The sequence below is a fragment of the Notamacropus eugenii genome, chromosome 3 (assembly GCF_028372415.1).
Source record: "Notamacropus eugenii isolate mMacEug1 chromosome 3, mMacEug1.pri_v2, whole genome shotgun sequence".
Classification (NCBI taxonomy): Eukaryota; Metazoa; Chordata; class Mammalia; order Diprotodontia; family Macropodidae; genus Notamacropus; species Notamacropus eugenii.
Genome location: NC_092874.1, coordinates 321,921,190 through 322,209,547, shown reverse-complemented (window position 1 = coordinate 322,209,547; position 288,358 = coordinate 321,921,190).

Sequence of the window (288,358 nt, the reverse complement as noted above, 5' to 3'; positions counted from 1 at the left end):
CTTTTCTAGGCATTTTCCCAGCCAGTGACTTGACTTCTGAGTGTCCTCTCCACCCCCACCTCACCTCCAGATCCTCCCAGGCAGCACTTGGGGTCTGAGATTCAAATGCTGCTTCCCAGCTTCAGGGCTTTGGGAGAGGGCAGGGCTGCTATTCAGTATGAGATTAAGTTCAGGTGCTCAGGTGGGGGCAGGGCTGCCTCACGAGCTCAGTTCCCTCAGGGGGTTTATGCAGAGACCTTCAATAATGGATCTGGGCTCCTGCCTGCTTCGGGAGCCTTGTTCTGCTCCTGCCTCCACTGCTGCCTCCCGAGGGGGCCTGAGTTATGGGGGCACCCCACACCCCTCTCTACCCGCTAAAAAGACCCTCTCACCAACCCTTGTCACCTGTGGGTGGGGGACCCACGTGGCCATTGGAGATTCTGTCCCTGAAGCCTGCTCGGATCCGCTCCTTTCTGCGCTGTGCCACTGAGGCAGGGTTGAGCTCTGCTCCCAGTCCAGGGCGCTAGGGACCTTTTGCGAGATGTTTTCAGGCTCTCTGGAGCAGAAATCTCCTCCGCTCCATTGTTCTGTAGCTTCTGCTTCTCCAGAATTCGCCGGTGGTTCTTTTTTTACAGATATTTTATGGGCAGTGGGTTCCCAGGTAGCATATGTGCGTCTTTCTACTCCGCCATCTTGGCTCTGCCCCCTCTGTATATCCCTTTTATATAACATAATAAATATACGATTCTCAAGACTACCAAGTATCATCTTTCCTTATAGAGATGTAAACAATTTGCCTATATTGAATAACAAGCATTTTTTCCTCAGTTTAGCTTTTTATTCCTCTCTTGGGAGTTGTTTCTGAAGATGGAATTTTCTGTTGATCCTTGTCATTTTCCTCAGGAAGGTCTGGAAATCCCTTATTTCTTTGATGTCCATCACCTTGTTTGAAATATTATGTTCAAATTAGCTGGGTAATTGATACTTGGATGTAGTCCCAGCTCCTTTACTTTATGTAATATCATATTGCAGTCCCCCTGGTCTTTTAATGTAGAAGCTGCAAGGTCTTAGTTGATCCTGACTGTGGCACCTCGATATTGGAATTATTTCTTTCTATCTTCCTGCACCATTTTCTCCTTCAAATGATCATTCTGGAATTTGGGAAAGATATTCCTTGGTGTTTTTAGTTTGGGATGCCTTTCAGGAGATGAACAGTGTGTTCTTTAGATGACTATTTTGCCTTATGGATCTAGGATTTTGGCCAGTTTTCCTTTCTGATTTCTTGGAAGACATTGTCCAGGCTCTTTATTTCATCATGGCTTTCTTGTAGACCAATAATTCTTAGATTTTTCTCTCATGGATCTATTTTCCAGGTCATTTGTTCTTCCAATAAGATATTTTACATTTCCTTATACCTTTTTCATTCTTTGGATACCGTTTCAATGATTTTTGATGTCTGATATTGTCATTAACTTGTACTTTCCCAATTCTAATTTTTATCAACTTGTTTTCTTCGGTTAATTTTTGTATCTCTTTTTCCATATGTTCAATTTTTCCTTTTAAGGAGTTATTTTTTCCTGTTAGTTTTTGTACTTCCTCTTCCATTTGTCCAGTTTCCCCAGGTAGGTTTTGTACTTCCTTTTCCATTAGTTCAATTTTCTTTTTAAATTTTCCTTGATTTCTTTTTTCATATTTTTAAAATCATTGGTCAGTTTTTCTTTAACTTCCCTAATTTGGCTTTCGAAATCCTTCTTGTACTCTTCCAAGAATGCTCTTTGGACTTGAGACCAGTTCATATTCCCTTTTGACGTTTCATATGGGAATACATTCTCAATGCTAACCTCTTTGGTATTCGTGTTTTGGTACTTGTCCCCACTGAAAGATTCTATGGTCTTATCAGGTTTGTTTCCTTCTTGGGATGATAACCCTTTTCCTGGCTTTTAAAGTGGATATCTGCTTCTGGGTCACAGGGGGCTCTGTCCCACCATTCTTGTGTTTAGAACTTGAGACTTTGTTTATTGTGGACCCTGGTTCTTTCAGCTAGAGGCTAGAATTCTGTAGCTTACCTAGTACAGAGCTGGTTGATGTGCCAAAGCAGAGGCCAGTTGAAATCTTTTTGAGTTTCCCAGGAGTTACCTTGGAGGTAGCTGCATTAAATGTTGGGGAGGGGTGGTCTGACCACAAGAGGTCTCCTCCTCTTATCAAAGGCAGGCTCAGTGATTGGTGAACTAGTGTTTGCACTACTGTTTTCCATATTTCCCTGGCTGTTCTAAGTCATGCCTGTGGTCTTGGTTTTGACGATTGTTGGAATCTAACCCCTTGGGTCTCAAGATCTTCTCCTGCTGAGAGAAGTCCTTCACTCGTCCCTTTCAGCCATGACAAGAGGGACCCCCCTTTGATTTTCTGAGTCTCATGAGCTAAGAGACTGTTTGCCTTTTCAACTGATCCCACTGTTCCAGGATGTTTCCTGGGGAAATTCTATGGGTTTTTCATGGTCATCAAGGGGAGAGGTAGAGAATTTACCAATCACTCTGCCACCTTGGCTCGCAGAAGTTCAAGTAAGTGATTTACAGACATTTAATCTGTGAGCTGATAGATAGTCTCAAGAGCGGCTGCTATGGTTACTTGGGGTTTTGTGGTTCTCTGTCCCTCAGTTTGAAATTGTGCAGTGAGATTGCTCCTTCAAATCACCGGGGGCTTACTGCTTGTCCTTGCTATTGAGCGGTCTAGACTGGATCAGTCTGTGTGCTGTGCACTCCTCCAGCCCTGTACAACAGTTCTTTCCTGTCAACCTTCCAGGCTGTACAGGGTTGAAAATCTGCCACAGTCTGTCTCCTATTGGATTCTGCCACTCTAAAATTTGTTCAGATTCTCTTTTTAGAGGTATCTGAAGGAGTTTGTCTTACAGCTTAGGTGAGTATTTGCACTCAGTCCCCCATCTTGGCTCCATTTAGGCTCAAGTCTTGCCTTTCTCCAGTGATTTTAAAGACACAATTGACAAAAGGTAAAAAGAATTAGCTGAAAAGATCCTTAAAAAGGAAAATTGGCCAAAGGGATAAAGAGGTAGAAAACTTAACTGGAAAAATTGGACAAATGAAAACAAAGTACAAAAACTAACTGAACAAAACAATTTGTTAAAAAAAATAGAATTGGGGAAGTAGAAACTAATGACTTTATGCAGCATCAAGAATCAAATAAAATCTAAAGAATGAAAAAAAAGAAGAAAACGTAAAATATCTCATTGGGAAAACAACTTGCCTGGAAAATAGATTGAGGAAAGAAAATCTAAGAACTATTGGTATACAAGAAAGTCATGATGAAATAAAGAATCTGGATAATATCATTTAAGAAGTCATCAAGGAAAATAGCTATGAGATTCCATATCAGAGCACAAAATGGTCATTGAAATGATCCACTGATCACCTCCTCAAAGGGATCCCAAATTGAAAATGGCAAGGAATATTGTTGTCAAATTCTAGAACTATCAGGTCAAGGAGAAAATATTCCAAGCAAACAGAAAAAAATAATTCATATATCGAGGAACTATATTCAGGATCACACAGGATCTTGCAGTTTCCACATTAAAAGAACAGAGGTTTTGGAATGTGACATTATGTATGACAAAGTAACTTGGTCTACAACCAAGGATAAATCACCTAGCAATACTGAGCATAAACATTGAGGCTAGGAGGTGGACATTCAATGTCGTAAGAGATTTCCAGATCTTCCTCATGAAAAGGCCAGACCTCAATAGTAAATTTAATCTTCCAATGAAAAGCTCAAGACAGGCATAAGAGGGTTAACTCGGGAAATATGGTTATTTAATATGGGAAAACTGTTTACACCACTACATGGGAGTATTCTACTCGTAAATCTTGAGAACTGTATATTTCCTATTTCATTTAAATGGAATATGTGCAGATAGAGGGAGTGGGTATATATTAACTAATGTGAAGATTAAAAAAAACACTATTAAGATGTGTGAAGGGATTGTAATGTGAGAAGAGGATAGTAGGAGGTAAAAAAAGGTGAATTGCATCACATGAAGGGGAAAAAAAAGCCATATTATAGGGAAGAGAAAGAAGAGAGGGAGATGAGCATTGTCTGAATTTTACTCTCATCTTATTTGCTTCAAGGAATTAACAACACATTCAGTTAAGTATAGAAATATAGACTGCCCTGTAAGCAAAAAGAGGGGAAAGGGGAAAGAAAAGCAAGGGGGTGATTAGAATGGAGGGAAGAAGTAGTAATGGAAAAAGGAAGGGGGCTGATAGAAGAAAGGTAAGACTGAGGGCAGTGGTGGTCAAGAGTAAAACTCTTAAGGAGGGGTAAGGAGAAGGAAGAAATAAAAGCATAAACAGGGCTATTAATAGAATGGAGAGAAAGATACAGATAGTAGTCACAACTTTGAATGTGAATGAGATGAACTGTCTCATAAAAAAGATGTAGACAGCAGAATGGATTAGAAACCACAATTGTACAGTATGTTGTGTACAAGAAACACATTTGGAACAGGAGTATACACACAGGGTAAAGGTAAAAGGCTGGAGTAGAATATATTATACTTCAGCTGAAGTACAAAGAAAAAAATAACAGATGTAGCAATCCTAATCTCAGACAAAGCAAAAGCAAAAATAGATATAGTCAACAGAGATAAGGAAGGAAACTACACCCTGCTAAAAGGCACTGTCAAAAATGAGATAATATCATTACTTAACACATATGTCGAAATGGTACAGCATCTACATTCTTAGAGGAGAAGTTAAGGGAGTTACAGGAAGAAACAGATTGGAAAACTATACTAGTAGGAGACCTCAACTTCCCCCTCTCTGTACTTGATAAATCTAACCTCAAAATAAACAAGAAGGAAGTTAAACAGGTGAATAGAACTCTGGATAAGGTAGATATGATAGACTTCCAGAGAAAACTGAATGGGGACAGAAAGGAATATACCTTTTCCTCAGCGGTACATAGCACATACACAAAAACTGAATATGTCCTAGGGCATAAAAACCTCACAATCCAGTGCAGAAAGGCAAAGATAGTCCGTGTATCATTTTCATATCATGATGCAATAAAAATTTTATGTAATAAAAGGCTATGGAAATATAGACCAAAAATTAGTTGGAAACTAAATAATCTAATGCTAAAGAATCAGTGGGTCAAACAACAAATCATAGAAATAATCAATAACTTCATTTAGGAGAATGGCAATAACGAGACAACCTACAAAAACTTATGGGATGCAGTGAAAATAGTTTTAAGGTTTTTTTATCATTGAATGCTTACATGAATAAAATAGAGAAAGAGATCTATAAATTGGGCAAGCTACTGAAAAAGCTAAGAAAGGAACAAATTGAAAATTCCTAGTTAAATACCAGATTAGAAATACTGAAATCCAAAGGAGATTAACAAAACTGAAAGTAAGAAAACTATTGAAAAATAAATAAAACTTAGAACTGGTTTTCTGAAAAAGAAATACTAAATTTGGTAAACCTTTGGTCAAATTGATTTAAAAAAGAAAGAAGAAAATCAAATTATCAGCATCAAAAAACTGAAAAGGGTCAACTCACACCAAATGAAGAAGAAATGAAAACAATAATTCGAAATTAATTTGCTCAAATGTATGCCCATAAATTTGATATTCTTACTGAAATGATGAATATTTACCAAAATATAAACTGCCCAGATTCACAGAAGAGGAAGTAAAATATTTAAACAACTCCTCCTCAGGAGAAAAAAAAAAGACATTTAACAAGCTATCAATGAACTCTCTAAGAAAAAATCTTCAGGTCCAGATGGATTTACAAGTGAATTCTATCAAACATTTAAAGAATAATCAATTTCAATACTAAATAATTTGAGAAAATTGACAAAGAAAGAGTCCTATAATATTCTTTTTATGATATCAACAAATATGGTGTTGATACCTAAACTGGGAAAAGCCAAAAGAGAGAATGAAAAATACAAACAAATTTCCCTAATGAATATAAATGCAAAAATTTTAAACAAGGTATTAGCAAGTAGGTTACAGCAACTTATCAAGGGAATAATACACTTTGACCTGGTAAGATTTATATTAGGAATGCCGGGCTAGTTCAATATCAGGAAAACTGTCAGCATTATTGACCATATCAACAACAAAACTAAAAGAACCGTATGATTATCTGAATAGATGAAGAAAAAGCTGCAAAATACAACGCCCATTTCTATTGAAAAAGTTGGAGAGCATAGGAAAAAAATGTAGTCTTCTTCAAAATAATAAGTAATATGTACTTAAAACCATCAGGAAGCATTATATGTGTTAGGGATAAGCTAATTCATTTCCAAGAAGATCAGGGGTGAAACAAGAATGTTCATTATCACCACTGTTATTCACCATGGTACTAGAAGTATTAGCTTTAGCAATAAAAGAAGAAAACGAATTTGAAGGAAGTAGAATAGGCAAAGAAGAAATGGTGTTATCACTCTTTGCAGATGATATGACGTATATACTTAGCGAATCTTAGAGAATCAATTAAAAAATTACTTGAAATAATCTACAATCTTGCCAAATTTGCAGGATGCAAAATAAACCCAAATAACTCATAAGCATTTGTACATATGACTAACAAAGTCCAATGGCAAGACAGAAAAAGGAAAATTCCGTTTCAAATAATGGTAGACACTATAAAATATTTGGGAGTTTACCCGCAGAAACAAACCAAGGGACTATATGAACAGAACTAAAAAACATATTTTGCACCAAGTTAGATCTAAACGAAAAACATCAGTTGCTTATGGATTGACAGCGCTAATATAATAAAAAACAATTCTTCCTGAATTAATTTATTTATTTGGTGCCATTACAATCAAACTACCCAAAATTATTTTCCGGAACTAAAAAAAAATAATTTCAAAATATGTCTGGAAGAACAAAAGGTCGAGAATATCAAGGGAATTAATGAAAAGAAATGTTAGGGAAGGTGGTCTAGGGATACCAGATCTCAGATTTTATTATAAAGCAGCAATCATCAAAATCACTTGGAAATGGCTAAAAAGTAGATGAGTAGATCAGTGAAATAGGTTAAGTTCACATGACACAATAGTCGATAATTGTAGCATCCTACTGTTTGATAAAACTAAGGATGCCAGTTTCTGGGATAATAATTCACTCTTTGACAAAACTGCTTGGAAAACTGGACAATAATGTGGCATAAATTGGGCATAGACGAATGTCTGATACCATGTACCAGAATAAAGGCCACAAGGGTACACAATCTAGGTATCAAAGATGATATTTTAAACAAATTAGGGAGACAAGGATGAATTTGTCAGATTTATGGAGAATGGAGAAATTTATGACCAAACAAGAGATAGAGAACATTATGAAATTCAAAATAGTTAATTTTTATTATATTACATTGAAAAGATTTCTGTAAAAACAAAGCCAGTGCAACCAAGATTTAGGGGGAAGCAGAAAAAGGGGAAAACATTTTTAAAACTAGTGTATGTGATGAAGGTCTCATTTCTAAAATATATAGAGAACTGAGTCAAATTAAATACAAATCATTCCTCAATTGGTAAAGGACCAAATGATATGAACAAGCAGTTTTCAGAGCAAGAAATTAAAGCTCTCTATAAACATATGAAAAAATACTCTAAATCACTATTGATTGGACAGATGAAAATTAAAACAACTCTGAGGTACCACATCTCACCTATCAGATTGACTAACATGACAAAAAGGAAGATTTTAAATGTTGGAGAAGATATGGGAGAGTTGGAATACTAATTCATTGTTGATGAAGTTGTGAGTTGATCCACCCATTCTGGAGAGCAATTTGGAGCTATGGTGAAATGGCTATAAAATATGCACACCTTTTGACTCAGTGATATTTCTTCTAGGACTGTATCCCAAAGAGATAACAAAAATGAGAAAGGTACCCACATATGCAAAGATATTTAACACAGCTCTTTTTGTGGTCTCCAAAAACTAGTAATCAAGGTGATGTCCATCAATTGATGAATGGCTGAATAAATTGTGGTGTATGAATATAGCAGAATACTATCTTGCTACAAGCAAAGATGAACAGGTATACTTCAGAAAGAGTGAACATTATGCACAATACCAGCCACAGTGTGCAAAGACAATAATAAATATAGCCCTTCACAGCAAGCCTAAAACATTTCGGGAGGACTCTTGATGCAAAATGCCATTCACATCCAGAGAAAGAACTTAAAGAACTGGAATTCAGAATGAAGCATACTATTTTCTATGTTGTTATGTTTTGTTATTTTGGTTCTTCTCATGGTGTCTTCCATTCATTTTAACTATTTTATGAAATATATGTAATGTGAAAATATGTTCAATAAGAATTTATTTGTAGAACTCATTTAAGATAAAGTGCTATCTCAAGGGGGAAAGGTAAAGGGAGGGGGAGAAAATTTTAAAACTTATGAAAGCTGTTGTTGAAAACTGAAAACAAATAAATTAATTATTAACAATCTATCTATCTATCTCATTTTAAGAGTTTTGTTTTGTAGGCAAATGAGTAAAAGGACTATAACTTTTCTTTATTTTCTTTCATTTGTTGTGAATTCCCCTTTTCATTGATTTTGGTATCACCTGAACTGTAATGAAAATTCTCAATACAATAAAAAATGGAGATCTTTAACCAGGACAGATGAGTAATAGCTTGTGGTGTTGGAGTACCCAAGAAAGATGTTGGGAACAGAGTTTATATACTGCACTAAGGCAGAAAAAATGGCTAGGCTGTTGGTGAGAGGGGTTAGCATCACATAGTTTCACCAGGTAAGTTGTTTTACATAACAAGCAAAAGTCTATAAAGAAAGCTTGGTACTTCCTGGAGGGAAAAGTTTGGAAATTCTCCAAAATAATTAGAACCTGGAATTGACAAAATCTGGTCAATCCCAGGCAATTCAGTCTCCTGGGAAAAAAGATCAGGAGAGTTCAGTCACTTCATAGTCATCTGAGTTTGTCATTTCCTTTTCTAGGTCAAAATGAATTCTGGAATTTCATAGATGACCAAAATAAACAAGCACTAAATGTTTTGCTGGAGCAATCTGCATTAGGCACTTTAGCTCAGAAGACAGAGGATAACTAAGATACTCAGCTCATGGACACTCTCTTGGGAAACTGGTATACCCCTGCCGTGATCTGTTACTTTTGCCCAGTTACTAGATGGTCCATTAAAGTTGGAACCCTCTTCAGGTGAGAGATGTATCGATGGTTGTTAACTCTTTTCAACTTTGCAGCACAGGGATTGGCCAGAAGAATTCGGTGGGGTCTTTTCCACATGAACTGCAGGGAAAACTTGTGCAACTGATCCAATCTCTTGGTTCCAGCTGCAAGGTAGAGTTATTCAATACTGACATCATAAAAATGACTGAGAAATAAGATAGTCAAAATATTTTGAAGGAGTCCAAACAGTGGGACAGAAACCTTGGTCGTGAGGAAGTTGCTCAAATATATTAAAAGAAGGCTACTGTTTTAAATTTGAATCTCCACAGTCTAGCACAGCATCTTACATGTGCTTTATTTTCAATTATTGCAAGGCATTCAGTGAAGAATTTACTGAACTATGCTATCAGCTACAACAGGCAGACATTGTCATTGGCATGAACAAACATGTTTTCATAATATTTGATTTTATTTTAAACTTAAATATATGCATATATGTAGGTATCCATAAACATACACATATACACTGAATTGCATACACACCCACCCACAGACATATGCCATGTTATGTTTATTTCCACTTGTCATCTGTTTCTCTGTAGATGGATAGCATCTTCCTTTATCTTTCCAAATCTTTCCATATTTTTCAAAATCCACCACTTCATCATTTCCTATACCAAAAAGGTATTCCAACTTAATCACATTCTGTCTCGGAGATTCAGTTCTCATGCTACTGAATCCTGTTTCTTTACTTGTCACCCTATTTTCCTTGAATTTCCTAAGATTTTTTTGCACCCTTAGACATATAGTTTGCATTGCATTTCTAAAAGATAAACAGTCTGCCCTTACCGAGTCCCTTGGAATTAGTCTTTGGTATGTATCTTATATTTCTCTGGGGCCTTGTATGTACAGTGTTCTGTTGAGCTCTAGCCATTTTGGAATAAAATGCTGAAAATCTGTCAATTCATTGAATGTCCATTTTTTTTTTCATTCAGGTGAGCTGAACACAGGTTTTCCCAATTTTGAGATTGCTTCTCTATGATGCCTGTTGAGATTCTAAACCTGGGAGACTTCGAATATGCCTTATAACCTTGGCAAAATCGCTTCTGATTCCCAGGATTTGATCCCACCTAGAGGCTATTCTGCTTAGTCTTTCTTTCAATATAAAGTCTTTCAGCAGTAAAGCAGTACTTCAGGGAATAGTTGTAAGGCAAAAAGCTTAGGGCCACCCATCCTTTCAGCTTTTAAAATGAGAAATGTACTAAAGTCAGTATGGTCTAGGATTGTTACTGGAGAACATTTTAAGTTCTTGTGGTGGCCACACTCCAGACACTTCTTAGAGCATTTAGGCTCTTTAGGCTTAGAGGCTTTGCTACTAAGTTTAAGGACTGATTTCAATGCAGCAAGACAAATGTAGATGAAACTTACTTTCTTAAATGTAAGCTGATTTGTAAATTTCATCATAGATTTATATTACCAAATCTATAATTCACAGTTTATCTAAGTCCCTTCAAGTATTAGTATTTCAAAAAGTGCCCATTTTTATCAATAATTTTTAAAGAGATATGGTGATAATTCCCAGCTTAAAAATCTGATGACTGAGAAACCAAACATTTCCACAGACTAAAATTGAATATGATCTAAAAACCTTAATTTTGTGGTTAAATTAAGCCTGGATTTAAAATTTCTAATATTGGAGATAAATTTTCAATTAAAATTTTAACAAATTTCTTAAAAGCAGACAAAAATATTCAAGTTGTAGCAGCGCTTTATTGCCTCCCTGTCTAAATTACCTTTCTGAATGTTGGCTTAGAGTGGCAGAGAGAACTGCATAGCTCATTGCAAGATAAGGGACTTGTCAAATTCATGGGTGGGGAAGGGAAAGGGAACAATTGGTTACATGCCTCCACAACCTCCCTCTTGCCCCTGGTGGTGGGAGTAAGGTGGGAAGGGGGTAGCAGTTGACCATAATACTCAGGGAAACACACACATATACATAACATTTTTTTTTTTTTTGCCATTTTCTTTCTTTACTTATTTTTAGTTTTCAATATTCATTTCCACAGGATTTTGAGTTCCAAATTTGCTCCCCACCTCTCCCTACCCCCAGCCCCTTTCTTCTATCACACCTCTCCCTTCCCTCATCCCCATCTTCTTTCTTTTCTTGTAGGGCAAGATAGATAATCTATATCCCATTACCTATATTTCTTATTCCTCAGTTGCAGGTAAAAACAATTCTCAATGTTTGTTCTTAAATTTGGAGTTCCAATCTCTCTCCCTTCCTCTCTCCCTACCCATGAGGACTGAGAAGGCAAGCAATTCAATATAAGCTACATATGTGTAGCTTTTCAAAAGACTTGCATAATAGTCATGTTGTGAAAGACTAACTATATTTCCCTCCATCCTATCCTGCCCCCCATTTCTTCTATTTCTCCCTTTTGACCTTGTGCCTCGCCAAGAGTGTTTACTTCTAATTGCTCCCTCCTCCCATTTATCCTCCCTTCCATCATTCCCCCCTACTCTGTTTATCCCCTTCCTTACTTTCCTGTAATGTAAGATAGATTTTCATACCAAATTGATTGTGCTTGTTATTCCTTCCTTGAGCCAAATGTGATGATAGTAAGCTTCACTTTTTCCCTCTCAACTCCCACCTTTTCCCTTCTATTGAAAAAGCTTTTTCTTGCCTCTTCTAAGAGAGATAATTTGCCCCATTTCATTTCTCCCTTTCTCCTCCCAATATATTCCTCCATCACCCCTAATTTTTATTTTTTTAGATGTAATCCCTTCCTATTCAATGCACTCTCTGCCCTCTGTCATATATATGTATACACACACACACACACACACACACACACACGTGCACAATTCCCCCAGGGTCTTTAGCCCAAAGTCTCAAAAAATGGATGCTGCTGTCGCCTGGGCCTGGGAGCAGACTGGGTTCTCTTCTCACTCGGCTGAAAGAACTTTCTCACTGACTTTTGAAGCTGTCTTTGGCATTTGTGGGTTGAGGAATATGGTAACTACAGTTACCTTAAGGGGTTCTGCCCCCCGAGGCTTGCTCCAGTCCTGTCTCTGCGGTGCTCCTGCCTAGGCTGGACTGTGCTCTGAAGGCTGTGCTCCATTCTTTGGCCAACGTGACCAACCTTTCCTGTCATCCTTCCAGGCTGTGTTGGGCTGGAAATCTCATTCACTGTTGTTTTCTGGTTTTTGCTGCTTTAGAATTTGTTTAGAGTCATTCTTTACAGGTATTTTATGGGCTGTGGGGGGAGAGTTTCAGCTAGTCCATCCCCCTACTCTGCCATCTTGGTTCTGCCACAACATACATAACCTTTTAATACGTAGTACACCACAAGAAAATACATAAAGTCACTGAACAACAGTGATAAAGATTCTTAAAATACTTTAGTGTGCACAAATTAAGTTCCCTTCTATAATCTCAAAGCCACAACAATCTGAAACAAATTAATTGATCTTTTTTTAGAGGAGGCACCACTTTTCAGAGGAGGGAGAAACTATTGTTCAATGGTATCCCAGTCAGGATCCTCAATCTTTGAGCCAAAGGAATCAAGAGGAAACTGAAAAGGAGAATCTACTATGATCACATTTGGTTAAATTCTCCCAGTTTTTTAAAGTATTTGCAAGCATATAGTCCATAATTTGAAAACAGAGCCTGGCAGTTATATTTTAGGACCTGTTGAAGAGGCCACATGTGTTCCATAATTTTAAACTGCAGCTATCCTTTTTTTAGGGGGACCTGTCAGAGTGGACCCAAGTTACCAAGTCACTCATTGGATTCAAATAATTGAACCTCTCATCATAAAACTGTAGGAACTCAAGTGAAAAGAGACATGAATTCCGGCTTTGGGAAATTCACTTTCCCAGGCCAAGCCACCAAGTTGAATCCAGTCTGGAATAAAAAGGATTCTTACTGGCACCAAATATCTGGGGTTAAAATTGAGACAGGCTGGGCAGAGGTCTTCTTCAAATCTTAGTGGAGCCTCCACCATGTCAAACTGAGTTTTAGTGAAAAAATCAATACAACAAAAATGAGGTTCTTTGATGGGTATAAGTGAGTTGCAACTTTGGGTACCCCAGCACTTGCTGTGTGGCAATGTGAGCTGCAATTCATTTGTGCCAATTAAAAACTTCCATTCTTGTTGTATCAACTGCTTTCATTAAAATTCAGGTTCACATTGCTAATTTGGTTTGCCTCTCTTTTTGAAGTATATATAGATGTATGAGTGCATAAGATATATGCATATGTATTCATACATCACACACACATCTATACATATGCATATTTTCTGATATATTTATTACCATATGTAGAAAATACACCATTCCCCAAAATTCTATGTGATGTAGATGCTTTTCAAATAAAGAATGGTAATGAGCTAGATATGTAAGTGGATGGAGCAGAGTCAAGAAGACTTGAGTTCAAATCTGACCTCATACACTTACTAGCTATGTGACCCTGTGCAAGTTGCTTATTTGTTTGCCTCAGTTATCTCATCTATAAAATGAGTTGGAGAAGGAAATGGCAAACTAATCTAGTATCTCTGCCAAGAAGTTTCCAAGATCCCAAAGAATGGAAAATGACTGAAAAATTAAAAAAAATAAATATTTTAGGTGAATTAGTAACAGAAACAAATAGTCAGAGAACAAAGTATACATTGTTATATTGTGAACAAAGTACATTAAAATATAATGTCTAGCTCACATCATATACCTGAAGCTTCACAGACCTACCTTCTTTTAAAAATTATATTTGATATCTTTTCTTTTTCTTCCTCTGTATGTTCTTATTAACTACCATCTTTGGACCCAGAGTTTTGTATGGCCCTGTCTATTCAATTCAAGCTTTGCTTTGTCCTTTTTGGATAAAATGTCACCAGTTGCCCTTTGACACACTAGTTTTCCTTGATAAAATGCACTGCCATCTTTTGCTGACTTGTTCTCACATTGTCTCCCTTTAATTTATAGAACCCTACTTTTTTCACATTTAGAATTGCTATTTCATAAGCCATCCATCCTCTTTATGGCAAAGATTGCCTGTGCAGTTTAAAAGGTCTCAGTTCTAGGGAAAAATGACTGCCCCAAAAGACCCTCTAAGCCCACCCAATGCAGTCAATAAAGGTATTTTGCAGTAGGAAAACTCAGTACAGTTTAGTATCAGTAAATTAAAATGTTGCTCGTGTTTCAGCAAATTCCTGAAAAGGAAATTTACAAATATTCGACCTTATAATTGAATTTTATGTTTAAATAACCATTAGGTAAATTTACTTTCCTTAAAGATCTGACAGTATTTATGTAAAATATACAAAGTGATTCTCAGTTTTACTTGATTGGGTTTCTCTTAACTTTCTCATGAAAGTTTTACCGGACTTGCCAAAAGAAAGAAGTGAAACTTGAATTTCAACTTGTTTATCTTTCATCCTGTTCTCCCATTATGAAATCAGTAAATTATTGGAATTAGGGGCTCAGGGTTAGGACAAAAACATATTGTGGCTTATTTTCTACTTGTGTACATTGACCAAGTGTATTCTGAAACTGACTGTAGAGGAGATAATACAGTAAACTCTCATTTCCATGACAGTTGCTATATACACCAAAAACTGAGTTTCTCTTTTTATGTGATTGTAATTAAAATGAAACATGATACATGCTGCTCATAAAGCTTTGACTATCATGACAACTGTTGCCTAATCTTCCTGCTAAGATTTCGAAGATAAAGGAAAACACCGCAAGAATTGAGTGGACTGGACAATAAGAAAGTTGGGAAACAGAGGTTAGGCAACATTTCCCCTTGAGTTTCTTCGCCTTTACACCCTTCCTCTCACCCAGTGTCTTGTCTGGGGGAAAGAAAGAAAAGAGACAGGGAGAGTGGGAGAAAGAGAAAGAGAAACAGAGACATAGGGGGAGGGGGAGAAGAAGAAGAAGAAATAGAAGATGAAGAAGAAGAAAAAGAAGAAGGAAGAGGGGGAGAAGGAGGAGAAGTAGTAGTGGTAGTAGTTTTTAGTCATCCTGTCAGTCTATGAACTTCTTGAGATTAAGCATTATATATTTCCCCCTTTATTGTACACTTAGAACTTAGCAGAATGTTTGGTACACAACGGGAATTTCTTAAATCCTTGTAGATTGGCTGACTGATAGACATATTTGACAGTTCTCTAACTTTCATTGGCTCTCCTAAACAATAAATATTGTGTTCATTACCTCTAATACATAATTTTTTGTATTGATACAGTTCTCTCTTTCATGAAACTATAACCTTGTCTCCGTAACTAAATGATAAACTAGAGACAGGTAACATGTATTTTCCGTTTTTTTTTTTGGTATGTGACAATACTGATGGAATAAGGTTTAGAATTTGGTAGATATTTATACATATTTGATTTATTAAATTATTGAAAATACCAACACCTGCTTTCCACATCCAATCAGAATTTGAGGGGGAAAAAGCACAGATGAAGTATTTTTATAGGAATGTATACAAATATATAGTTTAAGCATATGCTGAATATATTAATTCTCAACTTAAACTGTCCCATATCTTGATTATGTCAAATTAGAAATATAGGATTCCAAGATTCATTTTGATTAAAATTTGTATTGGTTTGTAAACAATTCAAACAGTGAAATTTATTTATAGTAAGGTTAAAATTTGAATTCCCTTCCTCAAAATTTCAATTTTTTAATCTTTAATATGAATAATTATTCCTATACAAATTAGTGCATCCATCTGGTTCCCTTGACTGGTCAAGCACTTTGTAAAATATATTTTGATTGGTACTTTTGCTTTCAATATTACAATTTCATTGGGAATAAACTTGGTTATTAAATTATCACAATATTCAGTTTCAATTACTTTATTTTGGTTGTTTCCATGTACATTGTGCATTTACCATATGCATTGACTTCCTGGTTCTGCATACGTACATTGAATGAGTTCATATAGTTCTTTCTCTTTGTATTCATCATATTTATAATTTTACAGCAGATTAATTTATCATTATATGTATGAGGGACAATATATTTAGATAATCTCCACATAATGAACATTTACTTGTTTAGGATACTTTGCTTCAACTAAAATGGTGCTGTAAATATTTCAGTCTATATGACATATTTCTTCTTTTGAAATTTCACCTTGTTATGTTGAATTCTCAACATTAAAAATTCTAGGTCATATTATATGAACAATGGCATGATCCTCTTGGCATAGTTCCTTCTTGCTTTGCAGAATAATTGAATTAATTCCCAGTAATACAAATAATGGACTGGTGTGAGCACACTTTAATTCCTTCATCACTGAATATTCTGATAGTATGCCATTTGCTAATTATTTGTGTCAGTAAACCACACCTTTATTTTGATTTACTTTTTTCCTTATTATTGGTTACTTAAAGAATTATTTCACATATTTTCATAACATTTTCAATTTTTATTTGATAGCAATCGATATCTTTTGAAAACATATTTGAGGAATGAATTTGTATAAGTTTTGTTTATTTCTTTTAATATTTCGTGGATATGATGACTATGAGAATTATTTGAAATAAAGCTTTATTTCTTTTTAGTAGTCATTTGCCTCTGTAATTTTTTTACTTTGATTAATTTTGTTCCTACAATTTTTCAAGTATACAAAATTATCTTGTAATCTTCTTTATCCTCTCATTTCATTAAAATAACTTTTCTTGACCACAAATAAGAGTTATATAATTTGCTTTTCTGAGTGTGATTCTGATCTTTATTAGCCAGTTGTATGTCCATTTTTTATTACTTGTTGATATGTCGTTTAAAGTACTAGTCTGTGACTAATTTCTGACATTCTGCTCTCTAATATTCCAAGTAGTATATTCTAATTAAGGAGATTTTTTCCCCCTATAAACATTGGGTTATCAAGTTCGGTTATTTCTGATTGTTCTTTGTCTAGTCTATCCCACAACTAGACTTCTCTTTTTTTACATTTATTTTTCATTTTATTTTCTCAATTACATGGAAATTAATAACTAGTACATATATTCTTTACTTTAAGAGTTTTATATTGTCTTTGTTTACCCCATCCTCACCACTCCTTGAGAGAGCAAGAAATTAGATACAGATTATAAATATGCGGTCATGCAAGACATTCCCATAATAGTTATATTGCCAAACAAAACACAAACCAAAGATAAAGGAAGTTAAAAATCATTCAGTCTGTATTTTGACTCCATCAATTCAATCTGTATTCAGATTCCATCAATAACTCCATCAACCCACCAATTCTGGAAATGGACAGCATTTTTTTTACCCTAAATCATTCAGAATTTCCTTTGATAATTTTATTGCTAAGATTACCTAAGTCCTTCACAGTTAATTACTTTGTAAATTTGTTGTTATTGTGTGCGATATTCTCCTGGTTTTCCTCATTTCTTTTTGTAACAATTCATGTAAGTCTTCTCAGGTTTTTCTGAAAGCAAACAACTTTTTATTTCTACAATAGCACAATAGCATGATGTCACATATATCACAACTTGTTTAGCCATTCCCTAGTGTATGGACATCTCAATTTCCAATTCTTTGCCACAACAGAAAAAGAGCTTCTATAAATATTTTTGTACATATAACTCCTTTTGCTTTTCTTAGATCTATTTAGGATAGAGACTTAGTAGTGCTATTATTAGTTCAAAGGGTTTTATATCCCTCCAGAATGCTTGGATCTGTTCACAATTTCACCAAGCAATTAGTGTCCTGACCTTTTCATCCCTTCCCATATTTATGATTTTCCTTTTCTATAATATTAGCTAATCTTGATGGGTATGAAGTGGTATTTTAGAGTATTTTTAATTTGCATTTCCCTAAATGATAGCGATTTAAGCAAGTTTTTTTTTTTAATTTGTCTATAGATAGCTTTGATTTCTTTGTCTGAAAACTGCCTTTTCAAATCCTTTGGTGCTTTGTCAATAGGGGATTGACTCAGTTCTTTATGTCTCAAAAATGAGTCCAATGAGAAAGAAATTTTCTGTAAAATTTTCTCTGCAGTCTTGGTTGCATTGGTTTTGTCTGCAAAAGCCTTTTTTTATTTGATGTAATACTTAGAAATCCCTTAATTTTCTCTGTCTTGTTTTTTACTTTTTAAAATTAAATTACTTTATTTTTTCAGTGTTCTACAATCACTTCTATATATGTCTTAGTTTTTTTCTTCCCATTCCTTTCCCTCATTCCCTGCTCCTTCCCTACTTCATTCTTGAGACAGCATACAATCTTATACAGGTTCTACATGTACATTCCTATTAAGCACATGTTGCATAGAAGAATTAAAATAAATGGGAAAAAAACATAAAACAAAACATTATACGAAAGAAAATGGTCTATTTCTATCTGTGATCCACTACATAGTTCTTTCTATGTATGTGGAAGGCGTTTTGCTTCGAGTGTCTACTGGAAATATTTTAAGTCCATTCATTTCAATGAAGTACTAAGTTTACCAGAAAAATTACTTGCACACTGTGGTTGTTGCTGTGTATAAAGTTCTCCTGGTACTGCTCCTTTCACTCAGCATCAGTTCACATAAGTCTTTCCAGGCTTCACTGTGGTCTTTTTGTTCATCAGTTCTCATAACACAATAGTGTTCTGTTGCATTCATATACCACAACTTGTTTAGCCATTCCCCGGTTGATGGGCATCCTCTTGATTTCCAGTTTGGGGTCACCAAGAAGAAAGCTGTTATAAATATTTTTGTACATGAGGGACCCTTTCCCATTTCTATGATTTCTTTGGGATAGAGTCCCGGAAGCAATATTGCTGGGTCAAAGGGTATGCACATTTTTGTAGCCCTTTGGGCATAGTTCGAAATTGCTCTCCAGAATGATTGAATCAGCTCACAGCCTCATCAACAATGAATCAGTGCCCCAACTCTCCCACATCTTTTCCAACATTTTTAATCTTCCTATTTTGACATGTTAGCCAATCCTGATAGCCATGATGTGATATCTCAGAGCTGTCATGATTGCATCTCTCTATTGAATAGTGACTTAGAGCATTTTTTTCATGTCTATAGAGAGCTTTCATTTCTTACTTTTAAAACTGCTTATTCATATACTTTGACCATTTATCAATTGAGGAATAACTTGTATTCTTGCACGTTTGTCTCAGTTCTCTATATATTTTAGAAATGAAGTATTTATCAAGGAAACTAGTTGTAAAAATTATTTCCCAGTTTTCTGCTTCCTTCCTAATCTTTGTTGCATTGGATTTGTTTGTTTAAAATTTTTAAATTTAATGTAATCAAAATTATTCATTTTGCACTTCATAATGTTCTTAATCTCTTGTTTGGTTAAAAATTTCTTCCTTCCCCATATATCTGACATATGCACTATTCTGTGTTCCCTTAATTTGTTTACGATATCAATCATTATATCTAAATCATGTATCCATTTGGAATTCATTCTTGTTTATGGTGTCAAACATTGGCCTATGCCCACTTTCTGCCACACTGTTATCCAGTTTTCCAAGCAATTTTTTGTCAGTGAGTTCTTCTCCCAGAAGCTGGGGTTCTTGGGTTTATCAAACAGTAGATTGCTATATTCATTGACTACTGTGTCTTGACTACTTATGCCACTGATCTACTCCTCTGTTTCTTAGCCATTACCAAGTCGTTTTGATGATTGCAGCTTTATGATACAGTTTGAGATCTTGTAGGGCTAGGACACTTTCCCTAGCATTTCTTTTTATTAGTCTCCTTGATATTCTGGACCTTTTGGTCATTCAGATGAACTTTGGTATTATTTTTCTAATCTTAGAAAATAATTATCTGGTTGTTTGATTGGTGTGGCACTGAATAAGTAAATTAATTTGGGTAGAATTGCCATTTTTATTATATTAGCTCAGCCTGCCCACGAGCAACTGATATTTTTCCACTTAACTTATATCGGACTTTATTTGTGCGAAAACTGTTTTATAATTGTGTTTATATAGTCTCTGGCATTTTTTTTTTTTTGTCATTTAGACTTCCAAATATCTCTAATGTCTACCATATTTTAAAATGGGATTTCTCTTTCTATCTCTTCCTGATTGGCTTGGTTAGAAATATGTAGATATGCAGATGATTCATCTGGGTTTATTTTGTAAACTGCAACTTTGTCAAAGTGGTTAATTATTTCAGCTATTTCTTTTATGTGATTCTCTGGGATTCTCTATGTGTATCATCACATTGTCTGCAAAGAGTGATAACTTAGTTTCTTCTTTTCCTATTCTAATTCCTTCAATTTATTTTTCTTCGCTTATTGCTACAGCTAGCATTTCCAATTCCATCTTGATTAACAGTGGTGATAATGGACATCCTTGTTTCACCCCTGATCTTATTGGAACAGTATCTAGCTTGTCCCTTGCACATATGGCTTGCTTATGGTTTTAGGAAGTTACTGCTTATTATTTTATGGAAAGTTCCAGCTATTCTTATCCTTTCCAGTGCTTTCAATAGGAATGGGTGTTGTATTTTGTCAAAAGCTTTTACTGCATCTCTTGAGATAATCATGTTTTTGTTGTTGTTGTTGTTGTTGTTAGTTTGTTGTTGATATGATCAATAATACTAATAGTTTTTCTAATATGGAACCAGCTCTGCATTCCTGGTTTAAATCCCACCTTATCATAGCATATTACTCTTGGGAAAAATTGGTGTATTCTTGTTTGCTAATATCTCATTTAAATTTTTGGCATGTACGTTCATTAAAGAAATTGGTCTATAACACTCTTTCTCCGTTATGGCTCTTCCTGGTTTAGATATCAGAACCAAATTTGTATCATAAAAAGAATTTTGTGGGACTCTGTCTTTGGCAATTTTCCCCAATAGTGTATATAGTATTGTTATTAACTGTTCTTTAAAGGTTTGATATAATTCACTTGGAAATCCACTCTGACCCTGGAGATTTGTTCCTAGGGAATTCATTGATGGCTTGATCAATTTATTTTTCTGGGATAGGGTTATTTAAGTACTCAACTTTCTCTTCAGCTAATCTGGGAGATTTTTTTTAAAATAATCATCTATTTCATTTAGATTGTCCAATTTGTGGGCATACAGTTGGACAAAGCAATTTCTAAGTATTGTTTTAATTTTGTCTTCATTGGAGGTTAGTTCACCCTTTTCATTTTTGATATTGGTAATTTGGTATTCATCTTTTTTTAAATCAAATTGACTAAAGATTAATCAATTTTATTGGTTTCTTCCTAAAACCAACTCTTAGTTTTATTTACTATTTCATTAGTTTTTTTTTAATTTCAATTTTATTAATCTCTCCATTGGTTTTCAGTATTTCTAATATGGTATTTACTTGGGAATTTTCAATTTGTTATTTTTCTAGCCTTTTCAGCTGCATTCTCAATTCATTTATCCCCTGTTTCTCCATTTTATTCATGTACACATTCAAAGATAAAAAAAATTCCCTCAGAACTGCCTTTGTAGTATCCCAAAAGATTTGTTTGGTAGGTTGTCTCATTAGTGTCATTCTCTTGTATGAAATTGTTGATTGTTTTTATAATTTGTGGTTTAACCCACTCATTCTTTAGGTTTAGATTGTTTAGCTTATAATTAAATTTTGGTTTATATTTCCATGGCCTTTAATTACTTATAACTTTTATTGAATTATAATCTGAGAAGGATGCATTGACTATCTCTGCCTTTATGCACTGGATTGTGAGGGTTTTATCATCTAGCACATGGCCAATTTTTGTACCATGCACTCCGAGAAAAATGTGTATTCCTTTCTATACCCATTCAATTTTCTCCAGAGAACTATCATACCTACCTTATCAAGAATTTCCTCCAACTCCTTAACTTCTTTCTTGTCTGCTTTGTGGTAAGATTTATCAAGGTCAGAGAGGGGGAGGTTCACGTCCCCCACTAGTATAGTTTTGCTGTCTATTTCTTCCTGTAACTCCCTTAACTTCTCCTCTAAGTATTTGGATGCTATACCACTTGGAGCATATATGTCTAGTAATGAAATTGCTTTGTTTTCTATGGTATCTTGTAGCAGGATATAGTTTCCTTTCTTATCTCTTTTGATTAGATCTATGTGTGCTTTTGCTTTGTCTGAGATTAGGATTGCTATCCCTACCTTTTTTACATCAGCTGAAGCACAGTACATTCTGCTTCAACGTTTTACACTTACTCTGTGTGTATGCCCCCATTTCAAATGTGTTTCTTGCAAACAACAAATGGCTGGATTATGGTTTTTAATTCATTGTACTATCTGTCTCCATTTTATGGGAGAGTTCATCCCATTCACATTCACACTTATGATTACTATCTGTGTCTTTCCCTCCATCCCCTTTCTCCTTGTTTATGATTTTAGTTCTCCCTTTTTCCTTCCCCTGTACAATAGAGTTTTAATTTTTGACCACTGCCTCCCTCAGTCTTCCTTCCCTTCATTATGCCCCCCTCTCTTTTAATCCCCCTTTCCCTTGCTTCCCCTCCGTTTTCTTTCCTGCTTCTCCTTCTACTTCCTAAAGACCTAGTTGTGTTTCTGTACTTAACTGAGTTTGTCGTTCCTTTCTTGAACCCCATCAAATGAGAGTAACTCTCAAACAATGTTCATCTTCCTCCTCTCTTTCTATATACTGTAATATATTTTTACACTTCTTCTTGTGGTGATGTAATTTACCTTTTTCTGACTCCTTTTCACATCTCCCACTACAAACCCTTTGCATTCTTAAATCACATTTTTATCATGAAATTGTTTACTTTGAACCTCTCTCTCTATTTATGTATATCCCTTTTATATATCATAATAAATATACACATCTCAAGATTAAGAAATATCATCGTCCCTTATAGGAATGTAAGCATTTTGCCCATATTGAGTAACAAGTTCCCCCCCCCCCCCGTTTACCTTTATGTGCCTCTCTTAAAGCTGGCATTTGAAAGTTGAATTTTCTATTCAGTTCTGCCCTTTCCATCAGGAAGTTCTGGAAATCCCCTATTTCAATGAATGTTCATCTCCTTATCTGAAATATTATGTCCAATTTTGCCGAGTAATTGATCCTTGGTTGTAGTCCCAGCTCCTTTGCCTTATGGAACATCATATTCCAATGCCTTATATCTTTCAATGTTGAAACTGCAAGGTCCTGCGTGATCCTGACTGTAGCTCCACAATATTTGAATTGTTTCCTCCTGACTGCCTGTAGTATTTTCTCCTACACTTGATAGTTCTGAAAATTGGTAATGATATTCCTTGGTGTTTTAGTTTGGGATCCCTTTTGGGAGGTGAACGGTGAATTCTTTCCATGACTACTTTGCCAAGCTCTTTCTTTCATCATGGCTTTCTGGTAGACCAATAATCCTTAGATTTTTTTTTCTCCTGGATCTATTTTCCAGATCAGTTGTTTATCAGTTATATATTTCACAATTTCATCTGTCTTTTGATTCTTTAGATTCTGTTTAACTGATTCTCCATGTCTCCTAGAGTCATTAGCTTCCACTTTCCCAATTCTAATTTTTATCAAACTGTTTTCTTTAGTTAACTCTTGCATCTCCTTTTCCATATATCCAGTTGTGCCTTTTAGAGAGTTATTTTCTCTAGGTAGGTTTTGTAATTCCTTTCCATTTTGTCCAATTGTCTTTTTAATTTCTCCTGTGATTTCTATTTTCATATTTTTAAAATCATTTGTCAGTTTTCCTTCTATTTATCTAATTTGACATTTAAAATCCTTCTTGAGATCTTCCAAAAATTCTCTTTGTTCTTCAAATCAATTCATATTCCCCTATGAAGTTTCAGATGGGAGTGCAATCTCAATGCTGACCTCTTTAACATTTGTGTTTTGATACCTTTCGCCATAGAAAGATTCTAAGGTGTTTTCTTTTCCGTTTTGCTTCTTATTCATGATAATCATCCTTTTCCTGTCTGTTAAAGCAGATCTCTGGATTTTGGGCACAGGGTGCTCTGTCCCACAGTTCTTGTGCCTAAAACTTGAGGCTTTATGTGTTGTGGCTTCTGGTTCTTTCAGGTAGAAGCTAAAATACTGCAGCTTATCTGATGCTGAACTAGCTAGTGTTGGAAAGCAGAGGTCAGGTGAGTTCTTTTGGGGTTATCCTGCACTTACCCTGCAGCTAGCTAGCCAACTGTGGGAGAGGGGTGGTCTGGTCACAAGACATCTCTTCTGCTAAGCTAGAGCATAGGTAAGCTCAGCAGTTGGTCAACTCATCTGCCCTGGTGTCTTCCCGATTCCACTGGGGTTCTGAGGCACGCCTGGGGTCCTGTTGGTGGTGATTGCTGGCTTCACTCCCCGGGGATCAAAATCTTCTCCCCGTTTGCTGAGGAGGTCTTTCTGCAACAACTCTAGTCCTGCAATGGTCGCCTTCAGCCACACCTAGAGGGACCCTTCTTTGAGATTTTCCTAGCTACATAGGCTAAGAGACTGTTGACCCCTTCTGCTGCTCCCACTGTTCCAGGGTTTTCTCATGGAGATATTCTCTGGACTCTTCAAGGTCAACAGGGAGAGAGAGATAGCAATTACTTATCACTCCGCCATCTTGTCTCCCAGAAACGAAAATCTGTCTTTTGTCTGGCAATCAATTCTTCCTTTATCCACAAATCTGAGAGGTAACATACTTGATATTCCCCCTAATTTGCCTACAATATCATTTTTATTTTGCAATCATGTGCCTGTATTCTCCTTATCTTGGTATACAATGTGAAATATTATTCTATAACCAGTTTACTCTCAAGTTGCTTTCCAGTTTTCCTAGAAAATTTTTGCCAGGTAACAAGTTCATGTCCTTAAATCTTAGATTGCTGAATTTGTCAGACTATATGACTATGATCATTTGCTACTGTATATTGTGTACCTATTCAGTTCCAGTGATGCACTATTCTCTTTCTATACCAGTTCCAGAGGGTTTTAATGATTTCCAGAGTACGGTTTGAGATCTGGTACTGCCTAACTACCCCCTTTCACATATTTTTGGTTGATTACTATACTTGATCTTTTTTTTTTTAAAGAATTTTGTTATTGTTTTTCTAATTCCATGAACTAAGTTTTGACATTTTCATTTTTTTTACTTTATTATTTTATTTGTTTTCAGTGTTCTACAATCACTTCCATATAACTTAGGGTTTTTCCCCCATCCTCCTCCTCCTTTTCCCCTCCCTCCCTGAAATATCATAAAATTTTATATAGATTCTACAGATATATTCCTATTAAAAAAAACATTTTCACCTTAATCATGCTGCATAGAAGAATTAAAATGAATGGGAGAAATCATTAAATAAACCAAAATGGTGTACAAAAGAAAATGATCTGTTACATTGTGCGATCAAATTCCATAGTTCTTTCTCTGGACTTGGATGGCATTTTGCCTTAAGAGACTATCGGGTATTTTAGCTTCTTCATTGCAATGAAGTTCCAAGTCTACCAGAAAAAAACCCTTGTACACTGTGATTGTTGCGGTGTATAAAGTTCTCCTGGTTCTGCTCCTTTCACTCAGCATAAGTTCATAGAAGTCTTTACAAGCCTTTCTGAAGTCTTCCTGTTCATCATTTCTCATGGCACAACAGTATTCCATTACATTCATATACCTTAATTTATTCAGTCATTATCCTATTGATGGGCATCCCCTTGATTTCCAGTTTTTGGTCATCACAAAGAGTGCTGTCATAAATATTTTTGTACATGTGGGACCCTTTCCCATTTTTATTATCTCTTGGGGATACAGTCCCAGAAGCAGTATTGCCAGGTCAAAGAGTAGGCACATTTTTGTAGCCCTTTGGGTATAGTTCCAAATTGCTTTCCAGAATGGTTGGATCAGCTCACAGCTCCATCAACAATGAGTTAGTGTTCCAACTCTTCCACTTCTTCTCCAACATAAGTCATCATCCTGTTTTATCGTGTTAGCTAATCTGATAGGTGTGATGTGGTGTCTCATAGATGTTTTGATTTGCACCTCTCTAATGAATAGTGACTTAGAGCATTTTTTCATATGATTGTAGAGATGTTTGATTTCTTCTTCTGAAAACTGACTTTTCATATCCTTTGAACATTTGTCAATTGGGGAATGACTTGTGTTCTTGTACATTTGACTCAGTTCCCTAATTATTTTCGAAATGAGGCCTTTATCATAGACGCTAGCTGCAAAAATTCTTTCCCAGTTTTCTGCTTCCCTCCTCATCTTGGTTGCATTGGGTTTGTTTCTGAAAAACATTTCAATTTAATGTAATCAAAAATATTCATTTTGTATTTCATAATGTTTTCTATTTCTTGTTTAGTGAAAAATTATTCCCTTCTCCATATATCTGATAAATACACTATTACTTGCTGCACTAATTTGTTTAGAGTATCAATCGTTATACCTATATCATGTACGCATTTGGAATTTATTCTTGTGTATGGTGCCAAGCATTGGTCTATGCCTAGTTTCCATTACACTGTTATCCAGTTTTCCCAGCAACTTTTGTCAAATAGTGAGTTCTTCTCCCAGAAGCTGGAGTCCTTGGGTTTGTCAAACAGTAGATTACTATATTCACTGACAACTGTGTCTTAGGTACCTAACGTATTGTAGCCAGTACCAAGTGGTTTTGGTAACTTGCTTTAAACGACAATTTGATATCTGGTAGACCAACTTTCCTAGCATTTCTTTTCAACAGTTCCCTTGATATTCTGGAACTTTTGTTCCTCCAGATGAATTATGATACTATTTTTTTAGCTCTACAAAATAATTATCTGATAAATTGATTGGTATGGCACTGAATAAGCATATTAATTTAGATAAAATTGTTGTTTTTATAATATTGGCTCAGCTTATCCAAGAGCAACTGTTTGTTTTTTTTTCAGTTGCTGAGATCTGACTTTATTTATGTGAAAACTGTTTTGTAATTGTGTTCATATAGTCCATGGCCTTTTTTTTGTCAGTTAGACTTTCAGATATTCTGTAATGTCTACCGTAGTTTTAAATGGGATTTCTCTTTCTATCTCTTTTTCTTTTAAGTTAGTACTTTGTACCTATATTTAATTTTGCTAAAACTACCTTACCCATTCCTCCAAATTTCCTCTCATTTCTTATACCGTACTCTTATTTGTCAATGTTTTGACTAATTTTTTTGGTTTTGATTTAATTATTGATTTTTTCTTAGAATTTTCTTAATGATGATTATTAATTCCTTTCTTCTGGTCTATTTTCAAATGTTCTTGTATATTTCAGAGTCTATATGCTTGTTTATTCCTTTCATTAACTCTTTTTGTACTTCAAGGAGGTTAAGATTCTTAAATATTAGACTTGCTTTCCTTTTTATAACCAATTTTGTTATTACTGTTTTTGTCCCTTCATGTTCTCAATATGGTTCATTCTTAAAAGTATTAATATGTATTGGAAATAATTTCGATAAAAATAGTGTTTCTTAGTATAAGTTAAGTTGGATTCTTCATCATGTCATTAAATTATACTCCTGCTCCCTTCCTAATATTTTTGTCTTCTCATTGGTCATGCCATCTCATCTCGAGGCTCACGTACCCCTTACACTTGTGGATGCAACCTGCTCCAATTGCTCTTTTAAGACAGTTCTTTCAATGAAAGGAAGTATTCCAGCGCAATAAATTGTCTTAGTTTAAACCCCTCATGAAGTCTCCATCTGCCATAGGAAACATAAGCTCCATGGGAGTATTCTTCCATAAGATCTTCAAATTGGGCTGAATTTCTTTCTCTCATTTTTAATCTCTCCCTTCTTAAGTCTCCACTATAATCCTGATATACCTATTTTTGCTGTCATCATATATTTCACTCATGACTTATATTAATGTCAATCATGAATGCCTTTTGTATATCATCTTTTCTCTCTCCTTCATTACATTCTTCAGTTAAATGTGTTTTCCCTCAAAATATCTTCATTCACTTGTAGAGTGTTGTGTAGTTTAGTTAATGGTGCTTTAGTATTGATTCTTCACATTTGCTTCTGCTATTTTCTTATGTTCTTATGAATTATTTTCCCCTTGTGTGTGTTTAAAGAACCTCTTGTTGATCATTTTTTTTTATTCTTTTGTTAAATCAAATTGGTCTGGCTTTCAATGTCTTTTTTTATTTTGGAAAAAAATCAGTAAATTCTAAACAATAGGTAATTCATATAATTACATATTCTTTCGTTGGTAATTATTCTTATATACCTTTCTTGTATTTCTGTTGTTTCTAACGTTTCAAAGTTAAACATTCAGATCAAATTTATACTAATCCTGTACAAGTAGGAATAACTTTCTTCCCTTGAATGTCCATATTTTGTCATTAAAGTTAGCATGAATCTATTAATGTCTCCTTCCCTTCATTGGTTAATATCCTAGTCACTGACTGCTTTTCATATATTTGATATGTGATTTCTGTTCTATTTCATTCTTAAGAACGCAAATTTATGATAGATATTCATTCTTTATTTCTTCTCCTAGACTCTATTTCTCTTTCGAACCATTCTGGAATTACTCTTTTCATGTTCAATTTTTTTTCTCTTGGAAAAGTAATAAATTGATTGATTTTCATTTTTCTTCCAGTATTTTTAAAAATTATTATAAGGACTTTGAGGACTTAGTACATCTGGGTGAGGGATAAGAACCACAACCATCTGATGAATTTAAAGTAAAAAGTTCCCAACATTTATTGAAGGAAATATAAAATATAAAAACTGTGCAAGAAGGAAAGTAGCAAATTTAATTTATTCTTATACAAAAGTAGTTCTTGTCTTTGGATAAGAAAGCCTACATTTTTCCCCAAAATGATTTTATTTCACAATTATAAAAACACTTCGTCATTTCATCTAGTCTCCTGCACTTTAACAGCAATTGTTTTCTTGTAATTACTCATTTCATTTGTATTTCAAGCAATCCCCTTTTCTCCCTTGGCTGATCCTTTTCTTTCTCTATGTCTACCTCTTCTTTGAAATATATTACCTATGTATGATGCATTGTTGCAGAATGCTGCTGTTTGTCTACAAGAAAGGGTGAAATGTATTTAATAATTAAATCTATATCCTAGGAAGATGAAGCTATTATTCTTCAAATGCAGTCATTCTTAACATGTAAAATTTTTTTCTTTCCTTTTGGTTTGGCCTATTTTTGTCCCATAGTCATTAGACTTCCACTGAAGGGTATGTTTCTCTCAAGAGGTCCCAATCCTCTCTCAAAAGAATTTCCCAACATATTCATTCTTTAATTTAATATCATCTCTTCTGATTTATTTGTGTACTGGGGTTTTTAATGAGATTTTTTTTCTCCTGAACTCTTCGCAGTTTCAGCATTTTTTCTTTTACCCGTACAACAACCACTTTCTGGCTTTTTGCCATCTGCTGGGATGTTCACCACCTACTGGATCAAAGCTACTGCATGGTCTTAGCATCCTGCCACCCAGGGGAATTATATTTTAACAGCCTATTTTCTTTCCTAAGCAACTTATGGGTAAATAGATCAGCTGCCATCATATTTACCTTTCCTTCATTCCCCATCAGCCACTCACGTTTGTCTCCTGCTCTCGTACTTTCCTTAGTTCTCTTCCTTTCTTGATCTATCTGGGGTAAATCACTTTCTGTTCTGTTTTGAAGTATTGGAGATGTGATTGAAAGTCTCTGAATCCTTGGGAGATTTTTAATGTACAGTCTCTCCTCAGCTAAAGGCAGCATGCTTAGATACATCTTCTTCACTGGATGAACAAAATCAATGCCTGCTCCTTTCTGTGGTCTGAAGGGTAAAGTTCAGAAGTGCAATATGCCTTGTCAAGCATTACAGGAACCCAAAATTTGGAGAAATGTGTAGGGGAAAAATCAACTTTGATGAAATTGAAGAAGAAAGAAAAGTATTGCTGATGAAAAGACAAGACCTAAAGAGAAATTTTGACTTTCAAATGCAAGACCCCAGAAAAGCAAAAATGGTAAACAGAAAAGAGAAATCAAAGTATTCAATAAGAAACTGTTTATATTCCTTCATGGAAATACGATATTTGCAGTTCTTCAGAACTTTATCATTATTAGTTATTGGGGTAGTTGCAAGGAGTATACACAGAAGGCATAAATGTGAATTAAGAGGGCATGGCTGGGTGTTGAATATGATGTGATAACATCTGAAATTACAATTAAAGTTGAGAAAAATGCACTGAGATAATGGTAAATGTGGAGCTAGAATAGGTCAAAATTATCTGACATTAAAGAGTCACAAAGCAGCATTTAGAGTGGAGGGAACGATGGGGATATAGTGTTTGAAACTTACTCTTTTTGGAATTGCCTCAAAGAAGGAATAATCTACAAAATCGATTGGCATAGAAATCTATCTTACCTACAAACAAGAAGGGGGGGGGGGTGTTCAGGATAAGAGAAGGTGGGGGAGGAATGATAAAGAGAGGGCTGATTCAGGAAGTTGGTAGTCAGAAGTAAGACACTTTCAAGGATAAACAGAGTAAAGGAAGAGGGGAGGGAGAATGATAAACAAGAAGAAAGAGGATGGAATGACATACACCGCAATCTTAATTGTGAAAGAAACATTGCAACATGTTATGACTTATATGAACTGATGCAGTTTGAAATGAGTAAAACCAGGAGAACATTGTATGTAACAATATTTTGATCAACTGGGAATGGCTTAGCTCTTGTCAGCAATGAAATTATCCAACACAATTTCAATGGACTAATAATGAAAATGCTATTAATTTATAGAGAAAGAACTTATGGGGTATGAATATTGATAAAAGTATACTTCTAAAAGCAGTATATTTTTCTTGTTTATTTTGCTATATCCCTCCCACAACATGTCTAATATGGAAATATGATTTTCGTGACTGCACATGTATAACCTATATCAAATTACTTGCTTTCTCTTGAGGGGCTGGGCAGAGGGTTATGCCCTCTGGCTCTGAAAGGTGTATAAATCCTCTGAGGATGAGGTTTTACTTTGGGGCTTACTGAAAGTGTTTGTTAGGCCAGACAAGGACTCTGGGAAACTGTTAAGGAAACCCCTGGCTTGGAAAACCTAAATGTTGGTGCTTCCCTCTATGGTAACTACCATCAGACAGTTGGACCTGTCTGTTGACAGTCAGGCAGAGGAAGCCATATCTGTTGATCTTTGATTTCTCTATATTTTCTTTGAAGGTCAAAATGCTGACTCCCCTATGCTAGGTGAATGGTGAATGGTATATGTGCTTGGTTAAAGAAAAGATACATGTGATTGATTAAGTGATTGTTAACCCCTCAAAAGTTGCCTTTCCTTTTATGAAAGCATATCAAAGAACCTGTGTTAACAAGTCCCCACCCCCCACCCCATGTATGTCGGTGCTTATTGTTACATAGGGCTCATGTTTATGGTGAGCAACTATTACCCTCTTTTATTATGGGGGTGTCTTTTTATAGCTAGGAAGGCTGCAGAATAGACATGCCTACTCTCTTCTCTCCCTATTCTTCTCCAAAAGAGAGTTCAGTCACCACCATAATGAGGAATATGAAGTGGAGGACAAAGAATTACGTCACTCTACTCCTCTAAACGTTATTAGTCTAAATGATTTGTTCTGTGAAGTTTGCATACAGTCAAAGGGCTATAGGTTCCTCATCCCTAGGCTCTAAAAGATATGATTATGTTTAATCTAAACTCTGAATGTAGTGTCATTTGTGGGGGGAGGGGGAAGGAAGACTTTAAGAATTATATCTTAGCTTGACTCTCTTCCTACACAATATCCATTCCACAATAAACACACCTAGCAATTATCACAGAAATTAATTTCATCCCTTTCTCTCTCTCTCTCTCTCTCTCTCTCTCTCTCTCTCTCTCTCTCTCTGTCTCTCTCTCACACACACACACGCACACTCACACACATGCACACGCACACACACGCACACACTCGCACAGACACAGAAGAGATGCTATACATAGGATAACCAGAAAATACAGAGTGAAGGAACTCTCCCATTGACAATAAGAGAACTCAGTTCAACTTGGAGAATTCCGGATATAACCCCAGGGAAACTCCCCCAAATCCTAATGAAACATGCTGGCTATAGAGATATGATAACATGATGGAGACTGACAGCTCCTCTCATGTTTTTCAAAGGTCTTTTCTTTCAGTAAACTGAAGTGAAGTTAGACTTGTCCATCTTTCCTCTGGAATCTAGAAGTCAGAAGTGCCCAAAGTTATTCAAAGATCAAAAACTCCTGAAAAATATTGATGAATATACACTCTTCCACTCTTGCCAACCTTGCCCCACCTCTCACCATAGCAAAGTATTTATTTCCACTAATAAAAGACAATCCTATATACATTAACTTTTGGGAGGGGTTATATTTGTATATTTTAAATTAGCTCACATTTCATAGTCTAAAAATAGCTTCAAGGTCACATTTAATTTTACCAAAGTATTTTTTTAAGTCAACAAACCACAATTAATGTGGGAGTATGTATTTCCTATATCATTTAATGTGTTGTGTGGCTAAAAAGATACGATTTGATAACTCCATCAATGAGGTTTTTGATGTGTTTGTATGTGAAACTCATAATTTGTTATCGTTAAGATAATAGGCATGAGTTAAAAATGATATTCTCTTAATCATCTTTTTTTTAAAAGTCTGTGCTTCTTTCCAAGTGTTTTAACACCCTCCCCTTGTAAGATGTTGTAGACTCACTTTTCCTATCTGTGAAATTTTCGCTGAACTTCTACCCGCCCTCCACCCCCCCCCCCAAGATCCTACTGTGTTGCTTATTTTTGTGGTGTTATCTATTTAAAAAAAATATTTACTTATGGAATTTTAAGCGTTCTTTTAAAATTTTGAGTTCCAAATTTTCCTACCATACCCAGCTCCACCCAAGTAATATTACATCAGTTAGACATGTGAAATCATGCAAAACATATTTCCATACCATACATATTTTTATAAAAGCAATAAAAATGAAAAAAGTAAGAAAATTATGTTTCAACTTTCACTCAGATTTCATCACTTCCCCTTTAATAATGGATGGTGTTTCCCCTCTTATGACTTATTTGGAATCATCTCAAATCATTGTATTGATCAGAGCAGCTAAGTATTTTGTAGTTGATCATAATAACAGCATTGCTTTTACTGTGTGCAATGATTTTCCAGTTCTCACTTCACTTTGCATCAGTTCATACAGGTCTTGCCATATTTTTTTTTCTTTTCTGAAACCATCCCTTTTTTATTTTTTTATGGCACAATAGTACTCCATCATACTTATAACCTCCAACTTGTTTGACCATTCCCTAGTGGATGGGCATCCCCTCAATTTCCAATTCCTCAGCACTACAAAAATTCCTGATTTTATTTCTCCCTTCCTCCTTCCATTACAACGCTTTTTTCACTCCTGCAGTTTTTAAAAGATCATTCCAACAAAATTCATTCATAATCTTGCCTTATGTCTATATAGACTCACTTTAATTGCCCTAATGATGAAAAAAAAAAACATTTTAGAAGTTAAATGTATTACCTTCCCATATGGGAATATGAACATTTTTTAACTTTGTTGAGTTATTTTCTTTCCCCTTTCTATGCTTATCTTGAGTCTTGTGTTTGAATGTCAAAATTTCTCTTCAGCTCTGGTACTTCCATGAGGTATACATGAATATCTTCCATTCAATTAAATATCCATTTTTTTCTTTTGAAGGATTATACTCAATTTTACTGGGTAGATTATTCTTGCTTCTAATCACACTTCCTTAGTCTCCTGTCATATCATATTTTTGACCCTCTAATCCTTTAATAAAGGCTGCTGGCTCCATGACACCTTACTATTTTTTGGCTACTTCTTTTCCCTTTGACCTAGAAGCTCTGGAATTGCAGAAAAATATTGCATTTTGGAATTTCTACTAGTAGATATTTGGTAGATTCTTTCATTTTCTATTTTAACCTCTGCACCTAAGTTATGAGGACGTTGTTCTTTTGTGATTTCATGAAAAATGATATCTAAGCTCTGTTTTAAACTATGGCCTTCATGTAGTCTCATAATTCTTAAATTATCTTTCCTGAATCTTTTTTCCAGGTAAGTTTATTTTTTTTTGTAAATGAAAATTTTCACATTTCTTTTATTATTTCATTCTTTTCATTTTGTTTAACATTTCTTGATGTCTCGTGGAGTCATTTGCTTCCACATAACCAATTCTAATTTTTAAAAACTTCTTTTCTTCAGTATGTTTTTCCAAGATGTTAATTCTCTTTTTTATAATTTGCTTTTGTCCTTCTCATTACCCCCTCCATTTTTTTCCTGTACCATTCATTTCTTTCTTTAACTGCTCCAGCAATTTTTGTTGGTCTTGGGTGCAATTAGAATTTTTCTTTGATTTTTTTTTTTGTTAGCGGCTTTCACATCATTGTGTTTTTCTGAGTTTATGTATTAGTTTGCCCTGCCATGGTGGTAGATTTTTAAAGTCAAGTTCTTTTTGCTGTTGCTTATTAATATTTTTCAGACCATTTCTTGACTTTGAGCTTTATGTTAAGGTTGGGCTCTGCTTACCTGGGGATGGGGAGACACTGTCCCATGCTTCAGACATTTCATGTTGCAATTTCCAGAGCTACGTTTGGTGTATTCCAAGGAGGTGTGAATTTGGGAGAGGTATGGTGCTTCCAAGGAGGTGTGACCTTGGTAGAGATATGGTAATACTTCTCCTGGTTCGTGATCTGGTCTTTACCCAAGACAGCTAAACAAGTTGTGGTATATGAATGTAACGGAAAAATGCTATTGTTCCATAAGAAATGGTGAGCAGGATGATTTCAGAAAAACCTAGAAAGACTTGCATGAATTGATGCTCAGTGAAGTGAGCAGAACCAGAATATTGTACCCAATGAAAGGAACATTGTGCAATGACGAACTTTATTAGGCTTAGTTCTTCTCAGCAATCGAGGGATCTAAGACAATTCCAAAAGACTCATGACAGAAAATGCTATATAAATTCAGCGAAAGAACCATATAATCTGAATGCAGATTGAAGCATAATATTTTCTCTCTCTTTTTGATGTTTTTTTCTTTTTTTCTTTAGCTCTGATTCTTCTTTCAAAACATGACTAATGTGGAAATGTTTCATGTGATTGTGCATGTATAGCTTATATAATATTGCTTACCATTGGAGGTTCAAGAGGGAAATTTAGAACTCAAAATATTATAAAAACTAAAAATTAATTAATAAAAAGGACTTTTGTGTGGTTGAAGAAAGCAAATAAATATCTCAAAAGCAAAAGAAGTTACTTTGGATATCTTGTTAAGAGAAATACAATAATGTATGGGTTTTGAGTATTTTGCAAAAAGGTAGTATAAAGAAAGGAAACCCACTTCTCCTTCCCTCATTTGCATAAGTGGAGGATTACAGGTATGAAACAGATACATCAGAGAATTTTTAAGATAACGGTTAGTTTTGCTGAACTTTTGTCAATCATCTTATTCATTGTTATAAAAGATAGCTATCTGGTGTGGGGGGTGCAAAGGGACTCAATGAGAAATATAGGTGATATGCAGCCCAAGTTATCTCTGAAGATTCTTTAACCAGTTCACACTCATAAATGAATCAGCTTTCTTGAGCTAAACTGATGTTATTTCCCCCTCAAATCATTAGGATTATACTAAATGTTAAAGAGTAAGTTTATAATTGAGCCCCCAATAGTGGACTTATCTCCCTTCCCTTAACCAGATCCCCAAGTTTGCCATGAGAATCAATTTAGTCAAATAATCTAAAGTAGTTTAAAGTCTGTCACACACAAAAATGACAAAATTCAGATATGTGTATGTGTCTATATGAATAAGTGTATATTACCCACCATATAATCATTTTATTGTATGCAGGTATATTTTCATCTCACATGGATGATGTTTTTATGTATGTATGCACACATGTGCATACTTTCGTATATATATACACACACCCACATATAAAGCACATCAACAACATGAGATGAAGAAATACTCAGCATAAATGATTTATGTAGATCCAACACTCAAAAACAATAGTAATGCCCAGAAGTAGTGTGATGATATCATTAGTGGGCATACCATTTGCTATGTTCTGGCCCCAGTCCAGCAGAGCAGTTAATATTTCTCATTTTATCTAGCCATACCCCGTACTCATGTTGCTTCTGCCCTGCTGCTATGCCCCATACATATTTTCTTTTCTACACAGCCCACTTGCACCACTTCTTCTGGATTCAGTAACCAAGTAAAGAGTATCATATTACCAGCTTTTCCTGGAAGAATGTGTCAATTGTTAAACACTGCTTTGACCATAGATGGGTTCCATTGTTCAGTCAGTCAAATACTATAAGAAGCTATTGACCTCCTTATGCTGTCTTTTGGGACCCCCTTCCCCAGGACAGGAGAGATTTGGCACGTTGGCTTCCAGTGTCCAAAGAAGGAGCTCTATTCCTCCATCCCCAACATGGGTAGTGAGACTACAGAGGTCAGAAGTAGACAAGGTAGGGCAGTTGTAAGCTTTTAAGTGGTTACATTATAAGCCTGAGCAAGGAGGACAATAAGGTGGCCAGGTCCAGGCCCAGGATGAGGAAGAATATCATGATTTTACCTGAAGCCTCAGTCTCTCAAGATTTCACTTTCTTTGGGGCAAAGAACATTCAGAGGCTGGTGAGGTAGCAATTGGAGAAGATAAAGAGCATAAGAAAGCTGATGAATAGGGCATTATGGTGGAAAATCACAGGTTGGCTCTTCCTAGAACATTGCACATCATCAGCAATGACACTAACAAAATCCTTCCCACCGCCAGGACAGGAAGTTGCCATCAACTGTTCTTTGTCAGCTACATGTAGAGGGTAGTGAGATTCTAACCAGTCCAGTAAAAGACATTGAAAATGAAGAAGCAGGAGATAAGAATGGAATGCTTCTTTCCAGCCTCTGGTCTTTGGAATGGTGAACTGGACCTCAGCTGCCACAGAAGGGGACATGCAAATGGTAATGATGAAGATAAAGTAGACAGACAATGCCAGAAGCCAGGTCTGTTTAAGGAGAGCTGTGATGGAAGGCCTCTCACATGGGGGGATCTGTGTGCTCGACTTTGACATCCCTCCTTCTCCACTCTTGGCAGAATTTTCTCTGCCAACTGAAGTCACTTCTACTTTTTTGGGGAGGAACAAGCTCAAAAGAGAGAATAGAATAAATAGGGGACAGGATAGGATAGAGGGAAATATAGTTAGTCTGTCACAACATGACTTTTATGGAAGTCCTTTGTATAACTGTACATATGTAACCTATATTGAATTGCTTGCCTTCTCAGTGGGAATGCGTGGGGAGGGAGGAAGGGAGAGAAATTGGAACTCACAGTTTTAAAAACTAATGTTAAAAAATGTTTTTACGTTCACCTGGGAAATAAAAAGTACAGGTAATGGGGTATAGAAATCTACCTAGCCCTACAAGAAAATAGAAGAGATGAGGATAAGAGACTGGAGGGGTGTGATAGAAGGGAGGACAGACTGAGAGAAAGGGTAATCAGAATGCACGGCGTTTTGGGGTGAGAGGAGGGGAGAGATAGGGAGAAAATTTGAAACTCAAAATCTTGTGGAAATGAATGTTGGAAACTAAAAAAAAAAAAAAAAAAAGAATTGTGATACTATACCACTTGGTGCATATATGCTTAGTAAAGATAGTATTACACTGTCCAGGTACCTTTTAGTAGAATTATAGTTTCCTTATTTATCTCTTTTGATTAAATTTATTTTTGCTTTTGTTTTACCTGAGATTGGGATTGGTACCCTTGTTTGGTTATTTTTTTTGGTTTTTTTTTTTTGTTTTTTTTTTACTTCATCTGAAGCAAAATATATTCTACTACAGCCTTTTACCTTTACCCTCTGTGAATGCTCCTGTTTCAAAGGTGTTTCCTGTAAACAACATATTGCAGAAATATAATGTTTAATCAATCTGCCTTCAATTTATTGGAGACTTCATCCCATTCTCTTTCACAGTTATGATTATTATCTGTGTCTTTCTCTCCATCCCAGTCCCTGACCATTCTGCTTTTATTGCTCCTTTTTTCCTTTCCCTCCTCAAAAAAATTTTGCTTTTGACTACTGCCTCGTTCAATGTTCCCTCTCTTCTATCAGATCCTTTCTTTTACTTTCCCTTTTCCTTTAATACTTCTTCCATCCTTTCTAAACATCCCCTCCCTTTTCTTTCCATTTCCCCTCCTACTGCCTTTAGGGCAAATTAGATTTCTATGCCTGAATATGTTATTCACTCTTTGAACCAAATGAGATTAAAGTCCATACAATGTTCATATCCTTCCGTTCTTTCCCTCTCCTACAATATTTTTGTGACTCGTGGTTTTATTTACCCTTTTCTGCCTTTGCCTTTCCTCATATTAAAATCACTTCACACCCTTTAATTATATTTTGTGTCTTCACATCAGTTCATTTATGCCCACTGCATTTATCTACGTACATTCCTTTTAAATGTAATAATATGCAACTCTCAGTATTAACAAATATCATCTCATATAAGAATCTATACAGTTTGCCCATATTGGATAACATTATTTCCCTGTTTACCTTTTTATTTCTCTCTTGAGTCTTGTATTTGAAGATCATATTTTCTATTGAGCTCTCGCCTTGTCATCAGGAAGGTCTGGAAATCCCTAATTTCACTTAATGTTCATCTCCCTGCCTGAATGATTATACTCAATTTTGCTAGTTAATTGATCCTTAGTTGTAGTCCTAGCTGCTTTGACATAAATAATATCATATCCCAATCTTTCCAGTCTTTAACATAGAACCTGCAAGGCACTGTGATTCTCATTGTAGTTTCTCGATATTTGAATTATTTCTTTCTGGCTGCTTGCAGTATTTTTTCCTTTACATGAAAGTTCTGGAATTTGGCAGCAATATTCCTTGGCATTTTTAATGTAGCATTGCTTTCAAGAGGTGATCAATGGATTCTTTGGATGACTATTTGGCCTCTGGATCTAGGACTTCATTGTAGTTTTCCTTTACGATTTCTTGAAAGATAGTGCCTAGGCTCTTTTTTACATATTGAATTGGTGGTTGACGAATAAGTTTTAAATTATCTCTCCTGAATGGATTTTCCAGGTCAGTTCTTTTCCCATAAGAAATTTTGCATTTTCTTCTATTTTTTCATTCTTTAGATTTTCTTTGACTAATTTTTGATGCCTCTTGAAGCTGAGTCATTAGCTTGTGATTGCCCAGTTGTAATTTTTAATGAATCATTTCTTCAGTTAGTTTCTGTACCTCCTTTTCCATTTGGCCAATTTTACTTTTAAAGGAGTTTTTTTCTTTAGTTAATATATATATGTATATATATACATATATACATATATATACATACATATATATATATATTTACATTTTGTCAATGTTATTTTAAATGGATTTATTAATTTTTCTTCTATTTCTCTAATTGGGTGTTTAAAATCTTTCTTGAACTCTTTCCAGAACGCATTTTGAACTTGAGACTATTTTATCTTCTGTTTTGTGGTTTCAGGTGTGGATATAGTGTCAATACTGTCCTCTTCTGGATTTATATTTTGAGCATCCCTCTCCCCATAGTAAGAATGTATGGCTTTTGCTTTTCTAACTTGTGTTTTGCTCACTATGATTGGCTTTGCCCTGGCTTTTAAAGTCAATATCTGATTCTGGGGCAGATGGGTCTCTGTTCCATCCTTCTTGTGCTGGAGGTTAAGAGTCTCATTACTGGCTTTGTGTGCTGAGGCCTCTGGTTCTGGCAGCTAGAATCTATATAATTCTGTTGCTAAACAGGTTCTAAGCTGGAGCTGGCTGATATGTGTAGAGGCTAAGTGATTTCTTTCTGCTTTTCCCTGTGGTTTAACTGAAGATTGTTGTGTAAGGTGTGTTGGAGAGATGGACTGGCCACTGGAGGTCTCTTCCTTCCCAGTGCCATGCTAGAGCACAGGAACAATCAGTCGCTTGTTGATGCCTGTTCATTCTGTTATCTGCCTGTTCCCTTGACTCGCAGTCGTGGTGTTGGCACTTTCTGGATTCATCACCCTGCTTCTCAGGATCTCTCACTGGTCCACTGAGGTATGACTTACAGGGAGACTTTGCATCCTATATTGGTCCCACTCAACCACAGGAAGAAGGACCTTTTCCTTTAATTTTTCTAGCTTCCTGAGTTAAAAGACTGCTGCAGCCTGTCCTTCTGCTGGCTCCAGTGTTCTAGGATTTCTCCTAGGGCAATATTCTCTGGGATTTTATTTTTTTATTAATTTATTTGTGTTCACTTTTCTTCAATCACTTGCATAAGTCTTAAATTTTCCCTCCCTTGCTTCCACCTTCCTCCCTGAGATGGAATGCAATCTTATATGGCTTCTACATATACATTTCTATTAAATACGTTTTCACATTTTTCATATTGCTTGGAAAAATTAAAATGAATAGGAGAGAGCATGAGAAAAACTCAAACAAAACAAAATATAATGTAAGAGAAAATATTTGCATTCTAATTCGATAGTACTTTCTCTAGATGTTGATGGCATTTTGCCTCAAGAATCCTTTGGGAATGTTTTAGGTCCTTGCATTGCTATGAAGGGCTAAGTCTATCAGAAAAATGCCTCACACACTGTTGTTGCTTCTGTGTACAAGTTTCTTCTCAATCTGCTCCTTTCACTCAGTATCACTTCATACAATTCCTTCCAGGCCTCTCTGAAGTCTTACTGTTCATTATTTTTTAGCACAAGAGTATTCCATTACACTTATATGCCACAACTTGTTTAGCCATTCTCCAATTGATGGACTTTTTCAAGATCAACAAGGGACTTGCTGTTTACTCTCCCATCTTGCCCCAGAAGTTTAAATAGATGACTTTCAAATATTCAGTCTGTGGGGTCATAGTCCCAGGAGTAGCTGTTGCTGCTGCTCCTGGCCCTGCACAGTATTGTGCTTCTCTCTAACCCAGTTCTGACAGAAACCCAGCTCCTGCACTGAGACATCTTGAAATCACCACTGTTGCCTGTGATTCAATCAGTTGGGGGTCTTCTCTAGCTTTGCTATCTTTAAAATATATTCATAACTGAATTCATTTGGTTATCAGTGTTGAACTATTTCTTTCTATTCCTGGATCTTAGTTGTTTCATAGTCTCCATTCAATGAAAATCACTTAGAATAACCTAGAAAACTTAGTACCATAGACACCATGCCAGGCTTTACTATTATTTTTTAATTGAAGTCCAACACAAAAGTACTTCTATTAATTCAGAACCTGTTTATCATATCTTGTGAGGACATCTATTATCTAGCAGAAGATCAGTCAAGGAATGTTCCAGGAGCCAAGATGGTGGAGTAAGCAAGAAATCACCTGAATTGTCCCATATTTACCTCAAAACAATTATAAAACAGCATCCCAAATTGAATTCTCCAATAATATAATTATCAGAAAAACAATGAAACAATCTTTTAGCCCCAGGAAGTTGCAAGATTGGCAGAAAAGCATGTCTTGCTTGGGGAAAAGTTTATTATAATCCAGGACAGAAAGTGTTGTGGGAAACAGTAAGTTAATAGGATATCCTTAATTCGAGTGAAGTTCCAGCTAAGCTTTCAAATGCCAACACTAGGATCTCCCACTCTTCTCAGTGTAGGGTTAGGTGAACAGCTGACATGAGCATTGTGTCAATTCAGTCCTGGATGAACAGGGAGATGCCCGTGCTGAGACTGCCAACATGCATCAGTGCAGTGCCAGATGAGCTGCCAGACCTTTGAGGCCTTCAGCAGTGCCAACTCCCCCAAAAATATACCCTCAATATACCATCAGGGTTGAGGTCAACAGAGTCAGCTGTTTTAGGGAAGAAATAAGAATACTCCTTAAAAGGTAGAAGAGGCCAAATGGAAAAGGAGGTATAAAAGTTAACTGAAGAAAATAATTCATTAAAAATTAAAATTGGGCTAGTGGGAGCTGATGGTTTTAAGAAAATGCAAGAATCAATCCAACAAAATCAAAACAATAAGAAAGAATAAAATGTAAAATAACTCATTGGAAAAACAAATGACCTGAATACCTATTCAAGAGAGACAACCTAAGAATCATTGAACCACCTGAAACCAAACATCTAAAGGAGTACCTGGACATCATACTTCAAGAAACTGTCAAAGAAAATTGGCCTGATATGCTAGAATCGATGGACAAAATAGTAATTTCAAGAATCCACTAATGATTTCATGAAAGAGATCTCAAAATGCAAACTCTTATAAATATTATAATCAAATTGCAGAACTCATCAGTTAAGGAAAAACGCTGCAAGTGACAAGGAAGAAAGCAGGTATCAGAGAGATACAGACAGCATCACACAGAATTTATCACTTACAATATTAAAAGATCATAGGTCATGGAGTGTGATATTCTGGAAGGCAAAAGATCTAAGATTATAATAAGGAATCATCTACCAGGCAAAACTTAACCTAAGCTTTCAAGGGAAAAAATGGCCATTCAATGAAATAGAAGATTTGCTGAGGAAAAACAGAGCTGAACAAAAAAAAAATCTGATTTTGAATATTTTGAATATCAAAACTCAAGAGAAAAATAAAAAGGACAAAAGGAAAAATAAAAGGGATTCAAGCAGGCTTAAATGTGTATATCCCTATATGGAAAGGTGAAGCTTGTGATTCTTTAAACATATATATATATACCCACATTATTGATAACGTAAAAAAAAAAATAGAACCTAAGGGGAAAATCATGAAAAAGAAGAAACAACAAAAAAGAGAGAAAATACTGTACTTCAATTCGCATTCAGACTACATAGTTCTTTCTATGGATGGGGATAGCATTTTCCATGAAGAGTCTTCTTGCATTGTTTTAGATCCTATCATTGTTGAGAAGAGTTAAATCTATCAAAGTTAGTCACAATGTTGCTGTTGCTATATACAATATTCTCGTGGTTTGGCTCATGTCACTTAGCATCAACTCATACAAGCCCTTCCAGGTTTTTCTGAACTCCATTTGTTCATCATTTCTTTTTGATAATATATTTTATTTGTTAATAAATATTTTATTTGTTTTCAACGTTCTATAATCATCTCCATATAACTAAAACCTTTTCCCTCCAACCCCCTCTTTCCCCATTCCCTCTTCATTCCCTTCCATAAATATGCATGCCTATTAAACAAAATTTCATCATAGTCATGTTGAATAGAATAATTAAAATTAATGGGAGAAGCCATAAAACTAAACAAAACATAACACGCAAAAAAATGGTCTGCTCCATTCTGTGACCCAGTCCCATAGTTCTTTCTCTGGGTATGGAAAGCATTTTGGCTCAAAAGTAATTTTGGAATTTTTTAGGTCCTTGCGTGGCTATGAAGGATTAAGTCTACCCGAAAAATTCCTCGGGTGTTGTGGTTCTTGCTGTATGCAAAATTCTCCTGGTTCTACTTCTTTCACTCAGCTTCAGTTCATATAACTCCAGGTCACTCTGAAGTCTCCCTGTTCATCATTTCTCAAACCACAAAAGTATCCCATTACATTCATATACCAAAACTTGTTCAGCCATTCCCCAATTGATGGACAACCCTTTGATTTCCAGTTTTTGAGCAACACAAAGAAATCTGCTACAAATATTTTTGCACATGTGGGAATCTTTCCCATTTTTATTTTCTCTTTGGGACACAGACCTAGAAGGGATATTGCAGGGTCATTTTTGTAGCCCTCTGGGCATAGTTCTAAATTGCTCTCCAGAATGGTTCGATCAGCTCACAGCTCCACCAACAATGAATTAGTGTTCCAACCCTTCCACATCTTCTTCAACATTGGTCATCTTCCTGTTTTGTCACTTAGCCTATCTGACAGGTGTGATGTTGTTCCTCAGAGTTGTTTTGATTGGTATCTCTCTAGTCAATAGTGATTTAGAAGATCTTTTCATATCACTGTAGATAGTTTTAATTTTTTCCTCTGAAAACTGCCTGTTCATATTCTTTGACCATTTATCAATTGGAGAATGCCTTGTGTTCTTGTCCATTTGATTCAATTCTCTATGTATTTTAGAAACGAGACCTTTATCACAGATAATACTTTCAAAAATTCTTTCCCATTTTTCTTCTTCACCTGTAATCTTGGTTGCATTAGATTTCTTTTTGCAAAACTTTTCAATTTAATGTAATTAAATTATTCATTTTGCACTCCATAATGTTTTCTCTCTCTTGTACGGTCAAAAATTTTTTCCAATCACCATAAATATGACAAATACACTATTCTGTGCTCCACTAATTTATTAACAGTATCAACCTTTACACCCAGATCATGTACCCATTTGGAATCTATTCTTGTGTATAGTGTCAGACATTGGTCTATGTCCGGTTTACACCACACTGTTATCCAGTTTCCCCAGCAATTTTTTTCAAACAGTGAGTTCTTTTCCCAGAAACTGGGGTCCTTGGGTTTATCAAATGGCAGATTGCTAAATGCATTGACGACTGTGTCCTGAGTACCTAATGAATTCCACAGGTTTACTACTCTGTTTCTTAACCAGTACCAAGTGGTTTTGATAGTTGCTGCTTTATAATACAATTTGAGATCTAGTAGGACTAAGCCACTTTCCATAGCATTTCTTTTCCTTAATTCCCTTCATATTCTGGACCTTTTCTTCTTCCAGATGAATTCTGATATGATTTTTTCTAGCTCTAGAAAATAATTATCTGATTGTTTGATTGGTATGGCACTGAAGAAGTAAATTAATTTAGGTACAATTGTCATTTTTATTTTATTGGCTCAGCTTACCCACAAGCAACTTATGCTTTTTTTCCCCATATGATTAGATCTAATTTTATTTGTATGAAAAGTGTCTTGTAATTGTGCTGATATAGTCCCTGGGTTTGTTTTGGCAGGTAGACTCCCAGATATTTTATTGTGTCTACCTTAGCTTTTAATGGGATATCTTTTTCTATCTCTTGCTGTTGGGCTTTGTTAGTAATATGCAGAAATGCAGATGCTTTATGTCGGTTTATTTTGTAACCTGCAACTTTGCCAAAGCTGTTTATTATTTCAAGTAATTTTCTTTTTCACTTAATTCTCTGGGGTTCTCTAAGTTTATCATCATATCATCTGCAAAGAGTGATAACTTAGTTTCACCTTTGCCCATTCTAATTCCTTCAACTTCTTTTTCTTGTTCATCATTTCTTATGGAACAATAGTATTCTATTACATTCATATCCCATAACTTGTCCAGGCGTTCCCCTATTTATGTTCATTTTCTCACTTTTCAATTCTTGGTCACCTCAAAAAGAGTTGCTATAAATGTTTTTCACATATGGCTACTTTTCTTAATTTCATAACATGTTTGGAATAAAAACACAGAAGTGTTATTGCAGGGTCAAATGATATGGTCAATTTTAGCCCTTTGTGCATATTCCAAGATGCTCTTCAGGATGGCTGGATCAGTCCACAACTCCACAAACAGTGATACTTTTATTTCTTAAGAACTGTATCACTAACAGTATAGTTAGAAGGCATATACTTAGAAAAAAAGTAAAGGTGTCATGGGATATAAAGGGGGAATTTGAGGGGATGCCATAAAAATTAAGTAAGAAGGGATAAAGAAGATTATGATAGAATCAGAAGTGAGGGAAAGGTCAATCAGAATGATTAGTCTCACTTGAAAAGCCATGAAAACCTGGAGGAATAAATAGGAGAGTGAATAGTGGGTATCTTTTGGAACAGTTCTCTCATCAGAACTGGCTAAAAGAAGGAATAGCACACACAATCAGTTTGGTATAAAAATTTTTCTTGCCCTATAGGGAAGATCTTCAATAAGGTGGAGTGGGACTCACAGAAGGGAGGACAGATAGGGGAAGTGGTGTTCAGAAGGAAATGCTGGGAAGGAGGAAAGGGACGAAAGAAGAAATAAGGCAAAGAAGAGAAAAAAGAGAATCGAGGGAAATACATAGCTTGTAATTATAATCTGGAATGTGAATGGGATGAACTCTCACTACAAATGGGAATGGATAGCAGAATGGATCAAAATCCAGAATCTTACATTATATTGTTTATAGCACAAATACCTTGAAGCACAGAGACACACAGACTAAAAGTAAAAGGCTGGAAAAGAATCTACTATGTTTCAACTGCATTTAAAAAAAAATCAGGGTAACAATCCTGATCTCAGAAAAAGCAAAAGCAAAAATAGATCTAATTAACAGGGGCAAAAAAGCAAGCTATATCTTTCTAAAAGGTACCAGAAACAATGAAGTAACATCAATATTAAACATATATGCACCAACTGATATAGCATCCAAATTCTTAGAGAAGTTAAGTGAGTTACAGGAGGAAATAGATACCAACTTTTACTACTGGAGAACCTCAACTATGCTCTCTCAGAAATAGAAAAGTCCAAGCAAAAATGAAGAGGAAAGAAAGTAACAAGGCGAATAACATTTTATTTTTTTAAGGGAATTATTTGTTTGTTTGTTTGTTTGTTTTAACACAGTTTATAATAGATGAAGCAATTCAAATTTTTACTCAGGTGAAACTTTTTTTTAAAGCATTCACAATATGGACCACAAAAGAAATTTTTTTTTAGACATTAACCAACTGAGACACTAATAATATTTATGTTGCTAACTTCACAAGCTCTTGACCTAATTGTCTCCACACTATTACTAAGAATTAAAGGACCCTAACTTATTGTTGTTGGTCTAAAGTCCTATGCCGATTAGCTTAATTTTAGACAACCACGGATGTTACCCTACCCATAATCTATAATTGAATAGATCTGGTATTAAGCTTGCAAACCTTTTGACTACAGGAAATTGCCACCAATAGTAAGGGTATTGCAGGTATACAATATCTCCCTAACTTCATGTCAATTCCAGGCAGGATTAGATTGCCCACTGGCATTAAGTCAGGCTTAAAGTCTACTTGATGTCAGTGGGGAAATTGAGTCAGGAGAATCCCACCTCAGTCCATGCTCAACAGCTGCTCTCCCACCCCTTCCTTGAAATCACGTATGCAGTTCATACCAGCATCTCATCAGCTTACTGGCATCATGGATTGGAAGCTCAGATTATCTTTCTTCCTACCCATACCTGGAGTTAAACTCAGAAGAACAATCACTTAATAGTCCCATAGCATCTAAAAATGGCAAATTCCAATAACCACGTTTCAAATATGATTACAATTTCACTTTGGCCAAGGAACATCTTTTGAGGCAAGTCTTAAGTGGCTTACATGTCTTACTATACATGTTCTAGTTCCTGATTAAATAGCAATCATAAAACCAAATTTGCCATTAAAACCTTGACTTTTCCATCAATGCCAAATTTTACCCAAGGTTACCTTCCTCTAAGAAATTTAGACTGAAATTCTTTTCTCCAAACTAAAGATGTCATTGATTTATTCTCAGTAACTATTTCAGTCTGTTGTTATAATGCTAATTGCTTTTACCTCACTTTGTAAAATGTCCAGTTTTCCTCCCCATAACTCCCCTTCCCCTGCTTCCTAATACCTTGCAGTCTGATTGCTCCTTCCCTGAATGTACCCTCCCCTCCATCACACCCCAACCCTCTCCTATCTCCATCTTCTCTCTTTTCTTGCAGGTCAAGGTAAATTTCCATACCCCTATCCCTGCAGCTGTTATTTCCCGATTATATGCAATAAAATTTCTCAACATTCTTTTCTAATACTTTGAATTCCGACTTCTTTCCCTGCCCCCTACTTCCCCAGACCCACTGAGAAGGCAAGCAATTCAATACAGACTAAATATGTGTTGTTTTGCAAAACACTTCCATAGTAATCATGTTGTGTAATACTAATTATATTGCCCTCTGACCTACTCTATCCCCCCTTGTTTTCCCCCTACAATGGCCTTTGTCCCTTCTTGATAATGTTTATTTCTAGTGACTCCCTTCTCACATTTGTCCTCCCTTCTATCATTCCCCTTGCTCCACTTGTCACCTCCTCTCCTACTTTCCTGTGGTGTATATAAATTTTCATATCAAATTTAGTGAGCATGTTATTCCCTCCTTCAGCCACACGTGGGGACAGTAGCTTTATTTTCCCCCCTCTCCCCTTCTCCCTTATCTCCTCCATTGAATAAGATTTTTCTTATCTCTTTTATGAGTTATAGCCTGCCCCATTCCATTACTACCTTTCTCTTCCCAAAAGTTTCCTTCTTCACTTCTTAATTATTTTATTTTATTTTATTTGTGTTTGTCTGCGTATATATCATCTCTTCTGATACAACACACCCTGTACTCTCTATCTATCTATGTGTATGTGTGTCTGTATGTACAATCTCTCCAACTACCCAAATACTGAGAAAAGATTCAAGAGTTAAAAATATTTTCTCTCCATGTAGTAATGTAAACAGTTCAGCTTTTGAGAGTCTTTTATGATTTTTCTTTTCTGTTTACCTTTTCTTGTTCTCTTGAGTCTTGTCTTGAGAGGTCAAATTTTTAAATACAGATCTGGTCTTTTCCTCAACATGAATTCTTGAAAGCCCTCTATATCACTGAATGACCATCTTTTCCCTTAAAGTATTATATTCAGATTTTCTGGGTAAGTGATTTTTGGTTTCAATTCCAGTTCCTTTGATTCTGAAATATTCCATTCCAATCCCTTCAATCCCTCAATGATGAAGCTGCCAGATCCTGTATTATACTGATTGTATTTTCACAGTACTCAAATTCTTTCTTTCTAGCTGCTTGCAATATTTTCTCCTTGATCTGGGAACTCTGAAATTTGGTCATAATATTCCTAGGAGTTTCTCTGTTCAGGTTTCTTTCAGGAGGTGATTGGTGAATTCTTTCAATATCCATTTTGCCCTCTGATTCTATAACATCAGGGCAATTTTCCTTGATAATTTTATGGAAGATAATGTCTAGGCTCTTTTTTGATCATGGCTTTCAGGTGGTTTAATAATTTTTAAATTATTTCTCCTGGATCTATTTTCCAGGTCAGTTGTTTTTCCAATAAGTTGTTTCACATTATCTTCTACTTATTTCACATTTTTGGTTTTGTTTATTAACTTCTTAATTTAACTCATAGTCATTCGTTTCCCTGAACTCAATTCTCTCTTTCAACGAATCATTTTGTTCAGTGATCTTTAGAACCTTCTCTTCCATTTGGGTAATTCTGCTTTTTAAAACCTCCTTCTCCTTATCTTTTTGAACCTCTTCTTCCAATTGAGTTAGGCTCTTTTTGGGTTTCCTTTAGCAGGGTGTTGACCCGCTTTTCATGCTTTTCTTGCATCTCTCTCATTTCTCTTCCCAGTTTTTCTTCCACCTCTCTTACTTGATTTTCAAAATCCTTTTTGAGCTCTTCCATGGCCTGAGATCATTGAATATTTATTTTGGATATTTGGGATACAAAAGCCTTGACTTTTTTGTCTTTCCAAGATGGTAAGCATTGTTCTTTCTCATCTGAAAGGATGGGATAAGATACCTGTTCGTCAAGAAAGTAACCTTCTATAGTCTTATTTTTTTTCCCTTTTTTGGACATTTTTCTCAACCAGTTACTTGACTTTTAGGTCCTTTGTCAAGAGTAGGGTATACTCTGAGAATCTGTCAGATCTCAGTTCCTCAAATGTAGCATGATCAAGCATGTACTAGTCTGGATGCAGAGAGGGATTTTTTGTGCTCAGAATCTTAGCAGTTACCTCTCCACAACCACCTGGCCTCCAGTTCCCAAGTCAGCACTGGGGGCTGATTTTCAGATAAGCTGCATGGGCAGGGCCATCATTCAGTGTGAGAAAAAGACAAGCTTGCCCAGGGCCTCCATACAGAGCAGAGGCAAGAATCAGTTCTTCATTGACCCCAGGGTTTTTATACACCAAAAATGTATGCTACTGCAGTGCCTGCCATGTAGCCTCTGAGGTGGCTGCCTGCTGCTGGAGCTATGGGAAGGCCCTTCTCCCTTCCTGGCCAGCTGGAAAAATCCTGTCACTGTCATTTGGCGCCTATGGGTTGAGGGATCTTCCAACCCACTGCTGCTGGGACTGGGGATTCTGAGACTAGAGATTCCACCCCCAGTTACTGTTCACCAGTCGTGCGCCATGCAGCCAAGGCTGGACTGGGCTCCATGCTCTGCTCCACGTCCTGTGCAACCCACATTTCCCATGGGCCTTTCAGTTCACCTTGGGCTGGAAATCTCCTCCACTCTGTTGTTCTCCACTTCTGCTGCTCCAAAATTTGTTGAGAGTCCCTCTCTACAGGTATTTTATGGGCTGTGGGAGGAGACCCTGCATATGTGTGTCTTTCTACTCAGCCATCTTGGCTCTGCCCAGAGTTAGGCTCTTTGTAAAGTTGTTATTTTCCTCAGCATTTTTTTGATTCTCCTTTAGTAAGCTGCTATCTTGTTTTTTAAGGTCTTCTATTGTCTTAGCCCAATTTAAGTTCCCTTTGGAGACCCTAGAGGCAAAGGTCTTGACTTTCTCTGACAGTGTGCCTTGTTCTTCCTCATCTGAAAAGACAGGGCGAGACACCTGTTCCCCAAGAAAGTAACCTTCTATGGTCTTATTTTTTCCCCTTTTTTGGGCATTTTCCCAGCCAGTTACTTCACTTCTGAGTTTCCTCTCCACAATCACCTTGCCTCCAGTTCTGCCCAGCCATCACTTGGGGACTGAGATTCAAATGAGCTGCTCCCAAACCTTAGGGGTTTTTGGCAGGGATGGGGCTTGTAATCAGTGTGAGATTAAGTTCAGCTGCTCAGGTTGGGGCAAGGCAGCCACACAAAGCTCAGTTCCCTCATGGGGTTTGTGAGGAGACCTTCAACAATGGATGCCAGCTACTGCTTGCTTTGGGAGCCCCTGCCTTCTGCTGCCTCTACTGCTGCTTCCTGAGGAGACTTGAGTTATGGGGACACCCCGCTCCCCTTTCATCCAGCCCAAAAGACCCTCTCACTGACCTTTGGTGCCTGTGGTTTGAGGGATCTGCGTTGCTGCTAGAGATTCCATTCCTGAAGCCTGCTTGAATCTGCTCCCTTCAGTGCCACATGGCCAAGGCAGGGCTGCGCTCTACTCCGCATCCAGTGCCCAACAGACCTTTCCTGTCTGTCTTTCAAGTCTCTCTGGGACAGAAATCTCCTCCACTCCGTTGTTCTATGTCTTCTGCTGCTCTAGAATTTGTTGAGAATTCTTCTTTACAGTTATTTTATGGGCTGTGAGGTGAGAGCTTGTATGTGTATCTTTCTACTCTGCCATCTTCTGACAGTCTTAATGTGAATAACATTTGAGAAAGGTTAGATGTGGTAGGCCTCTGTAGAAAACTCAATGGAGATAGGAAAGAATATACATATTTTTTCTCAGTAGTATATGATACCTACAGAAAAATAATTGCATTCTAATAGGGCATAATATCTTAAAATCAAATAGAAGAAGTCAGAAATATCAAATACACACCTTTCAGATTACAGTAAAATAAAAACTACATTCAACAAATGGCAGTGGAAAGACAGAATAAAAATTAATTGGAAATTAAATAATCTAATCCTAAATAAACTCGTCAAAGAACAAATCATAGAAATAATAAACAATTTCACTAAAGAGAAAGACATAACAAGATGATAAAATTTATGGGATGTAGCTACTTAGGACATGGCGGAAAAGATGTTTCCCCAAATTCTTGCATCAATAAAATGAAGAGACCAGGTCAATGAATTGAGCATGAAAAACCTAGAAAAAAGATAATTAATTAACAACACTCAGTTGAGCACCAAATTTCAAATCTTAAAATGCAAACATCAGATTAACAAAATTTAAAGTAAGAGAACTATTGAACTAATAAATTAAACTTTGAGCTGTTTTATGGGGAAAAACATTTGAATGCATAAATAATTTGTTAATTTGACTTACAAAGGAAAAAAAACAAAATTACCAGTATCAAAAGTGAAAAATAAAACAATATCCCAATGAAGAAGAAATTAAAGCAGTTATTAGAAGATATTTTGCTCAAATATAAGCCAATAAATCTGGCAAAGTAAAATCAATGAATATTTACAAAATATAATTTTACCAGATTAACAGAAAAGGAAATAGAACACGTAAATAAGCTTATCTTGGATAAAGATGTTGAACCAGCCATCATTTATTTCCCTAAGAAAAATATCCAGGACCAGATGGGTTCACAAGTGAATTCAACCAACCATTGAAAGGACAATTGATTGTAATACGGTATAAACTCTTTGGAAAAAATAGGCAAAACAAGTCTTAGCAATTACTTTTATGAACTAAATATAATGGTGATAGCAATTTTTCATTTCTTTAAATGAATTAATTGTTTTCAATTTTCAGAAATCACTTCCATAAGTCTTAAACATCCCCCCTTCCCTCACACCTCCCTTCCTGAGACTTCATGAAATCTTATATGAGTTCTACACATACATTCTTATTAAACACATTTTCACATTAGTCACGTTTCATAGAAGAATTAAAACAAAAGGGGGAAACTACGAGAAAAACCAAATCAATACAAAACATAACAAAAGAAAAAATAGTGTGCTTTATTCTGTGTCCCAATTCCTTAGTAGCAAGGAGATTACAGCAATATATCACAAGGATCATATGTTATGAGTGGATGAGATTTATAAAGGAATGTAGGATTGTTTCAGTTTTAGGAAAGCTATCAGCATAATTGACCATACTGAGAACAAAATTCACAGAAATCATATTATTTCAATAGATGTTGAAAAAACTTTTGACAAAATACAAAACCCATTCCTATTAAAAACACTGGAGATCATAGGAATAAAGTGAGCTTTCCTTAAAATAAGTAACATCTTCCAATATCTATATATCTATCTTCCATTTAAAATAATTGTAGACAGTATAAAATACTTGGGACTCCACATACCAACACACATCCAGAAAATATATGAAAACAACTACAAAACACTTTTCACACAAATAGAACAGATCTAAGCAATTTGGCAAATGTCAATTGCTCATGGGTGGGCTGAGACAATATATATAAAGTGGCAATTTTGCCTAAACTAATTTACTTATACAATACAATTCCAAATAAACTAACAAAATCATGTTGTAGAGATTGAAAAAATGCTATTTTGTTATTTTTCTGAAGGAACAAAAGATCAAGAGTTTCAGATGAATCAATTTCAAAAATTGGAAATTATGGTGGCATAGCAGTACCAGATCTCAAACTATATTATAAAGAAATAATCATCAAAACTATCTGGTACTGACTAAGTAACACAGTGGTAATTTGATAGAATAAATTATGTAAGCAAGACACAATAATAAATGATCATAGTAACCTTGTGTTTCATAAACTTGAAGATCCCAGACTCTGGGAGAGGAATGCACCATTTGAAAACAAGAAACAAAACAAAACAAAAGAAAAATCACTGCAATGTCATTTGTGTACATCTTACACTGTATACCAAGATAAAGTCAAAATGGGTACATTATTGAAATATAAAGGGTGATACAATGACCAAATTAGGGAGAGCAAGAAATAGTTTACAGACCATATCTATAGAGATGAGAGAAACTTATTAATAAGCAAGAGATAGAGAGCATTAAGAAATATAAAGAAAAGGGATGGGGGGGCAGAGCCTAAATGGTTGAGTGAAAACATGGACTCACCTAAGCTCTACCACAAATTTTTTCAGATACCTCTAAAAGGAGTATCTGAACAAATTTTAGAGTGGCAAAATCCAGTAGGAAATAGACTGTGGCAGATTCTCCAACCCAGGACTGCCTGAAAGTTTGAGAGGAAGGATCTATTACATGGGATGGAGGAGCACAGATCACACAAGATGTACCAGCTCTGACCTCACCATAGGAAGACCAAGCAGGAAGCACCAGGCAGACTGAATCAGAAGCAGCAGTGTGAATTCTCAAACATGTCAATCCAAGATGGGAGTCCAGCATAACAGTGAGAGAAGCACAGAACACCAGGTAACAGCAGAGGTCCTTAGACTATCACCCTGCAGATTAAATGTTTGTAATTCACCTACAAGTACTTCTGGGAGCCAAGATGGTAGAGTAGTATGTAACTGCTTATACCTCTCCCCTTCTTGACCTTGTAAAACATAGAGAATATTTCCCCATGAAAAATCCTGGAATAGTGGGATAAGGCAAAGGGGTTTGAGAGGCTAGGAAAATCGTCAAGGAAAGACCTTCTTGTTTTGGTGAAGGGGATCAGTGCAGGACCACAGCTTTTCCAGTCAACCCCACCTCAGCAAACCCGAAGGAGATCCTGAGCCTGTGGGAAACAGAGGCTGTAAGATCAAACACCAGGACCCCAGGCATGCTTTAGCACATTCAGGAGAATAGGGAAGACACCAGTGAAGATAAGGGTTCAACAACCACCAACCCTGCTTGTGTTGTAGCTTAGAAGAGGAGATCTCCTGTGGCCAGACTACCCTTCCCCCATAGCTCACCCAGCAAACTGCAGGGTAACTCAGGGTAAAATGAGAAAGATTCACCTGGCCTTGGCCTTGGAACAGTAGTCAGCTTAGCAACAGGTAAGCTGCAGCAATTCTGCTTCTAGTTGAAAAAACCAAAGGCCGAAAAAAAAAAGCTCAAGGTCTCAACACAAGAAATGTGGAACGCAGACCTCTGTGCCTCAGAAGCAAAGATCTACTTTAAAAGTCAGGTAAAAGACAATTAACATGAGCAAGAAGCAAACCAGAAAAAACATAGAATCTTACTGTGGGGATAAGGACAAAACATAATATCGAGGAGGTGAGCATTGAGACTATACTCCCACCCAAAACCTCAGAAGGGAATATGAACTGCCCCTAAGCCCATAGAGCTTGGAAGAGCTCAAGAAAGATTTTAATAGTAAAATTAGAAAGGCAGAAGAAAAATTGTCCAATGATTTTGAAAATATGAAAAAAAAACAGTTCATAGAAAAACTTTAAAAGGAAAATTGGGCAAATGGATAAGGAGATACAAAATCTAAATGGAACAATTGGATAAACGGAAAAGGAGATACAAAAGCTAAATGAAGAAAACAATCAATTAAAAATTCGAATTGAGGAAGTAGAAACTAATGACTCTATAAGACATCAAGAATCATTCAAACAGAATCCAAAAAAAATGAAAAATAGAAGAAAATATAAACTATCTTATTGAAAACACAACTGACCTGAAAAATAGATCCGGGGGGAAGATCTAAGAATTATTGGTCTACCGGAAAGCAATGATGAAAACAAGATACTGGACAATATCTTCCAAAAATCATCAAGGAAAACTGCCCCGAGGTTCTAGATCAGCAGAGCAAAATATTCATCAAAAGAATCCACTGATCACCGCTTAAAAGAGATCTCAAACTGATAATGCCAAAGAATATTGTTGCCAAATTCCACAACTATTAAGTTAAGGAGTAAATACTGCAAGAGGCCAAAAAGAAACATTTCAAATATCAAGGAAGTAGAGACAGGATCACATAAGACCTAGCAACTTTTACATTAAAAGATTGGAAGGACTGGACTATGATATTCTGTAAGGCAAAGGAGCTGGAACTACAACCAAAGATCAATTCCTCAGCAAAATTGAGCATAATCTTTCAGGCAAGGAGATGGACATTCAATAAAATAAGGGATTGCCAGACCTTCCTGATGAAAAGACCAGAACTCAAAAGAAAAATTGAACTTCAAAAACAAGTATCAAGAGAGGCACAAAAAGGTAAATGGAAAAAAAATAAACCATAAAACAAAAAAATACCTTGTTATTCCATAAAGGCAAACTGTTTGCATCTCTATAAGTGAGGATGATATTTGTGAATCTTGAGAATTGTGTATTTATTATGCTATATAAAAGCAATATACATAAATGTAGTGGGTATAAATTAACTCATGCGATGAAAAAATGTGATTAAAGGGTATGAAGAGATTGTATCAGGAGAAGTGAAAGGTAAGATGTAGAAAAAGGTAAATTACAGGCACAAAATTATACTGTAGTAGAGGGAAAGAGGTGAGGGAGATGAGCACTGTTTCAGATTTACTCTCATCTGATTTGGTTCAAGGAGGGAACAGAAAACTCAGTTACATATAGCAATCTAATTTCCCTATAGGCAGTAGGAGGGGAAAGGGGAAAGAAAGGTGAGAGGAGGGTAAAGGGAGGGAAGAGGCAATAAGAAAAAAGGCGAAAAAAAGGGAGGGGATTGATAGAAAGGAAGGAAGACTGAACCAGGTAGTGTTAAAAATTAAAGCTGTATTGTGGAGGGGAAGGGAGAAATAAAAGCACAAACACTGAAATTGGATAGAGGGAAAGACACAGAGAGTAATCATAACTTTGAATGGGAATGGAATGAATTCTCCCATTAAATAGTGGCAGACAGCAGAATGAATTAAAAACCATAATACAACAGTATGTTGTTTACAAGAAGCACATTTGAAACAAGAGGATACACACAGGGTAAAGGTAAAAGGTTGGAGCAAAATATATTATGCTTCAGATAATGTTAAAAAAAAAAAAAAAGCATGAGTAGCAATCTTAATCTCAGACCAAGCAAAAGCAGAAATAGATTTAATCAAAAGAAATAAGGAACGAAGCTATGTCCTGCTAAAAAGCGCCATAGACAATGAAGCAATGTCATTATTAAATATATACGCTCCAAGTGGTATAGTATTCAGACTCTTAGAGGAGAATTGAGGAAGTTACAGGAAGAAATAGAAAACAAAATTATCCTAGTGGAGGTTCTCAATCTCACTTTCTACGAACTTGATAAATCTAACCTCAAAATAAACAAGATAGAAGTTAATTAGGTGAATATAACTCTGCATAAGGTAGATGTGATAACTCTCTGGAGAAAGTTCAGTGAGGATAGAAAGGAATATATCTTTTTCTCAGCAATGCATGGCATATATACAAAAACTGACCATGTATTAGAGCATAAAAACTTCACAAACCAATGCAGAAAGGCAGAGATAGTTACTACATCTTTCTCAGATCATAATTCAATAAAAATTATATGTAACAAAAGGCCATGGAAAGAGAAGAAAAATTAATCGGAAAGTAAATAATCTAATCTGAAATACTGAGTCGGTTAAACAACAAAGCATACAAAAAATTAATGTCATTCAAGAGAATGACAATAATGAGACAACCTACCAGAACTTAGGGTATGGTGCAAAAACATTTCCTAAGGGAAGTTTTATATTGCTGAAGGCCTACATAAATAAAATAGAGAAAGAGGAAATCAATGAATTGGGCATGCAGCTGAAAAAGATAGAAAAATAATAAATTGAAAGTCCCCAAGTAAATACCATATTAGTAAAATTGAAAGTCAATGGAAAGATTAATGAAACTGAAAATAAGAAATTTATTGAGCTAATAAATAAAAGTAAAAATTTATTTCATGAGAACATCTGTAAAATTGAAATTGAACAAGCCCAGGAAAAAATCTCCAGGTTCAGATGGATTCACAAATAAATTCTATTAAACATTTAAGGAACAGTTAGTTCCAGTGCTGTAGAGGGTTAGTGGAAAAATTGACAAAGAAGGAGTTCAACAAATTTCTTTTTATGATACAAATATGGTTCCCATACCTAAACCAGGAAGAGACAAAACAGAGAAAGAAAATTATATACTAACTTTTTTAATGAATTTAGGTACAAAAATTTTAAATACGATATTAGCAAAAAGAATACAGCAAGTTAGCAAGAGAATAATACATTACGATCATGTGGAATTTGTACCATTAAGGGAAGGCTGGTTCTATATTAGGAAAATTGTAAACATTATATAGATTATATCAACACCAAAAGTAACAGAAACCATATGATTATCTCAACAGATGCAGAAAAAGCTTTTGACAAAATATAACACCCATTTCCATTGAAATCACTGGAAAACAGGGGAATAAATGGAACCTACCTTAAAATAAGTGACCATTTTGCACTTCATAAGTGCATTATCTACCTAAAACCATCAGCAAACATTGTATGCAATGGGAATGTTAGATGCATTTCCAGTAAAATCAGGGATGAAACAATGATGTCCATTATCACCACTATTATTCAATATGGTCCTAGAAATGTTAGCTTTAGCAATAAGAGAAGAAAAGAAATTGAAGAAATTAGAATAGGCAAAGAAGAAACTAAGTTATCACTCTTTGTAGATGATATGATTATATACTTAGAGAATCCAAAAAAAAATTACTCGAAATAATAAACAACTTTGGCAAAGATTTAGGTTACAAAATAAACCCACATAAATCATATTCACGTCTACATGCTACTAAACAAAGCTCTATAGCCAGAGACAAAAAGAGAAATCCCACAGCAGCCTACCGTTTCATAAACTTCAGGAACACAGCTTCTGCGATAAGACCTCACTAGTAGGGAAAAACTGCTGGAAAAACTGGATAACAGTGTGGTGGAAACTAGGTATAGATCAATGCTTGACACAATCCACAGGAATAAAGTGCAAATGGATACATGATCTAGGTATAAAGATTGATATTATAAACAAATTAGGGGAGCAAGGGAGTGTTTATTTGTCAGATTTATGAACAATGGAGAAATTTATGACCAAACAAGAGATATGGAACATTATGAAGTGCAAAATGGATAATTTTGATGGCAAGAAATTGAAAAAGTTTTGCACAAACAAACCCAATGTCTCCAAGATTAGGAGAGAAGCTGAAAACTAGGAAAAATTTATTGTGACTAGTGTCTGTGATAAAGGCCTCATTTCTAAAATATATAGAGAACTGAGTCAATTTTACAAGAATATAAGTCATTTCTAAATTGATAAATCTTCAAAGGATATGCACAGGCAATTTTCAGAAGAATAAATTATAACCATCTGTAGTCATATATAAAATGATCTAAATAACTATTGATTAGAGAAAAAAATCAAAGCATCTTTCAGGTACCATATCACATCTGTCAGATTGGCTAACAACAAAACAGCAAAATGATAAATGTTGGAGAAGATACTGTAGAATTTCTAACACCAATTCATTGTTCGTGGAGCTGTGAGCTGATCCAACCATTTTGGTGAGTAATTTGAAACTATGCTGGAAGGGTTAAAAATGTGCATACCCTTTGACCCAGCAATATTGCTTTTAGGATTGTATCAAAAAGAGATCATAAAAATGGAAAAAAGATCCCACATGTACAAAAATATTTATAGCAGCTTTCAATGTGGTGTCCAAGAACTCAAAATTGAGGAGATGTTCATCAATTGGGGAATGGTTGAACAAGTTGTGTTATGTGAATATAATGGAATAGTATTGTTGTATACAAAATGAATCCAATCTGATATCTTTCTTTCTCTTTCCCTCATTAAACTGGCCATCTCCTGGCTACTTCTTAAACAGGTCTATTCAATGAATAGGCATTCCCTCACCCTAAGTGAGTACCTGCAAAGACCTTGGCCTAAAGGGCCAAAGGTCTCCCAGTGTAACCTGGGTCATCTCCAGTCGTATTGAGGAATGTCAGGTCACTGAATTCAGATGGTTCTGGAGGAGAAGTGAGGCTGGTGACCTGCACAGCCCTCCCTCACTCAAAATAAAGTCAAGTGCAAGTATGTCATCATTTTTCTGATGGCATGGTCTTCTTCAGCAATGAAGGCCAAACACGGTTTATGCAACATGACCAACGTGTAAATGTGGTTAATTAGAATGTATGTGTACAACTTATATGAGATTGCATGCTGTCTTGGGGAGAGAGGGAGAAGTGAGGAGGAGAAAATTTAAGACTTATGGAAGTAATTGTAGAAAACTGTAAACAAATAAATTAATTAAACACACTAATATAAAATAGATAATTTTGATTATAATAAATTAAAAAATATTTCCTCAAACAAAGCCAATGCAACCAAGATTAGAAGGAAAGGGAAAAACTGAGAAATAATTTTACAACAAGTATGTCTGATAAAGGATTCATTTCTCTGAATCAAATTTATAATACATGACATGCACCAATTGATACGTTTTCAAAGGATATGAGCAGGAACATTTAAGATGAAGAAATCACATTCATACTTACAAACACACACACATACATATATATTTATACAAACATACACAAAAATCTTTCTATCTACCTACCTATCTACATGTCTGTCTGTCGCTATGTCTCTCTATATATACAGATATAAGTGTATGTATGCATATATATAGGTGTGTGTATGTATGTTCGTATATATGTTCATATGTATACTTAGAATCCTTACCTCTTAATTATGGAGGGTAGGGTTGGGGGCCGGAATGAAAAATTTAGTCATGAAAATTAAAAAAAATACAAAATTGGACTACAGAAATTATATTTGCTAAGAATGGAATGAACTTTTGTAGTAATTCCTGTCAATGTGTTCATTAAGTTTTGACTCCAGGATTCCAGTCAGTCTCCTAACATACATACACTGTTTATTATTATTTTTTTCCTAGTAGACATATACTCTATTTGTCTCATTTGGAGAGCAAAAAGACATTTTTTAAAAAAAATTTTGCATATATCCAATGGCTAAATTAGATGTATGAATTGAAACTAAAAGTTTCTACACAGTACATTTGAAGATTTTTATGCTTATCATATTCAAAAGACATTTTGATACAATTGAAAAAATTTCACAAAATGATATAACTGTTTAATGTACTTACAGAGTAACCATATGACTCAGTGTTATCTAGGTGCAATAAATGATTATAACGTTGATGATCTGTGACTGTATTATTGACTGAAGAGTCATATTCATTTCTTATGTGTATATTTAATCCTTAGTATGTTATTATATTCTATCCCTAGCTAAGATTGAAAAGAAGCAGAACAACGATCAATCTTTTCCTTTATTCACCAGGCTTATAATAAGATTTATTCTCTTATGCCTCAGCAAGTTATTGACCAGGTTTATTTTGGTCTTTAGACAATTCATTATTTTGGCTACTGTTAAATTCTATAGTGCAGCCACATTGTTGTGACAAAATAAAGCGTGAGATTAAGATAATCTGACTATTTCTGACTATACGTGTATATGTGATATACACATGAATGCATTATAAGAGTAGACATACATAATTATATATATATATGAGTGTGTGTATATATCTTCATATATAATTGCATATGCAAGTATGTGTATCATTATATAAAGGAAAATTACGTATATAGTAAGTATGAATACAAAATAATTTGTGTGTATATATGTGTATGTGCAGTTATTTTCCTGTTCATTAGCAATCTCAAATGAAGCATGAAGTAACATTATACTTATATTTAGTATGTTACATAAGTAAATGTTCTCTAAATATTTAATATTGAATATTATCTTTGGAGGCATAACAATATTTATTTTATCATTCATCTCTCCTTCAATCCTCTGAATTGATGGACCATAGAATTTAGAGCAATAGCAGACTTCAGAAATCATTTAATTCATTTTATTTTTTATTCAAAGAAGCAAACAAATTATGTCGGAATGTCTTTTCCTGGACAGACATGGGGAGCAGTTGGCTCAAGAGCAGACTTTTTTTTTTTTAGCTTCCATGGTATCTTTTTTTCTTTGTTTTGTTTTTTTAATACAATTATTTCATTTGTTTTCAGTGTTTTACTATCACTTCCATATATCTTCCATATATTTCCCCTCCCTCCGCCTCAATCACCCCTCCCTCTCCACTCCCTTCATGAGATGGCGTATATAATCTTATACAAGTTCTACATGGACATTCCTATTAAATACATGTTGCACAGAAGAATTAAAATGAATTAGAGAAACCACAAAGCAAAACAAAACAGAACATAATACAAAAGAAAATGGGCTGCTTCTATCTGTAATCCAATTCTATTGTTCTTTCTCTGGATGGGGAGGGGATTTTGCCTCAAGTCCACTGGAAATTTTTGAAGTTCATGCATTGCTACGAAGTACTAAGTCTACCAGAAAAGTTCTTCGCACACTGTGGCTGTTGCTGTGTACAAAGTTCTCCTGGTTCTACTCCTTTCACTCAGCATCAGTTCATATAAGTTTTTCCATACTTCTCTGAAGTCTTCCTATTCATCATTTTTCATAGTACAATAGTATTCCATTGCATTCATATACCATAACTTGTTAAACCATTCCCCAATTGATGGGCATTCCCTTGATTTCCAGTTTTGGACAACCAAAAAGAGAGCTGTTATAAATATTTTTGTACATATAGTACCCTTTCTCCTTTCTATGATCTCTTTGGCATAGAGTCTCAGAAGGAATATTTCTGGGTCAAAGGGTATGCACATTTTTGTAGCCCATTGGGCATAGTTCCAAATTGCTTTCCAGAATGTTGGATCAGCTCACAGCTCCACCAACAACGAATTAGTGTTCCAACTTTCCTACATTTTCTCCATTTATCTTCCTCTTGTTTTGTCATGTTAGCCAATCTGATAGGTGTGATGTGGTACACTCAGTTGTTTTGATTTGCATCTCACTAATCAATAGTGATTTAGAGCATTTTTTCATATGATTATAGACAGCTGCCTGTGCACATCCTTTGAACATTTATCAACTTTTCAATTTAATGCAACAAATTTATCTATATTGCACTTCACAATGTCCTCTATCTCTTGTATGGTCATAAATTTTTCCAGTCTCTTTAAATCTGACAAGTAAACTATTCCTTGCTCCCATAATTTGCTTATAGTATCAAATTTTATACCTAGATCATATATCTATTTGGACTTTATTCTTGAGTATGGTGTCAGGCATTGGTCTATGCCAAGTTTCTACCACATTGTTATCCAGTTTTCCCAGCAACTTTTGTCAAAGAATGAGTTTTTATTCAAGAAGCTGGGGTCATTGAGTTTATCAAACAGTGGATTTCTGGATTCATTGACTAACATGTCTCCAGCTCCTAATCTATTCCACTGGTCTACATCTACGTTTCTTAGCTAGTACCAAGTGGTTTTGGTGATTGCTGCTTTACAATACAATTTGAGATCTGGTAGGGCTAGGCCACCTTCCCTAGCATTTCTTTTCATTAGTTCCTTTGATATTCTGAATCTTTTGTTCTTCCAGATGAATTTTGATATTATTTTTTCTAGTTCTACAAAATAAGTATCTGATAGTTTGATTGGTATGGCACTGAATAAGTAAATCAATTTAGGTAAAATTGTCATTTCTATTATTAGCTCGGCCTACGCATGAGCAACTGATGTTTTTCCACTTACTTAGATCTCACTTTATTTGTGTAAAAAGAGTTTTGTAATTGTTTTCATATGGTTCCTGGATTTGTTTTGGCAGTTAGATTCCCATTTACTGTATAGTGTCTATGATAGGTTAAATGGGATTTCTCTTTCTATCTCTTTCTGTTGGTCTTTGTAAGTAATAAATAGAAATGCAGATGATTTATCTGGGTTTACTTTGCAACCTGCAACTTAGCCCAAGTTGTTTATTATTTTAAGTAGTTTTTTTTTTTTACTTGATTCTCTGGGATTCTCTAAGTGTATCATCATATCATCTGCAAAGAGTGATAACCTAGTTTCTTCTTTGCCTATTCTAAGTCCTTCAGTATATTTTTTTCTTCCCTTATTGCTACAGTTAGCATTTCTAAAACCATATTGAATAACAGCAGTGAAAATATATACTCTTGTTTCTCCCCTGATCTTATTGGAAATGCATCTAGCTTGTCCCCATTTCATAAAATGCTTTCTAATGGTTTACGTATATTCTACTTATTTTATGGCAAGGTTCATTTATTCCTATGCTTTCTAGTGCTTTCAGTAAGAATGGGTGTTGTACTTTGTCAAAAACTTTTCTGCATCTATTGAGATAATCATGTGGTTTCTGTTAGTTTTTTTGATATTATCAATAATATTAATAGTTTTTTTTAATATTGAACTAGCCCAGCACTCCTAGTATGAATCCTACCTGATCATACTATATTATTCTCGTGATAACTTGCTATATTCCTTTTACTAACATTTTATTTTAAACTTTTGCATCTATTTTCATTGGAGAAATTGGTCTATAATTATAGTTCTCAATTTTGGCTTTTCCTAGTTTAGGTATTAAAACCGTATTTGTATCATAGAAAGACTTTTAGTACGACTCCTTCTTCACCAATATTCCTAAGTAGTCTGTATTGAATTGGAATTTACTGTTCTTTAAATGTTTGATAATACTCACTTGTAAATCTACATGGTTTTGTAGATTTTTTCTAGGGATTTCATTGATGGCTTTTTCAGTTCGTTTTATTTTTCTGAGATAGGTTTATCTAGTTATTCAAATTCCACTTCTGCTAACCTGGGCAATTTACATATATATATTTTTTAAATAACCAACCATCTCATTTAGATTGTCAAATTTATGGGCATACAGTTGGGCAAGGTAATTTCTAATTACTGCTTTAATTTCTTCCTTATTGGGGGTTAGTTCACCCTCCTCATTTTTGGTATTGGTAATTTGGTTTTCTTCTTCTTTTTTTTAATCAAATTGACCAAAAGATTACCAATTTAACTGATTTTTTTTCATAAAACCCACTCTTAGTTTTGTTTATTAGTCCAATAGTTTTCTTACTATCAATTTCATCAAGCTCTCCATTGGTTTTCAGCATTTCTAATTTGCAAATTTATTTGGGTATTTTTAGTTCATTCTATTTCAAGCTTTTTCAGCTGCATGTCCAATTTATTGATCTCCTCTTTCTCTATTTTATTCAAGTAAGATTCAAAGATATAAACCTTCCCCTAATAACTGCTTTTGCAGTATCCCTTAAAATATTGTAGATTGTCTCACTTTTGTCATTCTCTTGAATGAAACTGTTGACTAGTTCTATAATTTGTTGTTTAACCCACTCATTCTTTAGGATTAGATTGTTTAGTTTCGAAATAATTTTTGGTTTATATTTCCATGGTCTGTGGTTATATATGATTTTTATTGCACTGTGATCTGAAAAGGATGTATTGGCCGTCTCTGCCTTTTTACACTGGACTGTGAGGTTTTTATTCCCTAATACATGGTGAATATGTGTCATGTATCCCTGAGAGAAAAGCATATTCCTTTCTTTCCCCATTCTTTTTTCTCCAGACGTCTATCCTATCTCCCTTTTTCCAGAACTGTATTCACCTCCTTAGCTTCTTTCTTGTTTATTTAGAGGTTAAATTTATTAAGTTCAGAGGTGGGGAGTTTGAGGGCCCCCCAGTTTAGTTTTGCTGTCTATTTCTTCCTGTAACTCTCTTAACTTCTCCTCTAAGAATCTGAGTACTATACCTCTTGGAGCCTATATATTTAGCAATGACAATGCTTCATTGTCTATGGTGCCTTTTACAGCATATAGTTCCCTTCCTTATCTCTTTTGATTAGATCTATGTCTGCTTTTACTTTGTCTGAGATTAGGATTGCAACCCCTGGGTTTTTTTTTTGTTTTGTTTTGTTTTTTGCATCAGTTGAAGCACAATTTTTCTGCTCCAACGTTTTACCTTTACCCTGTGTGTATGATCCTGTTTTAGATGTGTTTCTTGTAAACAACATATTGTTGGATTTCGGTTTTTAATCCATTCCACTATCTGTCTCCCTTTTATTGGAGAGTTCATCCCATTCCCATTCACAGTTATGATTACTCTCTCTGTCTTTCCTTTCATCCTCTTGTCTCTCACTTATGGTTTTAGTTCTCCCTTCTCCCTTCTCTTACACAATAGAGTTTTAATTTTTGATCATTGCCTCCCTCAGTTTTCCCTCCCTTCTTTCAGGCCACCTCCTTTTTAATCCCTTTCCCCCTTATTACTTTTTCCTTTCTTTCAGCCTCCCCTCCTTTTTGTTACCCCCTTCCCCTCTTACTGTCTGTAGAGCTAGTTTCATTTCTGTACTTGACTTAGTTTGTTGTTCCTCTTTGAAGTCAATCAATCAGATGAGAGTAACTCTCAAACAATGCTCATATCTATCCCTTCTTTCCCTCTACTGTAACATATTCTTGAAGCTCTTCTTGTGATGTAATTTACCTTTTTCTGGCTCCTCCTTTCGTATCTCCCATTACCATACCTTCAAACTCTTAAATCACATTTTTATCCTGACATCATCTACTTTATACTTCTCCCTTTATCTATGTATATCCCTTTTATATATCATAATAAATACACAGTTTTCAAGATCAACAAGTATCATCTTCCCTTATAGGGATGTAAACAGTTTGCCCATATTGAATAACAAGGTTATTTCCTTCTTGTTTGCCTTTTCATAACTCTCTTGAAATCAGCGTTTGAAGATCAGTTTTGTATTGAACTCTGGCCTTTTCATCAGGAAGATCTGGAAATCTTCTTGCCTGAAATATTATGCTCAACTTTGCTGTGTAATTCATCCTTGGTTGTAGTCCCAGCTCCTTTGCCTTATGGAGTATCACATTCCAATTGTTTAGGTCTTTTAATGTAGAAGCCGGGAGGTCCTGTGTGATCCTGACTGTAGATCCTCGATATTTGAATTGTTTCTTTTTGGCTTCTTGCAGTATTTTCTCCTTCAGTTGATAGTTCTGGAAATTGCCAACGATTTCGTTGGTGTTTTTAGTTTGGGATCCCTTTCAGAAGGTGAATGGTGGATTCTTTCTATGACTATTTTCCCCTCTCAATCTAAGATTTCTGAGCAATTTTCCACGGTGATTTTTTTGGAAAATATTGTACAGGCTCTTTTTTCATTATGATTTTCTGCTAGACCAATAATCTTTAGATTTTTCTCCTGAATCTATTGTCCAGGTCACTTGTTTTTCAAATTAAATATGATACATTTTCTTCTGTTTTCATCCTTTAGATTCTGTTCGACTGATTCTTGATGTCTCATATAGTTACTATCTTCTAGTGACTGGATTCTAAATTTTATGAAATTGTTTTATTCAATTAACTTTTGCTTCTCCTTTTCCATCTGTGCAATTGTTCCTTTTAAGGAGTTATTTTCTCCAATTTGGTTTTCTCCTTCCTTTTCCATTTGTCTGATTTTCCTTTTAAATTCTTCTATGATATCTTTTTTCATATTTTTGAAATCATTGGTCAGTTTTTCTTCTATTATTCATTTGACCAGATGGCCCTTGGCCTTTTCCTACATCCTTTGCTCCATTTAAACTGGCCTATGAAGTCCATCCAGTTTAAAGTAAAGTCCAAAAACACCCATTATCTCCTGTCTACATGTCCTAACTTCATCTATTCCCAGTGCCTAAAATAATTTCCCTTGCCACAATGTTTGTAAGAATTTCAGGCTTTCTTTAAGGCTGAACTACTTCCTACAAGATATTTTTGCTGCACCTCTAGCCTAATTACTAGTCCTTTCATCCTCTTGGAATTTCTGTTTATCATATATAGGCATGTTGTAGTCCATTACCACCAAATCCCAAATCTCTTGCTCCCAAGATTAAAGGGAAAAAACCTAGGGAAATAAAATATATATGGATCTGCACACTGATTCTTTGTGCATTTTGTAATTTTTTTCTTTTCTTTCCTTATTTTTTTCTTTTGATATTTAAAAAAGTACTCCTTTGAGCAAAAAAAGATGTTTACTTACCAGAGTAATTTACTCCAGACAATGTAATTCTGCAATCTTTGTGAATCTTTTACTATTTGAAATTCCTGACTACAACTTAAAATATTGTGGCAGTAATAACCAATAAACAGTTGTAATATAATAATAATATGAATAAAACAATAATTAAATGGATAGTGTAAAAAAGAAAGAAATAATTAAACTCAGTAGGCTCTTCAAAGTGCTAAAACATGAAATATATGTTTCCTTTCCTCCTACAGCATATAATTGTTGAAGCCAAAGGGAGAAAAAAAATAAATCATTTTCTCTTCCTCCACTACCAGATGGGTCTATAGTAAAAGATTCTTTCTATATCTCTGCTATATTTTCTTGACACAGAGGAGTAAAGCCAATATGGCAGAGTCAAAGCAAGGAAATGTTTGAGCTCTCCCCAAAACCTCTCCAAAAATATGTCAGAATTATTCTAAACAAATTCTGGAGCTGCAGAAGCCACAGAATGATGAAGCGAAGCAAATCTACAGCCCATGACAGCCTGGAAAGCGTCAATTATGCACTGGGCTGGGAGCAGAGACTAGCACATGTGGTGACTGAGAATGCCTCAGGGGCCTGAATCATTGGCATGTGTTCGTTTCCAGATTTCTTTATCCCAAAACACTGAGGAAAACTTGGAAGGTCAATGGAAAAATCCCAGTAGACCTATGTGAAATAACAGTCCAATATGGACACAGCCCCAGGGCAGTGGAGGGGGCAGCAGAGCCCATGGCACTTACAGTAGCAGCAGCAGTAGCAGCAGCAGCAGCAGCAGTGACAGCTGTTTCAGGAACTCTAGCCCCATAAATTGTGGGAGGATCAAGCAAATGATCACAGGGGAATTGCAGGGGTCTCTTTGCTGCTGAGATATGTTTCTCTTGCTTTGCCTTGCTTACATCTGGGTCACAATTCTGGGTGGCAGAAAAGTTCTGACATGGTGGAGCTTGTAGTAGCATTGAAGAGCAAACCATCCTCACAATTTTAAGGCACAAAAAAGAGTGCTTGAGATCGCTCACAGACCAGAGCACAGACGAGGAGAGGAGTAAGTACCTGTCCATTGATCATACAGCCTTGGAAGAACTGAAAATTTTCAGGTCACTAGAATTATTTCTGAAAATAGCTGCTCAAAAGCCTTTGAAGCTTGAGACAGTACACCGTTCCTCTCCCCACCCACCCATTGGAAGCAGATAACTACCTTAACAAAAAGCTCAAAAATCAAGTAATTGACAGGAGAAATGAGCCAACACGAGAAAAAAAGTCCAAATTGTAGAATCCTGTATATTTTCTTCTTCCAGATACTTTCACAATTGATTGTTTCCCTATTGCCACAGACTTCTTTGTTTATTTCGTCTAGTTCAGCTTCTTTTCCTTTCCTTGCTCTTTGATGTCATTTTTCCTTTTATTTTTTTGTAGAACATCCAAGACTTTGATGTTAGGGTCTCCATGCTGTACTTGCACTGTCTTGTTGGTGAAAAAAAAATGATTATTTTTACTTTTAGTATAAATATATATCCATATATCATAGGTATATTTGTGTGTATATATTTACGTGTATGTTTGCTTTGTATGAGTGCAGTTCTTGAAACACCAAAGTCTTCAAAGAATTGAAATTGAAAATTACTATGGCAATGGAGAGATAAATAGTAAAAGGAAATAAGCTGTAAAATATTGCAAAATAGAATTTGCAAGGAAAAAAAGGAGTAAAGGATGCCATTGCAACTATCCAGAGAACAACTTCTTGCTTGTGGAGATTGGAGTGCTTGTCTCCTTCCTAGGTAAACATCTGTCCTAAAATGAGGCAGGAGTAGAAAGGTTGAGTCCTGGAAACATAATCTCTACAGAGAGGTTTCAGGGTATTTTTACATAATTTCTGACTGCTTACACCTACTAAACTAGTAATCCAAGGAAAATCATTTAATGTTTAGCTTTTGGTCACATTTAAAGTCTTTTCCCTGACACTGTGTGGAACAACAATTAATGAATAATATAAATTGTATATATTATATGTTATATATATTGCATATATATTATGTATATATATATAATATACATATATGTGTGTATAAAATCTCACACCTATTTCTTTCTTCCATAGAAAATTATTTCACAAAACAGATAAAAATAATTAGAAAGGTTTAAATATGCAAAAATAAAAATATAATTAGCTCTACTCTCAGAAGAGATTTAGTATATTAAAAGAGAATAATTTGCAGGACAGTTAAATTATCATTTTGTTTCTATTATGTTTTAGACAGTATCCCTCAGTATCTGTATTACATGACAAGTCAAGACAGTAGACTGGGCTAATCTTCCTGCTAATGGTCTTTTCATTTCTTCTTTTTAAATTCTAATTTATTTAGTTTTAGTTTTCAACATTCATTTCCACAAGATTTTGAGTTCCAAATTTTCTCCCCATCTCTTCCCTCCACCTGCCCCAAGACAGCACACATTCTGATTACTCCTTCCTCCAAACTGCCCTCCCTTCTATCACACCCCTCCCTTCTTTTATCCCCATTCCTCCTATTTTCTTGGAGGACAAGATCGATTTCTATACCCCATTTCCTTTTTATCTTATTTCCCACTTACATGTAGAAGCAATATTTAACAATCGTTTTTAAAACTTTGAGTTCCAGCTTCTCTCCCTCCCTCCTTCCCTCTTTACCCACCCCACTGCGAAGTCAAGCAATTCGATATATGTTACCTACACTATGAGTGTAGTTATGCAAGAGACTTCCAAAATAGTCATGTGGTGGAAGACTATCCTTCACTCTTTTTATTCTATTCTCTAATTTGACCCTATACCTCCTAAAAAGTATTTACTTCTAATTGTGCCCTTCCCCCATCTGCCCTCCCTTCTAACATCTCCCACCCTCACTTATCCTTCATCCCACACTTTCCTGCAGTGTAAGATAAAGTTTCACAGCAGATTAAGTAAGCATGTTATTCCCTCCATAAGCCAAATGTGATGAGAATAAGGTTCACTTTTTCCCTCTTACCTCTCCTTTCTTCCCTTCCATTGAAAAAGCTTTTTCTTGCCTCTTGTATGGGAGAGATAATTTGCCCCATTCCATTTTTCACTTTCTCCTCCCAATATATTCCTCTACCACCCCTTAATTTTATTTTTTAGATATCATCCCTTCCTATTCAGCTCACCGTGTGCTCTCTGTCTTTATGTATATAATCCCTTCAGCTACCCTAGTACTGAGAAAAGTCTCAAGAGTTATAAATACTATCTTTCCATGGAGGAATGCAAACAGTTAAAATTTAGTGAGTCTCTTATGATTTCTCTTGTTTACCTCTTCATGCCTCTCTTGATTCTTGTGTTTGAAAATCAAATTTTATGTTCAATTCTGGTCTTTTCATCAAGAATGCTTGAAAGTTCTCTATTTCACTGAATGACCATTTTTCCCCTGAAGTATTATCTTCAGTTTTGCTGGGAAGGTGACTTTTGGTTTTAGGCCTAGTTCTTTTGACTTCTGGAATATCATATTCCTAGTCCTTTGATCTCTTAATGTAAAAGCTGCTGGCTCTTCTGTTATCCTGATTGTATTTCCACAATATTTGAATTGTTTCTTTCTGGCTACTTGCAGTATTTTCTCTTTAACCTGGGAAGTCTACAATTTGGCTACAGTATTCCTGGAGTTGTCCTTTTGGTATTTTTTCAGGAGGTGATTGGTGGAGTCTTTCAATATTTATTTTGCCCTCTGGTTCTAGAATATCAGCTCAGTTTCCCTTGATATTTCTGGAAAGATAATACCTAGGCTCTTTTTTTTTTTTTTTATCATGGCTTTCAGGTAGTCCCGTCATTTTTTAATTTTCTTTCCTGGATCTATTTTCCATGTCAGTTGTTTTTCCAAAGAGGTATTTCACAATCTGCTATTATATTCTCTCTCTCCTTTTATCCTGCCCCTCTTTATAAGTGCTTTTCATTTTCATTTTTTCATGTTTTTTCATTTCTTTGGTTTTGTTTGATGATTTCTTGATTTTTCATAAAGCCATTTAACTTCCATATGCTCCATTCTAATCTTTAAGGAATTATTTTCTTCAGTGAGCTTTTGGACTTCCTTTTCTATCTGGCCAATTTTGCTTTTTAGGGCATTCTTCTCTTCATTGGCTTTTTGGATCTCCTTTGTCATTTGGGTTAGTCTGTTTTGACAGTGTTATTTTCTTCAGCATTTTTTGGGTCTCCTTTAACAAACAGTTGATTTTTTTTCATAATTTTGTTGCATCACTCTCCTTTCTCTTCCCAATTTTTGTTCTACTTCTCTTACTTGATTTTCAAAGTCCTTTTTGAGCTCTTCCATGGCTTGAAACCAACGCATATTTTTCTTGGTGGCTTTGGCTGTAGGAACTTTTACTTGTCTTCTGTTTGCATGTTTTGTTCTTCCTTGCCACCAAAATAAGATTCTATAGTCTGACTCTTTTATCAGTTGTTTTTTTAAATTACTCCAGTCATTTACCTGACTTTTGAGCTCTTTGTCAAGGTAGATCGCTGCTTCCAGTGGGCGGGTGGAGTGTACTGTCTGCTGCTTGATCCCCCCCAAAATCTGTGGGACTAGAGCTCTAGAAACACCCCCTGTCTCTGCCCCTGTTGATGTTCTGGTTGCTGCACATTTCTCAGCCCCCTTCTCCCTCTGCTGCTCTGGGGCTGGGGCTGAACCACTCCATTTTTCCACACTTGTCCCACAGGCTTTTTCCACTGACCTTCTAATTTTTCCTCAGTGTTTTCAGATCCTCAAGTCTGGAAACTACCACAGGTGCAAGAGATTCTGTCTCCCCAAGGTCTGCTCAGGCCCTGTCTGTGCCAGTGGGGCCCATACTGGACTGTGTCCTGCCCCCTCCTTGGAAAGATAGACACTTTCCAGCGACCTTCCAGTCTGCCTTGGGCTGGAGCTTTGTGTCACTCCGTCATCCTGTGGGTTCTGCAGGTGCGGAATTTTATTGGAGCCATTTTTATAGGTATTTGGCTGGGCTTGGGAGCAGCAATCTAGAAAGTGTGTGCTGTTTCTCTGCTATCTTGACTCTGCCTCATTTTCCTTTCTTCTAAGCCAAGTTATCTCCAATTGAGACACACACGTCTTCCTGACATCTTCACTTATTCTAATTATCTCTAAGGTTGTTCAATCAATGGAAGACAATGTGAAATATCTTGTTGGAAAAACAACTGCCCTGGAAAATAAATCAGGAAGACATTTGAAATATTTTTGGACAACCTGAAAGGCCTCATCTTTCAAGAAGTTATCAAGAAAAACTATCCCGTGAGTCTGGAACCAGAGGGTAAAATAGAAATTAGAAAAATCACTAATGACCTCCTGAAAGAAATCATCAGATTTCCAACAGGAAAGTGGGAGGGGAAGGGAATAAGAAAAGATGAAGGAAGAAAGAGAGATTGAAGGAGGATGTAGTCAAGAGCACTTTTAAGGAGGGGCAGGATAAAAGGAGAGAGAGAATATAATAAATGGGACAGGGAATAGTATGGAAGGAAGTAGAGTTACTCATACTAACTGACATATTTTGAAGCTAATTTCTCTTATAAATGCTTCCTTCCTTCAACATATAGAGAACTGAGTCAAATTTATAAAAACAAAATTCATTCCCCAGTTTAAAAAAATTTTTGAAAGCTAGAGTGAGTTTTCTGATGAAGTAATCAAAGCTAGCTATAGTCACTAAAAATTTCTAACTCACTATTGACAGCAGTAATGCAAATTAAAACAATTCTGAGACACTACCTCACACCTATTAGATTGGCTAATAGGACAGAAAATGTAAATAACAAATGGAAAAAAAAGAGACATCAATATATTGTTGGCAGAATTGTGAACTGATTCAACCATTATGTAGAGCAATTTGGAACTACTCTCAAAGGGTTACAGAAATAGGCATACCCTTTGACCTAGCAATACCACTTCTAGGTCTGTATCTCAACAGAGAAAAAAAAACTAAAAGAAAAAAGAGTTATATCTACCAAAATATTTAAGTCTGCTCTTTACTAGGTGTAAAGAATTAGAAATTGAAGGGATGCCTATCAATTTCAAATGGCAGAACAAGCTGTGGTATGTGATTATGATGCAATACTCTTGTGTTATAAAAAATGATGAGTAGGATGCTCTCACAACAACCAGGAAGACTTGTATGGGCTGATGCAAAGTGAAATGCACGTTGTACAAAATAACAGTGATATTTAAGTGGATCAGTTACGAATGATGTAGTTATTCTCAGTTATACAATGATCCAAGACAAATGCTGAATGACTTCTGATGAAAAATGCTATCTATCCCCAAATAAAGTACTGATAGTGTCTCAGTGCAGATTGAGGCACACTTTTTTTATTTTACTTTATTTTTCTTGAGGTGCTTTTTTTTGTCCTTGTTTTCTTTAATAACATGACTGTCATGGATATGTTTTGCACAACAATGCTTGTGTAACCTATATCAAATTGCTTGCCTTTTCAATGGGGGTAGAGGTGGTGAAAAAGGGAGATAATTTAAAACTCAAAGTTTTAAAAATAAATGTTAAAAATGCTTTACATGAAACTGTGGAAAATAAAATACTAAACAGAAATAAATAAAGGAAAAAAGAAAACAATAAAGAAATCAAAAGAAAAAAGGAAAATAGCTGGAAAAACAGGAAGACAGAAAGGCAAAAACTATTCATAGACCAAAATCTCATACCCTGTACAAAGATAAGGTAAGTTTGGGTATGTAATTTAGACATAAAGAGTGATGTGCTAAGGAAATTAAGAAAGTAGGAGATAGTTTACCTGTCAAATGTAAGGAGAATGGAATAATTTACGACCAAACAACAGATAGAGGACATTATAAAATGCAAAATAGATGACTTTGTTTACATTAAATTGGAAAAAAATTGCATAAACAAAGCCAAAATCACCAAGATGAAGGAAAGTAGAAAGATGAGGGAAAATTTACAGTATTTCTGATAAAGGATTCATTTTTCAAATACATAGAAAACTGAGCCAAATTGAACGAATACAAGTCATTTCTCAATTGATAAGTGTTCAAAAGATATCCACAGGCAGTTTTCAGATGAAGAAGTCAAAGCTATTGTATAGGCATATGAAGAAGTGTTCTAAATCACTCCTGAATAGAGAAACTCAAATTAAAACAACTCTGATGTAGTACTTCACACCTATCAGACTATAGAAGATGTAGGAAAATTGGGACACTAGTGAATGCAATGTTGTAAACTGACCCAACAGTTCTGAAGAGTTTTTTTGTAACTATGGCCAAAGGGCAACCCAGCTGTGCAAACCTTTGGATTCAGTAATAACACTAGTCTGTCTGTAACTAAAGAAATCATTGAGAGGTCAAAAGGGGCTACATTTATGAAGTGTTTGTAGAAACTCTTTTTGTTGTGGCAAAGAACTTGAAATTGAGGGGATGCCCATGAATTGGGGAATGGCTGGACATGTCCTCATATATGTATGTAATGGATTACTATTGTGCTATAAGAAATCATGAGCAGGTAGATTTCAGAAAAACTTGGAAGGACTTACATGAACTGCTGTTGAGTGAAAGGACCAGAAAGAGAACATTGTGCACAGTAATAGCAACACTGTGAGATGATCAACTACTATTGACTTTTGACTTAGCTCTTCTCAGCAGTGCAATGTTCCAAGACAATTTCAAAAGACTTATGAGGGACAATGCTGTTCACATCAAGGGAAATAACTGGAGTTGGAATGCTAATTTAAGTGTATTTTCACTTTCTTTGTTGTTTTGGTTTTCTTTTCTTCTTCCAAAGAAAGACTAATGTGGGTTTGCTTCATTACACATGTATATCCTACATTAGATTGTTTGTTGTCTTGGTGCACATGAAAGGAAGAGAGGGAGAAAAAAATTGAAACTCAAAACTTTCTAAAAATGAATTTTGAAAACTATTTTTATAAGTAATTGGACAAAAATTAAAATAGAGTTGCTTGTCTGAGTGGCTTTATTTATTTCTGTTTTGAGAAGTCCTCTATACCAATGAAATAATAGGTCTGAGTCAATAACCAAAATCTCTATCATCTAATACATTACCTTACGCATCAGAGATTTTTATTTTATGTTTTGCTTGTTTGAGTATGAGTCACACATAAAAGAAATGGTAAAATTTAAGAAATGACAAGGTGTTACATCTTAAACAGGATTCAGTAACTTGACTTAATAGCTACTGGTACAATTTTCTAAGAAGGCAATTATACTTCATGAGAACTTACACAGTTTGTAGGATTATGTTAGGCATTTTACATTTTATTTTGGCTCTTACCTATCCATGCTCATTATGTGCTGGTAAAACAGTAATGCTTAAGAAAATTCTATTGCTTTTTTTATTTTAATCTGAACTTAAAAAATGGAACTACTATTTCCATAAAATAGTAAATTAAAAAAAAGATTATTTTACATGATACTGCAGATGTATTGTGTAAAACATGCTGTTCCTTCTAAATGTATAATAGAGTTATTATGTAACTTAAAAATTACCAATGACTCTATATCAGTTCCAACATAAAATATAAATTCCTCCATTTGGCAATGAATGGCAATCTAACGTAGCTTCTTTCTATTTCCATTTTTTTCTTACACCTCACTCCCTGTCACACATTAAACAATCCAATGACAATGGCCTCTTGAATATTACACAAAGAAGACACTCTTTAAGATTCAGGCATTTTCTGTACGTATCATTCATATGTTGAATAGTATTGTTCGTTATCTCTGTCTATTGACTGCTTTGATTTCATTTAAGTCACAAACACAATTGCATCTTTTGCAGGCAGCCTTTCCTAAGCCATATGAGTTCTATTGACCTCTCCGTTAATCAATTCATGTTTGTTCTGTATATAGCTTATTTTATACATTTGCTTGCTTTATCATTTGATCTTTGTCATTACATTGTGAGGTACTTGGTAACACAGATTATCTTTTTATTTTCTTTGCACCCTTAGAACTTAGCATAATGCCTGTCACAAAGGGCTTAACAAATTTTTATTGATTGATTGATTTCCTTCCCATGGGCAGATCTTGACCAGCAACAATTCTGTTTCCTTCATGACTAGGGTCACACGATTCCTACTCTCAGAATAGGGGAGAAAAACATGTCTAGTTATTGTTGACCCATTAAATCATGTCTGACTCTACATGACTGCCTGAACTTTATCCCTGAGTTTTTTCTTGGCAAAGATACTTCAAGTGGTTTACGATTTCTTTCTCCAGCGTGTTGCCTTGTTACAGACAAGGAACTCAGGCAAATATGAGTTAAATGACCTGCTCAGGGTCACATAAGTAGCAAGTATAGGTATGTATGTATGCATACATGTGTATATACATGTTTACTATACATATGCATACACACACGCATATTTATAAAGAATTCAATGTGATCCTTCAAATGAAATCAACAACCACATTGAGATTTTCTGATTTCAACAAAATTGATCAGAGTAAGCAAAAAGATAGCCAAAGAATAAAATTATATGTACATGCATATTGTTCATTTGAAGGATCACAGTGAATTCTTTATAAATTTCTCTCCATCATCCTTTGCATTGAACATTTACTTAAGAACTGTTATTGCCTTCTTGATGGCATTCTTAAGATGTCTAATAATGAGTGTTGCAGCATGAGATAATGGATACAAGTGTATGAGACATCTGTTGTTTTGGAGGAAAAAATAATGTTTTCTGATAAATAGGAACATAGACCAACCAACAAGTCTTTCAACAGTAATCATAATCCACCACAGTCTCTCAACCTGCAAGCAAGTGACACAACGTGATCCACTCTCCCTTGCACCCCAGATTATTGATGACTGACTTGGTAATGTGTAGTATCAACAGTGAGGTAGAGTATCCTAAGTGCTGAATCAAAAGGAGATTTTTTTTGAAGGCCCCTTCAGAAATTAAGTGGAAGATATTAAAATCTATTTTTTTACTTGTTTGTTTTTTTGTTTATTTTTGGTTTTTTTCCCCCACCATGTCAAGAAACACAGTCAAATCTGTTACCTAGGAACTGGGATTTTATCTTTGTTTTAAAATAATCTCCTTTCTTACTTTGTAAAAGGTGTCCAAAAAAAAAAAAAGACAGGAGATAGAAAGCTTTATCTCTCCTCTATCTCTGATAGAAAACCATAGGGTAAGAATATAATATTTAGACAAGAGAAAAGATGGAAAAGCAAAAAAAAAAAAAAACCATCAAGAACTATGCAGTCTTCATATAGGTAGCCAATGGCAGTGGAATAAGATTTGGTGTTTTTAAGCTGATTCACAAACCAATAATAAGATTACTATTACTATTTGTAGCAATAATAAGATTACTGTCCACTGCACATAGCCTCTGAGAATCTGGAATACTTTCATGAAGTATTAGAGTTTTACTTTATGGAAGATCATTATTAGTGATATAAAATGAATTAAATTCAGGTATATTAAACAATTAAGACATCTGAATGGTATCTTAAGACTGACTGAAGGGCAGCAGCTGGTGAGATGCCACAGCTCTGTGACGTTGTCTTTGTCTCCTGCACACAGAATGGCATGGATCAGCGCCTTCACTGGTCTGTGTCACAAGCGTCTTTTACTTACTGTTGTTGTAGGTCAGGTTGGAAAGTGTGCCTGTGACACAGGTCAGTACATTCACATCATCCACACTCAGTTGGTTGACCAGAACTTTCAACACACTGTCCAGACCCCCCTTCTTGGTGGCTACATCTGAGAGGTTGTGAAGAGTCCACAGACAGTTTTGCATAAGCTGAGAGCTGTGGCTTCTCAAGTGTTTGCCCAGGGCCTTCACATTACCAGCCTTCAAGATTGTAGTCTTGTTACTGGGACACAGATAGCACCTTGAGCATTCCACTTGTGGTACACAGCAGCTTCTCATAACTATAGTTACGCATGATCTGTACCAGGGCCTGTAGGCCCCCATTAATCAGGATGATGAGCTTGCTCTCCTGATTACCTTAGGAAAGGAGCTGCAGGCAGTCAGTGGTAATGACCTGGAATTTGGGGTTACTCTTGTGGAGGAGAGGCACCATTTTTTGTAACCTGTCAGCCAGGCAGACAGGCATCTTGGCACCCTCTTGATACAGCGTCAGGTTATTCAATGTTGTGATGCTATAGGACAAGATTGATTCCACTGGAGAACTTAATATGTGGACCAGAGCAGGCATGTCCCCTGACTTGAAAATGGCAAGCATTCCCTCACAGTGGTGAGAGAGATTGTACAGGATACTGGTTTGTGCTAATTTCTGAATTGCTTTTTCCAGTTTCCTGCTGATCCCCAGAATAGAGTGTAGAAGTCAAATTTCAGAAACTCAGTTTCTCTATTCCAAAGGGCTCTGAAAAATAGACAGACCACATGAAATGAGCCCAGAGAGAGTCATCTCCATCTATGAGATTTTCTGCTTCTCTCTCCAAGATGCTGAATTCACTTTTTACTTGATAAAGAGTTTTCAGGGCACAATCCCTTCTCCTCCCACCTCCCCATGTAACCACTTTGACCATAGGGAAACAACTCATACTCTTGACTGACTCTCTGATTTATGCTGTGGGTTTCTTCCCTCTTCCTGTTTCATTCTCCCCACTGCCCTGCTTGAGAGTGGTAGGAGAAGCTGAGGGGAGCAAGAACTGAGAGTTTGATTATAATCCCTGAAAGTTTTTGGTTATTGTTTTGTTTTTTGTATAGACCAAAGCAAAGAATAAAAATTAAAAACAAAACATTAGAAAAGACTGACTGAAGAGATTACAGAACAGGGAATTCAGAGAAAAAGGTATTTGATCTCAAGCAGGCTATTATCTTGTTTAGGAAAAAAAGAGCCACATATCAAAGAGAATAAAATGTAGTCACAATAGTATGCAGACTTCATATGTTATGATAACATATGAGATCTTTTTCTTTAATGTAAAAACAGTAAAACAATTGACTAAATTAACCACAATAAAGTGAGGAAATACTTCAATGTGTAGCAGAAAATTTCAAATAACCTTCCTATTTTGAAAAATTGGCTTCTTTGCTTGATTTCCCATTTTTTTTTTTTACTTAGGGGTCCAATTAAGTAGCATGTGTCCAAAGTTCTCTGTAGTGCTAACAACAAACAAATCAGACAACAAATGAATTCACCTTGTTCCTGTTTCTGGAAATTGCCTCAAGTGAGAGGCTGGAAAGTTGAGAATTAAGTAAACCAATCCAATGACCATGATATTCATATGAAACTTCTACTTTGCCAAGAAAGACCAGTTCAGGCTCTCAGCATAGTGGTTTTGGATACTTTTAACTTCTATTTAGAATTTATTTTTCAGATATATTTTGATTTTAATTAAGGAGGCAGTGATTATCTCAAGGTAATCATCACATCACTAGATCACTTACTTGTTAGAAAAAAATATGTGTATACACACATATACATATATATATGTCTCTCTGTGTGAGCATGTACACACACATATTATTAATGATTTTTCAGGTCCTGTGTTTATTCTAGACAGCAAAGTATTTGAAGAAGTGTAGCAAATTTGCCTTCACAGTATCATTAGTGAATGTTTTTATATAAATTTTATATCTCAACCTGAATCATCATTTTTTTAAAACTGTCATTGAATAAATTTAATTAGCTTCATAAAGAGGTCATTTGTCATCTACATATGCTCTGATTTGTCCTATATTCTTTGTCCCCCAAGCTTGACATTTTACCTCTCACCACTATACTATTGTTAAGGTTCTCTGTCCTCCCATTTCTCTGTCTCTTATCTTCGAGGAGATTGTCTTCTTATCTTTCAAGACTTAACTTAGGTTCCACCTCCTGTAAAAAGTTGATTAGTGTTCTTTACTTCTTCCAATTAAGACTATGCATAATACATAATAGGTGCTTAGTAAATATTTATTGTTATTGTTAATTGATTATCTTATGTTTACCTGCTGTATATCCAACAAAAGTGTATATGTCTTGAGCTCAGAGACTGTTTTTCATTTTTGTCTTTATGTCTTTTGCATATAGCTGAGTATCTTACATTTAAATGTTTAACAAGTGTTCATACAATCTTCATGTATGCTATTGAATTTTAAAGGAATAAAAAAAGATAATGTCCTGTACTTACTCTAAAAATAAACCAACAACAAAACAAACAACCAAACAAAAAAACTTTGCCCCACATTACCCTCAGGATTAGATTGGTATACACAATTATGTTTGCCAGCATAACGAATTATGATAAGAGAAAGAATCATTCATTTCTCATGGAGTATGGAACTGCCACAGGCATTTGTCTCCTGAGAGGAAAAATATTTCAGCTTTCTATTATATGTGCACACTAAAATATAGGAGAGAAGTCCTGATATTTCTTCAGCAAATGGAGGCAAAGAACAGTTTCTAGTACGGTATTAATAGTCCCAGTTTCCAATTAAAATAACAACTAACAAGTAAGAGAAATCTTGGTTGTCAGTGAGTGTGTGTTAGAATCGTACTGAAGTGCATTTGCCTAGTGACACTTAAAAGAGTCACTTGAGTCAACACCTCAACAAGTTATATATTTGCTCACTAATAAAATGCCAGGCTATAAAGTGCCTGAAGGACAGAAGTGACCCAGGCTATTATGGGAACTTGAGAGAGAAAGATAAATACCACTTTACACAAATGTGGAACGAGTTCCACAAAAGTGGAACAGATCAATTATGTGAGTATAATTTCCCACTTGCCCTGAATTAGATTTTCCACACTCACTCAATCAGTATATGGTCCAATACCTTTGCAGTTTACACAGCCAGGCTGTGTCTGAATTGCAGTTTTTTTCTTTTTCTTTTTTTTTTTTTTGAGGGGGGTGTAAATCATTATACATCAACTACCACCTCAGCATCACTAAACATATGCTTCCTGAAAAGCTATTCCCTCATGCCTCCTCTCATGCATCTGCCACATACTTCCATTTTCAAAACCAGTAGCTTTTGTCAATTGTGGAAGCATGACTTATGCAAATTAAGATAAATGACTGAGCATTATATGGTGTTTAATGCATTTATTTATTCCGAATATTCCTTCAAACAAGACTGTAAAGCATAAATCTTCAGGATCTTCAGTTACTCTTTAAAATGGTTGCAAACTTTTGGGAAGTTGGAAATGGGGAATCAGAGAAGATATTGGAGGTGGGATGTGAGAAAATTGTTAACCATCTGCCAAAAGAACAGTTAAGGGAGGTGGGATTCTCTTCTGTGTGTGTGTGTGTGTGTGTATCTTCATAATTCTTCAAGTACATAGTGCTATAATCTCAGAGGTATGTTACTGCACACTTTGCAATGGTGAGGTTAAAAAATGAATCTCCTATAAGGATCTAGTATCTCAGACATTGTACTTAATAGTTATTGATTGCTATAGACCAAATACTGGTTCTTTGAGTTAAAGGCTCTATAAAATATTTTAAGGATGAAAGATATTTAGTTAGAAAATATTAATTCAGACATCTTAAAGAGTAAAGCTACATGAGTTTAATATATCCATGAACCTTGATTATCTAAGGTACATGTAAAGATAGGTTTATCCAAGAATCATGTAATTCTAAAACTAAAAACAGAGGACCTATTTCATACGAATGTGAAGTGTTATTTCTAATCTGAAAAACAGATATCAAAATAATATAACTCCCCAACCAGCAAACATAATTATTTAACTAAGTTTATTTTTGAAAATAAAAATATTATAGCAAAACTTCTTCTATATTCCCACTGTCATAAACTCTCAATTTTCTTTTTTTGGTGATGGGAAATTGACTTAGAGATTATTTTAAACATCTTTAGTTAGTTTCACATTAAAAAAATAAAGTTCAACACCTTGATAGATTGAGGATTTAATTCTTATGTTTTACTCCATAAATGGTGTTCAATATTCAAAATCTACTCATTACTTCATTTCTGTTGTATTCTTGTTCATGACACCTCATAAAACCTCATTGGAGGAATCAATTATGTGAAAACTTTGGTTTTCTTAAAATCTCACATTATGGCTTTCAAACAATTTATAATCATCTTCTGTACATGATTTACCTACCACCTTTTGTAACCAAACAACCTTAGTATTGTATTTTCTTGTAACTTCATAGATCTATATTACATACACGCACACACACACACACACACACACACACATATATATAAAACTTCATACATATATATATAGCTACATGTGTTTACAAACTTCATATTTTATATGTATATGTAAACTTTATATTTATGTATATATACTTTATACTTTAACTTGTGTATATACATATATATCTATATATCTACATCTAGATAGATAGATAGATAGATAGATAGATTTATAGTGACACTACTGTGTGTGTGTTCATCCTTCGTTGCCAAAGAAGATCATGCCATCATGCCATCATGCCATCAGAGAAATAATGACATGATTTGCACTTGACTTTGTTTTGAGTGAGAGAGGGCTGTGCAGGTGACTAGCCTCACTTCTCCTCCAGAGCCTTCTGAATCCAGTGACCAGATATTCGTCAGGATGACTGGATATGACCCATGATGAAGTACTTGGGGTTAAGTGACTTGCCCAAGGTCACACAATTAGTATCTGAGGTGAGATTTGAACTCAGGTCCTTCTGACTCCTGCATTGGTGCTCTACCTCCTGCACCATCTACCTTCTCCCCAATGTGACACTACTACATGTTAATAAAAGAATTATGTTCTGTGTAATAATAATAACCTATATATAAGCAGTCATATCATAAAACAAATTATAACATCGAAGTTGGCTCCGTACAAAACATAAAAGAGGAGGAAAATTCTTGACAAAATAACTCTGAAAGAACATCTCAGGAGATAAAATGGATAACTGAGATAATCTAAGCTTGAAATGGTTTACCTAAAACAAAATCAGTTAAACCAAGATTAGAAAGAAAACAGGTACCAAGGGGAAACCTCATTTTATCAAGTTATTCTGATATCTGGGTTTTGTAGGAAACTGTTTTAAATGTATAAGAATCAATTAATAAATTGTCAAATAATATGAATATACAGTTCTCCAAAGAAGAAAAACAGGCTGTCAACAACCATTTGTAAAAGTTCCAAATTTTTAGATTAAAATTAAAACTATCATGAGATTTTACCTCATAGTTGTAACAACTCTTTTAGTGTTGGAAAAGACTTTGAAATCAAGTGAATGCTCATCCTTTGGGGAATGGCTGAACAAGTTGTGTGTGATTGTGATGGAATGTACTATAAGAAATCACGACCAGGATAATCTTAGAAAAAAAACCTCAATTTATATGAACGGATGCAAAATGAAATGTATACAATGAATACAGTAACAACAATAATGTGTGATGATCAGCTCTGAAAGATTTCACTGTTTTCAGCAATACAATTGTATAAGACAACTGTGACGGACTTAGGATGACAAATGCTGTCCAGCTCCAGAGAAAGAACTAATGGATTTTAAATGTGGGTTGAAGTAAACTTTAAAGAAAAAGCAACAACAAAAAACAAACTCTTTTATTTCTTTTTTGTCATCTTTTTATAAAAATATGACTAATATGAAAACGTGTTTTGTATGACGATCCATGTAAAATTGCTTACCTTCTCCATGGGTAGGGGGAGAAAGGAGAAATTTTGCAACTCAAAAATTTCAAAAGCAAATGTTAACAGTTGTATTTTTTAATAGACTTGGGAAAAATCAAATATTAAGTTAAAAATCTGTAAAAGTAGAAGAAAAGAATATATGGCCTTAGAATTAAAAAAAATGTTGCTAAAAATTCTCATAAAAAAGAAAAATTCAAAATAAATTTAGTTACTAAGGATAAAGCAAGGACCTAAAATACCTAGAACATTTTCAGCACATTTAATTTGTTATAATAAAACCTTTGATTTGGTTCTACACTCGTAGATGGTTTTTATACTACAATGGATGAAATACATTCAAGTGTAACAAAAATGTAAGCATACACATGAACATATAGAAAAGTATTCTTTACTTAAAACACACCACGTTGTTACAATGTTAAACAATTGTTATTTTGTTCTTGTTCTCATTATACCTCTTAAGGTGGCAGTTTACTCCAGTATTAAATACATTAGTATTGCTCTCAATTATTGTTGAATATTGCTTCTCAGTCAAAGAAAGTAACATATAAAACATCTTTTTAATAATTTCATGCATGTGTATGATGTCAAGTTATTTGGCTTCAGGAAAAAGCACATTAAAATGTCTTCAGTCTCACAGACTAGAATTAATATATGCTTCATGTCTGCTATCTCCATGAACTCAGCCAACAATGTATTAACAAGAGTTTCTAATTAATAGCTGTGGTATAAGTTTTCATACAGAAAGTGAGGTATTTATCACATTTAAAATGATTAAAGGTCTTGTTCTTGACACCAAAAATCAGAGAATTTATCCTGAAAAGGCTTGGATTTAACAATCACGGTAGCTTATCTGAGAAAATGGTAGACATTACTGCAAAATACAAAATAACACAAAAAAATGTAGATGAACAATTACTAACAAAACACATCATGAATTCTAGAATTATAAGAAGAAGACTATTTTTTTCATAAACTTATAAAACAAATCACTAATAAAAACTCAGACATTAAAATATGCCTGGAAAGTTAGTATATAAGGTTCTAGAACCACAAACTTGTCACATTACAAACACCAATATAACTGTTCTGTCACTGCCAAAGTATTACATTTTCACATAATAATCTAAGAACAATAATGTCAATAGATGTTACTTTGGAAATTCTCACAATCCCTATGTAACATTGGATAAAATGATTTCAAAGAACAAATAAATAACTAAGCTGAAGAAATCAAAACCATTTTAAAATGGGATGAGATACAGAACATCCTATGTGCTACTCTTCTCTTCTAAAGATGCTTTCAGAAGATAAGCTTGTATCCAAATACTTTTTTTCAGATAAAAAAAGGATTTACTATTTCAATGTTTGCAATAACATTTGAAATGTGAGAGAATAGTATCTTATACTGGGAATATTTATATTTTAATTCCATCAAAATTAAGAGAATTTGAAGGACCATGATCATCGCAACATGCTTTAAAATTTTCAAACTGATTTAATTTGCACTTCTTAATAAGTCTGTGAGGTAGATGTTGTTTTCATACTTATTTTACTGAAAACAATATTGAGGCTCAAAACTTTAAATGTCTTGTCTTAAGTAACAAAGCGATTAATTATTCAAAGTGGGATTTGAACACAAGTCTTTCTGACTCATAGTCCAACATGTTACCTAATTGTAAGGCAAATGGGATATTAGAGCTTCCCTCACCATTAATACCCTCACTGGAGGCCAGGCCCAGAACCAGTTAGGCTCTGGGCCACAGGGATTCCCACACCTTTCTGATTAATTACTGAATTTCAAGTTTCTCAGCACTAAGCCAATCATATGCCTAGTCTTTGACTAGTAACAATACATATTGTGTTGCTTGGAGGGAAAGGTGTGGTTGGAGAGAGAAGCAGACAGAGAGAGAATCTGACTGAAGCCAGAACTTGCCAAGGGTAACTTGCTTGAAGTGTCTGTGCTCCTTGGATTGGCGATGAGCATATTACTAGATCTTGCCTTCTAATAGCAATGTTTAAAATAAATATTTTGGATTTGTCTTAGAGGAGGACACTTTGTTATATTTGGGAACCAACCATGGAGATATGCAAGTATATTTACAGCAGCTGCTATGGGTATGAACTGGCAGTACACAAATATACATCATTTTAAATTGTACAGTAATCTGTGGTAGGTACAGGAATGGAGTGTAGGGGAATGGTCAGGGCAGTACATACATATTTGAGAGTCATCCATAGAAAGGTGATGCTTTGAACTATGAGGCAAAATGATTTCATCAAAAGAAGAGCATATAAAGAGACAAGCCAAAGACTTAAAGGCAGGCTAATAAGTAATATTCAAAATTGGCTACTGGGGGGAAGAGGGAGAGAGAGAGAGAGAGGGAGAGAGAGAGAGAGAGAGAGAGAGAGAGAGAGAGAGAGAGAGAGACAGACAGACAGACAGACAGACAGACAGAGACAGAGAGAAAGAGACAGAGAGAGAGAGAATAAAATAATTATCACATACACCAGTAAAGTAGATTATTTCAAGGATTAAAAAGTCAACAGAGCCAAATAACAACAAAAATTGCATTTCTTGGCTAAGAGGTGTCACAGCATTAGGAAATCATTAGTGGTCTTTATGAGTTTAGCTTCATTCAAAAGAGGAAAAGGTGATTTCAGGGAGTGAATAATAGTAGAATTTTGTCCTAATTTAAATCTGATTTGGAGTAAGATAGATATTACTTCTGAAATATGCAGGTACTCTTGAAAGTATTTGTATCATTTCTGTCTTTGGCATGTGGATTTTAAAATGACAAGGAGACAATATTCTTTCCAAGATTACTTGCATTGTAGTTATAAGCAAATTTTGCATGAGATCATATCTTTTAATTTCTAAAATTATTGAGAAAATTCAAGAAATATGAGAAAAATGCAAAAATGTTTGTCTTCATTATTCTGAGGTTGAAATACAACAGAGACTCTTGGCAGCATTTAAAAGGTAAGTGCAGAAAGGTTTAGCACTACTTTTATTTTTTTGTTGTTTTTTTTTCTTTCATTCTTTTTCTTTTTTTAAAATTAAATTTATTTGTTTAACTTTTAACATTCATTTTCACAAAATTTTGGGTTACAAATTTTCTCCCCTTTTATCCCCTCCCCCCCCCCAAACACCAAGCATTCTAATTGCCCCTATGACCAATCTGCTCTCTCTTCTATCATCCCTCTCTGCCCTTGTCTCCGTCTTCTCTTTTGTCCTGTAGGGCCAGATAGCTTTCTATACCCCTTTACCTGTATTTCTTATTTCCTAGTGGCAAGAACATTACTCGACAGTTGATCCTAACACTTTGAGTTCCAACTTCTTTACCTCCCTCCCTCTCCACCCCTTCCCTTTGGAAGGCAAGCAATTCAATATAGGCCAAATCTGTGTAGTTTTGCAAATGCCTTCCATAATAGTTGGGTTGTATAGGACTAACTATATTTCCCTCCAACCTATCCTGTCCCTCATTACTTCTATTCTCTTTTGATCCTATCCCTCCCCATGAGTGTCGACCTCGAATTGCATTCTCCTCCCCATGCCCTCCCTTCTGTCATCACCCCCAACTTGCTTGTCCCCTTATCCCCCACTTTCCTGTATTGTGAGATAGGTTTTCCTACCAAAATGAGTGTGCATTTTATTCTTTCCTTTAGTGGAATGTGATGAGAGTAGACTTCATGTTTTTCTCTCACCTTCCCTCTTTATTCCTCCACTAATGAGTCTTTTGCTTGCCTCTTTTACGAGAGGTAATTTGCCCCATTCAATTTCTCCCTTTCTCCTCCCAATATATTTCTCTCTCACTGCTTGATTTCATTTTTTTTTAAGATACGATCCCATTCTCTTCAATTCACTCTGTGCACTCTGTTTCTATGTATGTGTGCGTGTGTGCATGTGTGTGTGTGTAATCCCACCCAGTACCTAGATACTGAAATGTTTCAAGAGTTACAAATACTGTCTTTCCATGTAGGAATGTAAACAGTTCAGCTTTAGTAAGTCCCTTATGACTTCTCTTTGCTGTTCACCTTTTCATGGTTCTCTTCATTCTTGTGTTTGAAAGTCAAATTTTCTTTTCAGCTCTGGTTTTTTCATCAAGAATACTTGAAAATCCTCTATTTCATTGAAAGACCAATTTTTCCCCTGAAGTATTATACTCAGTTTTGCTGGGTAGGTGATTCTTGGTTTTAGTCCTAGTTCCTTTGACTTCTGGAATATCCTATTCCATGCCCTTTGATCCCTTAATGTAGAGGCTGCTAGATCTTGTGTTATCCTGATTGTATTTCCACAATACTTGAATTGTTTCTTTCTAGCTGCTTGCAATATTTTCTCCTTGACCTGGGAACTCTGGAATTTGGCCACAATGTTCCTAGGAGTTTCTCTTTTTGGATCTCTTTCAGGTGGTGTTCTGTGAATTCCTTGAATACTTAATTTTGCCCTCTGGTTCTAGAATCTCAGGGCAGTTTTCCTTGATAATTTCATGAAAGATGATGTCCAGGCTCTTGTTTTGATCATGGTTTTCAGGTAGTCCCATAATTTTTAAATTGTCTCTCCTGGATATATTTTCCAGGTCAGTTGTTTTTCCAATGAGATATTTCACATTATCTTACATTTTTCCATTCTTCTCTCTTTGTTCTGTGATTTCTTGGTTTCTCATAAAGTCATTAGCCTCCATCTGTTCCATTCTAATTTTGAAAGAACTATTTTCTTCAGTGAGCTTTTGAATCTCCTTTTCCATTTGGCTAATTCTGCTTTTGAAAGCATTCTTCTCCTCATTGGCTTTTTGAACCTCTTTTGCCAATTGTGTTAGGCTAGTTTTCAAGGTGTTAATTTCTTCAACATTTTTGTGGGTCTCCTTTAGCAGGGAGCTGATCTGCTGTTCATGCTTTGACTTCATGTCTCTCATTTCTCTTCCCAGCTTTTCCTCTACCTCTCTAACTTGATTTTCCAAATTCTTTTTGAGCTCTTCCATGGCCTGAGCCCATTGTGTGGGCTAGGACACAGAAGCCTTGATTTCTGTGTCTTTGCCTGATGGTAAGCATTGTTCTTCCTCCTCAGAAAGGAAGGGAGGAAATGCCTGTTCACCAAGAAAGTAACCTTCTATAGTCTTATTTCTTTTCCCTTTTCTGGGCATTTTCCCAGCCAGTGACTTGACCTCTTAATATTCTCCTCACACCCACCTCGCCTCCTGATCCTCCCAACCAGCGTTTGGGGTCTGAGATTCAAATGCTGCTTCCAGCCTTAGGGCTTTTGGCGGGGGCAGGGCTGCTATTCAGTGTGAGATTAAGTTCAGGTGCTGAGGTTGGGGCAGGGCCGCCTCTCAGGCTCAGTTCCCTCAGGGGGTTTATGCACAGACGTTCCACAATGGATCCAGGCTCCTGACCCCTTGGAGAGCCCTCGGTCTGTAGCCGCCTCTCAGCTTCTACCTCCCGGGGGGGGGAGCCTGAGTTATGGGGGCACCCCACTCCTCTCTCAACCCGCCAAAGAGACTCTCTCACTGACCCCCGTCACCTGTGGGTGGAGGGACTTGTGCGGCCTCTGGAGATCCCGTCCCTGAAGCCCGCTCGGATCTTTTCCTCTCGGTGCCCCAGCCGCGGCAGGGCTGCACTCAGCTCCCAGTCCCGGCGCCCAATCCGCAGGGCGAAGGACCCCCTGCGAGAGGTTTGCAGGTCTCTCCAGAACAGAAATCTCCCTCACTCCAATATTCCGTGGCCTCTGGGTGCAGAATTCACCGTGAGTTACTTCCCTGTAGCCGTTCTATGGGTTGTGGGTTCGGAGCTATGTGTATGCGCTTCTTTCTACTGTGCCATCTTAGCTCCGCCCCCTTAGCACTACTTTTAACAGATTTATTTCCCCTAAAGCTCAGTGTTTTCATCAAAAATATACTTTTTTTATGGGGTGATAAGGATGAAATACCTTTATTGTCTGTAACCTTGAAATTGGACCTCCTTCTTATGGTAGTGCTACCTGTTAATTAACTCAGAAAAGCTGGCTTAGATGATAGCTATTCAAATATCTTATTAACAGATTTGAAAAAAAAATGATATTGAAGAATTTTCTCATACTGTATAGTGTTTAGGTGAATTTCATTCAGCCACAGTGAATTACCTTGTATATGGCTTGGAACTCAATAAATTCTGATATGAAAAAAATTGTTAACAATACCATCAATAAGAACAGTGATGGGCAATATGAGGTCATAGTTTAGATTCTTGGATTAGTAAGTTTTAATTTCAATTCTATCACTCATATGCCATGTGTCTTTTAAGTAAGTTTTTGAAATGAGTCCAAGTATTTAAATTAGACTTCAGTAGTCCAAGACATTAAGTTCGATTCTAATATTGTTATTGTTAATAATTCTTGCTCTCTCGTGTCAATGTTTCTTAAGTTCCAAGCCATACACAATGGAATATATGGGGAAAAAAACTACTGCAATATAGAAAGGAAGAATCTCTGATTTTATAAAGAACTCAGATTATTGAATAATTGTCTCTCAGTCAAGAAGGCCTCAATTTGAATCTTGCTTGATGGGTGACCTTGGCACAATAACTTAACCTCTCTATCTCATTTTTTCCATCTGTAAAAAGAGATCAAAACTGTATCTACCAAATTCCAGGTAATGTGAGCACAAAAAAGAAGACAGGACCATTTTCCCAGTCTCCATAACCTCACAAACTTCTCAAAAAAATTATCCATCAAAGACAAAGAAACTTTAGCTGTTTTCTTGGCCTAAGACTTGCAAAGTCCGAAAGGAAGTATTAAAGAAATGAACTGATGCTCAATGACCATGAGATTATTGTATCCCTCCCTGAACATTCCACACTATCAACCGTGATGCTGTAATATTAGATTCATGGATATGACAGAAGCTTAAAACAAAACTACTTCCAGACCTGTTTCCTCTCCCCCTCTCCAGTACTGTGGAGACTGTGGCTCTAGGCTGCAGAAATTTATCCTGGATATGACACCCACCACCGTCACAATACTTCAGAAATAAAAGTCTAGTGGGGGCTACATCCACAGAGCACCAATATGGCAAAGCTCTGTACTACCAATGCTGAGGTGGATGACCCCCATAACACCAGAAGAAGCTGTGCTGGGGAAATACCCCCATAGCATCAGTATTACAAAGCAGCAAAGTATCAATGTTGGAGAAAAGAACTAAAGAATACAGTGCACAGGATAGGAAAACAGGACAAAATACCATGTATATGGGGCTGTGTGTCACTCCACTAAGTTGGAAGGAAAGAACATAACTTCCAGCTGGAGTCAGTTCTTACCATAAGGGGTAGAAACCTACGCTGGTGAACCACAAATTGTCCAGGAGAGGAGAGTGAGACACGTTGAGATCTAGCACCCAAGGCAACCATCATAAAGTGAGTATTAGCGGACAATAAACCCAAAAAATAATGAAATTGCTAAAGATTTCAGGATGAAGAAAAATAAGACACCTAGAATATAAACAGATAAAGCCACAGGGAAAACATTAACAGTAGATGGAGCTGTGTCCTCCAGATCTGGTAAATTTGTTCAGGATCCATGAATAAATATTGCCAAACCAAGAGAAATGATACAACCCTTGATGAGACAGAGGACCACGTGGAATCTGAAGATAACATGGAACTACAGCAAGCTGTACCTGAGTGTTGTCAAAGAAGAAATAAAAATTATGAAAATGGAATTTATGTCCAGTACAGCAAGATTAATGGAAAGACTAAAAAACTGGAATCTGAAATAGCAAGGCTCTCTAAAGAAACAACAAAAAAGAGACAAATAGACTTGGAATGTAAAAAAATATAAATGAAGAAAAATCTAGAAAATAAGTAAAAGCAATATCAAATAATGAAAATATGTTCACGATGTAAGTAACACTTATTGATCTCAAATAGAAGAGTCTAAAGACAACATATTTATCATATGTATCACAGACCAAATCAGGACCAAAAAATTTAACACCTTAATGCAGAAAATAATACAAGAGTACTCAAAACTTCTGAAAATAAAAAAAAAATGAGATACAAATTTAAGAAATTAAGGGACTGACTCCATAAAAACAAACAAATAAGACTACAAACTCCAAGAAACATTTTGGTTGAATAACAATTCAATTCAGATACAACAAACTCTGAAATAATCAGAAGTTACCTGATCTTACCCTTTTAACTGTGGAGTAATATAAAAATTACCAATGATATATAAAAACCTTACTTTTTGGTGATTTTAAGGCTAGGATTACAAATGCAATCCTTTCAGTTAATGTATTTTGTATATTGGGTTGTATTTTGCGACCTCCTGGCTTGGCATGAATCCCAATGGTACTTGTTTCTCTTTACAACAGCAACCCTGACGTTCTTCCTCTCCCAGCTTGACTTTTTTTCCTTTATTTTTCTAATTAACAGGGCCATCTCCTGACTTACTTCTTAAAGAGGTCTATTCACCGAATGGGCATTACCTCGCTCTAAATGAGTACCTATAAAGGCCTTAGCCTAAAAGGACCAAGGTCTCCCATTGCATCCTAGGTTATCTCCAGTCATCATGATGAACATCTAGTCACTGGATCCAGAAGGTTCTGGAGGAGAAGGTGAGACTGGTGACCTTGCACAGCACTCCCTCACTCAAAACAAAGTCAAGAGCAAGTCATGTCATCATTTTCCTGATGTCATAATCCTCTTCAAAAACCAAGGAGAAACACAAAATAAGTATGGCACCTGATGATGATTATGTTGAATTTTTGAAAGAAATATATCAATATTATAAATATTATAATAACTGACCTTCCAATATTTTTTAAATTTATTAACTTTCAAAATGCTACATCTTTTACACCTCCAAAATTATTAAAGTTTAAACACAAACTGAGATTTTTGGAGATTATGTATGCATATATACATGTTTGTATACCAAACAATTGAAGTACATAATTCCTTATAGAATCATCTTGTTCTCCTTTGTTTATAAAACTGTGTTCATTGATTTCAAAATAAGGAAAGAAAATTTTATTAAAAATAAAAGAATTGTAAGCTCTCCTCTCCATTAAGGATACATTCTTCTCACTCCAAAAAGATTATTCAGTGCAATTTTATTTTTACTATAAATTATTATTTGGTGTAAGCCTATATCGTGCCTTCCTAATACTGTATCTCATTATCCACAGTTTAATACCTAGAGGCTGATAAATTCTATGTGAGGCTGACTGTCTTTCCTCAATACTCGAATTCTTTCCTTTTAGATACTTGTAGCGTTTTTATTTCTTTTAACAGAAACTCTGGATACTGGCTATAATGTTTCTGTAAGTCCTTATTTTTTTTCAGTAATTGATTGGTAAATTCTTTCCAAGTTTAACCTGGACATTTTTTCAAAGATGTTTGGACAATTTTCTTTTGAATTTTTGAAATATGATGTCTAGACCCTTTTGAAGTCATAGTTTTCAACTAATTATAATCACAACAAACACCAATATCATCATCACTTATATAGCACTTATGTGTTTGGCACTGTGGTAAGCACATTATAAAGATTACCTAATTTTATCCTCACAACAAACCTAGGAGGTGGATGCTATTAATACTCCCATTTCATAGATAAGAAAACTGAGACAAAGCATAATTGACTTATCTAAAATCATACAGCTAATACATTTCTGAGGCCACGTTTGAACTAAGGTCTTCCTCACCCCAGGCCCAACACTCCATCTACTGCACTGGTAGATCAGTTATTCTTACATTATCTCTTTTTTTTTTGTATGTTTTCCAGTTCAGTTGTTTTGATATACATACTGAATTTCCTCTACCAAGACCTATTTCTTCATCCTGAAGAATTATTCCAGCCTTGAAATTCCCATTTCAAAAGTTCCCTCCCCTCATGTGTATTCTCTCTTTATTTGGTTGCCTCATCCCAGATCATCCACTTAAGGAAGTGCCCAAACAATGTATATTTCTTTTTTCTCTAGGCTGCACTCTGGATTTCCTCCATCATGCCCCCTTTCCAGTAAGACTTCTTTCCTCCTACATTTTTTCAGCTGCCTTTTATGTTTATCTTTCTCCTGCAAAGTGTAAGCTCCTTGTGCGCATGGACCATTTCTCTCTTTAAAAAAAAAAGAATTATTTGATATTTTCTTTTCCCCAAGTTGCATGTGAAAACAATTTTTGACATTCATTTTTTTCAAATTTTGATTTCCAAATTCTCTCCCTTTCTCCTTCCTCACAGCCTCTTATAAAGAAGGAAAACAATTTGATATACTTTATACATGTGTAGTCATGCAAAATATATCGAAAATAACCATGTTGTTAAAGAAAACATAGAGAAATGAAAAACCTCAAGAAAAATAAAATTAAAAAAAGCTATGCTTCAATTTGCACTCAGACATTATCAGTTCTTTTTCTGGGAATAGGTAGCATTTTTATTATAATTCCTTCAAAATTGTCTTGGATCGTTGTATCCCTGAGAATAGCTAAGTAATTCCCAGCTTATCCTCTCAAAATGTTGCCATTATTTTGTACACAGTACATTTCACTTTGTATCGGTCCATTCAAGTCTTTCCAGGTTTTTCTTTAAGCATCGTGATCAACATTTCTTATAGTACAACAGTATTCCATCATAGTCACATACCTCAACTTTTCAGCCAGTCCTCAGTCTTTGGGCATCCTTTCAATTTCCAATTCTTTGCTCCAAGGAAACAGCTGCTATAAATATTTTTGTACATACATCTCCTTTTCCTTTCTTGTTGTTGTAGTGCCAGTGCAATATTGGCATCACCTACAGATGCCATGAATATACCAGCACAATTCTGAATTGTGAAATATGAAAGATTCTCCCATGGAGGACAGAATGGAAACATTTATTCAGACACCAGAAAATCAGATTCCAACACCAGAAAGCTAAATACAACACAGTAATAAAAATCTATACACAATAACAATGCAGAGAACAACACCATCCCCAAGCTTTCACCTTGCTAGGCTTCCCACAAACTAGATCCATTAAACAAATCACAAGCAGATCCTCTTGAACAAAATCACAAACAAGCTCTTTCACCCACACTAGCCAGCAGCTTGCATCCTTCCTAGCTCATCTCTGTCTCTTCCTGTTATCCCCATAGAGCAAATGTCTCCCACCACAGGCTACTCAGGCTTCCATGTGACTCAGGCAGGCCACATGGGTCTATTAATGAATATGAAAGTTCTCTCCTGGAGCAGGAATTGTGAAGCAGGGAGAGAGTGAGGTGGAGAGAGAGCAGGCAGAACAGCACAGAGCAGCTAGCATGACTGAGAGAGGGAGTGATTTTGTCCAAGCAAAGGCTTGGGGATGACCATGTTCCCTGCATTGATAATATGCATAGATTTAACTGTTTTTATGATGGATTTGACTTCTGGTGGTTTGAATAATTGTCTTGGTTTTGTCTTTGAGGAAGAGAGTCTATATTTTGTGAATTTATCTTGGAAATATGCACACATTCATAGTTGCTGCTATGGGCATCTCATTGGTCCTGCACATTTTGGGCATAGTTTCAAATTCCTCTACATAATGATTAAAACATTTCACAACTCTACCAAAAATGCGTTAATATCAGTTTTCCCCCACATCCTCTGCAACATTTCTCATTTATCTTTTCTGTCCTATTAGCCAATTTGATAGATATGAAGTAGTATCTCAGAATTTTTTTTTTAATTTGCACTTCTCCACTCAATAGTGATTGAGAGAATATTTTTTATGGCTAGCTTTGATTTTGATTATTTTATTTGAAAACATATTGTTTGTTGATTTATCAGTTGGGAAATGATTTTATCTCTTATTTTTAAAATACACTTGGCTCAGTTCTGTATATATTTGAGTAAAGAGGCGTTAATTAGAGAAACTTTCTTCAAAAATTTTTTCACAGTTTCTAGAGCTAACTGTATTTCCCTCCATGCCATTCCTGCCTCCCCCATTTATTCTACTCTCCGTCTTCTTTCACTCTGTCCCTTCCCACTCTGTTCCTTTTCACTCTGTCTCTTTTGCCTCTGACTATCCCATCTTACAGTCTGCACTCCCTTTCATCACTCCCAAATTCTCTTATCACCCTCCTCCTACTCTCCTGTAGAAGAAGATAGATAACTATACCCAATTGCACATGTGCGTTATTTCCTCTTTGAGCCAATTCTGATGAGAGTAAGGTTCACTAACTCTCTCTCACCTACCCCTTCCTTTTCTCCACTGCAAAAGCTTCTTGGCTTTCTTATGTGAAGTAATTTAACCTTTTCTACCTCTCCCAGTACATTCTTCTCTCACCCCTTAATTTTATTTTTAGTTATTATCCCTACATATTCAACTCACCCCTGAGCCCTATGTAAATATATTCCTTCTACCTACCCAAAAAATGAGTTGGAAATATCATCCTCACATATAAGAATTTAAGCAGCTTAAATTTAATAAGTTCCTTCTGATTTCCCTTTCCTGTTATCCTTTTAGTGTTCCTCTTGAGTCTTGTATTTGAAAGTCAAAATTTCTATGCAGTTTTGGTCTTTTCATCAACAATACCTGAAAGTCCTGTTAACTCATTGAATGTCTACTTTCCCCTGGAAGATTTATATTCCGTTTTGCTAAGTAGGTGGTAGCTCTTTGTTCTTCAAAGTATTGTATTCCAAGTCCTCTTCTCTTTTAATGTAGAAGCTGTTAAATTCTAAGTTATCTTGACTGGCTCCACAATACTTGAATTTTTCTTTCTGGCTACTTGCAATATTTTTTCCTTGACTAGGCAACTTGGGAATTTGGGTACAATATTACTAGAAGTTTCCATTTTGTAATCTTTCTCAGGAGATGAATGTTTCATTCTATCAATTTCAATTTTACTCACTAGTTCTAGAATACCAGGGCAGTTTTTTGTTTGTTTGTTTGTTTGTTTGTTTTTTTGATAATTCCTTGAAAGATGATGTCTAGGCTCTCATTTTAAAGATGCTTTTCAGGTATACCATTTTTTCCTTCTTTCTTCCTTCCTTTCTCTCTTTCATTTATTTAAGTTTTCAACATTCATTTCCACAAAAATCTGAGCTACAAATTTTCTCCCCATCACTTCCCTGCACACACCCCAAATGCCTTCTATTACGATTGCCCCTTACATCAATGTGCTTTCCCTACTACCACCCCTCCCGTCCCTTATCCCCATCTTCTCTCTTATACTATGGGGCAAGATACATTTCTATACCCCATTACCCATATTTCTTATTTCCCAGTTGTACACAAAAACAATTCTCAACATTGGCTGCTAAAACTTTGAGTTTCAACTTCTCTTCCTTCCTCCCTCCCCACCTATCCCCACTGAGAAGACAAGCAATTCAATATAGGCTATATATGTGTAGTTTTGCAAATGACTTTCATAATTGTCATGTTGTGTAAGACTAAGTACATTTCCCTCCATCTTATCCTGCCCCCCTATTTCTTCTATTCTCTCTTTTGACCTTGTCCTTCTCCAAGAGTGTTTCCTTCTAATAGCTCCAGCCTTTCATTTGTCCTCTCTTCCACCATCCCTCCCACCCTTCTTATCCCCTTCTCCCCTACTTTCCTGTAGTGTAAGATAGATTTTGACAGAAAATTGAGTGTGGATGTTATTCCTTCCTTGAGGCACATGTGATGAGAGTAAGCTTCGTTTTTTCCTTCTCACCTCCCCACTTTTCCCCTCTATTGGAAAAAGCATTTTCTTGCCTCTTATGAGAGATGATTTGCTCCATTCCATTTCTCCTCCCAATATATTCCTCTTTCAGCTCTTAATCTTACTTTTTTAATTAGGATTCCTTTCTATGTAACTCACTCTGTGCTCGCTCTCTCCCTCTCCCTCTCTCCCTCTCTCTCTCTCTCTCTCTCTCTCTCTCTCTCTCTCTCTCTCAGTCTGTCTCTCTCTCTAGATATACATACATAAGTGTATATATATACATAAATATATGTGTGTGTGTATATATATATATATGTATATATGTAGGTGTGTGTGTATATGTGTGTCTCTGTATGTATAATCAATTCAAGTACCCAGATATTGAAAAAAATTTCAAAAGTTACAAACATTATCTTTCCATGTAGGAATGAAAACAGTTCAGCTTTAGTAAGTGCTTTGTAATTTCTCTTTCCTATATACCTTTTCATGTTTTTATTGATTCTTGTGTTTGAAAGTCAAATTTTCTTTTCAGCTCTGGTCTTTTCATCAAGAATGCTTGAAAGTCCTCTGTAAAGGGCCGAGCTCTGGACCATGGCCCCCTGGTGAGCCCGGAGACGCCCGGGGGTGAGAACCTGCCTTCCGGTGCTGGGAACGCCCCTTCGGGAGCTGAGCTCTGCCTCCAGGGCGGAACATGGGAGGAGCTACGGCAGAGTATATAAAGGGGAACACGGAAAGGTCGGGAGGATTTGGGGTAAGCAATAAAGTGCAGTAAGCAGCTCCTCGAGTGCATTGTTTGGTCATTCCCCTCCCCCACAGGAGGGGGTCGGAACCGTTGGAAGACCGGTAAAGCAGTTGGAGCAGTTGGAGAGGTAAGCTCCAGGCGACAGCTCAGGGCAGGCCCTGAGAAGTCCTCTATTTCATTGAAATACCATTTTTCCCCCAAAGTATCATACTCAGTTTTTTTGGGTAGATGATTCTTAATCCTAGTTCCTTTGGCTTCGGGAATATCATATTCTAAGCCTTCAATCCCTTAATGTAGAAGCTGCTAGAATTTGTATCTTGATTGTCTTTCCACAATACTAGAGTTGTTTCTTTTTAGCTGAAACGGACCAACTGAGAAAAAGCACAGGCAAAAGTCAATTGAGAATTTTGAGGGCGTCTTTATTAGCTGGTCCAGTAGCTGTCTCACGGAAAAACCTGGAGGAGGCAGCCCCAAAATAAGGTGTGTGTGTGTGTGCATTTTAAGCATCTTGGCACTTACCGGTACAGCCTTGAGGTTTTAACAGCAAACATATCTCACAGAACAGTTTTCACAGGGGCCCAAGTTGCTAGGCAAGGGGGCACAACAGAAAGTGGCTACTAGGCAAGGGGGCACAGCAGGGAGTGGCTACAAGGCAAGGGGGGCCCAATCCTGACTAGAAACTCAACAGACATTTCTCAACCCAGTGGCTCCGGGGTGGGGGGGGAGGGGGGAATAACATCCACTTTATTAGCTACTTACAATATTTTCTTCTCGACTCCTTTCTTCTCTTTTCCTTTCTCCTTGGTAATGCTAGTATTTGGCTACTATATTCCTAGCAGTGATTGGTAGATTACTGCAATATTTATGTTGCCCTCTGGTTCTAGAATATCAGAGAAGTTTTCCTTCATAATTTCATAAAAGATAATGTCTAAGCTCTTTCTTTGTTCCAGGTTTTCAGGTAGTCCCATAGTTTTAAAATTGTGTCTCCTGGATCTGTTCTCCAGGTGGGTTGTTTTTTCCAATGAGATGTTTCACATTATTTTCTATTTTTTTCATCCTTTTGCTTTTGTTTTGTAATTTCTTGGTTTCTCATAAAGTCATTAGCTTCCAACTGTTTCATTCTAATTTTGAAAGAACTATTTTCTTCAGTGAGCTTTGAAACCTTTTTTACCACTTGTCTCATTCTACTTTTTAAAGCATTCTTCTCCTCATTGGCTTATTGAACCTCCTTTGCAAATTGAGTAAGCCTATTTTTAAAAATATTATTTTCTTCAGAATTTTTTGGGTCTCCTTTAGCAAATTGTTAACTTGTTTTTCATGATTTCCTTGCATTGCTCTCATTTCTCTTCCCAATTTCCCCCCCACCTCTCTTACTTGATTTTCAAAGTCCTTTTTGAGCTCTTCCATGGCCTGGGACCATTGCATATTTATTTTGGAGGTTTGGGATGCAGAAGCCTGGACTTTTATGTCTTCCTTTGATGCTAAACATGGTTCTTCCTTATCTGAAAGGACAGGAGAGAATACCTGTTCACCAAGAAAGTAACCTTCTATAGTATTATTTTTTTCCCCTTTTTTGGGCATTTTATCAACCAGTTACTTGCTTTTGGACCCTTTGTTAAATGTAGGGTATACTCTGGGGAACTGTAAGTTCTCAGTTCCTCCAAGATGGCATAATCAAGGGAGAGGAGTTTACTCTCTGTCCTGGCTCTCTGCTGAGATTAAGATCAGCTCCTCAATTGCCCCAGGGGATTTAGGTGGGGGAGGGACCACCACTCAGGGTTGAGGTTCAGATCAGCTGCTCAATTCCCACAGGGGCTTTACCCTGAGTGCTCCAACAATGGAACAATTGATGCCAACTCCAGCCTGCTATGGCTACCACAGCAGTCTGAGGTTGGGGTTAGGGGAGTACCCTGCTCTCTTGTCACAGAGGTGAAAAAGCCCTCTCACTACCTTTTGAAGTTGCCCTTGGTGCCTGTGGGCTGAGGGATCTTCAAACCTCTGATGCTGGGAATTCCACCCCTGAGGCCTGCTCCTCCAGCTGCTGTGCATTCCAGGCTGGGCTGTGCTCTCTTCTGCCACGGGAGTGACAGACTCCTCCAACTGGTCCTCCAGGTCACCCTGGGCTGAAAATCTCCTCCACTCCATCACTCCGCATTCTCTGCTGCTCCAGAATCCATTGAGAGTCTTTCTTCATAGGTATTTTATGGACTGTAAGGTATATGCATTTTTCAACTATGCCATCTTGGCTTTGCACCCCACCCCCCAGCCTTACCAGGTAGTCCATTTTTTTCAAAATTGGCTCTCCTGGATAACTTTTCTAGTTCAGTTGTTTCTCCAATGATATATTTTATATTTTTTTCCATTTTTTTCATTTTTTGGTTTTTATTTGATTTTTTCTTGATTTTTCATAAAGTCATTAGTTTCTTGGGGTGGAACCAAGATGGTGGAGTTACTCAGTCCGAACGGCCCTGGGGTGAAAAAGAGTTCTGGTGTGGTGGATCTGGTGAAGGATTTGGAGAGGAAATTCTATGCACAGATTCTGACCAGAAAAGCTTGGGGTTGCTTCCAGAACAGAGTGCAGGCCAGGAGAGGAGTAAACTCCTCTACCTTAATTGTACCACCTTGGAGGAACTGAGAACTTACAGATCCTTAAAGTATACCTCCACTTGACAAAGGACTCAAAAATCAAGTAACAGGCTGGGAAAATGCCCTCAAAACAGGAAAAATTAAGACTATAGAAGGCTATTTTTTTGGGTAATAGGTGTTTTCTTCCATCCTTTCAGATGAGGAAGACCATCAAAGTCAAGGCATCTGCATCCAAAACCTCTAAAAAATATGCAATGATATCAGGCCATGGAAGAAGTCAAAAAGAATTTCGAGGACGAGGAGCCAAGAAGGTGGAGTAGAAAAACACACATATGCTAGCTCCTAACCCCCAGTCCATAAAATATCTGTAAAGAAGAACTCCCAACAAATTCTGGAGCAGCAGAAGCCACAGAACAATGGAACGGACAAGATTTCTGTTCCAGAGAGACTTGAAAACCTGATGCGAAAGGTCCATCGAGTCACAGACCCAGAGCAGAGCGCAGCCCTGCCTTGGCCACGTGGCACTGAGAGGAGGAGATCCGAGCAGGCTTCAGGGACAGAATCTCCAGCGGCCGCGCAGGTCCCTCCACCCACAGATGACAAGGGTTGGTGAGAGGGTCTCTTTGGCTAGTCGAGAGGGGAGTGGGGTGTCCCCATAACTGAGGCCCCCTCGGGAGGCAGCAGTGGAGGCAGCAGTGGAGGTAGCAGCACACACGGGCTCCCAAAGCAGGCAGGAGCTCGGATCCATTGTTGAAGGTCTCCACATAAACCCACCTGAGGGAATTAAACCCCAAGTGGCGGCCCTGCCCCCACCTGAGCACCTGAACTTAATCTCACAATGAAAAGCAGCCCTGCCCCCGCCCAAAGCCCTGAGGCTAGGAAGCTGCATTTGAATCTCAGACCCCAAGCACTGGCTGGGCAGATCTGGAGGCGTGGTCGGTGTGGAAAGAAAACTCAGAAGTCAAGTCACTGGCTGGGAATATGCCCAGAAAAGGGAAAAAAGAAATAAGACTATAGAAGGTTACTTTCTTGGTAAACAGATAATTCCTCCTTTCCTTTCAGATGAGGAAAAATAATGCTTACCATCAGGGAAAGACATAAAAGTCAAGGCTTCTGTATCCCACACATCCAAAATAAATATACCATGGGCTCAGGACATGGAAGAGCTCAAAAAAGATTTTGAAAATCAAGTAAGAGAGGTGGAGGAAAAACTTGGAAGAGAAATGAGAGAGATGAAAGAAAACCATGAAAAGCAGGTCAACACCTTGCTAAAGGAGACCTAAAAAAATGCTGAAGAAAATAACACCTTGAAAAATAGGCTAAATCAATTGGCAAAAGAGGTTCAAAAAGCCAATGAGGAAAAGAATGTTTTAAAAAGCAGAATTAATCAAATGGAAAAGGAGATTCAAAAGCTCACTGAAGAAAATAGTTCTTTCAAAATTAGAATGGAACAGATGGAAGCTAATGACTTTATGAGAAACCAAGAAATCACAAAACAAAGCCAAAAGAATGAAAAAATGAAAGATAATGTGAAATATCTCCTTGGAAAAACAACTGACCTGGAAAATAGATCCAGGAGAGACAATTTAAAAATTATGGGCCTACCTGAAAGCCATGATCCAAAAAAGAGCCTAGACATCATCTTTCATGAAATTATCAAGGAAAATTGCCCTGAGATTCTAGAACAAGAGGACAAAATAAGTATTCAAGGAATCAATCCATCACTACCTGAAAGAGATCCAAAAAGAGAAATTCCTAGGAACATTGTGGCCAAATTCCAGAGTTCCCTGATCAAGGAGAAAATATTGCAAGCAGCTAGAAAGAAACAATTCAAATATTGTGGAAGTACAATCAGGATAACACAAGATCTAGCAGCCTCTACATTAAGGAATCGAAGACATGGAATAGGATATTCCAGAAGTCAAAGGAACTAGGACTAAAACCAAGAATCACCTACCCAGCCAAACTGAGTATAATACTTGAGGGGAAAAATTGGTCTTTCAATGAAATAGAGGATTTTCAAGTATTCTTGATGAAAAGACCAGAGCTGAAAAGAAAATTTGACTTTCAAACACAAGAATGAAGAGAACCATGAAAAGGTGAACAGCAAAGAGAAGTCATAAGTGACTTACTAAAGCTGAACTGTTTACATTCCTACATGGAAAGACAATATTTGTAACTCTTGAAACTTTTCAGTATCTGGGTAGTGGGTGGGATTACACACACACACACACACACACACACACACACACTCAGAGAGAGAGAGCACAGAGTGAATTGAATAGGATGGGATCATATCTTAAAAAAAATGAAATTAAGCAGTGAGAGAGAAATATATCGGAGGAGAAAGGGAGAAATGGAATCGGGCAAATTATCTCTCATAAAAGAGGCAAGCAAATCCAACCTCCCCTGAGTTCAAATCCAACCTCAGACACTAGCTGTGTCACCCTGGGCAAGTCACTTAACCTTATTTTTCTCAGTTTCCTCATCTGCAAAATGACCTGGAGAAGAAGTTTCTTATAAACTAGTAAAGCTGAGAGGGGGTTAGACTAGACCAATAGCTCTTAAAGTGTAGTGCAGGAACCCTTGAAGTCAAAACTATTTTCACAACAATACTAAGATGTTTTACTTTCTAAACATGGTAAATATCAACAGATATCATCCAAATAAACAAAAGTTCTTTGGGGAGTCCTCAACAATTTTTTAAAACTATTCAAGGATTGTGAGGGTCCTGAGAACTGCTGGACTTGATGATCCCTAAGGTTCTTTCCACGTAGCACAGTCAAATGAAAAGAGTATTGATTTGGAGTCAGAATCACATTGAAATATTCACTGAATTACTATCTTTTTTTTCCCTTTTTTTTAGGGGGGGGAAGGCAAGGCTAGTAAGTGTCAACTGTCTGAGGTCGGATTTGAAGGCAGGTCCTCCTGATTCCAGAGCCAGTGCTCTATTCACCACATCACCTAGCTGTTCCTGAATTAGTTTCTTGTGGGGCTGTGAGGGCAAGTGAGTTGGGCAAGTCCCTCAACCACTCCAGGTCTCAGTTTCCACATCTGTAAAAATGGGAAGGTTGTTCAAGATGGCCTTTAAGATCCCTTCCAGATCTAAATCTATGACCCTATGAATGTGAGAGGAGCACAAACCTCCTTCCTCAAGTCAATGGAAAGGATTCCTGAGGGACTGAGCAAACCTTCTTACTGTAGAATCAGGGAACTTAGTCTCATGCAGTAGATAGCCTATCAAAAAATTTTGAGCATGTACCACCAAGAGAGCTACAATTACTTATTTATAAGTTTTATATATATAGGTATACATGTATATATTACAGCACCAATACTTAAATATTATAAAATTTATACAAAAAAAGACATTGAAAAAAAAAGAAAGATGAGGCAAAAGTGAAATAATGTTTGATCCTAAAGTCAATTGGAATTTACTAAGGAACTGACATGATCAGATATACAACCCTTCTTCCCATGCTCCAAGAGCTTGGACCCCTTAGGGTCCTACCATGGACCCCTAGGGGTACAAGGCCCTAACTATGGGACCTTTGCTCTACAAGACTCAGATTGGCCACTCACAATGGAGATGGAATAGGTTCTAGGAAGGGGTGATGAAAGGGTGTTATTGGACCAAAAGATACAATTCTCATAAGAGGCCAGGTTGGGAGTAACTCTAGTAATTATCTCCAGGCCTAGGGAATCACAAAGCCCAGGAAGGCCCTGGGGAATTTTCCCTAGATTTGATATCCCGCAGTCTGTACTAGGCTGCTTTATTTTTTATCTGTCCTTTCAATTGCCTTCACCCTCCTCTTTTATTTAATAAATATTTAATAGAAGCTCAAAAAAAAAAAGAATTTCGAAAATCAAGTAAGAGCGGGAAAGAAAAATTAGGAAGATAAATGAATGTGGTGCAAGAAAATCACGAAGAACGAATCAAGAGCTTGCTAAAGGAGACTGCAAAAACCCTTAAGTAAATAAGACCTTTAAAAATAGACTAAATGAAATGGTAAAAGAGATCCAACAAGCCAACAAGGAGAAGAATGTTTTATAAAGCAGAATCAGCCCAATGGAAAAGGAGGTTCAAAAGCTCACTGAAGAAAATAGTTGTTTTTTTTTTTTAAATTAGAATGGAGCAGTTAGAAGCTAATGACTATATGAGAAACTAAGAAATTTCAAAACAAAACCAAAAAAATGAAAACATAGAAAACAACGAGAAATATATAATTGGAAAAGCAACTCAGCTGGAAAATAGATCCAGGAGAGACAATTCAAAAATTATGGGACTACCAGAAAGCTGTGTTCCAAAAAGAACCTAGACATCATCTTTCATGAAATTATCAAGGAAGACTGCCTGAATATTCTAAACCCAGGGGGTAAAATAAATATTGAAAGAATCCTCTGATTACCTCCTGAAAGAGATACGAAAAGAAAATCTCCTAGCAATATTGTAGCCAAATTGCAGAGTTGTCAGATCAAGGAGAAAATATTGCAAGCAGCCAGAATGAAACAATTCAAGTATTGTGGAAATACACTCAGGATAACACAAGATCTAGCAGCTTCTATATTAAGAGATCGAAGGGCTTGGAATTTGATATTCCAGAAGTCAAAGGAAGTAAGATTAAAACAATGAATCATCTACCCGGCAAAACTGAGTATAATGCTTCATGGGAAAACATGGTAATTCAATGAAATAGAGGACTTTTGAGAATTCTTCATGAAAAGACCAAAGTTATATAAAAAATTTAACTTTCAAACACAAGAATCAAAAGAAGCAGGAAAAGGTAAACAAGGAAGAGAAATCATAAGGGACTTACTAAAGTTGAACTGCTAATGTTACCACGTGGAAATTTAATATTTGTAACTCTTAAACTTTTCCCAGTATTTGGGTAGTTAGAGGGCTTTTATACATATGTACATGTATCTATATCTATCTATATGTCTTCTATCTATCTATCTATCTATCTATCTATCTATCTATCTATCTATCCAAATAGACAGATATATAAACAGAGGACACAGGGTGAGTAGAATAAAAAGGCATACAATCTAAAAAATTAAATTAAGCCATGAGAGAGGAATATATTGGGAGCAGAAAGGGAGAAATGGAATGGGGCAAATTATCTCTCATAAAAGAGGGAAGAAAAAGCTTTTTCCAAGGAGTGGAAAAGGGGGGATATGAGTGGGAAAAAGTAAAGCTTACTCTCATCCCATTTAGCTTAAGAAAGTAATAACATGCATACTCAATTTGGCATGAAAATCTATCTTACACTACAGGAAAGTATGGGATAAGGGGTTAAATGGGTTGTGGGGGTGATGATCGAAGTGAAGGCAAATGGGATGAGGGAGTAATTAGAAGTAAACATTTATCTGGAGGGTTAAGTGCAAAACAAGAGAATAGAATAAATGGGCACAGGATAGGATGGAGGGAAAAGTTAATTTTTCACAACATGAGTATTATGGAAATTTTTTGCATAACTACACATGTATAGCCTATATTGAATTGCTTGCCTTTTCAGTGGGGGTGGACTGGGAGCATGGAAGGGAGAAAGTTTAAGGAACGAATGTTGAGAATTGCTTTTGCATGAAATTGGGAAATAAGAAATACAGGTAATGGGATATAGAAATCTATCTTGCCCTACAAGAAAAGAGAGAAGATGAGTGTAAGGGAAGGGAGGGATGTGATAGAAGGGATGAAGTCATTGGGGGAAGGGGTAGTCAGAATGCATGCTGTCTTGGGTGGAGATGAAAAGAAAATTTGGAACTCAAAATCTTGTGGAAATGAATGCTGAGAGGTAAAAATATTATTAAAAAAATCATTAGCTTCTATTTGCTCAATTCAAATTTTTATGGAATAGTTTTCTTCAGTGAACTTTTGGACCTCCTTTTTCCTTTTGACCAATTCTGCTTTGTAAAGCATTCTTCTTAATGACTTTGGAACTTCTTTTGTCATTTTGCCTAGGCTGTTTTTAAGGGGTTATTTTCTTCAATGTTTTTATGTATCTCCTTTACTAAGTTATTTACCTGTTTTTCATGATTTTCTTGCATCACCCTCATTTCTTCTCCCATTTTTTCCTATCTCTCCTACTTGATATTCAAAATTCTTTTTGAGCTCTTCCATGGCCTAAGATCTCTTCATACTTTTTTGCAGGTAGGAATTTTGATTTTGTTGTCTTATTCTTGATCTTCCTTGTCACAATAGCACCTGTATATGTTCAGAGTTTTTTGCTTTCATTGCTTGCTCATTTCCCCAGGTTATTACTTTTTTTTTACTCTTTGTTATACTATGATTCTGTTTCCAGATTGGAGGACTCACTATCTCAAACTTCAGGAATTTTTCTCCAGCTGTTTTTCAATGTACTTCTAGGGACTCTTAAGTTTTAAGTTCTTCCAGTATTGTTTACAACTGTCCTGGCCTATATGCTGGTTTGTGAGCCACAACATGAACTATTTTTCCCTGTAACTGTGAGGAGAGTGTCCCCTCTATTGTTGTCACAGGCTCTGCTATAGTAATTCTAGTTTAATGCTAAACCGTTCACCCAGGGACTGTTACACAGGACTGAAACCTAGAACCTAGTATGGGCAAAGCAGTAGAGTTCTGCCTCAGTGCTAGCAAAAAGACCCCTTTAATCTCCTTCTGATCATTTCTTTAACCCCCTTACTCTTTGTAGATGAGAATTCCAGAAGCAGTTGCTGCTGCTGCTGCTGTTAGTGATTCAATATCTCCCAAGGCATATTCCTGGTTTCCTGGGCCTGGGGCTGTCCTGATGTAGATTGAACTGGAATGTGCGCCTCTTTCACTCCCTTGCAACAGACCGGAAATACTCTTCATATTTTTGTGGGTGTTACTCTAGAATTTGTTTAGATATTTTTGAAAGGATTTGGAAGGATTAGGGGAGAGCTTAGGCAAGTGTCTCCTTTTACTCTGCCATCTTGCTTCTCCACTGACATTTTCTCTTTCTACTTGTATTTGTAATACCAGCAGTTAACACAGTGTCTGGTACATACTGTATCTCACTGCATAACTGTCACAGATTTTATGATTATTTTGTTTTGGAAAAAAGTGGCATGTGACAATTATATGAAGCATTTAAAAATTGTGCTAATATAACTTCAAAATAATTTATTGCTAAACTATTTTGGTGCAATATTAGGATGCATGTAATACTTCCAAAAATACATTAAAATTGAATATTGATAATGTAAGTGCACTGAGAACTCTGGACTCAGAGCTCACAATGTGTCAAAGAGAAATAGGTATCCATACGCTGCTGATGAATACATAGCTGCTCCATTTATCTTTTAAGTGGTGTGATCAACTGAATTATACCATGTGACAATTATGCAGTTAAAGGTTATAAAACAATATTGACTGGAAAAAAAACAGATGCAACAATCAGGTGGTGGTAATGATTATGTAATGAAATATCTTAATAAAACCTTAACAAATGATTATTGTGTTGACAGAATCTGTGTCTAAGACAAAATCTAAAATAAAGAATGAGGCTTGAAGGATCAATAAACGATATTTTAAAAAAATCACCACAGGGAGCTTTTAAGTGTACCAAGATGCTCAGGACACAGCACCAGTAGAAGAGAATGACTCCTTAATATTTATAAGAAAATGAATATCTAAAACTGTTTGGATACACATTTTAATATCATTCATCTGAAAAGAAAAAGACTTCACATAAACACAAAACTCATTGAGAACTAGAATGTATCAAGTAGAAGTTAATAATTAGGTGAGACTGTGACCACTATTAAAATACACGCTGAAAAATGGAGGAAAATATTAAGTATTCTTTCTCAAAAACAACTGAATAATGATGGGTTAAGATGACAGAAAATGAAAATGACAAATTTTTGAGGGAATATAGAAAATAAATACAATAATTCCCTGTTGGTTGAGCTGTGAACTAGTTTAATCATTCTAGAAAATATTTTGGAACTATGCTTATTGGATTACAAATCTTTACATACCCCTTGACTGAGAAAAAACAAACAAGGCTTCTAGTTCTGTAATGCAGAGATCAAAGAAAAGCACACCTACGTATAAAAATATTGCTCTTTTAATGTTGACAAACAATTGGAAATCAAGGGCATACTTATCAATAGGGGATGGTTGAACAAGTTAGGGCCTGTGATTGTGATGGAATACTGTTGTGATGTAAGAAATCAGAAAAGCACTAGTTTCAAAAAAAACCTAAGAAGAATTAAATTAACTCGTGTAAAATGAAGTGAAAAGAACCAGTACACAATGTATTCAGTTACAGAAATATTATAATAATAATCAACTATGAAATAATCAGCGACTCTGTTTAATGCTACAATCCATAACAGTTCTAAAGGACTCGTGATGGAGACTGCTATTTCCAGAGAGGGAGAACTGATGAACTCAATGCAGATTGCAACATATTTCCTTTACTTCATTTTTTCACAATAATACTGTTGTGGAAATGTGATTTGCATATCTTCATTTGTATAATACAGTACTGAATTTCTTTCTTTCTTCAGGAGTGAGGGGTAGAGGAAAAGAATTTTAAACTGAAAATTAAAAAAAATTAAGAAGCAAATGGCAGGGTCCATTTTTCTGCCACAGCCAAATCCAATATATGTTGCCTCCTGATTTATGGTATGAGTTTCCCAATAACAGAGATTGTATTGCTTTTCTAATAATATCCTCACTGCTTATTGCAGTATTTGGCATGAATTAAGTGGTTACTATTGTTTTTATTCATTCGTTTATCCATCCATCCAACCATTCATTCATTTATTCATTCATTCAAATAGACAAAAGTCAGCCAGCAGTTCTTTCTTCTTTTCTCTGCTTCTAACTTGTTTTCCATTTCATTTCACAGTTTCTCCATGCAAAACAAGATCGTGGGGACAATATCATGTTAGAAGTTCTGATATATGCTGTAATACAGTTAGCTTTTGGTCTTGAATAAATTGGTTAGCCTGATTGTACTCATCTAGAAAAGTGGAAGAAATATACTCAGTCCTGTCTAAGCTTCCTCTTTGAGGGTAAATGGAAAGATGAAGTGTTGTTAAGGCACTTCAATGGGACCGATGAAAATGATTAAGAATCTATCAGGTCCAATGGCAGGGCATAAGATTTGATGGTATTCCAGTTTACCTGCAGAATAATAATCAATAAGTCCCTACTTGTTCCAGAGGTATAGGCTTCCAAATCTGATCAACAAGGTCACTGGGAGGCAGAGGAAAATATCAAGAAAGGAGACAATGAATTATGAAAATCTCAGTGGAGTCAAGACTCTTGGTTTCATCCTAAATGTAAGGACAGATAAATTTTATGCCCAAGCAGGATGGGAGAATGGCCCCAGTAGGGAATGTGGGGAAGTAAATGAACTTTTGGTTATTTCCTCCTTTAGGTCTTATATATAGAAGACATGTACTCAACTGAAACAGAGTTAACCGAAATTGGAAGAAAAAACAGCTTTGTTCAGTTTCATCTGAACAAGGTTAGACATTCTGGGTCAGTCTATTTTTAGTACAAATGCATACTCGTGCTGTCACAAAATCAAATTATATTAAAATTATTGCTTATCCCAAGTAATTTGCACACTACTATTGATCGTCTCTTATTTTTCTTATTGCATTTTTAGAGTTATTTTACATCATTTAAATTTAGTTCTAAGACTTAATATATTATGCTAATTACGCTATTGTCTTGTTTGCCTTACTGATTAATATACTGTACTATAAATGGCACATTATAATTGTATGCTTTTAATTGGCTTCTAAAGAAAAAATGATTTCAGGTGAACATTGGTACTTCACATATTTTACATTTTAAAAATCTACAGTTTAAGAAAATGAGGGAAACAAAGATTATTGCTGAAAGCCAATATAAATGGAACAAAACAGAACCATAGATTTGTGGCTAGAATATTAACCGTGGAAGTTATGTTGTCCAACGCTTCAATTTTATAGAAGAAGAAGCTGAGACCCAAAGAGGACAAGGGAGCCATTAGATGGTGCAGTGAGTACAGAACAAGGTATGGAGCTAAGAATTCCTGAGTTTAAATCTCACTTTCAACATCACCTAATCACTTTCAAAATCACTTAAGCCTGTTTGCCTCAGTTTTCTCATCTATAAAATTAGCTGGAGAAGGAAATGACAAACCACTCCAGTATCTTTGTCAAAAAAACAAAAAAAGTGTTATAAAGAGTTGTACATAACAAAATAAAACGACTGAACAATTGAACATCCATAGTAAATTTTGACTGTGGTCAAAATTCATTCTCAGGTCTGCTGACTCCAAAATAAGCATTTTCCCCCATACCTGCATTGTTAAAATAGAAGCACAAATATAGTTTGGAAATAATTTCATTTTCAGAGATGTTTTAATGATAACTTTTATTCTTTTTTGTTAAATCTCTTTAAAAATTGCATTTACCTTGTTTTATTAAACAGAGATTTAATACCGTTTAGTCTTGATGATTCAGCGTTCTCATGCAATACCAATTAATCACTCAGTAAGCAAGTATTTATTAAGTACTTACTATGTTCCCAGAACTGTTGCTAAGTGCTGTGGGTAAAAAAGGGCACAATTCATATGGTTTCTGACTTCTTGATTCTGAAGGTCTGTGATCTCTTTGAAGTTGCATATTACAAACCCTCTTTGACTCATTAGATGGGCTTCATGACTTTCCATGGCCTCAAAAGCCCCTCAGTAACCAAACTGGCAATGTGCTTGTCCAAACTTAGTTAGGTCTGTCCATGAACAAAAAATGTAATTTATAAGCAGGCTCATACTTTGTGCAGCATCTATTATAATTATTCTAAGATATATGTTGCCTCTTTCTTCTCATATATGTTGTGAATGGTTACAGCTCTAGGGACATTGTAATGTAATGAAAGGAGAAGAATTTGTATCTTGTCTTCATCACTTACTCTTTAGGTCACCTGTATAAACTCTCTGGACCTCAGTTTCCTTGCCTGAAAGATGAAGATCTTAAGTTGGATACAAAGGATTCATAGCTAGAGAGGGAATTTCAATGTATGCTCCCTTTTAAGTTTAAGGTTAGATGTTCAGAGGCTCTCCTTTGTCTTTCTATCATAGTGTATTTATATTAATAGTACTGTCAGTCATGTAGGGTATCATTTTTATTCTTTGCAAAGGAATGGAAATTTTGATCTCTTAAACCTCACAAGATATATTGGGGTTTATGAATTAGATATCTTTCTTAAGGACCATGCCTTAAACCCAAGGCACTCTGCTTTTCATTGATTGGCCAGCAATAGGTCCCAGTCTAAGCCCAGGGGTCAATGTTTGAGTTCTAATGGCTCAGAATGAATTTAACTAGAAATTGTTTCTGTTTTGACCAGGAACCCCACGGGTTTTCCACTTCTAGATTATTTTTTTTGTCTAGGTAAAAGAGAATATCCTTTTGCCTCATTTCTTCCCTAGCCTTAATCAATGAATGGGTGTTGCTTCAGTCAAACTGAGACCTGGGAAAGACTTTAGCTAAAAAACGCCATTGTGTCCCATGGCACCCAGGGCCACTTCCAGTTATCCTGATCTACGTATTGCCACTTGACCCAGATGGTTCAAGAGGAGAGAGTGAAGCTGGTGTCTTTTCACAACCCTCCCTCACCTAAATCCAAATGACTTGCAAGCCATGTCATCACCTCCCTGATGTCATGGTCCTTTTTGAAAAGAAGGCAACAACTACAACTCCAATATTTATAGCGAACATTATATCAAAATATAATGAAAACCAGCATATTTTAGGTAGAGAAAGACTACAGTGATACAAGGAGCAAATAAACAAAATTTAAAAGCAAATTATGTCACTTCCCTAGGAAGCTATGAACCAAAGGAGATGAAGGAGGAGTAGAGGAGAAATTTACTTTTTCCAAGTTAAGAAGCAAATTCTCCCCAGACAAGCTATTCCTTAAATGGTTCAGTGACCTAGATAGGTCTCTAGTTGCCTATGATTGCATTTTCTTTGGAATTGTAGACCGCTTTATTTGCAGTACAACATGTGACAACCTCTCAGGCTATAAAGTTCCTGGGTTACCTACCTTACTAGGCTTCTCCTTCCCATGATTCTTCAGTTCCTCCTACAACTGAGGGTGGGGGTGGGGTGATGTTGGGAAGCAAAAAAAGAAAAGCAAAACCAAAACCAGTGAACCCTATATTTTTCCATCATCAATCTTATCAATGAGGTGCTATACTATTATGGAAGGACCACAGATTCCTGCTGCATCTCCCTTTACCCTGATACAGCTTTCTTCTTCCACATAATCTGACTGTCTCCAGGTCCCCTGATACAGCTTTCTGAAGGGGATGGTGGTGGTAGCCTAAACAGTTCTAGCCAATGTAGTCATTACTAAGACTATATGAGTGGTTGACTGAGTAATAGTGTTTCTAGGAAATTGCTGTATTAAGGCAAAGTAAACCTCTTGTTCTATTAAATGTCCAGTATCTTATGAATGCATCATCTCAACATCAAAGTGACCTTAGGGGACACTGGTTTTACAGGTGGTACTACAACAGCTCTGGAAAGAAAATATGAATCTGAATTACTCATTTTATAACCTTATAATGTTGTAATTATTTTTTCTTCGCTTTAATACAAAACTATTTTCAAATAAAGTATATATTAACCTCATTTTTTGTCCAGGTCAACATTTTGAAAGCATGTACTTAATAGTTTTCTATTTGAATATTTACTTTCTTCTTATTGTCAACACTGAGACCTCATAAAACACTAATCCCTATGGTACATAGATATACTTAACTCGGGACATAATTCTTAAAAACCAAAACAAAGAAAGGATGTTCCATGCTAGTTTCACAATTAAGTACCATTCTCAGTTAAAATTTGGGTCTGAATTACAGTAAAAGCATAAGGGTGGCTCTTGTGAGCAAGGTAATCTGAGTTATCAAGTATGTGGCCCAAAACTGAAGTGCTTCACTATGAGCTTCCTCTTCTCTGCTCTTACTCATTTCACTCAGATGCCTTCTCCTGCTAGTTCTTCCTTCATCACATAAAGAGGCGTCTCTACTACTTAATAAAATTAACCTCTCTACTTGCACAAGCATTCCTATCCCATCCCATCTCTGTCTTTTCCACTTTCTCACATATTTTCTATCTCTCCTTTTCCAGGGGCTTCTTCATTTGTGCTTGCAAACATGTCAATATCTGCTTCCGTCCCTGCTATCATTTTGTATCCCTCCTTTCCTACGTGGTTAAATTTCTTGAAAACGTAGTCTATAATAGGTGTCTCCACTTTTCTTTCATTCTCTTCTTAACCCGTGACAAAAAGGCTTATAACCTCATTATTCCACAAAAGCTGTACTCTCCAAAGTTACCAATGATCTCTTAATGAAAAGGCCAATGACCTTTTCTTTATCTTCACTCTCCTCACTTTCTCTGAAATCTTTAGTACTGCTGATCAATCTCTCTTCTCTTTATATTCATTTCTCTCTAGGTTTTTGAGACACCACTCTCTCCTGGTTATGCTTCTACCTACCAAACTGCTCCTTCTCAGTCTCTTTTTGATTCTTTATTTCTACAACGATTAGCACAATTCTTGGCACACAGTAGGCACTAAATAAATGTTTACTGACTAACTAACTGGTCCAAAACCCCCGCTTCCTCCTTTATTCATGGAACCATGGCTTCTGTTCAGCTCATTCCTCTCCCAGGCATGCGCATTTCTATTTTTCAGCAACTTACTCATCACTCCCTAGACAAGTCAGATAATTAATTTAAAATCTATAAGTCTCAAAATGGTGGTAATTCATAATTTAATAATGAAAGCAGAATGGCCTACTTTTTGTCCCCGCTAGTATGGGGTTTATTATCAAATAACACTTAGAAAGAATTTGGCCTGGAATGCTTTTGATTTTTCTTTTAATTCACTGCAACTTTAGTTAAATATATGCCTTAGGTCAACACAAAATTTGCACTGGCAAATCCAAATTAGGTTATGAAACTTCTGTTTTCTTTCCAGGTTTGTTTTCATATATTCCCAGTTCTACTGCTATCATTCAAGTAAGCAAAATTGGCACAAGTATGAATAGCAATTTGGAATTTAATACACTGTCAAATGCATATTGAGAAGACATTTAGAATAAGATAATATAAAGGAATGGCATTTTTAAATAGAGTCTTCAGCTGCAAAGAGCGGGACCCTGTCCTGGGAAAGAAGAAACAGCATCGCTGACCTCCCTTCCATCTCACTTTCTTTTGTGTGATAGGTAATATGAGGGAGTAAATGGAATGGATATGAAGAAAATGGATCTAAGTCCCCCAGAAAGTACAGGGAGAAATCTCAAAACTGATTTTGCTTACAAATGCCATTTCTGTATCTCAAATAGTCATTGGTAGACTCTGAAAAATTTGTACCTGGCTCTCAGAGAACCACTGTCAATGGGCTGCGGTGATTCGGTGAACCTGCAGCTCAGTTCACACTGGAAAAAGTCACCATAAATACTTCAACTGGGATATTATCTTTTTTTCAGTCTCTGCCATTCTCCACCTATCTATAAAGTCAAAATCTTTTTTCTTCCTATTAGACATGCGAGACTTGAACTTGTCACTCTCCTAAGACTAGAGAGAGTGAAAAAAATCACAAGATAAAACATTCGTAACATTTTCTGTCTTCAAAAGGCTCATTTTCTTGCTTGTTTCTTAGAAAAGTTCTATAAAAATACATAATCAGCACATTTCCAAAGGCATTGGTATGCTGTGTGTGTGTGTGTGTGTGTGTTCGTCCTTTGTTGCCAAAGAAGATCATGTCATCAGAGAAATGATGACATGACTTGCACTTGCCTTTGTTTTTTGAGTGAGGGAGGGCTGTGCAGGACATCAGCTTCACTTCTCCTTCAGAGCCATCTGAATCCAGTGACCAGATATTCATTAGGATGACTGAAGATGACCTAAAATGAGGCAATTGGGGTTAAGTGACTTGCCCAAGGTCACACAACTAGTGAGTGTCAAGTGTCTGAGGTGAGATTTGAACTCAGGTCCTCCTGATTCCTGTACCACCTAGCTGCCCATTGGTATCCTGCTTTTTTTTTTATACTACTCCACCCCTTCCAATTACCTTGCTGCTTCAAAGAACAAAACCATACAGTCCAGGAGGTGAATATGCTATGGATCAGATTTACAGGAATCAAATTTTTGGCCAGTTCGTATTGATTTAGAAATTAAAAAGAAATCCTTTGTAAAGCTATAAAATAGTTTATCTTCAGCACCTCTCTATCAATATCTTATTCCATTATGACTGATACTCTTCCTGTATACATCCAATTTTTCAAAACCTCTAATGTTGACTCTTGCTTGACAAGGACTTTATCTAATTGGTACTCAGGATGTGCATATAGCCATAGATCTGAGAACTGAGAACCATGTCTCAGGAGTTGGTGCCATTGAAGGATGTGGCTATGGACTTCACTCAGGAGGAGTGAAGTCTCTCGGACCTTCATCAGAAGGAGTTGTACAAGGAAGTCATTCTGGAGAATGTCCAGAACCTGCCCTCCCTAAACAAGGACCAATACTCCTGTTGACTTTGAGTCTACAATCAAAGTGAATTATCTTCATTCTCTAGTGTGCAGGGTTTGGAGCATTTATAAATTTTTAAAAAGGGTAAAATGTTGCTCTCCTGTGTCTAAGAGACAGAGTCCTTTTTCTATCTGTTTTTCGTGTAAAAAATCTTTGCACTGGGTGATAAGAATCGGAAAGTTGTTTTTTGTTTTTGTTTTTGTTTTTGTTGTTGTTGTTGCTTCTAAAGATTCTCTTGCTTTAGGTCAAAGATCAAATCAGTGTTGAAGAATTTCAGAAGTCATTTAGTCTAAACTCTATCTGGACATGAATTTTGCCTGCCTCTGAAAACAGCTCAGGCAGTTTTTCCCTGAAACGACTTCTTCTTTGGGATGAGTGTAGTATTTGGAATATTCTTCTTTATAAGAAGCCTAAATTTGTTGCTCATGTCTCCTAATTGTCCCTGGGGCACCAAATTTATTCTCAGTCTCATTTCTTATTTCCCTAAAAAAGATTCACAGATGACGGGAAAGGAAGAGAAGAAATTTATACTTATCTACTATTTGCCAGGTGCTGTGCCAAGTGCTATCGTTAAAATATTGTGTCACTTCAATCTCACAATAACCCTCCAAGTTGAGGAGAAGAGAGTGAGGCTGGTCACTTTGCACAGCCCTGCCTCATCTAAATCCAATTCACTTGTAAGTCATGTCATTACCTTCCCGATGGCATAGTCCACTTTGAGAATAAAAGACAAACAAGAATCTATGAGGAACAGTAGCTGTCCTATTAGAGTCTCAACTAGACAGTTCCAGTTTGGCAACGCAGCTTTTTTCTTTCTTGCTTCCTTCCTTCCTTTTCTTTAGGATCATGCCTGAGAAATAAATTGCTCTCACCTGGCCAACAATAAGTCCCAAACCACTGCTACCTTTATCGTTGTTTGGATTGTGATGGCTCAGAATAAATGTAAGCAGCTATTGTTTATGCTTGACCAGAAAACCTAATTGTATTTCTCTCCCAGACTGATTTTTTTTTTAGCTTTTACCTAATTTCTCATCTAGCCTTAATCACTGAATGGGCATTGCCTCAGAGAAACTGAGAGCTGGGAAAGACCTTAGCTTAAAAAGGCCGAGGTGTCCCATTTCATTCGTGGCCATCTTCAATACTCGTGACCTACATCTTGCCACTGGACACAGATGACTCAGAAGGAGACAGTAAGGCTGGTGATTTTGTATTTCCTATTTCGCCAAAATTCAATTCATTTGAAAGTCATTTTATCATCTTTCCAATGTCATATTTCTCCTCAAGAATGAAAGAAAAAATAAACAACATCAGCAATAGACATGGACCTCTCTTTTCTATATTATCCCTAAAAAAGTTTACTCTTAGTGACCTACTGAATTAGAAAAGGTTTGGTGATTCACATTAAAATGTTGAGTTTTTTATTTGTTAAAGCTTCCTTACCCCCACATGGAAATTATTAGGGCTTATTATTCATTTTATTGATTTCTTGGATAAGGTATCAGTCTATGGCTATTAGTATTTATTTCACTGTTAACTTTGATTATTACCACCGTTTACAACTCTGTTCATCTTAAATTTATATTTTTTCATTCCTTTTGCTTTATTTTTCTACCAAGTAGGAAAAGAATACACGCCCCCTAGTAACTTTAAATCATTAGCCACTAGAGGAATTTACATTTTTTGATTATTAAACATCTGTTTCACAATAATGATTTAACGACTCTCAGAATCCTGTTCTAGCATCATGCCTTGATTAACCTACTCTTTGTGTTCTTTTGAAGGTTTTTTTTTTTTTATATTTTACTAGTACCTTCATTCTAGAGAAAATTATATGCCATTATTATGATGCTTGGGGCCAAGATAGACTGTATTAACCATTTATTGCCTAGTAGTTCTAATCCCTTCTTGGCCACAGGCTTTTCAAAGGATGATAATGCAATAGTTCAAAAGAATGAGTTATGAGGAATAGTTTGATTTCATCCATAAGCACTAGACCTGCAAGTATGATGTTTAGGGTAAACACATACTTTTGGGGATGAAAATATTTTTCATTGAAGGATGATTATTTTAACAATTGCTAAAGTTGTAATAGATTGGCACTCTAAAAGGTCATAACAAGAACAATAACCACAGCAAAGAACAAGGCAAAAAAAAAATCTCACGTACTATCATTTTAATTTCTCTCTGAAAGTGGAGGAATCTTGGAATGGAAGCATATATTACATATGAAATAGTAAAAATAATACTTTATCTGTGCAGAGCAGGAGCTACTCTGGATTCCCTTAACCCTCTTTGAAATAGATATGTAGTAAGGACCAGATGGATATATTTTAGGTCCTACCTAATTTTATATGTTACTATATGTTAATATTTCTTTCATCTTTATAACAAGATAATGTAAATTTCTCTTCCAACTGATTAAATTTTGTTGATTCATTTTATGGCTCTAAATAACGTAAACAGAGGGAGTGCTGATGATGAAGGAAATAAGCACTGGGATTTTAAAAGAACACATCATATCTTTGCATGATCAGTGTTCCAATCTCCATTATTGTCACTATTTCAGATCAATATGAACTATTTGAATCACTGCCATCTGTGCATGACACTTTCTTAAACTCTATAATTGTTTTTTTTTTCCAATTCTAATAATAATGTCCTTCCTATATTGTTCGGATGATTTAACATATTGCTTTTGTGATTTGCAAAAGTTCTTTGTGATGAAACATATTTAGATCTATGCAGGTTGTAGTAAAATACTTTGTGCACATTCAGAAATAATAAAGATAGTGCAAAAAGACATGACAAAATGCACAAAGAACAGTATTAGGTTTTTATCAGTTTACACAGAAGAATAAAAAGAAGCTGTGTTGTAATTGTTGAAATATATTTCATATATATTATATATGTTTATACATGTGAAATCATGTGAAATACAATCACGTGTTGCAAAAATAAAAGAAAAAAGGGAAAAATATGTATTTCTATTTGCACTCAGAGGACATAAATTTGCACTCTGGAGGTAGATCACATTTTTTATCATGAATTCTTCAGAATTGTCTTAGATTGTTGTAAAAGTAACTTAGGTCTTTCACTGTTGATCATGATTACAAAACTGCCGTCATTGTTTATTAAGTTCTCCTGGTTCTATTAATTTTTCTTTGCGTCAGGTAATATAAATCTTTCCAGGTTTTTCTGAAACCATCTCCCCTTATATTTTCTTATATCACAGTATTATTCCATCATAGTCACATACCCCAATGTGTTTAGTCATTCCTCAATTACTTCATTTTCAATTCTTTTCCCCCACGAAAAGAATTACTACAAATACTTTTGTACATATAGATCTCTTTCTATTTTCTCCAGGTTTATTGGAATACAGACATATTAGTCATACCACTAGGTCAAAAGATATACAGGGTTGTATAGGCCTTTTAGTATATTTCCAAATTGTTCTCCAGAATGGTAGGATCAGTTAACAACTCCACTACCTGTTGATTCATGTCCCTATTTTTCTACAACTCCTCCAACATTTGTCATTTTCCTTTTCCACGATGTTAACTAATATGATAGTTGTGAGGGACTACCTCAAAATTGTTTTAATTTGCATTTCTCTAATCAGTAATAATTTAGAGTTTTAAAATGTGAGTACAGATAGTTTTGATTTCTTCTTCTGAGACATGTCTACTCTTTTCCTTCGACCATTTATCAATTAGAGATTCGTTCTTTTATTTTTTTCATAAATTTGGCTTAATTCCCTATGAACAAAAGTGTTTCTTGCAGTGGAAGTGATATGTTAATTAAGTTCCTATTTCATTTATATGTATTTGTATTAATGTCGGCTTGGAATTTCAAAAGTTCCCTTCTTTCACGCCTTTCTTCCTTCTTTCATTTCTTCTCACCTTCCTTTCTTTGCTCCTTTTCAATTTCTTAACTCCTTTCTTCTTTCTTTCTTTCTTCCTTCTCTCCCTCAATTTTCCTTCCTTCCTCTTTTATTTATTTTTACTTTTCATGTGAGATACTTCCCTACAAAGAATCAAACAAGATCTTTAAAGTATATCCCCCTCAATATAGCAAAGCCGCTTAAAATAACAGTGTGACCATGATACTTTCTATTTTTCAAAAATTGACTATCAACTGAAAGGAAGTATAACCTTGTATTCAAGCTTAGGTATTTCTATGACTTTTTTGATGAAGAGAATAAAACGTGAATCTTTATTGCCTTTATGAGAGATAAATGTGATGAGAACTTCAAAGAGAATTAATTTTTCAGAATTCCAACTTCAGTGAGAGGCATATAAAGATAAGAGAAAGGCTCACAGAAAGATTCAGATATGAAGTCAATATATAGAAGAATCAGGGCCTCAAGTATGTCACTATTTACGTCTTGTTCCTCTAAAGAGTTAAGGTTTCCCTGTCAGTGCAATTGAGGATGTGCATTAACAAGATGAATCTTTTTTTCTTCCTGAAAAGTATTATGGTAATAAGAAAAACATTTAAAAATATTTTGTGACATAAAGAGACATTTGCATCATATAAGGCAAATATTTAGAGCATATGATATTTGTATATTTATTCTTTCATAAATTCTATACATGTTCATACTACTGTTTGTTTTTTTCATAATGGGTATTAAAGGTCATTAAATGACTGTGTATCTGTGTGCGTGTATCAAAAGATGCATAACTCCAATGAGAGTAGATCAGTATTTACTAAATCATTCTTATTTTCAACAGAAAGTATTAATCTTAATCCACCAATTAATCATTTTTTTTTAATTTGACTAGTAGATTTCTATATTCCTTTGCTGAAATCATTTATTCTTACTAATACACTGATGAACTAGCGAGACAGTGCTAGATGATAGACATAAAAAGATGGATGATAATGATAGAAATTTATAGCTATAGTATCTCTTTTCTACCTATCTATATAAACTACTATGTTTACACCCATTGATACTCATTTGGAAAATGTTAACAGGTAAGAAAATTATTTCTTAAATTAGTTTTTGTAAAGTATAGATAGGTGAGTTTTAATTACTTAATACTTATATCATTTTAATCTACAAAGTTACATAATCAAATTACGATAAAATTCTAAACATGTTTTCAAAATGTACTATAACATTAGCTTTTTATGTTAGAGTAGATAATTTATCACTCATTGTTAAAATGTTGTCTTTTTCTTATATCCAGAATATATAGGGAACTGATCTAAATATCTTTCATAGAAGGCATTCCTTGATAGATGAGTAGCCAAACATTTCTCAAACGTTTACCTAACTCTTGAAAATCATAAGAATGTGGATTCCAGATTCACAAATATTTACAGAAAAGCAATTCAAAACAACTTTGAAATTACAACTGTCACCCAGCAAATTGAGAAATAACGAAAGATAGGAGTATTCCAGGTATTGGAGTTTGGAAAGACAGACACACTAAGCAACTGTCAGTATTGTCATAAATTAGTGCAACCTTTCTGGAAAGAAGTATACACTTTAGCTAACATAATTGCTAACATGTTGATTACATTTAATGCAGACATATCATTAACAAATAAGTAGCCCTGTGAGGCAAAAAATCATAGAAAGGTCAGATGCAAACCTACATATCTATATCTATGTAGATATATCCATATCTATATCTATATCTATCTATCTATCTATCTATCTATCTATCTATCTATCTATCTATCTATCTATCTATCTATATGTCTATCTATCTATCTATCTATCTATCTATCTATCTCTCCGTCTATCTATACATACATACTATCTATACATACATACATACATACATACATACATACATACATAGACACATAGCAGGATGTTTTGTAGTAAAGAACCAGAAACAGTATAGATGCCCACTATTCATGGATTGGCAAGACAGATTTTGGTTTTGCTTATTTCATTGCACATCAGTTTACATGTCTTTCTCTTGTTCTGTGTACCCATCTTATTTGTGCTTTCTTATGATACAGTGATATTTCATCATATTCATGTACCGTGATCTATTTAATGAGTATTGTATGTGAGTAACATTGATTTGATTGAAAAGAAGAGAACAGGGAGTAATTTATAAGGCTTAAATTATAAGCTGAGACCAGGTTGTGAAGAGTCTTAAATGTCAAATAAAGGAATTTATATTTGATCCTCAAGTCAATATAGCATCACTCAAGTTTATTGTGCAAAGAAGTAATATGATCAGACTTGAACTTTAGAAAAATGACTTTAGATGCTGTTTGCAAAATGGGTTAGAGAAGGGAGAGATGTGTTTAAAGATTATTGTGCTATTTTAAATGATTAGTGTTGAGGGCCTAAACTAGGCTGCTTATAGCATGAATATAAAGGAGGGGATAGGTGAAAATGTATCATAGAGGAAGAAATAAGATCTGGTGACTTATGAGATATGTGGGGTAAGTGAGAGTAAGTACTCAAGGCTGATATCAAGGTTACAAACTTATGTGGTGGAAATAAGGTAATGCCTTCCAATAAACATGAAAATTCACAAGTAGGTTTTATTATTATTTTATCTTTTGGAGGGGGAAACTAATGAGATCTGCAAAGCAGATTGTAATTCATCTGTCTCTGCTGATCCTGTCAAGGTCAACATATTCCACCAAAAATAAAACAGTGGAGGACCCTTTCCACCAGGCAATTCCTGAGAGCCCCCAAACACTTGAGGGGGATGTGCTATTGCCACAAGATGTGGCGGTGGTGGGAAGTAGAGTGTTTGTATCCTGGGGGAAGAAGGAAATTTCCCCAAGGACACCTTCCTAGTTGTTGTTGGTGACTCAACCCTTTCAAATTGTAACTGTCCAGACCCAGAAGATGAGAGGTTATGAATTTGCACGATGATTAGAGAAGACAAAACTAGTCCTGACTTTCTAATCTCAGAAGAAATTAGATACACACACACACACACACACACACACAACACTTTTTTTTTACTACTTCTGGGAGCTCCCTAAGATAACAGAAATATCAGTGAATATGCAAACCTAGATTAGTACAGTGAGTTTCCTAATCCAGAAATTGTTCATATCAATAAAATCACCTCTATTCCCTTTTCATTTTATAAAAGTAATATTCATGTATTAATGCTTCTGCTCATACTAGATCAACTCAGAACACTTGTCCGTGAGACAAAACAAGATATGATTTCTGAATATTTTCTTCGTTTTCTGTCAGTTAAGTGATAGAATTGAAGGAAAGAAGGAGGGGAAAAGAAGGGGAAGTATACATACCAAAATATTAAAAGCAGCACTTTTTCTATTTGCAACAAACTCAAACTAAGTGTCCTTCTACTGGGGAATAACTAATTAAATTGTGATAAATAAATATAATGAAATATTGCTGGACCTTAAGAAACACTGAGTATAATGAGGTCATAAGAACATTTATATGAAAACTGATAAGGAATCAAATAAGCAGAATCAGGAAAACTATTTGAAACAATATTAATAATGGAAATGGAAAAAATACTCAAATAATGCTAAATGCTGTGCAACAATAATTACTGAGTTTGTAACAGGAATATGTGTTCCCATCCTTTTTTTTGCAAAATGAGGACTATGAGAGAAGAACATTACATATACTGTCAAACTCAGTAGGATGATTAGAAATTTTGTCTTCTTTGTTTAAAGGCATGACATTCATAACATCATAGTATAGTAAATCGAAATCTGGACTTGAAATTGGGACGATTTGGTTTAAATACTACTTCTGACACTTCCTGAATGTGACACCCCGAGTAAGTTCCTTAATTTCTCAGTACTTGAAACTGTCTTAGGTTACAAATGTCAGAGAATTTTCCTATCCGTATGGACAGAGGGAATTCCTCACCAGGAACTTGTTACATCAATAAAAACGTAACATCAATCCCTGTTCCTGTTCCGAACAAGGAAGAGTGCTCAGTAGAGAAGAGACTTAGGAGGGATTTATTCAGAAATTTGAAAAATATAACGTTAACAAAAATATTATTTGGGAAGTCAATGAACAAGTTCTATGATAGCATACTGAGCAATAGGGTCAAGTTCCATCCAATAGTTTAACCTACATCTGTAGTTTTCTTACATACTTTCTTACTTAATTACTTTAAATATTGTTGTATCATAGTTCAGCCTGCCAGCTGGGCAAGTATGCTGCTGGACTACCTTTTCAAAGCTATACACAAAGACAAGTCTCAATGAAATCTTACATTAAAAAACCCCCAGAAATATTAAAAAGTAACAGTATTAAAAGAAAATCTTCTTATGATGGTGAGATTTTTAGTTTTTTTATTCATGTTTTTTACAGAAAAGTGTATAAACCTCATGTCCCCAGAAACAGTGGACCCCCCATCTATCTATGTATCTATCTACCATCTATCTATCTATCTATCTATCTATCTATCTATCTATCTATCTATCTATCTATCTATCTATCTATCCATCTAACTGTCTTAGTAGGAAAAAACTACATATCACAATGTTCATCCAAAATTTCTGAGAACTTCAACTTATTTGAAAGCAGGGCTGCTAGTAGGACTAGTCACAAGCCTCCAATATAAATTCTACACTGGGTTGCAGGAAAATAGACGACTCTGAGAGCAAAATTCAAAGTGTAATTTACTCCCAGAGTGCTGCTGACATTACAGACTAGGAGAGAGCACAGCTGAAGCAGTTTTGATTAATGGCTGCAGACCCGCAAGTGTGAAGACAACCTTGTATTATAGGGATGGGTGAACACAGGGAAAAAGTCCATTACTGACATCAAGGAAAAAGTCAGATTTGACCACAACCTCCACTATTTCTATGGATGGTTCTTGAACCATTTTTTTTAGTTTTGTTTTGTTTTGCTCAATTTTAGAGCAATGTGGAAAAACTCCACCAACATTTCCATTTCTCCTTTCAATGTACATCCCATTTTCTTCTACTTTCTGCTTCTGATTGGATCTCTGATCTTTGGACCCTATTCCTTTGTTCAGAATTTCTTTCCTCTATTTTCTATATATATTTATTCAACAGACTTTTCTGTAGCTATAGCATCTGCTCCTGTTCTCCAATTTTGTCCCTCACATTTAGTATTTACTCATCCCCATCTACCTTCAGAATTTGTGAATATGATGTTTAAATGCTGAAATCCTCAGAATAAGGTCATTGCAATTTCCACACACATAAGAGAGTAAGAATTTTTCCATCATACAATTCAGTAGAAAAATCATTTTCAAATTCTCTAAGGAAGTGGTTTTCATGGAGTTATGTCAAATAAAACGTACAACTGAAAACATACTTAAGTTATACAAATTTTCCAGGCCACAGAGGTACTATGGAATAGTGGATGAAGAGCTGGCATTCGAACCAGGAAAGCCTGGGTTCAGGATTTATATGAAATGCATGCAACCTCTTATCGAAATCACTTTACCATTGGGAAATTATTTAAAATTATTAGTTACAAAGAAAGTATAAATTTGTATTGGTAGAAGATATTTTCTCATCCAAGGATTTCCCTTTCCTGAAATCACAGGTTCAGTTTCTATCTCATATTCTTTTGGTTACAATGTTTCTACCAGAGGAGGATTTCTGAGGCCTAATGTGTCTGGAAAGGCAGAATTGACAAAGCACACAAATATGCACAACTAGTTATTTCTCACAATAATAATTTGAACTCAAGGATTCTTCTTTTATCATTGAGATAATATAGTTTACCATGTAGTTTTCAGACTCTCCACCTCCCCAAAAATGATGAAATAAAAGTGGGAGAGAGAATTCTCAGACACGTAAAGATTAACAATATTTGCAATTAACATTGTCTTCATATATCTTGCAATTTAGGTCATTCTCACATTTGTTTGTTTTGAAAGTTCAGGTAGATAAATACTGAGACAAGTCTATATTCAACTGTTATAAATTTCTTTTTAGTGTGCAGAATCTTGAAGAAGTGGATGGAATAACTGGGTCTATTTAAATAGAAGAACTGTGTATATTTGTCATCGTTAGACCCAATAAACAATCTTTGAAACAACTCTGGTAGTAAGTAGTATGAGAAAGATGATATGCACCTCACCTTATTCCCACATTATTCTGATTTCTCCAATATATTTTGAAACCCTTGCATTCCACATACCTAGTAGCATGAGTATTTGTTATGCCAACATCTATTAAAACATTGCTCCTATTCTCTTCTACCCACTATGGAAAAGAGTGGTCTTTGTACTCAAGGTCCAGTTAAAGCACAGTACAATGATTGAATTATCAAGGACAATTTTAGGTATATACTCACAATTTAGGGATTTGCCATTCTACTTGATGAATGATAATATGCTTTTGAATATAATTTTAGTGGTTGCATCTCTTAAAATTTCTTATGCAACAAAATATTGCAACCTGAATTCATATATGTTGTGTTGTTCTATCATTTTCTTGCATAAATTTGATGTGTATAGAGAGAAAGAAATATAAATTATTAGATTATTTGATCAATCAATAAATAGATAATACACAGTACGTGTTAAACACTTACTATGGGTGTGTTATATAAATATTGATGTCACAAATAGAAAGAAGCAAGTCAATTTCTACCTTCAAGAAATTTATACTTTAGTGGAGGAATACAACACAATCAAGGAGAATTAAAAAGAGTGTTTAAGAGTAGAAGTGTAGCCACATATTCTGGAAATGTCTTAGAAGAAGTATAGAACGCTGCTTTCAGAAAATGTAAGACAAAGGGACACCTAAGAGAGCCCTAGATTCCAGGAGGCGAAGTTTAAAGTTACAGGGAAGGAGATAGGGATGGCGGCTGGAGTGCAAACGATATTGTCTAGAGGTGACTCCTTAAGTCTTGAATCATAAAAGATAATGTTTCTATCATTCGGACAAAATTAATTCCTGAATTGTTATCAAAAACCCCTCTTTCCACATGCAGCAATTCACTCAGTTTGTCAGTATTACTTTGTTGGCATTTATTATTTCAGCTAAGATGATGCAGATGCTTTCCATGGATTCTCTTTGGGATCCGTTCTTGCATTTCAGCTGTTTCATACACTCTATAAAGAGACAAACCATGTCCAGTTAAATCCAGTAACATAAAGCTTTTGTTAGCCTTTACTATTTTGTCTAGGAGATTCTATTTCCAAAAATATATAACTTTTTATTGACTTTCAAACTTGTGCATCATATGTTCTGATAATGTTTGTAAAATATCTTCCTTGATTTGGATGATGTGTTAGTATTTTAAAATATTAGCATGAGACAGAATGGTACAGTGGACAGTGACCTAGCTTTTCTTGAAGTCAGAAAGAAATGTAATTAAGTACCATTTCTGACACATTCTGACTAGGGCACTAGGAAGGTCATTTAATCTCTTGGTACTCTAGGCAACTCCAAAGTCTATGTTTCAAGCAAGTTAACAACTTGTATTGGTAGAAGGAGTTTCCTCAAATAGGAACTGTCTAAACTAGAGGAGTCAAATACTTGGGCCAGCTTCAACTTATAACACTGATTTCTGAAAGTGTTCAGAACCAGAGTGAAATACAATTGGCCAATACTTAAATACATGCACATATGTGTGTACACACACACACACATATATGAATATGTATGTGTGCATACAAAATTTATTGTTCAGTTGTTTCAGTCATATCCAACTCTTCATGATCTCATTTGGGGTTTTCTTGGCAAAGGTACTGGAGTGGTTTCTCATTTACAACTCCAGCTTATTTTACAGATGAGAATTTGAGGCAAACAGGTTTAATGACTTGCTCAGGATCACATAGCTAGTAAGTATCTGAAGCCAGTTAGCAAACTCAGGAAGATGTCTTCCTGATTTAAAGCCCTGTGCTCTAGCTGCTGTGCCACATAACTGCCCCTTCACATATATGCACACACATACACACACACACACACAGAAATATACACATACAACAGCATAGATAATATTATATTTTGAAACTCTTCATATGTGGCCCATGGGGATCCTTTTCTACAGAGAGGTAACTGCTAAGATTCTGGACACAAAAATCTCTCTCTGTCCCCAGACTAGTACACAGTTGATCATGCCACTTTGGAGGAACTCAGATCTCACAGATTCCCAGAGTATACCCTACTCTTGACAAAGGACCCAAAAGTCAAGAAACTGGTTGGGAAAAACGCCCCAAAAGGGGGAAAAATAAGACTATAGAAGGTTACTTTCTTCATGAACAGATATCTTCTCCCATCCCTTTGGATGAGGAAGAACAATGCTTACCATCAGGGAAAGACATAAAAGTGGAGGCTTCTATATCCCAAACATCCAAAATAAACATTCAATGGGCTCAGGCCATGGAAGAGCTCAAAAAGGATTTTGAAAATCAAGTAAGAGAGGTGGAGGAAAAATTGGGAAGAGAAATGAGAGAGATGCAAGAAAAACATGAAAAGCAGGTCAACACCTTGTTAAAGGAGACCTAAAAAATGCTGAAGAAAATAACACCTTGAAAAATAGGCTAACTCAATCTGAAAAAGAGGTTCAAAAAGCCAATGAAAAGAAGAATGCTTTAAAACGCAGAATTAGCCAAATGGAAAAGGAGGTTCAAAAGCTCACTAAAGAAAATGGTTCTTTAAAAATTAAAATGGAACAGATGGAGGCTAATGACTTTATGAGAAACCAAGAAATCACAAAACAAATCCAAAAGAATGAAAAAATGGAAGGTAATGTAAAACATTTCACTGGAAAAACAACTGACCTGGAAACTAGATTTAGGAGAGACAATTTAAAAATTATGGGACTACTTGAAACCCTTGATCAAAAAAAGAGCCTAGACATCATCTTCCATGAAATTATCAAGGAACACTGCCCTGAGATTCTAGAACCAGGGACCAAAATAAATATTGAAAGAATCCACTGATCACCTCCTGAAAGAGATCCAAAAAGAGAAACTCCTAGGAACATTGTGGCCAAATTCCAGAGTTCCCTGGCCAAGGAGAAAATACTGCAAGCAGCTAGAAAGAAACAATTCAATTACTTTGGAAATACAATCAGGATAACACAAGATCTAGCAGCTTCTACATTAAGGGATCAAAGGGCATGGAATATGATATTCCGGAAGTCAAAGGAACTAGGACTAAAACCAAAAATCACCTACCCAGCAAAACAGTATAATTCTTCAGGGGGAAAATGGTCTTTCAATGAAACAGAGGACTTCCAAGCATTCTTGATGAAAACACCAGAGCTGAAAAGAAAATTTGACTTTCAAACACAAGAATAAAGAGAAGCCTGAAAAGATAAACAGCAAAGAGAAGTTACAAGGGACTTACTAAAGTTGAACTATTTACATTCCTACATGGAAAGACAATATTTGTAACTCTTGAAACTTTTTTCAGTATCTGGGTAGTTGGTGGGATTACACACACACACACACACACACACACACACACACACGCACGCATATGTACACACAGGCACACAGAGAGAGATAGACAGACAGACAAACAGACAGAGACAGAGAACACAGGGTGAATTGAATAGGATGGGATCATATCTTAAAATAATGAAATTAAGCAGTGAGAGAGAAATATATTGGGAGGAGAATGGAATGGGGCAAAATATCTCTCACAAAAGAAGCCAGTAAAAGACTTTTCATTGGAGGGCAAAAGGGGAGAGGTGAGAGAAAAAACATGAAGCTTACTCTTGTCACATTCAACTAAAGGAAGGAATAAAATTCACACTCATTTTGGTATGAAAACCTATATTACAATATAGAATAGTGGGGGAGAAAGGGATAAGCAGGGTGGGGGGGGATAATGGAAGGCAGGGTAGTGGGAGGAGGGAGCACCCTTGGGGAGGTATAAGATCAAAAGAGACAAAAGAAACAGGGGGCAGGATAGGATGGAGGGAAATATATTTAGTCTTACACAACATGACTATTATGGAAGTCATTTCTAAAACCACACAGATATGGCCTATGTTGAATTGCTTGCCTTCCCAAAGGGAATGGGTGGGGAGGGAGGGATGAAGAGAAGTTGTAACTCAAAGTTTTAGGAACAACTCTTGCGTATTGTTCTTGCAGCTAGGAAATAAGAAATACAGGTAATGGGGTACAGAAATTTATCTTGCCCTTCAGGACAAAAGAGAAGATGGAGATAAGGCAAGGGAGGTATGTTAGAATGGAGGACAGATTGGTGATAGGGGTAATTAGAATGCTCTGCGTTTGGGGTGGGAGGAGGGGGGAAATGAGGAGAAAAATTGGAACCAAAATTTTGTGTAAATGAATGCTGAAAACTTAAATAAATAAATTTAAATACAAAGAAAGAAAGAAAGAAAGAAAGAAAGAAAGAAAGAAAGAAAGAAAGAAAGAAAGAAAGAAAGAAAGGAAGGAAGGAAGGAAGGAAGGAAGGAAGGAAGGAAGGAAGGAAGGAAGGAAGGAAGGAAGGAAGGAAGAAAGAAAGAAAGAAAGAAAGAAAGAAAGAAAGAAAGAAAGAAAGAAAGAAAGAAAGAAAGAAAGAAAGAAAGAAAGAAAGAAAGTCCAACTCCAGGAACCAAGAGAATAGGATCTATGGTGGGAGGTAACTGAAGGCTACCTAGAGATAACAGACAATGGAAGGTTTTTCTAGTTTAAGGGTTACCTAGATTTGGATATAATGATAATGGAAGGCTTATGGCCTCTGGAGAACACCAGATAAAGTGGGATTATTCAAGGAGAGTTCAAGGGGGCTCCCAGAGCCTAGACCCCATCATTATGACTCATTTATTTCAGGACTTGAAACCTAGTACTCAAACTTTTTATGAGGAGTTATAAATTTAGGTTTGTTGGTTTCATATGGATAGATGTATAAAGAGGTATTTAATAAATCTATTTATTTGCACTCTGAAAAAAAGCATATCTATGATTTATTTTCCTCTTTCTTGATCTAAAATTCGTAATATTTCCATAAGTGCATTAGAATGATGCGGATTTTATTTCCTGAATACTGTATAGATGTTTCTGTGAGGATATTTTGCAAATCTATTGCAGTCCATTTCACTATTCAGAACATACAGTTTCCCATAAGTGTTAATTACCTTAAACATGTGTTTTCCATTCAGCTTTGATTTCAGTGCATTAAGTCTTTTAACATATTAAAAGAATTCTCCTCCTTGTCATATTTTCGGTTCATTACTTTTCATGGAGAATACTGTAGGAATCATTCACATGCACTTAATATGATTTTTTCACTCAAACTTGAAGCAGTAGTACCTATCTTTCTTTGAATTGAGTAGATCATTTTACACTTATGAAGTTCAAGTGATATTTATGAAAATCACAATACTGGAGTCAGATTTCATAAGCCAAAAGAGATTTTAATGTGTTTCGATAGAGTAAAACATGTTGATGTCATCCATGTATATCAGAGGACTTCTAAGATGATTTGATTTAATCTCATTTTTCTTTTGAAAACTATGTCTGTTTCTAGTAGGGATATTAATAGATTTTAGGCTAGGTAGAACAGCAATAGATTTAAAATATTTCCTTAAAATAGTATCATATTTTATCATATTTCCTGTCAATTTGTTCTGAATTGATTCTATTCATAATGTGTTTCAAATAGAGAATAGTTTTTCATGTGGACATCAAAAGCTCTGCCATTTTCATTACAACTATATATACTTTATATATCTGCAGTTCATATAGAAACAATAAATATGAAACAGTCAAAATTTTCGGGAAATCAACAAAGGTAGAATAAATGTTGTAGAGGTTTGGGATATCTTGCTAAATAATCATTAAATCAATAAATATAAGTTGTTCTATACATACTCTAGGACTCATTCTCATATGTTTTGGTCAATATGTTTCTTATAAATGTGCCTATACATTTTTGAATAGGCTCCTGTAATATATGAACTATTTTCATATTTATAAGGTAGAAATACTCATTTTAAGTTATTATAACAACTTCAAAAATTTACTGGTAGACATTTAAATTTACATTTTCAGTATTAATTTAGTCCTTTGAGCTTCTGGCATTTTCTTGAATTATTGCTTTTGGTAGCTAACGAAATGGTTCTGTAATTTATTTTTAAAAAAATTGTTTTCTAGAGTTCTTCCTAAATGTTTCATTTTTGGATGCTTTTAATTTGGTGACATGATATTAAAAGATTCAATTTTATATATCAGCTATATATTATATTAATTTTTCAATTCCTTTTCATAGATCTTCAATAACTCATCCGAGTCACTTTTGATATAGAAGTGTTTTAATTTCTACTTGGGGGAAATTTGTCTTAAAAAGAAAATATGCAATTGATCTACTATGTTGATTCATTCTGTTACAGTGAAAATCACTTTGTAAGATTCCATTTTAAGTACATCCATTTACTCTTGAAGATTATTCCATATATTGGAATATTTTGTCCATCACTTTGGTATAATGTCTGTAGTTTGAATTAAATGCATTTTCGGTGTCCTTGTCTTCCATTTTTCCCTCTTAGGATTTCCTCTTTTACTTTCCTAATAAAATCTTAGATATAAAAGTTTCGTTTTTGTGTTATAATTACCACTGGTTGTTATCAGAAAGTCCTCAGTTCAAATTCATACAGATACATGCATACACATGCATGCAGACACAGACACACACAGACACACAGACACACACACACACACACACACAAAACAAACATTTAGCTTTATGAGCTTGGGAAATCATTTAGCCTCTTTCAGTCTCACTTTCCTTACTTGTAAAAGGAGGGTAAAAATAGCAGCCATCTTCCAAGGTTATTAAAGGATCAAATTAAATAAATTATGTATAACACTTTAAAATCTTAAAGTGCTGATATTGCTGCTATTGTAGAATGAAGTCCTTGTACATAACTGCTAAGCAATGTTTCGAATATTGTTGAAAGTATACTATTAGTACATAATGAAAATATTAATCATTATATACATACATGTATACACGCACATATATACACACATGTACACGTATATGTGTGTACATACATGCTTACACATACTCACACATACGCATATGTATGTGTGTATACATACATATATGTGTATACACACACACATATATATGTGCATATATGTGTGTATATATATATATATATATATATATATATATATATATATATATATATATATATATACACATACATTTAATGCTCATTCATGATTTGTCCTCTTCAGAGACCAGTAGCATTTACACCAAAGCATTTTAAGCTGGTGAGGAATTGTTATTTCTGAGTCGTTCCAAATTATCTTACTTTCCTGCTGATTACAGAATAAAAAGTCATTGATACACCAGGTACAGGTAACTATATCTCATAAATGGCATCTTGCTCTGTCTAAAGGATATGAATTTCTCTCTTCTGGACACAGATGAACTAGACATCAAATTCATAGCAAACATCTCACCATGTTTGGCCTCTGCCTGCAAGGTGGGACTCAGGTCTTAACAGCCACTGAAAAAATTCCCCAGGTTCCATATGCTCTCTACGTACAAATCAGCACAGTCTTGTACAGCTACAAAAGGAAAGAGATGATAAAACTATGCTAGTAGGTGAACTAAACTTTCCCTTCTCAGAAGCAGAAAAATATAACCATAAAATAAACAAGAACCTAAAGAGATGAATACAATATTATAAAACTTAGATATGATAGACCACTTTAGAGCACTGAATAGGAATAGAAGGGAGTATACCTTTCTTCTTAGTGATATATGGTGCCTACAGAAAAAAAACGGAACATATATTAATGCATAAAAACCTCACAACCAAATGTAGAAAAGCAGAAATACTCAATTAGTCCATTTCAGACCATCATGCAGTAAAAGAAAATAGTTAAATGCCATTGTAATGGAATAAAATTAATTAGAAATGAAATCTTCTAACCCTAAAGAATGAGTGCGTCAAAGAAAAAATCATAGAAACAACCAGTAATTTCATCAAAAAGAATGACAGCAATGAGACAATATACAGCAATTTATGGGATGCAGCCAAAGTAGCACTTAGAGAAAATTTATATCTCACAAAATTTGCAATAATAAATTAGAAGAAAAAATCAGTTAATTGCAGTGAAATTAAATCAATGAGAAAAAAATAATTAAAAATTTTCAATTAAGCACCAAGTGACTAATTCCAAAAAATACAAAAACGAGATTAATAAAATTGAAAATCAGAAAAAAAAAGTCCCCGGAACTTGTAATTACAAATGAATTCTACCAAACATTTAAAGGACAACTAAAACTATAAATACAATGATTTTATGTAGTACTATAAAAATTATTTGGAGAAATAGGCAAAGTAGGTGCCCTACCAAATTCCTTGTGTGACACAGATATAATTTTAATATCTAAACAAGGGAGAGCAAAAACAAATTTAAAAAATATAGATCTCATTGAATATTGATTCAAAAATTATAAATAAAAGACTGTTAAGGAGATCATAGCAATATATCACAAAAAAACCCCATACATTATGCCTGGGAGAGAGTTATACCAGCAATATCAGACTGTTTGAAAATTAGGAAAACTATCAGAATAATTGACCATGTCAATACGAAAAATGACAAAATCATATCATTATCTCAATTGATGCAGTAAAAAGCTTTTGAAAAATTGCAACACTCATTTCCACTTTAAAATAACCCTAGAAAAGAAGAATTAAAGGAGCTTTCCTTCAAAATCAATACTATTTGTCTTAAATCATCCCCAAGAAAAGATTAGAGGTGAAGCAACGATACTTTTAATCCGTACTGTCATTAACTATTGTACGAAAAACACTATCTACAGTAGTAAGCGTAATGAAATAAATTGAAAGAAGTAGAATAGGCTTTGAGAAATCAGAACTATAACTCTTTGCAGATGACAAGATGATATGTTTAGAGAATCCTAGAGAATCAACTAAACACCTAATTTAAATAATTAACAGTCTTGGCAGAGTTGCAGGATTACACAATACATACACATCATTAACATTTCTATATATTGCCAAAATATATAATTGGGAAAGTTTTTTTTTTAAATTAAGTCACAGTGCAAACCACCTCAAAGTCACCCATATTTTTTGCTGATGAACTGTTATTTCATCCCTTTTTTTCTTTATTTTGTAATTAAGCTGTAATTTTTGAACCCAGAAATAACATTTTATATCTATCTCTGATTATATTTCATCTAATTACAACCAGGGAAATATTCTAGTTTGTTTAAATCTCTTTGCATCCTGATTTTATTTCCCTCCAATGTGCTAGAATTTTCCACGTCATACACATCTGATGGGCATTATAACTATGACTTTATTGCTATTATTGATTAAAATGTTAAATAGAAAATGTATAGCTTCCTGGGGCACTATATCTAAAAAAGCCCTCCAAGTTGATATTAACACATCGATGACTTTTCTCTTAATCAAAGCAGCTGTCACATTTTAAATACATCTTTCAAATATATTCTAAGTCCCCCAATCTCTTCATAATATCCATATGAATAGTAGGAGATGTTCCATACAACCAATCAGTCCTCCTTCTTGGTGAAATGTGGATTCATATTAAAAGTTTAAATTGTTGGTTTATATGATCTTTGGGAGGATATGATTATCACTAAGTGAAATGAATACCTTACTAGGTAATTTGTTTTATTCAAAAGTGAGTTCTCAGATCACCTATCAGAATTATATATCCCTCCACATCAGGCTTGTGATTTATTCCGAAAATGTCTCATGGAATTTCTCTTTCTCCTCGTGACATAGTATATTCTAAAGACTAGCTGAATATCAACAGAAGGGGAAACATGTCTTTATTCTCTCCACTATGTTTTCCTTATTATACTTTGGTATTCTTTTACGTTAGTATTTCTTTTTCAAATTGAAAATCTTTCCCAATCCTCATTTTTTCTTATTGTTTTAAAATAAGCTATGCCTTTCTAAAGTCAAATTCCAGTATTATGTCACATTCCACAAAATATCAAGAAAAGTCTTTGAAATCAAAGTTACCTCCTCTTGTTACTATGTCCAGTTTATTTTGTTATTGTTCTCGTATATATAATGTTACTCAAGCTTCTATCTCTTATTTCTGGCTCCTCTCTTGGATTATTCCCCTCTTCTTAATGTCTAGATGTATCATAGATTAAAGTTCATCATATACTTTAAAGAGAGTTGGAAGGATAGACCTAATCTTGTTTAATACTTCGAGTTTACAGATAACTATATTGAGTTCCTGAAAGGTTGATCTAAATACAATCACCCACAATGTTAGTAAATTGCTCAGTAAATAATTGAAACAGGATTCATATTCCTGTCTTCTGACTTTAAGCACAGCACTTTTTGTAGTGCATAATGCTTTCACTTCTGTTGATTTTCCTACACGGTGACTTCTCTCTGATATCTCCCTTACTGCCTTTTCAAAAATGATCCATGTGATTATATCAGACGCTGTCTTTGTGGAATCACAATCCAGATTTCTTGATTCCTAAATAAGGGTTATTTCCTTAAATGTGTAATATTACATTACTGTGTAATTTATACATTTGATCAAAATAAGCACTATCCTAAACTTTCGTACTCATTCTATAAATTGTTTGAATAAAATTACATGCAAATAATATTTTCTATACTTTAAATTATGACATTAAATGCTGAAAGATAAAATAGCTCCGAATAAGAAGACATACAGAATCTAAGATCTGTGTAAGATATTCTCTAGGTTTTTTTCTCTCTAGTGTTTCTTGTTTTTAGATGTCAAAATATTGAACAGAATCATCATTGGAAATGACCTCTTCATGCTTCCCTATATGATGTTTCTATTATCATAACCATAGTTTCAGATTTATTTTACATACCTGCTATTATAATAGAAGTAAACAAAATTACAAGTGGATGAGAGAATAATCATCACTTAGAGAGCTTCATTTGGTTTACTGTTGCCCTTAGTAATGAAATAGAAGCTATCTGGCATGCCAACTTCCTAGCTTCACTCTAGTCCATCTCCATTTCTAATTAATAAGTGGTTAACTCCCTTATTTACTGTAAATTAAATTTCATTTCAGTCCGGACTGGAGTTTTCTCATTTTTCATTCCCATGTAATGAGATGAAGCTAAAGGTCTATTGAAGCAGGACACTCAAGTTTTGATCTAATCATTTTTTTCTTATAAATAGATTTTCCAAAGCTTTAATATTCACATTTAATAACACTCCTCCAAATAATTCACATTTCTTCTTCTTCAAATTGCTTTTCATTTTTATACATCATGCTATAATATTTCAAGGACAGTTATAATACTCTCAGAGCATACAATCAGCAGCACAGACACTTGCACGTATATTAGAGTTCTACTAAAAATGAGTTGCTATTTCAGTTTTTAATGAACATATATAACATATATAATGAACATATATAATGAACACACATATACTGAACATATATAACATAAAAAGGAACATATGTAATGAACATATATATATATACATATATATATATATAATGAATACATATAAAATATATGAACATATAGAACACTCCCTTTTGGAGAGATTTTGCCCTTTGATGAATAAGATTTCCTATAACAAAGAGGAAGGTATTGGTTTCCCAGGATAATCCAAGGAAGCTACTGACAATGATCATATCATTTCAATTTATCAAAGTCCATTCCCTGGCTACATGAACATGAGAATCATAAGTTAATATAATTAAACAATGAAGCCATGTAGTTGAAAAGCTTTGTTTTATATTTTAGAAAATGTGATCCAGAGAAGTTAGATGACTTATCTAATGTCATAAAGAGAGTAAATAATAGTTAGGATTCAAAATCTCTTCCACTGACTCCTAACATGATGAAGTACAACTGTGCTACCATTACTAGCATTAGAACATATGGAGATATGTGGATGTATATATATACACTCACACACATGTGTATACATATGTATATATATGTGTGTGTACGTGCATGCATGTATATGCATGTATGTATGTGTGTGTGTATATATATATACATATATATGTAATGGGATCTAAAAACTAATAAACGCCTAAGCAGCAAAATTGGTGTGTTCATTCACAGAAAAAAAGTATTAAGAAGCTTTTGTTTTTTCTAGTAACAGAAGGCTTAAAGTTTGAGCTGCCCATAGATACCAGCCAAAGCTAATTCATTCTGTAAATGTATGTGTGTATGCATAAATACGTAATGCACATATATGCAGAGATAGTTTATCATATGTATGCATAAACACATAAACCATATGCATCTATGTACACACATGCATATACATGCATATCATAAAAACCAAGCATACATATGTAATATACATACATATGAATATATGTGTATATACATTGAGTCTATCTATCTCATGAATGATATGGTTCCTAGTAGGATTAAATATTACTTGGATAAAAAAAAAAAGAAGGAAAAGTCAATAATTTTATTAACACAAAAAAGGGGAATGATTGGCCAGAAGATCAAACACTACCTAAACAGTTTCATGGGTGGTAGACCACAGCCATGCTTGCGAAGATTATCTGTTGAGAGTAATTCCTGTGACACAGAATTTCAAGAGAGAATACCCGGGGCTATGGAGCACGTAGGAATTAAGGCCTTGTTGATGAATAATAATTCCTGCCATGTTGGTATCTGGAGCACAACATTTTCTTAATTTCATTCTTTCATTATTCAGTGTTCTTTGATGGCATTTTTTCTAGATAGCTTCATGAACATGATAAAATCATCCAAAGAAGGAATCTCCATTTCTTTGGATTTGACTGATTTCTTTAACATATAGGGTCTGCACACTGGATTCCATGGTAAAAAAGAAAAAAAATCACAGGGAAGGTTAAATGTTCAAGATATTAGTAATCACAGCAATCAACATGTGTTTTCAAATATGTATCCTTAAAATATAATTGAACTTTCTTTTATACTCCTTCATTTTGTCCAGTAGGTTATTTACTCCATTCCAAAACATGGATTAAAGAAAACCACTAGCAGCCACATAAGACCCCATGCTACAAAGGTACAAATGAAATAAAAAGTCGATTTATTTAAAAAAAAGAAAAAAGTAAGAAAAAATGAGCATTAGCTTCATATTAGATGAACAGAGAGGGCCAATCTCAAACTGCATTTGAGTATTACTAAAGAAAATGAAATGAAGAAGTGTGTACATGTCAATATCACTGCAAAAATGTCTGTGCCAAAGGAGAAACAGAAAACTTAAAGCTTAACCACATAGGAAGAGGATAAAAGTTGAAAGGGAATGATTACTAATGTATGCTTTCCTAAGATATGACTTTTTATTTTTCAAAAATCCAAAATAAAATAATTATTAGGACAAAATATTTAATTTCAAGATGTCTCATGAGGTATCCGTATTGAATTTAAAGTGACTTTTTGACTACTCATAGATGAAATGAATAATTTTTCCTAATATCCATTATTCCAAAATGCTATTATTGTTGCTACGAACAGCAAGTGAAGTGAATGTGAGTGACATGTGAACCTTGGGACACAAGAAAAGTTAACTATGGGGAATCTGCATGGATTATTGACAATCTGGAAAATTTTTGGTGTCTAAATATAATTTTGCTTCTTTGACTCATTGGTAGTTTAATTTCTTTACAATTATTAGAAATTTTAAAGGGCACATAAAGAAAATACACTAATTAAATGGTGTATTTTACATTACAGCATTTATTATATACTATATAATAGTATATAACATACATACATACATTACACCATTTATTATATACTATATGCTGAAATTTTAAAAGATCTAGTTTTGCTAAAAGGGGAAAAAACAAATACATCAAAACCTAATGGGATCAAAATATTAGAACTGGAATTAACATTGTAAGTTATCTACTCACTTCACAGATGAATAAACAAAGCAACAAGTTCTACCTTCTGTATTCCCTTCCCAATTCTACTGCCAACCAGCTTTCTGTCCTTGGAAAAATCATCAAGACTATATAAGAGAAAAGAGATGACTGGGAGAAAAATGATTGAAGAGAATAACAGGTGAGAAAGAAATAATATGAATGTGTGTGCTACAGCTGAAAGACTTGAGCAAAGCCCAAAAGCAATTGATTGTAACTTGCGAACAGCTGTATTCTAAATATGTAGGATGCATATAAATGAGGTTTCAAATGAGCCAAGGTGAACTTAGGCTTATATTTAAACATGTTTACCTATATTTTGAAAGTGAAAATCTGAAGATAATTTTTCGCATAAATCTGGTATTGATTTGATTGAGCAGCTTGATAATGAGACTCCTGCTTTACACTTAAATTTAGTTTAAAGACACATGGGATCATATCCAGCAAACAGTGCTATGCAAGTGCGAGAACTACTGAGTATCAGGATACATGACTCATAATTGAGGAATAGCTACATCATTTTGCAAAATCAGTAGATACATATGTTTCAGTACCTATGCAGAAATCCATCTGCATGTAAATGAGTCAACCATTTGAAAATTAGATAAAGGGTTGGGGGAGGGGAGATACATATATATATATATATATTACTTTACTTATTTATTTTTAATTTTCAACATTCATTTCCACAAGATTTTGAATTCCAAATTTTCTCCCCATCTCTCCCCTCCCCCACTTCAAAACACTGTACATTCGAATTACTCCTTCCCCAATCTACCTTCCCTTCTATCACACACCTCCTTTCCTTTATCCTCATCTTCTCTCTTTGCTTGTAGGGCAAGATAGATTTCTATACCCATTACCGGTATTTCTTATTTCCCAGTTACATGCAAAAACAATTCTCAATATTCAGTCCTAAAACTTTTAGTTGCAACTTCTCCCTTCCTCCTTCCTTACCCATCCCCACTGAGAAGACGAGCAATTCGGTATAGGCTATATTGTGTAGTTTTGCTGAAGATTTCCATAATTATCATGTTGTAAAAGACTAACTATATTTCCCTCCATCCTATTCTGCCCACCATTTATTATATTCTCTTTTTTGACCTTGTCCTTCCCCAAAAATGTTTATTTCTAATTACTGCCTCCTCTCATTTGCCCTCCCTTCTATCATCCCCCACACCCCACTTATCCCCTTTTCCCCTACTTTCCTGTAGTGTAAGATGTATTTTCTTATCAAATTAAGTGTGCATGTTATTCCACCCTTAAGGCAAATGTGATGAGAGTAAGCTTCACTTTTTCCCTCTCACCTTGCCATCTTTTCCCTCCATTGTAAAAGCTTTCTCTTGCTTTATTATGAGAGATACTTTGCCCCATTCCATTTCTCCCTTTCTCCTCCCAATATGTTCCTTTCTCAACAGTTAATTTATCTTTTTTACCTATCATTCCTTATCATTCAACTCACTCTGTACCCTCTGTCTATATATATGTGTGTGTGTCTTTGTGTGTGTATCTGTATAATCTGTACAACTACCCAAATACTGAGAAAAGTTTCAAGAGTTACAAATATTTTCTTTCCATGAAGGAATGTAAACAGCTCAACCTTATGAAGTTCCTTATGACTTTCCTGTTAACCTTTTCATTCTTCTCTTGATTCTTGAACTTGAAAGGCTAATTTTCTATTCAGCTCTGATCTGTTCATCAAGAATGAATTAAAATCCTGTATTTCATTGAATGACTATTTTTACCATGAAGTAGTATGCTCCATTTTGTTGGATAGGTGATCATTACTTTTAACCCTAGTTCCTTTGATTCCTGGAATATCATATTCCAAACCCTTTTATCCCTTAATGTAGAAGCTGCCAGATCCTGTGTTGTCCTGATCCCGACAATCGAATTGTTTCTTTCAAGCTGCTTGCAATATTTTCTCCTTGAACTGGGAACTCTAGAATTTGGCTACACTATTCCCAGGATTTTGTCTTTTTGCATCTTTTTCAGGAGGTGATTGGTGAATTGTTTCAATATTTTACCGTCTGTTTCCAGAATATCAGGGCAGTTTTTCTTGATATTTTCAAGAAAGATGATGTCTAGGCTCTTTTTTTTGATCGTGGCTTTCAGGTAGTCCCACATTTTTAAAACTGTCTCTCCTGGACCTATTTTCCAAGTCAGTTGTTTTTCCAACTAGATATTTCACATTGTCTTCTATTTTTTCATTCTTTTGGTTTTGTTTTGTAATCTCTTAGTTTTTCATAAAGTCATTAGCTTGCATCTGCTTCTTTTTAATTTTTAAAGAACTATTTTTTTCAGTGTGCTTTTGAACCTCCTTTTTCACTTGGTTACTTCTGCTTTTTAAAGTATTCTTCTCCTTATTGGCTTTTGGGTCTCATTTGCCATTTGAGTAAGTCTATTTTTAAAGGCGTTAACTTCTTCAGCATTTTCTGGGTCTCCTTTAGCAAGCTGTTGACTTGCTTTTCATGATTTTCTTGTATCCCTCTCGTTATTTCTCATATGGAAAATAGATCCAGGAGAGACAATCTAAAAATTATGAGGCTACATGAAAGTCATGATCAAAAAAGAGCCTAGAAATCATCTTTCATGAAATTATCAAGGAAAATTGCCCTGATATTCTAAAACCAGAAGGTCAAATAAATATTGAAAGAAGCCTCTGATCACCTTCTGAAGGAGATCTGAAAAGAGAAGCTCCTAGGGAATACTGTAGTCAAATTTTAGGGTTCCCAGATTAAGGAGAAAATATTGCAAGCGGCTAAAAAGAAACAATTAGAGTACTGTGAAAATACAATCATGATAACACAAGATCCAGCAGATTCTACATTAAGGGACTGAAAGGCATGGAACATGATATTCCAGAAGTCAAAGGAACTAGGATTAAAACCAAGAATCACGTGCTCCACAAAACTGAATATAATCCTTCAGGGAAGAAAATGGTTATTCAATGAAACAGAGGACTTTTAAGCATTCTTGATGATAAGACCAGAGCTGAGTATAAAATTTGACTTTCAATCTCAAGAATCAAGAGAAGTGTTAAAAGGTAAACAGAAAAGAGAAATCATAAGGGACTTACTAAAGTTGGACTGTTTACGTTCCCACATGGAAAGATGATATTTGTAACTCTTGAAACATTTCTCATTATTTGGGCAGTTGGAGGGATTATGCATACATACATACACACACACACACACACACTCGCACGCACACGAAGGGCACAGGTTGAATTGAATAGGAAGGAGTGATTTCTAAACAAAAAATATTAAGGCGTGAGAGAGGAATACATTGGGAGAAGAAAGGGAGAAATGGAATGGGGCAAATTATCTCTCTTAAAAGAGACAAGAAAAAGCCTTTTCAATGAAGAGGAAAAGAGGAGAGGTAAGAGAGAAAAAGTGAAGCTTACGTTCATCACATTCGACTTAAGATGTACATAACATGCACACTCAATTTCATATGAAAGTCTATCTTACACTACACTAAAATAGAGGAGAAGGGGATGAGTGAGATGGGGGAGATGACAGAAGGGAGGGAAAATGGGAGGATGGAGTAATTAAAAGTAAACACTTTTGGGGAGGGACAAGGTCAAAAGAGAGAACAGAATAAATAGGGCACAGGATAGAATGGAGGGAAATATAGTTGGTCTTACAGAACATGACTATTAAGGAAATCTTTTGCAAAATTCCACATATATAGTTTATATTGAATTGTTTAACTTCTCAGTGGGGATGGGTGGGGAGGGAGGAAGGGAAAGAATTTGAAACTCAAAGGTTTAGGAATGAATGCTGAGAATTGTTTGTTTGTTTTTTTTTTTTTTCACGCAACTGGGAAATAACAAATCCAGGTAATGGTTTGTAGAAATCTATCTTGACCCACAAGAAAGAGAGAAGATAGGGATAAAGGAGGGGAGGGTTGTGATAGAAGGGGATGTAGATTGATGGAAGGGGTAACCAGAATGTATGGCGTTTTCGAGAAGGAAGAGGGGAGAGATGAAGAGAAAATTTGAAACTCAAAATTTTGTGGAAACTAAAAATAAACAAATAAATAAACAAAGGAAAAGAAATGGTGATGGAGGAGATGGTTTCAGAAAATATTTGAAGCATGTATGAACTGATATAAACTAGAGTGAGCAGAAATATATTTCTGAACTGAAGTAGAATAAGGCGGACAAAATCAGTAGCAAACCTTCTACAATGACAACAGCATTGTAAAGACAAGGCAATTCTGAAAGTATTAAGAGCTCTGATCAACATAGCAAACTACAATTCTAAAGGACTCATGATGAGACATTGGTTGGGAGGTGATAGATTCAGAGTGAAGATTGAGGGTTTTTTTGTATGTTGTTTTATTTTAGGACATGAATAATTATGAGATTGATTTAATTTGATTAGAAATATTTGCAATGATTTTTTTTCTTTATCAATGAAGAGAAAGAAAAGGTGAGAGGGAAATAATTGAAAGTTGAAATGAAACTAAAGTTGTACTTAAAAATATTTTAAATGGAAAAAGCGATTGTGGTTGTAATGGTTGAACTGTTCTAAATGTCTATCTACTGTTATGAGGAGCAAGTGGTTGCCAATTGATGTCTGGTATATTCTCCACAAGATTTGCTTCCCAGATGATGTCTATAACTATTGACCTATTACAAGAATGGAGCTGAATTGGAAAAGTGTGTGCTGCTCATCATCTTATTGTTGTCAGTTAGATAGCAGTTGCTGCTGTTTGTATTGAAAAAAATAACCCCTTCATCAAAATTATTTCTCCCCTACATTATGGCTAATGATGGCTAGAGGAGTTGGGCTGTTGTTTGGAGGGACACTGTTATTCTCAAGGATCTTGGTACTTGACAATGACTCAGGTTATGAGGGCAGATGTGATTGTGGTAATTTGGCCTCCCTAGAACAGGTTGCCTCCATTTTATTTTTGAGGATCCACTCCTGCTTCAATTAGACTGGCTTGCCTCTTTTGTGCGTGGGAATAAGTTGAGAGAAAAAGCAAGAAAAAAATACAATGTTAAGAAAGAGAAATACAGAAAATAAATTATTCTTAAAGTTACCATAGATGAAGACATTGAATTAATGTAGATAATATTAATGCATCAATTATCAAAACATGTAAACACTGTATATCAAAGAACTAAAGGACTGGGGTTGAGGTTGAAAATATCATATCGTACAATGTTAAGCATAAAACTAAAAGAAAAAATGGGCATTCAATGAATTGTCAGACTCAGGATTTTGCTGTAAAGTGATCTGACATCAATAGAAAATTTGACATACAAGATCCAAGGGAATATAACGTAAACATCAAAGACCATTTATCAGGGCCTGAATAAGGACAGACTTTATACTTTTTATACAAGGAAATGTAAATTATATGTCTAAGACTGTTATTAGTAATTGGGTAGTTGAAAAGAAAGACTGGCATAAAGTTCAATATGATATGATATTAAAAAGCAAATCATCTAGGAAAAGATAAAAAGATTATCTCATATAAATGAGGTGTGGGAGGAAGAACTGAAACAGGGAAATTAGATGGGGAACAAGGGCTGGTAGTTCTGGAATCCTACTCTCATTGGAAATGGGTTAAAGAGGAAACAATACAAATATATCTAGAATGATATAAATCTTCTAATTTCAAAAAGAGAGAGTAGAATAAATGAGAAAAATAGGATTAAGGGAAATAAATAGTTGGTAATCATTACTGTGAAAAAATTATATGAAATTTGTCTCATAAAGATGTAGACATAATTTAACAAATATATAGAAAACTAAATCAAATTTAAAGAAATAAAAGCCATCATCAATTGATAAATGGTCAAAGCCTTTAATCATTTTTCAGACAAAGTAATCAAAGCAATCTATAGTATACGAAAAAATGTTTCAAATTACTATTGATTAGAGAAATTCAAATTAAAACAACTCTGAGCTACTACAACACACCTATCAGATTGGCTAATGTGACAGAAAAATCCAGTGAGAACTGTTGGAGAGGATGTGGAAAAATCAACACAGTAATGCACTGTTGATGAAGTTGTATACTAATTCAACCATTCTGGAGAGCAATTTGAAACTATTTCCAAAGGGCTATTAAAGCACCTATTTTCTTTGGTCAAGCAATAACACTGCTAGGGTGTGTCCGAAAGGAAAAAAAAAAACAAAAAAGAAAAGGAGTTACATGTGCAAAGATTTTCATAGTAGCTCTTTAAGTGGTGGCACAGAATTGAAAATTAAGGAGATGTCCATCAGTTGGAGAATGACTGAGTAAATTGTTGTATATGATTGTGATGGAATATTAATGTGTTATAAGAAATGATGATGGCACAGGAGCCAATATGGGGGAGTAGAAAGACACACATATGCTAGCTCCGAACTCACAGCCCATAAAACATCTGTAAAGAAGACCTCCCTACAAATTCTGGAGCAGCAGAAGCCACAGAACAATGGAGCAAAGGAGATTTCTGTTCCAGAGAGACATGAAAACTTGACGCAAACGGTCTGTAGTGCACTGGACCCAGAGCAGAGCCAGGCCCTGCCTTGGCCACGCAGCGCTGAGAGGAGCAGATCCAAGCTGGCAACAGGGATGGAATCTCCAGTGGCCGCACAAGTCCCTCCACCCACAGCTGGCAGGGGTCAGTGAGAGAGTCTTTTTGGGTGGCCGAAAGGGGAGTGGGGTGTTCACATAACTCAGGCCCCCTTGGGAGGTAGCAGCAGGGGCTGTGGCAGAGAGGGGCTCCTCAAGCAGGCAGGAGCCCAGATCCATTGTTGAAGGTCTCTGCCTAAACCCCCTGAGGGAACTGAGCCCCCTGTGGTGGCCCTGTCTACACGTGAGCACCTAAACTTAATCTCACACTGAATAGCAGCCCTGCCCCTGCCAAAGCCCTAAGGCTGGGAAGCAGCATTTGAATCTTAGACCCCAATCACTGTCTGGGAGGATCTGGAGGCGAGGTGGGGATGGAAAGAAAACTCAGAAGTTAAATCACTAGCTGGAAAAATGCCCAGAAAAGGGGAAAAAAATAAGACTATAGAAGGTTACTTTCTTGGTGAACAGATATTTCCTCCCTTCCTTTCTGATGAGAAAGAACAATGCTTATCATCAGGGAAAGACACAGAAGTCAAAGCTTCTGTATCCCACACATCCAAAATAAATATACCATGGGCTCAGACTATGGAAGAGCTCAAAAAGGATTTTGAAAATCATGTTAGAGAGGTGGGGGAAAAACTGGGAAGAGAAATGAGAGAGATGAAAGAATAGCATGAAAAGCAGGTCAACACCTTGCCAAAGGAAACCCAAAAAAATGCTGAAGAAAATAACACCTTGAATAATAGGCTAACTCAATTGGCAAAAGAGGTCCAAAAAGTCAATGAGGAAAAGAATGCTTTAAAAAAAGCAGAATTATCCAAATGGAAAAGGAGGTTCAAAAGCTCACTGAAGAAAATAGTTCTTTCAAAATTAGAATGGAACAGATGGAAGCTAATGACTTTATGAGAAACCAAGAAATCACAAAACAAAACCAAAAGAACAAAAAAATAGAAGATAATGTGAAATATCTCATTGGAAAAACAACTGACCTGGAGAATAGATCCAGGAGAGACAACTTAAATATTATGGGACTACCTGAAAGCCATGATCAAAAAAGAGCCTAGACATCACCTTTCACGAAATTATGAAGGAAAACTGCCCTGAGATTCAAGAACCAGAGGGCAAAATAAGTATTCAAGGAATCCACCAAACCCCTCCTGAAAGAGATCCAAAAAGAGAAACTCCTAGGAACATTGTGGCCAAATTCCAGAGTTCTGTGGTCAAGGAGAAAATATTGCAAGCAGCTAGAAAGGCACAATTCAAGTATTGTGGAAATACAATCAGGATAACACAAGATCTAGCAGCTTCTACATTAAGGGATCAAAGGGCATGGAATATGATATTCCAGAAGTCAAAGGAACTAGGACTAAAACCAAGAATCACCTACCCAGCAAAACTGAGTATAATACTTCAGAGGGAAAATGGTCTTTCAATGAAATTGGGGACTTTCAAGCATTCTTGATGAAAAGACCAGAGCCGAAAAGAAAATTTGACTTTCAAACGCAAGAATGAAGAGAAGCATGGAAAGGTAAACAGTAAAGAGAAGTCATAAGGGACTTACAAAAGTTGAACTGTTTACATTCCTATATGGAAAGAAAATATTTTTAACTCTTGAAACTTTTCAGTATCTGGGTAGTGGGTGGGATTACACACACACATGCACACACACACAGAGACAGAGAGCATAGAGTGAATTGAATAGGATAGGATCACATCTTAAAAAAATGAAATGAAGTGGTGAGAGACAAATATATCAGGAGGAGAAAGGGAGAAATGGAATGGGGCAAATTATCTCTCATAAAATAGGCAAGCAAAAGACTTTTTAGTGGAGGGAAAAAGAAGGGAGGTGAGAGAAAAACATGAAGTTTACTCTCATCACATTCCACTAAAGGAAGGAATAAAATGCACACTCATTTTGGTATGAAAACCTATCTTTCAATACAGGAAAGTGTGGGAGAAAGGGATAAGCAGGGTGGGGGGGGAGGATGGAAGGGAGGGAAATCGGAGGAGGGAGCAATTTGAAGTCAACACTCTTGGGGAGGGACAGGATCAAAAGAGGGAATAGAAGCAATAGGGGGGCAGGATAGGATGGAGGGAAATATAGTTAGTCTTACACAACACAACTATTATGGAATTCAGTTGCAAAACTACACAGATATGGCCTATATTGAATTGCTTGCCTTACAAAGGGAATGGGTGGGGAGGGAGGGATGAAGAGAAGTTGGAACTCAAAGTATTAGGACCAGCTGTCGAGTACTGTTCTTGCTACTAGGAAATAAGAAATACAGGTAAAGGGGTATAGAAAGTTATCTGGCCCCACAGGACATAAGAGAAGATGGGTACAAGGGAAGGGAGGGATGACAAAAGAGAGGACAGATTGGTTATAGGGGCAATTAGAATGCTTGGTGTTTTGGGGTGGGGGGAGGGGACAAATGGGGAGAAAATTTGGAACCCAAAATTTTGTGAAAATGAATATTAAAAGTTAAATAAATTAATAAAAAAAGAAATGATGAGCAGAATACTCTCACGTAAAAAAAAAACTTGTAAAGACTCCTATGAATTTATTCAAAGGAAAATGAACAGAACTAGAAGAACGTTGTACACAGTGACAGCAGTGTTGTACAATGATCTACTGTGAATAATTTGGCTATTCTTAGCAATACAATAATCCAAGAACAATTCTGAAGGACTTATGACAAAGAGTTTATTCATCTTCAGAGAAAGACTGTTGTAACCTGAAAGCAGATTGAAATATTTCTTTTCTTCATTTTTCTGGTGTTTTTGTCTGTTTTCTTTCACAACATGACTTACATACAAATGTGTTTTGCATGACTACAAGTGTATAATCTATATAAAATTGCTTGCCCTCTCAATGAGGGGAAGAGAGAAAGCATGGAAAGAATTTGGAACCCAAAATTTGAAGGAAAAAATTTTAAAAGTGCTTAACACATAATTTGGAAAAATAAAATAAATAAAAATAATAAAATAAAGCAATAAAAAAAGAACTTGGAAAATTGTGGAGATACAAAATTGTTTCTACTTGTAGAGGAAAAGATGATTGAGTTTGTAAACCTAAAGGATCACCAAAATAAACAGCCGAGATTATCTTTTCCTTCAGTGGTGTATATTGTTTAAAAATGTATCCACAGAAATTGTTAGCATTTTTATGTAGCAATAATGAAAGTGCAAAGCAAATATTAGAAACTTTCTATCGCATCTACAATGATTGCACAATGCTTAAAGTATGTACAAGTGAAACCGGAAAGATGTATATAAATTACAAAACACTATATAAATAGAAAAAGAAGACAAATAGTTTAAGTTATATATATATTTCACTCTTGGACATTCCTAATATAACGAAAGATGATGATGAGTTAAACTATTTTACATATGTAATGCTATACTAATCTAACTACTCAGGCAGTACTATAAAGATAGGATGAAATTATTCTTAAAAATTACTAGTGACCTAGTTAACATCAAAACCAATTGTTTTGTTTTTCAGTTCTCTTCTTTCCTGATCTCTTTGAAACAATACTTTTAAAAATCCATTATGTATTTTACATTCATCTTTTTAAATTGAGTTCTGAATTCTCTCCCTCCTATCCAGCCATTTAAAGGCAAGAAATATGATATCAATTATAAATATGAAATCAGGCAAAAATTATTTCCATATTAGCCATGTTGCAAAAAAAAACAGGAAAAATAAAATGAAAAAATATGCTCTGATGTGCACTCAGAAGTGCTATCTAACATTTTTTTATTATAAGTTCTTTGGAACTATTTTGGATCGTTATATTGAACAGAATTGATAAATCATTCAAAGTTAACTATCATTATACTATTTCTGTCACTATGTACGGTGTTCTACTGGTTCTGCTTTCTTCACTTTACATCAGTTCAGAAAAATCTTCCCCACTTTTTTTTCTGAAACCATCCTGCTTATCATTTCTTATATCATAATAATATTCCATCATGATCATATACATGTTAAACCATTTCTCAATTGATGAGCATCCCCTCAATTTCTAATTCTTTATGCTCTGCAACATTATTGTTGACTGACCTTTCCTCTCAGAGACACGTAGTAGATCTTCCCCATGTTTTTGTGAGAACTTTTCTCTCCTCACACTCCTTTGAATTTTTCCATTCCTTATTTGCCTCCACTGCTGATTCTTCCTCCATATCATATTGGTTAACTTTGCATACATCCCCATGCTCAAGTCAGATCTTATCCCAACTGCTCTATTATCTAACCTCATCAACTTTCAATAGGTTCAATGATCACCCCTACAGAGATGACACCTAGGTCTATATATCTACCCCAGATGTCTCTCTTGAATTCTACTGCTACAACACCAACTACTTCTTTTATGATTTAAATTTATTTTTAGTTTTCAACATTCATTAACACAAAATTTTGGGTTCCAAATTTTCTCCTCATCTTTGCCCCCCACCACAAGATGGAATGTATTCTGATTATCCCTTCCCTCCTTTTGCCCTGCCTTTTATCATTTCCCCCTTATCCTCTTTCCCTTTACCTTCTTTAAAGGCAAGATAGATTTTATATGCCATTGCCTATATATATTGTTTCCCAATTTCATGTAAAAACAATGCTTAACATTAGTTTTTTAAAAATCTGAGTTCCAAAATCTTTCCCTTCTCTCCTCCTCCCTACTCCCATGGAGAACAAAAGTAGTTCAATATGGATTATACACTTGCAATTATGAAAAAACATCTTCGTAATAGTCATGTTGTGAAAGATTAACTATGTTTTCCCCTATCTTATTGTAATGATAATTTAAATGAGAAGATCTTTCCCAATCATTAATAGACCCATGTGACCTGCTGAAATTACTTGGAAGCCTAAGTCACAAGTGTTGAGAGGAGATTGCTGAATGGGTGGAACAGGAAGAGTGGAGCTGACCTGAGAAGAATTTGGTTGGGCTGCTCAGAGCTGGAAAATACACAGACAAGTAGCCACAGGTAAGCTTTTGAGTGTTTGAGGGAAAGCCCCAGAAGGGAGGGGCCATGAGAGGAAGACTTGGAAATGCCTTTGTCCCCTCCAGTGCTAATGTGTATTGACTTCTTGGTTACTATGGCAGATTTTGCTTTCTGTTGTTGGGATTTGGCTTTCTGGTGTCTGAATAAATATTTTTCTTCTACCTTCTATATGGAGAATCTGCTATACATTGCAATTCAGAATTACGCTGACATATTCATAGTCGCCCTCAGTGCTGTGAGTATTGCCTAAACAATACATTTGGCATCATGAACAGGATCATAGTCTATAAAATCTCTATTTGGAGGCAGAAAGAATTTAGAGGAAGAAATGGATATCTCACAATGGGAGGATTTGACATACTTCTCCCTCCGAAGCAAATAGGCTAAAAGCACTGGACGCTGTGAGAAGTGGAAAGTAAGGTTACAGAAGGTGAAACTAGAGACTTGGAAAGGTATTCTCAAGAAATACCAATAAGACCAGGAAAAGAATTGGAAGGAGTGTTTTGAAGAGGGTGGATTTTATTAACTGGTTACCATATAATGTGTGAAAGCAGAGACAAGCTGCTGAAGGAAAACAAAATTCAGATGGAAAAAGAGTTAGCTAGTCTGCATGGGAATCCTCAGGATTTGGGCTCCCCTTTACAAGAGCAACATGAAGGGTCTCAGGTAGAAGAAAATGCTGTTCTTTTAGCTAAGAAGAAGCAAAAGCATGGTAAAAGAAATGTGCAAACAACCTTTGCACAGACCCAGCCTAGTTGCCATGATGACAACTGCCAGGAGAGTGTGTGGGCAGAAAATATAACTAAGTCAGAGTTGGAAAATGAGACAATTATACTTGAAAATGAGACTTCTCAGGCCCACATTTGCCCTATACTAAGATGAAAACAGGAGAAACAAGCACTGAACACAGTGGTTAGGGAGACAAGCCAGGATTTTACTCACTGGAAGGTCACATATATTTTGAGACAGTTCACTCAAAGGATGGGAGCACTGTTAATATTTTGAATGGTGAGAATCAGTAATGCAGGGGCCAGAGGTGTATCTATAGATGGCATGAATTGCTTGAAATTTATAGGCATCAGAATCCTCTTGTATAGCAATCCTTTAAAGATTCTAATATGCAAGGAAGTAACAATAAGACTGGTTGGTTAGCTTTGACAGCAGAAGGATGCAGTAAGTAGTATCCTAGTGACTCTATGTGGCCTGGTGGAGACAGACCCTGGTATTCACTTAAGTACTCTAGAAGAAAGTTGAATGAGGAGGTAATGAAGATTGACATAAGGATCTGAAATGCAGATATGTACTATAATACCTCATTTGCCATAGGAATATAATAGTTAAGATGGTTCCTTCAGCTTCTAAGCACCTAGTTTTAACTCTAATTATTGCAGAAATAGGGCATCCTCTTTCAGAGGTGCTGGTCAAGATTTCACTGAGAAGACTGGGGAAACGATAACTTCCCCTGTGAGAGAAAAGTAAATAGCCAACAGATTCAAATTCAGAGTTGAGTGACAAAGAAAGAATTGTTTACTGCTCTGCTGAGAACAGGGGCAGATTTTGGAAGCATAGATGGTATTCCAACCAATGAATTGTACAGAATATACCTTGAAAAAGGAGCTTGATATTAGTCAGAATAGAAAAGTAAGAACTATCCCTAAAGATCCTCCTGAACCCTTGTGTCCAGGTTTGTCACCCTGTCAAGAATAGGAAATTGGTTGAGTTCCAGTTCAGACACTTAATTTTTTTATTTTTACAATTAATTTATTTGTTTTCAATTTTCTACAATCACTTCCATAAATCTTAGATTTTCTCCTTCTCCCTCTCCCCTCCTTCCCAAGATGGCATGTAATCTTATATGGATGGTACATATACATTCTTATTAACCACACAGACAAAATTACAGACCCCATATCAATTTAACCATATTTTGGAAAAATGGAACAAGTACTGGGATTGGGGCATAAATAGACGCTGCGGCAGGGGTCTCCTTTATATATGTGAATGTTGATGAGTTTAAGCATGCAATTCCTATCAACATCACAGGACTGGGAGGGGCTGAAATATCAGCCAGATAAGTCAAATTAATGATGAAAATTGGACAATTACCTAACAAATACTATACTGTAGTAGTTGTAGCCATTTCTGAATGCATCATCGGAACAGATAGGAGAGACAAACAGAGCCCAGTGAGTGACAACCTCTGAGCCCCAGATATCAGCCTCAGCAGTTCCCTAGACTTTCAGCCTATAGATAGAACGTCTGTACGTCACTTACTTGAACTTCTGGGAGCCAGGATGGCAGAATGATCAGTAAATATTCTCTCCTCCCCCCTTGATGACCTCAAAAGAACCATAAAATATTTCCCCAGAAAATTCCTGGATCAGTGGGAACAGCAGAGGGGGCAAATAGTATCATAAAACCTGAGGCTAGGAAAATAGCTAAGGGGGATTTCCTCCTACTGTGGCAGAGGCAAACTGAAGGAGAGGGGCCCCAGGGCAGTGGAAACCTGCACTAGGGCCCAGGCAAGCCTCAGCGCCAGGAGAGGAGCCCCAGGAAGGGTGGAAACTCGCACTAAGATCCAGGTGTGTCTCAGAACTCCAGGGGAAATGGGAAGATAATAGGACAGCTGGGATCACCAACCCCTGTGTTTGCCTTGGCCTCATGTCTGCTAAGGAGATCTCCCTTGACCAAACCAACCCTCCCCCATGCTTAACAAAGTAGCCCCAGAGCTGATCAGGGAAACACAAAACAAAAGGATAAAAAGACACTTGCCCTTAGTTTTTTTCACACCAGTCAGTTCTACACCAAGTTCTGCAGTTTCTAATTGAAAGAACCAGAAGCCACAATACACAATCACGGTCATGAGCAGGAAAAAGCAAAACAAGGGCAAAAAACCCATAGAATCTGTCTATGAGGACAAAGACCAAAGCACAAATACCAAAGAGTCATTATTGAGACTGTACTTCCATCTGAAACTTCATAAGGGACAATGAACTGTTCTCATTTACAAGAAGCTCTCCTGGAATAGCTGAAGAAGGAAATAGAAGAGAAATTGGCCAATGATTTTAAAAGTATGAAAAAAAGAATCCCAGGAAGAGAACATCTCTTTAAAAAAGCATAAAAAGGTAAACAAGGGGAAAAAAAACCTTATTACTTAATTTGGGCAAACTGCTTACCTCCCTATAAAGGAAGATGATACCTGTTAATCTTGAGAATTGCACATCTATTATGAAATATAATAGGGATATTCATAGAGGGAATGGGTATAAAGTAAATGATGTGATAATAAAAATATGATTTAAGCATGCAAACGGATTGTATCAGGAGGTGTGGAAAGGAAGAAGCAGAAAATGGTACATATTACATCACAGGAAGAAGTACAAAATTATAGTAGATGGAAAGAGGAGAGGGAGATGAGCATTGTTTGAGAGGTACTGTCATCTGATTTGGTTAAAGGAGGGAACAATAAACTTAATTATGTATATAATTCTAACTAGCTCTGCTGGCAGTAAGAGGGAAAGGGGGAAGAAAGGGGAGAGGAAGCTAAAAGGGAGGGAAGAAGTAGTGAGGGTAAAGGGGAGTAAAAGGGAGGGGTGTTGCTAAAAGAAGGAAGGGAAGGTTGTAGGAGGTAGTGGTAAAAAGTGAAAACTATTGAGGAGGGGAAGGGAGATGGGAGACACACGGTGGGAAAGAGGATGGAGGGAAAGACACAGATTGTAATCACAACTGCGAGTGTGGATGGAATGAACTCTCTCATAAAACGGAGATAGATAGAATGGATTAAAAGCCATAAAGCAAGAATAGTTGTTTCCAAGAAACATATTTGAAACGGGAGGATACACATAGGAAAAAGGTCAAAGGATGGAGCAGAACATATTGTGCTTCAGCTGATGTAAGAAAGGCAGGGTTAGAAATCCTCATCTCTGACAAAGCAGAAGCAGAAATAGATATAATCAAAAGAGATAAGGAAGAAAACTATATCCTGCTAAAAGGCACCATAGACAATGAAGCAATATAATTACTAAAAATGTATGCTGCATGTGGTATAGTATCCAGAATCTTACAGGAGAAGGTGGAGGAGTTGAAGGAAGAAATAGACAACAAAACTATACTAGTAAGGAACCTCAAACTCCCCCTTTCTGAACTTGATAAATCTAACCTCAAAATAAACAAGAAAGAGGTTAAGGAGGTAAATAAAACTCTGGATAAGGTAGGTATGATAGACCTCTGAGGAAAACTGAATGGGAATAGAAAGGAATATACCTTTTTCTCAGCAGTACATGGCACATATACAAAAATTGATCGTGTACTAGGACATAAAAACCTCACCATCCAGTGCAGAAAGGCAGATATAGTCAGTACATCCTTCTCAGATCATAATGCAATAAAAATTATATGTAGTAAAAGGCCATAGAAAGATAAACCAGAAATCAATTGGAAACTAAATAATCTAATCTGAAAAGAGTGGTTAAACAACAAATCACAGAAACAACAACTTCATTCAACAGAATGACAATAATGACACAACCTACCAAATCTTTGGGATACTGCAGAAGCAGTTTCTAGGGGAAGTTTTATATCTTTGAATGCCTATGTAAATAAAATAGAGAAAGAGGAGATCAATGACTTGAGCATGCAACGGAAAAAGCTAGAAAAAGAACAAATTGAAAATCCCCAAGTAAATACCAAATTAGATATACTGAAAACCAAAGGAGAGATTAATAAAATTGAAATTAAGAAAACTATTGAATTAATAAATAAAACCAATAGTTGGTTTTATGAAAAAACCAATAAACTTGATAAACCTTTGGTCAATTTGATTAAAAAAAGGAAAGAAGAAAATCAAATTACTAATATTAAAAATGGAAAGGGTGAACTCACCTCCAATGTAGAGGAAATTAAAACAATGGTTAGGAATTACTTTGCCCAAATTTATGCCCATAAATTCGACAATCTAAATAAGAAGGCTGTGTATTTTTAAAAAATACAAATTGCCCAGATTGACAGAAGAGGAATTTGAATACTTAAACAACCTCATCTCAGAAAAAGAAATTGAAGAAGCCATCAACGAACTCCCTAGAAAAAAATCTCCATGGCCAGATGGATTTACAAGGGACAGATATACTGAGAGGTATGATTTTAAATTTACCTGAGGGAAATGGTACACTCCCCTGAACCAGAGCAACTGTTGGTACTGTCCTTGTTAAAATGGAATGAGAGATATAATGGATTAAATGTAGTACAAAAGAGACAAGCATGGTTTACTCATGGGAGAGCAAAATATTTGGGTCACAAAAGATATTGGAACCTAATAGCTTATAACCCATGTGCTAGGCAGACTTTGGAAAGTACTGGAGTAGGTAGAAGTAGTCAATATGCTGAATTTATGGCAGTACACCAAGATATCAAAACCAAGCAAGTATGATAGTGACATATTCACTGCTTCATGGGCAGTAGCTAATAAGTTAACTATGTGAATGGCCATGTGGAAAAATCCACACGAAACTAACTTGGGGCAAAGAATTATAAGACGATATGTGGGACGTGGTTTTGGTTACTAATTTGTCAGTTTTTCATGCAGTTGCTCACATGGCCATCACAACACCAGAACTTGAATACAATGCACATGCTGATTAACTAGCAAAGATTGCTACTGAACATATTGTCCCTACTCTGACACCAACTTGTGATCCAGTAGTGAAAAAATGGTTTCATCAAATGGCCAACCACTTAAGGGCCCAGGCCACACATCAGTAGTCACAAGACTGAGGTTTTAGTCTCTCTCATTCACTGTTAAAACAAGTAGCAGAGGAATGTCACATGTGTCAATTGGAAAAGGAATGATTTTTTCCTTGGATTTTAACTGGAGCGATACTGAGGGGAAAAGTACTAGCCCAAATTTGGCAAATAGATAATATTGGACCCTTACCTCAAGATGAAGGATGCAAATGTATATGTACTTGTGTTGATGCCTATACCTGTGGCTTGTCCCTGTAGGAATGAGACCCAGAAAAACATCTATAAAACTTTAATCCTGACTGTCACTTATGGGACCATGAACAAGCCACTGCACTTCTGGGCCTGTTTGTTCATCTGTAAAATAAGGCATCTGTGAAGACCAAATGAAAAAATGGTCATGCAGCTCTCTTTGAACCTTGCCCCGGGTCTTATTTACAGATGAGGAAATAGAGGCCCAGAAAAGGAAGAAACTTCTTGTGTTGGTAGCAGTGTCTACATTATGGAACCCCAGTGCAGATTCAAAGTGACAATGGGTCACATTTCAAAGGTAATTAAATAAAGAAAATTTTATGCATTACACAATATAGAATGGAAATATCATATTCCATATTATCCTCAAGCCTCTGGGTTAATTTAAAGATTGAATAGATTGTTGAAAGAAAAGTTAAGGAAATTATGTTCTAATAATTTTTATCAACATTGGAAACATAATTTATTCACTGCTTTATGCAATTTGCATAATAGACCATTAGGAGGAATTACACCTCTAACCTCAGTAATGACCCCAAATTGGGAAATTAGAAAACAGCAAACACATAAGATATCAAATATTGAGGCTAGATGCCCTAGCAGTTTGTCCAGGGATACCTTATTTGGCAGGATATGATTTATATTGCTTCGAGGTCTTTTGGTTGTAATATCTAATAGAATTCTGTAATATTTATTAGAATTCCTAAAAAATTATTTTAAATGGATATTAGCTAACACACTTAGCAGCCTGAAGAGTACATGAATTGCCTGGATTAACAGATTCCAGTTATCAAGGAGAAACTGTTGTGACATTCCAAAATTTGAGTAAAGAACCCAAACAGTTTTGTAAAAGTGATAGAGTAGTTCAAGTAATTATTATTCCTTGTGAAACAATGCCCCTTGTGAAAACTGACCCTCCTTCTGAAATAACTAACATCAGAACTTAAGGGCAGGATTCTACCGGTAGAATAAAATTGGGAACTAAAATATGGGTAAAACAGAAGCTAGACCATGTTCCAAAGACTGCAGAAATTATAGCACTTGGGAAGGATAATACTGTAACTTCTTCATTCAGGAGAAGATGATTACCAAATTGAACCCCTAACTCATATATTCTACTGTGAATGAGGGACTTTGAGAGTGGATTCATGGACTCCAGAAGCATGGCTGATCCTATATCTACATTGCTTCTGATTATTTTCTCCTAGTTTCTTTTTGGAGTTTTGTCGGTCAAATTATTTTGCTATATTTGTTTTCTACAGGCTTAGTACACTTTAGATGTGAAAGCCTGATTCCTTAAGCCAGATGTCACCCCTTGCTCAAAAATGTGATATGTCACCTCTGGACCTGGCATCAATCAAGATCTGCATACCAGCTAAAGAACTGTCTCATTGAATGGAACCTCTAGGTGTAGGGACAACTCTACATCCCATCTCAGGAAGAAGTAGCTATGGAAGAAGAGACCTTTACCTCTTAGATTTCAGACCTCATTCATTCGAGGGGGGAATTATGGGATTCTTGTGCACAAGCCCACCCTAAGGTATTATTTTATGTACTTATTTATGTGATCCTTTTATATTTTTATAAAGTGCTGTTGGTATCAGTTGCCTAAGACATTATTTTATATGCTTATTTTCTATGATAGGGACTTGTGCGGCCTCTGGAGATCCCGTCCCTGAAGCCTGCTCGGATCTGTTACTCTCGGTGCCGCGACCACAGCCACGGCAGGTCTAGGCTGGGCTCTGCATCTGCAGCGCGATGGACCTTTTGCGAGAGGTTTGCAGGTCCCTCTGTGGGTTGAGGGACCCGCGTGGCCGCTGGAGATCCCGTCCCTGAAGCCCGCTCGGATCTTTTCCTCTCGGTGCCCCAGCCGCAGCAGGGCTGCACTCAGCTCCCAGTCCCAGCGCCCTGTCCGCAGTGCGAAGGACCCCCGTCGAGAGGTTTGCCTGTCTCTCCGGAACAGAAATCTCCCTCGCTCCAATGTTCCGTGGCCTCTGGGTGCAGAATTCGCCGTGAGTTACTTCCCTGTAGCCATTCTATGGGTTGTGGGTTCGGAGCTATGTGTATGTGCATCTTTCTACTCCGCCATCTTGGCTCCACCCCAAAAGCAATGGTAATTTAAATGGGAAGATCTTTCCCATTCATTAATAGGCTCATGTGGCCTGCTTAAATCACATGGAAGCCTAAGTCACATGAGGTGGGAGAAGCTTGCTGATGGGTAGAAAAGGAAAGATGGGGCAGAACTGAGAGGAAGTTGGTCAGGTAGTCAGACTAGGGAAGGACACCAACAAAAAGGCGGAGTTATGCTTATGAATGTTTGTTTGTGGGAAGGTCCTGCAGTTGAGGAGGAGGCTTGGAAATGCCTTTGTCCCCTTCAGCACTAATGTGTATGGACCTCTTGCTTTCTAAGATGGATTTGTTTTTTTGGTTTGGGGATTTGGCATTCTGTTATCTGAATAAATGTTTTTTTTCTTCTTTCTTCTATATGGAGATTCTGTTGTACTTTGCAGAATTATGCTGGCATATTCATAGTCACCCTTGGTGCAGTGAATAGTGCCTAGATGATACACCTTTCCCACCCATCAATCATTCTATTTTCTCCTTTGAAAGTGGCCCTTTTCTAAAGTGTTTGCTTCTGACTATCCACTTTCCCAATCTACCCTCCATTGTGTCATCCCTCCCTCGTCTTATTCCCTTTCCTGATATTTTTCTGCAGGATAGAATACCCAACTAAGTGTATATATTATTCCCTCCTTAAGTCAAATCCTATGAGAGTAAGGGTCACCCAATCTTTCTCACTTCCTTCCTTCCCCACCATTCTTAAGCCTCTTTCTTGGCTCCTTTATGGAAGATGATTTATCCCATTGTATCTCTCACTTTCTCCTTCTCTAAATATATTCCTTTAGCACCCCTAATTTTATTTTTACATATCAACCCTTCATATTCAACTCACTCTGGGCCATTTATCTATCTACCTACCTACCTGTCTACCTATCTATCTATCTATCTACCTATCTATCTCTCTATCTATCTATCTACCCACCTACCTATTTATCTATATTTCATCCAACTACCCTAATACTGAGAAAGATCTCATGAGTTACAGCTATCATCTTTCCATGTAGGAATGTAAACAATTCAACTTTAACAAGGCCCTTATAAGTTCTCTTTTCTGTTAACCTTTTCATGCTTTTCTTGATTCTTGCATTTGAAAGTTATATATTCTCTTCAGCTCTGGTCTTTTCATTAAGAATGCTTTCAAGTCTTCCATTTCAATGAATGTCTACTTTCTTCCCTTCTGAAGTATTATACTTCTAGCTTCTTTAACTTCTGGAATACTATATTTGAAGCCCTGCAATCCCTTAATGTGGAAGCTGTTGGATCTTGTGTTAACCTGAGTATATTTCCACAATATTCGATTTGTTTCATTTTTCTTGCTTGAAATATTTTCTCCATGACCTAGGAATTCGGCTACAGTATTTCTAGGAGTTTTCATTTTGGGATGTCTTTTAGGAGGTGATCAATGGTTTCTTTCTAATCAATTTCTATTTTAACCTCTGTTTCTAGAATATCAGGCCTCTTCATAAGTTCTTGAAACATGATGTGAGATTCACTTTTTTATCACGGCTTTCAGACAGTACAATAAGTTGCAAATTATCTCTCCTGTGTCTCTTTTCCAGGACTGTGTTTTTTAAAATTAATCAACTGATTGAATGATTTTTAGCTTTCAATATTCACTTTCACCAGATATTGAGTTCAAAATTTTATCTCTTCCCTCCACCCACCCCAGTGTGAATTCTGATTACCTCTTATTACAATCTACCCTCTCTTCTATTACACCTCCACCCTTCTTTTATTCTCTTCCCCTCAATATTTTTTAGGGCCAGGTAGATTTCTATACTCAGTTGTCTCTAAGTCTTATTTTCCAGTTGCATGTAAAGACAATTTTTAACTTTCATTTTTAAAACTTTGAGTTTTAACTTCTTTCCCTGAATCCCTCCACCCCCAATGAGAAGGCAAGCAATTCAATATGTTATATATGTGTAATCATGCAAAACACTTCCATAACTGTAATGTTGTGAAAGACTAACTATATTCCCCTCCTTCCCATCCTGTCCCCCATTTATTCTGTTCTCTCTTTTGACCCTGTCCTTCATTAAAAGTATTTGCTTCTAATTGCCCCCTCCTACCATTTGCTCTCCCTTCTATTATCCCACCATCACCACTTATCCTTTTCCCCCTACTTTCCAGTAGTGTAAGATAGATTTTCATACCAATTTGTGCATATTATTCTCTCCTTAAGCTAAATACGATGACAGTAAATTTCACTCTTTTCCTCTACCCTCTCTCCTCTTCCCCTCCACTGAAAAACCTTTTTCTTGCTTCTTTTATGTGAGAGATAATTTACCCCACTCTATTTCTCCCTTTCTCCTTCTTGCTACATATTCCTCTGTCACCACTAAATTTTAAGACATCATCCCTTCATAGTCAAATTCCCCTGTGCCTTCTGTCTACATGTATGTGTGTATATGTATATATGTGTGTGTGCATATACATATACACACATATATATACATATGCAGAGTATATACATACATATATATACTATATATACATATACATATAGAGTGCATATATATATATACTCTCTCTATATATACATATACATATATGTAGAGAGAGAGTAGATAGAGAGATAGAGAGATAGAGAGATAGATAGAGAGATAGATAGACAGACAGACAGACAGACAGACAGATAGATAGATAGATAGATAGATAGATAGATAGATAGATAGATAGATAGATAGGTAGGTAGATAGATAGATAGATAGATAGATAGATAGATAGATAGATAGATAGATAGATAGATAGATAGATTATGTATATATAATCATTCCAACTACCCAAAAACTGAGAAAAGTTTTGAGTTACAGATATTATCTTTCCATACAGGAATGCAGACAGTTTAATCTTAGTAGGTCTGTTATGATTTCTCTTTCCCTCGTCATGCTTATCTAGATTCTTGGATTTGAAAGACAAATTTTCTGTTCAACTCTGGTCTTTAATCAAGAATGCTTACAAGTCCTTTATTTCACTGAATGACCATTTTTCCCACTGAAGCATTATAGCCAGTTTTGCTGCATAGAGGATTCTTGATTTTAATCCTACCTCCTAATTCCTTCGGTCCTTATTATAGAACCTGCTAGATCTTGTGTTATCCTGATTGTGTTTCCACAATACCCGAATTGATACTTTCTGGCTGCTTGTAACATTTTCCCCTTGACTTGTGGGGTCTTAAATGGGGCTATTATATTCCTAGGAGTTGTTCTTTTTGGATCCCTTTCAGGAGGTGGATATTTTCAATATTGATTTTACCCTCTATTCTAGAATATCAGGGCAATTTTACTTGATAATTTCTTGAAAGATGATATCTAGGCTCTTTTTTCTAATCATGACATTCAAGTAGTCCAACAATTTTTTTTTAAAATTTCTCTTCAGTATTCTACAATCACTTCCATATAACTTAGACTTTTCCCCCTTTCTCCCCTCCTTCCTCTTCCCCCTTCCTGAGACTGCATGCAATTTTATATGGGTTCTACACATACATTTCTATTAAATATATTTGCACCTTAGTCATATTGCATAGAAGAATTAGAATGAATGGGACAAGTCATAAAACAAACCAAAGCAGTACAAAAGAAAGTGATCTGCTACATTCTGCGATCGAATTTCACAGTTCTTTCTCTGGATGTGGAGGGCATTTTGCCTTAAGAGACCTTTGGGAATTTTTTAAGTGCTTGCATTACAATGAAGTTCTAAGTCTACCAGAAAAAATCCTCACACATCGTGGTTGTTGCTGTGTACAATGTTCTCCTGGTTCTACTCCTTTCACTCAGCATCAGTTCATATAATTCTTTTCAGGCCTCTCTGAAGTCTTCCTGTTCATCATTTCTTATAGCACAATAGTATTCCATTACATTCATATACTACAATTTATTCAGCCATTCCCAAACTGATGGGCATCCCCTCGATTTATAGTTTTTGTGGGACTCTTTCACGTTTTTATGATCTCTTTGGGATACTGTCCCAGAAGCGGTATTGCTGGGTCAAAGGATATACACATTTTTGTACCCCTTTGGCCATAGTTCCAAATTGCTCTCCAGAATGATTGGATTACTTCACAGCTCCAGCAACAAATAATTAGTGTTCCAACTCTGCCACATCTTCTCCAACATTTATCATCAACGTGTATTTTCAGATTAGCCAATCTGGTAGATACGATGTGGTATCTCAGAGTTGTTTTGATTTGCATCTCTCTAATCAGTAGTTATTTAGACCATTTTTTTTTCATGAGACTTTAGATAACTTTCACTTCTTCCTCTGAAAATTGCATGGTCATATCTTTTGACCATTTATCAATTGGGGCATGATGTGTATTCTTGTGTATTTTACTCAGGTCTGCTTATATTTTAGAAATGAGGTCTTTGTCACAGAAACTAGTTGCAAAAATTCTTTTGCAGTTTTCTGCTTCCCTCCTAATCTTGGATGCATTGGGTTTGTTTGTGCAAAAACTTTTCAATTTAATGTAATTAAAATTCTCCATTTTCACTTCATAATGTTTTCTGTCTCTTCTTTACTACAAAATTCTTCCCTTCTCCATAAATCTGAGTTCTTATCCCAGGAGCTGCAATCCTTGGGTTTCTCAAACCGTAGATTTCTATATTCATTGACTACTGTATGTTGGGTACCTAATCTATTCCACTGATCTACCCTTCTGTTACTTAGCGAGTACCAAGTGGTTTTGATAACTGCTGGTTTGTAATACAATTTGAGATCTGGTACAGCTAGGGAACCTTTCCTAGCAGTTCTTTTCATCAGTTCCCTTGATATTCTGAACCTTCTGATCTTCCAGATGAATTTTGATATTACTTTTTCCTAGCTCTGCAAAATAATTATCTGATAGCTTCATTTGTATAGCACTGAATAAGTAAGATAAGTTAGGGAGAATTGTCATTTTTATTTTATTGCCTTGTCCCACCCTCGAGCAAATGATGTTTTTCCACTTACTTAGAACTGACTTTATTTGTGTGAAAAGTGTTTTGTTGTTGTGTTCATATGATCCCTGGGTGTGCTTTGGCAGGTAGACTCCCAAATATTTTATAGTCGCTACCGTAGGTTTAAATGGGATTTCTCTTTCCATCTCTTGCTGTCGGGCTTTGCTAGTAACATGTATATATGTGTGTGTGTGTGTGTGTATGTATATATACGTATATATACATGTATATACACATATACATATATATAGCTAATATATGATGAATATGGGTTTATTTATATTACTACCATATATATGTTATTGTTACATATATAAAATGTATATAATATATATGTTATTATTATATATTACTAATATATATATATATATATGTATATATATATGCAGGAGATTTGCCTGGGTTTATTTTGGAACCTGAAACTTGATAAACCAGTTTATTTTTTCAAGGAGATTTTTACTTGATTCTCTGGGATTCTCTAAGTATATCATCTGCAAAGAGGGATAACTTAGCTTCTTCTTTGCCTATTCTAACTCCTTAAGTTTCCTTTTCTTCTCTTATTACTACAGCTAACATATCTAGTACCACATTGTATAATATTGTTGATAATGGACATCCTCGATTCATGCCTGATCTTATTGCAAATGCACCTCGCTTATCCCCATAGCATATAATACTTACTAAAGGTTTTAGGTAGATACTGCTTACTGTTTTACAAAAAGTTCCATTTATTCCTACATTCTCCAGTGTTTTCAATAGGAATTGGTGGTGTATTTTGTCAAAAGATTTTCTGCATCTATTCAGATAATCATTTGTGTTTCTGTTAGGTTTTTTTTGTGTATATGATCAATAATGTTAATAGTTTTCCTAATATGGAACCATCACTGTATTCCTGGTATAAATCCTACCTGATGATAATGTGTTATTCTCATGATAATTTACTGTATTCTTTTTGCTAAAATTTTATTTAAAACTTTTGCAACTATATTCATTAGAAAAACTGATCTATAGCTTTGTTTCTTGGCTTTGACTCTTTCCAGTTTAGGTATCAAAACCATATTTGTATCATAAAAAGAATTGGGAGGATTCCTTCTTCCCCAATTTTCGCAAATAGGCTATATAGTATTGGAATTAACTCTACTTTAAATGTTTGATAGGATTCACTTGTAAAATCACATTTCCCTGGAGATTTTTTTTTCCAAGGGAGCGCGTTGTTCAATTTCTTTTTTTGTGATGGCGTTATTTAAGTATTTAACTTCATCTTCTGTAAGTCTGAGAAAACTATATCTTTTAAAATAATCATCCATCTCATTTCGACTGTCGAAAATATAGGCATAGAGTTGGGTAAAATAATTTCTTATTATTGTTTGAATTACCTCCTCATTGGAGGTGAGTTCACCCTTTTCATTTTTGATATTGGGAATTTGGCTTTCTTCTTTCTTTTTTTTAAATCAAATTGACCAAAGGTTTGTCAGTTTTATTGTTTTTTTCATAAGACAAACTCCTACTTTTATTTATTATTTCAATAGTTTTCTTAATTTCAAATTTATTACACTTTTCTTTGAATTTAAGTATTGCTAATTTGATATTTACTTGGATTCTGTTAAAGACTATTTTGCCCTCTGGGTGTAGGACTTCTGGGCAGTTTTCTTTGATGATTTCTTGGAAGATATTATCCTTGCTTATTTTTTCATGACTTTCTGGTAAGCCAATATATCTTAGATTTTCTCTCCTTGATCTGTTTTCCACGTCTGCTCTCTTTCCAATTAGATATGTTACATTTTCTTCTACCTTTTCATTCCTTAGATTTTGTTTGACTGATTCTTATTGTCTCATAGAGTCATTAGCTTCTACTTGAGCAATTCTAATTTTTAGCAAATTGTTTTCTTCAATTAACTTTTGCACCTCGTTTTCCATCTGCCTCATTGTTCCTTTTAAGGAGTTATTTTCACTAGTTAGTTTCTGTACTTCCTTTTCCATTTGTCCAGTTTGCCCAGTTAGATTTTGTGCTTCCTTTTCCACTAGTTCAATTTTCCTTTTTAAGGAGCTGTTTCCTTCAGTGTATTTTTTTTTCATGTTTTTAAAATCATTGGCTAATTTTTCTTCTATTTCTCTAATTTGGGTTTTAAAATCCTTCCATAGCTCTTCCAAGAAGGTTCAGACCTATTCATATTCCCTTCTGAAGTATCAGGTGGGAGTACAGTTTCAACGCTCACCTCTTTGATATTTGTGTTTTGGTCCTTTTCCCCATAGAAACATTCCATTGTCTTTTCTGTTTTGCTTCTTGTTCATGAGAATAACCCCCTTCGTGTCTTTTAAAGTAGATTTCTGCATCTATGGTACAGGGAGCTCTGTCCCACAGTTCTTGTTACTAAACTTTGTGGCTTTGTGTATTGTGACCTCTGGTTCTTTCAGCTATAAACTAAAATGCTGCAGCTTACCTGGAGCTGAGCTGACTGGTGTTTGAAAGCAAATGTTAGGTGAAGTCTTTTGGGGCTTTCTCTGCAGTTATCCTGGAGATAGCTCATTACGTTTGGGGGAGGGGTGATCTGGATGTAGGAACCTCCTTTGCTGGGCTAGAGCATAGGCAACCTCAACTGTCTGTGCAAGTGTCTTCCTTATTCCCTTGGGGTGCTGAGGCACGCCTGGAGTCCTGGTGTTAGTAGTTGTAGGCTTCACCATCCTGGGGTTCATGATCTTCACCTGGTTTGTTGAGGTGCGACTGTCTGGGACATCTCTGATTCTGCACTGGTAGCCTTCTGCTACAGCAAGAGGAATCCTCCCTTACACTCTCTCTAGCCTCATGGGCTAAGAGTCTGTTTACTGCTTCTGCTGCTGCCACTGTTCCAGGTTTTTCTTGGGGAGATATCCTCTGAGCTCATTAAGGTCAACAAAGGGAGGAAGATAGCAATTACCAATCCCTCTACCATCTTGGCTCCCAGAACCAGAAATGTAGTCCAATAATTTTAAAATTGTCTCTCTTGCAGCTATTTTCCAGGTCAGTTGTTTTTCCAACGATGTATTTCACATTGTCTGCTATTGTGTTCACTCTTTTCATTTTGTTTTATAATTTCTTGATTTTTCATAAAGCTATTGGTTTGAATTTGCTCCATTCTAATCTTTCAGAAATTATTTCCTTCAGTGATGTTTTGGACTTCTTTTTTTCCATCTGGCCAATTCTGCTTAAGGTATTCTCTTCCTCTTTGACTTTTTGAATCTCTTTTGTCATTTGGGTTAGTCTATTTTTTAACATGCTACTTTCTTCAGCATTTGTTTGGTCTCCTTTATGACACAGTTGACTTGTTTTTCATAATTTTCTTTCATCATTCTCATTGCTCTTCTCAGGTTTTCCACTACTTCTCTTACTTGATTTTCAAAATCCTTTCTGAGCTCTTACATGGCTTGAGACATAATCATATTTTTCTTGGAAGCTCTTGGTGGAGGAACTTTGACTTTGTTGTCTTCTGTTTGTACATTTTGGTCTTCCTTGTCACCAGTGTAAGATTCCATAGTCTGATTCTTTTTTCTGTTTTTTGGTCATTTCCCCGGCTATTTAATTGACTTTTTACCTCTTTGTCATGGGTAGGGTGGTTTACTATCAGCATCTCTATCCCCCCACAATCCATGGGTCAAGAGCTTCAGAAATAGCCACTTCAGCTGCCCCTGCTTCAGCTGAGGCTGCTGTGGACTCCTCCATCCCCTCTGCCACCCTGGGTCTGGGACCATAACATTCTACTCTCTCCCATACGTCTTATAGGTTATTATTTTCCAGTGACCTTCCAATTTGTCCTCAGTGTTTTGGGGTTGTGAAGTTTGCAAACCACCACAGGTTTCACAGATTCGGTCCCTATGAAGCTTGCTCAGGTCCCATCTCTACTGTCAAAGCCCATGCTGGATTGAGCATTGCATGGCACTTCCTTCTACTTTCCAGGCTGTCTTGCTGTGGAGATTTGCTTCACTCTATCATTCTGTGGGTTCTCCAGCTCCAGGATTTGTTTAGAATCATTTTTACAGACATTTTGCTGGATTTAGGAAGTGTGTACACACACACATACACACACACAATATAATTATATTTTATAGAATTGACTATAGTCAGTTCCTGCTTTTATTCCACCATCTTGACTCTGCCCATTTCCCCCCAGTTCTGTGTTCTATTCCCAAAAGATGTTTATAGGGCTTTGGATTGTAATTCTGTATCTGGTAGCTCTCAGATCCCAGCAAGGAACATCTTTGCAAAAGAGCTTCAGTAGTAGTCTCTCTGTCTCTCTTTGTCTTTCTCTGTCTTTGCCTTTCCCTCTGTCTCTCTGTGTCTCTGTGTGTCTCTCTGTCTGTGTCTCTTTGTGTGTGTGTGTGTGTGTGTGTGTGTGTGTGTGTGTGTCTGCTCACCCTATTGCTCAGGACATTTTGCTCTGGCTGTGATTCTATGTGATATCAGCTCTATGTGGCTTCATATTGGGTCCTCTTTTCCAAATCCAGTTTTCTGTGATTGTGTTGTGAAGGACCAGCTCGCTTAAAAACAAGTATAAACAAGTAATTCTCAGAATAGTAGTAGAAAATATTAACAAATACATGAAATATTGTTCCAAATCACTAACAATTGGAAAATTCTAGTTATAAAAAACTTACATTTTCATTTCACACAGAACAAACTAGCAAAAACAGCAATAGTGATTGTTGGAGAGCCTATAGAATGACAGGTACAATAATACACTATTGGTGGACTTGATAACAATTCTGAAAAACATTTTGTCATTTTTATAAGAAAGTAAATTAACTGTTCACTAACATTTTTCTAGAGACTCGTTAATTTCCATTCCTGGCGTTCCTGACCTTGAAAACCTTTATGTTTATTGATCAAATCCATTTACCACTACAGTTAGCCCTGGGTTATAGGTATGCCTTATTTCACTTCACTTCATCGCACAATCCTCCCAAACCTCTCCCATCCTATTCTGGAATCATCATCAAATAAATTTTGTCCTTGCTCCAAAAAAAGATGTGCTAATCCATTTTATGGCTATACACCCCATCCTCATAAACTTCCATTCCAATATATCACTCCCTGATTTTCACTACCTTATGTATTGGCTTACTTTATTATAATCTAATCTCCTTGATAAAAAGAGCTGCCTTTTCTTTTGTATTTTTCTCTCCATGGTTTTGTCACAATGTTTGGAATATAATAAGCACTTTATAGAGACACTTATAAAATATTTAATTATTTTCATCCATATTTGGCAAAGAAGGTCAAAGACAGAAAAGTCTGACATATACAAAAAATATTCATAGCAGCAATTTTGTGGTCATAAAGATATGCAAAGTACTGTCCCAACAAATGAGGAAAGGGTAAACAAACTATGTTTTATTAATATAATAGTATGAATATGAATAATTTTGATAAAGCTTAAAGAGATATAAGTAAACATATAATGAGGTAAAGAACAAAACATCAATACATTTAATGACTAGAAGAATGCAAGAAAAATATCAATAAAACAAATCTGAATAAACCATGATTTTAAAGAAAAAGATTGCATATAGAGAGAAGTATAGAAAACGTAAATACTTGATAGATATGCATGTAGCTGATTGTTACATAAGACGTCAAATGTTATTGATGTGGACATTTGTAATTCAGTTGTTATAATAATGTACAGATAAGTTGAAGGATAAATCTGTTTCAAAAGAAATGTGATATAAACAGAATCATCTTGATGCAATCAGAAAGGTTCTAATTATTTGCAGAATGAGAGGATATTAGTTAAAATTGCACCTTAATACTTACTATCTGTGTGACTGTGACCAAGTCACAACTCCCTTGGCACCTTATTTTCCCCTTCAGCAAAGTGAGAAGGTTCTTTGTCCTTTTCATATCTGAAAGAGCATATATGACATGACATGATGATGCTATACATAAAAATTATTAAATTACTTACTTGTAGCCACCTATTAATTAAATTATTTAAAAATTTAGATGCTCTAAAATACATGACTATATAATACTACCAGGTGAATATTGGTAGGTTTTTATTTTTTTTAATGGAACTTTTCAGCAGGGAATATCTAGAAAAGAAATAACATTATTCAAGGGTACTCATTATTAATATCAATCAAACAGTCTTGGGTAATGGAAGATGTATTATATCAGATGTAAATAGAAGAGACATCAACTAAAGTTAGTGAGGGCCTTCAGTTGCTTCTTTTTGAAGATGATATTTCGCCTGTTGAATCAGTTGCTATAATGATTATCAATTCCTCCTCAGTGTGATCTATAATAATAGGGGTAAAGATCTAATATCAAAGAATGCATAAGGAAAGGACATATGACAGGGATGTTGTTGGCATACATGAAATTGGATGACTAATTCATTGAGTTTGTAGGTAATAGGCATTAAAAATGGATAATAAGGTTGGCCCACAACTGAGTAGGTGGAAATAAAGATATTAGATTGTATTTGAGAAATTTTACAATGATTTGAACGATTACATTTCTCAAGGCACTGTACGAATATTGAAAAATATTCATCCCATTTAGGTCTATCAGTTATCTATTACATTTAGCAAAGTGTTTTCTAGAGGATTGAGAGGACACGTGATTTACCAAGAATTATATAACTAGCATATGTTAGGGATATTACTTGAACCCATTTTGTGGGTTCAGCTGCTCTCAATCTGAAGGTCAACTCTGTAGCCATTGTGCAACACCCCATCTCTGAGGAAATATTCTACGTTTATAAGTTACAGTGTGATTACAAATCTATATTGTTAGAGATGGGTTCTTCACCTGGCATTTTCTAGACCAGGTATTTTAAACCTAGGCCTGTGATTTGCCATAACATTTAATACAATATTTTTTTTCCAATTTCCACTTAAATAAATTTCAATCCTTAAAATATTATAAAAGCTATTAAATTATTCCTACACAGTCTCCATTGGGATTCTTAATAAATTCATTCCCATAACCTTCCTTTTACTATTTTTACTGTGATTTACTCTCTTCTGGTTAATTCTTCCTTCAATTTGCATGGCATCAATTTTTTTCAAGTTTGTCATTTTGATCAAGCTTTTATTTTCCATTTTAATTATTTATTGCCTCCATTATATGTTCCAACATACACATATGTATACACACATATTTGTTTAGTTAAATAAATTTTGGTACAGGGATAGCATTGGAGACTGTGAATAATTAAGTTGGGCCAGTATGACTGGGAAGTAATACATTTATATATAAGGAGATACATTTTATTATACACACACACACACACACACACACACACACACACACACACACACATATATATATATTATTGTTAGGTGTAGCAATTAGACAAGATAAAGAAATTGAAGGAATCAGAATAGGCAAAGAAGAAACTAAGTTAGCACTCTTTGCAGATCATATGATGGTATACTTAGAGAATTCCAGAGATTCAAGTAAAAACTACTTGAAATAATAAACAACTTTGGCAAAGTTGCTGGTTGCAAAATAAACCTTCACATTTCTTCTACATTTCTGTACAGAAAGCCCAACAGCAAGAGATAGAAAGAGAAATCCCATTTAAAAATAGAGTAAACACTATAAAATATTTAAGAGTATGTCTGTCAAAACAAACCCAGGGACTATGTAAACACAATTAGAAGACACTTTTTGCACAAATAAAATCAGATTTACGTAAGTGGAAAAACATCAGTTGCTCATGGGTAGGCCGAGCCAATATAATGAAAATGGCAATTCTACCTAAATTAATTTCCTTATTTAGCGCCATACCAATTAATCTATCAGAAAATTATTTTCCAGAGCTGGAAAAAAATGTCAAAATTCATCTGAAAGAGCAAAAGGTCCAGAGTATCAAGGGGACTAATGAAATAAATGCTAGGGAAGGTGGCCTAGCTCTACCAGATCTCAAATTGTATTATAAAGCAGTAATTATCAAAACCACTTGGTACTGGCTAAGAAATAGAAGGGTGGACAAGTGGATTACGCTGGTTACTCAAGACACAACAGGCAAAGAATTAAGCAATCTACTGTTAGATAAACCCAAGGACCCCAGTTTCTTGGATAAGAACTCACTGTTGGACAAAAACTGCTGGGAAAACTGGATAACATTGTGGCAGAAACTAGGCACAGACCAAACATGGTTTGTTATATCATTTATCCCATTCGTTTTAATTCTTCTATACAGCATGACCACAGTCAAAATGTATTTAATACAAATGTATATGTAGAACATATATAAAATTTTGTGCTGTATCAGGGAGGGAGGGGGGAAGTGAGGGGGAGGGGAGAAGTTTAACTTATATGGTAGTGATTGTAGAACACTGAAAAATAATTATGTATAAATAAATTGTTGAGTAGAACTGGGATGCAAAAGGACAGCTAGGTGGTACAGTGAATAGAGTTGCAGTTTGTAATGAGGAAGAATCCTCTTCCTCAGTTAAAATCTGGCCTCAAACATTTACTAGCTCTATGACTCTAGGAAAGTCATTTAACCCCGTTTTCCTCAGTTACTAGATCAGCTAGAAAAGAAAATGGTAAATCATTCCAATATCTCTGTCATGAAAGCTCCAAATGATATCATGACAAGTGAGACATGAGTGAAAATGACTGATCAACAAGATCTTTAGAAGAAAAAAATAGAGAAAGTCTCAGAGAAAAGTGACTACCATTAAATTATTTCTCTTTAAATCTTAAAAATGAAGAATTGCAGCTAATTTTATGTTTTACTTGACCTAATATTTTATAAAAGTCCATAACCTTAAACAAGATGAAGGCATCAAATCTTAGGGATATGTCATTTCCCAACTCATACTTTTAGTATTTTTGTTTCCCCTTAATGTTATGTTTTATCCTGTTCAGGATTCTGAAGTTCACATACTTCTTACTCCACTTCTTTTTTTCTATTCCTTTTTCTTTTTCCTTTGTTTCTCTTTGTTTTCATTATTTTATTCTTTGTTCTTTCTCTTCCTCCTACGCCTCTTCTCTTCATCATCATCATCATCCTTATTGTCATAATCATTATCATCAACATCATCATCGTCATCACCATCTTCTTCTTCAAATAAATTACATTCATTTTAACAAACAGGAAAAGGAGGAAAAAAAATGAAAAAGAGCATGGAAACAGAAACTGTTGTGCCTTCCATAGATTCTGTAATTGTACAAATGCTGAAACAATGGAAAAACATGAAAAAAAGAAAAATGTGATGTTTAATATAGACTAATGCAAATCAAGATAAGTAGAAATGAGTGGGGAAATATGCACAATAACTACAATTTAAATGAAAAATAAAACAGAAATAAAACAGTATAGCCCTCATAAAGAGCATGGAATCAAGATATTGGACTATAAGGACAGACCTGCTCTATCTCTACCCCCATAGCTGATAGAATACCTGTAAAAGTGACTCTAAACAAATTCTAGGGTAGCAGAAGCCATGAAATTACAGAGTGAAAGAGATTTCTAGCCCAAGACACTCTGGAAGACTGACAGGAAAGGTCTATAGCACCAGGCTCAAAGAAGACCACAATACAGCCTTGGCTGCGCTGCATGGAAGTAACAGTACTGGAGCAGGCTTCAGGTACCTGAATCAAAATTAGCAGTTATGGTTATCAGATTACTCAACCTACACTCGCCAAAGACAGTTTCAAAGGTCAGTGGGAAAGCTCTTTCACTTGGTTGAGAAGGGAATAGGGTCAGACATTAGCCCTAGCCCCAGGGAAGCAGTGCAGCAGCAGAGTCCATTTTTGGAGCCTTGCTCCAAAAGGCCCTGGGGAAATTGAGCAGCCAGATCTGGATCTCAGTTCTGAGTGGTAGTCCTGGGTACAGAAGGAGCCCTGGGATGGTGGAGTTTGTGGATGCTCTGGAGAGGGAATCCTACTCTCAGAACCTAGGCAGAAAAGCTCGTTATTGCTCCCAGACTAGATCACAGGCCAGGAGACGAATAAACTTCTCTCCCTTGATAGTGCCACCTTGGAGGAAATGAGAACTTACAGGTGTACCCTCCACTAGACTAAGGGCTCAAAAGTCAAGTAACTGGCTGGGAAGATGAAAAAGGGGGAAAAATGAGAATATAGAAGGTTACTTTCTCGGCAAAAAGGTATTTTCTTCCATCATTTTGGATGAGGAAGAGCAAAGCATACCATCAGAGGAAGACATAAAAAGAAGGCTCCTACACCTAAAACCTCTAAAAAAATATGCAATGGGCTCAGGCCATAGAAGAGCTTAAAAAGAATTTTGAAAATCAATTAAAAGAGGTGGAGAAAAAATTGGGAAGAGAAATGAGAGTGATGCAAAAAAAAAAAAAAAACAAAACAAGAAAAGCTATTATTATTTAGCTTGCTAATGGAGACCCAAAAAATGCTGACGAAAATAATACCTTTAAATGTAGACTAACCCAAACAGCAAAAGAGGTGAAAAATGTCAATGAGGAGAAGAATAGTACAAGAAGCAAAATTAGCCAAATGCAAAAGGAGATTCAAATGGTAACTGGAGAAAACAGTTCTATAAAATTAGATTGGAGCAGATGAAAGATAATGACTTCATGAGAAACCAATAAATTGCAAAAGAAAAACAAAAGAATGAAAAATTAGAAGTTACAGTGAAATATCTCATTGGCAAAATAACTGACCTGGAAATATATATCCCAGAGAGTCAATTCAAAAATTATGGGACTAGATGAAATCGATGTTCACAAAAAAGAGCTTACATATCAACTTACGTGAAATTATCCAGGAAACTGCCCTAATATTCTAGAACCAGGGGGTAAAATAAATATTGAAAGAATCCACTGATCACCTCCTGACAGAGATCTGAAGAGAACAACTGCTAGAAATATTGTAGCCAAATTCCAGAGTTCCCAGGTCAAGAGAAAATATTACAAGTAACCAGAAAGAAGCAATTCGAGTATTGTGGAAATACAATCTGGATAACACAAGATCTAGAAGGTGCTGCAATAAGGAATCAATGGACTAGGAATACGATATTACAGACAATCAAAGGAACTAGGACTAAAACTAAGAATCACTTACCCAACAAAACTGAATATAATTCTTCAGGGGGGGAAATGGTCATTAAAAGAAATAGAGGACTTTCAAGCATTCTTGATTGAAAAAACAGAGCTGAATAGAAAATTTGAGTTTCCAACCCAAGAATCAAGAGAAGCATGAAAAGTTTAACAGGAAAGAGAAATCATAATGGACTTACTAAAGTTGAACTGTTTACATTCTTGAGTGGATATATAATATTTGTACTTCTTGAGACTTTTTTCAGTATTTGGGTAGCTGGAAGGATTATTGACAGAGGGCACAGGGTGAGCTGAATAGGAATGGATGATATCTTAAATTAAAATTGGTGTGAGAAAGGAATATACTGAGAGGAGAAAGGAAGAAATGGAATGGGGCAAATTATGTGTTATAAAAGAGGCAACAAAAAGCTCTTTCAGTGGAGAGGATAGTGGGGGAAATGAGAGGGGAACAAATGAAACTTACATTTGACTTAAGGAGGGAATAACATGTTCACCCAATTTGGTATAAAAATCTATCTTACTTTTCAGGAAAGTAGAGGAGACAGGGATAAGTGGGGTGTGGGAGGGTTCTAGAAAGGAGAGAAGTGGGAGTAATTAGGGAGTAATTAGAAGTAAACACTTTTGGGGAGGGACAAAGTCACAAGAGAGAATAGAATAAATAGGGGCAGTATAGGATGGAGGGAAATATAGTTAGTCTTTCACAACATGACTATAATGGAAGCCTTCTGCATAACTGCATATATCTAGTCTATACTGAATTGACCAGTGGGGATGGGTGGCGAGTGAGAAAGGCAGAGAAGTTGGACCTCAAACTTTTAGGAACAAATGTTGAGAATTGTTTCTGCATGTAACTGGGAAATAAAAAATGCAGGTAATGGAGTATAGAAATCTATCTTGCCCTATCAAAAAAGAGAGCAGATGGAGATAAGGGAATGGAGCTCTGTGATAGAGGGGAGGGCAGATTGGGGGAAGGGATAATCAGAATGCACTGTGGGGGAGGAGAGATTTGGGCAGAAAATTTCGAACTCAAACTTTTGTGGAAATAAGTGTTGAAAACTAAAATTAAATAAAATTTTTAAAAAAGATATAATATTCTGTATCCCTCCCTTTTTTTGAGGCAACATATAATAATTGTGGAATGGTGCATGTATTGTTGAACTTGTTTAATATGTAATTTCTTTGTAAAACTCCTTTCCTCCCCTTGTTTATTAGTTTTCTTTTAAGGTGATATGTAGAGAAAGCTAAGGACTGGTATCTGAGAAATAAAAGTCATGTAAAAACAAGAGGTGTCAATAGCACTTAAAATACATAAAAAATAACCAGTGTTTAATTGACTTGGAAAAGGAGGATAGAGCCAAATTTCAGAAAGATGTTAAAACCAAACAGCAGAATTTGTATTTTATGCTAGAGAAAATAGGGAGTTCTAGATCTCCTTAAGTAGAAGATTATGAGGTGGCCCTTCTCCTTAATATGTCTAAACCTTGTATATATTTGCATTTAAGACTGCATATTGTCTCTAAAATAAAATATCAGCTCAGCTCTTTAGCTTAAAAAGTCATTCACAACTTGACTCTAAGTTCACTCTCTTGCTATACATCAACTTTTTTTTCACATTCTTCCGTTACTTCAAATGTGCATACTTTTTACTTCTCAAGTATTATACTCCACCTCTAGTATTAATCTTTTTTCAGTGGGCATTATCCACGAGTGGAATGGACACTTTCTACCTCACTGAGTCTCCTTCCTTCCTTCCTTCCTTCCTTCCTTCCTTCCTTCCTTCCTTCCTTCCTTCCTTCCTTCCTTCCTTCCTTCCTTCCTTCCTTCCTTCCTTCCTTTCTTCCTTTCTTCCTTCTTAGGTGATAATCTTCTTTTGACACTGTCACCCCACATCACCATCATAGGGACAAAGGGGCAAAAGGTTTACTTTGTCATTACTAATCACAGATTCTTTAAGATTGAGCCACATTGGCCCAGAGGATCTCATTTCAGTTTCACACATGCTCCAATATGGTATAATCTACCCAGAGAAAATTAAGAGTAGTCCTTTATTACTAAATGTGTATATGTGTGTTTATGAACGTATGTGTACAAGTATGCATATATGTATGGCATGGGCCAGTGTGATTTTTTTTATCATTTTATATTGCTATTTCTTATTATGAATAATCCTAGAGCCAATATCAACATTCTTACAAGAACAGTGTTTTTAAAGATATGATAGTTGTATCAGTTTCCTTCATAAATTAAATTGCCTGAATAGACAAGAAATACGGATAAAAGAAATTGTGTTATTGGAGTATTATTTTAATATTGGTACCTTTAAAATTGAATTGGTTGGTTCGAAAATGAAAATATAAAGAATAATATATACCGACTAGACGATTCACTAAAGTTATTATGCTCAAGGAAATTTGTGCTGATTTTAGGAAGTCAGATCTATTCCTTCTCAAATGCCAGTATCCTGAAAGCAATGTTATATTTTTCTTTATTCCATGGTCAAGGTATATAATCACTGAAAATGTGGTATTACTTTGTTTAGAATATGTAATACCCTTCTATGACTTTAGAAAACAGGAACACATCTCTTTGTTGAAATTCAAAGATTATCTTGGAATTGGGAAATGCCATTTCAAGAATTGACAGATGTTGACTTATTTTTATAAAATTATGTTTTTGTTGTTTTAGTTGTTGCTAAGATAAATAATTATGACTTTTGGAGTGAACAGGTCTACCAAGAGATACCTGGTAGATGTGTAAGTTGTGGAAGAAAATGAATTATCAAATTATTTTCTAAGTATCGGACTTTTTTTTTTCTGAGATTCTTTAATGTAGGAATTGAAGAAGGGCCTCAAAAGAAAAATTCATGATCCACCCAGTCCACTAACTAGGGGACTAGGGACAACTAGTTGATTTCCTGGATACATACACACACACACGCACACACGCATGCACACACACACACACACACTTTGTTTTAATTTGGTTGGACTCTAATATTTAAAATATTAGAGTTGATAAAGTATTTATATGTTATCAAGGACTTAGCACACTAAGATCCCTTTATAATGAGCATGTGCTTGTCTCTAACGGAATTAGATGAGCAGTTTGAGATTGGGTTGGCCGAAAATTTGACCATACCCTGAGGGTGTTTAAAAGACAGAACTGTTATATTAGCAGCCAGTACATTAGTCAGAACATAGCATTAGAGGAAGAAGCAAACCTCTCTGTGAGATTTATTGCCTGGAAGGGAAGAGTAGGACATTCTTATATCCTCTGCACCCCAAACATTTGTGAATTCATGACTGTCCACAAAGACATGTTCTATCCAACAGTGGGAGCATTAGTTCAGGAGGAACAACTGTTAAAATAGAGAAAAACACCAGAGACAGATATGGGGATATGGAATGCAGTCACTTCCTGAGGATAAATTGAATCCTAATATCCCAGCTGAGCAACCCACTGAGCAGAAAATCTGTGACCATTTGTTTTGTACAGTTGTTCAGTCATGTTCTACTCTTCATAATCTCGTGGACCATAGCACACCAGGCCCTTCTATCCTCCATCATATTTCTAAGTTTGTTTAAATTCTTTTACGTTGTTTCTATAAAATTGTCTGTCTCATTCTCTTACATCCCCTTTACTATTTGTCTTCAATCTTTATCAGCATCAGGGTCTTTCCCAAAATCAACACTCCACAAATAGAGAAAAGATTTCCAGGCTCCCCAGCATTGGAGTGGTGAATTGTTTTGTTCCTGAATATCAAAGAGTTTTAAAATCATGCCTACTTTTATCAGTATCAGTTGAAAGTTCTGCCTACATTTATATAGTTAATTTCCTGTTGCTACTGTTCTCACTGCACCACTTTAGTTAATGTCTTTTTCAAGAGTTTAATGTGTATACTTTTCTAACTCTCAATGATAAGCACATTGGTGGAAGGTCCTGAAGAGAAGTTTTGGGGATAGCACAATGTGGAGGAAATGATTTAATTCTTGTCTTGAAAAGTATATATTTTTTCCAACTAACATAAGAAAATGGTCCAAATTATTTATATGTATATCATGGGATATATTGACAGTTATTCATTTGGTTGATCTTGCAATTTATGCTATTAATAAGTCAGTCTAACTCTTTCTCAGATTAAATAGAATGGAATTCATCTAAGCAATATTCTTCATAAAATGTTCTTTTTGGTGGGGCCAAGATGGTGGAGCAGAAAGATTAAGCTGTTGTAGCTCTCCCCCCAAAACCCATAAAATATCTGTAAAAATGACTCTAAACAAATTCTGGAGCAGCAGAAGTCACAAAATAACAAAGCAAAAGAGATTTGCAGACCAAGACACCCTGTAAGCTCCACAGGAAAGGTCTATTGCATGGGGCTAGGAGTGGAGGGCAGCAGAGCCTGGGCCACTTGCCAAGGTCTGGACTGGATCAGGCATCAGGGCATTGAATCACGGGCAGCAGTGGGGGTTCCCATATTTCTCAACCAACAAAAGACAAAGGTAGTTTGAAAGATGAGTGAGAAAACTCTTTCATTTAGGTGACAGAGGTATGCAGTTTGGCCCCAAGATAGGGCCAGGGTGGCAGCAACCTTTGTGGCAGCAGCAGACACTGCAGCAGCAGAATCTGCTTTTAGAGTCCTTGACCTAAAGACTCTGGAGGAATTAAGGAGTTGTTCTGGGTCTCAGTCCTGAATGGAAGTCCTGGGGTGAGGAAAAGCATTGATGTGTTGGAGCTCTTGGAGGCTCTGAAGAGGGAATCTCATTGGGAGATCCTGGGCATAAATGAGTGCTTGTGGTTGCTCCCAGACGGTAGAGCATGCCAGGAGAGGATTAAACTCTTCTCCCTTGATTGTGCCACCTTGGAGGAGCTGAGAACTTACAGGTCCCTAGAGTATACCTTCCATTTGGAAAAGGACTAAAAAATCAAGTAATTGACTGAGAAAATGGCAAAAAGGGGGAAAAGTAAGAAGACAGAAGGTTATTATATTGATGAAATCCATTCTTTTGGATGAGGAAGAACAAAGTATACCATCAGAAGAACACGCAATAGTTAAGGCTTCTACATCCAAAGCCTCCAAAAATATTCAGTGGTGTCAGCCCATGGAAGAACTCAAAAAGAATTTTGAAAATCAAGTAGGAGAAGTGGAGGAAAAATTGGGAATAAAAATGAGAGTGATGCAAAAAAATTATGAAAAGGAAGTCAACAGCTTGCTAAAGGAGACACAAAAGAAAATCCTGAAGAAAATAACACCTTTTAAAATAGACTATTCCCAAACTGCAAAAAGAGGTCCAAAAAGCCAACGAGGAGAAAAATACTTTACAAAGCAGAATTATCCAAATGGCAAAGGAGGTTGAAAACATAACTGAAGAAAATAGTTCTTTAACAATTAGAATGGAGCAGATGGAAGCAAATGACATTATGTTAAACCAATAAATTACAAGATAAAACCAAGCAAATGAAAAAATTGAAGAAAATGTGAAATATATCTTTGGAAAAACAATTGAGATGGAAAATCCATCCAGGAGAGGTAATTTTAAAATTATGGGACTGCCTGAAAGCCATGATGAAGAAAAAACGAGCCAAGATATGATCTTTCATGAAATTATCAAGGAATTCTTCCCTGGTATTCTAGAAACAGAGGGTAAAATAAGTTTTGAAAGAATCCACTCATCACCTCTTGAAAGTTATCAGAAAAGAACAACTCCTGAGAATATTATATCCAGATCACAGAGATCCGAGGTCAAGGAGAAAATATTGCAAGCAGCCAGAAAGAAGAAATTTGTGTTTTGTGGAAATACAATCAGGATAACACAAGATCTAGCAGCTTCTACATCAAGGGATCGAAGGGCTTGGAAGACGATATTTCAGAAGTCAAAGAAACTAAGATTAAAACCAAGAATCACCTAAACAGCAAAATGGAGTATAATACCTCATGGGGGAAAATGGTCATTCAAGGAAATAGAGTACTTTCAAGAGTTCTTGAGACCAGAGCTGAATAGAAAATTTGATTTTCAAACACAAGAATCAAGAGAAGCACGAAAAGAATAACATGAAAAAATGATTACATGAGGGGCTTACTAAAGTTGAACTGTTTACATTTCTACATAGAAAGATAATATTTGTAACTGTTGAGACTTTTTTCAGTATTTGGGTAGTTGGAGGGATTGTATCCATATAGACAGAGGGCACAGGGTGAGTCGAAAAAGAAGGAATGATATCTAATAAAAATTAAGAAGTGAGAGAGGAATATATTGGGAGGAGAAAGGAAGAAATGGAATGGGACAAATTATCTCTCATAAAAACAGCAAAAAAAGCTTTTTCAACGGAGGAGACAAGGGAGTAGGTGAGAGGGAAAAGTGAAGCTTACTTTCATCACATTTAGCTTAAGGAGGGAATAACATGCAAACTTAATTTGATATGAAAGTCTATCTTACGCTACAGGAAAGTAGGGTAGATGGGCATAAGTGGAGTGTGGGGGGAATGATTGAAGGGAGGACAAATGGGAGAGGGGAGTAATTAGAAATAAATACTTTTGGGAAGGATAAGGACAAAAGAGATAACAGAATAAATGGGGTCATGATAGGACTGAGGGAAATATAGTTAGTCTTTCACAACATGATTGTTATGGAAGTCTTTTGCATAACTACACAAGTATATCCTACATAGCACTATTTGCCTTCACAGTGGTGATATATGAGGAGGAAGGAAGGGAGAGAAGTTTGAACTCAAAGATTTACGAACGAATGCTGAGAACTGTTTTCACTTACAATTGGGAAATAAGAAATACAGGTAATGGGGTAAAGAAATCTGTCTTGACTTATCACAAAAGAAAGAAAATGGGGATAAGAGTAGAGAGGGGTGTGACAGAAGAGAGGGCAGATTGGAGGAAGAGACAGTCAGAATGCATAGTAACTTGGGGTGGGGGGGAGAAAAGAGATGGGGAGAAAATTTGGAACTCAAAACCCTGTGGAAATGAATGTTGAAAACTAAAATAAATAAATTTTAAAATGTTCTTTTTATGACATTTTTCCACATAAAATGTACAACTTGCTAGAAAAGAATACCTTTCCTTAGACAGGGAAATGCATATACATATTTTCAAACGTGGAATACTGGCCAGACAATTGGATGGTCAGGTGATTGTTTTGACTTTTATGCATCATATATTCCATTTTATCCTCTATATACGGTGCTTACAGCATAAGGAGGATGAAAGATTTCTTTTTCCTGTAAAACAAAGTAAACTGTAGACAATTTCTATTCTATTTAACATTTTTAATGCAATGTGACAACCCCATTTACATTAGACAATTATGAAACCTTACATAACTTACTAAAAGCCCTAATTTTTGATTCTTCTTCTTCAGCAGGATTTGCTCATTGTTGTTCAGCCATGGGGAAAATGCCAACATGCATAACTCCAAATGTAAGATGGTCATGTATTATTAAAATCCTACATTTTCTACTATCAAAATATAGCATATAACTCATGATATTCTTCATTAAATTATAGTCATCAGCCATTTGAGATTGTGCAGATCATCTTCTACATATTAAGTGTTTTAAAATCAAATGAAATCCACATGTCACACATAATACACATGTCGGACTTCCCAGTTCACTATTTTAGTCCTGCAGCTGACTTCAGCATTTTAAGTAAAGTAAAACTTCTTTTTTTCACAAAATATAATATAGTTGAAAAATATCAAATTGAGGTGTCTTTATGAGATGCCAATGAAACATAGTTCTGTCTTCTGTTAATCATCTAATTTTACTACTTTTAATTATCAAAATATTAATTTTTTAATAAAACACTATCTTCTGACATTATTTTATTATCTTTATTAAAGTGATTCAGAGGTAGACTACATATTTATGCTTTTCTTTAGAGCTCTTATTGCTCATTTGATAATACAGTCTGAATTCTCTCTAAAACAAAATACAATCAAACAAGGGAAAACATAAGAGTAGGTTCTAAGCCTCCTCTTTCAGCACATTAACCACAATCCATTAATTTGAGAAATATTCCTTTCAGATTTTGTGATATTTGGTTTTAGTGCCCAATGCAAATATTTTAACACGGTCTGTGGGTTTGCAGAAAACAATTGGAGCAGGTGTCTGATTAAGAAATACAATGATATAATCATTTTTTATATGGCAGCTGTGAGGAACCTGTGACTTTGAGGCCACAGGTGACCCTCTAGTTCCTCAAGTGCAGCCCTTTGACTGAATCCAGATTTGTTCTGTGAAGTTTTAATTCAGTCTAAGGGCTGCACTTAAGGAACTAGAGGGCCCCGTATGGCCTCAAACTCATAGGTTCCCCACTCCTATTAGATACTTGGTTAAAGGAGGACAAAAAATGTTGACAAAAATAAAATATTTGAAACGTTGATGGTAAAAGTTAAATGATGAAAACTAAAATGATAGTAGAAACCCAGACAATTATAAATTAGAAATAATAATAAATGTCCTACTAAGCTCATGAGGTTGTTGTAGGGGAAATGTTTTGCCAAAATCTTCAGGTACTACAAAAATATGAGTTAGTACTTGTAGTTCTTGAGATGCAGAAGTTATCTAGGAAAATGGAAAAGTGATTCTAGGCTTGAAGTTATTTATTTTCTCCTCCTGCTCCTCCTCCTCCTCCTCCTCCTCCTCCTCCTCCTTCTCCTCCTCCTCCTCTTCCTCCCATACAGCCAAGGATGAGAACAAGCTAGTAGCTCTTTCAAAATTTAATCATCAAGGAAAATGTAGACAGCTCCCAAATACGTAGTCATCCTTCATGAAAGATAAAGAACAGCAGTAAAATCACAATATCCCACTCTTATTGCATATTTTTATTGGTTAATTTTGAATTTTGCCTTATTACTTCCTAGATTAGTTCACCTAGAGGTATGTATATATTTGTGTGTTTAGGCCATTTAGTTACAGTAATAACATAGAAGAAAGATTTGTGACATTTAAATCATGTGTTCAATTCATTATTTATATTCTGAGAGAGTTTTCAAGACACAAATAAAAAAGAAGACAATGATTCATAAACATTTGCAATTAAACTTCTCTCTCTCTCTCCCCTCTCCTTTTATCTCTCTTTCTCCATATACATACATATATGTGCATATATATGTATATGCATATATGTATGTGTATGTAAATACACATATATAAATGTATATACATATGTATATATGTGTATATACACATAAACGTATCATGCATTTATATGTATGTATTCTTGCATATATTTGTATATGTATATGTATTCATATGTGTATGCATATCTTGGGCAGAAATTCAAGAAGTCAAAGAGATGAAAAAATGGAGCAAGAGGTTTTTAAAATGAGAATTTACAAGTTTTTTATTTAATGAAATGAGAGTGTTAGACATAAATGGGAAATGGAAAGAAAAAAATAGAAAGAATTAGTAGTAGGCAAGGGAATAGAATTAACAGGTTGTACAAAGAGGTATACAACATTTACCACACAACAAATTCTATGAAGATAACGATGGTCCAAATAGAAACCAATGGCACCATAAGATTACCATGAAGATTTAAGAAAAATTAAAAAAAACAGAAAAAGAAAAGAAAATATGAGATATTTCATAGCAAAAAGAACTGACCAGAAAAATAAACCATAAAGAACAAAATTAAAAATTATTTGACTATCCGAAATCCATAATAAAATAAAATGAAAAGGGGTCCTAGACATCTCTTTTCTTACTCTCAAAATTTTTAACCATCTTATTTCTTAAAATAAAAATCTTAAGAAATCTTCAAATAAAAGTGCCCAGAATGTTAAAATTCACAGCACAATATAGAAGTAGATTCGTCCATCACCTCCTGAAGAAAAATCTTACAAGCACTATAGTCAAAATCCAGAGAATCCAGATTAAAAAAATATACTACAAATATCTAAAAAGAATTTATTTCAGTGCTAAGAATCCACAGTTAACAGAGACAACTATGAAGGAGAAGAAAGCTTAAAATGTGATATTCTAGAACATAAATGATTTAAGTTTACAGACAAATGATTTAAGTATACAGCAAAATTGAGTATAGTCCTATGGGTAAAAAACATGTATCTTTAATGAAGTAGAAGACTTCTAAGCATTTCTCATGAAATGATCAGAAGTGAATAAACCTTTCAAGTTCAAAAAGAGCAGTCAAGAGATACATAAAGATGTATATGAACATACATTAATAAAACATCAAGCACAGACAAACTGCATGCATTCTAATATGGAGAAATGATATGTGTCTTCTCTGAACCCTGTCATCATCAGAGTTTAAAGAGAAATTCTAAATCTTTGGCTATTTCTGTTGTGCTCTAAGAGGACCAAAAAAGACATCATTGGGGTGAAGGTATAGTTGTGTTCAACTGTGGCTAATCAGACTCATAAGAGCTCAGAAGGTTCTGCAACAGGTCTAACGAAAAGAGTTCATTTGAATATTTGGAGTAGAGATGTCTCTTAAATTTGCATACCTCATGTTTCTTTTAAACTATTCCTATTCTACTCTACTCACTGAGCGCAGCAACTTCCTTGATGTAGGAAAGTGAGTTCTTGCCTTCTGTGAATTTCCCATAAAATAGTCTTTTAGGCAAAGGTACTTTTCATGTTCAAACAATGTGACCCGCCAATCAGTTGCACTCTCTACAGTAGTGTTTGAATGCTTGTCAGTTCAGTTCAAGAAAAGATCTCAGTACTGAGTACTTTCTATTGCCACGTGATGTTCAGAATATTCCTAAGATAAATCAAATAGGATCAATTCTGTTTCCTGGCATGATACTGGTATATTGTCCACATTTCACAAGCATACAACAATGAAGTCAGCACAATGGTCCTTCAAACCTCCAGTCTGGAAATCAGTTTAATAGCTCTTCTCTCTGCCACTTTCTTTCAGGACCTTCTAAATATTAAACTATCTCTGACAATGTGTGCATCAACTTCATCATCTATGGGTACCTCCCTGGAAAGTGTACTGCCAAAGTAAGTGAACTTAAGTTATCCATAGCATTAAACATTTATCCATTTGCAATAACTGATAGTTCCAAGTATGGATATTGTATGCTGGCTTATAGACAGTCTATGTTTCCTTGATGTTAATTATAGCCCTTTCAAGTAAAATAATTTATTATCAGAGTGCTAACTGGATTTGATGCCATCGACATCCTTATTGAAGGTGTCTGAGAAGATCATTGAAAATATCATGCTAAAGAGCATAGGAGCAAGCACACAGTCTTGCTTTACTTCACTGGTGACTGGGAAAGCTTAAGTGCATCATCCATTATCCAGAACCTGTACAAGCAAAGCATCATGTACCTGGCATACAATACTGATTTACTTGTCTGGACAGTCAAATTTGCCATGACCTTCCACAAGCTTTCACAACAGCATCAAAGACCTTGGTCAAATTGAGGAACATTGGATAGAGGTGTTTATTCTGATCTTGGCATTTCTTCTGGAGTTATCATGTGGCAAACACCATATTGACCATTACTTGACCCTTTCTGAAGTCACACTTGCTCTCAGATAGATTACTACCTTCTAGATGAACGATCATCCTATTCAAGAGGACTCTGGCAAGAATCTTGCCAGCAATGATTTAAAGACAAAATCCCCTATGATTGGCAACTTACTTCCTTTTCTTTTATAGATATGGAAATGTATATATGTGTGTGTATGCATATGTACACATATATGTATGTGTGTATGCATGTGTATATATACATATGTGTGTATTCACATCTAAATAGAAAGAGAGAGAGAGAGAAAGAGAGAGAGAGAGTGTCTGTGTGTGTGCGTGTGTGTGTGTGTGTGTGTGTGTGTGTGTGTGTGTGAGAGAGAGAGAGAGAGAGAGAGAGAGAGAGAGAGAGAGAGAGAGAGAGAGAGAGAGATGGATATAGAAAGCATCCATGAAATTCTGGCAAATAACCTCCTCTGACCATATAAAGAGGAAGATTTTAGTCACCTTTTGCATAAACAGTGGGTTTTTATACGGAATCTGGAACAGAATCAGCACAAGATGCTTTGCCACTCAAGAGAAACTTAAAGGCATTCAAAACTTTTTTAGTTTGAAGTTCAGTCAGTCAGGGATTCAACCTGAACTAAATGGGCAATAATTTCATCATTGATTGATGATGGTCTATTGAAAAAGCTATGGAAATAATAAGCCTGTCTCTCCAAGATTATGCCATTATCATTAATCAGTGTGACTTATCAATGCTAAGTAGTTGAAATGCATCAGAGGTCTTTAATTCATATATAGCCTTCAGGACATCTTAAAAGCACTTTGGATTGCTACTATCAACATGAAACTGAAATTCAAAGACCTTCTTACTGAACCAACAGTCTTGCATCTCTCTAAGTTTTATTTCCATTTCTTTTTTTTAATGGAGTTAAATGCTGTCCTCTTAAAGATGGTTGAATAATCTTGCTGGCAAATCCTATTAAGTTCTCATTTTTCATTCAGTTTCTGAATTTCCCTCATCATTTATGTCAAACCAGTCTTGATGTTTGTAACTGTTCTTGTCCAGATGAGTAAATGTTGAGCTGTACACTAAATCTCTGAAAACTGCCCACCCCTTTTCTGTCCCACTGTTTTAATCATGTATTGACTCTGTTTTCCCTCCAAGTTAGGAATAAACTGTCCAGGTATGGAGAAGCACTATAATTTGTTGACATTAAGTCTTCTGATAGTAGTCGTGCTGGGACTACTGTTTTTTTTGAATGCAAATGTTTTCCTTGGAGAGAATAATTCTGTTATCAGTCTAGCACCCTTCTCCACACATTACCTTCATTGCTTTCACATTCTGTCCCTTCTCTATAAAATAACAGTCTAATAAATGTTAATATTTGCTGAGAGAATGAATCCTCATATTAGGTAACTGGAAGACAGTATTGGTGATGAGAAGGTCATGAGACACACAAGTAAGTGATAGTTGCTCTTGCTGTTTCTGACTCCATTCCTCCCAAGGTAGTCTGTGACTACTCAGGCATTAAAGTCATGCAGAATTACAGGCTTGTCTACAATCTTTTGCCTATTTGGAACATTGATGAAAAGGGGTTTCAGATCTTCACAAAATTTTTGTTTGACCTCGTTAGGGTTTGTCATGATGGGAGCAAATGCCCTGCTGATGGTGATATGCACTTTCTTATAAGTAGCAATAACATTATTATGAGTCTGTTTTTCACTCCCTCTGGAAGGAATACAAGCTTACGCGGTGCTCCCTATCACTGAGACTAGTTCAGAACAATGTGTATCTAAGATCAACTCCCACAACCTGGGCTTCATTTGTCAACCTTCTATCACTCAGTGCTGCTATTTGAATGTGATACTTTTGAGTTGTCATGAAATAAAAACTGTTAGTCTTTCAGGTCTACTGGATTTTTGTCCATGAGTGCGCAAATATTCTGTTTACCATTGGTGAGTGAAATCATTTAATCAAATGTTTTTGTAGCTTATTTTGTTTCAGTTACATGGTAGGACCCCTCTCTGCTGTACTAAGCAGGTCAGGGTTAGATTGAGTAAAGCAGACAATTTTAGGCCACTGTCTTGCCATGTAGTAAGGAAAAGGCTATTTGGAGACCCAGGGGGCTTATGAGTTTTACTGCTCTGTCAGATCAGTGAGAAGACAAACTGATGACCTGTAATGCTTGTGTGCATGGTTGTGACTACAACTCCCAGCACATCCATACCTGCTGCTTCATCACTTATCTATTAACATAGGTTAAAAAATGATAAAATGATATGGGTGCTGTCTTTTGACTCCTGCATAAATTAGATTTAAGTGAGGCAGAGTTGTGAGAATTTGTTGGCCTCATTCTCTCTTTCAGAGTTATCAAAGTCCAGAGACAAGAAAAAAGTCAAGGTGATGGCTCAGGATGCAGTAGATGATCTTACTGTCTTTGATTTCTAACTAAGCTCTATGTTCTCCACAGTGCTTGTTTCAGTTGACTACATAGCCATTGAAACAAACTATTCTCATCTACCCATTCCACTGGAGGAAGTCTTCACATACTTGGGATAGATATCCCCTAACTCACTGACAGGTTTGAAACCCACTGATTACCCCCATCCCAGTTTAACCTGGCTGCTGACATGGTTTACCACTTGCCATGGTTACTGTGTATGCTGCAACTTCTTGGAGACACAGGTGAGAGTTGAGTAACTGGTTGGAAACCACATGAAAAGGTCTGGGACTAACCTACTGCCTCAATGGAGGTACTGTTCTGCTCTGAAGACCTGCACACCCCTGAGTAAGTGTAATAAGAGAAGGCCTGGAAGTGATTCCTTTATTAGACAAGTCCTTGAAGTAGCTCATGATGAACTTAAGGGAATAGGGAGAAAAGGTCTATCTTCGTGGGTCATGGGGAGGATAAAAGGAGGTGTAGGGGAAATTATCTCATATACTAATTGTGTCCAAGGAGACATCTATTGCAATGAGGGCAAGATGAGTAAGGGAGAGGCAGATACTAGAACCTTACTGTTATCTAAATTGGTGAATGAATGGAAGACCACCCCACCACACACACACACACACACACACACACACACACACACATACAGAGTGAAAAATGCACTTCACTCAACAGGTAAATTGGAGAAAAAGAGGGAAAGGAGAAATTAGGAGAACATATTTTAAAAGAGGAATTAGTCTTAAGCAAAACAAACTGTAAGGATATACAAAAATATTTAGAGCTGTTTCTGAGGTGGCAAAGACTGGGAATTTGAGAAAGTGCTTACCAATTGGGGAATGAATGAACAATGGGACAGAATACTAGTGTTTTATATTACATGATGTAGGGAATGGTTTCAGAGAAATAGAAAAAAATCCTACACCAACTAATATATAGTAAAATGAATAGAACCGGAGGAATTTAAATAATGACAACAGTACAGTAAAGTTGGAGAACTTAAAAAGAACTAAGAAAACTGAACAGCATAATGTCTAATCAAAATTCCAAAGAACTTCTGATGAAACATCCTATCCACCTCCTTACAAATAGAGGTGAAGGTCTCAGAGTATAGAATGAATCTTATGTATTTGGGACTTGGGCTATATGAAAATTTGCTTTCCTTAAATACATTTTCATAACAGAGTTTAATTCCTTTTTTGTTCTCAGCTGGAGAGTGGGGTAAAGGTTGGGATAGGAAAGACAGAATGAAGAGTTTTGCTTTTAGAAAAAAATGAAATAGTTTTTCTTTAAAAAAAATAGTACAGGACAAGAGAGTATGTTAGAGCAAGTAATCACATTTACGGGGTCCCAAATAATATCATACTACTATCCAAGTTCATTTATCATTTAAGTACTGCTGAAATTTGCACTGCAGTAATGGCAATTTTTGAACAGTTATCTGAAAAAAAACTGTTTAACGTTTTTCCCATATTTTGCTTTGTCTGATGGTTCAAATATTAAAAAAAAAATGAAAGTGCTTTGTTAAAGAAGTCCCTTAAATAAAAATGAATTGATAATTTGCTCAAAATATAGTAGGCCTGAATAAACAAATTTGCAATATCTGGTGGCAGATGCTCATTGAGGGCATCCTTTTCAAAATTTAATTCAGAATTACTTGGAGAAGAAATAAAGATTTAAAATTGTCAGACTTGAACAATGGACCAGGATCCATTGATGCATTTATTGTTCAAAGTGAATAGCAGAACACCAAGATTAATTAACACATTCCAAACAGTAACTGATAACAAGTTAAAATTAACTGAGCCAAAAGTCGTTGAAAGACCTCTGTTCCGGGAGAAAATGTTAATATATTAAAAGGGATCTATGAATTCGTTGATTGAAGAGTTCCTTCCAAACACGCAGATTGTAACCCATTTATACTTGCCTATTCTTTTTTTGTCTCTCATTCATTTCCATCCCAACATTTTGCCATAGGAAACACATGCAATATGCTGAAAGGTTTGCTTAGATTCTCCTGACATGAAAGGGTACCAGAAAAGCACTCTGGTCATCCAACTGACATTGTCCCCTCTCCACATTTGACTAGCCTGTCCTCTTTTTTTAATGATATCATTCATCCTGTTCTTTGGAATTCCTCACTATGTATCTATTGTAGCCTGGTCATACCCACCATGCACCTTTCTCTTGCCTTGTATGTAATGACCAACTTTCCTTTTTCAAAGGCTCTTCTCACTGGTAGATAGAAACAGCAACACTGATAAAGTATTTGTCTTCAAAAATGAATCTTTACTGTAATTGTAAGCTTTGTGTCACTAAAGAAACTTTGAAATTTTCTGAAAAGTAATTCAACCTGTCTCTACTCAGCACAGCAGCAGCTCTTCCATCTCCACAGTGGTCAACAATGACCCCCGACTCCCCAGCAACCATGTTGAAGGAACCTGCAGTTGACACTGATGTTGGCACCACTTACTCTTGTGTCTTCCTACATGGGAAAGTAGAGATCATTGTTAATGACGAAAGAAACAGGACCACCCGCAGCTATGTCACTTTCACCAACTCAGAATGTTTAATTGGTGATACTGCAAAGAATCAAGTTGCAATGAACTCCACCAACACAGTTTTTTATGCCAAATGTCTGATTGGTCACAGATTTGATGATGCAGTTGTAGAGACTGATATGAAGCACAGGCCCTTTATGGTAGCGAATGATGCAGGCAGTCTTAAGGTCAAAGTGGAGTACAAAAGGGAGACCAAAAGTTTCTAGGCAGAAGAAGTATCTTCTATAGTATTGACTAAGATGAAAGAAATTACTGAAGCTTACCTTGGGAAGACTATCACAGTACCCACCAATTTCAATGATTCCCAGCGTCAGGCCACTAAAGATGCTGGAACCATCACTGGTCTCAACGTGCTCTGAATCATCAATGAGCCAACTGCTGCTGCTATTGCTTATGGCTTGGACAAAAAAAAAAATGGTGCCAAGAGAAATGTATTGATCTTTGACCTTGGAGGTGGTACTTTTGATGTCTCCGTTCTTGACATTGAAGATGGCATCTTTGAGATCAAGTCCATGGCTGGGGACACCCACTTGGATGGGGAGGATTTCGACAACTGAATGGTCAACCATTTCATTGTTGAGTTCAAGCAAAAGCACAAGAAGGACGTCGGTGAGAACAAGAAGGCTGTTCGCCATCTTCACACAGCTTGTGAACGTTCAAAATGCACCCTCTCTTTTGATTGACTCCCTCTATGAAGGCATCGACTTCTAGACATCAATTATCTGAGCCTGTTTCGAAGAGCTGAATGGTGATCTCTTCCGTGGGACGCTGGACCCTGTGGAAAAGGCCTTAAGAGATGCCAAGCCAGATAAGTCACAGATTCATGACATCTTCCTGGTGGGTGATTCCACTCAAATTCCCAAAATTCAGAAGCTTCTGTAAGACTTCTTCAACGGAAAAGAGTTCAACAAGAGTATCAATCCTGATGAGGCTGTTGCATATGGTGCAACTGTCCAGGCTGCCATTTTGTCTGGAGATAAATCTGAGAATATGCAGGACTTGCTGCTGTGGGATGTCACTCCTTTTTACCTAGGAACATTCCACACAGCCTTCCAAAAATTGAAGGACTCAAAATTTGTAGCCAAGGCAGTAGCAGTTTAAAAGTAACGTTTAAGTTACTGTGTAAATCTGGGTATTCTGAATACTTGAATATGTATGTGCAGAGGGAGAGAAGTGGACAACATTACACTCTATCAGTACTATAAACAAGTGAAAATGCAATTCTTGTCCTGGAAAAAGCCTGGTCAGAAGACATGGACAGTATGGTTTAAGGAAAGCACTGACAACTTGCTAAGCACCCAGAGAAAGGCAACTGTGGTGTCTGTAAGACATTAAGTGGTTGAGGAAGAGTTGAAAAAGCTAGGGATGTTTGAAGAAGAGAAAAGGCACTAGAATATCATGATAATTTACCTGTTGTGTAGAAGAGGACTAACATTGTTTTGTGTGGTGTTAGGGGCAAAATTAGGAATAATCAGCTGACCTTACAAAGAGGCAAATTTGGACTTGATGTCAGGGCAAAAAAGAATAAAATAAAAAAAATTTACTAAGAAGTATAGCTTTCCAAAAGTGAAATGAGATGCTTCATAAGCTAATGGATCCTTTCCACCTTCCCTTGCACTATGGAAGTCTTCAGTAAGAATCTTCAGGGGTGGGGAAGTTGTGGCCTAGAGGATATATGTAGCCCTCTAGGTCCTCAAGTCCAACCCTTGGACTGAATTCAAACTTCAGAGAACAAATCCCCCTAATAAAAGAATTTTATTCGGTAAAGCTTAAGTACTTAGAAGGTCATATGCTGCCAAAAGATCACAGGTTTTCCACCCTTGGAATTTATCAGGAATGTTATATTATGTATCCATTTTCATTTATTGGTTAGCATAGATGGCTGCTGAGAATCCTCCAAACCTTAATATTTTCTGAATTTTATTCTGTGAAATTATTCCCTACTTCCCTTTTATCTTGTACCTTGCTGTGAGTCCCTGGAGGAAAGAGTGCTGGAGGTCATTAAAGCAACTCCCATCTGTGAAAGCACATGAAAACGTGTATCTCTTACTGCCAGCTTTATCTGCCAATCAGAATATGAGAAACCTCCAGTGGAAAGAGTGGCAACCTTCTAATTGACTTCAGGTTTTCATCTTCTGATGCATCTGTCCCTTGAGGGAAGAGGAAGAGAAAGGTCAGTGGAGGGTGAGACCTCTATCTCCTGCTAAGAAATTTCTTGTCTAAATCAGACTTCAGAGAGAGGAGGAGGAGAGCAGGGTCTATCATTTTATCATATACTTTACATCTCGTAATAAATTTCTCTCCAACCTGCTCTAAGAAGAGGAATGTTGTCTTCCACTTGGTGATGAATATTTTCTTTTTAAAATTTATTTTTAGTTTTCAACATTCACTTCCATAAGGTTTTGAGTTTTAAATTTGATATTGACTATATGAGTATGATCATATTAAACATATTTCCACATTCATCATGTTGTGAAAGAATAATCAGAACAAAAGGCAAAAACCAGAAGAAAGGGAAAAAGGAGAAAATAGTATGCTTTGATCTGTATTCAGACTCTATAGTTAAGACTCTGGATGTGGATAGCATTTTCCATAACAAATCTTTTGTAACTGTCTTAGATCACTGCATTGCCAAGAAGAGGTAAGTCTGTCAGAATTGGTCATCACACAGTGTTGCTGGTACCGTATTCTATGTTCTCCAGGTTCTGCTTACTTCGTTCAGAGTCAGCTCATGCAAGTCTTTCCAGGTTTGTCTGAAATCCACCCGCTCACTATTCTTATGGAACATTAGTATTTCATTACATTCTTGTACCACAATTAGTTGAACCATTCACCAATTGATGAATATCACCTCAATTTATACTTCTTGACCACCACAAAAAGAGCTGCTATAAATTTTTTGTGCATGTGAAACTTTTTCCTATTTTTATGATCTCTTTGGGATACAGACCTAGAAGTGATATTACTGGTTCAAAGGATATGCACAGCTTTACAACCCTTTGGCATAGTTCCAAATTGTTTTCCAGAATGGTTGGATCAATTCTCAACTCCACCATCAATGCATTGCTGTCATTATTTTCTCACAACTTCTCCAACATTTAAGTGAAGAACATTTTGGCATCTCATTAAGCCTTTCACATCCCAGGGATATTCAGAATTTTTGTAGGTCATCATTCAAATCCCATCGCTCCCAAGAGTTTCTTGTTCCAATTTCTTATCCCCTTCCCCCTCAACATTACCAGCCCAACATTCTTGGGGACTTCAACATACATGTCGACTCTTCCTCAAACACGCTAGTCACTCAGTTTCTTAACCTACTCATATCCCATGAGCTACTCCTCCATTTGACCTCACACACATATGAAGATGGTCATATTCTTAATTTTGCCATCATCCAGAAATGTATTACCTCCATGTCCAAATATTTAAAATTTTCCTAATTATCATTATCAATTGATTTTCCACCTCTGATTCAGGACTAATGCTTGGCTGTACTCTCAGTCTTTTATTTTCAGGAGTGGTTGCTTGCTTTAAACAAGAAACACTGCCTTATATTTTAAATAAATTATTCATTACACCACCATGCCACATGTTCATTCACAAATACTAGGAGTGCAATTCAGTATTTTAAAGAGACGTCAATCCATTCCCAGCTCAGGAAGGGATCCATCACATTGCCTGGCTTATAGTGGTCATTGTTATTGTGGATTCATGGATATGTTCTGCCAGAGTAGAGCAATTGGTGGACACAGGGCCAATGCCCTGACTAAGGACCTAAAAAGCTAAGTATCACTAGTGGCAGTGGTGGCAATACTCTAATATTTAAGGCAATGATTCTCATGGCTTTTCAATGATAGAGTGAAAGGAATAGGAGCAACCAAGAAGTTACCATCCTTTAAAAAACTTCAGAAAAGTGGCAAAATGTCAAAATGAACTCTAACTATTTTCTTTTTGGGTCTAGTATGCTAACAGGTACTATAAATAAATTTTTTTCCCTTACCAACCTTTTATCTATTCCCATATTCTTTTTTTGGTTTAGTCTCTACATAAATTCTATTTTCAGCCACTTGTCCTGCACTGTCAATAAACTGTTTTCCCCCCCAAGGAGTGTGTCTATTTGAATATACAGAAGCTAACACATGAAGCTATATTGTCTATTATTTTTATTAATAATTTTTATCTTTACAAAGATGCATGAAATTTAATGAAATTTATCATTAATCAATTAATGTACTAAGTCAAATGAACTAAAACAGTTTGCAATTTATCTTACTTTCTTAGAGAATGAGATGGCACTTGTCAAATGTTATGAATTTAAATTCTTTAATCACAACATTCTAATAAGTGAAGAAGCTAATTCACGTACAAAACTGCAAATAAGTCAAGGTACTGTTTAAATACATCATTTTTATTATTTAATATGTGATACTTTCCAGAAGGTTCTTTTATGTGAAAACCTTATGTTAGTTTTGTAGAAGAGTTAAAGCACATAAGAACCATTATATGATATTTTTTGCACAATCAAGACACTGCTTTATTGATTTACATAGTGCTACATTTAATAATAGGTAAATCTGACCAGTGCAATCTCATTTTAATTTACAACTCATCTGTGGACACTTTAAATTGTTTGCAAGGCGTGTTTTTTTTTGTCTCAATGGAAAAACTCAGCAGTTTTCCCGTAGCAGTTAAAATTTATAAGTCTCCTATTTAAATGATTGGTGAATGTATGTAACCACTGAGTCTAAGACTGGGTAAAATGAAGTTATTCTCTCCTGCTCCTCTTTTGAATCAAAGTAATGTTGGATTATAATTACAGCATCTATATGAGTAGGCATATTTCCCTTCACAGCCAACAGACTAGATATTTCACTTCCTATATACATTTTGACACTGGTTCCAAATAGATTTTAAAGCTATTCTGGGACACTTCTCATCACAGATAAAGAGTTATACAAACTTTTTATCCTGGTCATTGTATTAAGTAAATTGAGATTTGGCACTTTCCAAGCCTTACTAACTTTTACTGACATTTGGAAAATTGGATGCATCACGAGAAAGGCAAAGATGAAGCTAAATAAATTTAGGTGATGAACAAATTACCTGACTTTTCTTTTAGTATAATCAAGATAAGGTGCACTTTCTTGTAAAGCTTTTGAATTGAAATAGTTTTGTTTTACAGCACCCAGTACTTGAGCTGTCTTGGACCATCTTACCTGTAACAGTGATACCGAAATATTTAGAGATCCTTTTTCTTGGTATACTGACTTCCTTAAGTGTTATACAATTTTGTTATTTGGAATAAAATTTTTCTCTTTTTTATTGCTTCCTGAATTTTATTATTACTACATATAAATGAGGTTAATAACTGTCATTGAAAAACAGTATGTATATTAATTCAATCTTTTGCAGCATGATGTTGTCCAAGGTCACACAAATTATTTTGATTTTGTGATTACTGAGGTAGCTGATGTTTCAAGGAGATTGTTGCATATATTTTACCATTAAAATATCATATGTTTTGGAATATTTTGACTAGATTTAATAATAAAGCTTTCTCAGAACTATCAGATTTGCTTTCATTTTGGCTCCTGATTACTCTCACACCTTTTGACAAACATAGGACAGTTAATTCAGACTCCCCATTACCCACTGGATTTGGCACTATTTGTTTTATTTAGAAAGCTGTCTTCTAACTCTCATCCAATAATACATTAATCAATTTCCTTTAATTAAAAGTTAACCATTGATAATAGCTCAGAAAATGAGACATAATTGGTTTTCGACATTAGAAAGAAAGAAAATGTGCATCAATTGACACAAAATAATATTGTAATAAAGATAGCTTTCATTATTTCTCTGTTTTCTTTGCTCTAGGTATAAAATAATTACTCTGTCAACTGATATAACATGATCATTGTAGATATTCTTAAATTCTAGTTCTCCTTTGAAAAGACACTCTTTAACCTGCATCACCCTAATGCAATTTTTGAATCCTTCTTCAATAAATATATCAGGTTGACATCTGTTGTATCATTAGATGAGCAGAAATGACAACAAAAGCAAAGTTCTGTATTCATTGATGAATGACATTCAAGCTATTTATATTTATCAAGCCAACGAAGTGGAAAAAAATCTCTTTTTCAAATTATGTTTTCTTTCTAGGGAATAGATTCAATGTAGACTAAGAACCACTAGATACTTAAAACTGAAATTCCTATCTATTTTTCCCCAAGATCATATAACCATATCATGGCATCAGATGAAATGTTTGGTGACTTTGAATATGTACTTCCCTGACCTGATTTAAATGACAAGGTCTGTTTCTTCTGGTCATTGTCAAAAGTCCTCGATCTGGTCTAGTTTATGCAATCCAGTATTGAATCGACTCTTTATAAATTCTCAGCTGATTTAATGGAAAGTATCACACCACTATTTGCACATTCATTGTAACGTAGTCTATTTTCCTTTCTTATCTTAACAGAAACTGGCCTTTTTTAAATTTAAAAGCAATGCTCACTTATAGTGGTTGAAGTTTCATGGGTTTGAAATAGCATATATAATGTTAGTTCTTTTTCAAGGTATAGATGGATTTTGGTAAATTCTTTTCCTCTTTAACTTTTTCAAAAATCAGTTATTTTAAGAGGAACAGGGAGAAGTTAGGAGAAAAATATGGGCAATATTAAAAACAAAATACATCAGTGAAGATATAGGAAACAAATAAAGGGAGATATTACAAGATTAAATATAATATCTATATACATGCAAAAAGTTATGGATGGCTTTGTGCTGGAAACAAATCCTTTTGCAAATTCTTATTTATGTAAAATAATTTTCTAGATTAGTATTGACAGTGGAAGGGGGAGCAATGCTAATGGGGCACTGCAAATATAGATTAAGCATACTGAGAATGAATGCAGGACTACTAAAATACTTTTCATCAACATCTATAATATGTAATTTCACACATTTTATAATTCAATAATCTATACTTTAAAAGTACAAGACACTAGTGGGTTGAATATTTTATACAACAGCAACAATAAAAAGACAAAAATTACAAAAACTTAAGAATACTGATCAACGTAATGAAAAACCATGATTCCTGAGCACTCATGGTGAAACATACTACTCACCTCATGATAGAGAGGTAATGAATGCACTTAGATTGTAGATTGGGACATACGAATTTTTTGAGACATAACAAAAGATGGCATTTTTACTTTATTATTTATATTTGAAGATTTCTGTTTTTTTTTTTTTTAAAGGAGTAGGAGAGAGACTGAATTGGAAAAAATGCGAGATGAAATGGATGAAGAAAAAATGTATTATGTAATTAGAGTAAGATACAAAGTTATTTCTTTTTCAGAAATTGTGTTATATCCAGACAAACCCAGCCTATTTTCACACAATCTTTGGCATCTTTAAAGGTTTAAATTTGATGTGACCTCCTGATTAAATGTTTTCTTTATGTCAGTGCTTAGGTCCTGTCTTTCTTCACATTACCCTTTCTTTACTTGTATATGCACTTATGTTTCCCTCATAGAATTGAAGCTCCATTAGACTGAAGGCTTCCATAAATTCTTGTTGCTTTTAAATGAAGTAAAGTGAATTGAATTGGCTGACTAAGCTTCTAAAAGAAAATAGGTGAAGTAAGCCAGTAACATGAGTATTTGGAAAGCAAGGTAAATATTAAAGGAAAATTGAAAATATTCCAAAAAGATTAATGAAAGAATGAGTAGATGAATGTTTCAATCCCATCTTTAAAAAAAGTAGTCACTACCATCTTCTACAAGAACATTAACTGCTTAGTCTGTACTGCCTATGTAGCAACTTAGTAACACTAAGTAGGGAACGAATGAATGAATTAAAATATTGACTGATGGTAGTCAAAATAAGTATTTTTGTAGAGTTAACTGTTGTGTTGTTATAAAAGCTAAGTAGTTTGAATTTTCTATCATTTTTCAAAAATAATATATTCTTGGTTTTGAATTATACGGAGATTTTTTTAAAAAAAATTAGACTAGCTGGTAGAGGAATAGAACCCAAACATTTCATTAGTGGGTGCAGTGCCAATGCGATAGTCACATAACCTACAGTGGCCATGAATATCCCAGTGCAATTCTGAATCCTGAAATACCACAGACTCTCCACATGGAAGACAGAACTAAAGCATTTTTTTCAGACACCAGAAAGTTAAATCCATCATAGTAACAAAAATCTATACACAATAGCAATGCAGAGAACAACAACAAACCCAAGCCTTCACCCTGCTAAGTTTTCCAAAAACCAGTTCCATTAAACAAATTACAGATAGACTTCCCTTAAGCAAAAGGCTCTTCTCACACTCACAATCAGCTGCAGGCTTGCCTGCATCATTCAATTCTGACTGCACTAATGACTAACTTCCTCTCAGCTCTGTTCTAGCTCCATCCCTTCTGTTCCACTCATTCAGCAAATTCCTCCCACCACTAGCTCTGATGAGACCTGGAAAGCAGAGATGAGACCCCCACAAAGACCAGAATACTAAGAGCAGGTCACCTGGAATGAATTCGCAGACTCAAGCATTGCTGAGATCAAGGTAAATATTTATTATGCTTTTCAGCAAGCAAGAGTTCTTCGGGAAACTACAACATCAGAAGGGTAAAGGGAAAGTTTATATAGGGTATTATATAGTGAAACATGCGCTGAATATGCTAATTAGGTGTTTTGGGGTGGGATTAGGCAATGGTTAAGCAGTTGTCAGTTCTTAAAGGAACATGCTCTTTTGGTATTCTTCCCAGAATTCAACAGGAAATTTCCCAAAGAGGGGCTGCATGGAGGTGTGGTTTTAGGCCTGAAACATCACTAAATCAACCAATGGTCAGGGCTGGCCAAGGAAAATCAGGCTTCTCTCATCAATATCTTGTTAGACAGGATAGATGTAAGGGAGTATATAAAAGTGTAAGTCTAGGATACATATTATTGGTCAGTGGGTAGTAAATATCGTTAATGACCCAGTGCCCAGCCTTTTCAGCCAGTACACAGCTAGATCAAACTAATACGTTTTATAGCTACAGCTGGCTGCTATATCAGGAAGGGAGATAACAGTTGTTCGTGGGGCAGGCTATGTCTTTGGGCTGGAGAGAAACTGCCTGGGATAGCGTTTTGAGATTAGGATGAACTATGATTTTTAATAGAAACGTGATTTTAGAATTGGGGTCCACACACATGTACACAAGCACCCCATCATTCTCTCTTAAACATATGAGACTCAAAATCTTTTGGGGCAAGTGATGAAGCTCTCAGTTTCTGAAACTGCTTCATGCTGAGAGAGGATAGAGAACTGTCCCAGCCTCACAGGGTCCTGCCATTTGAAGGGTTGGGTCTGTAGTCAGAACTTGGCCAATGCCAGGGCCAGAGGATGATGGGACATGGTCTGGGACAGTGATTGGTACCCAGCCTGAACTGTCATATGTCAGTGGAGGGCAGAGAACCTAGGAGACACAAATCTGGCAAAGAGATTAAAGAAACAAGGGCCAGAAAGGATTAGGGAGAAATAATTAGAAGTGAGGTAAACATGGGAATGCTATAAAACTTCCTCAAACTCTGTCAACATACTTAGTAACTATCCAGGGATAGGAGGGGCTTGGATGACCCCCATTTGTCCCAAACCTACTTATCTGCTTTCCATATTTTTGATCAAGCCTTTATTTATATTTCAGAATCTTTTGAACTTTTCTTTTCGAACATTACTCAGACTGCTTCATTTTCCTTTATACTTCTGCCACACACAAAATAGCTCACAAATTATTCTTCTTCACTAGCTTAACTATATTGGCTTAAACAAAAGAGGTTTCTACCTTGAATCTCACAACTGAATAGATGCACATCTTTATTTCATCCTTATCCTTCTCTAATTTTATTCACTCTGGAAGTGAAACTTTGGAAATTAAACTTTTTTTACACATGATAAGTTCAGACACTAATTTTCACTCCTGTTTAGGTCATGGAATGACAGCAAATTCAGAGCAAAACAGCAAGATCTCTTCTGCTTTATAGATCAATACATATTGATTATAGATCAATACAATTTAGCAATACATTATCTTGAAAATGAAAATTTGGTTGGCCTTACAAGAGAATTTTTTAAACAATTTCTTCTAAAAGTATTTCCTTTTCTTTTAAAAACAGCTTAAAATTTATCCTGATGTTAAGAGAATTTTATAAAGAAAACTAGTTGAAAACTTTTAATATGATACCTCTCTTTTCACCTTAAAGAAAATATAAACCTTTAAAACTGAAATTCATTAAAACTTAGTTGGTATAAAGTGTCCTTAATTAATATGAGTTCCCAAAGTATCTAAGTCTAGTATGCATATGATTTGTCAGTGAGTAGCAAATGTTTGATGACCCAGTGCCCAACCTGCACAATCAGTATACAGTTGGTTTAGACTAATAAGTTCTATTAGCAGCTGGCTGCTGTATCAGGAAGGGAGATAACGGCTGTTTCTGGGGCAGGTTGTGTCCTAGGGCTGGCAAGAAACTACCTGGGATAGTGTTTTATGGCTAGGAAGAAATGTGATTTTTAAAGAGAAATGTGATGTTAGAATTGAGGTCCAAGCACATGTACCCAAGTACCCCATCAGTTCCATGTGACTCAGGCTTCCACGTGACCCAAGCAGGCCACATGGGCCTATTAATGAATATGAAAGATGTCCCCATTTAAATTACCATTACGTGAAGCCCCAAGATATTTTGTATTCATTACATCCATCAGGTTAATGGAGCAACTGGTATCAACAGAATTTTAACAGGGATATCAGAAAAATATGCATGTAAAATAATATGTTAGGCAACTGATGTCAACAGAACTTTACAACAATATAACAGATCACACAAACCGATCATATAAAACAATATCTTAGGGTGGAGCTTGAGCACAAGCACACCATCATTCCTACCTTGAATGAATAGATCCCAAAATCTTGGGGCAAGGGGTGAAGGTCTCTTCTTCCATAGCTACTTCTTGCTGAAATTGGACATAGATGCGTCCCTGCCCTAAGAGGTTCAATTCAAGGGGCAAGTTCTTTAGCTGGCATCCAGAGCTTGATTACTGCCAGTTCCAGGAGTGACATAGCACATCAGACAGGGGGTGACATCCAGATTAAGAGATCAGGCATCTGCAGATGAAAGGTAAGTCTGCAGAAAACAAATTTGACAAACAAGGTGAACAGATAAAAAGCCAAAAAGAAAGAAGTAGACAGTAACCAGAAGCAGGGTAGATAAAGAGTCAGCCATGTCTCATTCACTATTGTTTATTGCTTCACAATTGGCAGTCCTGGGGTCATCCTTTTGTCTAGAGGTACATACTCTTTAATCTATACTGGGGCCTAGCCAACCCCTCCCCTCTCTCCCTGCAGCTGTGATGAACTTGGACACAGTGTTTCAAGAAGATCTGCACCAGTAATTCTCATCTTCCTGCTCAGTCTAAAATCAAGCCTCTTTCCTTGACATATTTTATATAGTACATTAGTTGGAATGCCATCTATTCCTACAAAATCTTCCCCTGCTCTCTACAGAGCAATAAACAATTCTTTTCTTGTCAGTCTATTGTGACTTTGAATCCACTGGCTATTTACTTTTTCTATCTTGAGGAAATTTATCTTTGCAATTGATTGTCCTCATCCAAGATACCAATGATTCTCCTTTCCTTTGGTTGGATTGTCTCAAAATATCTGTGACCTCCTGGTAAGTAAAATCCCCAATTACTTCCCCAAGCACTTTGTTATCACCCCCATTCTCCTGTTGTTCTTCTACCTGAGAAACATCCCATGAAACCTTTCTCTTGTCATTTTTTTTGCTTCTTTTCCTGAGCTAAACTAACAACATTTTTTTATTCCACCACGAAACCCTCCAGCTTGGTCCCCCAAAGGAGGGTTTGAATGCTGCAGCATAAAAAGCTTCCTTTGCAAAGTAGCCAGGTCTATTTTCCATTTGAGCTTTCTCTTCCAACAGCTTGTCTCTGCTTTTACATGTAATTGGATGGCTTGCTAGCAAGACCCAACTTCTCCTACACACTCATGCCATTTCTTTCCCTGATTTTATTGGTACTCCTTATAAATATCTTTCTAAATCTCTGGTTTCTCCCTTCTGTAGCGTTGGTTCCCAGTTTTCAAAAAGCCTTATGCTTTTAGCCCATTCTCTTGCTAGGGAGCAATAAGGCAAATCCTCCAAACTTGGGACATGTATTTCTTCCTCTGTCTCCTCTGCATTTCTGTCTCCAAACAGAGGTCTGATATCTTATGATCCCACCCCTGCTGCCATTTGTAGTACCAATGTGATATTCACAGTGCCTTCATTGGTCATGAATATCACAGGACAATTCTGAATTACAAAATAGTACAAATTCTCCCCATGGAAGACAGAACCAAAACATTTATTGAGATACCAGAAAGCCAAATCCATCATAAAAACAAAAATCAATACAAAATTATAAAGCAGAGAAAAACACCATCCTCAAGCCTTCCCCCAACTAGGCGTCCCACAAACCAGTTCCCTTAAACTAATCACAAGCAGGTTTGCCTTAAAGAAAATGCCTTTCTCATACTCACAGCCAGTCTCAAACATGCCTGCATCCTTCAGTTCTGACTGTCCTCATGACTAACTTCCTCTCAGCTCTGCTCTATCTCTATCTCTTCTTGTTCCACCCATTCAGCAAATTCCTCCCACTCCAAGTCCACGTGACTCAGACTCATGTGATTCAGGAGGCCCAAAAGACAATGAGGAGAAGCATACTTTAAAAAACAGAACTGGACATTTAGAAAAGGAGGATCAAAAGCTCACTGAAGAAAGCAGTTCTTTAAAAATTAGAATGGAGCAGATGGGAGATAGTGACTTGATGGGAAACCAAGAAATTATAAAACAAAACCAAAAGAATGAAAACAATAGAAGACCAAGTGAAATATCTCGTGGTAAAACAGCTGACCTGGAAAATAGATGCAGGGGAGACAATTTAAAAATTATTGGTCTACCTTACAATCGTGATAAAAAAAAAAAGGCTTAGAGATCATCTGCCAAAAAATTATAAAGGAAAACTGCCCTAATATTCTAGAACCAGTGGGTAAAATAGATGTTGAAAGAATTCAGTGATTACCTCCTGAAATAGATCCCAAACGGAAAACTCCTAGGAATATTGTAGCCAAATTCCAGTTTCCAGATCAAGGAGGACATATTACAAGCATCTGGAAAAAAAAAGAATTCACGTACTGTGGAAACATAATCAGGATAACATAGTATTTAACAGGTTCTACACTACACGGATGGCTTGGAATATGATATTCCAGAGGTCAGTGGAAATAGGATTAAAACCAAGAAACACCTACACAGCAAAACTGAGTATAATACTTCAAGGGAAAAATGGAACTTCAATGAAGGAATTCAAAGAATTCTTGTTGAGAAGACCAGAGCTAAAAACAAAATTTGTCTTCCAAATACAAGAATCAAGAGAAGCATGAAAAGCATAAACAGGAAAGAGAAACCATAAGGAATTTGTTATAATTGAATTGTCTACATCCCTACATTGAAAGATGACATTTACAACTCATGAAGCCTTTCTCAGTGTTAAGACAGTTGGAGGGAATGTATACATACATACATACATACATATATATATATGCATATGTATACACATATATGTATACATTTCCTCCAACTGTTGCAGCATATATATATATATATAAAGATATACATATGCATAATGTATACATGTACATATGTATATATGTATGTATGTGTATTTGCATGTATATGTATGTGCATATATATTTATATGTATATGAAGGTGTGTATGAGTATGTATGTGTGTATATTATGCACACACACGCACTCACACACATAGACAGAGGGCCCAACATGAGTTGAATATGAAGGGAAAATACCTGAAAAATAAAATTTATTGTTGAGTGGAATGGTGGAATGTACTGAGTAAGAGGAAGGGAGAGGTAGGGTGTATTCAATTATCTCACATAAAAGAGGTAAAAAAGAGATTTTACAATGGATGGGAGGAGGGGAGATGAGAAGAAATTAATGAGCCTTACTCTCATGGGATTTAGCTTAAGGAGGGAATAACCCACACTCAATTGGAAATGGAAATCTATTTTACCCTTCAGAAAGGCAAAGGGGAAATGTATGGGAGAGGGAAGACAATAGAAGGGACAGTAAATTGGGGAAAGGGATAATCAGAAGTAAATATTGTGGGAGGACATGTCAAGGGAAAGAATGGAATAAATGCAAGGTAGAATAGGACAGAGAGAAATGTGGTTAGTCTTTCACAACATAACTATTATGGAAGTGTATCACATTGTTACAAATTTATGACCTATATTGAATGCTTGTTTTCTCAATGAATGGATGGGGAAGGAAGAAGGGAGAGAATATGGAACTTTTAAACTATCAAACTTTTAATAATGAATTTTTTAAGTTGTTTTAGTATGCACCTGGAAAATAAGATATACAGACAATGGGTTGTAGAAATCTATTTTATCCTACAGGAAAATATTGGAGAGGGGAATGAAGAAGGGGATTAAAAGAAGAGAGGACAGACTGGAGGAAGGGGGTGGATTGGGTACAGGGAGGGGGAGAGATGGGGGGAAATTTTGAATTCAAATTCTTGTGCAAGTGAATGTCAAGAACTGAAAAATAAATTATTTATTAAAAATTATATACATCTGCAAGTAGGAGGATATGCCAAAAAAAGTACAAGAAATTTTTTCAGCTTCATCCAATAGGCCCTGAGGCAATTATAACTTGTGTTTCTAAACAAGAGTTACCTTGGAAATTTCTAGGAAACTTCTCATACTACCATTCAGGGAGCAGAGTCATATTACCAGAAGACCAGTTCTGGTTCTCACTTTTCCTGACTGTCATAGATTTCCAAGTTGTCCCTAAATTTCAGCGAGCCTTTAAGAGAAGAGATCAACTTAGAATCCATCAAGAGTTCTCACTCATTCTGAAGAACAACCTTAAAAATCAAACTGGGCCATCCTATTAGGTAACTAGTTAGCACAATAGAGAGAACACTGGACCGGGACTCAGGAAGACCTGAGTTCAAATGCAGCTACAGACACTTAATATCTGACTTTTGAGAAGTCATTTAATAACTGTTAGCCACAGTTTCCTCATCTGAAAATGGAGATAATAATGACACTTACCTCACATGGTTGTTGTGAGGTTCAAAGAAGAAAATATTTGCAAAGTGCTTAGCATTATATAATTCTTATTTCATTTCTTTCCTTTCTTGTCCTTGATGACATCACTCTGACATGTTAGGTAACAGGGGGGTTGGTGGTAAGAAATGAAAAAAATAGTGATTTTAGCACATAGTTGCTAAAACAGTGTTTTAGAGAATCAATGTATACATGTTTTTGTTAAAGATTTGTGGGCAACCACAAATTTGGAAAGAAATTTGGAACTCTTCACAGTAAATACCACTTTTAGTGTGATATTCCAAAGAGAACATAAAAATGAGAAAAGGATCCACATGTGCAAAAAAAAAAATATTACAGCTATTTTTGGGCCAAGAACTGGAAATTGAGGGAATGTTCATCAACTGGGGAATGGCAGAACAAGTTGTGATATATGAATGTAATGTATTGTGCGGTAAGAAATGACAAACAGGTGGACGTCAGAAAAATCTGGAAAGAAACGTGAACTGATACTGAGTGAAATGAGAAGAACCAAGAGAACATTATACACAGTAAAAGTCACAGTGTGAGAGGTCTGTTTTTGATGGGCCTAATTCTTTAAAACAATGCAAGGATCTAAAACATTTCCAAAGGACTCTTGATGTAAAATGCCATCGACATCCAGAGAAAGAACTGTGGAGTAACAACACAGAATGAAGTAGACTACTTACTCTTTTGTTGCACTTTGTTTTGTTTGTTTTTTCTCATAATTTTCCCCATTTGTTTTGGTTCTTCTATACGGCATGACTGATGTGAAGATGTGTTTAATAGGAATGTATGTGTACAGCCCATGTAAGATTGTATGCTGTCTTCGGGAGAGAGGGGGTGGAGAAGAGGAGAAAATTTGGGGCATATGGAAGCAATTGTTAAAAATTGAAAACAAAAAAAATAATAAATTCAGAAGAAAAGTTTTGTGGGAAATGATGCTCTACATTCTATTTGTAGGGTTACAGTTTATGATAGCAGGAAGTTGGATGATTTCAACAAAATATATACATATATATATACATATACATATACCTTTTAAAAATTAAATGTCTTTCATTTTGCTTATTTTGTTTAATTTATTTTTATCATCCTTGGTTTAAAAGAAGATATGTTCTATTAGTGGGTAATTACCAAAGGAAAGTAGCAAGCTGGAAGTTTTATAGAATTGATAATAAAGAAAGCAGTAATAATTTTACTAGTTGATATCCTCTTTCTGTATTTTTTTCTGAAAGTTTATTTATTTATTTTTAGTTTCCACCATTCATTTCCACAAAATTTTGAGTTCCAAATTCTTCCCCATCTTTCCCCACCCCTCACACAAAAATGCCATGCATTCTGATTACCCCTTTCCCCAATCTGCCCTCCCTTCTGACTCCCCTCATTTCCCTTATCCCCTTCTACTCTCTGGTCTTGTAGAGCAAGATAAATTTCTATACTCCTTTACTTGTATTTCTTAATTCCCAGTTGTATGCAAAAAAACTCTCAACATTTGTTCCTAAAACTATGAGTTCCAACTTCTCTTCCTTTCTCCCTCCCCACTCAGCCCCACTGAGAGGGCAAGCAACTCAATATAGGCTATATATGTATAGTTTTGCTAACGATTTCCATAATAGTAATGTTGTATAAGACTAACTATATTTCCCTCCATTCTATCCTGCCTCCATTTATTCTATTTTCTCTTTTGACCTTGTCCCTAACCAAAAGTGATTACTTCTAATTGCTACCTCCTCTTATTTGCCTTCCCTTTCATCATCCCCCCCCCCCCCCCCACCGTTTATTCCCTTCTCGCCTACATTCCTGGAGTGTAAGATACCTTCATAACAAATTGAGTGTGCATGTTATTCCTTTAAGCCAAATATGATGAGAGTAAGCTTCACTTTTTCTCCCTCATCTCCACCCTCTTTCCTTCCTTTGAAAAAGCTTTTATTGCTTCTTTTATAAGAGATAATTTGGCGCATTACATTTATCCCTTTCTCCTCCCATTATATTCCTCTCTCACCCTTTCATTTTATTTTAGGTATTATATATATACACATATACTTACATATATGTATACCTATACATAAATATATATATATATATATATATATACATGTGTATGTATATGTACATGTATGTGTGTATAATCCCTCCAACTACCCAAATACTGAGAAAAGTTTAAAGAATTACACATATTATCTTTACATATTTGTAAAATAGTTCAACTTTAGTAACCCCCTTATAATTTCTCTTTCCTATTTGCCTTTTCTTGTTTCTCTTGATTCTTGTTTTTGAAAGTAAAATTTTCTATTCAGCTATTATCTTTTCATAAAGAATGATTGAAAGTTCTTTATTTCATTGAATGGCCATTTTCCCCCTGAAGTCTTATAGTCAGTTTTACTGGGTAGGTGATTCTTGATTTTAATTCAGGCTCCTTTGACTTTTGTAATATCATATCCCAAGCCCTTTGGTTTCTTAATGTAGAAGCTGCTAGATCTTGTGTTATCCTGATCGTATTTTCACAATACTCGAATTGTTTCTAAGTGTTTGCAATATTTTCTCCTTGAGCTGGAAACTCGGGAATTTGGCTACAATATTCCTAGCAGTTTCTCTTTTTGGGTCTCTTTCCGAAGGTAATCGATGGATTCTTTCGATATTTATTTTGCCCTCTGGTTCTAGAATATCAGGGCTGTTTTCCTTGCTAATTTCATGAAAGATGATGTCTAGGCTCTTTTTTTTGGTCATGGCTTTCAGGTAGTGCCATAATTTTTAGATTGTCTCTCCAGGATATATTTTCTATGGCAGTTGTTGTTTCAATAAGATATTTCACATCAACTTTCATTTTTTCATTCTTTTGGTTTTGTTTTGTAATTTCTTGGTCATTAGCTTCCATCTGCTCCATTCTAATTTTTAAAGTACTATTTTCTTCAGTGACCTTTTAAACCTCCTTTTCCATTTGACTAATTCTGCTTTTTAAAGCATTCTTCTCTTTACTGGCTTTTTGGACCTCTTTTGCCATTTGAGTTACCCATTTTCAAAGGTGTTATTTTCTTTAGCATTTTTTGGGTCTCCTTTTGCAAACTGTTGACACCTTTTTGATAACTTTCTTGTATTGCTCTCATTTCTTTTCTAAGTTTTTCCTCCACGCCTCTTACTTGATTTTCAAAATCCTTTTTGAGCTTTTCCATGGCCTGAGACCATTGCACATTTATTTTGGAGGCTTTATCTGAAAAGATGGAAGAAAATACCTGTTTACCAAGAAAGTAACCTTATCTAGTCTTGTTTTTTTTTCCCTTTTTGGGCATTTCCCCAGCCAGTTACTTGACTTTTGAGTCCTTTCTGAAGAGTGGAGTATACTCTGGGGACCTGTAAGTTCTCAGTTCCTCTGAGGTGGCACTATCAAGGGAGAGGAGTAGTAGAACAATTGGTAGATGATATAAAGATAATAACAGTAATAAGAGCTTCCTTGTCTGTATCAATTTTTGATTTACAAAAAAAATACTCAAAATGTTCAAGGTAGGCATTCGAAGATTATTATGTCCATTTGACAGAAGAGGAAATGGAGTTTCAGGAATATTCAATGACGCTCACATTTATTTGGGCCTAAACTTAAAATAAGATCTTTTGACTGTATGTTCAGGGCTCTTTCCATTAGAACATTAAAATCAAGCTCCCCACTATCCATCCTCCAGTAGTAAACACAAATGAATATTCAACATATTTGGAGCTTAAGATGCATACTTTGAGCTTTTATATCATTTCATTTGTTTGTGTAACCATGTACAATACATTCAACCTCACTCTATAATTTGTACTCTATTACTGAATTATGTGTGATAATTATGATAAGTGCTAGGCTGAAATAGAGCACTTTTAAAGGAAGTTATTCCTCAGCAAATTTAAAATGTGCAGAAAATTGTTCCCACAATAGTGAACAAGCTTAAGAGATCAAATTATTTTTCAAGGGCCCTCAAGAGTGATAGAAGCATTCATTTACATATAAACAATTGATATGCTTATTAACAAACCCTTTTCTAACTAATGGAAGTAAGTCCTCCCAGAACGTCTACTATATAATACATTGTATTTTGATTTTTGCTTTTGCTTTGCTGTGATCACTATAAAAACAGAAAGGAAAGTTTAAAATTATCATTAATCCACACTGAATAATTTAGATTTTTAACTCTAATTTGTACTTCCACCTTCTGCTATTAACTTAAATTTTTGAAGAAATGTGTGACTTTGTATAAGAAATTTGTGTATGTATGTGTCTCTGTGTGCATGCATTTATAATGGATCCTTATTCGAAATAATGATGGTACTGACAAAATAATTGTAGAATTTGTGAGGGAGAGCTTGTGAAGAACAGCCCTGTTTGTATATTATATAATTTCTTTTTGGATAGCTGCCAGCCACACACTTTTAAAAAATATTTCTTTATTGGTATTAATTCCTTAAAGATGAAATTTGTGTTCATTTGTTATTCTGAGATTTAAGAACAGCAAAATCTCACATCTTGACATTCATCACTCTAGAGTTTTGCCATGATAAAATATTAAGACAATTTGCTGGGTTTTTTCTGTTTGACAATAGCATAAAACCTATAATTTGCTTATTTCCTAACTGAAGCTAAAAATTTCCACAGTTATAAGCATTATGAGAGACAATGCTGCATAATGAATAGAGAAAGCTATTCTCAGAGCCAGGAAGTTTGGGATTCTTGATCTGACTCTCTTCTCTACTGACTATGTGACGCTTCCAGAGAGAAAACAGTTTTAGTTCTAGCTGGGCTTCAGAAATGAAAAAAGGCCCAGACATATTGAGGATATATCATCTAACTTCAAAACTTATTTTGACTTGAACAATTTGATGCGATCAAATCCAGATGACATTTAGCTACACAGGAAGTGGTTATTATAATGGATTTCACATATCCTACATCGAGGTAGCCAAACCCTTGCAGATCAGTGACATTGCTGATCTAAGCTAAGAGCCTAGTGAAAATTGCACATCATGAATCTATAATGAGCCCAAACTCTATGTTTCTGCATCTTCCTCTATTACAGATCTGCATAACTTATAAAGTCTTTAGTCCCAGTTAGACTAGAGACAAAATGAAGATGAGTAATTGCCATGTGTCACATGACAGAAAGGAGAGAGTAGTCAGTCTCAACCCCACATTTTTCATGTGCCACAATCCTTTTGACAGTGGGCAGGCCATCTGTTGTGCAGGCCTGCTCTAGTAGATTTTGCGACTGAAGAAATTTGAGAGTAGGTGATTCAGGCTTGATAATTTAGAGGTAAACATATATACCAATGTCCTCAAATTCTGCTTGCCATCATAATATTATTCTTTTCAAAAATCCACGATTCTTTTATTTATTTAATGAATTCCAAGGCTTTTCCCTTTTTCTTTTTTAAAAAAGCATCATGTGTTTATTTTTACCAATTTTTCTTCACAAATTTTGAGTTTCAAATTTTGTCCCATTTTTTCTTCCACCCACTGGGAAGGCAAGCAAAATGATAAGAAATATGAATGTGAAATAATGGAAAATATATTTCCATATCTGATATACCTCAAAAATAAGCAAAAAAGAGTAACACTTCAAAAAATTTGTTTATTTTCAGTTTTCAACATCCACTTCCACCTAATGTTGAATTTGAAATTACTCCCCATTTCTCCTCCTTCCCAGGACAGTTTGTACTTTGATCATCCTTTCTTCCAATCTGCCTTCATTTCTATCAACCCCCACCTCCTTATCCCTTTCCCTTCTATTTTCTTTTAGGGTAAGTTAGATTTCTGTATGGCATTACCTATATATCTTATTTCTTAGCTGCAAGTAAAAACAATGTGGAACTTTCATTTTTAAAGCTTTGTGTTCCACGTTCTCTCCCTTCCACCCTCCTCACCTACCCTCTTTGAGAAGGCAAGCAATTTCAGCTAGGTTATACATGTGTAGTCATGCAAAATACTCCCATAATACTCATATTGTGAAATACTAACTATATTTCCTTCTATCCTTCCATGCCCTCTATTTATTATATTATCTCCTTTGACTTATCCCTTTACCAAAGTGTTTGCTCCTTATTACCCACTTCCCCTAATGTGCTGTCCTTTCTATTATTGCCCCTGCTCTTATCCACTTCTCTCCTATTATATTGTAGTAAAAGACAAACTTACACACCAAATTGAATGCGTATGTTATTCCCCCCTGAAGTCAAATCTAATGAAAGTAAGGCTCACTTATTCCCTCATCTTCTCATACTTCCCCTCCATTGTAAAAAAACCCAAAACACTAAAGACCTCTTTCCTGTTTCTTTCATGAGAGATGATTTGATGCATTCCATATCTTTCTTTCTCTTTTTCCTAGTACATTCCTCTCATCACATAATTTTCTTTTTTAGATATCATTCCTTCATACTCAGCTCACCGTGCTCTCTCTCTCTCTCTCTCTCTCTCTCTCTCTCTCTCTCTCTCTCTCTCTCTCTCTCTCTCTCTTTCTCTCTTTCTCTCTCTCTTCATACACACACATATGTGTGTATACACATATATGTATGTATATATGTATACATATACACATATGTAGAGAAAGAAATATTTAGATAGATAGATAGATAGATAGATAGATAGATAGATAGATAGATAGATAGATATTCCCTTCAACTATCCCAGTACTGAGAAAGGTCTCTTATCTCATGAATTATAGATATCATTTTTCCATGTAGGAATGAAAATAGTTCCACATTATTAAGTCCCTTACGGAATCTCTTTCCTGTTCACCTTCTAATTCTTTGCTTTATTTTTGTATTTGAAATTCTCTATTTAGCTCTGATCTTTTCAACAGGAATGCTTGGAAGTGGTGGTGGAGCCAAGATGGCACAGTGAGAGCAACTATTCACCTAAACTCCCAGACAAACTTCTTAAGATACCTCTAAAAAGAGAATCTGAACAAATTTTAGAGTGGCAGAATCCAAAAGGAGAAAGAATGTCTCCAACTGAGGACAGAATAGTAAGTGAACAGGAAGGATACATTGCACAGGGATAGAGGAGCATACAGTGCACAAACTGCAGCAGCATGGAACCAGTCATAGCAAAGCTGAGCAGAAAGCCCTGGAGGGCCTGAAGCAGCAACTGCACTGCAGAATTTCAAACATATCAGCCCAGGACATGTGTTCAGTGGAAGTGAGCAAGAGAGACCAGCAGAAAGCCAGGTAATTGCAGTAGCCTGCAGATTAATTTTTCATAAGTCACCTACTATAACTTCTGGGAGCCAAGATGGCTGAGTGATCAGGAAATACTGTACCCCTTACTTTATTGACTTTGAAAAATCCATAACTATTTCCCCATGACAAATTCTGGAACAATGGAATCAACCAAAGGAGTAAACAGTCTCTTAGCCATTAGGGCTAGGAAAATTACAAAGAAATGCCCCTCTTGCTGTGGCTGAAGGGGACCAGTGCAGGATGGTAGCTGTCCCAGATAGACCCGTCTCAGCAAACCAGGAGGAGATCCTGAGTGCCACAGAGGTGGAGCTCACAATCATCAACACTAGAACGACAGGCATGCCTCAGCACAACCATGGGAACAAGAAAAACACCAGTGCAAAAGGGGCTTACCAACCACTGAACCTGCCTGTGCTCAGGAGAGGAGACCTCCTTTGGCCAAATAACTCCAGTGTAAGTCCAGGGAGTCTCAGAAAGACTTCACATGACTTCTGCTTTGGCAATCAGCCAGTTCAACACCAGATAAGCTACAGAACTCTAGCTTCTAGCTGAAAGAACCAGAGGCCACAATACACCAAGCCTCAAGTTCTAAGCACAAGAATGGTGGGACAGAGGCCCCTGTTCCCCAGAAGCAGATATCTGCTTTAAAAGCAAGGAAAAGTGTGAACATCATAAGCAAGAAGCAAACCAGAAAAGATAAGACCGTAGAATTTTTCTAAGGGGAAATGGAACAAAATCTCAATATCAAAGAGGGCAGCATTGAGACTGTACTCGCATCTGAAACTTTAGAAAGAAATATGAACTGGTCTCAAGCCCAAATAGCATTTTGCAAGAGCTCAAGAGGGATTTTAAAAGATAAATTAGAGAAGTAGAATAAAAACTGACAAGTGATTTTAAAAATGTTACAAAAGAAATGATGGAAGAATTTAAAAGTAAAAACGAACTAATGGAAAAGGAAGTACAAGCACTACCTGGAGAAAATAACTCCTTAAAAAGAACAATAGCATAGATGGAGAAGGAGATATAAAAGTTAAGTGAAGGAAACAGTGTGACAAAAATTAGAATTGGTGAAATGGAAGGAAATGACTCTATGAGACATCAAGAATCTGGCAAACAGAATCCAAAGACTGAAAATGTAAAATATCTAACTGCAAAAACAGCTGACCTGGAAAATAGATCCAGGAGAAAAAAAATCTAAGAATTATTGATCTATGAGAAAGCCATGATGCAAAAAAAGAGCTTAGGGAGTATATTCCAAGAAATTATCAAGGAAAACTTCCCAGAAGACCTAGATCCAGAGGGAAAAATAGTCATTGAAAGAATACACTGTTCACCTCCTGAAAGGTATCCCAAACTAAAAAGACAACGGAAAATCACTGCCAAATACCAGAACTATCAAGTGAAGGAAAAAGTTCTGCACACATCAAGAAAGAAACAATTCAAATACCAAATATTTGCAGTCAGGATCACACAGTACCCTGTAGCTTCTACATGAAAAGATCTGAGGAACTGGAATATATTTCATAAAGCAAAGGAGCTGGGACTACAACCAAGGATCAATTACCCAGCAAAATTGAGCATAATATTTTAGGCAAGGAGATGGACATTAAATGAGATAAGGAATTTCCAGACCTTCCTGATGAAAAGGTCAGAGCTCAATAAAAATTTCTGTCTTCAAACACAACACTCAAGAGAGGCATAAAAAGGTCAGTAGTGGGAAAAAGAACTTGATATTCATTATGGGCAAATTGTTTACATCCCTGTAAGGGAAGATGATACTTGTTAATCTGGGGAATTGTATATTTTTATGATATACAAAAGGGATATACATAGATAGAGGGAGTAGTATAAAGTAAATGACATGATGATAAAAATATGTTTTAAGGGTGTGAAAGAACTGTAATGGAAAATGTGAAAAGAAAGAGACAGTCAAAAGTAAACTACATTACAGGAAGAGGCACAAAAACATTACAGTAGAGCAAAAGAGGGGAGGGAGATGAGCATTGTATGAGACTTACTCTCATCTGATTTTGTTCAAGGAGGGAAGAACAAACTGAGGTAAGCACAAAAATCTAACAATCATCATAGGCAGTGGTGGAGGGAAAGGGAAATAAAAGGAAGGAGAGGGCAAAAGAGAGGGAAGAATTAAGGAAAAAGGGGAGTAAAAGGGAAGGGGATGAAAGAGGGGAGGGAAGATTGAGGGAGGTAGTGGCCAAAAATTAAAACTCAATTGTGGGGTGGAAGGGAAAAGGGAGAACTAACTGGGGAAAAGAAGACGGAGGAAAGGACACAGAGAGTAATTATAACTGCGAATGGAAATGAGATGAACTCTCCCATAAAAGGGAGAGGGATAGCAAATGGAATAAAAACCATAATATAGCAACATGTTTTTATAAGAAACACATTTGAAATGGGGGGATGCTCACAGAGTAAAGATAAAAGTTGGAGTAGAATATATTCTGTTTCAGTTATTGTAAAAAGAAAGCAGAGGTAACAATCCCATACTAGGCCAAAGCAAAAGCAGAAATAGATCTAACCAAATGACATAAGTAAGGAGACTATATCCTGCTAAAAGACACCATAGCCAACGAAGCAATATCATTACTATACATATATGCTCCTAATTTTTTGAGGAGAAGCTCAAGGAGTGAGAGGAAGAAATAGATAGCAAAACTATACTAGTGGGGGACCTCAACCTCCCCCTCCCTGAACTTGATTAATCTAACCTCAAAACAAAGAAGAAAGAAGTTAAGGAGGTGAATAAAACTCTGGAAAAGGTAGATTTGATAGAATTCTGGAGAAAACTGAATGGGGGTAGAAAGGAATACACACTTTTCTCAGCAATACATGGCACATACACAAAAATTAACCGTGGACTAGGGACATCCTTGTCAGAACATAATGTAGCAAAAAATCATATATAATAAAATGTCAAGGAAAGATATATCAAAAATTAATTGGAAACTAAAGAATGAGTGGTTTAAACAACAAATCATAGAAAAAATCAACAATTTCATTCAAGAGAATGACCATAATGAGACAACCTACAAAACCTTATGGGATATTGCAAAAACAGTTCTTAGGGGAAGTTTCATATCTTCGAATGCCTACATGAATAAAATTGAGAAAGAGGAGGTCAATGAATTGGGTATACAGGTGAAAAAGCTGCAAAAAGAACAAATAGAAAATCCCCAAGTAAATACCAAATTAGAAACACTGAAAACCAAAGGAGACATTAATGAAATCATAATTAAAAAAAAAAACTATTGAACTAATAAATAAAACTAAAGGTTACTTTCAAGAATAAAACAATAAAATTTTCAAAGCCTTGGTCAATTTGATTCAAAAAAAGAAAGGAAAAATCCAAATAACCAACAGTAAAAATGTGAAGGGTGAACTAACCTTCAATGACGAGGAAATTAAAACAATAATTAGAAATTACCTCACCCAACTGTATGCGGAGAAATTGGACAGTTTAATGAGATGGATGAATATTCTTAAAAAAATAGAAGTTGCCCAGATTAACAGAAGAGAAAGTTGAATACTTAAACAACCCTATCTCAGAAAAAGAAACTGAGCAAGTCATCAATGAACTAAGAACAAAAATCTCCAGGACTAGATAGATTTTCAAATGAATTCTATCAAATATCTAAAGAACAGTTAATTCCAATACTTTATAGACTATTTGGGAAAATTGGTGAAGTAGGAATCCTACCAAATTATTTTTTATGAAAAAATTATATTTCTGATACCTAAACCTGGAACAGCCAAAACAAAGAAAATTATAGACCAATTTATCTAGTGAATATAGATGCAAAATTTTTAAATGAGATTTTAGCAAAAACACTACATTAACTTATCATGACAATAATACATAATGATAAAGTAGGATTTATAGCAGGAATGCAGGGTTGGTTCAATAGTAGGAAAACTATCAACACTATTGATCATATCAACAAGAAAACTAACAGAAACCACATGATTATCTCAATTGATGCTGAAAAAGCTTTTGACAAAATCCAATACCAGTTCCTATTAAAAACACTGAAGAACACAGGAATAAATGGAACTTACTATAAAAAAATAAGCAATATCTACCTAAAACCATCAACAAACATTATACGCAATGTGTATAAGTTAGATGCATTTCCAAAAAATCAGGGGTTAAACAAGGATGTCCATTATGACCTTTATTATTCAATATGGTACTAAAAGTATTAGCACAATAAGAGAAAAAAGAAATTGAATGTATCAGAATTGGCAAAGAAGAAACTAAGTTATCACTCTTTGCAGATGATATGGTGATATACTTAGAAAATCCCAGAGAATCAAATGAAAAACTATTTGAAATAATAAACAACTTTGGCAACCATGCAGGTTACAAAATAAACCCAGACTAATCATCTGCATTTTTATATATTACTGACAAAGCCCAACAAGAAGAGATTGAAAAAGAAATCCCATTTAAAGCTAAGGTATAAAATATTTGGGACTCTACCTGAAAAAATAAACCCAGGGACTATATGAACACAATTACAAAACACTTTTCACACAATTAAAGTAATATCTAAGTAAGTGAACAATCATCAGTTGCTAGTGGGTAAGTGGAATTTATATAATTAAAATGACAATTTTACCTAAATTAATTTACTTATTCAGTGCCATACCAATTGAACTACCAGATAGTTATGTTCTAGAGATAGAAAAGTAATATCAAAATTCTTGTGGAAGAACAAAGCGTCCAGAAAATCAAGGCAACTAATGAGAAGAAATGCTAAGGAAGGTGGCCTAGCCCTACCAGATCTCAAATTGAATTATAAAGAAGGAATTATTAAAACCACTTTGTACTGGCTAAGAAACAGAAGGGTAGACCAGTGGAATACGTTAGGAACTCAAGGCACAATAGTGAAAGAATATAGCAATCTACTGTTTGATTAACCCAAGTACCCCAGTTTCTGGGATAAGAACTCACTGTTTGACAACAATTGCTAAGAGAACTGGACAAAAATGTGGAGGAAACTGTGTATAGGCCAATGCCTAACACTGTACACAAGAATAAAGTCCAAATGAATACATGATCTAATACTATAAAGCTTGTTACTATAAACAAATTAGGGGACAAAGGAATAGTGTATTTGTCAGATTTACGGAGAATGGAGAAATTTATGGCCCAACAAGACATCAAGAACATCATGAAGTACACAAATGGCAATTTTTATTACATTAATTTGAAAAGCTTTTGCACAAACAAACTCAATGCAACCAACAGTAGGAGGGAAGCAGAAAACTAGGAAAGAAATTTTGCAACTGGTGTCTGTGACAGAAGTCTCATATCTAAAATATATAGACAACAGACTCAAATGTAGAAGAATACAAGGTCCATCTTAAATGCCTAAAACTTGAGGCTTTGTGTGTTATGGCCTCTGGTTCTTTCAGCTAGAACCTAAAATGTTGCAGCTTATCTGGTGCTGAGGTGGCTAGTTTTGGAAAGGAGAGATCAGGTGAGCTCTTTTGGGATTTCCCCGCACTTACCGTGGAGCTAGTTAGTTAAATGTGGGGGAGGGGTGACCTGGCCACAGGAGATGTCCTCTGCTGATCCAGAGTGTAGGCAAGTTCAATAGTTGATGATCCTGTCTGTGCTAGTGTTGTCCTGATTCCCCTGGGGTGCTGAGGCATGCCTGGGATCCTGGTGTTGACAATTTCTGGTTTCATCCCCTGGAGTTCAGGATCTTTTTTCAGTTTGTTGAGGAGGGGTGCTCTGGAATAGTTTTGGTCCTGCACTGGTCCTCTTCAGGGACCCTCCTCAGCCATTTTTCTAGCCTCACAGGGAAAGAGACTGTTTGATCCTTCTGCTGCTCCCACTGTTCCAGGATTTTTTACAGGGAAATATTCTTTGAGCTCTTCAAGGTCAACAAGGGGACAGAGGTAGTAATTACCAATCACTCCACGATCTTGGCTCTGAGAATCCGCCATCTTTTACTTTTTTCCTGCCACTGAACTTTGATGACCCTGGAAGACAGAGTAAGACTGATGAATCTGCATTTTTGCCTCACTTAAATACAGTTCTCTAAAGACATCATCCTCTGCTGTCATTAGTCCTCTTCAAAAAGAAAATATGAATAGTAGTGATGCAGGGATATGTGTGATCACTGTTCTCCTGGTGTTTTCTCAGGTCTTTACCCAGGAAATGCCTCTATCCTCCTGTGGCAACCAGTGCTAGTGTTCCTCTTAGCTATTAAACTGAGACAAGCTCTTCTCCTTTTCTTCAATCGTAAGTACTAGAAGCATTACCATTGAACTGTTACAGAAGCCAAAGTCCCTGATATCTTCTAACTGACTACAAGTATGCTCACTGCCCTGGGCTTGCCATCTATAAATGCTCATAAACAGTACAGCTGCCAATGTACCCAATGAGAGCAACGGGTCTCTTATTATCTCCTTCTGAAGAGCTGTCTACTCCTTTATTTTCTCTGGGCTGAGAAGGCCCAAAGCAGTTGCTGCTTCCTCTGAGTGCTGTGGGAAAAATGTCCCACTTTGATTTTTTTTGTTGACTTGGTAGCTCCAAATTTTTATTTTGAGGCATTATTTTAAAGTTGTTTGGAGGGTAATGTTGGGAGACTTCAGTGACGTTGCTGCCTATTCTCTGCTATCTTTGGTCTGCTTCTGCCTTACTTTCAAGACACCACATAATCTCGACTTAGTTACTTAATATTATTTGTAGATGTATTCAACTTATATACTTTTTTGTATCTAGTGAGCTCTCTAGACTTTCTTCAAGATATCCCTTATCATTTCCATGATCTATGTTTGACTGTGCTTTTCTCTCACTTAGCATGACTTGCCTTCTTAATTCCACTTATCTCAAAGCTAGAGTTTATTCAAAGTTTGGGTTTAATCCCCTGTCCTCCACAAAGTCATTTCCATGGATGAATGCCCATTTATTGAGGATGCTGAAAATGGGATTTTTAGACAAGTTTGTGCTTGAATAGGTGACTTGCAAGTCCCTTTCACTTACGAAATTACATTTTCTGATTCTTGGTCAGTTGGAAAGAATTTGACTTCCAATATTTTTTCCACTGAGAAGAAACATGAATATCTTTATTAGTGACTAAAGGGCAGTGAGAAAACAATGTCTTGTTTTGCTCACACAGAGTGCTGTGAGAGGCAATTTATAGAGGTTGCAACACGTACTAACATGAAATGTACTTACGTCTCATTAAGTATTAGAAGGAATCATTTATGACAGGCAAATATCCTACTGTTCTTAATCAAGCCAGGATGAAAAACATCTACAAAAGCAAAAGTAGAACAAGCAAATTCTAAATGGATCTATATAATATTTCACCACTTATAAACAGAAACTTGAATGTTTTTCATTCTATTCTCTGGAACCTTACTGTGATTCCCTGCTTCCAAACAAGTGTGTGAAATGATGGTAGCAGCTGAAGGAAAATATATCATCTTGTGTCATGAAAAAAAATAGGTATATGCTTGATGTGACTGAGTGTAATATTATATTGGAGATGGAACTTAGTGACTTGAGGACTTGGTAGCAGGGCACCATTTTAGATATAAGTGACAACAGTAGAAAAACAAATGTCAAACAGAGCTGTGCAATCATGGTAGGTTAAAAGGAAAGTTACACTTACAAAAGCAGGTGCAGTATACTTTTATTTAGTGAGAACAAATCATATAGAAGGCATTTGAATCATGAGTATTTTCCTTTTAATTCAATTGCTTTAATATTTCACCAGAGAAAACTTCAAAACAGAACTCCACAGGCAATCTGGAAGCAACACCCTTATAGCAACTATGTGTAGCATTTTATGAATCGTTAAATAATTCAGTAAAGAGAGGAATCTATGTACCACTGCCTGAGATAGGAACAATCTACCCACCACTACTGGAAGTAATTGTATTAGAAAAATGAATTACAAATCTAGATTTCAATTTATTGTATTTATGCAGAATGTCAAAATCTAACTTGAGGTGAATTTATTTAATATTATGTCTCTCCTCTCTCTCTCTCTCTCTCTCTCTCTCTCTCTCTCTCTCTCTCTCTCTCTCTCTCTCTCTCTCTCTCTCTCTGTCTTTGCCTCTCTCTTTCTTTGTCTGTCTCTCTTCACTGTGTACCTCAGTTTCTCTGCCTATCTCTCTGTCTTTCTGTCTTTGTCTGTCTCTGTCTCTCTCTCTGCTTTTCTCTATCTCTGTCTTTCTGTCTCTCTGTTTCTGTCCTTCATCCTGTCTCTTTCTCTGTCTCTCTCTCTGTCTCTGTCTCTCTGCCTGTCTCTGTCTGTCTCTCTCTTTCTTGAAATTTTATTGGTATAGTTAGTTTCTCCTACAGAAATCCCTCTATCATTCCATAAAAGTGACTTACAGCTTTAAGAAGCTACTGGATCTATTGCCCATGATCTATCCTCTAAGTCACTTGTCTGCTCCTAGTATGTATCAAAGAGAAGACTCGAATGGAAGTCTTCCTCTAAGATCTCTCTCCATTCTGAAAAGCTGCTTTTTTCTTAGGGTCACCCAAATACGTCAGCCAGAATTCAATATTACAAAGCTTTAAAATACCAGAATTCCCTGTGTTTCAAGGAAAGTTGCCTCTGGCATTTATGAATACTGAGGCTTTGCAGATACACATTCAAGGATCTTGGAAAAGAGAAGTGGGACTGATAAAATTTTCTGACAGGTGTCAAGCCACTTAAGTCAGTCCCCCCCCCCCAAAAAACCCCACAAACAACAGTCAAAAAATAAATACTACAGATTACAGTCAGCCTGCTTAGTTTACACAATAACATTTAATATAAACACACACAGACAGACAGAAAGACACACACAGTACGTACCTCGTTTCAGATTTCACTGGATTAAGAAATATCAGTGAAAGTACTCACTGCAGCTGGATCATCGCTATAGCTGGATCATCATCAGCTATAGCATTAAAAATTCATGTGTCCATAAATGATATGTGCACAACCAAGGTCACCTTATAGTGATATGATGCGAAGGGCAAAGTCAGCAACACCAAAGACTCTAATAATGGCAGGGAATTGAAGAGCCTAATTAGAATGCTGCCTTAAAGAAGATACTGTATCTACTTGAGTGAGACAGTGCTTTAAATTCACCTTAGTTTTATGGCTAGGATCATAAACAATATGTCTATTACCTAATTATATAGAGATTAATAATGGGTTTGGTCTATGTTTTAAATATTCAAAGTCTATTCTTTTTCGAAGCATATATAGGGAGCAAGATTATTATGTTATGATTTTTCTTGCGGTTTTTACTGTAAATTTGTAAGTCTGAAATGAAATTTCACATAGCCACAATAGTATACCTTCTAAAAATTAATTTTATGTAATTTCAGGAGCTTTATTTTATACACATAACACCACATTTCAATGATTCTATGATTGTTTTAATATATGTATTTCCTTCAACATCATATATGGCAAACCATCCATGTTTCTCCATTCTGTGAGATTCTGTTTCATTTTGTTATGCAAATATGCCATACAGAGGCACATTCTACATGTCAGAATACTGTTACTTAGAGCAAGATTTCTAAACATTTTTGCATACAATGGATGCCTCTAGAAATACAATGAAAATCTATAGATCCTTTTCTTACAATAATGTTTGTTGCCCACATTCATAACTGAGAGGAATATCAAATTTCATTTAAGCGTTACTGAAAATAAAGAAGTATTATTTTTTTCATTTAAATCTATAGAAAACCTAAAATCTTTCTGCAAATGCTCAAAGGGTATGTGGATCCCCAATTTAGAGAACTTTTCTTGGAGGGAAATAAGGGAAAATGCACAAAAAAATGTTAAGTCCTGGGTATATATTGATTGAGACACAAAGCACTTTCATTATATGTTAAATTTGATATACTGTTTTCAGTATCTGACTTCAAAAATCTTAATTTAAATATTAGAAAATGTCCATAGTTCTACCATAGGTTGAATGACAGAGTATTAGAGGCAATTCACTATTCTCAGGAAATATCTTCCCTTAAGAAACCTAGTGAACAATCAAGAATTATCCATTTACTAATGTCCTACTGGATAGTAGAAGGCAAGTTAATAGTTCTGGCAGCAGATATGCATTCCTTTTTTCACACTAAATCTCTTTCCTCAACATATAAATAATCATGATTGAGTATCACCCTAAAGTAAATAAAAAGTTTTGTAAAAGGTACCTTTCACATTGCGCCCATTTCATATCTGACCACAGTACAAAAATATCTTCTTTCTAGAGTTGGAAAAGGGTTTTAGAGTAGAGATATTTACCATAAAATACTGTGTGAAGGAAGATGGTAGGCAGAAAAGAGTCAAGCACTTTATTTTGGTTGAATCACTTGGCAACCTGCCAAGTGAAATAACAGATTTCAAGCTATTTAGGAGAGAAGAGTGTCCTTATTTTCATACGTTCCAAGTTTTTACTCCTTTCATTGTTCTCTTTGCTTTTTCCATGGCTCTTTTCCTCTGCCTCTTCCCGGTAGAGTGCATAATATACACTGCTTATGCCCAATTCACAATTTGGTCAATAAAAACCCACTACCCTCTTTCCTAGGAAGCAAATATTTAGGAGTGGAAGGAAAGATTGTTAAGCATATCCTCAGGAATCTGAAGTTGGTTAAATATGTCCTCCTTCAAGAATTGATATAATCCTGAATTAGTGTTCCAACTCCCCCACATCCTCTCCAGCATTTATCATTTTCTTGTTCTGTCATGTTTGCCAATCTTATAGGTGTGATGTGGTACCTCACAGTTGTTTTGATTTGCATCTCCCTAATCAAAAGTGATTTAGAACATTTTTTTCATATGATTATATATATCTTTAATTTCTTCTTCCAAAAATAGCCTGTTCATATCCTTTGACCATTTATCAATTGGGGAATGACTTGTATGATTATGCATTTGAGTCAGTTCTCTATATATTCTCGAAATGAGGCCTTTATCCTCAAGCTTAGGTGTAAAAATTCTTTCCCAATTTACTACATGCCTCCGGATTTTGGTTGCATTGGGTTTGGTTGTGCAAAAACTTCTCAGTTTAATGTAATCAAAGTTATCCATTTTGCATTTCAAAATGCTATCTCTCCTTTAGTAAAAAATTCTTCCCTTCTCCATAGATCTGATAAATACACTATTCCTTGCTTCTCCAGTTTATTCATGGTATCAATCTTTATACCTAAATCATGTACCCATTTGGACTTTATTCTTGTGTACGGTGGAGCTGCGAGGTCATCCAACCATTCTGGAGAGCAATTTGGAACTATGCCCAAAGGGCTACAAAAATGTGCATACCCTTTGACCCAGCAATATCGCTACTAGGACTATGTCCCCAAGAGATCATAAAAATTGGAAATGTACAAAAATATTTATAGCAGCACTCTTTGTAGTTGCCCAAAACTGGAAGTCAAGGGGTTGTCCATCAATTGGGGAATGGCTGAATAAGTTATGGTATATGAATGTAATGGAGTACTATTGTGCCATAAGAAATGATGAACAAGAAGACTTTAGAGATGCCTGGATGGACTTATATGATCTAATGCTGAGTGAAAGGAGCAGAACCAGGAGAACTTTGTGCACAGCAACGACCACAGTGTGCGAGAGTTTTTTCTGGTAGACTTGGAATTTCGTAATAACGCAAGAACTTCTTAAAAAAAAAATCCCAATGGTGGTTTTCTAAGGCAAAATGCCTTCCACACTCAGAGAAAGAAATATGGAAGTCATTTGCAGAAAGTAGCAGATCATCTTTGTGTGTGTGTGTGTGTTTTGGTGTATCATGTTTTGATTTGTTACACGATTTCTTCCATTTATTTTAGTTCAACTACATAGCATGACTATAGTGAAAATGTACTCAATAGGAAAGTATATGTAGAACCTATACAGAATTGTATGCGGTCATGGGGAGGGAGGGGGGTAATGGGGGGGAGGTGTGGAGGGGATAAAATATTGATTTTATGGCAGTGATTGTTAAACATTAAAAAATAATAATAATAAAACAAAATTTAAAAAAACAAAATAAAACAAAATAAAAAGAATTGATATAACCCAACATTATCCTCCTCAATGGAATCAGTTTATCTAAAGTATAACAATTATTGTAGGAAGAAGGTCATAAGATGGGTATATCACAGTTTTTTAAACCTTTCTTAAGAGTTCCAATACCACAGCTTAATGTCTACATTAGAGTTTTTCTTTATGTCTTTCTGTGCTCTTTTCTGAAAAGGAAAGTAACCTATTACTTTCTAAAGATATACATATAGAACTCTTATCCTCTACTGATATTTAAAAATATTTTAAACAAATGAGAAGTAACATGGGATAGCAAGAACACCTCAGTTCAGATTATACCTCTCACAGCTAATGGCTCTACTGTTAGCTAAGGTATTAACTTTAATTCCTCAGCCTGCTAACCTGCAAAAATAAGTAAGTTTCCTCAAAAGAATGACTACGTTAATAATAACGGGTCCAGTATCTATTTCTTCATAACTGTATTTTTTAGTTTCAATTGCAATAACAATCTTTAACACCAATAATAATAAAATTATCAAAATAGCAATATTATATATATAATCTATGAGAATGGCTGGTTGGCACATCAATAAATCAGGAACAACACTTTCATCCTTCTTCAGAAGGGGTAAATTACCTTTTGAAAACTCCCAGATGATGTCATTCTTATATCTGATTTAGTTATTACTTAAAGTTCTGAAACTGGTTGCATTACGTGATAAAAAAAAAAAAAAAAAAACTTTTGTTCCAAAAACAAGTTTAATAATAACTATCTGGATATCCATTTACTCACATCAGTGTTCAGTTGAAAAGTCAAGGTGACTTTCTCCTGCAATGCTATTACCAAATAGACCTACTATGGTGATAGTATATAGTGATGACATCATATTCTCCTCACTTTTCTAGTTCTAATTACTATCTGTTTTGTGTAGGGGTGACGAGAGAGGCAAAGGACAATAATCCCTCTGAGTCAGTTGATATTGCTTTGCCCTGATTTGCAAACTCAGTGAACACCTAAGAATACTGCACAAGGAAACATTGAATTCAAGAATCATTGAAACAATAAGCTTTAAGTTGATTTTCAAGTCTCTCAATCCTATTAGAAATTTAGGACTTACTTGAACTTCTGGGAACCAAAATGAATGAGTGATAAATGCTCTCTCGCCCTCCCCTTGTTGACCTCGAAAGAAAAATAAAATATTTCTCCAGAAAAATCCTGAATCAGTAGGATCAACAGAAGGGGCAAACAGTCTCGTAGCTCCTGAGGCTAGGAAAATGGCTAAAGAATATTCCTCTTACTGTGGTGGAGGTGAACTGGTAGGAAAGGAGCCCCAGGGGGATGGAGCCTCACACTAGGACCCAGGCAAGCCTCAGCACTTCAGAGGAAACAGGAGGACAATAGAGCAGCCAGGATAACCAAGCACTGAGCTTGCCTTTTCTCTAGCTCAACTGAGATCTCCAGTGACCAGAAGACCCCTCCTTTACACTTAAAAAGCTAGCCCCAGGGGTAATCCCAGGAAACACAAAACAAAAAGAAAAGAAGGTACCTGTCCTTTGCTTTCTCACACCAGCAGCTCAACAACAGGTTCTCCAGCTTCTAGCTTGAAGAACAGAGGTCACAACACACAAAACCTCACCATCATGAGCAAGAAGCAAAGGAGGAAGGAAAAGACCATAGAATCTTTCTATGGGGACAAGAACCAAAACACTAATACCAAAGAGATCAGTATTGAAACTGTACTCCCATCTGAAACTTCAGAAGGGACTATGAACTGCTTGCATATAAAAGAGCTCTCCTGGAACAGCTGAAGAAGAAAATAGAAGAAAAACTGGACAATGATTTTAAAAGTATATAAAAACGAATTCTTTGAAGAGATCAGCTCTTTAAAAAGGAAAATTGGGCAAATGGAAAAATAAGTACAAAGACTAACTGGAGAAAATAATTCCTTAAAAGGAATAACTAGACAGACGGAAAAGGAGATGCAAAAGTTAACTGAAGGGAGCAATTTGATAAAAAATTAGAATTGGTCAAGGAGAAAATAATGACTCTGTGAGACATTAAGAATCAGTCCAGCAAAATCTAAAAGAATGAAAAGGTAGAAGAAATTGAAAAATGTATATTTAGAATAACAACTGACCTGGGAAATAGATCCAGGAGAGAAAATTTAAGAATTATTGTCCTACCAGAAAGGCATGATGAAAAAAATGGTCTGGACAATATCTTCCAAGAAATCATCAAGGAAAACTGCCCAGAAGTGCTAGATCTAGAGCTCAAAATAGTCATTGAAAGAATCCACTGTTCACCTCCCAAAAGGTATCCCAAATTGAAAACACCAAGAGATATGGTTGCCAAATTCCAAAAGTAACAAGTGAAGGAGAAAATACTACAGGCAACCAGAAAGAAATCATTTAAATATCGATGAGCTACAGTCAGGATCACACAGAACCTTGTAGCTTCTACATGAAAAGATAGAAGGAATTGGAATATAATATTCTGTAAGCCAAAGGAGCTGGAACTACAATCAAGGATCAATTACCCAGCAAAGTTCAGCATGATAATTCAGGCAACGAGACAGACATTCAATGAAATAAGGAATTTCTAGTCCTTCTTGACAAAAAGGCCAGAACTCAATAGAAAATTGTATCTTCAAACACAAGTCTTAAGAGAGGAACAAAAAAGGTAAACAGAGGAAAAGAAAAACTTGTTACTCAATTTTAGCAAACTGTTTAGTTCCCTATAAGGGAAGATGATGCTTCTTTTTTTATTATTATTATTATTTTTTAATGTTTAACAATCACTGCCATATAATTGAGGTTTTATCTCCCCCCGCACATACCCACCACTACCCCCTCCCTCCCCACGACTGCATACAATTCTGTATAGATTCTACATATACTTTGCTATTGAGTATATTTTCACTATAGTCATGCTATGTAGTCAGACTAAAATAAATGAAAGAAATCGTATAATAAATCAGAACATGATACACAAACACATACACATATACAAACATTATCTGCTACACTTTGTGAGTGACTTCCATATTTATTTCTCTGAGTGTGGAAGGCATTTTGCCTTGAGAACCACCTTTGGGATTTTTTTTTTATAAGAAATTTTTGCGTTATTACAAAATTCCAAGTCTACCAGAAAAAACTCTCGCACACTGTGGTCGTTGCTGTGCACAAAGTTCTCCTGGTTCTGCTCCTTTCACTCAGCATCAGGTCATATAAGTCCTTCCAGGCCTCTCTGAAGTCTTCTTCTTCATCATTTCTTATGGCACAATAGTACTCCATTACATTCATATACCATAATTTATTCAGCCATTCCCCAATTGATGGACATCCCCTTGACTTCCAGTTTTGGGCAACTACATAGAGTGCTGCTATAAATATTTTTGTACATGTAGGACCCTTTCCAATTTTTATGATCTCTTGGGGATATAGTCCTAGTAGCGATATTGCTGGGTCAAAGGGTATGCACATTTTTGTAGCCCTTTGGGCATAGTTCCAAATTGCTCTCCAGAATGGTTGGATGACCTCGCAGCTCCACCAACAATGAATTAGTGTTCCAACTCTCCCGCATCCTCTCCAGCATTTATCATTTTCTTGTTCTGTCATGTTTGCCAATCTTATAGGTGTGATGTGGTACCTCAGAGTTGTTTTGATTTGCATCTCTCTAATCAATAGTGATTTAGAGCATTTTTTCATATGATTATAGATAGCTTTAATTTCTTCCTCTGAAAATTGCCTCTTCATATCCTTTGACCATTTATCAATTGGGGAATGACTTGTATGATTATACATTTGACAAAGTTCTCTATATATTCTAGAAATGAGGCCTTTATCCTCAAGCTTAGGTGTAAAAATTCTTTCCCAATTTACTACATGCCTCCGGATTTTGGTTGCATTGAGTTTGGTTGTGCAAAAACTTCTCAGTTTAATGTAATCAAAGTCATCCATCTTGCATTTCATAATGCTTTCTATCTCTCCTTTAGTAAAGAATTCTTCCCTTCTCCATAGATCTGATAAATACACTATTCCTTGCTTCTCCAGTTTATTCATGGTATCAATCTTTATACCTAAATCATGTACCCATTTGGAGTTTATTCTTGTGTACGGTGTCAGGTATGGGTCTATGCCTAATTTCTGCCACACTGTTATCCAGTTTTCCCAGCAATTTTTGTGAAACAATGAGTTCTTATCCCAGAAGCTGGGGTCTTTGGGTTTATCAAACAGAAGGTTGCTATATTCCTAGCCTACTACATCTTGAGTGCCAAGTCTATTCCACTTGTCTACCTCTCTGTTTCTTAGCCAATACCAAGTGGTTTTGATAATTGCTGCTTTATAGTAAAGTTTGAGGTCTGGTAGCGCTAGGCCACCTTCCCAAGCATTTCTTTTCATTAGTCGCTTTGATATTCTGGACCTTTTGTTTTCTGAAATGAATTTTGATATTATTTTATCCAGCTCTAGAAAGTAATTGTCTGATAGTTTAATTGGTATGGCACTAAATAAGTATATTAATTTAGGTAGAATTGTCATTTTTATTATATTAGCACGGCCTATCCATGAGCAACTAATGTTTTTCCACTTACTTAAATCTGACTTTATTTGTGCAAAAAGTGTCTTGTAATTGTGTTCATATAATCCCTGGGTTTGTTTTGGCAGGTAGACTCCTAAGTATTTTATACTGTCTACCCTAGCTTTAAATGGGATATCTCTTTCTATCTCTTGCTGTTGGACTTCATTGCTAATATATACGAATGCAGAAGATTTGTGTGGGTTTATTTTGTAACCTGCAACTTTGCCAAAGTTGTTTATTAATTCAAGTAATTTTTTACTTGAATCTCTGGGATTCTCTAGGTAGATCATCATATCATCTGCAAAGAGTGATAACTTAGTTTCTTCTTTAGCTATTCTGATTCCTTGAATATCTTTATCTTGTCTAATTGCTACAGCTAACATTTCTAGTACCATATTGAATAATATTGGTGATAATGGACAACCTTGTTTCACCCCTGATCTTATTGGGAATGCATCTAGCTTATCCCCATTGCATATAATGCTTGCTGAAGGTTTTAGATAGATACTGCTTATTATGTTACAGAAAGTTCCCTTTATTCCTAAGTTCTCCAGTGTTTTTAGTAGGAATGGGTGTTGCATTTTGTCAAAAGCTTTTTCTGCATCTATTGAGATAATCATGGGGTTTTTGTTAGCTTTGTTGTTGATGTGATTGATAATGCTAATAGTTTTCCTAATATTGAAACAGCCCTGTAATCCTGGTATGAATCCTATCTGATCATAATGAATTAATCTCGTGATAAGATGCTGTATTCGTTTTGCTAAAATCTTATTTAAAATTTTTGCATCTATATTCATTAGGGAAATTGGTCTATAATTTTCTTTCTCTGTTTTGTCTCTTCCTGGTTTGGGTATCAAAACCATATTTGTATCATAGAAAGAATTTTGGAGGACTCCTTCTTCCCCAATTTTCAAAAGTAGTCTATATAGTATTGGAATTAACTGTTCTTTAAATGTTTGATAGAATTCACTTGTGAATTCATCTGGCCCTGGAGATTTTTTCCTAGGGAGTTCATTGATGGCTTGTTCAATTTCTTTTTCTGAGATGGGGTTGTTTAAGTATTCAACTTCCTCTTCTGTTAATCTGGGCAATTTGTATTTTTTAAAATATTCATCCATCTCGTTTAGATTATCGAATTTGTGGGCATAAAGTTGGGCAAAGTAGTTTCTAATTATTGCTTTAATTTCCTCCTCATTGGAGGTGAGTTCACCCCTTTCATTTTAAATATTAGTAATTTGATTTTCTTCTCTCTTTTTTTTAATCAGATTGACCAAAGGTTTATCAATTTTATTAGTTTGTTCATAAAACTAACTATTGGTTTTATTTATTAAATCAATAGTTTTCTTAATTTCAATTTTATTAATCTCTCCTTTGGTTTTCAGTATTTCTAATTTGGTATTTTCTTGGGGATTTTCAATTTGTCCTTTTTCTAGCTTTTTCAACTGGAATCCTAAGTCATTGATCTCCTCTTTCTCTATTTTATTTATGTAAGCATTCAAAGATATAAAACTTCCCCTAATAACTGCTTTTGCAGTATCCCATAAGTTTTGGTATGTTGTCTCGCTATTGTCATTCTCTTGAATGAAATTGTTGATTGTTTCTATGATTTCTTCTTTAACCCAACCCTTTTTTAGAATTAGATTATTTAGTTTCCAATTGATTTTTAGTTTCTCTTTCCATGGCCTTTTATTACATGTAATTTTTAATGCATTATGATCTGAAAAGGATGCATTGATTATCTCTACCTTTCTGCACTGGTTTGTGAGATTTTTATATCCTAGTACATGGTCAATTTTTGTAAATGTTCCATGTACCGCTGAGAAAAAGGTATATTCCTTTCTATTCCCATTTAATTTTCTCCAAAGATCTATCATATCTACCTTATCTAGAGTTTTATTTACCTCCTCAACCTCTTTCTTGTTTATTTTGAGGTTGGATTTATAGAGTTCAGAGAGGGGGAGGTTGAGGTCCCCCACTAGTACAGTTTTGCTATCAATTTCTTCCTTCACCTCCCCCAACCTCTCCTCTAAAAATTGGATGCTATACCACTTGGAGCATACATGTTTAGTTATGATATTGCTTCATTGTCTATGGTGCCTTTTAGCAGGATATAGTTTCCATCCTTATCCCTTTTGATTAGATCTGTTTCTGCTTTTGCTTTGTCTGAGATTAGCATTGCTACTCCTGCCTTTCTTACATGAGCTGAAGCACAATATATTCTGCTCCATCCTTTGACCTTTATCCTATGTGTATCCCCCCGTTTCAAATGTGTTTCTTGTAAGCAGCATATTGTTGGATTGTGGCTTTTAATCCATTCTGCTATCCGTCTCCGTTTTATGGGAGAGTTCATTCCATTCACATTCACAGTTATGATTACAATCTGTGTATTTCCCTCCAACCTCTTTCCCACCATTTGTGCTTTTACCTCTCCCGTCTCCCTTCCCCTCCTCAATAGTATTCACTTTTCTCCCCCTCCTCCTGCAGCCTTCCCCTCCTTCTTTTAGCCCCCCTCCCTTTTACTCCCCTTTACTCTTATTGCTTCTTTCCTCCCTTTTAGCCACTTTCCCCTTTCTTCCCCCTTCCCCTCCTAGTACCTATAGAGCTAATTAGGCTTATCTACTTAAGATTATTGTTCCCTCCTTTGAACAAATCAGATGAGAATACCTCTCAAACAATGCTCATCTCCCTCCCCTCCTTCCCTCTACTATAGTTTTGTACTTCTTCTTGTGATATAATTTGCCATTTTCTGCTTCCCCCTTTTCACACCTCCTATTACAATCCCTTTTCATACTTGAATCATATTTTTGACATGACATCATTTACTTTATGCCCGTTCCCTCTACATATATCCCTTTTACCATAATAGCTGCACAGTTCTCAAGATTAACAGGTATCATCTTCCATTACAGGGAGGTAAACAGTTTGCCCTAATTGAGTAGCTAGTTTTTGTTTTTGTTTTTTCCCCTCTGTTTACCTATTTATGATTCTCTGGGGACCTGCATTTGAAGATCAAATTGTCTATTGAGTTCTGGTGTTTTGGTCAGGAAGCTCTGGAAATCCCTTATTTCGTTGAATGACTTTCTCCTTGCCTGAAATGTTATGCTGACCTTTGCTGGGTAGTTGATTCTTGTTTGAAGTCCCAACTCCTTTGCCTTACAGAATATTGGGTTCCAATTCTTTCGATCTTTTAATGTAGAAGCTGCAAGGTCCTGTGTGATCCTCACTGTGTGTCCTTGATATTTGAATTGTTTCTTTCTGGCTGATTGTAGTATTTTCTCCTTCACTTGATAGCTCTGGAATTTGGCAACGATATTTCTTGGGGTTTTGAGTTTGGGGTCCCTTTCGGGAGGGGAACGGTGGATTCTTTCGATGACTATTTTGCCCTCTGAGTCTTGTACTTCTGGTCAGTTTTCCTGGATGATTTCCTGGAAGATATTGTCCAGACTCTTTTCTTCATCATGGGTTTCTGGCAGGCCAATAATTCTTAAATTTTCTCTCCTGGATCTATTTTCCAGGTTAGTTGTTTTTCCAATTAAATATTTTACATTTTCTTCTATCTTTTCATTCTTTAGATTTTGTTTGACTGATTCTTGTTGCCTCATTGAGTCATTAGTTTCTACTTGACCAATTCTAATCTTCATCGTATTGTTTTGTTCAGTTAGCTTTTACATCTCCTTTTCCATCTGACCAATTTTTCCCTTTAAGGAGCTATTTTCTCCATTTAATTTTTGTACTTCTTTTTCCATTCGACCAATTTTCCCAGTTAGGTTTTGTGTTTCCTTTTTCATCTGATCAATTTTCCCAATTAGGTTTTGGGTTTCCTTTTCCGTTTGATTAACTCTTCCTTTTAGGGAATTATTCTCTCCAGTTAATTTTTGAACTGCCTTTTCCATTTCTTCAATTTTCCTTTTCAGAGTGATGTTCTCATCAGTGAATTCTTTTTTTATAATTTTAAAATCATTGGCCAGTTTTTCTTTTATTTCCTTCTTCAGCTTTTCCAGGTAATCTAGTTGTGCTTGTGAGAAATTCATAGTCCCTTCTGAGGTTTCAGATTGAAGTAGTCTCAGCTCTGACCTCTTTGGTGTTTGTGTTTTGGTCCTTATGCCCATAGAAAGATTCTATGGTTTTTTTCACTTTTCGTCTGCTTTTTCGGATTCATGATGTTGGCTGAGTGTTGTAGCTTCTGGTTCTTTCAGTCAGAAGGTACAGATCTTTAAGTTGAGCTGATGTGTGTCTAGGCTAAAAGCAGGTTTTTGTTTTTTGTTTCCCAGATCAACCCTGGGGTTATCTTGTTAGGTGTGTGGGAGGGGTGGTCTGGCCTCAGGAGATCTCCTCAGCTGACCTGAGGCAAAGGCAAGGTCAGGGGATGGTGATCCCAGCTTCCCTATTGTCTTCCCTTTTCCCCTGGAGGGCTGGGGCACGCCTAGAAGCTAATGCGTGTTCCTGCCCTTCCTGGGGCTCGTCTCCCGGCGCTGAGGCTTGCCTGGGTCTCAGTGCGAATTTTCTCTGCCCTGGGTCATCTGTCCTTCCAGATCGCCTCCGCCACAGTAGGAAGAATCCCCCTTTGCTATTTTTCTAGCCTCTGGTGTTATGAGACTATTTGCCCCCTTCTGATGTTCCCGCTGATCCAAGATTTATCTGGGGAAGTATTTTATGGTTCTGTCACAGTCATCAGGGGGGAGGAGAGAGCATTTACTGATCACTCCGCCATCCTGGCTCCCGGAAGTTCAAGTAGGTGACTTACCGAAGTTTAGTCTTCAGGCTGAAGGTTTCAAGGGCTGCTGCGCTGATATCTGGCCCTCAGCGGCTCTCACCCGCTCGGTTTGGCTTGTCTCCTGCTCCGCTGGTTTCACCCGCCACTCTCGGGCTTCTCAGGTCCCTTCCGCCCTGCTGCGCTGACCGCACTGCGCTGTGCCCTGGGGGCTTACCCCCGCGGAACAGATCCTTCCCGTGGACCTTCCAGTCCAACCTGGGCTCCGAATCTGTCAAAGTCTGTCACCCACTGGATTCTACACCTCCAAAGTCTGGTCAGATTCTCCTTTCAGAGATATCCAGAGGAGTTTGTCCAGGAGCTTAGGTGAGTCGTTGCTTTCACTCAGCCATCTTGGCCTGATGATGCTTCTTAATCTTGACAACTGTACATCTATTATGAAACATAAAAGTGATATACATAGATAGAGGGAATGGGTATAAAGTAAATGATGTGATGATAAAAATATGATTCAAGCACGTAAAGTTACTGTACCAGAAGATGTGAAAAGGAGGAAGCAGAAAACGATAAACTACATCACAGGAAGAAATGCATAATTATATTATAGTACAGGGAAAGAGGGGAGGGAGATGACCGTTGCTTGAGAGGTACTCTCATCTGATTAGGTTCAAGGATGGCACAATAAACTTAATTAAGTTTATAAATCTAACAACCTCTATAGTCAGTAAGAGGGGAAAGGGGAAAGGGGAAGAACAAAGGGGGGGAAGAAGTAGTAAGGGTGAAGGGGAGTCAAAGGGAGGGGTGCTGAAAGAAGGGAAGACTGAGGGAGGTGGTGGTCAAAAGTGCAAACTCTATTGAGGAGGGGAAGGGAGACAGGAGAACTAAAAGCAAAAATCGTGGGAAAGACGATGGAGGGAAAGACACAGACCGTAATCATAACTCTGAATGTGAATGGAATGAACTCTCCCATAAAACAGAATTGGATATCAGAATGGATTAGAGGCCATAGTCTAACAATATGTTGTTTAGAAGAAACCCATTTGAAATGAGGGGGTACACACAGGGTAAAGGTAAAAGGTTGGAGGAGAATATGTTGTGCTTCAACTGACATAAGAAAGACAAGAGTAGCAGTCCCAATCTCGGATAAAGCAAAAACAGAAAAAGCTCTAGCCAAAAGAGATAAGGAAGGAAACTATATCCTGTTGAAAGGCTCCATTGACAATGAAGCAATATCATTACTAAACATATATGTTCCAAATGGTATAGCATCCAGATTCTTCGAGGAGAGGTTGGGGGAGTTTCAGAAAAGAAGAGACAGCAAAACTATACTAGTGGGGGACCTTGTAAGGGGCACTGACTGCTATGCCATCTGGGACACCACACTGATGGACATCAGGTAAACTGAGTCCAGTGCAGGGAAGGGTGAACAAGATGGTGCTGGAAGGGATGGCCCCACCCTTGGTTTGTGTTTGTTACTATAGTTGTATTCATTACTATAGTTTCAGGTTTGTTTGTGTGTGTTACCATGGTTCATTGGGCTGGCTGGCAGAGACTATATTATCAGAGTACTTGCTTGAATAAATAGGAGTTGCTTCATGACCTGCTCTCTCGCCTCATTGTTTTACTTGCGAGCTCTACAGGAGGACGAGCAGCCTGCTGGTCAGGCATAAGACTTGTTTTTCTCGGTGTGCTGTGCCAATACCATAGCAGGACCTCAACCTCTCTTTCTCTGAACTTGATAAATCTAACCTTAAAGTAAATGAGAAAGAAGTTAAGAAGGTGAATAAATGTCTGGATAAGGTTATGTTAGATCTCGGGGAAAAAGTGAGTGAGGATAGAATGGAATATACAGTTTTCTGAGAGTTACATGGCATATGTACAAAAACTAGCCATATACTAGGACATAAAAACTTCACAATGCACTGCAGAAAGGCAGAGATAGTCAATATATCCTTCTCAGATCAAAATGCAATAAAAATTGTATATAATAAAAGACCATGGAAAGAGAAATCAAAAATTAATTGGAAACTAAATAATCTAATCTGAAAGAAGGTGTGGGATAAACAACAAATTGTAGAAACAATCACCAACTCCATTCAAGAGACTGACAATAATGAGACAACCTATCAAATCTTATGGGATAGTGCAAAAGCAGGCCTTAGGGGAAATTTTATATCTTTGAATGCCTACATGAATAAAATAGAGAAAGAGGGGATCAATGACTTGGGCATGCAGCTGAAGAAGCAAAAAAAGAACAAATTGAAAATTCTCAAGTAAATACCAAATTAGAAATACTGAAAACCAAAAGAGAGATCAATAAAATTGAAAATAAGAAAACCATTGAAATAATAAATAATACCAATAGTTGGTTTTATGAAAAATCTAATGAAATTAATAAACCTTTGGACAATTTGATTTTAAAAAAAGAAAGAAGAAAGCCAAGTTACCATTACCAAAAATGAAAAGGATGAATTCACCTCCAGTGATGAGGAAATTAAAACAATAATTAGAAATTACTTTGCTCAACTTTATGCCCATAAATTCGACAATCTAAATGAGATGGATGAATATTTTAAATAATATAAATTACCCAGCTTAACAGAAGAGGAAGTTGAACACTTAACCAACCACATCTCAGAAAAAATAATTTGGATAAGCCATAGATGAAATCCCTAGGAAAAATCTCCAGGGACAGATAGATTTACAAGTGAGTTCTATCAAACATTTAAACAACAGTTAATTTCAATGCTATATAGATTATTTGAGAAAATTGGGGAAGAAGTGCTCTTCCTAAATTCCTTTCATGATACAAATATGGTTTTGATACCTAAACCAAGAAGAGACAAAACAGAGAAAGAAAATTCTATACCAATTTCTCTAATGAATATAGATGCTGAAATTTTAAATAAGATTTTAGCAAAAAAAAAAAAATACAGCAACTTCTCAAGAGAATAATACATAATGATCAGGTAGGATTCACACCAGGAATGAGGGGCTGGTTCAATATTAGGAAAACCATTAGCATTATTGATCATATCAACAACAAACCTAACAGAAACTCTATGATTATCTCAACAGATGCAGAAAAAAGCTTCTGACCAAATGCAACACCCCTTCCTATTAAAAACACTGGAGAGCATAGCAATATAGGGAACTTTCCATAAAATTATAAGCAGTATCTATCTAAAACTTTCAGCAAACATTATATGCAATGGAGATAAACTAGATACATTTACAGTAAAATCATGGGTGAAACAAGAGTGTCCCTTATCACCACTATTATTCAGTATGATCCTAGAAATGTTAGCTGTAACAATTATACAAGATAAAGAAATTGAAGAAATTAGAATAGGCAAACAATAAACTAAGTTATCATTCTTTTGACATGATATGAGGATATACTTAGAGAATCCCAGAGATTTAAGTAAAAAACTACTTGAAAAAATAAACCACTTTGGCAAAGTTGCAGGTTACAAAATAAGCCGTCACAAATCTTCTGCATTTCTATATATTAGTAACAAAGCCCAATAGGAAGAGAAAGAAAGAGAAATCCCATTTAAAGCTAGGGTAGACACTATGAAATATTTGGCAGCTTATCTTCCAAAACAAACCCAGGAACTATATGAACACAATTACCAGACACCTTTTACATAAATAAAGTCAGATCTAAGAATGTGGAAAGACACCACTTGCTTGTGGGTAGGCCTGGCCAATATGATTAAAATGACAATACTACCTAAATTAATTTGCTTGTTTGGTGTCATACCAATCAAACTATCAGATAATTATTTTCTAGAGCTGGAAAAATGAAAAGAAATGCTAGGGAAGGTGGCTTAGCACTACCAGATCTCAAACTGTATTATAAAGCAGCAATTATCAAAACCACTTGGTACTGGCTAAGAAACAAAAGGGTAGACAAATGGAATCTTCTAAGTACTCAAGACACAGTAGGCAATAAATATTGCAATCTCCTGTTTGATAAACCAAAGGACCCCAGCTTCTGGGATAAGAACTCACTGTTCGACAAAAATGGCGGGGAAAACTTGATAACAGTACGGTGGAAACTAGGCATAGACCATTGCCTGATGCCGTACACAAGAATAAAATTCAATGGGTACGCTATCTAGGTATAAAGATCCATACTATGGACAAATTTGTGAAGTAAGCAATAGTGTACTTATCAGATTTATGGAGAAGGGAAGAATTTTTGACTAAAGAAGAGATAGAAAACGTTATGAAATGCAAGATGGGTTTTGATTACATTAAACTGACAAGTTTTTGCACAACCAAACTCAATGCAGACAAGATTAGAAGGGAGGCAGAAAACTGGGAAAGAATTTTTGCAACTAGGTCTGTGATAAAGGCCTTATTTCTAGACTATATAGAGAACTGAGTCAAATGTACAAAAATACAAGCCATTCCCTAATTGATAAATAGTCAAACGATATGAACAGGCAGTTTGCAGAGGAAGAAATTAAAGACATTTATAGTCATATGAAAAAGGGCTCTAAATCCTTCTTGATTAGAGAGATGCAAATCAAAACAACTCTGAGATATCACATCGCAAATATCAGTTTTGTTGACATGATAAAACAAGAAGATGATAAACATTGCAGAAGATATGGGAGAGTTGGAAAGCTAATTCATTGTTGATGGAGCTGTGAACTTTTCCAAACATTCTGGAGAGCGATTTGGAACTATGTCCAAAGGGCTACAAAAAGGTGCATACCCTTTGACCCAGCAATGCTGCTTCTAGGACTGTACCACCAAAAGATCATAAAAATGGGAAAGGGTACCACATGTACAAAAATATTTATAGCAAACTTCTTTGTGCTGACCAAAACCTGAAAATCAAGGGGATGCCCATCAATTGGGGAATGACTGAAAAAATTATGGTATATTAATGTAATGGAATACTATTACGCTATAAGAAATGATGAACAGGAAGACTTCAAACAGGCCTGGAAATACTTATATGATCTGATGCTGAATGAGAGGAGTAGAACCAGGAGAACTTTGTGAACAGCAAAGACCACTTAAGAAAATTCCCAATGGTCTTTTAAGGCAAAATGCCTTCCACATCCAGAGAAAGAACTATGGAATTCAATGACCGAATGTAGCAGATATTTTTCTTTTGCCTTACGTTTCGGTTTTTTATATGATTTCTCCCCATTCATTTTAATTTTTCTATGCAGCACGACTATGGTGAAAACTCATTTAATTGGAATATATGTGTAGAACCTATACAAAATTGTACGCTGTCTCAGAGAGGGAAGGGAAAAGTAGGAGGGAGGGAGGAGAAAAAAAAAATCTAGGTTATATGGTAGTGATTGTAGAACACTGAAAATAAAAAAATTAATAAACAAAAAAGAAATTTAGCACTCTTCAAATATATATTTAAATTTTTGCCAATTATGTGCACACTGTTATATACATTTTTAACCATTTTTAGTTCCAACGTATCTCCCTCCTTCTTGCCGATCCCTCATCCTTAAGATGGCATGAAATTTGAAATACATTATGCATGTGTAGCCATGCAAAACATTCCATATTATCCATGGTACAGAAGAAAACAGAGACAAAAATAAAGAAAAATAGATTTTTTTTCAACATTTGCTTCACTCAGAATTCATTAGTTCTCTCTAGATGTACATAGCATTTCCAACATAGGTTTTTGTAATTATCTTGAGTTCTTGTCTTGATTAGAGTTGTGCAATATGTTTTTACTGTGTATAATAGTCTCCTGGTTCTGTTTCCTCCTCTTTCCATCAGTTCAGATAAGTCTTGTCATATTTTTGAAAAAATCATCCTGCTCATAACTTTTTAAATAACTCAATAGATTTCTATAACAATCAGATGCTACAGCTTGTTCAACCATGCCACAATTGATGGGCATCCATTAGAATTCCAAGTCTTTGCTACCTCAAAAAGTGTATATGTGTATATATATATATACACACATACATGCATACATACATATATACACATATATACGTGTATACGTACATATATACACATATATACCTGTAAACGTACATATATACATATTTATATATACACACATATGTATATATATACACACATTTATATATGCACACATTAAAAGAGTATATATGTTTATATAAAGTGTATAAATAATATGTATGCATGTATATAACGTGTATATATGTGTGTGTATATACACACATGCACGGTACATATACACCTATATACACACATGTATACGTGTATATATGTATATACATGCACATATACACACAAACACACATGTGTATACATGTATACATGTCCGTAAATACTCACATACACACATATATATACTAATTCTTTTCACTTTGATATTTTTTGGGATACAGACTGAGTCAAAGACCACATAAAGCTACATAGTCCTTTGGGAATAATTCCAAATTTTTCTTCAGAGTGGTTGTACCAGTCCATACCTCCACCAGCTCTGCATTTGTGTCCCAATTCTTCCTTACCCCGTCGAGCATTTGTCATTTTTTCTTTTTTCTCATGTTAACCAATTTGATAGGTATAAGGTGGTATCTCAAAATTATTTTAATTTGCATTTCTCTAATCCATAATGATTTAGTGTATTTTTTCATGTAGTTATTGATAGGTTCGATTTTTTTTCTTCTAAAAACTTTGTTAATATCCTTTGATGATTTATTAATTACAGGAATGGTTCTTATTTTTATAAATGTAGGTGAGTTCCCCACATATTTGAAAAACGAGGTTTTTATAAAAAATAAAAACTTTTCATCATTATTTGGCCTAGTTTACTACTTTTCTTTGGATTTTGGCTGTATTTGTACTGTTTTTGCAAAAATCCATTTAATTACTTGTCACTATTATAATTTTACTTCCACTGCTCCCATCTATTTATAATATTATCATAAATTCTTCTTTTACTCATAGATCTGAAGGATACACTTTCCATTGTTCCCCTAAGTGTAATGTTAAGGGAATTTGAAGATCTTTCTTTCCCCTTAATATGCCCATAAGACCTGCTTTGAGCTTTGGCCCATCCCACAGCCTGAGTTGCATCCAGTTTGTGGTGAGAGGATCTTGCTGAATTGGTGGAGCAGGAAGAATGCATCAGGGAGAGATAGAATGAGGTGGAGCTGCAAAGGGCATCAGGCAGAGCAGAGCAGAACAGGTAGTTTGGGTGAGAGAGGGACATTTTGTCTAAAGGAACTTGTTTGTGGAGAGGCCTGACAGAGAGAAGGTTTAGGGATGCTGGTCTTCCCTCCATTAGTAATGTGTGCAAACTTCCTTGTTACTGTAGTGGAACTGGATTTCTGGTATCTCAATAAATACTTTAGTTTCATCTTTGAGGAAGAGAGTTTAAATTTTGCCAATTTACCCTGGAAATAACCCAGTGCGTATCCATAGAAGCTCCTGCGGATATTGCATTGGCACAACATTGTTACTTGTGATTTCATCCTTATTGTCTAAATCAGGTACCCATTTTGACCTTATCTTGGTATACAGTGTGAAATGTTGATCTGTATTAAATTTCTGCCCAGCTGCTTTCTAGTTTTCCCAACAATATTTGTCAAATCTTAAAGCATGGATCTTTCAGTTTACGGAACAGTGGATTACTATGATTTTTAAGCTATGGTGTGTTAAGTAGGTTATCTACTTCATTGATCTACCACTCTATTCCATAGCCAGTACCACACTGTTTTGATGATTGCCGCTTTGTAATATAGTTTGACATCTGGTACTACTAGGTCATATTTGTTGCGTTTATTCCCTAGATAATGTTAAACTTTTATTCTTCCAGATGAATTTTATTATCTTTCCTAGCTCTACCAAATAATTACTTTGAAGTTTGTTATGACACAGAGTAAATTAAATGAGTTAGAATTGCCATTTTTAAATATTAGCTCATGGTACCCATGAGTAATCAATAATTCTCCTATTGTTTATGTCTGTCTCTATTTTTGTGGTGTTTTAGAATTATCTTCTCACAGTCCTTGGTTCATCTTGTCTTGGCAGGTGAATTCTCAAATATTGTATATTGGGTGCCATAATTATAAAGGGCCTTTCATGGAATTTACAATTCATGATTCTAAATCAAATTTCGATTTCTTTTTGATATTGTTTGTTAGTAGTATATAGAAATGTTGTTGATTCATGTACGTTTATATTAATTATACCTTTCAACTTTTCTAACATTGTTAATTGCTTTGACTAGTTTCTAGGATTCTCTACGTATTCCATCATATCATGTGCAAAGAGTGATAGTTTGTTTACTCATTTTTATTCTTTCAATTTGCTTTTCTTGTCTTGTGTCTTACATAGCTTATATCTTATACAACTAGCATTTCTAGTGCAATACTAAATAATACTGATAATAACGGACATCATTGCTTCAAACATGATCTTATTGGGAAGATATCAGGTTTATTGTCATTACAGACAATACTTGTTGAATTTAGATAGACATTACTTATTTTGAGGAAGGCTACATTTATTCTTATATTTTCTAGTGTTTTAATAGAAATATGTGCTGTATTTTTATCAAAGACTTTTTCTGCATTCACTGATATAATCATGTTATTTTTGTCATTTTTATTGTTGATATGATCAATTATGCTGAAAATTTTCCCAATGTTGAATCAACCATGTATTCCTGGTATAAATCCCATCTGGTCATAATGTGTGATCTTGGTGATGTATTGCTGCAATAATCTTGTTAGTATGTTTTCTTTTTCATTGATAGTCATTAAGGAAATTGGCCTTTGATTCCCCCCCCCCCCTCTGTTTATATTATCCCTTGTTTTGGTATCAGAATAATACATGTGCCATAAAAGATTGTTCAGATTTCTTCCTTACCTATTTTTCAAATTATTTAAACAGTATTAAGATGAATTATTCGCTAAATATTTGGCCAAATTTGCTTGTGAATACATCTGGTGCTGGTGATATTTTCTTAGGACCTCTATTTATAAATTCCATTTCCTCTTCTCTTAATGTGGATAGCTAAAATTTTTGTAAATATTCATCCTTTTCACTTACATTGTCAGTTTTACTGGCACATACATGGGCAAAGTAGTTTCATTGTCTTAATTTCTTCTTCATGGGTAATATATTTATTTTTTTTATTTCAGTACTGGTGATTTAGTTTTGTTTTTTTTTTCCTTTCTGAAACTAAGCAATGGTTTATATATCGTATTATGTTTTCATAAAATCAGCTTGTAGTTTTATTTTAGTTTACTATTTTTAAATTTCAATTTTATTAATATTTTCTTTGATTTTCAGTGTTTCCATTTCTATGTTTAATTAAGGATGTTTTTATAGTTTTCTATTTCTTTAGTTGCATGACAAACTCATTGTTCTGCTTTTTTTTTCCTTTTTGATAAATGAATTTAGAGGGATAAATTTTCTTCAAAGAACTACTTCAATTCAATCTCACAAATTTTAAATTGTTGTCTCACTTCTGTCATTCTCCTCAATGAAATTATCATTTCTATGATTTTTCTTTGACTTATTTAGGATTAGCTTATTTAGTTTCCAACTGCTTTTTCGTTCTGTTTCCATATCCCTTCATTAGAATGTAATTTTTGTTGCACTGTTATTTGAAAAGAATGCATTTAATACTTCTGATATTTTGCATTTAGCTGTGAGGTATTTATGTCTTGTGTAGGTGTCATATACCTCTGAGGGAAAAAAATAAAATATGTTCTATTCCCATTCAATTTTCTTGAGAGGTCTTTCATATTTAACTTTTCTTTAAAGTTTCTGCTCATTTTCCTAACTCTTTCTTATTTATTTTATTGTTAAATTTATCTAATTTTAGAGAGCAAAATGTTGAGATCCCTTCCTGACGTGTGTGTGTATATATACATATACATATATATGTATATATACACACACACACATATATCTCTATATGCATATGTATACATATATATTATTATTATTTCCTCCTGTAATTCATTTAACTGTTCTTTAAGAATTTGGATGCTGTGTCATATGTGCATACTATTTATTATTAGTATTACTTTGTCATCAATGTTTATACTTTTAGCTAAATGTAGTTTACCAACTTATCCATTTTAATTAGGTTAATTTTTACATGTGCTTTTTCTGAGATCATGATTTCTCCCCTTGCCTTTTTTTTTCAGCATCATACATTCATTACTTCATATATTCTGCTTCAACTCTTTACTTTGACTATGCGTATGTCTCTCTGTTTCAAGTGTTTGTATTGTAAACAACATATTTTTGAATTCTGGTTTCTCATCCATTCTCCTGTCTGCTTATCTGCTTACATTTTATGGTTAAGTCAATCCCATTCAGATATATTATTACTGTGTGTATTTCCCACTTTCTTTTTTTCTTCTGTGTATCCTCCCTCCCTCACCTCTCTCTCTCTTTCTCCTCCTTCTCTGTCTCTCTTTCTGTGTCTGTCTCCCTGTCTCTCATGGCCTCTTGTAAAGTCTGCTTTTCTCTCAGAACTTCCTTCTTTTATCTACCCTCCCTTTGATCATGGCCCTCCTTTCAATTATTCACTTCCAATACTACTTCCTTGTTGGGTAAGGTACATTTATATTACCAATTCAGAGAGAGAGAGAGAGAGAGAGAGAGAGAGAGAGAGAGAGAGAGAGAGAGAGAGAGAGAGAGAGAGAGAGAGAGAGAGAGATCACTTATTAATGATAATAGAGGTAGGGACAAGATTACTCAGGTTCTAAGAAGTTAATTTGTTTGTGGGAATTGCACGGGTAAAACAAATAGAATGTTTTGCTCTTTTTTCTTTTAGTCTCTCTCCTCTCCTCTTCTTTCCTCTCCTCTCCTCTCCTCTCCTCTCCAGGGGAAGGTAAACTTCATGGCCAAAAACTTCCTTTTTACCTCTGTGTTTACTGGCTACATTTATTGCTCAAGGAACAAGCCTTACACCCATTTCATTCTGGAGCTCATAGACTGGACACCAAGTCCCCACCCACCTAGAATAAAGTGGATGCAACAAATTAATAGTAATTGTTTTTCTTTTTCCCAGGAACTCTGAGGGTCTTCCCCTCCCAGTTTTTTTTTTTTTTTTTTTAATAATGATGCCATCCATTGAGTAACTTAAAGGAGCCTATCCATTGAATGGATGTATCTCACTCAAAGTAAGATTGTGATAATACCTAAGCCTGGAACGGCCACGGTCTCACATTGCCTCCTGGGACATTTCCAGTTATCCTGATGAATATCATGCCACTGGATCCAGATGACTCAGGAGACGAAATTGAGGTGGTGACCTTGCACAGCCTCCCTCCCTCAAATCAAAGTCAACTACAAATCATTTAATCATCTTGATGTCATAGTCCTCTTCCAGAATGAAGGACATATGCAACTATTAACATAATCAAGAAGTATAATACCTCCATTTGAATGTGATTAAGGAAGATCTTTCCCAACCATTATCTGGCCTGGGAAGATTTGTAGAAAGGTTCATGCCTTTTGTAATTGAGGAACTCTTTCTCAAGGTATGTGATGCCCTCTGGCTCTAAAACTTGTATAAAGACTTTGAAGTGCAGTTTTATTTTGGGGCTTACTGACTGAAAATGGTTGTTTGGCCAGATGAGAACTCTGGGAAGCTGCAAAAGGAGCCCCTCTGGCTTTACAAACCCAGATGTCAGTGCTTCCCTCTTTGGTAACTATAGTCAGACAGTTGGGGTTCAACTGTCTGTTGAATTCAGGAAGAGGAAGCCATGTCTGTTGATTTTTAATTTCTCTGTATTTTCTTTGAAGTTCAGGGTGCTGACTTCCCTGAACTAAGTGAATGATATTTGTGTTTGGTTAAAGGAATGATTACACGTACTTGATTAAAGTGATTGTTAACCCCTCAAAAATTTATTTCCTTTTATGAATACAGTTCTAAAAACCCATAGTAGCAGGTCCCCCTGTGTATGTTGGGGTGCTTACTGATACAACAATACAGTCTCCTGGCTGTATCTTGAAGCAATACCTATTTGATGCATCTGTAAATGAGGTACCACAAAATCATAACAAAAGGTTGACATCTCCAGAGAGCCGGATGACATTGTACTGTGATCCATTGACTTAGTGTGACTTTACTTTTTTTGTTTGTTTTGCAGAATTTTAATACATGAAATATTATATGCTATAATCACCTGTGCATGACACTCACTTCCCATCAGTAAATAGGTAATGAAACACTGTTGTGAAATGTTGCATTTATTGTTAGATAGGGTTGTTGCATCAATTTGTTTTGCTTTAGTTCTTTCTTTTTTTATGGGAACAGAGGTATTGACATTGCTGTAGAACCGTATCTTAATACATTTTGTATTTCTCTCACCTCTGCTCAATCTCTGCATAAAGTAGGCGCTTAATTAGTGTTGAAAGTTGAATAAAAATTGAAAGAATCTCAAAAATTATCTCACTATACAAAGGATACTTTGAAAACTTGAAATTATCATGACTCAAATATTTGCATCTTTAACACTTAAGCCTCTTTGTGTCAGATGGGGTAAAAAGTCTGAGAAAATCGGTAAAGCTGTGGAAACCTCAATAATGATTGATTAACAGATGCAACTCTTCTTTATCAGTCATTTGGAACACATCCAGACCTTCCATAAATCAGAATTTTACAGAATTGTACTGTGTTCTTCATTATCCCTCTTTGGAAGATGCTGGTGCCAGATAAGCCTCGTTAAATTAAATGAGAATGAATTTCATACCACTGAGACTCTTAATTTGGTTATAAAGACTTTAAAATGCAAACATCATTATGACATAATTATGTTTTCTCACTGGGAGTGATTATAAAGTGATTCAATTCCTTCAACTTATCCCTAGAACCGTATAATATATATATAGTCAAGAAGCCCTAGATTTGAATCTTGCCTTAGGATCTTATTAGTTTTATGACTGACATTAAACTAATGTCTGTTTCTCAGTTTTTTCATCTGTAAAATGGAAGTAAAATACTATCTATTTCACAAGTATGTCATGAATGCGAAAAATATGTTAATATTCTTCACATATCTTAGAGCTCTCTATATTATTATTATTATTGTCTTGCCAATTTTCTCCAGATTCACTTGATCTTGTGAAAAATCTTTGTGTAATGTTACATGGAAATATTACAAAATTCTTCTGTAGTAAAGGAGATACTTGCTTGCTTAATATAGCTTGTATTACTCATTCATGTGGGTAAGGAAGGTACTTGTCTTCCTTACCTTCTGAAGCATAAAAAAATCCAATGTACATATAGATAGTATCTAAAGTTTAATGGAATTCTCATGAAATTATGGGGAATAATTTTCAGTCCTAACTTGAGTACTTGATGGATGAATGCAGCAGACAGGGAGAAGAATGAAAATTTTATCTGATTTTCTTTCTTCTTAAACTTAATGTATTCCTATTCTCTTTTGCTACTAATAAATGACATTTATTGCATTTTAAGGTTCTGCTAGTTTCTCAATATATTCTAAACTCAAGTCGGAATCACTGGAATGGAAGGAATTAGGTCTGTCACAGAAAAGACTTAAAATGTGGTCTCACAGTAAAATATTGCCCCCATTTTTCATGTATTCTTCCTCTATAGACAAAATAAGCATAGTAGTTATGGGTCGCACAACCTATTGTTGCTGTTGTTCAGTCATTCAATCATTTCCAACTTTTCATGACCCCATGAATCATACTGTCCAAGAGGTTTTCTTGACAGATATTAGAGTGTTTTACCATTATTTTCTCCAAGGAATTTAGGCAAGTGGAGTTAAGTGACTTGTGTAAGTGTGATTTGTTTGAGTAAGTGTTTGAGGTCAGATTTGAACTGAGATCTTTCTGACTCCCAGCTCAGTGTTTCATTTGCTGAACCACCTAGCTAACTCATAGAATATACTACCAAAGCTCCATTTACTATATATCTTGAAGGTCTCATAACCTTTATTGGAATTTGTTATAAAGATATTTCCCAGGTAAGTTTTTTTTTTCCCTTCCAAGTAAATTAATTTTATTTGTATAAAAACTCTTCAACTGTATGTCTCCAAAATTCACTGTTACCATTTATATGCATGTAAATAATTTGAGAACTCTCCTCCTACCTAATTGTGAAAAATATTTTCTTCCCTTCATTCTATTATTTGCAACCTATTGTATTTAAATCAAGTATCCATTTGGACATATTGTGGCTTAGGATGTTGGCCAAATGATTATCTGAGTGTAATTTGCAGCAGAATACTTCCCAATTTTAACAGTAATCTCTATCAGATAATGAAACCTTTCTCGTTAGGTGATATCCTTGTGTTTATCAAACACTGATCTAGGTTTGATTGCTTCTTGATCTAATGTACTTAATTTGTTAAATTCATCAAATTTTCTATTTCTTTACTAGTAGAAAATAATTGATGATTTGTACTTCATACTATTGTTTCAGATTTTGTAGTTCTAAGTGCCCTTCATTCTGATTTGAAATAACAGGAGCAGCAATAACAATAGCCATAATAACAATAATAAATACCCTTGAGTATCTTAGTCTTAAAGATGTAATGTTGCTATTATTTCTATAAAGTAATGGTTTTAAAAATATTTTTGAATTTCATTTAAATTAATTATTGTAATATGAATTGACAAAATAATTTCTAATAATTTACTTTTTCTAATTAATGAAAATTTTTCCTTTATATTTTTGAGCTTGAATCGTTTTTTATATTAAATATTTATTATTTTAAATGAAGCACCATCTACTTTTATTTATGAATTTAATGACTATTTCTTCCAATATGGTTTATCTTTTTTATTTCCAGAATTTATATTTTCCATGTATTTATTTATTTTATGTTTTGCTTTACTTTTTTCCCCAACTGGACCTATAAATTTCAGTTTCTTCTTTCTCTCTTTTGCTGATGAAACTGATAAGAGATAAAAAGCATCAGACATGATTATTTTGACTGCATTCTCATATTTTTGTTACATTGTCATATTGTGGTTTTCTTAAAAAATATATTTTGTCTCTTTGATTTTAAGGTATTAATTCTTAAGAACTATATTATTTAGCTTTTGTTTAAATTTGAATTCTTAATTTTTTTCCTTATTGACTATATTTTTATTTTGTTTTAGTTATTAAAATATTGGTTTAATATTTCTGTCTATATTTTCTTATGATGTTTTATTTTTATAACCTATGCTATAATTTATTATTATTATTTCTAATTTGTCAGTGTAGATGAGAGATATTCCTACTATTTTTTTTCTTTCATTCAGTTCTTTTCAGTATTAAATTTCTACTTTGATTTCCATTAAGTATTTTTTAATACTTTTTGGGTACCTAAATTACATTTTGTTTATTTTTTCATTACATTCATTTACTTCTAAAAGGGACACATTGAAATCTGTCGTATTGTTTCAGTTAGATTTTTCATTAGGTACTTAGATATTTAGTGAATTATATCTATACACACATATATGTGTATATACACACATATATGTGTTTGTATATGTATATATGTTTATCTATGTGTGTGTATAAAATCTCCATCCCTCTATCTTATTAATAGCATGTTATTTTCCATGATATTTTTAGATGTATTGTTTTTTTTCTGATTAAATGTTTTGTTTTTCTGTTATGTTTTCTGAGAAGATAGGTGTCACCTCCACTTATTTATTCATCCAAGGCATAAAAATAACTGCTTTAGACCCTTATTTTAACTGTGAGTAAGTATTTATGGTTTAAGTGTGTTTCTTGTGGATTTAGCCTTCTATCCCATTTTCTATTGTTCCCTCTATTTCTGGGTGAATTGATCAATTCATATTAATCATTATGGTTACTTTTTTGTTTTATTCTCTACATATAACTCCATCATAATTTATTTTGTCTTTGACGGCATATTCATTCTTCACATTTATTTTAATAGGAAAAGAAATTAAGTGTTTAATGACATAAAACTATATTTAAAATATCCTCATGCAAATCCTTTGCAGATTTTTAGCCTAAAACACCCTGAAAGGTCAACAGGAAGGGTCTCTTGCATTTGACTGAGAGAGGAGGGTAGACTAGCCTAGGCCAGCACATACTTGGCCCCAAGAAAGGCAGAGCAGGACTTGGGGCTGAATCACTAGCAGCACTGGCAGTTTCCATACTTCTCAGCCCACAGCCCCGGAGATGACAGAAACTCAGGGATAAAGATCTGTTGGAACTCAGTAAGAGAGAAATGCAGTCCAGTAAAGGGTATGCCAATACCGCCCTGGTCCCAGCAAGCCACGAGCAGGCCTTGGGAGTGACTGAATCTGCAGCAGCTGTGGCTGCAGCTAATCTCTCAACCCACACATGGATTGGGTGACAGTCACCTCTTTCAACTTCTGGTAGCTAAGATGGCTGAGTAAGCAGTAAGTTACCCTCACCTCCCTTGTTGACTTTAAGCAACTCAGAGAATATCGTCCCAGGTAAAATCCTGAAATAGTGGAGCCACCAAAAAGATGAGGGCTTTTAGCTTGGGCAACTAGTGGGATTAAGGGAAAGGTGCCTTTTAGTGTGACTGAAAGAGACCAGTCCAGGACCCGAGGCATCCCAGTAAGACAGCAGCAAGTCCTACCTCAGCAAACCAGTAGGAGATCCTGATCCCCAGGCTGGTGGAGCAGGCAAGCACCAAAACCAGGCACAGCAGGAACCACCACCAGCTCCAGCTCAGACCAGGCAAGCTACCAGTTTCCAGTTGCTAGCACCTGAGGACACAGAACCAGTAACCAGGCTACTAGTCTCCAGCACAAGAAACTTGAGACGGTGTTCCCTGGGTCCCAGAAGCAGAGATCAAGTTTAAAAGCCAGAACAAAGGACAAATAGCATGAACAGAAAGCAACAAAGAAAAACAATGATCATAGAGAAATATCTTGGTGACAGGAAAGATCAACTATTCTATTCATACTCCTCTTTTCATTAGGAATGCTTTTAAGTCTTACCATATAATAAAGTTCCTTCTTTTTATTTTTTGACCTACAGAAATAAAGGGAGTTGATGACAATGCTCCAGAGGCTATCAAATGATGAACTTCCCTGGCTATCTGGGTTAGGCACAATGAACTAAAGAAGTAAGACAATCCCCAAACCAAACTAAGGTCTATTGTATCATAGCAAAGTCTGTAATTTAAGGACTGTCCTAGTATGAGAGCTGCTAATATTTTTTAAAATTATTTTTAAAACATGAATTAATATAACTACCACATTGCTACTATTGATTACTACAAGGTCCTAAGCATATTTCAAATATGGACACAAAATTAACACAATAATGTATTTGAGAGAATGAGAATGAATATTTGGTTGTATTCATGTCCCAGAGAGATAATACAATTGACCAAGACCAATGATGAAAGAGAGAATAAACCCACTCACATTGACTCCTAATTAGTGTTTTCTCTATGAAACTTTTTATTCTCTCACTCATTTCTAAAAAGTCAACTTCAGAATGAGAGTCATTCAGTGATAGAATCTCTACTTTTCACCTTACTTAGTTACTAGGGATCTTTAGTGGCTTACTCTCCTGAAAAGAAAATCATCTTTTGACAACAAAAGGTGCTTTTATCTGGGTTGTTAGCTCACAATTTATGGGTGAAATGTGAAATATCAGAAATATAGAATGCATATTTAAAGTACATTACAATTTTCACAGAATTATGTAATTCTTTAAAAACACTTATAAAAAGATCATGGACAATATTAATCATTTTAACATGTGTATTTTGAGGGATGGCAAATACTTGTCATATTAACATTATTTCATCATCCAGATAAAGAATAAAGGAAATCTGTATTTGGCAGTACTGTTTGTCCATAGTACAGCGGAGTTCTTTGAACAAATTGCTTCTCCTTGCAACCAGATATAAGCACTAATAAAAATACTATTTGAGCCAGGGGAAGTGTGGCTGAGAGAAAAATAGCTTTTTCAGAGATTGCTTATAGCTTTAATTGTTGTTTAAAAGCTTTTTAAAAACCAGTCTTTCCTTCTCCCCAGGCACCAACAAAATAGCATTACAGAAAAAAAAAATAAAGCAGGCTTTTAAATAATCATGTTAAGAAATATAGTAGTATCGAAAGCTAGTGCTTCTGAAACTTTGTAACTCAGTTATGTGGTGGTGTAATTGTGGACAGCAGCAGGTAACCTTTTTCACTTCTCTAACAACTCCCACACATTGCTCCTTAGATTTCTCATTTTCTTTTCTTGGACAACATCTTTGTATGACCCTTCTTCTCCCTTTTACTCTTGATCTGACAATCATTAACTGTGTGCTGTAAATATCTTACTCAATATGACCAAAATGAAATGGATTTTTATCTCCTCCAAAACCCTACTTTGTTCCAAATTTTCTTATTACTGTTGAAGGCTTCACCAACCTCACATGCACAACCTAGGTGCCATTCTCAACTCCTCATTCTCTTTCACTCCTCATATCCAATCTGTTGCTTATTCCCATTCATTTTGATCTTGTAATATTTCTCTCCTCTGATACCATGTTTCTCCAAACTCTGATCAGCATCCATCTGGAATATTATGATGTCACTTCTGATGTCACTGCCTCAAGTTTCTCCCCACTACAATCTATCCTCTACTTGTTGTCATTTTCTTCCTAAAAATCAAGCCTGGCTATGTCAAACCTCAACGTGCAATTCAATAATCTTCAGTGACTACTTATTAACTCAAGAATTGTTTGAAAAACAAAACAAAACACTTTCTGTGGTCTTCAATTCTTTCATAATCTATCCCTCTCCTATTTTTCTACACCTCTTAGACCTTATTCCCCTCCATGTATCCTGTGATTCAATGATACTTGAATTCTTACTTTCCTTCACGAGAAATAAATACTCTAGCTCTTGGGTCCATACATATTCTCTGGTTGTACTTCCTGCCTGAATTCTCTCCCTCCCTATTTCCATCTCCTGGACTCCCTGAATTCTTTCAAGTACTGTTAAAATTTCATATTCTGGAAGAAACGTTTTCCTCCAATCTCTCCCTTAAATTTAGTGTCATCCCTTACTATTAATTATCTCTCAATTATCATGTATATCTTATTTGTACATAGTTATTTGCATATTGTCTTACCCATTAAACTGTAGGCTTCTTGAGAGTAGGAGCTGTTGTTTTTTTTTTTTTTTAATGGTGGTTATTGTGACTATTTCTTAGTTTTTTGTTTGCTTGTTTTGTCTTGCTTCACTTTTGCCAATGTTTAATACAGGGTTTAGCACCTTAAATATTTTAATACATGTTTATTGATTGACTGACTGTGTGACTCTGGCAAGTTACCCTATCATGATTACAAAACATTAGATTTTTAAGGATCCTATAGTCTCTGGTACAGGTATAAAAATACAAACAATTCAGAAGATATTTTCAAAAGTGTTACTATCATGGACTTTGTCGCACACCATCACCTTGTCGAAAGTTACATGTTATGATATCTGGAATAATGTTCACCACATGAAACTCTTCTTAGGGACATGTACACACACACACACACACACACACACACAATACTAAGCAACACAAAGGCATATCTAAATCTAACAAAATAACCAGACTCTTCAAAGATTCATGACTCTTTTCCATATCGATCTCGTATATCTGTCTTGCTTCGCCTCCCAAAAAGGCAATCAGACTTCTGAGAGTCAGTTTAGTTACATTAGTTTAGTAATAATTACATTAATACTTTAGTAACAATAGCTAGATAACTATTGTAGGATGGTTATAAACAGTTTTATAAGATGAGAGATACTGGTGCACTCAGTCATTCAAAATCACTACCCACTGCTCTTCTACTCCATAGATCATTGTGATAAAGATTTCAGGTCTAAGACAATTCATTTTCTTCATTTCTAAAGTGAGGAAGCAATATTTGCACTAAATACCTCTCAATTTTTATGGGGAATGTACTTCATAAATGCTAATAAGTTATATGTCCTGGGGAAGACTTAAATTTATTATTGCTATTTTTACAGGTGTCCTTCTTCTACACTATCCCCATCAGGAAGCAAAATATAGAACATGTCATTAATAAAATGGCTGCGCAGCTATTTTCTACAAATATTTCCAACACCAAAATCTAATAAAAATAACTATACACTAGATATAGATTAATTTAAACTGATCCACAAGATTAAAAAGAGAGAATCAACGCTTAAGGAAATATTTGGATGATTTAAATACTGAAGAGTTCTGATTCAGAGTGTCCACTCCTGAAATTTCATTAGTCCATGGACACAGACAGTATTGTTTAGTTTTCAAGCTTATGTTGCAGGAATAACTTCAGGAACAAAATGTGAAGGGATTACATGGTCCTCCCATGTCAGCAACATCGTGTTAATAGTTTTTATCTCACAACACAAAACAGACACTATTTTTATAAGCTTTCCCAAGGAAAAGGAGAACAGTAACAATGGTTTGTGAAAAAGAAGTGCAACTCAAATCTAGAGGAAAACTACTTTGAAATCTAAAGGACTGAGTGTTAGAAAGATAGCTGAAGGCAGTGCTATGTTCCTCCTCACAATTTATTCTTAGTAAGGACCTAGACTTGGCTCCTACATTGTCAATAACAAGACTGTGCTCATTAAACCTTGAGAAGATTTGTATAATACTAAAAAGCAAAGAAACCAAAGAAAGACGAAGGAAACTAAAGACAAGTTATTTAGAATAGATGGCAAACGCGGAACAACCAAAAGTTCAATTAAATTAAGTCTTTATATATACAAATTACAGACCAATGAACTTGACTTTAGTTCTTATGGGAAATCAAGGATGGATCACTAAAATGATGGTGACAAATATCTAGAAAAAGAAGTGGAAATCACAAAGAACCAGCAAAGCTTCTTGAGCTTTGAGGTCATCTCAAAATAACCTTATTTCATTTTTTGACTGGTCAATGAAAAGTGGTGTTATAGACATAATTTTCTAAGATATAACTACAGAAATTGATAAAATTTCTCATACTAGTTTTATTGGATAAGAGGAATGTAGCCTGGTGGGTAATTATAAAGACTGAATTGAATTGCCTTTTCAAAAGATTGAATAGCCTGATTAACAAGCATCTAATAGTGATGATGATGATGATGATGATGATGATGATGATGATGATGATGATGATGACGAGGACGACTAATACAAACAAAAATATTTGAAGGTTTGCAAATCATTTTAACAAATGTTATTTCATTTCACAGGTAAGTTTCAGGAAGTCTCCAATAAAATGCACTATGGTTATACGGTTGACACCAAGCCATTTAGTTTTTATTTTTTACAAATAATGGAGTTATGCATAATGTTCCTCAAATCTGTAAATCATAACAGAGCCAAAAGATATATATATATATATAAAACATTTGTTGAGATATAGTCCAAAAAGATATCGACAGGTTAGAGCATTACATTGAATCTAATAAGATGAAAAAAAAGCACAGAAAAACAACTTCAGAAATACATGACAGAAAGATTAGGTTGATAGAATTTGACTTAAAAATATCTGTGGATGTTGTTGGAATTTAATCTCCACATGTCAGAAATACATTGTGTGAACCCAAAAGGGCAATGCAATTTTGATTTGTATTAAGAATCATAGTTTTCAGAAATAATGAGTTGGTAACTTTTCTATAGCCAATGTTTGTCAAAACACAGCTGGGGTTTTGTGTTTAATTCTGGGCAATATGTTTTTATTTATTTATTTTTTACTTTAAATAGTACTCTATTTTCCCTCGATTGCATATCAAGAAAATTTTTAGCATTCATTTTTACAAGAGTTTGAGTTCGAAATGTCTCTCCTTCCCACCCCTCCCCTTTTCTGAAAATGATACCAGTTTGATGTAGTTTATACATGTGTTATCATGTAAAACCTATTTCCATATCTGTCACAGTTGGGGAAGAAGGAACAGACCAAAAGGGGAAAAAAACTTGAGAAAGAATAAAGGGGAGGGTAGTGGTGAAACGAAGATAGTGGAGTAGAAGTATCGATCTCCTGGAATTCTCCATCAAAGCCCTTAAAGTACTTGTTAAAATGACTTTAAACAAATTCTCGAGTAGCAGAAAGCACAAAATGACAGATTGAAAGAGATTTCTAGCACAGGACAACCCAGAAAGCCAATAGGAAGGGTCTACTGCACTGGGCTCAGAGAAGAGTGCAGTCCAGCATGGGCCAGCTGGCACAGATGGGACTGGAACAGATATCAGGGTGCTAAATTACATGCAGCTTCTGAGGTTTCCAGATTTCTCAACCAACAAACGTGAAAGACAATATCAAAGGTCAGTAAGAAAACTCTCTCACCTGGGTGAGAAAGGAATGTGGTCCAGCCACAATACCAGTCCCAGCTGCATTGTAGTGACAGATGCACCCCAACAGCAGTGTTTCTGGAGCTCTCAGCCTACAGGCAGTGGGGCAATGGAGTAGGTGATTGGTTCTCAGTCATGACTGAGAGTCCTGAGGTGAGGAGGAGAGCCAGAGTGGGGAGGTTGGTGTAGGCTATGGAGGGCTAATCCTATTCGCAGTTCCAGGGCATAAAAGTATGTTGTGGTTGCTCACAGACCAGAGCATATGCCAGAAGTAAACACCTCTCCCTTGATTATAACACTTTGGAGGAACTGAGAAATTACAGGTCCCTAGAGATATCTCAGAAAACAACTACATGGTCTCAGGCCAGCGAAGAGTTCCAAAAGAATTTTGAAAATCAAGTAAGAGAGGTGGAGGAAAAATTGGGAAGAGAAATGAGAGCAATGCAAGAAAAGCATGAAAAACAAGTCAACAGCTTGCTAAAGGAGACTCAAAAAATGCTGAAGAAAACACATCTTCAAAAATAGACTAAGCCAAATGACAAAAGAAGTCCAAAAGCACAATGAAGAGAAAAATACCTTAAAAAGCAGAAATGGGCCAAATGGAAGAGGAGATCCAAAAGAAAACAGTCCTGAAGAGAAAGAGTTCTTTAAAAATTAGAATGGAGCAGACAGAAACTAATGATTTCATGAGAAACCAAGAAATTATATCACACACCCCTTTTACTTTATCTCTTTCTCTCCTAATTTGCCGTCTGGTCACATAGATTTCTATATTCAAGTCATTGTGCATATAACTCCCTCTTTGAGCCAACGCTAATGAGAGTAAAGTTCAAGTAATGACCGTTGCCTACCCCTTCCAGTCCCCTTCACTGTAGTAAGTCTTTCTTGCCCCTGTATGTGAGATCATTTTCCCAGTTCTATCTCTCACTTCCTTCTGAACTGGGCAACATGGTTTTAAAAGGACATTGATAAACCAGAAAGCATATCGAAGAAGTCATTCGAAATGATCAGGATTTTTCAGTCCATGTCATTAAAGGCTTAATTGAAGGATGTGGGGATACTTTGATTAGAAAGCAAAAGATGGTCCCTATGCAGAAGAAGCTTACATTTTAATGGAATTTAAATTTTAAATTTAGTAATACATAAAAGGGAACTAAAAGGGGGTTTTGGTAGGAAAAATCATAAGCATTCAGAGAAAAGGCTGCTGATGAGAAAATGGCTGATGAGAAAATGAGCAGAACCAGGAGTGAATTGAGTATGACATGGCACACTAATGAAATACTCACCCATGTTATGGATTCATCACACAGAAGCATCTCAGGGTGAGAAGACCAATGATCAGTGGGTAAAAAATGTTTAGAGTGGGGAGTGGAGCTAAGGTTGATATATTCTTCAAACAAGAGAACTTATGAATAATAAAATTTGCTATACTAAAAAGTAAAAATGGAAGAAAATTAGACATGCAAACTTTGGCAAGTTCTGTGTCTTACCTGAGTCAGTTATTCCTTTCCTAACACCCCAGTAGTTCCCGAGTGAGAGGCAAGTGAGCTGTCCCATACTGATGCTGATTCCAGTATGGACAATCTACTTGCTTAGCTCACTGCAGCTCAGAACTATTGAAGATACATTCTTCCTGCCTAAGACTCCAGGTTTCTTTAGGGCTATTATTGGACAAATCTAATCTGGGAGGCACAACAATACTATCACAGGCAGCAGTACAGGAGGAAAGGGAGGAGGGGGAAAGCAAAGATAGAGTGATAGCAAAATGAAACCAAGCCCAAACATAACAAGCAATATAATGGTACCCCGAAGGAGTGACCAAATATGAAGAATGGAGAATAGAAATCCCAGGCTTCACACTGCTCCATTTGGAAAGGCTGAGTTCTAGATTTAAACAAGCATTTCCATGTGATATGTAATTGAAAATCTTTGTGTTTTAAGTGATCAAAGACAATTCCAAAAGACTCATGATGGAATATGCTAACCACATCCAGAGAAGGAAGTATAGAATTTGAATACTGATCAAGAATACCGTTGTCACTTTTTCTCCTCATGGTTTTCCCTTTTTGTTCTGATGCTTCTTTCACAGCATGACTAATGTGAAAATGTTTAACATGATTGTATATGTATAAATTACATCAAGTTCCTTACTCTTGGGGGGTAAAAAGGGAGAAAAATTTGATAGTCAAAATTTAACAAAAATAAATGTTGGATTCTATCATTGTGCGTAGTTGGGGGATACATAAAGTACTATCAAGGGGAAAGAAAGAATATTTTTTGTATTTGTCAGTAGGTCTCCTAACAGAGTGAGGTAATGATGAGTAGAAATGTTACATTAGGGCTACAGCAAAGGCAATTACACTACCAAACACTCATTGATCCCCATCACTAATCAGGATTATTGGAGCCTGTACCACTTAGTATTCCCTTGCCCGTTGTTATTCTGGATATTTTCTCATGATGAGACAGGATTGCCACCAACACTGTTAAAGTCTGTTTCACTTCATATACCCAGGCCTGGAAATGAGCCCCTCTTACTAAACCTTAGTTCTTAACATATGTATCATAACAGAGTGCTGTCCCATTAGGCCAGGGCAAAATCACTGTTCCAGGTAACATCCCTGCAAGGGTTGGATTCTGATTTCCATATGTTGTAGCTTAGAGATCCATCCTCTATTCCCAGACTTGTGCTAGGGTAAAGCATATCCTCCCTGTGCTAAGGAATGAGTTCTACCATAAGCTCTCTGTGCCAAAATAAGAGCACTGTCATCCATGAGCTTTGCTACTGATGGAGCCTCTGGTTCTCAAGAATGGTTTCAGCATCTTTTAAAGGAAAAAAAAAATATTTCTTGCCTGTTACTGGGGACTGGGAATGATCCTCCTTACATGATATAGAAGGTTTACAATTTTTTTTCCCCCAGAAACTCTACACATATGTGGGAAAGGAACAGAAGCTGGAGTAGTAATAGCAAACTCCTAGATGAGGAAATTTCTCTACTAATGCAGGTTGTCATATTTTTCTGCAACTTCCTGTTTGAGAGAGTTGCTTAGAGCATTTAGAGGTTAAATAAATTGACCAACATCAAAAAACCAGTATGTGTTAAAAATAGGACTTGAACCAATGGTTTCCTGCCTCCAAGGCAAATGTTTTATCCAATGAACAAAGGCTGCTTCTACCCACATGGAATACTCAGGGAATAAGGAAGGATTAAGTTAGGATATAAAATATGAATTGGAAAAGGGAATACAAAAGAAACTTGAAGGGAAAAAAAGGAGGATAAAATATAAGAAAAATACTGGGAAAAGGTATTTAAATGATTGGTAAAATAAAATGTTGAAACTAAAGAAGGCATCTGAAACCTTTTTGGGGGGGCGAGAAGGAAGAGAAATAAAGACTAAATGAATAAAGAAGTGAGAATGGACAATTTACTAAAATAAAATTTAACTAGGGTAAGCAAAAAGGAACGGGGGTGAGCCTTTAGGAATAAACTAGCAAAAATAATGTGAGTAAACTAATCACAGGGACAAAATGGAAGAGAATTTTTCAACACAAAACAAATAAAAGTAGCATAATAAAAGCTTAAGACATAATAACCTTAAATGTGAAGATTTAAATAGTTCATAACATAAAGAATAATGATAGAATAGATAAGAATCACCTACCCCAGAAAATATTTGTGGTATTAAAGAAAAACAAGAGAATTAAAGGTAAATGAAGAATGAAAATGTAATACTAGGAAAAAAATTTACAGTGTATCAGGTGAACTCTAAAAATATAGGGATGGTAATTATTTTCACAGACAAAGATAAATATGCATTATTCCAAAGTGATATTCAGTCATTCAATCATGTCCATGGACCACAATATGCCCTGACCTGCTGTCCTACACCATCTTCCAAAGTCTGTCTAATTTCATGTTCATTGTTTCCATGCCACTCTCTATCCATCCTATTCTCTGCTCCCAACTTTCCTTTTGCTTTCATTTCAATGAATCCCATCTTCTCATTATATGGACAAAGTATTTAAGCTTCAGCTTCAATATTTAACCTTCCAGTGAGTAATCCAAATAATTTTTAAGTATTGACTGATTTGATCTTCTTGCTGTCCAAGGGACTCTCAAGTGTCTTATCCGAGGCTAAAATTCAAAAGCATTGATTCTTTGGTGTTCAACTTTCCCTATAGTCCAAATCTCAAAGCCATACATTACTACTAGAAAAGTCATAGTTTGGACAATATCTGTTGGAAAAGTAATGTTTTTCCTTTTTAGTATGCTGTCTAGATTTACCATCTTTTTTTAAAAATTTATTTTATTCTGAACTTAAGAAATAAAATAAGTATTTCCGTAACAAAGTGAAAAACAGAGAATTACACCTTAAATTACACATCCATTATGTACAAGTTGCCATTCCTTTCAAATATAAAACAAAGTAATCATGCAACTTTCTTTTTCCCTTGCTCTTAAAATTTGAGATAGCTACCATTAGACACAAATCAGGAGGCACACACACACACACACACACACAGAAGTTCTTTTACTAGATACAAACAGCATCTTCCTTCATAGAACCTTTGCAGTTCGTTTGTATTTCTTTAATGGTCACAGTGACTTGGTTACTCAAAATAGTTCTTAAAAGATCACTGAAAAAAGTAATTACTTCAAAATTAGAATGGAACAAATAAAAGCTAATGTTTTTATGAGAAATCAAGAAATTATAAAACAAACAAAAATGAAAAATTGAAGACAATATGAAGTATCTCATTGGAAAAGCAACTGATCTGGAAAATAGGTTCATCAGAGATCATTAATAAATCATTGGACTACCTGAAAGTCATGTTCAAAAAAAGCCTAAGCATCATCTTTCAAGACATTATCAAGGAAAACTACCCTGATATTCTAGAATGTGGGGGTAAAAATAGAAATTGAAAGAAAAAAACTGATCTCCTCTGGAAACAGATCTTAAAAGGAAAACTCCTAGGAATATTGTAGCCAAATTCCAGAGGTCCCAGGTCAAGGAGAAAATATTGTAAGTAGCCAGATAGAAACAATTCAAGTATTGTGGAATTACAATCAAGATGGCACAATATATAGTAGCTTCTACGTTAAGGGATCAAGAGGTTTGTAATATGATGTCCCAGAAGACAGAAGAGCTAAAATTAAAACTCAGAATCACCTACCAATCAAAACTTAGCGTAATCTCTCAGGGGAAAAATGAATATTCAGTGAAACAAAGGACTTCCAGTTTTGATGAAAAGACTCGAACTGAATTGAAAATTTGACTTTCAAATATATGAATCAAGAGAAGTATGGAAAGGTAAACAGGAAAGATAATTCATAGGAGACTTATAAAGTTGAACTATTTGCATTCATATGTGGAAAGATGATATTTGTAATTCAAGAAACCTTTCTCAGTATTAGGGTAGTTGGAGAAGATAGATAGACATATAGATAGATAGATAGATAGATAGATAGATAGATAGATAGATAGATAGATAGAGAGATAGAGAGATAGAGAGATAGAGAGATAGATAGATAGATAGAGGTTAGAGGGTGAGTTGAATATGAAAGTATAATATCTTAAAAATAAAATTAAGAGTTGAGAGAGGAATATATTGGGAGAAGGAGAAAGGTAGAGATAGAATAGAGTAAATTATTTCACATAAAAGAGGGAAGTAAAATGTTTTATAAAGGAGGGAAAGAGAAGGGGGTGAAAAGGAATGAGTGAGCCTTACTGTCATGGGATTTAGATTTAGGAGGGAATAATATACACACTCAGTTATGTATCTTACTCTACAGGAAAGTAGACAAGGAAGAAGATAAGAAAGGGGGATGATGGAGGGAAGAGAAATTGGGGGAGGAGGTAGTCAGAAACAAAGACTTTAGAAAAGGGACAAAGTCAAAGGAGAAAAATAGAATAATTGGGGGCAGGAGAGGATGGAGGAAAATGTAACCAGTCTTCACAATATGACTATTATATAGGTTTTTTGCATCACTGCACATATATAAGCTATATTGAATTGCTTGATGATGTGTGGGGAAGGAAGAAGGGAGAGAATTTGAAACTCAATCTTTTTTAAAATGTTAAAAATTGTTTTTACATGCAATTGGAAAATAAGATATACAGGCAATGGGTTTAGAAATCTGCCTTGCCTTTCAAGAAGGTAAAGACTAAAATGATAAGGGAGGGGGTGATAAAAGGAAGGGCAAACTGGGGGAAGGAGTAATCAGAATGCATGCCATCTTGGGATGGGGGAAGGGGAAAGATGGACGGAAAAATTGGAAGTCAATATCTTGTGAAAACGAATGTTGAAAATTAAAAATAAATAAATTTAAACCTTAAAAATAAAAAAAAATATTAAAAAATACTTTGTAACCCAGGACTTGTATATGCACAATTACAAAAAACTGTTCACACAAATAAAGTCATATTTAAATAATTGAAAAAACATCAGTTGCTCATGAGTAGGCTGAGCTAATATAATCAAATAGAAATTCTAGTTAAATTAATTTACTTTTTCAGTTCCATACCAATCAAACTACCAAAAATTATGTTATAGAGCTAGAAAAAATTATAACAAAATTCATCTAGAAGAACAAAAGTTCCAGAATATCAACGGAATTAATGGAAAGAAATGTTTGGGAAAGTGGCCTTGGCATAACACATCTTAAATTGTGCTATAAATAAGCAATAATCAAAACTACCTGGTACTGGCTAAGATATAGAGTGTTGGATCAGTAAAACAGTGTAGGTATACAAGACATGGTAGTCAATGACTACAGTAATATACTATTCGATAAACCCAAATACTCCGTCTTCTGGGATAAGATCCCACTATATGACAAAAACTGCTGGGAAAACTAAAAAAAATAGTATGGCAAAACTGGCATAGACCAATATCTACCGTCTACCAGAAAAGTCTACCACCAAAGTACAAGTGGGTACAAAATTTAGATATAAAGGCTGGTACTATAAGCAAACTAGGATAGCAAGGAATAATTTACAACTCCAAAAGGTTCATGATGGAAAATACTATCCACATCCAGAGAAAGAATTATTGAATCTGAATGCTGATTGAAGCAAACTATTTGCTCTCTCTCTATTTTGTTTTGTGTTGTTTCTTCTTTCTCCTGGTTCATTCCAGTGGTTACAATTTTTCTTTGCAACATGACTAATGTGAAAATATGTTAATGTTCATGTGAATGTGTATATAAAACATCTATCAGACTGCATGTCATCTTGGGGAGGGAGCAGAGGAGGTGAGGGAAGGGCAGAAAATTAGTAACTCAAAAACTCATGGAAATGAATGCTGTAAACTATAATAAATTTTTAATATACACTTGTAAATGAATTTATTCAAGTATTGTGTAGGCTTGAGCAGAATGACTCCCAAATATTTCATGTAAGTTGTAGTTATTTTGAAGGAGATTCCCCTTTCTATTAATAACATTAGCATTTTTAAGTTGTGTATAGCAATTCTATTGATTTGTGTGGTAGGTATCTTGTACCTTGAAACGGATTAAATATAAATTATGTCAATTTTCTACGTAAGCTATTGTATCAGACGCGTAAGATTAGGTTCATGTCTTCTTGTCTAGTTCTAGAATTTAGTTGCTTTCTTCTGTCTTATTGTTGGTAGCATTTCTATAACTACGAAAATATTAATAGGGAGAATGGCCATCCTTGCTTTAGACAAATATTTATTGCAAAAGAATTTTGTGTACTCCCAACACAAGAAATCTTTGCTTTTAATTTTTAATGAATACTCTTTTATGATAAATTAAAAATATTTGTAAAGTTAAAAACTCCATAACATAAATATGCTTTATATTTTTGTCACAGGCTTTTCTGCACCTAATGAGACAATCATATGACTTTGGGTTTTAGTTTTGTATGACCAATCACGCTGATTGCCTTCCTAAAATAAATCATTGTTATTTTCTTGGTATATATTTGACTTGGTCATGCTGACTTTTTTTAATTCAGCAAGATTTGTGTGTGATGTATGACAATCAAGATGATAAGTTCAGAGAGGGGAAAAAAAACATTGTCTTTTCCCCATGTGACCTTCAAAATGAAATAAATGACACTAGAGGAATTTTATTCTCACCTCCACCAGTTTATATGGCATTTTGCATTAAAAGGAAAATACTGCATTCCACTTGTGGAGTCTGGTGAAGTGAATTGACAGTCAGCATCATTAATCTGGTACTTAGAACTGGCATAATGCTTTAAGGGTAACAGGACCAGGAATGAAGATTACTGATGGTCCTAAGTTGTGGGCTCCAGTAGAGAGTGTGTTGGAATCAATTTCTACCCTTCAAATGAGCAAATGTTTCAAATCAGAACTTGATTTGTTGTTTTGTTATTGTAGAGACTTAAAAGGCGAGGGATAAAATAATAAAGTAGGTGAATTTGTTAGTGTATCTTACGTTTTCAAAGTACAAATTTTTAAACATATACTGGCGTATTCTGGAGAATGTGGAAATACATCACTTCCTTTTAATTTTTGGTACAACACCATATTCTTATTTTTTTCTGTGACAATCAACAGGTTACAAAAAATAGACACAAAATCAAATAAGTTTCCACGTTGTAATAAAAAATCCAGGAACAAGCCAAGAAAAAACTCCCCTTGAACATAGTTAAACAACACACATACGCACACACACACACACACACACACAAACACACACACACAAACCAAACAAACAAAAACAATACATTTAAGACATAACATGTAAATAAAGTGACAAAATAATCTTCAAGGAAATAATAAATACCTCAATTAAGTGAAATAATATCCACTGCTTAACATTGTATAGCAACAATGTGCTAATGTTATGTCAATCAATAAGGGTTTACTTTGTGAAGTTAGAAAAATCAGCTGAAAGAATATAACATATCAAGTGGCAGTGAATACTTCTACTCCTTCAGATAAAATGGAGAATCACGAGGCCTCATCCATTGACCTCATTATATTTGCTATAAGTTCTTATGAAAATAAAAAATTCTTACAAACCACAGAAAAGACTGCTTAAAATCATCAGTAATAATGGAAATGTACATCAATACAATTTTAAAGTTTCACTGTTTAGCATGCAAATCAGCTAAGGTTACAAAATTTGAGAAGGGTCAAAGTCAATTCTTGGAGGAAGACAAGCAGACTAATTCACTTTGGGTTGAATTATGAACTTGTCCAAACGTTATGGAAAGAAATTTCTAGTTATGCATTTTTTGACTAACCTAGGTACTAAATGAGGCTTATACTCCAAGAATACTAAATACAGAAAAAAAAAAATGTCTCATATACAGGAGAATATTGAAGGCAGTATGAGCTTAATTTGTCATAGCAGAGAACTGAGAATGAAACGTGTGATGATCAACTGAGGAATTAATTGAAAATCTTGTGAACCACAAATATAATGGTATATTGCTGGGCCATTACAAATTACATGAAGCAAACTATTTATTTTGCCTCCTTCCCTTTCTGTTCCTTCCCTTCCCTATTTTGCCTTCTTTCCCTTCCCATCACCCAAAGTAGTGCCTTGCACATGACATGTAAGATTTTTGTTTAACGGATACTGTTTGTAGTTGATTTTCTAAATCATGAATTTATGGAGCACTGATAAAATTCTTTCTCGCTAGAATTGCATTAATTATGATTTCTTTTCACTATTACCACATCACCTCTGACATTATACCAACAATGTAGTCATTCTTCAAAAGCAATAAAAGTAACAAAATCCCAGCTATTTATTAAAAATAACTCAGCTGAAATATGTCTAACGTAATCACTACAGTTGAGCTATGAAGCAAGAATTAGGAAAAACTACTTGACTAGGAGGTCAGATTTTGTGGGAAAATGACTCCGTACTATAAATCTATAGTATGCTTAAATGTAGAAAATCATATTAAGGGTCCATTTTAAGTTTTTTTAATGCTAAATTAAAGTAATTTTAATTTTAGAAAATGGAATAATGTTAATCTTTAAATATTGTGAAGATATATTTTGGTGTGCATACAGAAAGTTTAATCATAACATAAAATAATATTAAGCATTAATATGGAGTCTACTATGTGCCAGAAGTCATCCTAAGCACTTTACAAATGTTATCCCAATGGATTCCTATTCCTCCAAGGTAGGTGCTATTATTATTCCCATTTTACAGCTGAGCAATTTCAAGTCAATAGTGACTTGCCCAAAGTCACAATTTAGTTTAATTTTCAAATCTGGTATTTTTTACTACAGGTCCAGTATTCAATTCACTGTGCCACATAACTGTCAATAGAACATTGTGGATCATATTACCCTGGTTAAGAAAAATAGGGAAAATTTTGTGGTAACGAAGATTAGGTGTGAAATGATTTTATTTCTTCTATGATAAAGTGATTAAAATCTATGAGTTTTTCTTATGTAGTTAATTTTCCTTTTAAATTATTTTATTTGTTTCCAATTTTCTACTATCACTTCCATATATATTAGATTTTTCACTCTCCCTCCTCCTTACCCCTCAATCCCCCTTCCCTCCCAGAGATGGCATGAAATCTTATATAGGTTAAACACATACATTCTTATTAAATATATTTTCACTTAGTCAAATTGCATAGAAGAATTAAAATGAATGGGAGAAACCATAAGACAAAATAAAACGTAACACAAAAGAAAATGGCCTACTTCATTCTGCTATCCAATTCCATAGTTCTTTCTCTGAAGGTGGAAGGCATTTTGACTGAAGAGTTCATTGAGAATTTTTTAGGTCCTTGAATTTCTGTGAAGGACTAAGCCTACCAGAAAAATTCCTGTAGTTGCTGTGTGCAGAGTTCTCCTGGTTCTGCTCCTTTCACTCAGCATCCCAGTTTATATAAGTCCTTCCAGGTTCCTCTGAAGTCTTCCTATTCATCATTTCTTATACCACAACAGTATTCCATAACATCCATATACCATATACCACAACTTGTTCAGTCATTCCCCAATTGATGGAATCCCCTTTTCAATATTAGAACAAAGAATAATGGGGTTATAAAGAGTGTCACATAATTTGAAGGATGTAAAAATGTGAAACAGGAACAACTTAACAAGGTCCATTTAACAATTAGAATTAAGAAATAGACAATGATGTTTTCACAACAGACTGGGCAGCTGGATCCTCTGATAAAAAACATAGCTCTTGGCCTCCAAAGAATGATAATGGGGACCCATTGATGCTGTTGGGTGAGATAACAACTAGAAATGCTAGAGAAAGAAGGTAATATCAGAAGTAGTTGAAATTTGGCTAAAGAGTAAGAAGGCTGATATTTGTGTAGTATGATAACAATGGATATATCTGCTGTCTTACCACAATGCATTTCCAGAACATAAAACCTCCACAAAATGAAATACTGAATCACCAATGTTATTGATTTTAACTAGGATAAATGATCCTAAAAATAAAGTTTCTAAAAAATATCCTTAAGATGACAAAGCCTTAATTAAATAACAAGATGGTAGGAAAATGTTTTCATTTGCTTTTAAGTTGAGGTCAAGAGCTTCAGCAGAGTAAAAGAGCTCATAGAAGTGAATAACTAGTTAAAAAGAAGACATTGGGGTTCCAGGAGTCAAGATCGTGGAGTGATCAGTAACTTCTAACTCCCTCCCCCTGTTGATGTTGACCAGTCAGAAGATTATTTCCCCAGAAAAAATCCTGGAACAGAGGGAGCAGCAGAAGGGGTAAACAGACTCTCAGCACAGGAGGCTAGAAAGTTCATTAAGGAGGGTTCCTCTTTCTGTGGTCAAAGGTAACCACTGCAGGAACAGAGCTGCCCCAGACAGTCCCAACTCAACAAACCGCGTGAAGATCCTGAACACCGGGGGGTGAAGCCAGCAACTACCAATACTAGTACTGCAGGCGTGCCTCAGCACCCCAAGGGAATCTGGAAGACATAAGTGCAGAAAACTGAGCTTTTCTATGCTCTAGCTCAGCAGAGCAGCCCCTGGCTTCCAGGCCACCTGTCCACTATACTTAACGAGCTACCTCCAGGATAATTTCAAAGAAACCCAAAAAGATCTAACCAGCCTCTGCTTTCAAACACCAGCCAGCTCAGCACCAGGTAAGCTGCAGCATTTAATTTCTACCTGAACGAACCAGAGACCACAACACACAAAGCCCCAAGTTTTAAGCACAAAAACTGTGGGACAGAGCTCCCTGTGCCACAGACAAAGATATCTACCTTAAAAGTCAGGGAAAGGGTTATTATTATGAGTAAAAAGCAAAGAAGAAAAGAAAAGACCATAGAATCGTTCTACGGGGACAAGGACCAAAACACAAATACCAAAGAGGTTAGCATTGAGACTGTATGGCCATCTGAAATTTCAGAAGGAAATATGAACTGGTAAGAAGAACAAAGAACCTTCCTGGAACAGCTCTGGAAGGATTTTAAAGCCAAAATTAGAGAAGGAGAAGAAAAATTCACCAATGATTTAAAAAATGCGAAAAAAGAGTTCACTGAAGAGAATAGTTCATTAAAAGGAAAATTGGACAAATGGAAAAGGAAGTACAAAACATAACTGGTGAAAATAACTCGTTAAAAGGAACAATTGGACAGATGGAAAAAAGGGTTGCAAAAGTTAACTGAAGAAAATATTTTGACGAAAATTAGAATTGGGCAAGTAGAATGTAATGAATTTATGAGACATCAAGAATCAGTTAAACAGAATCTAAAGAATAAAAAATATAGAAAAAATGTAAAACATTTCATTGGAGAAACAACTGACCTAGAAAAAGATCAAGGAGTGGAAACCTAAGAATTATGGGTCTAACAGAAATCCATGTTTAAAAAAAAAAGCCTGGACAATATCATCCCAAAAATTATCAAGTAAAATTGCCCAGAAGTCCTAGATCCAGAAGACAAAATAATCATCGAAAGAATCCACCGTTCACCTCCTGAAAGGGACTCCAAACTAAAAACACAAAGGAATATTATTGCCAAATTCCAGAACTATCAAGTGAAGGAGATAATACTGCAGGAAGCCAGAAAGAAACAATTCAAATATCGAGGAGCTACAGACAGGATCACACAGGACCCTGTACTTTCTACATTAAAAGATCAAAGAAATTGGAATATGAATATTTTGTAAGACAAAGGAAAGGCACTAAAACCAAGGATGCTCAGAAAAGTTGAACATAATATTTCAGGCAAGCATTTGGACATTCAATGAAATAAGAGATTTTCAGACATTCCTGATGAAAAGCCCAGAACTCAACAGAAAATTTGATCTTCAAACGCAGATCTCAAGAGAGGCATAAAAAGGCGAACAGGGAAAGAAAAAAAACTCCTTAAACAATATGGACAAACTGTTAACATCCCTATAAGGGAAGATGATATTTGTTAATCTTGAGAATTGTATATTTATTATGAACTGTAAAAGGGATGTACATAGACAGATAGAGTGGTACAAATTAAATGATGTGATGACAACAATTGTTATTTAAGGGTGCGAAGAGATTGTAATGGGAGATGTGATAAGGAGGAGGCAGAAAAAAATGAAGTCCAGGGCAGGAAGAGGCACAAAAATATATTATAATAGAGGGAAAGAGGGGACAGAGATGAGTATTGTTCAAGAGATAGTCTCATTTGATTGTATTCAAGGAGGGTACAACAAACTCAGTTAAGTACAGAAGTACAACTAGCTCTATAGACAATAGGAGGGGAAGGGGGAACGAAATAGGAAGGGAGTCTAAAAGAGAAGGAAGAAGTAGTAAGGGAAAAGGGGATTAAAAGGGAAGCAAGCAAAAAGAAGACAGGGAAGACTGGGGGAGATGGTAGTCAAAAATAAAAATTCTATTGGGGCGGGGAAGGGAGAACTAAAAGCACAAATAAGAGGAAAGGGGATGGAAAGGAAGACAAAAAGTAATCATAACTCTGAATGTGAATGGGATGAAGTATCCCATAAATGGAGACATATAACAGAATGGATTAAAAACCATAATCCAACAAGATGTTGTTTACAAGAAACACATTTGAAAAGGGGAGATACACATGGAGTAATGGTAAAAGGTTGGAACAGAATTTATTGTGCTTCAGCTGATGTAAAAAAAGCAGGGATAGGAATCTTAATCTCAGACAAAGCAAAAGCAGAAAGAGATCTCATCAAAAGAGATAAGGAAGGAAACTATATTCTGCTAAAAGACACCATAGACAATGAAGCAATTTCATTACTAAACATATTTGCTCCAAGTGGCATAGCGTCCAAATTCTTAGACGAGTAACAGGAAGAAATAGAAATCAAAACTACAGGAGTGGGGAACTTCCCCCTCCCCCTCTCTGAACTTGATAAATCTAACCTCAAAATAAACAAGAAAGAAGTTAAGGAGGTGAATACATCTCTGAATAAGGTAAACATGATAGATATCTGGAGAAAATTGAATGGGAATAGAAAGGAATGCACCTTTTTTTTCAGCAGTACATGGCACATCTACAAAAACTGACCATGTACTAGGTCATAAAAACCTCACAATCCCTTGCACAAAGGCAGAGACTGTCAATGCACCCTTCTCAGACCACAATGCAATAAAATTTATATGTAATCGAAGGCCACAGAAAGATAAAAGAAAATCTAATTGGAAACTAAACAATCTAATCGTAAAGAATGAGTGTGTTAAACAACAAATTATAGAAAAAAGGCCACAACTTCTTTCCAGAGAATGACAATAATGAGACAGCCTGCCAAATTTTATCGGATACTGAAAAAACAGTTTTTTGGGGAAATTTTACTTCTTTGAATGTGTATATGAACAAAACAGAGAAAGAGAAGATCAATAAATTGGGCATGAAGATGAAAAAAAAACTCAAAAAAGAACAACTTGAATATCCCCAAGTAAATACCAAATTAGAAGTACTGAAAACCAAAGGAGATATTAATAAAATTGAAATTAAGAAAACTATTGAACTAGTATATAAAACTAAGAGGTAGTTTTAAGAAAAGAACAGTAAAATTGATAAACTTTTGGTGAATTTCATTAAAAGAAAAGAAAGAAGAAAACACAATTACCATATCAGAAATGTAAAGGGTGAACTGGCATCCAATGAGGAGGAAGTTAAAACAATAATAAAAAGCTGCTTTGCCCAACTGTGTGCTCATAAATTAGACAATCTAAATGAGATGGATGATTATTTTAAAACATAAAATTTGCCCAGACTAACAGAAGAGATAGTTAAATACTTAAATAACTCTATCTCAGAAAAAGAAACTTTAAAACCATCAATGAATCCCCTAGGAAAAAATCTTCAGGGCCAGATGGATACAAAAGTGAATTCTATCAAACATTTAAAGAACAGTTAATTCCAATACTATATTGACTATTTGGGAAAGCTGGGGAAGAGGAGTCCTCCCAAATTCTTTTAAAACCAGGAAGAGCCAAAACAGAGAAAGAAAAGTATAGACCAATTTCTCCAATGAATATAGATGCTAAAATTTTAAAGAAGATTTTAGCAAAAAAGAATACAGCAACTAATCAAGAGAATAATACATTATGATCAGGTAGGATTTATACCAGGATTTCAGGGATGGTTCAGTAATAGGAAAACTATTAACGTTATTGATCATATCAATATAAAAAACTAACAGAAATCACATGACTATCTCAATAGATGCAGGAAAAGCTTTTGACAGAATACAATACCCATTCCTATTGAAAACATTGGAGAACATAGGAATAAAGGGCACTTTCTGTAAAATAATAACCAGTATCTACCTAAAACCTTCTGCAAGCACTATATGCCATGGAGATAAGCTAGATGCATTCCCAAGAAGAACAGAGATGAAACAAGGATGTCGCCTATCACCACTATTATTCAATAAGGTACTAGAAATATTACTTGTAGCAATAAGAGAAGAAAAAGAAATTGAAATAATCAGAATAAGCAAAGAAAAAACTAAGTTATCGCTCTTTGCAGATGATATGATGATATACTAAGAAAATCCCAGAGAATCAAGTAAAAAACTACTTGAAATAATAAACAGCTTTGGGAAAGTTGCAGGTTACAAAAATAAACCCACACAAATCTTCTGCAGTTCTCTATATTACTAAGAAAGCCCAACAGCAAGAGATAGAAAGAGAAATCCCATTTAAACCTACAGTAGGCACAATAAAATATTTGGGAATCCATTTGCCAAAACAAACCCAGAGATTATGTGAACACAATTGAAAAACATTTTTCACACAAATAAAGTCATATTTAAGTAAGTGGAAAAACATCTTTTGCTCATGAGGGGGCTGAGCCAATATAATAAAAATGACAATTCTGCTTAAAAAATAAATTTGCTCATTCAGTGCCACATTAATCAAACTATCAGATAATTATTTTGCAGAGCTAGAAAAAAATAATATCAAAATTCATCTGGAAGACCAAAAGGTCCAAAATATCAAGGGAACTAATGAAAAGAAATGCAAAAGAAGGTGGCTTAGCTCTACGAGATCTCAAATTGTATTATAAAGCATCAATTATCAAAACCACTTGGTACTGGCTAAGAAACAGAAGAGTAGACCAGTAAAGTAGGTTAGGTACCTACGAGACAGTACTCAGTGAATATAGCAATCTACTGCTTGATAAACCCAAGGACCCCAGCTTCTGGATTAAGAACTTACTGTTCTATCAAGGAAAACTGCCCTGAGATTCTAGAACCAGAGGGCAAAATAAATATTCAAGGAATCCACAGAACACCGCCTGAAAGAGATCCAAAAAGAGAAACTCCTAGGAACATTGTGGCCAAATTCCAGAGTTCCCAGGTCAAGGAGAAAATATTGCAAGCAGCTAGAAAGAAACAATTCAAGTATCGTGGAAATACAATCAGGATAACACAAAATCTAGCAGCCTCTACATTAAGAGATCGAAGGGCATGGAATAGGATATTCCAGAAGTCAAAGGAACTAGGACTAAAACCAAGAATCACCTACCCAGCAAAACTGAGTATAATACTTCAGGAGAAAAATTGGTCTTTCAATGAAATAGAGGATTTTCAAGCATTCTTGATGAAAAGACCAGAGCTGAAAAGGAAATTTGACTTTCAAACACAAGAATGAATAGAACCATGAAAAGGTGAACAGCAAAGAGAAGTCATAAGGGACTTACTAAAGTTGAACTGTTTACATTACTACATGGAAAGACAATATTTGTAACTCTTGAAACATTTCAGTATCTGGGTACTGGGTGGGATTACACACACACACATGCACATATGCACACACACATAGAGACAGAGTGCACAGAGTGAATTGAAGAGGATGGGATCATATCTTAAAAAAAATGAAATCAAGCAGTGAGAGAGAAATATATTGGGAGGAGAAAGGGAGAAATGGAATGGGGCAAATTATCTCTCATAAAAGAGGCAAGCAAAAGACTCATTAGTGGAGGGATAAAGAGGGGAGGTGAGAGAAAAACATGAAGTCTACTCTCATCACATTCCACTAAAGGAAAGAATAAAATGCACACTCATTTTGGTATGAAAAACTATCGTACAATACAGGAAAGTGGGGGATAAGGGGATAAGCAGGTTGGGGGGGATGATAGAAGGGAGGGCATGGGGAGGAGAGTGCAATTTGAGGTCGACACTCATGGGGAAGGATAGGATCAAAAGAGAACAGAAGCAATGGGGGATAGGATAGGATGGAAGGAAATATAGTTAGTCTTATACAACACAACTATTATGGAAGTCATTTGCAAAACTACACAGATTTGGCCTATATTGAATTGCTTGCCTTCCAAAGGGAAGGGGTGTAGAGGGAGGGAGGTAAAGAAGTTGGAACTCAAAGTATTAGGATCAACTGTCGACTAATGTTCTTGCCACTAGGAAATAAGAAATACAGGTAAAGGGGCATAGAAGGCTATCTGGCCCTACAGGACAAAAGAGAAGACGGAGACAAGGGCAGAGAGGGATGATAGAAGAGAGAGCAGATTGGTCATAGGGGCAATTAGAATGCTTGGGGCTTGGGGGGGAGGGGAAAAAAGGGGAGAAAATTTGTAACCCAAAATTTTGTGAAAATGAATGTTAAAAGTTAAATAAATAAATTTAATTAAAAAAAAAAGAACTTACTGTTCGACAAAAAATTGCTGGGAAAACTGGATAACACTATGGCAGAAAATAGGCATAGACCAATGCCTGACACTGTACACAGGAATAGAGCCCAAATGAGTTGATGATCTGTGTATAAAGACTGATACTATAAACACATTAGTGGAGGAAGGAAGAGTGTATTTATCAGACTTATAGAGAAGGGAAGAATTTTTCACTAATCAACAGATAGAAAACATCATTAAGTGCAAAATGGATAATTTTTGTTACATTAAATTGAAAAGTTTTTTGCACAAACAAACCCAATGTAACCAAGATTAGGAGGGAAGTAGAAAAATGGGAAAGAATTTTTACAACTAGTGTCTGTGATAAAGGCATAATTTCTAAAATATATTGAATACCGAGTTAAACGCAGAAGAATACAAGTCATTGTCCAGTTGATAAATGGTCAAGGATATGAACAGGGAGTTTTCAGAGGAAGGAATCAAAGTTATCCATAGACATATGAAAAAAATGCTCTAAATCACTATTGATTAGAGAGATATAAATCAAAACAACTCTAAGATACCACATCACACCTATCAGATTGTCTAACATGGCAGAACATGATGATGATAAGTGTTGGAGAAGATATGGGAGAGTTGGAACACTAATTCATTGTTGCTGGAGCTGTGAGCTGAACCAGGCATTATGGAGAGCAATTTGGAACTCTGCTCAAAGGGCTACAAACTATGCATACCTTTTTACCCAGCAATACTGGTTCTAGGACTGTATCCCCAAGAGATCATAAAAATGGGAAAGGGTCTCATATGTACAGAAATATTTGTAGCAGTCCTCTTTTTGTTGGAAATCTAGGGGATGCCAATCAATTGGGGAATGGCTGAATAAATTGTGGTATATAAATGTAATGGGATATTATTGTGCTATAAGAAATGATGAACAAAAGACTTCATAGAGGCCCGGAAAGACTTATATGAACGGATGCTTAGTGAAATGAGCAGAAGCAGGAGAAGTTTATACACAGCAACAACCACAGTGTGTGCAAGGATTTTTTCTGGTAGACTTAGAACTTCATTGGAATGCAAGGACATAAAATATTCCCTATGGTCTCTTAAGGCAAAATGCCTTCCACATCCAGAGAAAGAACTATGGAATTTCGATTGCAGAATGTAGCAGATCACTTTCTTTTATATTAAGCTTTGGTTTGTTTTAGGATTTCTACCATTCATTTTAACTCTTCTATGCATCATGACTAAGATGAAAATATATTTAATAGGAATATATGTATAGAACCTATATAAAATTGTATGCTATCTCAGGGAGGGAATGGAGAGGTAGGAGAGAAGGAGGGAGAAGGAGGGGAAAAAAATCTAAGAGTATGAAGTGATTGTAGAACACTGAAACAAATAAAATAAAACAAAAATTAAAAAAAATGAAAAGAAGATAGTGACTGAAAATTGAATCTGAATGTCTGGGGCAAAGCCTTAAGTATAGGAAAAATATATAGAGACTTAAAATTATATATTTGAGTTATAGGCTCTGGACCAGAGATGCTTATAAATTATACATTTACAAAAAGCTTCTTAATTATAGGCTAAAAATATAAATTTCTGATCAGGAATAGGGTACATTGGATTAGCAAGAATGTGTTTACCTGGAATCTTGCAAATCTCATCAAAAGGAATTTCAATTGGAAAATAAAGGGGAGGGAGTAAACAATTCAGTTGCTTCCACCATCTTGGAACGAAAGAACATCTACAAGGCATAAATAATATCATCAGATACATGCAAGATTTCAGTAGATATAAAATTAAAAGAAGCAAAAAGCAATGAAAGTCGTGGCCTCAGATTTTAATGCACAGACTCCCAAACTGGCTAACAGGCAATAGGAGCTAGGGATCTTAATGCATGGAGTCAAATGTGACCTCATATCTATCACTGAGACTTGTTTAGATATAATCAGTGACTACCTCTTAGAGAATACAGAAGAGAATATATAAATTTTATGTAGGTGTACATAATTTTGTGTACACACATGTGTACATGTATGTGTCCTGGGAGAGTCACATATGGGAAATTTAGGAATGAGAGTGGTAAAGCATTATGAAAACAATTTGAATAAAGTTCAAAAGAGAAAGAAACAAAAGGTATATTTTCGTTTGCATATGTCATCTTTCCAATACATAATACACAAAGACAGATTGAACAAAAATTCTCAAAGTTCCAATTACAATGTAAGAAAACAAAAATGACGCACCTCTTTAAAACTAGTTAGCCAGTAGAATTATGTGCACCATCAGCAAAGTCAGGTAGTTAGCATTGCCTGAACTGGCCAGGAGCATTCTTCTATTTGTAATAGTCAGGGTGTTGCTCCATTACACAACCCTGGTTGACCAATGTAAAGTGATGGAGACCTTGAACAATTGCCTAAATAGCCTAGGTGACTCTCAAGGATCCATAACTAAAGGTTATCTAAATAAAAGATACTGCTTTGTTGAGCAACAACTATGTTGCTTCATTAAGTCTCATTATAACACAAATCTCTTTCCGCAGAAGTTTATTTGAAAGAATTCCCTGTATTAATTTCTTTTAACGTTAAAAATCATTCTTTCCTTAAAAGGCATCACCAACAAAATAAGCCCAATAATAAATATAAACTGTAAATTTTCTTCTTTTAATTTTTTTTTAATTTTAATTTTCAAATTTTCCCCTCTTTTAATGAACTTTATCACCCAGGCAATCAAGAGGGTAAATATGATATTTGTTATGTAAATGAAGTCATGCAAAACATATTTCAACAGCCATTTTACAAAAAGACTAAAGAAAAATAAAGAGAAAATAAATACTTTTGTCTGCTTTCAGAATCCATGCGTTTTATATTTTTTTATTTCTATAATGTCTCCCTCATTGGGTTATAATGTCCTTGACGGCAGGTCTTATCCTACTTGTCATTTCTTCCCAGTGCTCAGAACAGTGACTATTCATTTAAAAAAATTTCTTCAATGAATGGACAATTACAGTATTTTTCATCATGGGTCTTCCGGAATTGTATTGACTATAATTGGCAAATCTTTCACAGTTCATCATTACAGTATTGCTATTACTGCATTCATTGTTCTCTCAGTTCTGCTCACATCATTTTGCATCAGTTTATGTTACTTCATAAGTTTTTCTGAAACCATGCCCTCCATAATTTCTTACTTGATGATAGCATTCCATAAAAATTAAAAGTCATACCTTCAATCTTTTCCTAATTGGTGTGCATTCCTCTCAGTAGCCAATTTTTTATCACCACAAATTTTTTAAAACTATTGTTGTACATAAAGGTTCTTTGCCCCTCTTTCTTTGTTCTTTTTGTGGTCTAGATCTAGGAGAAGTATAGCTGGGTTAAAGGTATTCCCAATTTTATTGCTCTTTTGCCATGGTTCCAAAATGTTCTCCAGATTGGTTTGACTGGCCTGCACTCTACCAAGAGTGCATTAGTGTACCCAGATTTTGTTTTTCGACATCTTCCCCAATATTTGTCATTTCACATTACTATATGTTAAGAAATCCGGCAAGTATGAAGTGGTATCTCAGAACTGTTTCATTTTGCATTTCTCTAATTATTAGTGATTTAGAGCGTTCTTCATGTAACTATTGATAGCTTTTATTTACTCTTCTTCAAACTATCTGTTCTTATGTTTTATCAACTGTGGAAGGACTAATTTTTTTATATATTTGACTTAATTCTCTATACGTTTGAAAAATGAAACCATTTTTCAAACAAAGTTGCTGTAAAACTTTTTATACTTTCCTGTTTGCCTTCTAATTTTTACAGCATTGATTTTGATTATGCAATCAAAATTAAACATTTTACTTACTTTGATCAACTCTAATTATAGTTTGATCATAAGAACTTCCCCTGTCCATAGAGCTGACAGGCAATTGTGTGTACGTGTGTGTGTGTGTGTGTGTGTGTGTGTGTGTCTATTCCACTAATTTGCTTTTGATTTCACCCTTTATTTCTGAATCATGAACCCCTTTTGATCTTATTCTGGCATATGGTGTGCTGTATTGGTCCATGCCTAGTTTTCACCTGTATATTTTCCATTTTCCCAGCAATTTTTGTCATATACTGACTACTTAGATCAACATTTGGGATTTGAGAATTTATCAAATGTTAGCTTATTGTGCTTGTTTGCTTCTGCATATGTTTCACCAAGGCAACATACACAGCACTGACATTGACTACGAATATGCTGGCATTATTACAAATCACAGAATATAACAGACTTTCCATATAGAAGGCAGAATAAAAATATTTATTCAGGCACCAGAAAGCCAAATCCCAAAGTCAGAACACCAAATCCATCATAGCAACAAAGAAATCCATTATAGTAAACAAGAAGCTTATACACATTATCAGGCCTTCCCACAAAAGAACACCTTCAAGCAAAATGCCCTTCTCTCACCCACAGTCAAGTGCCTGATTTGTCTTTGTCTCTCAGATTTGAATAGTCTGACTCACTTCTTGCTCCATCCATTCAGAAAACTCTTCCTACCACACGCTCTGTGTGACTCAGACTTCCATGTGACCCAGGTGGGTCATATGGGCCTATTAATGAATGGGAAACATCTTCCCATTTAAATTACCATCACAGCATAACATGTAACTAATGTATTCCATTGATTAATGATTCTATTTATTGTATAATACCAAATTGTTTTGATGATTTCCACTTTGTCATGTAGTCTGACATTGGTTACTCCTGGGCCTTTTTCCTTCACATTTTTCTTTTCATTGATTCCCATTGTATTTTTGACCTATTTCCCTGTGGATGAATTTTTTTATGATTTTCTACTTCTATAAAATATTTCTTTGGTAGTTTTAAGATTATAAACAGAACAAGCAATTTAATTTAGTTAATACTGTCATTTTCACTATATTGCCTCAACTTGCTAATGGGCAATTAATATTTCTCCAGTTACTTTGATCTGTTTTTGCGTGAAGATAATTATGAAATTTTGCACAAGTATTGTCTATATATGTCCACAAAGATACACTCCTAAGCATTTTATATTGATGGCCATTATTTTAAGTGAAACTTCTCTTTCTTTCTCTTCCATCTGGGTTTATTGGCAATATGTAGAATTGCTGATAATTTGTGTAGGTTTATTTTATATTCTACAATTTTCCTGAAGTTGTTAATACTTTAAAATGATTTGCTATGGTTCTCTAAGAATAGCCTCATATTAATCTGGGCAATTTATTTTTGTAAATATTTACCCATTTCATTTATATGGCACGAAATTAGGAAAAATAGACCTTAATAGATGTCAGAATTTAATCTTCCTTTGTTAAAGAGCAACAATTTATAATTTATAATTTGGTTTTCTTCTTTTTAATTAAAATAATCCATTTTCCTTCTTTATTATTTTTACAAAACATAATTTCATTTATTACTCAGTGTTTCAGCTTTCATATTTATTAATCTCTCCTTGATATTTAAAGACATTTCAATCTTTAATTAGGGATTTTTGATTTGTTGTTTTTCTTTTTTAAATTGTATGCCCAATTCATTGATATGATTACTCTGATTACTCTCTTTTATTGGTACAAGATTTTAACAATATAAAATTCCCCTAATTACTGTCATGGCCTACAATTCTGCCATGCCATTTCATTATTATCTTGAATGAAATTATTGATTATGTCTAAGATATATTCTTTGACACACGTGTTCTTTATGATTCGATTATTTAGTTACAAATAAATTTTCAATATATGCTTTGAAGACCCTTTATTGAGTGTAATTTTTATGACATTTTTGTCCACAAAATGTAAACTTGGTATTTCTGGTTTTTTGCATGTCTTTTGCAGGTTTTTTCTGATGAGGTAGTTCACATTTTCTTCTCTCTATTATTGTTTTGACTTCATTTTATTGTTTCTTGATGTCTCATGGAGTCATCAGCTTCCATGTTAACTATTTTTGCTTTAAGGAGGTATTCTATTCAGAATTTTAGGGATTCTTTTAACAAGCTACTAATCCTTTCTTCACAGTTTTCTTGAATTTCTATAATTTCTCTCCTACCTTTTTCCTTTACCACTTCGTTTTTATTTTAAAATCATGTTTGATGCTTTATAAATAGCTTTCTTTAGCTTTTCTAGAAAATCTTTTTGGGCTCATACCAAATCTGCATTTGTCTTTGAGATTTTGCTTGTAGAAGTTTTCAAATCATTGCCTTCTTTTCAGTTTGTATATTAAGCATCTTTGTTACTGTATTAGCTTTTTATGGTCATATTCTTTTTAAATTTTTTCCAAACTTTTTTTGGTCTATGAACTTTATGTTATAATTTGATTTGGCCCACTTCTGGGTGAGAGTGTGACTGTACCAAACTTAATAATTTTGTTACTCTATTTTCACAGTTCAATTTGAGCACTTGTTGATTTTTGTGTGTGCATCCAATATGACATACCCTGCAGAAAGATCTGATCACTGCTATCCAAGTGTGTGCCTTAGTCTTTGCACAGTGAAAACCTCTGTCCCTTCACAATCACAGTTAGTCCTCTGTTCCCTGAAACTCTGACTCCAAACTAGGTAATAGGTTACAGAATTGTCAAATAGCCCATAATCATATGCCCAGTACTAGTTCATAGGTTCCCTAGGATCTCTTTCTTAACAGGTTTTCAATTCTCTTGCCTGTCCTTGGACTCTAAAGCTGCCTTACAGCCCATGATAGTGCTGTTTCAATGCTCTGCTTTCACTTGTTGTGCTCCTTGGTAGACACTAGGTAACCACAGGTCCAAAGACCTCTTTTTCCTGACTTTCTTAGATGAATGTGAGTTGAAAAAAACTTACTGTGACTTTTCATGGCTTTCTTACTTATAATTTTGTTCAATGTTTTCTCTATTCATTTTGTAAGGTTTTGTAGTTTCATTATTTCACTCCATGTTGATTTTGTCCAAGAGAAGACAACTTTTAAGAGAATTCACTGGAGCTCCCCTTTGCTGCTGGAAACACTGTCTGTCAGCATTTAATCTTATCACTCTGAATAAAGTTATTTCCATTATCTCACTATTGTTCCTGTGTCTTACTTATTTTCCAGTTTGGAACAAGTATATTGGCAAATACTTAGACAGAAACAAATGCATAAGCCATTTGGTAAATAAATCACAAGCCTGCTACATGGGTAGAATGTAGTATTGAAGGCATAGAGGAGGATAAAATCATCCAGATATCTTCTGGAGTTCACTGGGGGGAAAAAGAGAAATAATTTGTTGACTTCTGTTAATAATTACTAAGAAATTAATAATGGGAACTACTATTTTCAATCATATTCTTACCGACAAGAAAACCTATTTCAAAGAACAGACTTTAAAACTGATAAGTAACTTTAGAACTTTTGATAAAGAAAGAAAGAAAAATTAAGCCTTGTTTTATATAAACCCGAAATTTGAGGAGAACAGTTTTCAAAGAGTTTAAAGAAAGGATAGATAGATTCCCTTGGCCAACATTTTCCATTATGACATCATCCCAACAAATATGAGAAGCTGTCAGAGATGAAATTATCTAAACACTAAAAGAAATAATTCTGATGAGGAAAAAGTAAGGAACATGAGTAAATAAATCATTGTTAATGGACATGAACTTCATCCATTAAAATGGATTTTTAAAAGATGTGTATAGATGATAGAAGCTAGATTAGGTAACGGAAAATAAATACATAGGTTTTTCTTGGTCCTTTTAGAATAGTGTCTGGCACACTAAAATTCAGAATGAAAGGATACTGGAAAGGAAAGTAATATCAGTAAAAAGAGATCTGCAAATATATTTAAGGAAGAGGAGAATATGCAAATAGATTGGACCAAGGTCTGGATTCAGAAGTACTAGGTTAATAGTCAACTGAGAGAAGGAAGGATTGCTAAATTCTTACTTTGCTTCTCTTTCCTTTTCCGAGGAGAATACACTCTCAATTATAATAGAAATGACAACAACAAACACTATTAATTTAGACAATTGAAGCTATGATAATTAGGGTCATAGGAAGAGAACACATTGTTTCCCTTGTGAAATCCATTTCATCAGCACTAGACGAAATTGATTTTTGTGTTACCAAAACAATGAACAAGTGTGCTTTCTAAGAAACCATCATTAATATTTTAAACATTTCATATAACCAAAGAGGCATCATGAGATTGAAAGTGGAAAAAAAAACAGTTTGTTTTTTTTTTAATTTAAAGAAGAACATGGAGTCTTAAGTCTTTACTTCAAAAGACTTTGTGCTGATTTCAGTTAAAATTATGGGTGCACAAGCACATACACACAAACATATATATATATATATATATATATATATATATATATATATATATATATATATATATATATAATTATTAAAAATGTGAATAAATATCTAGAAAAAGAATTAATACGCACACAGAGATATCATGGCCTTAGTAAAAGATTGGTCAAGCCAAAGTAACCATATTTCCTTAGGTTGCAGGAATACTAGACTGGAAAATGAAGGGAATGAAATCATTTATCTACATTTTAAGACAAAATTTGATTAAATCTCTCATGATATCCTTTTAGAAAAGATGGAGAGACTTAGAATGATGTAAGATGTGTCCATAGACACATGCATGTACTTACATATACATATGTTGTACAAATCTTTCATATATGAAATATGTTTAGAAATATTGCAAAACAGATGGATATTTGAACCTAAAGGTAGTTAACAAATATTTCAATGCCAAATTGGAAGGAGGTTATCAGGGAACCTTCCAGTGATAGCTATTTGGGTCTATGCTATTTCTAAAAATGAACTCATAGATATCATGCTTATCAAGTTTCAAAACTGAGTTGGATAGCTAACATTTTAGATAAAAGTCAGGATCTTGAGCTAGATGATTAGAACAAATCTAATAAAATGAAATTTCATGTGAAAAAGTGAAGTTTTATATTTTTTTTTGCAAAATTGAATTTCATAATGATACCATACATAAATATGTTCAGACAACATTTATCCTTAAAAAAAGAAAGTTGAATATCAATACTACTCAGCACAGTGATATGTGACTTCCAGAAAGGCTTATATGATTTTCGACTATATTAAAAATCACACAATAACAAAGATGAAAGTTATTTCAGAACAAGAGATATCTGAATTAGAATCCTCTGCACAGCAACATAAGAAGTTATCCAACATTATATTGAAGACATTAAGTAAGGGGAAGTATTATCTCCTAAGGCAGTCCATTCCACTCTGAGATAAGTAAATTTTCTCCTTTCCAATTTCCTCCTATTAGAATTTTTCTCTCTGTGGCCAAGCTCCCAACACAAATCATCCCTCGTTTATGTAGCACACTTTCAAATATTTTAACACAGCTATCATATCTCACTTAACTGTGTTTATGTGATTTTATTATTCATGACTGTTCCAATTATTACAAGAATTTCTAAGTGTTCTCACTTAGATATTGGCTAAAATTGTGCTGACACTCTTACATTGAAAATGTCTTTAAGGGAGGATTCTTTAACAAACAAAGGATTGAGGTCATGAAAAAAAGTAAAATGGGTAATTTCGATTACCTGAAATTCAAAGATCTTTCGAATCTAAACTGGGAAAAGAAAAAAAAAAGGGACGACCAGGAAAAAATCTAAAATATTTTTGGTAAATGTCGGATTACTAAGATTAATAGAAAACTAACTGAAATGCATAAAATTGAGTTATTCCCTAATTATCAAAGTACTTGAACAAATACTTATTAAAAGTATAATCAGCAATTTTATGAAATATTTCTCCAAATCATTATTCAGTGAATTCACAAGGTTAAAGGATTTTCTGTGAACCAGTCACTTTCCTAAACATGAGAGAAATGCTAATGAAAAGAACATGAATATTTAGCTAATGTTTAGAAAGCATTACAAATTGAAAGAATAATTACTGATATTAATAATTAATACTTAACACCAATAAAAAACAAGTGGAATTTATATAATGTTTGAAAGTTCTCAAAGTGTTTTAAAAATATTTTCTTATTTTATCCCTAAAATAAAGTTTGGGAGATACATGCTATTATTGTCTATATTTTACACATAAGAAAACAGAATAAAAGAGAAGTTAACCATAATGAAGAAGTTAACCTGATGCTACATAGCTACTATCTGAATCCAGATTAGAACTCAAGCCTTCTTGACTCTGGGTCCAGTATTAGCTCCATTGAAGAGTATTTCAGACAGATAGATGCACTAAAACACTCCTGGTGTGTAACTGCATTGTTTTGATTATTTTGAGAAGTAATGCGGCATTATGTAAAGAGAGTGACTAAAATCGCCACACATGATGCCTCAGACAATCTGTGTATATGGAACAATGAGTTTAAAGGGCTAAATACTACATAATATAAATTTATTTATAGTGGAACTTTTTTGTGGTAATGGAGAGTTTTAAATCGATGATATATCTGTTTATGGGCAAGTGGGTGAACCTGTATGTGATAGTGAATTATGACACAGTAATAAATTGTTGATAGAAGGAATACAGGGGAAAATTTAAAAAAAAAAAGAATTCCTGGACTACATGAAAGTCGGGAAAAGATAAAGATTCTAGGTATCATATTTCAAGAAATTATAAATGAAAACTGCCTCTATATTTTAGATCCAAAGGGTAAAAGAGAAATTGATAGAATACACCAATCACCCTCTGAAATGGATTCAAAAAAGAAAACTCCAAGGAATACTATATTCGAATTCCAAAGCTCTCAGGTCAAGGAACATGTATTAGAAGCAGCCAGAAAGAACCAATTGCAACATCATAAAGGCACAGTCAAGCTTGCACAAGACTCAGAAACTTCCACTTTGAAAGAGCACAGGACTTGGAATATGATTGAAGACAAGGGAGATAGAATTAGAACCAACAACAAAAAACCCAGCAAAACTAAGTATGATCCTTTGGGGGAAATGATGTTTAAAGAAATAGAGGACATTCAAGAATTCCTGGTTTTAAAAAAATACAGTTGAATAGAAAATTTGACATTCAAACAGAAGATTCAAGAAATGCATAAAAAGATGAGCATGAAAATAGAAATCTAAGGGAATCGAGTTATTCTTTTATGGGAAGATGATGCATGGATCTCCTATGACCTTTATCATTATTAGGATAGAAGGCATCTATATAAATAAGGCCTAGTTTTAGTCTATTATGTCAGAATGATTCTCCCAAAAAATGAAATGATGAGATATGAAAGAGGAATATATGAAGAGGTATATACTAGAAGGGGGAGAGGAAGAATTTGGAAAATCATCTCATATAAAAGTGATTTGTAAAGAAGAGTTTTTATCATAGAGAGTAAATGAAGACTAGGCAAAACCTCACTTTCATTAGATTTGGTTCAAAGAGGGAAGAAATATATATATATATATATATATATATATATATATATATATATATATATATATATATATATATATATATATATATATATATATATATATATATATATATATACATATATATATATACATATATATATATACATATATATATATACACACACACATACATATACATACATACATACATACATACATACACACAGACACCCTTAGTATTATAGAAATGTATTTTATCCAATAGGGAAGTAGGGAAATAGGAGGGGGAGGAAATAAGAAAAAGGAAAAGGAAAAAAAGGGAAAGCTTATTTAAAAAGACATGGGTCAAAAGTAAAACAGAATTGTGTGTAAGGATAAAATAAAGAGAAGAAACAGAAGAAAATTGGATGGCAGGAAGCACACAGTAACCATAAGTATGAATGTGAATGAAATAGATTCACTCACAAAG